At 42.8% G+C, this 288358-nt stretch overlaps 2 protein-coding genes across 7 annotated transcripts in view; one reads left to right on the top strand and one right to left on the bottom strand.

The window, feature by feature from the left end:
• tm9sf4 (transmembrane 9 superfamily protein member 4) overlaps positions 1-16081 on the top strand; it is a 94006-nt gene extending 77925 nt beyond the window's left edge. For both annotated transcript variants that reach the window (XM_038803383.1, XM_038803382.1), the window contains exons 14-18: positions 5326-5501; positions 11291-11354; positions 11946-12065; positions 13613-13702; positions 13872-16081. In XM_038803383.1, coding sequence (XP_038659311.1) covers positions 5326-5501; positions 11291-11354; positions 11946-12065; positions 13613-13702; positions 13872-14021 — 600 coding nt within the window. In that variant the 3' untranslated portion in view covers positions 14022-16081. The remainder of the gene's footprint in view (positions 1-5325; positions 5502-11290; positions 11355-11945; positions 12066-13612; positions 13703-13871) is intronic.
• An 18882-nt stretch (positions 16082-34963) lies between these two features.
• On the bottom strand, positions 34964-197650 carry plagl2 (pleiomorphic adenoma gene-like 2). 5 transcript variants are annotated; one of them, XM_038803386.1, is made up of 5 exons: positions 197515-197650; positions 74710-74836; positions 73662-73910; positions 65425-65555; positions 34964-40422 (listed from the first exon to the last, which is right to left on the bottom strand). In XM_038803386.1, exon 5 carries the CDS (start codon positions 40416-40418, stop codon positions 39177-39179), a length of 1242 nt encoding a protein of 413 aa, XP_038659314.1. In that variant the 5' UTR covers positions 40419-40422; positions 65425-65555; positions 73662-73910; positions 74710-74836; positions 197515-197650; the 3' UTR covers positions 34964-39176. The 5 variants fall into 5 exon arrangements, 4 of the variants coding, with proteins under 4 accessions (XP_038659314.1, XP_038659312.1, XP_038659313.1 ...); XM_038803384.1 differs by having other exon boundaries at positions 65119-65555; XM_038803385.1 differs by lacking the exon at positions 197515-197650 and adding an exon at positions 168842-169301 and having other exon boundaries at positions 65119-65555.
• Positions 197651-288358: the final 90708 nt, after the last annotated feature.

Raw genomic sequence — 288358 nt, forward strand, 5'->3', positions numbered from 1 at the left:
GACTACCTTTGTTTTCCTCACAGTACCTACAACTATTCAAGAAGACGGCTCAGCACAACATTAATAATAATATAATAATGGCTTGTTGTCACAAGGCTTCAATGAAGTTACTGTGAAAGGCCCCTAGTCGCCACATTCCGGTGCCTGTTCGGGGATGCCGGTACGGGAATTGAACCCGCGCTGCTGTCTTGTTCTACATTACAAGCTAACTATTTAGCCCAGTGTGCTAAACCGGCCCCTTCAAGGGCAACTAGGGATGGTCAATAAAAGCTGACCTAGTGGCAAAGGTCACATTCAGTAAATGAATTGAAAAACAAATTCTGGTTCTTTTTGCAACCTTAAACTAGGTATTGATTATTTATTTTATGTAGAAATTCTCAATATTCCAAAACAGTAATGGGCCATTTGCCCATGATGCCTGCACCAGTGATTTTTTTTCCATAGTAGCCATTTAATCTCACTTTCCTCTTGCCTCTAGTCCTTCTATATTCCCCTTTTCCAAGCAACTATATTAGTTAATTTTAAGATAATTTCTTTACTCAACTTTTGAAATGGATTGTGGCAGAAAATTAGATAGCAGTAATTAATTACCTCAATATTGAGGAACCCCGAGGCAGTAATGATCATAACATGATATCATTTTAGATTCAGTTTGAGGGTAAGAAAGTGATTCCAAGAGTAGTGCCTTCAGCTTAAGTAAAGGCAGTTGCAAGGATATTAAGACAGAGTTGACTAAAGTGGTCATGGAAAATGGTTACAAGGATAGTAGAGAAGCAGTGATAGACATTTCATAACAAAAGATATATTTCATTGAGAAAAAAGTGCATCCATCTCTCAGTCTATATGTGATTAACTAAGGATGTTAAGGATAGTATCAAATTGATTGAATGCAAGTACAATAGTATGATGATTAGTGTTGGGTGTGAAGATTGGACAAATTTTAGAAACCAGCAAAGAATAACTTTTTAGAAAATGAGGGGGAAAATTAGGGTATGAGAGCGAGTTTAAAAAAAAGATATTTTTATTCTCCTTTTTCACATTTTTCCCAAATTTATACCCACCAACAATAAACAAAAATCAGTAACGAATATGTCAATCCCCATTGTCGTATTCAATATATTGTAGGATCGGGGAGCGCAGAACTTGGGAAAGTGGCAAAAAAAAGTCCAGTTAACGCAACGAACGCGTCTTATCTGAGTGTTCGAGTCACCCAGTTCTCAGGTCAAGTTGACCTCGGCTGTTTGTATCTGTGCCTTAGGTTATGTGAACTCAGTTTAAATTCAATTGTACCAAGAAGACTTGACTAGTTTTCCCATCATGCCATTATTTGCTTCACACAATACCACACCATATCAATAACAACGATCCCATCCTCCCACCAAACCACAAACATTAGCCCGCATGTTCACATAAACAAATGACAAAAAGGAATCGGGAATCATCCATTGGCACACAAAGTCCCCTTCCCCCCAACTAACGTTCGATGTTATCCAATTCTTGAAAGTGCCGACTGAATAATGCCCATGAATTGTAGAACCCCTCCATCCTTCCCCTCAGTTCAAACTTAACCTTCTCAAGAATCAGGAATTCCAACAGGTCCCCCCCCAACCACGTCACGGCACAGGGTGGAAAGGTTGCTGTCCAACCCATCAGTATCCGCCTTCGGGCGATCAACGAGGCAAAGGCTACAACATCTGCCTCTGCACCCGTTTCCAACCCCGGCTGGTCCGACACCCCAAATATGGCCTCCCGAGTGCCCGGGTCCAGTTTCACGTGCACCACTTTAGAGATTACCCTAAAAACCTCCTTCCAGTAATCCTCCAACTTTGGACAGGACCAAAAGATATGAACGTAATTTGCGAGCCCCCCCCCACCCCTCAATGTTCACACACATCTTCTACCCCTTCAAGGAATTGGCTCATCCTCGCCCCTGTGGGTATGAGAGAAAGTTAGATAGAAATATAAAAACAGAGTTTATATTTAAAGGAAAGGGTTCCAGTAGATGCGAAAGTAACACGTTTACTAAAGAAGGGAAAAAGAAAGCAGTAAATTATAGATTACTTTGCCTAGCATGTCGTTGAGACAATTTTTAAATCCGTTATTGAGAAGGAAATAGCAGGACATTTAGAAAAGCTTTAATACAATCGGGCAGAGTCATCTTGGTTTTGTGAAAGGGAAATTATGTTGGATGAATTTATTAGTGGTTTGAGGAAGTAACAGTCAGGGGACTGGTAGATATAGCGTTGGGTTTCCAAAAGGCATTCAATAAGGTGCCACATAAAAGTTTACTGCACAATCAATGAAGAAGTGGTTAGCTCTGCTGCCTCACATTGACAGTGTTCAGTTTCAATCCTGGGTGAATGTGGGGAGTTTGTACATTCTCCCCATGTCTACGTGGGTTTCGTCCGGGTATTCTGGTTTCCTCCCACAGCCCAAAGATGTGTAGGTTAAATTTCCCCTTAGTGTCGAAAGATGTGCAGGTTAGGTGGGTTTGTGGGGATAGGGTGGGGAGTGGGCCTAGGTAGGCCCTCTTTCATAAGGTTGTTGCAGACACCATGGGCCAAATGGCCTCATTTTGCACTGTAACTCAGTGCCACCAGGATCAGTGCTGTGGTTTCAACTATTTACAGCTATATGAATGACTTGGATGAATATGTACGAGATGTTGTTTTAGACCAGTACTAACTAGGGTACATGTTATCCTAGATTTGGTATTGTGCAATGAGAAGGGGTGATCTTGTTATGCAGGGTGTTTTAGGGAACAGTGACTGTAACATGATAAAACTCTACATTAGGATGGAAAGTAAAGTAATTAGAGTCCTAAATTTAAACAAAGGAAAGAAAGCAAGGAATACGGGACCATTTAGCATAAAATTAATAGTAGGGGAAATGCTAGAGTCAAAGGTATGATAACAGAACACTTGGAAAACATCAACAGGATTAGACAAGTCTTTTTTAAAAATACATTTTGAGGACCCAATTCATTTTTTCCAATAAAGGGGCAATTTAGCATGGCCAATCCACCTACCCTGCACATCTTTGGGTTATGGGGATGAAACCCATGCAAACACAAGGAGAATGTGCAAACTCCATACGAACAGTGACCCAGGGCTGGGATCGAACCTGGGATCTCAGCACCGTGAGGCAGCAGTGCTACTCACTACGCCATCATGCTGCCCTGGATTAGACAAGTCAAGAGGAAGAGAAAACTCTGCAGTATCTACAGATGCTGCCAGACCCGAGTTTTCCAGCATTCTCTATTCTTGTTTCGGATTCCAGCATCATCAGTATTTTGCTTATTTTATACAAAGCAACATGGATTTATGAGAGGGAAATCATGTTTGACCAATCTAATGGAGCTTTTTGAGGATGTATTTAGCAGAATAGATGAGGGAGAACCAATGGACCTGTATTTGATGACGTCCCATGTAAGAGGTTGGTGTGCAAAGTTAAAGCACACATGTTTAGGGGGTGATATATTGGCATGGATGGTGAATTAGTTGGCAGACAGGAAACAGTAGGAACAATTGAGTCATTTTTGGAATGGCAGGCAGTGACTAGTGGGGTCGTTCAGGGATCAGTGCTTGGACGCCGACTATTCACAATACATAGCAATGTTTTGGAAGAGGGAACCAAATGTAATTTTTCCAAATTTGCTGACGACACAAAGCCTGGTGGTAATATGTGTGGTGAGGAGGGTACTGTTGCTGGAATGTTGTCAGGGCCCATAGCCATTGCAGTATCCAGTGTCTTCAGCCATTTCTTGATATCATGTGGAGTGAATCAAATTGTCATGAAGACCAGGTTCTCTGATGCTGGGGCCCTCCGGAGATGGATTAGCCACTCAGCACTTTGGGCCTGAAGATTGTAGCAAATGCTTCAACCTTACATTTTGCACTGATGTGCTGGGCTCCACCATCATTGTGGATGTGTAAGTGTACGGAGCCTCTCCCACGCGTTAGTTTAATTGCCCACCACCATTCACAACTAATGTGGCAAGACTGCAGAGCTTAGATCTAATCTGTTGGTTGTGGGATCGCTTAGCTCCATCTATTGCATGCTACTTCTGCTGTGTGACATGCAAGTAATCCTATGTTGTAGCTTCATCAGGTTGACATCTCATTTTTAGGTATGCCCGGCGCTGCCTCTGGCATACCCTCCTGCATTCTTCTTTGAACTGGGTTTGATCCCTTGGCTTGATGATGATGGTAGTGTGGGGGATATGCCGGACCTTGAGGTTACAGATTGAGGGTGAATACAATTCTGTTGTTGCTGATGGCCCACAGCACCTCATGGTTGCCCAGTTTTGAATTTCTAGATCTGTTCACAATCTGTCCCATTTAGCACAGTGGCAATGGCACGCAACACGATAGACCGTATCCTCAGTGAGAAGGTGGAACCAGAAGGACCATGTGGTCATCACTCCTACTAATGTTGTAATGCACATGTGCAACAGGTAGATTGGTCAGGACCAGAAAGTTTTTCCCTCTTCATTCCCTCACCATCTGTAATGGACCCAGTCTAGCAGATATGTCCTTTAGGATTTGGTCAGTCATCTGACAGTTCAGTGCACTACAATGTTATGGGTTCATGTTTCTGAGGAGGGATTTGTCTCTGACCTGACTATATGCTTCTACTTCAGTTGTGTCAGCATCACAAGCTAAAATCCATGTTCTATCAATATTAATCAGGAAGGTTCCATGTATCCATAATACACAAGATACAAAAGATGTATTTTGCATGGTGGGGTTGTGACCCTCAAGAAAGGCACCAGAATGAGTCACGGCTGGCACCTAAGCAACAGAATTTTGAATATTAACTACCATCACCATCTGCTGAAAGAGAAAGCTCTAGTACAGATTTGTTGTACTAACACCAATTTGTCATTCTTGGATTCTTTTTGAAAATGGATATAATGGGACTTCTACTCTTGACTATATGAGTAACTTCAGTATGAAATACATTGTAACACAATACTTGTGATTTAAACTATTGAGAGATGTGTACTATATTTTTAGATAAAGCTTGAATTTTTGATATGGCCATTTAACCATTTGTATCTTAGCAGTAGAATCAGCTCCAAATTTTAACAGACTCCCTGTTGAATGTTGAAGTTCAACTTTGCTGAGTTTCAGTAACCGAGCATAGCATATTTTGCAAGCTAATGCTTCACATAGAGAACTTAACAAACTGGTTATTTTTTTCGTCTAATCACAATTGAGCAAATGCTTTGATTTCTAAAACCATCTCCACAGTTTTCTGACAGATTTTAATGAGTTTTTTAGTTAACCGTTAATGCTGATTAATTTGCATTTTTTTTTAAAGGTTCCCTTTCCTACTATGCTGGCACTTCTCTGCATGTGGTTTGGTATCTCCCTCCCTTTAGTATACCTTGGCTATTATTTTGGTTTTCGGAAACAGCCATATGACAACCCTGTGCGCACCAATCAAATACCACGTCAGGTCCCTGAACAGAGATGGTACATGAACAAATTTGTTGGGTAAGTTGCAGATTATCTGTTCAAATTTAAGGTATTGTGAAATTCATGTCTATCTTTTAACTTCCTACCATCAGAAATTATTTCATTTATGATTTTTTGTGCTGAAATTTTGCGGCCACAATTTACATTGAAGTTGGATTATATCCTCGCCTAAGACACTCAAACATAATGCTTTTACCAATCGTGGTGGAGGGCATCCAATATACTTGAGTATGTTTGCTTATCTTAAACCAATGTGTGAAACAGAGGCACAAATAAAAGCTTACTTGAAGGGCATCTCAACACCACCACTGAAAAGGAAAGCCTTTGGTGTCTCATAAATGTTCTCACACTGACACCTGATCTACCTGGTCCACCGCATTTCCAAGAACTAAGTCCGGCAGTGCCTCCTTTCTTGTTGGGCTGGACACATACTGTAGCAGAAAACTTTCCTGAACACAATCTTGGAACCTTTGACCCTCTGTGTCCTTTACCCTGCCACTCTCCAAGTCTACATTCGGGTAATTAACTACTGAATAATGTTTGTACATCTCTAACTTTCCTGCAGATTTGTGCTTCTACATCTTTCTCATTAGGTGGCAGTCCAAAGGGTTACACTGAGCAATGTAGTTGCACCCTTTTTGTTCTTGAGCTCCAGCCAAATTGATTCTGTTCTTGAACCCTCTGGGACATCCTCTTTCTTCAGCACTACTATGAGCAGCACTCTAGCATGGTGGTTAGCACTGTTGCTTCACAGCGCCAGGGAGTCCAGTTCAATTCCCGGCTTCAAACCCGTGTTTGTGTGAGTTTCCTTCGGGTGCTCCGTTTTCCTCCCACAGGTCCCAAAAGACGTGCTTGTTAGGTGAATTGAATATTCTGAATTCTCCCTCTGTGTACAAGAGAGGTTGAATGTCTTGTTAAGAGGAAGAAGGAGACTTATGTAAGGCTGAGGAAACAAGATAGCCAGGAGGGAACTGAAGAAAGGGATTAGGAGAGCTAAGAGAGGGCATGAAAAATCTTTGGCGGGTAGAACCAAGGAAAACCCCAAGGCCTTTTACACATTTGTGAGAAATATGAGAATGACTAGAGCGAGGGTAGGTCCGATCAAGGACAGTAGAGGGAGATTGTGTATTCAGTCTGAAGAGATAGGAGAGGTCTTGAACGAGTACTTTTCTTCAGTATTTACAAACGAGAGGGGCCATATTGTTGGAGAGGACAGTGTGAAACAGACTGGTAAGCTCGAGGAGATACTTGTTGGGAAGGAAGATGTGTTGGGTGTTTTGAAAAACTTGAGGATAGACAAGTCCCCCGGGCCTGATGGGATATATCCAAGGATTCTATGGGAAGCAACAAATTAAATTGCAGAGCCGTTGGCAATGATCTTTTCTACCTCACTGTCAACAGTGAGGTACCAGGGGATTGGAGAATGGCGAATGTCGTGCCCCTGTTCAAAAAAGGGAATAGGGATAACCCTGGGAATTACAGGCCAGTTAAACTTCGGTGGTAGGCAAAGTAATGGAAAGGGTACTGAGGGATAGGACTTCTGAGCATTTGGAAAGACACTGCTTGATTAGGGATAGTCAGCACGGATTTGTGAGGGGTAGGTCTTGCCTTACAAGTCTTATTGACTTCTTTGAGGAGGTGACCAAGCAGGTGGATGAAGGTAAAGCAGTGGATGTAGTGTACATGGATTTTAGTAAGGCATTTGATAAGGTTCCCCATGGTAGGCTTATGCAGAAAGTAAAGAGGCATGGGATAGTGGGAAATTTGGCCAGTTGGATAACCAACTGGCTAAACAATAGAAGTCAGAGAGTGGTGGTGGATGGCAAATATTCAGCCTGGAGCCCAGTTACCAGTGGTGTACCGCAGGGATCAGTTCTGGGTCCTCTGCTGTTTGTGATTTTCATTAATGACTTGGATGAGGGAGTTGAAGGGTGGGTCAGTAAATTTGCAGATGATACGAAGATTGGTGGAGTTGTGGATAGTGAGGAGGGCTGTTGTCGGCTGCAAAGAGACATAGATAGGATGCAGAGCTGGGCTGAGAAGTGACAGATGGAGTTTAACCCTGACAAGTGTGAGGTTGTCCATTTTGGAAGGACAAATATGAATGCGGAATACAGGGTTAACGGTAGGGTTCTTGGCAATGTAGAGGAGCAGAGAGATCTTGGGGTCTATGTTCATAGATCTTTGAATGTTGCCACTCAAATGGATAGAGCTGTGAAGAAGGCCAATGATGTACTAGTGTTCATTAACAGAGGGATTGAGTTTAAGAGCCGTGAGGTGATGATGCAGCTGTACAAAACCTTGGTAAGGCCACATTTGGAGTACGGTGTGCTGTTCTGGTCGCCTCATTTTAGGAAGGATGTGGAAGCTTTGGAAAAGGTGCAAAGGAGATTTACCAGGATGTTGCCTGGAATGGAGAGTAGGTCTTACGAGGAAAGGTTGAGGGTGCTAGGCCTTTTCTCATTAGAACAGAGAAGGATGAGGGGCGACTTGATAGAGGTTTATAAGATGATCAGGGGATTAGATAGAGTAGACAGTCAGAGACTTTTTTCCCCGGGTGGAACAAACCATTACAAGGGGACATAAATTTCTGGTGAATGGTGGAAGATATAGGGGGGATGTCAGAGGTAGGTTCTTTACCCAGAGAGCAGTGGGGGCATGGAATACACTGCCTGTGGAAGTAGTTGAGTCGGAAACATTAGGGACCTTCAAGTGGCTATTGGATAGGTACATGGATTACTGTAGAATAATGGAGTGTAGATTAATTTGTTCTTAAGGGCAGCACGGTAGCATTGTGGATAGCACAATTGCTTCACAGCTCCAGGGTCCCAGGTTCGATTCCGGCTTGGGTCACTGTCTGTGAGGAGTCTGCACATCCTCCCCGTGTGTGCGTGGGTTTCCTCCGGGTGCTCTGGTTTCCTCCCACAGTCCAAAGATGTGCAGGTTGGGTGGATTGGCCATGATAAATTGCCCGTAGATTATCATAGGATTTTGGACACTATGATTAAACTAGGACAAAAGTTCGGCACAACATAGTGGGCCGAAGGGCTTGTTCTGTGCTGTATTTCTCTATGTTCTATGTGCACTTGGACAGGCACCAGAGTGTGGCAACTAGGGAATTTTCACAGTAACTTCATTGTAGTGTTAATGTCAGCCTACTTGTGACACTAATAAAGATTATAAAAGATTATTTAGTAGTAACAGGAACAAGAGTAGGTCATTCAGTCCCTTTAACCTGGCTCATCGTTTAATTAGATCGTGGCTGCTCTGTATTTCAACATTTCAACTCCCTGTTCTTGCTATTTCTACAAAATCTTGGATGCCCTTGCTTAACAAAATTTGATCAGTTTTAGACTTAAAATGTAATTTTCCCGGCATTTAATTTAGTTTTCCCAATATTTGGGCAGAAAGTTTCATATTTCCACTCATATTTTGTGCGAGATTTCACTTATAAATAGTCTACCTCTAATTTTAAGGTTGTGTCCCCTGTTTCTGGATTCCCTCATGTTTCTCTGTATAGGGGGTCAGTTAGCTCAGTTGGCCAGCGACGCCAACAGCATGGGTTCAATTCCCCTACCAGCTGAAGTAATTCAAGAAGGCCCAACCTGGGCAGCAGGGTGGCACCTTGGTTAGAACTGCTGCATCACGGTGCCGAGGTCCCAGGTTCGATTCCGGCTCTGGGTCACTGTCCATGTGGAGTTTGCATGTTCTCACTGTGTTTGCGTGGGTTTCATCCCCACAACCCAAAGATGTGCAGGCTAAGTGGATTGCCCAATTGTCCACGCTAAATTGTCCCTTAATTGGAAAAAATTAATTGGGTACACTAAATTTATTTTAAAAAATGAAGGCCCAACCTTGCCCTAACTTCGGGTGTGGTCACCCTCAAGTTAAATCACCACCGTCAGCTCTCTCTCAAAAAGGGAGAGCAGCCTATGGTTCTCTGGGACTGTGGCATCATTTACATTTTCTTTTTACCCTATTGAATGTCTTTATCATTTTATTAATTTAAATTAGATCACGCCCCAAACTTCTAAATGTTATATTTTTAAAGGAAATGCAAAGAACGTTATGCAGCCTATCTTTGCAATTTATTGCTTTAAGCCCCAGTGGCATCCTGTTGAATCTGCTGTACCTCCAAGATCATCCTCCATGAGATTTGATGCCCAGACATAGTCTCTACCAAGGTTTCATATGAAAATGAAAATCGCTTATTGTCACGAGTAGGCTTCAATGAAGTTACTGTGAAAAGCCCCTAGTCGCCACATTCCGGCGCCTGTCCGGGGAGGCTGGTACGGGAATCGAACCGTGCTGCTGGCCTGCTTTAAAAGCCAGCGATTTAGCCCAGTGAGCTAAACCAACCCTGAAACATCACTTTCTCACACTTGTATTCCAATCCTCTTGAATTAATGGCCAACATTGCATAGCTTTTTGATGTTTTTGTACATCTGTAGACACTTCGATCCCTTTGAAGCTCCCCTGGTTTCTGGATTCTCACACTTACTAAATATATTTTTTATTCGTTCATGAGATGTGGGTGTCGCTCGGCCAGCATTTATTGTCCATCCTTGAGGCCATTGCTGTGGGTCATATGTAGGCCATGCCAATTAAAGATGACATATTTCATTCCCTAATGGACATTAGTGAACCAGATGTTTATTTGCAAAATTAACAATGGTTTCATAGTCATAATTGAACTTTTAATTCCAGATTTTTATTGAATTCAAATTTCACCATCTGCAATGGTGGAATTGGAACCCAAGCCCCCAGAGCTTTACCCTGAGTTGCTGCATTATTAGTCCAGTGGCAATACCACTACACTATTGCCTTCCAGTTTGTCTTTCTTTGATTCACAGTAAACCTTGCACTTCCATATGCTAATACCATCTGCCAGGTTTGACCATTCACGTATTCCATCTCTGCGCCATTGTAGCTTCCCTGCTTTACAACATTTTATATTTTAAAGAAGGCACTCCAAAAAAAAAAAATGCCATGGTTTGTAACTCAAACTTAGAGCCACGTTGAGATAGATCTACTGCAGAAGGAGAGATGGAATTGTAGAGAATATGGTCAGAAGATAAAGATCCTCTGCATTTCTTCAACTGTTCCAAATAGGCTCAAGTTAAACTTGTTGCCTTTTCTTAGTTGCTCCAAGTGGTTGGGTTTCATATTTGCAGTTTCACAATACAGATGTGGAAACATTCAGCAGGTCAGTGAACATTTGTGATGGGAACATGCATATTAATGAACAATTTAAATCTTTTGTGTGTTCTCTTCACAGATCCTGACCTGTTGAATGTTTCTAGTATTTTCCTCATTTTGTTACAGATTTCAATCCCCTGCAGTTTTATTTTTGTTTCCAGTTACAATAGTATACTAATACATGTGTTTCAATCATAGAATGTTTACACACAAACAGGATATTCATCCCAGCAAGTATTAGGTCGGTGTGTTTCTTCTCCACGTTTGTCAACTAGTCTAATCCCAACCTCCTCCTTGCCCCCCCATTTCCTTTTTAATAATTGTTTTTTTTTCAAGCAGCTATTTAATTCTATTTTAAAAGAATTTATAAGCTCTGCTTCAACAATGATTTATGACAGAAAATTCCACATTATGAACATCTGTATGGGAGGAGGGCTGCAGCCATAACTTTAATTAAAAATTTTGCATTCTCATGTTTTTCTCTTGCCCAGTAGTGCAATCAACTTAACATTACTTACTTTATCATAATCTTTAATAATAATGATCTCCATCAAATTGAAGTATTTGAGTTTCTGTACCATTGCTTGATTTTACTCTTGTTTTTGCAGAATTCTTATGGCTGGTATCCTGCCATTTGGTGCCATGTTTATCGAGTTGTTCTTTATTTTCAGTGTAAGTGAATCTAAAGTATTATTTTTTTAATCAATATTAGCTGATTCATTGAGTCACCTCCTGATTTACCATTTCTCTATATTTAGTATTTTAATATTTGCCCGTTTCAGATATTTATCTAATTCCTTTTTCATCATATATTTTTATAGCTACTATTTTAATCTGTTCTAATAACTGAAGAAACTAGGAATTTCTAAAAAATTATTTATTACATTTTTTTCCCTTTTAAATTTTTTTAGCTTACCCAATTCTTTTTTTTTCCAATTAAGGGGCAATTTAACGTGGCTAATCCGCCAACCTGCATATCTTTGGGTTGTGGGGGTGAGACCCGTGCAAATTAATTTTTCTTAATACACCAGCTTAAAACCATTCATAATTTTGTGAGCCTCTATTAAATTCCACCCAGTATTTGCAAATAGAACTAAAGCAAACCTTTTGACCCAAGTGTTATCTCTAACTGTCTTTGTAGTTTGAGTTTCTTGTCCAGAAACTGGGCTTTAATTAACTGCCAACCAAAATACATTAATAATGAAGAATTGATATAATTCGACAACAGTTTGATTTAAATTAAAACGTTTTCTTTGTTTACAGGCAATTTGGGAGAACCAGTTCTATTACCTCTTTGGATTCTTATTTTTGGTATTTATTATCCTGGTTGTGTCATGTTCTCAAATCAGCATTGTCATGGTTTACTTCCAACTTTGTGCAGAGGTATGATCAGATATAGCTGTTCCATTACATGAGTCTCATCATTTTATTATATCTGATAAAACCTAGTTTTAAATAAGAGGGAAGTTAATATATCCTTTCCCTTTGCATCAAGCAAAACTGCAATCCACAATTTTATTTTGCAGTTTCCATCCCCTAAAGGTTTTTGGCTGCTTGCTGAGGTTACATGGCATTGGAGGGAGGTATGGGCCCATAGACTAAGTGGCCATTATTTATGTATAAGTATTAATGGAGAATACCATGAGGTTATTGACCTGGGCATCATCACTGTCCTGTCTGTGCCTACTGTCACTCGCATCTACTTTCAGCATAAATAGTTGCAGTCGGGACTAGCAACCCTAGACAATTTGTCCCTTCCTAAACTGTGAATGTTAAAGTCAGTTACTAGCTCTAGCTGTGACTTTGAGTCATAGAGGTCTACAGTACAGAACGTAGATCAGTTAACTTGGCACATATAAAGAATCAATCAAATCTGGGAACTATGCAGCTCAATTACATTCTGGATAAACTCAGCTATTGGGAGCTGAATCTACATTTAATTACTAGTAGATAAATGTGAATGAATCATTAATAATCACATCTCTAATGTGGCAAGCATACAGCTGATTTGTAGAAAACCTTACCTGAATAAGTTATCATCATGGCTGAAAGCAGGGACTAGCTAAAGAGATTAATTGGGTTTGCTTCATCAAATTTTTCCTTTTCTTGAAACCTTTATTTTATTTCTTCCATCTCCCCTTATTTCCTAAAGGGAGTCACATTGGAATCTGATTCCACCATTGGTTGCAGCCCACTGGTAGCTTGCCTAAGTGACCATTCTTCTTGTGTGAATTTGCCAGACTGTTGTGTCGGAGTCACCATAATAAACCCACTTCCGTTCTGATCCAAAATGTATATACGAAAGGAGACACTACACAGCAGTGACGCCCTTATTTGTCTGTGCAGCATCTATCTCACCTCTCCCACTCCCAGTCCAGAGACTGAGGCCAATTGCACCGTATAAAAGCTGCGGATGCTGGAATCTGAAACCAAAAAGAACATGCTGGAAAATCTCAGCAGGTCTGGCAGCATCTGTAGGGAGAGAGAAGAGTGAACTTTTCGAGTCCAGGTGACCCTTTGCCAATTGCTCCTTTATTGAAATCAGATTCTACATTCACTGAGTTCAAATCTGGGACTTACTTGCTCTGTATAGTAAGTAATGTGGAGTGAGGCAAACTTTGGGTAATTCCCAATGGGAAAGGACTTGGTTAGATACAACATTAGTAATAGGCACCCTCATTATGATACTGAAAGAAAACAGCCAGAAGTGTGAATGTCAGATTTGACTGTCATTTGTTTCATACCGAATTCAGTATTGGTAGAATACTCCTGAGGCGGATTCAGATTTATTTTGACGAAATGTTGAGTTGAGGAAGTCTTAGGTTGAATACAAAACTTGAAGTTTCTGTTGGATATTTTCTAATTGAAGGAAGCTTTTGTTTTAGTTCTAATGAAAACATTAACTAACCTTTTTCCTTTTGACCTTTCAGGATTATAGATGGTGGTGGAGAACATTCTTGGTGTCTGGCGGATCAGCATTTTATGTGCTTGTTTATGCCATATTTTATTTTGTTAATAAGGTACGAATGACAGAAAACAAAGCTTGATTCAATTCTGCTATTTTCAATTTTGACATTATGAATTTACTGATCCACTGTTTAGGATATATATTTTGAAAAACTTTACTGTTTATTTTTCGGCACTAATTCAAAACTACTAATTTTTTAAAAAAACTTTATTCTTTTCTAGTTGGATATTGTGGAATTCATCCCATCATTGTTGTATTTTGGCTACACAACTCTGATGGTGCTTTCCTTCTGGCTGCTAACTGGAACTATTGGATTCTATGCTGCGTACATGTTCATACGAAAAATCTACGCTGCTGTAAAAATAGACTGAAAAGACCAGCGACAAATGGAGTTCATGTATGTGATGGACCTTCTAACTATAATGTTAATGGACATGTTGGCAAGCACCTCCTGATTCAGAAGAATATAATTTTGAAAAAATTCCTTCAATTTAGGTATAATTGCACAATGTTCACTTTTGGAGCGATAAGGCAACAATATTGGGGCTCTTAAAAGGAAGTTTTTATATGCCAGTTTTGTTTTGAAAACAAATGACCTTTTTGGAGAACAAAATATTTTGGATGCTACATAAGCAGTAATTATAGAAAGCATTGATATCCATCCCCGCCTTTGTTCCAGCATGTGTCATTGTGAACATTCTACATAAAGAATTAAACTAGCTTTTACCTACTTTATCACGTTGAGTGTTATTGCGCCAAGCACTTCAAAAAAAAATCTAGTACTGAAAATATTTGTTGCCTCTTGAGCAGTTGTATCTTAAAAGTTCAACCATTTGTAGTTAAGTCGGATATGGACATTTTGATGTACAAATGCAACTAACAGCTATGAAGCCAGAGCCAATTCACAAAGAGGGGTCCAGAGAATGTCTATTACGAGTGCCATTGATCAGAGATTCATTAATCGTACTTTCTATGCAGCTCCACTAAGCCGGAAAAAATTATCTTTTTAACAAGGGGTGTAAAATACTGGTAGCTGAAGAAGCAGCAGTTTGTAAACTGGCAAGGCCCTTGTATTTGAGTACTTCGAAGAAAACTGACTTGCTCACAGAGAGGAATGTCATGGGAATATGATGCCCCAGAATTTGGCTGAGAGTTTTGATTGCTGGATTTCCAACTCCTAACATTTTCACAGTCAGTTGAAGAGTACCATGTCAGAACACATTTGTTACTATAATTACAGTTGGGTCAAACAACTGAAGTGGACTATACACCAAAAAGCTGATTACACTTATTTGTTCAGATGTAAATAAAAGCAAGTTTTTTTTTTTAATGTTTCTTTTTGATTTAAATAAAAACTATGTAAATGGGAACCTTGTAATGGAAGCCTTTAAATCACTATAGGTGCAGATTCAAAACTGCTGCAGATGTGTGGGTTCTAAAATTCAAAAGTGTGGTTTATTAAGAGTTTGAAATCGCCTGTACTGTACTGACTAATGTTTTGGTTTGGACCTCAATTTACCGAGGCTGTTGTGCATTTTTAGATATAAATATATGTAAGCATAGCTACAAAAATTCATTAGAAATATTAAAGTATTACCAAAGGCCTGACCAAATTTGTTGTTTTCTATCACTTTCCTTTGTGGTTTTTGTGAATGGCTCACAATTGAGGCACTGAAGAGCTACATTCAGAACAAACATGTTGCACTTTGTTGTCTGTATGCAGTGCATGTGTACTAAAGATGGAGCAGTTTGGTCTTTATTTTGAGTACTTAATAGCTCTATAATCTAAACTGGCTTTTTGCATTGTGCACCTATTTTGTTTTTCTCACACCCATTTTTAAATTGAAAACCAAATATGTGTTTTGTGCGGCCTCAATATTTGGAAATGTAAGAAGAATACATCATAAACGTCTCCTGTATCTCGACCTGTGATCAAGATGAATGAGGAAATGGAACAATTACCCATGTGGTTGCCACCATGATTCTATTTACTAGTCTACTGATGGAAATGTTACAAAATACTACACTGACTTCAATCAGTACAGACACATCCAAGTCTTTGGCTGTTCAGTATGTAATAAACCTGTTGATTAGCTTTTCTGTACATTTTTCTCTAACAATAGTGGTAACATAGTCCTTGAAAGAAGGGGGGGGGATTATGAAGTTTACTGTGATTTAAATTTTAAGTTTTGTACATTTCTAAATATTTAAATACTTTTTTTGAAATTCTGCATTAATTTTTTCCTCCATGGTTTCATGGGATCCATTCAATTTTTGTGTAACTTTCATGCAATGGTGTAAATAAAAGCAATTTTGTACTTTTGCTTTTGGTCATAGGCACTGTATGGACTGATTATGTAATTGTTTCAAAAAGGCATGTTACTCTTTATATAATGTCCAGTATAAAATAAAGTGTGTAAACTTTCCTTTATACATTGTGCAGTGGTGTGACTTCATGTGATGCATCAGTTTTAAATAAGTAAGTTGCATGAATACCATGTTACAGTAAATGACAAGACATTTGGGCATGCTTATGAAATTCACTTTCTGGGTTTAGGCAAAGTGCACATTTCTCTAAAACTAGTATCGGTCTAGCCTGTTACAATGCAAACTCGACCCTTTTGTCTTCTAGAAACGAAACTATTTTGTTTCTGACAAATATCGGTCAACATAGTAAAAAGTGTTTTGTGGAACAACTTTTAACACTCAATTAGAATATTGTTGATTTGAAGCCTGGAAAGTCAGTCAATTATTGCTTATATGGGTGAGTTTGGTTTCTTCGTGGCATACTGGTCACTACAGAAAGCTGAAACATTCAATTTTGGATCATTTGCTGTCTGTGTCATGTTGAAGCTGGAACAATGGGAATTGATACCCAAATACTAAGGTTTCAGCTGGAATGTGTACTGCATCTCATGTAATGTAGATTGGAAGGCTTGCCCTTTCTCAAGAAATGAACAAAGCAAGGTCTTACATCCATTGTACATTTCTCCAAATGAAATTGTCAGCTCCATGTCCATTTTGCTAATCTTTCCCTCTTATCAAATCCATTGAAGCCCACAAAATAAAAAGCACAGGAACACAAGGAGACACAAGTGATGAACAGTTTTATTGTACTGGAGAAAGATGGGGGGGTGCCTAGGGGTCAGCGTTTGACCAACATAAATGACCAAGACTGATGTAAGGGCACAACTTAAAATTTGCAGATCGTACAAAATTGGAAAGAGGATAAACTTAAAACACCTTAACTGGTGGAGTGGTCAAACAAGTGGCACATAAAATTTAAATTTCATTTTAGAAAGAATGAGGAAAGCCAATATAAAATGAAATGTACAATTTTATGAATGCAGGAGCAGAGGGAACTGAGGCATTTGTATATTATTAAACTATTAAAACAACACTAATGCCTTCCGGTGATGGGGATGTGCCAGAGCGGATCAAGGGCAGAGACCCACTGACTGACCCAGATGCTGGATAACTTGGTCGGAAGGGACAGCGTTCCTAAGCCGCCGGACAGCGACAGGGCACAGATAACGCTGACCAAAGCCCAAGGCAGCCAAGGATGATAATCGGCAAGTTAAACAGGTACCTCTCCTGATTCTGGATCCTGCGTTGGGCCTGGCCTTTGGGAAGGACACAGAATACAGGTGCACCAAGCGCAGGGCCAGGTTTAACCAAGCGAAATCGGCTCTGTACAAGAACGGTATAAAATTCAGGGTGTTATTTACAGAGAGGCGCTGGGTGACATTCCAGACTTTTACACAGGGGACAGACTTGCGACTTTAGAGGAGTTGACAGACGGACCAAGACTGGAACTACCGGACGGACAGGAACTCCGACATTTACAATTCAAAAACGTTCTCCGCAAGGAGGCGATGAGTTACCCTCGGGCCCCGAGAGACACAGTGTTGGAGGAGCTACAGGACGCGGACAGTATGGAGTAAGGGAGTTGCAGGGACATTTTCAGATGACTTTTTAAAACGACACACTCCCCACTGGACGAAACAAGGGAGAAATGGGAGGAGGAATTGGTGATGGATGTTGGGTGGGGAGGAATTGGGGACGGATGTAGGGTGGAGACACTAGAACGAAGCACTGAACAGCGCCAACTCCACCGCCTGTGCAAGGCTAAGTCTCATGCCGTTTAAAGTGGTGCACAGAGCACACCTGACAAAACCCAAATGAGCAGATTCTTCCAGAGGTGGAGGACAACCGTGAACGGTGCCAAGGAGGCCCGGCCAACCACGCCCACATGTTCTGGGCTGAACCCAAACTTGTCGGGTTTTGGACAGCCTTCTCCGAGGCAATGTCCAAGATTGTGGGGGTGAGGGAGGAGCCGTGCCCAAGAGTGGCAGTCTTCAGAATATTGGACCAGCCAGTACTTCAAATGGGGAAGAGGGCCAACATCCTTGCATTTGCTTCCCTCATCGCCCACCGGAGAATCCTGCTTGGCTGGCCATCAGCAGCAGCACCCACAGCTGCAGACTGTGGGGAACCCAAGGAGAGACTGACACCAGAGGGCCCCTCACAAAGCTGTGAGAGTAAACCAAACAGTAAAACAAATCATCGCAGTGATAGCAGAAAGTGTGTGGGGGGGGGGGGGGGGTGGCAAAAAGGAACACCATGTAAATTGTACATTATAACCATTTCATCTATTGTACAGTGTAAAAATGCAAACTTTAATAAAAATATTTATTGACAAAAATAAAACAAATGATAGATTTTAACCCTGGATTTTAACCCTGTTCTTAGATTTTTACATTGAAATTAAGGGTTAGGTTTGGTTATTATGCCTTGCATGCCGAGTAATACAACTCCTCCATTAATTTGCATTTTTGAATAGCTGGCACCACCCGCTCCCCAAGCATGCAAGATAACAAAGATTTTACTGTATCTATTAACAAATTATTTAAGGTGGCAGGGCAGGTTCAGATAGTATTTAATGAAGCATGTGGCATTTTGAACTTTATAAAGAGGCATAGAATAACGAAAGTTGTGATGAGCCAGTACAAAGCCCTGGTTCAGCTTCAATTGCAGTTTTATTGTCCTATTCTAGGTTCCAGGCTCAAGGGAGGACAGGAGAGCATGAAAAATGAAAATCACTTATTGTCAAAAGTAGGCTTCAAATTAAGTTACTATGAAAACCCCTAGTCACCACATTCCAGCGCTGTTCGGGGAGGCTGGTGCGGGAATTGAACCCGTGCTGCTGGAGTGCTTTGGTCTGCTTTACAAGCCAGCTATTTAGCCCACTGTGCTAAACCAGCCCCTGAGCATTAAAGGAGGCTGCAGAAAAGATTCACAAGAACGATTCCGCGGATTGGGCACTTCAGTTACACAGATTGGACTAACTGGGGCAGATCAGGCAAAACTGCTCCTATTGAGAGTAGGGGACCAGAGGTCATGCACTTGGGGTGATTAAGAAGCAACAATAACATGAGGAAATTATGGTTTCTGACAAATATCACTTGTGGTATAAACCTCCATAAACTAAAACCTTCATTTTCTATTTAATTTTGCTGGTGATAGATAGAGAAATACAGCACAGAACAGGCCCTTCGGCCCACGATGTTGCGCCGAACTTTTGTCCTAGGTTAATCATAGAATTTTGGACAATTTGTCATGGCCAATCCACCCAACCTGCACATCTTTGGACTGTGGGAGGAAACAGGAGTACCCGGAGGAAACCCACGCAGTCACGGGGAGGATGTGCAGACTCCACACAGACAGTGACCCAAGTCGAAATCGAACTTGGGACCCTGGAGCTGTGAAGCAATTGTGCTATCCACAATGCTACCGTGCTGCCCTTAAGAAGTTAACCTACACTCCCTTATTCTACCCTAATCCAAGTACCTATCCAATAGCCGCTTGAAGGTCCATAAATTTTCCGACTCAACTACTACCACAGGCAGTGCATTCCATGCCCCCACTACTCTCTGGGTAAAGAACCTACCTCTGACATCCCCTCTATATCTTCCACCATTTATCTTAAATTTATGTCCCCTTGTAATGGTGTGTTCCACCCGGGGAAAAAGTCTCTGACTGTCTACTCTATCTATTCCCCTGATCATCTTATAAACCTCTATCAAGTCGCCCCTCATCCTTCTCCGTTCTAATGAGAAAAGGCCTAGCACCCTCAATCTTTCCTCGTATGACCTACTCTCCATTCCAGGCAACATCCTGGTAAATCTCCTTTGCACCTTTTCCAAAGCTTCCACATCCTTCCTAAAATGAGGTGCTAGTCAGTTCCCCCTTCTTTACAACCAACGGGAATAATGGGCCAAAATTTCTGTCTCAACCATGACACTTGCCACTCCAGATCGTAAATGATGCAACAAGCCCTGTCGACCCTGCAAAGTCTTCCTTCCCAACATCTGGGTGCCTGTGCCAAAATTGGGGCAACGGTCTCAGACTAGTCAAGCAATAGCCTGACTTTCATACCCTTAGAATTATACCTTACAGATAATATCCCAGCCAACATCATCATTCCTGGGTATGTCCTGTCCCACTGGCAGGACAAACCCAGCATAGATGGTGGCACAGTTATACAGGTGTTGCCCTGGGAACCTTCAACATTGACTTGACTCTGGATGCCATGCAGTCTTATGGCACCAGGTCAAACACTGGCAAATAAATTTACTGCTGATAGTAGTGCAGTGGATGATGAGTGCATGGATTTTTAGCAAGGTCCCACATGGCAGATTGTTCAAAAACGTCAAAGCTCATGGGATTGAGGGCAATGTGGCAAACTGGATAAAAGGTTGGCTTCATAACAGGAAACAAAGGGTAGTGGTCGATGGCTGCCCTTGCAAATAGAAAGATATTTCAAGTGGTGTTCCACAGGGCTCCATGTTGGTGCTCTTACTGTTTGTGTTATATATTAACAATTTGGATGTGAACGTGGGGACACAATTGGGAAATTTTCAGATGGCACAAAGATTAGCTGAGTGGTGGACAATGCAGAGGATAGCTATAATCTCCAAAATTATATAGATGAGTTAGTGGAGTGGGCTATAAAGTGGTGGGTGGATCATGCATTTAGAGGGGTCAAAAAGTTATAAGGAGTACACAATAAATGGGAATATACTAAGTGGGCTAGATGAAGTGAAAAATCTTGGCATATAAGGTTCCTAAAGGTAGCAGTTCAAGAAAGCATATGGAATGCTATCCTTCTTCGGCAGAGGTATAGAATGTAAAAGTAAAGATATAATGTTGGAATTGTATAAAACTTTGGTGAGGCCACAACTGGAGTCTATAGTCACCACATTACAGGAAGGACATAATTGCTCTAGGAAGGGTGCAGAAGAGGTTTCCAAGAATGTTGCCAGGGCGAGAAAAATATAGCTACGAGAGATTGGATAGGTTGGGGTTATTTTCATTGCAGCAAAGAAGGCTGAGGGGTGACTTAATTGAGGTGTACAAAATTAAGAAGGGAATTTATAGAGTGGACAGAATAAAATGATTTCCCTTAGAAAGAACGTTTTTACGCAGACAGTAGAGCGAGTCTGGAATCTGCTGCCCAAGTTGGTGGTGGGGGCAGAGACCCTAAACTCTTTTTAAAAGTACCTGGAGCTCTACCTTAAGTGCTGTAAGCTACAGGGCTATGGACCGGGTGCAGGAAGGTGGGATTAGAAAGGGCATCTGGGTGTCCTTGGGCTGGCATGGACATGATGGGCAGAACGGTCTCCTCTGTGCTGTAACCTTTCTATGGTTTTAAGTCTCCTTTTGCTCTAAACTCCAGCAGATGTGTGACAACTGGTCCACCCTTTCCTCAAAGGTCAACACATCCATTTCATTGACTTGTCTGATAAATCTTCTCTGAACTGCTTTCATTTACATCCTTCCTTAAATACGAAGACCAATTGTACTCCAGGTGTAGTCTCACTAGTGCTTTGTACAACTGAAGCATAACCTCCCTACTTTTGTATTCAATTCCCTTCACAATAATTGTTTTACAGAATGTGGGCATCACCCCTATCCACTTCAGTCAACCACATTGCTGTGGATGTGGAGTCACATGTAGGTCAGACCAGGTAAGGATAGCGGATTTCCTTCTCTAAAGAACATTAGTGAACCAGATGGGTTTTTCTGATAATGGTTGCATGGTTATCATTCGACTTTTAATTCGATTTATTTGATTGAATTCAAATATCACCATCCGCCATGGTGGGAATTGAACCCGAGTCCCCAGATCTTGTCCTAGATCCCTGAATTATTAATCTAGTGACAATGCCACTACCTCCTTGTAAATAATAGCATTCTATTAGCTTTGTTAATCATAGAAATGCTAGAGTTCAGGAGGACTTTCAGCCCATTGAAAGGGGACCCTACTTAGGCCCAGTCCGCCCATTCCTGTAACCCCATCTTACCTTTAGATAACTTGATTGAGTTTTTGAAGAGGTGACAAAGAAAATTGATGAAGCAAGGGCTGTGGATGTAGTTTATATGGACTTTAGTATGACTTTTGACAAGGTCCCACATGGCAGACTGGTACAAAACTAAAATCACATGGGATTTGGGTGGGCTGGTTAGATGGATACAGAACTGGCATGGTTATAGAAGAGTGTTTTTTTTTCAGAATAGAGATCTGTAGCTAGTGGTGTTCTGCAGGGGCCTCAGCCATTTGTGGTATATACAAATGATCTGGAGGAAAATGTGGGTGGTCTGATTAGTAAGTTCGCGGATAACACGAAGATTGGTGGAGTTGCTAACAGTGCCGGGGATTATCAGAAGCTAAAACAGGATATAGATAGATTGGAAACTTGGGCACAGAAATGGCAGATGGAGTTTAATCCTGACAAATGCGAGGTGATGTATTTTGGAGGATCGAATCTAGGTATGAATTAGACTGTAAATGGCAGAACCCTTAGGATCATTAACATACAGAGGGATCTGGGCCTGCAGGCCCATAGTTCCCTTAAAGTGGCAACACAGTTGGCCAAGATGATCAAGAAATCATACGGCATGCTTACCTTCATCAGCTGGGGCACTGAGTACAGGAGTTGGGAAATCAAGTTGCAGCTATATAAAACCTTGGTTAGGCTGCATTTGAGGTATTGCGTGCAGTTCTGGTCACCACATTATCAGAAGGACGTGGAAGATTTGGAGAGAGTGTAAAGAAGGCTCACCAGGATGTTGCGTGGTCTCGAGGGTGTTGGCTATGAGAGTTTGAATAAATTAGGATTGATTTCACTGGAAAGACGGAGGCTGAGAGGAGACCTAATAGAGGTCTACAAAATTGTTTGAGGCATAGACAGGGTGGTTAGTCAGAGGCTTTTCCAATGGGTGGAAGTGTTAATTACAAGGGGGCATAGGTTCAAGGTGAGTGGGAAAATTTAAGGGAGATGTGCAGGGTAAATTTTTCACGCAGAGTGTGTTGGGTGCCTGGAACCTGTTGCTAGAGGATGTGGTGGAAGCACGCACATTAGCAACATTTAAAAGGCATCTGGATTGTAACATGAATAGGGAGGAAATAGAGGGATAGGGACCAGTAAGGGCAGAAAGTTTTTTTGAAGTTAGGGCATCGAGATCGGCACAGGCTTGGCGGGCCGAAGGGTCTGTTCCTGTGCTGACCGGATTGTGTCTTCAGGATCCTGAAGGGGGAGGGTGAGCAGCCTGAAGTCGTGGTGCACATTGGTACCAACGACATAGGTAGGAAAAAGGGTGTGGAGGTAATAAACAAGTTTAGGGAGTTAGGCTGGAAGTTAAAGGCCAGGACAGACAGAGTTGTCATCTCTGGTTTGTTGCCGGTGCCATGTGATAGTGAGGCTAGGAATAGGGAGAGAGTGCAGTTGAACACGTGGCTGCAGGAATGGTGTAGGAGGGAGGGCTTCAGGTATTTGGATAATTGGAGCGCATTCTGGGGAAGGTGGGACCTGTACAAGCAGGACGGGTTGCATCTGAACCAGAGGGGCACCAATATCCTGGGGGGGGAGGTTTTCTAGTACTCTTCGGGAGGGTTTAAACTAATTTGGCAGGGGAATGGGAACCGGATTTGTAGTCCAGCAACTAAGGAAGCCGATATTCAGGACGCCAAAGCACGTAGTGATGCAGTGGGGAAGGTAACACTGACAAAGGAGAGTACTTGCAGGAAAGGAGATGGGTTGAAGTGTGTATACTTTAATGCAAGAAGCATCAGGAATAAGGTGGGTGAACTTAAGGCATGGATCGGTACTTGGGACTACGATGTGGTGGCCATCACGGAAACTTGGAGAGAAGAGGGGCAGATATGGTTGTTGGAGGTCCCTGGTTATAGATGTTTCAACAAGATTAGGGAGGATGGTAAAAGAGGTGGGGGGGGGGGGGGGGTGGCATTGTTAATTAGAGATAGTATAACAGCTGCAGAAAGGAAGTTCGAGGGGGATCTGCCTACTGAGGTAATATGGGTTGAAGTCAGAAATAGGAAAGGAGCAGTCACCTTGTTGGGAGTTTTCTATAGGCCTCCCAATAGCAGCAGAGTTGTGGAGGAACAGATTGGGAAACAGATTTTGGAAAGGTGCAGAAGTCACAGGTGACTTCAACTTCCCAAACATCGAGTGGAAACTCTTTAGATCAAATAGTTTGGATGGGGTAGTGTATGTGCAGTGTGTCCAGGAAGCTTTTCTAACACAGTATGTAGATTGTCCGACCAGAGGGGAGGCCATATTGGATTTAGTACTTGGTAATGAACCAGGGCAGGTGATAGATTTGTTAGTAGGGGAGCATTTTGGAGGTAGTGACCACAATTCTGTGACTTTCACTTTAGTTATGGAGAGGGATAGGTGCGTGCAACAGGGCAAGGTTTACAATTGGGGGAAGGGTAAATACAATGCTGTCAGACAAGAATTGAAGTGCAGAAGTTGGGAACATAGGCTGTCAGGGAAGGACACAAGTGAAATGTGGAACTTGTTCAAGGAACAGGTACTGCGTGTCTTTGATATGTATGTCCCTGTCAGGCAGGGAAGAGATGGTCGAGTGAGGGAACCATGGTTGACAAGAGAGGTTGAATGTCTTGTTAAGAGGAAGAAGGAGACTTATGTGAGGCTGAAGAAACAAGGTTCAGACAGGGCGCTGGAGGGATACAAGATAGCCAGGAGGGAACTGAAGAAAGGGATTAGGAGAGCTAAGAGAGGTCATGAAAAATCTTTGGCAGGTAGGATCAAGGAAAACCCCAAGGCCTTTTACACATATGTGAGAAATATGAGAATGACTAGAGCGAGGGTAGGTCCGATCAAGGACAGTAGCGGGAGATTGTGTATTGAGTCTGAAGAGATAGGAGAGGTCTTGAACAAGTATTTTTCTTCAGTATTTACAAACTGAAGGGCCATATTGTTGGAGAGGACAGTGTGAAACAGACTGATAAGCTCGAGGAGATACTTGTCAGGAAGGAAGATGTGTTGCGCGTTTTGAAAAACTTGAGGATAGACAAGTCCCCCGGGCCTGACGGGATATATCCAAGGATTCTATGGGAAGCAAGAAATGAAATTGCAGAGCCGTTGGCAATTATCTTTTCATCCTCGCTGTCAACAGGGGTGGTACCGGAGGATTGGAGAGTGGTGAATGTCGTGCCCCTGTTCAAAAGAGGGAATAGGGATAACCCTGGGAATTACAGGCCAGTTAGTCTTACTTCGGTGGTAGGCAAAGTAATGGAAAGGGTACTGAGGGATAGGACTTCTGAGCATTTGGAAAGACACTGCTTGATTAGGGATAGTCAGCACGGATTTATGAGGGGTAGGTCTTGCCTTACAAGTCTTATTGACTTCTTTGAGGAGGTGACCAAGCATGTGGATGAAGGTAAAGCAGTGGATGTAATGTACATGGATTTTAGTAAGGCATTTGATAAGGTTCCCCATTGTAGGCTTGTGCAGAAAGTAAGGAGGCATGGGATAGTGGGAAATTTGGCCAGTTGGATAACAAACTGGCTAATCGATAGAAGACAGAGAGTGGTGGTGGATGGCAAATATTCAGCCTGGAGCCCAGTTATCAGCGGCATACCACAGGGATCAGTTCTGGGTCCTCTGCTGTTTGTGATTTTCATTAACGACTTGGCTGAGGGAGTTGAAGGGTGAGTCAGTAAATTTGCAGATGATACGAAGATTGGTGGAGTTGTGGATAGTGAGGAGGGCTGTTGTCGGCTTCAAAGAGACATAGATAGGATTCAGAGCTGGGCTAAGAAGTGGCAGATGGAGTTTAACCCTGACAAGTGTGAGGTTGTTCATTTTGGAAGGACAAATATGAATGCGGAATACAGGGTTAACGGTAGGGTTCTTGGCAATGTGGAGGAGCAGAGAGATCTTGGGGTCTATGTTCACAGATCTTTGAAAGTTGCCACTCAAGTGGATAGAGCTGTGAAGAAGGCCTATGGTGTGCTAGCGTTCATTAGCAGAGGGATTGAATTTAAGAGCCATGAGGTGATGATACAGCTGTACAAAACCTTGGTCAGGCCACATTTGGAGTACTGTGTGCAGTTCTGGTCGCCTCATTTTAGGAAGGATGTGGAAGCTTTGGAAAAGGTGCAAAGGAGATTTACCAGGATGTTGCCTGGAATGGAGAGTAGGTCATACGAGGAAAGGTTGAGGGTGCTAGGCCTTTTCTCATTAGAACGGAGAAGGATGAGGGGCGACTTGATAGAGGTTTATAAGATGATCAGGGGAATAGATAGAGTAGACAGTCAGAGACTTTTCCCCCGGATGGAACACACCATTACAAGGGGACATAAATTTAAGATAAATGGTGGAAGATATAGGGGGATGTCAGAGGTAGGTTCTTTACCCAGAGAGTAGTGGGGGCATGGAATACACTGCCTGTGGAAGTAGTTGAGTCGGAAATGTTAGGGACCTTCAAGCGGCTATTGGATAGGTACATGGATTAGGGTAGAATAATGGAGTGTAGATTAACTTCTTCTTAAGGGCAGCACGGTAGCATTGTGGATAGCACAATTGCTTCACAGCTCCAGGGTCCCAGGTTCGATTCCCGGCTGGGTCACTGTCTGTGTGGAGTCTGCACATCCTCCCCGTGTGTGCGTGGGTTTCCTCCGGGTATTCCGGTTTCCTCCCACAGTCCAAAGATGTGCAGGTTGGGTGGATTGGCCATGAAAAATTGCCCTTAGTGTCCAAAATTCTATGTAGTTTGCCTTGTTCTTTGGCAATTTAGAATGGCCAATCCACCTAACCCACACATCTTTGGATTGTGGATGGAAGCCGGAGCACCTAGAGGAAACCCATACTGACACGGGGAGAACATGCAAACTCCACACAATCACCAGAGGTTGGAATTGAACCCGGGTCCCTGGCGCTGAGGCAGCAGTGCTAAGCACTGTACCATCTTTGCTGTATCCACCCTTGCTGTATCTGCATACCTTTATGCAATTCATGCACTAAAACACCGAGATCCCTCTGCATTTCAGAGCTCCTCAGTCTCACCATTTGAATAGTGTGCTTCTTTTATTCATCATGCCAAAGCGGACATTTTGAATCTTCCCACATTATACTCCATTTGCTAGATCTTTGCCCACTCACTAAACCTATCTGTATCTTTTGCAGCCTCTTTGTCATCTTCACAACTTGCTTTCCTACCTTTGTGTCATCAGCAAACGTGACAACCATCCCAACCACACCTTCAATTTGTATATATTGTAAACAGTTGAGGTCCCAGCACTGATCCCTGTGGCAAACCACTCATTTCATCTTGCCAACCTGAAAAAGACCCACATTTGTCTACTCTACTTCCTGTTAGCCAGCCAATCTTCTATCCATGCCAATACATTACCCCCTGTACCATGAGCTTTTATTTTCCGCCTTGATTAACTCCATTCTTCCACCAAGTGTTCAGTGCCGTCCAGGAACTTAACCAAAGGGGCCATTCTTCAAGTGAGTGTAGCTGAAGTATTTGCATGCCATTTTGCTTTGGGACAGGAGTTGATCCTGGTCCCTTCAATCATATTCATACTTTCCAGCAGATCACAAGTTGGTCGATCATTTAGGAGCACTCGCTTTCTTCCTTTCAATCTGATATTTTGAGTCAATTATAAACAATGCTACTTGAGACCTTGTGTGAATCTGCAAACTGGACTTAATTACAAAAAAAAGGGCACAGTTTAAAGCAAGGGGAACAGTAAATAATTTTACAAATAATCATAATTTAATCTAAAGGGATGAAGATTAATGTAGAAGGCATCCACTAAAGGGATCTTAATTCCATTAAATACTAGTACACATAATTCCTATAATGTAAGGGGATAATTTGTACATATATAAACATTTAATTGAATTTGAACAGCCAAGACCACAATGAACCATCAGATAAGAGATCAAGATACTGACAAAACATAGAGACAATCAACATTAAAACAAGATGAGTAGTTCTGAAATAGAAATCATGGAGGAGGAATTGAAGGTCGAATAAGATGTGTTTGGAGTGAATATTTGGAAACACACATAGCATGGTGAACACGGCTGTCGAGTTGCAGGCACAAGAAGCCACATGCAATAATTAGAGACAGTAATAAAGACCCTAATCAAACAGGGGGAGGGATGGCAACTTAATTTTCCTGGTTACAATGTACCCAGAAAAGATAGGAAAGGAAAAATGGGGAGATGGCAATGTTGGTCAAAACTACAATTCCAGGCAGCACGATGGTGCAGCGGTTAGCACTGCTGCCTCATGGCACCAAGGTCCCAAGTTCGATCCTGGCCCATGTGGAGTTTGCACATTCTTCCCGTGTTTGCGTGGGTTTCGCCCGCACAAACCAAAAGATGTGCAGGATAGGTGGATTGGCCATGCTAAATTGCCCCTTAATTGGAAAAAATGAACTGGGCACTCAATTTATTTTCAAAAAACTACAATTCCAGCACTAGAAAGGGTTGATGAGGATTCATGAACAGAATCCATTTGGTTAGAATTAAGGGACAATAAAGTAGCTACTGTGTTGCTGGGCATACACAAAAGGGAAGCATACAAAAGGAGACAGAGTTACAGAAAGCCACAAGCAAGAGAGTCAGAGTAATGGATGATTTCAACTAGCCTAACAAAGACTTGGAAGAGAACAGTGTAAAGAGAAAAGTGTGAGGTGGAATTTCTGAGGAGGTGATAAGAACTTTCTTGATCGGTACGTTTCCAGCCCAAGAGAGGAAGCACTGCTCGATCTATTTCTGGGTTATTAGGTGTTGCATGTTTCAATGGGGGAGCATTTTGAAAATGGTGATGACAATGCCATTAGGTTTAGAGTACGTAATGAAAATGGACAAGGAAAAACAAATGCCACACACTGATACAGAGATCATTTCAGTGAGTTGTAAAGGATCTGACATTCAGGTTTGATTCAAGAGATGGCAGGTAAATGAGCAATTGGTCTCTTTAAAGAGGAGATGGCTCAGGGTACACACTGGCATCTTCCCATATAAGGAAAGGGAAAAGGCATCCAAAGTTAGAGATCCCAAGTGACTAAAAACGGGGATTTAAATGAAACAGAAAAAGGAAAGACAAAAGTGTTTTATGAATAAAAAAAAGTCAAAGAAAAAGTGAGGATATTTGAGGACCCAAATAGATCTCGAGAGAATAAGGGTTAAAGCTGAGGAACTAAATGAATACTTTGCACCATCTTCATTAAAGAGGGAGTAGTCAATGTCACAGTAAAGGTGGAAATGAGGGTGAAACTGATTAGGATAAAAATAAAGAGGAGCTAATTAAAAGGTTGGAAGTGGAAAAGTCATACAGTCCAGGCACATCATAGATTGGAGGGAAGTAAGGATGAAAATTGCAGAGACTCTAGTCTTCCGATCCTCGTGTTATGGAATAGTGGGAGGGGATTGCAAACTTTTTGCCCCTGTTCAAAAAAAAGAGTAGAGGGATAAGCCCAACTAGTACTCACCAGCCAGCCTGATGTAGCCAATAGTCAAGGACCAAATTAACTGGCAATGAGAAATGTAATTAATAAAAGAAAGTCAATATTGCAAGGAAAATGGTGTTTGACTAACACAAAATTATTTTGTGAATGGAGGGATTTGATCTTGTGTACATGGACTTCAAAAGACATCTGATAAAGTGCCACATAATAGACATGTTAACAGAATTGATGCCCATGGGATTTAAGGACCAGTGGCTGTGTGGATTTAGTTAAGGGACAGAAAGCAGAGTATAATTTTAAGTTGGGTATACAGAGCGTAATTTCAAAGCAGATGAGATGAAACTCTGGAGTGTAGCAAAAAGTGAGAAGACTAAGTAATACACTTACAGTGAAATGGGCAGACAGTTGGCAGATGAAATTTAATGCAGAGAAACGGGAGCTGATTCATTTTGGAGGAAAATGAAGAGAGACAATACAAGATAAATGGTCCAATTTTTAAATAAATGTGCAAGAATAAACAGACCTGGGGCTGTATTTACACAGTTTGAAGGTGATAGGCAGCTTGAGAAGACAGTTGAAAACGCATCCTTGACTTTACAAATAGAGGCATACAGCACAAAGCAAGGAAGATATTAAAACATTACTTAGGCTCCAGCTTGGGTATTCTGGAAAAGTCTACACATCACACGCTAGGAGGAAAACTATGGCCTTAGAGGTGAACAAAGGAGATTTATTAGAATGGAACAAGAGATGAAAGATTTCAGTTCATTCGGGAAACTGGAGTTATTATCCTTAAGAATAGGATTAAGAGATGTAATAGTGGTGTTTAAAATCATGAAGGGTTTTGATATAGTAGAGGTGAGACTCTTTCTAGTGTCAGAAGCATCAATAACCAAAGGTATGCATATTAGGTGGATTAGCCATGCACAAATTGCCCTAGTGTCCAAAGATGTGTTGGTTAGGTGGGGTTACGGCAGGGGACTGGGTTTAGGGGAGGGTGCTCTTTCAGAGGGTCGGTACAGGCTCACTGGGCTGAATGGCCTCCTTCTGCACTGTATGGATTCTAACCAGAAAATGGAATTAAGGTAATTGGCAAAGAGGGTTGACATGAGGAAACATATTTCCATAGTGAATTATGATGATTTTAAATGCAATACTTGAAAGGATATTGGATCCAAATTCAATACTAAATTTCAAAAGGTAACTCGATAAATACTTGAAGGAAAGAAATGTGTGCAGCTACGCGAAAGACTTATTGGATAGCTCTGCTAAACAACGGCCTCCTTCTATGCAGTAGTATTCTTTAATTCTACCGATGGAAAGCCTAGCTAAGAGCAGCTAATTTATACAGATTGAAGATATTTCCATCCATCCGCATTTGAAACTCTTAATGGACAATCAACTTCCCAAAATGCAAACACATCAACCTACTAAATGTCCTGAACACTGACAACCAATGAAACATTGTAGAACTGAGAAATGAGCCTAAATAAATTACTTTCCCCAGATCTTTACTTCAAAGTGACAAACAAATTTGAATTTCCTTGAATGCGCTTTGGATTTTATAATCTTTATTAGTATTTGAATTCCTTTTTTTCCCCTGCTACAACTGAAACCCACCTAGATATCACAAACAAAAACAAAATCATTAAAATGAGTATGCAAGAAATGAATGAGAATTTGTCATGACTTACACTGCAGTTATTTAGAATTATTCCAACAAATTGGAAGTTGGCCAATGTAAAATTGCCAAGCTGTGTGGAGTTTACACTTCCTCCCTGTGTCTGGGTAGGTTTCCTCCAGTTTCCTCCCACTGTCTAAAGATGCGCAGTTAGGTAGATTGGCTATGCAAAATTGCCCCTTCATGTCTAGGGATGTACAAGTTAGGTAGGGTTACAAGGATAGGGTGCTCTTTCAGAGAGTCGGTGCAGACTCGATGGGCTGAATGGCCTCTTTCTGCACTGTAGGGATTCTATAATGTCCAATCAGTTCTTTAACTGGGGCTGGGATGGGGAAAGGTATACAAGTGTAGCTTTTGAAATGAGAATTATTGAGTCATAGAGTTCTGCAGCACAGAAAGAGGCCCTTTGGCCCATTATGCCTGTGCTGGCCATCAAGCCCCTATCTGCTCTAATCCCATTTCCAGAACTTGGTCAGTAACCTTGCATGCTATGGTGCTTCAAACGCTTAACTAAATGCTTCTTAAATGTTGTGAGGGTTCCCACATCTACCACCCTTTCAGGCAGTGAGTTCCCACCACCCTCTGAATAAAAAAGGTTTTCCTCAAATCCCCTCTAAATCTCTTGCCTCTGACCTTAAATCTAAGCCCCGTGGTTATTGCTCTTTACTAACGGGATAAGATCCTTCCTATCTATGACCCTCATAATTCTGTACACCTCAGTCAGGTCCCACCTCAGCCGTCTCAGCTCCAAGGAAAACAGCCCCAGCCGAACCTGCCTCTCTTCATATCAGAAATGCTCCAGCCCAGGGAAAAATCTTGGTGAATCTCCTCTGCACCCTTTTTAGCGCAATCACTTCCTTCCTATAGTGTGGCGACCAGAACTGCACACAGTGCTCCTACTGTAGCCTAACAAGTGTTTTATACAGCTCTATCATAACCTCACTGCTCTTATATTCTATGCCTTGACTAATAAAGGCAAGCATCCCATATGCCTTTTTAACCATCTTATCTACCTATTCTGCTGCTTTCACAGCTCTTTGACCATGCACCCCAAGATCCCTCTGTACTTCCTTGTGTCCTGCTGGGGTCGATTTGGGAATTTTTGAAGAGAGAAGTAAGCTATGGTTGTGCCAAATGGATTTTATGGGGATTGAAAGGGGGTCCCGGTCCTGGAGATTAGTTCATTTTTTTCCCAGATGTTTTCGGTATATTTTCCAATATTAACAAGTTCTCTGATTCTTTTTCCCTCCCAGCTTTTTTAATGCCATTTCCCTTTTCAATTTCAGATTGTTTTGGCCTGTTGACATTCAATATCATGCATCATGCTCTCCATTTTCCATGCATGGGGCTTGTAAGTTTGTGTTCCTTTGAATGAGGAGCAATGTCATTTGAGGTTGAACTTGTAAAATTAGAAAGCTCAACAGAACTCATAAAAGCAGTGCCGGAGGAAAATGAAATAAGCACACCAAGCCGTGCTCAGGAAGAAATGCTATGGAATTATCCATTAAACAATTTAGTTAATTTGAGATTTAACTAAAGTTTGAATCAAGTAATAAAATAAAGTGCAAATTAGACTGGCATTCTTTTTTTTGCTACACAGCCTCTCCATTTTCAAGCTTCATTTCCTTTGTGGAATTGCATCCTGCTTAAGTTCTGGTGTCACATGAAGAAGATTTAGCCCCTCCCCAACCATTTCAAAACAGCCAAGTATACATTACTGATACAGACAGGGAATCCAAACTAGCCACATGTACAATGGTGAATCACTAACATTTTTAATATTATCCAATGTCGTTTGCATAAAACCATACAATTTCAAATGTGTTACAGCATCCAATAACTGTAGCTAATTAACAAAACTGAAAGCGGCTCTGTACAGCCATGGTACAAATTAACTGCACTGACCTAAGAAAAAGAAACTGGGGTAGACCATATGGCCCCTCAATTAAATAATGGATCATCTGGTGTTCCTCAGCTTCATTTTCCCCACCCACTCCAACGATGGAAAATCTGTATCCTCTGGGGTAGACAATTGCATTTCTAAAGATTCTTGAAGTTATAATGTTTTGATGTTCAGATTGAACTTATTATTTTTTATTAGGAAGTTTCCTTGATTACATTAGTAAAACATCGCACTGTTTAAATCCTATAATTCTTTAAAGGGTGCTAAGAAGTTACAAACCGGGAAAAATATATAAATATAAAACCTGATAAAAAAAACCCACAAGAGGTTCAATTCATTACTGATGATGCAGCCTCTCCTTTCGCAGCAAAGTGAGTACAATCACTCAACCAAATCACATTGTGGAATCCGAGCATCCCAAACAACAGCAATTCCCGAGGATATATGGGGTTTAGCAATTCCTGTGAAAAACCATTCCCCTTTTCAATTTCAGATTGTTTTGGCCTGTTGAAATTCAATATCATGCATGCTGTCATTCTCCATGCAGCAGGCTTGTACGTTTGTATTCCTTTGAACTACGAGCAATGTCATTTGAGGTTGAACTTGTAAAATATTTGCAATTCCTGTGAAAAATGAAGATGCAGAGTATAGCTGAGGGCTGTAAAATAGCAGATTTGCTTGCTCCTTGAAAACAGCTAGCTGTCCATGTAAAATGTGAATGGAAACCACTAAACATATGAAATGGGCATTAAAAAAACCATCAAGCTTGTCAAGCTACTCTATGGTGTTGGGCTCATCATTTTTGAATCATACAGTGCTTCATGCCAAGCAAGGAAAGACAAGATATTGAAAGACGGATTATGAAAGGGTAAGCTCCCTGGCTCATCCGAGGAATGCTATTTATGCATTGTAATACAAAATGAAAATTCAAGAATTGTTCTAACCACTGAAATTGGGAAAATATTCTTGTTGGTTTGACATGCAGTTGCTTAAATTATGGGAGTGGTGCCAGAGGACTGGAGTAGCTCGAGTTTATCCAATGATCTGTATTGGCATTCTGGATAAATAGGCCCAAATTTGAGCCAATTTCTACAAAAACTAAAAGTAGTCAGTAAATAAATCAAGGTAGACTGAATTAATGGATTGTCTGGAAAGTTGGTCAAAAACAATCAAACCCTCCACCACCGATGAACTGTGGTAGCCGTGTGTACCATCTACAAGATGCACTGCAGTAACTCACCAAGGTTCCTTCGGCAGCACCTTCCAAACCCACGACCACGTCCAGACAAAAACAAGAGCAGCAGATACCTGGGAACCCCCCCCCCCTTCCTCCTGGAGGTTCCCTTCCAAGCCACTCACCACCCTGACTTGCAAATATATCGCCGTTCTTTCACTGTCGCTGGGGCAAAATCCAGGAACTCCCTCCCTAACAGCACAGTGGGTGTACCTTAAGGACTGCAGAGGTTCAAGAAGGCAGCTTACCACCACCTTCTAAGGGCAACCAGGGATGGGTAATAAATGCTGGCCTAAACAGCGACGCCCACATCCCGTAAATGAGTAAAAAGAATAAAATTCTTGCCTTGGTTCTTGCAATAATCCACAAATACCTTCCCGGATAGGATGCATCTAAAGGGGTTTTACATGAAACAGTTGAATGAAAGACAAGCAAATGTGAAAGTGTGACAAGTTTAGCAGAGAAGCTAGGGGTTTCACACAAAGGAAAGCTTCCATTAGGAATCAAAATAACAGAGGCATTTTAATTTATTAAACTCATTGGATTGTTTCCTTCCTTTGCACTAAAATTGCAAAACAGTAGGTTTTCACATTAATATTTCATGCAGTACTTTTCCACCGGATTATACTTTGCCTTCTCATGAAAGTGTTGGAATCAGTATGAAAATAATGAACATTTAGCAATTCAAGCTCCATATTTTAATTGCTCAAAAGTAACATGGTAGCAGTCAAAGTATAATGTACAATAAAGTAAATATGTTTGCCGAAATAATTCTTTGGGTCTACCAATACAAATGTCCAACAAATTCAACTGCAGCAACAGATTGCAAATGAAACCTGATTAAACACTCATGTAAAAATGTGATTATGTTTCTCTTTACCTGAAATACATTTTGTACAAATACCAGTAGTATGTAAATAAAATGCTATATAAAAATAATGATTACCATATGCGATAAGCATCCTGTTGTAACAAAATGCAGCATTTAAAAACAAAATGCAGGAAAAAAATACTATTTACTACACAATGGATAAAGGACAGAAATTGCCTGCAGTTTTTCCAACTGCAATAACTTTTTACTATCTATTACTAATAATCTATTGACACTTTATGTGGACTCTATGCATTAAGTGTTTTACACATTCACTTTAGTCCTGGATGAAGCTTGGCACATGGAAGTCTGAGAGAGGAAAACCATCTGAGCAGTATTTAGTGATTTGTGAAGAAGCAAAACTGTTTTCAGTCTTCAGCCATCCACTGTGGAACAATCCAGCAAACACCATTATGTTGATTGTACCCCCATTCCCCAAGTCTATGAACTTTCTTTAGGGATAGGCACATTTATTTATTTATTTTTAATATAAAATGGGCAAATTACTTTCCGTTGATCTGCTTTCATTCAGTCCTAAAATATCAGTACAAATATAGAACATGACACTTTTTAATTGTAAGGAACTTTACAAAATACAGAGAAATTGTGCAACTATGGAAGCACACTGACTATAGGCCATCTGATGTATAAATCATTGGTAAACATTGGTTAACATACAGTGAAGAGAGATGCAGCTTGTACAACTCACAAATACAGTTTGTAAATCTTTGAATGTTGATGCAGAATTTCAGCATTAGTTGGAGATTCCAGCACTCAGAATTAAACAGGAAAGACAAAGATTTGAGACTAATTGTGGTTTTTACATTAAGTTGGTTTATACATCAGACATCCTACGCATTAGAGTACAATGCAGAGCAGCTGAATGGCAGTGATACAAAACACTGTAATGCTCTTTTATCATAAGTAATACTAATACACCAAACAAAAATCTAATGGCACTTAATTTTATAAAAGATTCATTACCAGTTTATGGTGTTGAAGAGATAAAAGGTTTCTGAAAGTGCTTGAACATAATGAGTTAACCAGTCATAAGGGAAACTATTAGCCTTACGATGAATGCAGCAATTAAAGTTAATTGAAAAACGTGTACTTGATCAATGTGCAGTTGTTCACCTGTGTGAATAAATTGATAGTCACTCTGGCCTTAAGCCAAAGACATTTAAGGTTAACTGGGAGAATGTCTGTCCACAGGTTGTAGAGAGTTGCCCTCACTCATTTGCTTCCAAGGCAGCTGTGATATTGTTGCAGGGCAGAATGGAACATGAAGTAATTAATAATTTTCCAATTGGTACCACAATAGTCTACATTTTAATTTCCTCCCAAAATAGTGAACTGAGGAAATCCACTAAAATATTTAGAATAGAATGTTTAGTAATGCCACACTATAAATATTGCTGTCATGGTTTATCGTTTTTTAAAAAATAAGTCCCTCTTAGCTAGGAGAGAAATGCCATTAAAATTCTGCAATATAGTAATTTGGCAGTGATATTAATCATTCCCTAATTTCATAAAAATAAGATTTTATATATTAAAATATAGATATGGTTGATCTGCAAGAGTTTTCTTTATTGTATTTTGTCATCCAGAACTAGCTTATTGTGAATCAACATCAACAGTTTTCCTGACGTTGATTCTGTACCAGAGGAGTTGTGTCCACGTTCCCTGTAAGGCAGATTTGGTTTTCTCCTGGGCTTAGAGCAAGAAGCATGCATGAGGTGATGTGTTGTGTCTTTGTGAGCTCCTGCTCAGAGAACTGTGAAGTAAGGATTCAAATTGCTCAAAGCCTCTGGTGGCCAGAATAAGGCACTGTCAGAAGAGGCAAAACAGTAACAGAACTAAAAATTTTACATTAAAACACAAGCATAACATTTAAAATCTTTCTTGGTGAGAGACTTAATATAATCAGGGCATTCTTAAATCAGACACCCTGTTCTGTATCCTTCCTAGATCTCACAGCTCCTAAATACAAGGAAAGGTACAATATTTTCAAAGTAAATATTCACTACAATAAAAGTCTAGTGATACTCAATTGATTTTAAGGTTACTACGCCTACAAGCCAAGAATGCACTTCTTGCAGACGATGGTTAAGAATTTAATTAGTTTGATGTGTTTTAACTATTTAATTTGGAGCTAAATCTTCTAAAATATGCATTATAGTATTATACACAGATGTATATCAAAATGTCTTTCCTTTTCTTGAAGTTACGTTTGGGGTTTAAATGAATACACAAAACAAAATTTAGGATTATTACTCAGATGTAAAAGGCAGGATTATTAAAATATCAGAAGCATTTGCATTATAATTAAGCCACAATAACTCCCCATTAAGCTGAGAATTGAGAGTATTCAGTGTTTAATTTTAAAAGATGATTTAAAAAAAAAAAAATTAGTGTTGGAAGGAAAATTGCATCACACATTTACATACTGGCTATTGTGACATTGAATTTTATTGCTGAGTTTTAAGTGTGCCACAAATCTGGAAGCAAAAAATAATTCCGCAATAGTTTAGTAAAATAGAGCCAGACTCCTGTCAAAAAAATGTGCATCGAGCTAACTTTGATCGATTGGCTGTGATTATTTTTGTGCAATTATGTACCGCTGTTACAAACTAACGTTTCAAGTCTACCTTGCTATAGGCTATTTGCCTTTCAACACTGTTTGCCAATACAGTAAGAAATGCAGTTCAGTTACCTACAGGGAACACAGAGTGCTCCTGGCACGATTACTGAACAAAGTCATTAAGGTGGTTAATCTGTACCCTAGATAAGTCAGCAGTAACATTTAAACTGCTAACTTGTCAATATGTCGCAATATTTAAGCTTTGCTGTAAATGAGCTACTGTTAATGTTCAAAAACTCTCATAAGCCGATTGTTGTATGGGCGCTGCACACTGCAGTAAAATAACAATGTATGAACCATGGATTAAAGCAATGCATCATAAATAGGTGACATCTATTCTCATGAGAAAAATGCAAGGAAGCAACTGCTTTGCAATTAAAGAAATAAATAGGGGTCATTCTGGTAAGATGAAAACTTTCGTACACCCCAGCATGACAAACGTAGCTATGACAGTAAAGTAATGGAAGGCTAGAAATTACTGTTGCCAACGTTAGCAACTAAAGAGTCAACTGGATTTTTTTTTGCCTGCTGTTTTAACCTGTAATGACCATTTACTTAAAATGGGTTAATGCCTCCATTAAAATAATACAGAGAAAGTCATATGAATATGCCAAGCGATTGCCTACCAATATTATCAACAGTAATTTCTTGGCTGTGCTCTTTGAACAATTGCACAGGGGCAATGCTCCCTGGCATACGTTATCTTCCCGGTTCTCTCCAAATGTCTGAATTTTTAGGGAAGTAAGGGCATTTTAATAATGAAATAAGCCAATACTTTATTTTCAAAAGGGCAATTGAGTGGGCACATCTCACATTGTGAGCATAATGTAAGTCTATTTCACTGTGCAACTTTAGTTTCATGTGTGTGACAAAATGTGGTTTAAAGACACAATTTGGACAGACAAAGCAGAGATTAATACACATCGCATAATGCTATAATAACTATTATTTTTCCCATCCTTCACTAATTTTCCCCTGTAATTCTATTGCAGACTTTTAGCTCATGAAGTAACTTCTCAATCGTAACAGGTCTCCACGTATGTTAAAAACATATGAAATATGTAGCTCTCTGGGGAGTAATTTTCACATTAAAACTCATCCACTTCTCAGAGTTCTGATATGTTCAGCCCTCATATGGATTTGTATCCATGTTAGAGTGTAGAAAGGAAAAGGCTTATTGTTTCTATATGCCTCGTCAGTTGTTAATAGATCTTTTAAAAACCTTCCATATTATCGATTAAACTGAATAACGGAAATTGCCTTATAACAGCTTCTTCAAAGCTTTAGCTTCCTTTGAGTTCTTTGAGAAAGCTTTGTGCGCTTCATTGAATTCCACTCCAAGCACAGACCTATTGAATAAAAGATCCAACAGCAGTTTACTGGAAAGCCTGGTGGAAACGTGGCAATGTTGTTGTGCTCAGACTGGTGGTAAAGACTGGAGACAATGGGTGAAGAGGCCCAAGGTTCAGACCGTTTCCAGATCCTTGGGAGTCCTGCAGCTGAGGCTGAAGAGAGGTAAGTAAGGACTGAGGCTCACTTTGCGCATAGCCCATTACCAGCCCTCCTGCTGAAACAGGTGGATTGTACGTAGGGTGGTTCAGTGGTAAGAAGCTCAGTAAATGTGAAAAGTCCATGTTTGCTGTACAGAGGGATTCAGTAATTATAGCAGGACCTTTGGAAAGCAAATGTTCACCAGAAATGTCATCCAGAGGGCCACTTTGTGAATCCAGGCCTACTTTAGCTGGTGAAGACTGAGATTCATGGGATGAAAGTGGCAAACTGCTGTGCAAGTCCATTAAGTAACTTTCCGTTGGCTTCTCAGGCAAGCCAGTGGCATATGAGGTAGATCCAAGCTGATATTTAGAATGGGGTTGAGGTGGTGCTGAATGAATTGAGGATGGGGACTCCATTTGACAACCCATTCCCATTGCGAGAGAACTAGCAACCAGACTATGTGATGATCCTGAATTTGTCATGGCTTGAATGTGTGGACTGTACATGCTCATTGGCAAACTAGTAAACGGCTTAGCTACTGTCTCCTTAGAAGCCATGCACATCATTGGACTAAGTTCTTCCTTCACTGTTATGGGTGGACTGGAGTGAAGGAGACCCATCATATCAGATGGCTCAGTCTTAATTTTCAACAATTCCTGCGAGTGACTCTTCTTCATATGTCTCGTCAGGTGGTCTTTTCTGCCAAATCTCTGAGCGCAATACTGACAAAGGAAGTCTTTCCTGCCTGTGTGGACTACCATATGTCTCCGAACATCTTTCCGAGTGTAGAACCGTCGGTCACAGTGGTCGCACTGGTGTTTCTTCTCCTTAACTCCACTTGATGACTTGCCTGAATGCGTTTTCAAGTGCTCGAGCAGAACCTCTGTGCTCTCAAATGTCTGAAGGCACACTTTGCAGGTTAGGTCACCACTGGTGGCAGCATGCAGCGCCAGGTGACGCTTATAACCCAACTTGGTGTTGTAGTTTTTGCCACATTCTTCACACTTGAAAGCCTCTTTATTGGGATCATGTGTCTGAAGGTGGTTCTTCAGGTGATCTTTCCGGTGGAACATTTTTTCACAGTAGGTGCACTTATGTGTTTTTTGTGGTGAGTGTGTGGCCATGTGCCTAAATAAAATAATAGTGAAAACAATCAAGACTACGCACATTTCTCATGCTAGTTCAAAATGAAAACTAAGTATCATCACATTACATTAGATAGATTTAATGCTGAATACAAATAAGTGCCAACTTGGCATTTAATCTCAATGTTATTTCCTGTGCTTATTGAAAGCAGTTCTGTCGAGTGATAAGCATAAAACATTTATATTCTTACTGCTATTTTACAAAATAATAATATACAATTCAGAGCAAGTATTTTGCCAAATTAGCCTAAGCAAAAATACATAGTGCAAGTTTTTCAATTGTTAAAAGAAGATGCAAAGTATTAGGGAAATAATTCAATAATTTGAAATTAAAATGGAAAGTAGCATTGCATACTTTCCATCTCTTAAATCAAACACTTATATTAACTACATATTTTCCCTGCAGGAAATTATGGAAATGTTATAAAGATCTGAAAAAAGGAACAAAAGGCATAACAGCAGAAAAAACCTTATTAACTTAACGATAACTCAATATAGCACAATAACTTAATGCTTAGTAAGTTGCGTACATCACAATATTAGAATTTAGGCCACTCTTTTCAGTACAGCTGCAATTTAGAAAACACAGGGAAGGGTAGCCATGCAGAGCGAGGCAAAGGGTACCTACAATATTGAAGATAGAAAAGGAAATGTAGACAGGAATCAATGGATACAAACATAGAGTTAGAGCTCTTGGGGTAGCCGTGTGACATATCAAGGCATTTGGTTATCAAGGGGGATTTCCAAACTAGGCCCAAATATCAACCAGATTTGTCTGCTGTTGTAGATAACCATTGTTTTACATTCCAGGCTTCACTATACTCTGACTGATAGTGGTTTCCATGCCAATTTTATCTTCCTCATCCTTTCCTGAAGGTCTTAACTCTTCCGTCTGCAGGAATTGACACATTCTCCTTAAGTGACCACTGTCCATGTGTGAACATTGAAAATGCCTAAGCATTACAGCTAAACGAGATACAGTTATTTCAATATCCACACATACAAGCTTTGAACAGGAGTTGCTGAATAATGGCCAAGGTTGAAAATTTGGCTCATAACTTGCCCAACTTTGAGACAAGAAGGTCAATTGGTAGCATATTTACCCCCATACCAGTGAAATTTGCCCCAATCTGTGTTGATTCAGCCTATCTTGAATCCTCCTTGATTTGAAAAGCTTATGTCATCACTGGATAAACTCTGATAATATCGTACTAACATTCCACATCAAGAAACACCTTCAGCAACAAATGGACAGACTCTCTCTGCCTGTAAAGTGCATCAGAAAGACGAATGTTATGGTCCAGGATGTTGCCATACTGCTACCTATCAGCATTGACAAAGTTATGCTGGAGGCTGTTAATAACTTCACATATCTAGGCTCCACAATCACCAGTAATCTGTCACTTGATGCTGAAACCAACATACGGATCACAAAAGCTGCAGCTGTTATGCCTAAGTTGAATAAGAGACTGTGGGACTAAAGCAGTCTGATAGTCAATACCAAACTTCCAGTCTATGAAGCCTGCATCCTCAGCACACTCTGGTACTGTAGTGAGACCTGGGCAATATATGCTAGGCAAGAGAAAAGGCTGAATAGTTTACATGTGAGCATCTCTTGGCAGGACTAGGTCACCAACTCAGCAGTTGCAAGGAAATCTAATTCCATCAGCACACATTCATTCTTAAGTCAACTAAAAGGCAACAGCTGCGTTGGTTCAGCTATGTTCATTGGATAGATGACGGGCATATACAAAAAGATCTACTGTATGGTGAACTGGTATCCACACCTCTGCTACAAGGACATCTTCAAGTGAGATATGCAGATGACACACATTGGCACTGACAATTAGGGGATGATTGCTGGCAGCCATGACCTCTGGAGGCTGACTACTTGGAAGGGCATTGAAAGAGGCGAGCAGAAATAAAAAGACTCAGTTGGCTGAGGAGAGGACCCAGAGAAAACGGAGGTCAGTGAATCATGCCCCTTCTCAGCCCACTGTTTTCATCTGCAGCAAATGTGGCCAGAAACTGTGACGCCAGAGTGGGGCTCCTGAGCCACACCAAGCAATGCTTAACACAGGGGCGAGGACCGTGGAGCAAACATTCATTGCATGAGATGGAAAGCTGTCACCATCAGGGGAAGTCTTCAATTAATCTTTTTGATGGTGGTTCCAAATCCATTTTTCTCCCTACCACCACAAACACGGCCAGCACATTCAAATGCAAGAATTCAAGGATTGCATGGCCATATGGGGGCAAGTAAGGAATGTATACAATTTATAAAAGTTGTGAATAAATGGGATGCAATCCCTTAAACAGGTCAATCAACAGCTGACTGGTTCTTTAGACCAAAATTGCCTTTTTATTCTCTGTGGCTCATAGTTTCATACCATCGTGGTTGGGGAATTATATATAAAGTTCAAATCAACATTCCCATTAATTTATAGACATCTTGAAATGTGGATACTACATTAGTTTGTGATTTATCCAGCAATGAGACAACTAAAACAGCCTTTTTGGCACTGACCAGACCAGAACAAGCAAACAGGGTAAACAGGACAAACTAGCTGATAAAGAAGTTACAATTCTGAGATGTAAAATATTAGGATTTTTGGGACTGTGCTTTGAATTCAGGATAAAATGAAGGTGGGGTTTCATGTTACCAGTTCAGAAGCTTGCCTGGATACTGGCGAAGGGGAGGAGCTAGAAACCAAAGGTTTCTATTGTTCACCATGCAGAGGAGATAAAACGAGGCTGGAAGAGTTGCCTAACTTAGGCTAGAGGAAGAGTCTCCAAGAAAGAAAATCTCCCTCGGAAAGACAATTCTATGAGTGCAAGGTTCAAGACAGAGGGAAAAAAAAGAATATGAATAAACCCTTGATTGCTAAGAATCACTTCTGATTGGTTCTTAGAAAATTAAATGTAATACGAACATAAGAATTAGGAAAAGTAGGTCAACTCCTCGAGCCTACTCCACCATTTGATAGAACATGGCTAATCTGATTCTGGACACAGCTCTACTTTCCTGTCTACATTGCTGTGCCCTTTGACTCCCCCCTGTTCATCAAGAATCTTACCCATCCTTAAAAATATTCACTGCTTTCTGGAGGAGATAATTCAACAAACTAACTGATCCGCTGAGGAGAAAAATTCTCTTCATCTTCATCTTAAATAGGAGATGCCTTATTTTTAAAATGTGGTCCGTAGTTCTAATCTCTCCCACAGGTGGAAACATTCTCCGGCATCTACCCTATCAGGTCCCTCAGGATCATCCCTCAGTAAGATCACCTCTTATTTTTCTAAACTCCAATGGACCAACCTGTCCAACCTTTCCTCATAAAATAATCCCAGAAATGAGTGAACCGTCTCAAAACTGTTTTTAATCCATTTAAAGCCTTTCTTAAGGTGACCAAATCTGTACACAGTACTCTTAGGTCTCCCAGAGCCCTGTACAACTGTAACAAAATATCCCGTGCAATAAATGCCAACATTCCATTTGTGTTCCTAATTGCTTGCTGTACCGATATACCAGCCTTTTGCGACTCATATACCAAGACACATTGATCCCTCTGAATCACACAGTTCTACAATCTCTCTCAATTTAAATACTATGTTGCTTTTCTATTCATCTATCCAAAGTAGACAAGTTCACATTTTCCCACATCATACTCAATCTATCAGATTTCTGCCCACTCACTTAACCCCCTATCTCCTTTTGCAGACTTGCGTTCTCTTCATGCCATACTCTTCCACCTTTGTCTCCTCAGCATATATCCAACCATACATTGTCCCTTCATCCAATTCACTGATATAGACTGTAAATAGTTAGGACTCCTGCCATGATCCCGGTGGGGTGCGCCCCCCCCCCCCACCCCCACCATTACAGCTTGCCAACCCAAAAATGACCCATTTATTCTTACTCTCTGCTTCCTGTTAGCTAACCTATCCTTGGGCGATGTTAAATCTTCATCATACCTCATCGTACCTTACGGAGTGTCTTTTGGAAATCCAAGTACACCACTTATCCAGGTACATTTCTTGTTACCTCCTTAAATAACCCGAAAAATTAATCAAACATGATTTCTCTTTCACAAAACCATGCTGACACTGCTCAATTGCAATAAGATTTTTTGCTAATCTCCTTAATAATAGATTCAAGCATTTTCCCTATATCAGATGTTCGGTTAACTGGCTGTCAGTTTCCTTTTTCTGTCTCCCTCTTTTCATAAACAGAGGAGTTACGTTCCCTATTTTCCAATCTGATGCAACCTTTCCAAGAATTGAGGGATTTTAGAAAATATCAACCAATCGATCTACTATCTCCACAGCCATTTCTTTTAAGATCCTAGTATGCAGGTCATCAGGTTCCATGAACATAGGACCATAGAAAGTTACAGCACAGAAGAAGGAGGCCATTTGGCCCATCATGTCCATGCCAGCCTGAGGACACCCAGGCGCCCTTTCTAATCCCACCTTCCTGCACCTGGTCCATGGCCCTGTTGCTTACAGCACTTAAGATAGAGATCCAAGAACTTTTAAAAAAGAGTTTAGGGTCTCTGCCTCCACCACCAACTCGGGCAGCAAATTCCAGACTCCCACTGCCCTCTGCGTAAAATGGTTCTTCCTCATGTTCCCTCTGCACTTTCTGCCATTTATCTTGAATCTATATCCCCGGTCCCAGAATTCTCCACCAAAGGAAAACATTTTATTCTGTCCACTCTATCTCTTCCCCTCATAATTTTATACACCTCAATTAAGCCATCCCTCGGCCTTCTTTGTTCCAAGGAAAATAACCCCGACCTATCCAATCGCTCCTCTTAGCTACACCTTTCTAGCCCTGGCAATATTCGTGTAAACCTCTTCTGCACTCTCTCCAGAGCAATTATGTCCTTCCTGTAATGTGGTGACCAGAATTTCACAAAATACTCCAGTTGTGGCCTCACCAGTATTTTCTACAATTCCAACATTAAATCCTTACTTTTATATTCTATACTTCTGCCAATAAAGGAGAGCATTCCATATGCTTTCTTTACCTTATCTACTCGAACTACTGCTTTTGGGACCTATGTACATGTACATCAAGATCTCTCACTTCAATAAGACCCCGCGAGTAAGGAGATCGCTGTTGGAGTGCAGTCGGGGGTGGGGTGGGTTGGTGCTGCTGGACTTTTGCAACTACTAGTGGGCAGCCAATATAGCTAGGAAGTGGGCAATGGGGGCGTGGGAGCAGCTGGAGGCGGCATCATGTAAAGGTATTAGTCTGGGAGCTTTGATAACAGCTCCTTTGCCGTTCTTGCCGCCCCGTTACTCCACACGTCCGGTGGTGGTGGCGACACTGCAGATCTGGGGACAGTGGAGGAGGTACAAGAGGGTGGAGGGAGCGTCGGTCTGGACCCCGATATGCAACAATCACAGGTTTGTCCTAGGTAGGATGGATGGTGGGTTCCAGAGCTGGCAGAGGGCAGGCATCAGAAGGATGGGAGATCTGTTCATAGACGGAAGCTTTCCCAGTTTGAAGGCGCTAGTGGACAAATTTAATCTGCCGCCAGGAAATGCCTTTAAATATCTGCAAGTACGAGCCTTCCTGAAAAAACAGGTAGTGGCCTTTCCGACACTGCCGCCACTGAGGATACAGGACAGGGTGGTCTCCGGCACCTGGGTGGGGGAGGGGAGGGTGTCGGATATCTACCAGGAACTACAGGAGGCAGAGGAAACCCCGGTGGAGGAGTTCAAGGGCAAGTGGGAGGAGGAGCTAGGTGAGGAGTTGGAAGCGGATCTGTGGGCAGAGGTCCTGGGCAGGGTTAATTCCTCCTCATCATGTGCCAGGCTTAGACTAATTAAATTTCAGGTGTTCCACCGGGCACACATGACGGCAGCGAGAATGAGCAAAGTTTTTGGGGTAGAAGACACTTGTATGAGGTGCAAGGACAGCCCTGCAAACCATGTTCACATGTTTTGGGCATACCCGGAACTTAGAGTGTTCTGGCAAGGGTTCGCGAGGTGTCCAAGATGCTGAACACACGGTTGGTGCCGAGTCCAGAGATAACAGTCTTTGGAGTGTCAGAACACCTGGGAGTTCAGGGGACAAAAGAGGCCGATGTCTTGGCCTTTGCCTCCCTAGTAGCCCAGAGACAGATCTTGTTAATGTGGAGGGACTCGAAGCCCCCGAGTGTAGAGACTTGGGTTACCGACATGGCTGGGTTTCTAAGCCTCGAGAAAATAAAGTTTGCCTTAAGAGGGTCTACGCTAGGGTTCTCTCGGAGGCGTCAGCCGTTCGTCGACCTTCTCGGGGAAAATTAAAATGTCAGCAGCAGCAGCAATCCGTGGGGGCTGGGGGTGAGTGCTTCATTGGGATGGTGTGGGAAGACTGGGTCGGGTGGGGTAATGTCTATTTAATTGTTATTGTATATTCTCTTTTTGCACCATGTTAATGTTCACTCTAGTTTGTTTTGTTATTATGGTTACTACTGGTTTATTCTGAAAAATTCTGCAAAACTTTAATAAAAATTTTTTTTAAAAAAAGATCTCTCACTTCATTTCCCCCTCTTAGTACATTCTCATTTATTGTGTACTCCCTATAATGATTTCACCTTCCTAAATGCATGACCTCACACTTGTGTGTTAAATTCCATCTGCCACTTTATTGCCCACTCCACCAAGCCATCTATATAATTTTGGAGCTATCACTACATTGTCCACCACTTGACCAATCTTTGTGTCAGCTGCAAATTTCCCAATTGCGCCCCCCACATTCACGTCCAAATCGTTAATATATAATACAAATAGGAAGGGTCCTAAAACCGAGACATGTGGAACATCACTAGAAACAACTTTCCATTCAAAAGTGCGGCCACTGACCATTACCCTTTGTTTCTTGTTACTAAGCCAACATCTTATCCAACATTACCCCATGGGCTTTTACTTTTTTGACCAATCTGCCATGTGGGACCTTGCTAAAATCCATGTACACAACATCCACTGCACTACCTCCATGAATCCTTCTCATCACTTTCTCAAAGAATTCAATCCAATTTGTGAGGCAAGACCTTGCTTTATCAATTCCATGCTGACTATCCCCGACTTGCGTTTCTATACGACAGTTAATCCTACCTCTCAGGAGTGATTCTACTAATTTGTCCACCCACTGATTGAAGACTTACTGGCCATAATTGGCATTTTCTTTGACCCTCTTTTTAATAATGGAACCACACATTCCTCCAATCCTCCGGTACCTCCCCTATATCCAGTGAGGATTGGAAAATCATCCTCAGGGCACCTCCCTGTTGTCCTTCAGTAGCTCGGAAACAATTCATCTGGCCGTGGCGATTTATCAAATTTCAAGAATTCCAACCCTTTTGAGTACTTCCTCTCTCTTTATGATTATCCCATCCAATATCTCAGTGTTCCTCCTAGACTACTATATCTGCAATATCCATTTCCTTTGTGAACACGGAGACAAAATATTAATTTAAGGGAATATTAAGTTCCCTTCTTCATCGCTGATATGTCCCACATTTTCCGAAACTAACCTTTTAGTTAGTCATGATGTTGGACTGGGGTGGGCACACTAAGATGTTTTGCAACACCAGGTTAAAGTCCAACAGGTTTGTTTTGAATCGCTAGCTTTTGGAGCACTGCTCCTTCATCAATAGTTTCACCTGATGAAGGAGCTGCACTCCGAAAGCTAGTGTATTCGAAACAAACCTGTTGGACTTTAACCTGATGTTGCAAGATAACCTGATGTTGCAAGACTTTTTACTTTTAATTAGTGTAAGATCTCTGCCCAAATAGTTTCTCCATACTCTTTCCCTGAAGTTCATAATTCTTTTTGTATTACTCCCTCCCTTTCACCTCTTGATTTAAAAGTTTTTCTGGAATGTTATTTGTGTTTTCTACAACGAAGGCAGACACAAAATATTTGTCCAACACTTCCACAATTTCCTTTTATCCCATTATTAATTCCTCATTCTCACACTCTACATAAGGACAGTGTAAGTAAACGTGTAGATTGGCCTAAAGAATAAGCGAGTATTCCTTTCCATGGCTAAAGCCTACAAAAATAAGTGTTTAGTCAACCATGTTTTTTCAATAATTTATTACAGTAAAGGTTTTAAAACGTGAAACCTTGTAGCAGCATTCTCTCAGCTATCAACTCAAGTTTGAGTTTTTAAAGTTATTGTTCGCTACTAACGTATCAAATTGAGAGCTTTTTGTGGAAATTTGAATTCATAGACTGAGACATGTACACTGGCCAGACTTCAAACAAACAAGATTTCACATTGATTTTTGCTGCATTTATTGACAGGTTAAAAATGGCTATGTCTAGTGCAGAGGCTTTCCTCGAAAAAGAGCCTTTTAACAGTTAAGAATGATTAATTTAAAAGCAGTGGCAGGACAGTTTGAAATAAAGTTAGGAGTCACTACAAACTTGTTGAGGTATTGGCTCAACATTTGAATCTTACCTTATCTGTATTATCTTACGAAAAGGTAATCCAGATAAAAGCAGATTGAGTTGGCTCGTATTCAGTTACAAATGAACCAACTAGAATTGAAAAGAAATAAAGACAAACAAAAATTTAAGTTAGAGAAAGAAGGGGATCTTTCTTTCCAAAGTGAAAAATTAAAAAGGGAGGAAAGGAACAGAGAAAAGGACAGAGGTCCTTCGGGGCAGCACGGTAGCATTGTGGATAGCACAATCGCTTCACAGCTCCAGGGTCCCAGGTTCAATTCCGGCTTGGGTCACTGTCTGTGTGGAGTCTGCACATCCTCCCTGTGTGTGCGTGGGTTTCCTCCGGGTGCTCCGATTTCCTCCCACAGTCCAAAGATGTGCACGTTAGGTGGATTGGCCATGATAAATTGCCCTTAGTGTCCAAAATTGCCCTTAGTGTTGGGTGGGGTTACTGGGTTATGGGGATAGGGTGGAGGTGTTAACCTTGGGTAGGGTGCTCTTTTCAGGAGCTGGTGCAGACTCGATGGGCCGAATAGCCTCCTTCTGCACTGCAAATTCTATGTTCTAGGTGCAAAGAGAGAGGGAAGCCAGAAATTTTAAACTGGACGGGGAAAGGTGAACATACGGTAACAGGCCTATTTGTCGGTGCATCAGATTTAACTCCACATTTTGATTTGCCAAGTAATGTTCGCCTGGTGTCCAAATTCAGTGAGGAAGAAGTTGAAATGGGTTTCGTCGCATTTGAAAAAATTGCTATGAAGTTACAGTGGCCACAAGAAATTTGAACAATTCCATTACAAAGTGTTTTGGTAGGAAGATAACTTGAGGTTTATTCAACCTTTCGGATGAACAGTATACAGATCATGACCTAGTTAAGACTGCTGTGCTTAATGCACATAAGCTGGTTCCAGAAGCTTGGACAAAAATTTAGAAACTTAAAAAACAGATCAGACTTTGTCAAGGAAAAAGAATGGTGCCTTATATAAGATGGAACTGGATTCTGAAAGCCTGAGAGCAGCATTGCTAATGGAATAATTTATAAACAGTATTCCTTTGGAGGAGTTACAGGGCTTGGTGGAACATTTTGATCAAGTTAACCAGAAATATAGTGTCCTGATTAATGTCGACAAGACAAAGGTGATGGGGATGGGTAGAAAGACCTACAAGATTCTGATTAACAGAGTCTAGCTTGAACAGGTTGATTGATACCTGTCAGCATCTATCGAGACACCTCTAACTTGGGTCACTCATCATGGAAGCTGTAGAGTCTACCATAGGTATTTGGGCTCGATTTAACACAGGTCATGGCATTGTGAACTCACTTAGTAGAGTATAGAGTGGCCACAACATCTCAACTACAATGAAAAATTGACTTCTGAAAGTTCTTGTGTGGCCGGTAATGCTGTGAAAGCTGTACCCATTAAGAGGAGTGACGAGGCTGAAAAAGAACATTTGAAATAAAGGAGTATTGTGTGTGTTATGGACAGCCAAGCGGACAAATAAGTGGATGCTCGAGAAAGCTGGTGTTAATAAGAACTTGCTTGAGGCAGTGATATTATGGAAGTTAACAAATTTTGGACAAATGATGTGAATAGAAGGGGACTGTGTGGAAAAGGAGGTAGCCCACCTTGTAGAACACCTGGAAAACATGTACAAGGATGATCTTAGACATCATGGATGGCTAATATCAGTGTAGACAGGTGTCGAGGGCGGTTGAAAGACAAGAAATTCCTTTGGGAATCAAGCCCCCCCCCCCCCAAAACCCGGCAAGAAGGCTGTAGTGTCTAAAATAACAGAAGTTGCATTTTTGGCTGTTGGTTACAAGTCATCCCACAAACACCTAGTAGCACCAAACCATGGTTTTTCAGACACGCACAGGAACTGAAAAGAAATTCGTTGATAGTGAACAGAACACTCATTAATTACCATGCACATGAAAAAGACAGATACTTCTCAGAGTAGTGAAAGGGATAATGTAGGGGATAAATATCAAGGAGACGAAGAAGTTATATTGGAGCGTGCAAAAGCCAATTGCAAGAAGTTGAAAGTGAAACTGGTAGCTTTTATGGGGGTGCCTAATGTTGCTCCAGAAAATGCTATACTAGTGAAGGAACCTTGAGACAACTCAATATCATCTAATGTATACAGAGTGGATGTAAGTCAGAGAAAAGGTGTTTGTTTTATATTCAAAGGTGAATTAACTCTGGTTTCGTCTGATAAGGGGACCAAAACGATTGTTATCTTTTGTATATAGGGTTAGCTTAAAGCTTAATGTTAACACAAGATGTGGGTTTCTCTCCAAAGAATTTACTAAATGAAAGTGTTTCCCAGAGGGCATTGATGGAAACTGTTTACCTGTTCTATTGTGTAGAATGAATTTAAACTGTGCTTTAGTCAATGAGTCTGTTATTGTTGGAGTGGTGTCTAAATTGCCTATTGATAATGTTAATTTCATACTCAGAAACTACCTCGAAAGATATTGAGTGCTACCATCACCAGGGATGAACGGCAAATCCATTAAAACTGACAGTATGCCAAACAAATCAGGAACGATCTGTAACCTTGCTGTAGAAAGTGCTGCTAAAGGTGAGTCCAAAGAAGCAAAAGTTCAGACTTCTGGGAATAGAAAACCCTTGAACCCTCTGGCTGGCAACAAATGAGTTAAAGTAAAATGCAAATGAGCTAAATCTGTCTCAATTAAACTTGTCTTCAGATTCTAATCCACAGGCGTCAAAGCAGAATTCAGTAGCAAAATTGCAGGTTAATGGACAACCAGGAAAAAATACAGTGCTTTAAAGCAAAAAGGCTGGTAGCTAATGCTGATACAATGGAATTACAGGGCCATATTAAAGTTTTAGAGTGGAAATAAAATCTAAAAATGAAAAAGTTTTGGCTCTTGTTCGGAAGGAATGGGTCAAAGCTTATTTTGAACGGGAAGGCGGGAAACAAAAAGAGGGTAGAAAACAGAAAGCTAAATTTTTAAAAAGAGTAGCCGGATTTAAAAAAAATCAAATGTAAACATAATCTCAACAAAATTCTGAAAGCAATGAAGGAGAACTATAAATCCTGCATTTAGACAGGAGAAAGACAACTCAGATGGTTGGTTAACAGAGACACTGTTTTCAAATTTGGACATTAAAGAACCTATAGCCCTGAAAGAGAATAGAGGTCAGAAAGTAAAATCAGGAGAAGATAACCCAAAGATGTAATTAAAACGTTGACATCCTGATGAAAACGCAATATCATGTTTTTAAGAGGAATGAAAGGACATAGTGAATCTATTGGATAAAAGCATTCCAACAGCAAATTTCTTCAAAGTCTACAATTTAAACCTGCTGGGATTCAAAACCAGGAGGCCATCACAAGTCGGCAGTATTGTTCTTGACAAAATTTCCCAAACTGAATTAATTGTGCCATCTTTTAACCAAGCACATGGAACTGTGAACTTTAATCCCCATGAGAAAGGAGCTGTTAATAACAAAACCATTTCTCAGTCACGTGAGAGGGAGTTTAAGACCAATTATATAAGGAAACTTAAATGTTACAATTTGATCGACACAGGTTAAACATTATGATGCTACCAAGGTGGACTGTTTGATGACAAAATGTGGCAGTGCGGGGAAGAATGTTACTATGTTAGTTGCTGAAGTTTTTAAAGTTGTCATATTTTGGATAATGTCTATTATCCAATTGCTCATTAGATAAAGCTCCTCATTGAGTGGTGACTTTTCATTCTTTAGGCAGGATGTGTTACAGTTATGAAGTGTATAAGATTATGTTTTGGAATGGTATTTTAAAATTAGGGGGGTTACATCACTGTTCTGGATCCAGGAGAGGGGGAGCAGCTCGGAACCAAAACATTATGATGCAATGTGCAAGATTGAGGGTGGAAGCTAGCAGTTGAGTGGAAAATATCAAATTTATGAAGAGTTAAAATAAAGATGTTAAAATAAGAGTTAAAATTCGCCTAGCTTTGCCTAGAGGGAGTATCCAGGAAAAGAAAACCTTACGCTGAAAGACATTTCTAAGATCGCAACTTACCAGGCTGAGAAAAATAAAGCCTAGGAATAAACCCTAGGGAACTAAGAAGTACTTGGGATTGATTCTGGGAAAATTGACTACCTATGTAAAAGACTGTACTTTATGGAGTTTTTTTTTCATTGGCCAAGGATAAGAAGGTATTCCTTTATGTGGTCTAAAACATAGGTTGCCTACAAAAAGAAAATAGGGTTTAATCAATAATGTTTTTAACAGTAACATTAAAAAAATGTGACATCTTCTTGTTTCATCTTTTCAGCTATTAACTGGAAGTTTCAATCAGTCTCTACAGAGATCGTAGTAAGAAATACAAACACAAATAAAACTGAGAAATCTAAGATTCTTGGGCTATACACAGTGATAGCCAATAATTTGAAGTTCCTGTGTTAGAGCAAGATGTTTATATTGGGTTTAAAGGCAGATGCATGCATATTTGACATGGTTGATGAAACAACTCAATCACTGAAGCATTTCTTCATTTTTAAACTTTCATTTAAATGCAGGTAAAGAGCAAACACATCAGGGAAGCTTGTTGTTTTGTGTAGCCGACGTGGTGGAAATTCATGATTTTTCTTTCCAAGTTTTCAAAAATTCCAATGTTACAAAAACGAGTAATCCAGGTCATTCTGAACTTTTTAATCATTGCCTTGTCAGTGATAGCAGTATATACTTCTGAAATAAGCCATCTGCTTGTTCTAAAAACTTGTAGGAACATGACTAGCCCGCAGAGTCTAGTAAAGTCTATTTAAAAGCAGCTTAAAGCTGGACTGTTAGATCATTTCTTCAGTTGTAAATGTTGACGAGGCAGATTATATGGCCTTCTTAAAATCTTCTCTTGCAGGATACCCTGGCTTCAATGTATCCCTGATGATTAAATACTCTTAGTGCAAAATTGTTTCACTGGTCCCTTAGCTCTGAGTTCTGGTTCTGAGTGAGTAAAGAGGTCCCATCATACGTCCAATGTGCTGAAGTAGATATACAAACTTCATTGTTGGAGATGGTAGAATGTGGATGGAAACTCAACATACCTCTGTGTGCAACTTTAGTGACAGGATTAACCGAATTATTTTAAATAAGACTCAATCAAAAAACAGACAGGTGATCGTCATGTCACCATGTTAAGCAACTAAACGCTAATATCACCATCTTTAATTTGTGGCGGTCATCACTAAAGTCAGTGACAAATTAAAGAGTGCATTCTCTCTCCGTGCTGAGTGATGCTGGTACCTTGGAGAGGCAATATCTCACTCAGAAGAAGTTACATTGAAAAGGCAATCTACAACAATGGAGCTCAAACTCCAACCTTAGCAGACAGTTCTGGTTATAGTCTGGTTGAACAAGTGCCATAGTTTGGTAAATTCTTGAGGCCTATTGATTATTCACTATTATTGCTTCAACTCAATTGCCATAGTGAGAAAGGGAGGGGGGCAGAATCAGCTTTTAACATCCAGCAATTTTCTGCAGAAGGATCAGATTTATAAAATAAAAGCATCTTTGTGTCAGCAAATCATTCGTAATAACGATATAGCTGGGGCAAAATAGTAATAGTGTTTCACACAATATATGGAAACAGTGGGGCAATGTCCTCTGAATGTTTTTCATAATAAATTAATAAACCCAATTATAAGAAGAGTTTATGATTTTGTTAACTAGTACAAAACAGAAAACTTATGGCAACGCAGAACTGATTAGAAAACAGTCTTGAGTTCTAATTAATCAGGGATCAAGTCTGCATTTGAGGGCAATTTTGTGGCAACTCTAGGAGTGGGGCAGGTGTGTATAGCTGTCACATAGTTAGGTATTAAAAACAGCTCAATTTTGCAGGGTGAGGGGGACGTTAAAGATTTTACTGTATTGTAGTCTAATCAGTCTCAGTTTTCAAATAAAGTTCTGCAATGAATGTTTCTTTACTGGTCAGCTTCCAGGTGATTTTGTTAAGCAAAATTCGCAGCCCATTCCTACTGCTGGATAGATTCTATAATTAAATTTGAAGTTCAAATGAATAATGACTCCCCAACAACAAGCACTTCAGCAATTACTTCTAATTCAAAAACAGTAAGACTTCAGACTGGCAAAGTACACATACAGAAAGCTTAACATATCCCTATTGCATTGCAGCATGTGCAGATTTACACAACATTTTGCCCGTTTTAAATGAACAGGCTATGCGTCTGTAAAAATATCCACACAGGCAGGTAGTTCAAAATCATTAAGATATCACAAATTAACTTTGCTAGTCTAAAGTATTACCCTTAAATTTCCTAATCTCATCAACTTTATGTATTTATGTGCTGTTTTATGATACAGTGATGCCATAATTTTAGGAATAAACAAAGGTAGTTTTAAGGGATTTACATTTGCATTGGTAAATATTAGAAATAAGGTATAGTTTTCAGTGGGTTTAATTTAATATTTTTGTGCCTGGAAGGATAAAACTTAAAGTTACATTCATGCTGGACAAAGTATTTATACGTGTGGGAGTTAGTTAAGTTCGAACTGTGTTTCCATCGTGCTGAAAGTGGGCACTGGCATGCAGAATAAATAAAAGGCATAAGCTTCTGAGGGTTGCTTAGTAACTGGGGCCTTGCAAGCTTTTAAGTTTTAGTTAATTCGATTGCAGTTGGAGATATGTAGTGAGAGAGAAGGCAGCTCTCCTAGAAGCAGTTGGTTTAGAAGACTATAGAGAGAGGGAACAACTCTCTCAGCTTTGCTAGAATGAATGTCATACAATAGAGTAATGGTTAAGAAAAGAAGTGTAGAGACCTGAAGAGCAGCTAGTTAAGGAACCTAGACAAATGATGGGGAAGTGTCATAGAAGTCTGGAGTTAGCTGAACAGCGACCAAGGTATTGTTCAGAAGGATTCAAGGAAGAGTAAACCATGTGTTCTGAGTTAAATGTACAATTTTAATAACCAGATTTAAAGTGGGACATTAGCCTTCAAAAGGTAAAACACCTGAAGCCATTTTAATACAGTCGTGGACCCGAGAGGTAAATCAATTGTGAGCATTTTGCACAGCAGTCAAGACAAAGTAGTCCCAAAGAAATCCTGGACTGGATTCGCTGTTAAAAGTGGAGTGGAAGCTTTGTTTAAGTGTCATTTGGAAAACTTGGTCTGGATTTCAGAATGCAAACCACCAAGAGAAGGCATTATAATTATGAGGGAAGATTTTAAAGTGTGTTTTTGGGATGGGGATGGAGTTTGGAAACTTTTGCATGACAATCACCTGTGGGGATTCTGAGGAGATATCCACAAACATTCACTTGAGGTTCAGAGTGGAGAGTGTATTTGCCCAGTCAGCTTGTGTGCTAAAAAAGGACTTTGTGTTAATGAGATTGTAGATTAAGATATAATTTGTAATCAGTGTTAATCCTAAAACCTGTATATAATTGTTAAGATAAGGGGGGAGTAAAGTATTAAAATCCAATTTTTTCATATTCAATAACTATTTTCTTCTTGTTAAAACAAGTAGTGGTCCAGTTACTCTGGTCTTCCATGTTTTGTTAAAAAAAAGTTATGGTCTTTTGAGCCAGGGTTTCATTCTAGGATTTTCCCATCTAGTTATATCAGCTGGGATCATAACAATATCTAGAGGAAAATTATGAAATATGAAGTATAATAACCAGAGTCTTATTGCATTACAGCAAAATCTAACCACTGATACTAACGTTGCAGCATTTGTAGCATCACCACTCTAACTGAAATAGTGCAACTTAATTCAAAAACGTATCAGCATAATTTTCAAAATTCAATTCAGGGAGCGGAACCATTCAAATTAGCAGCTTTTTTTTCTTGACAAAACTCATTCTTTTGATTATTCTATGATCATCTGGAAATTTCCCAAGGCTAAGCTCACAATATGTCGGACGGTGGGGCTAGCTGACAAGGAAAGCAACTGATGTTTGGGATGGAAATAAGGCGGGCAAGGCAGGGGTTTATACTACCAATAGGGTTATGGAGGGGAGAATGAAGTAATAACTGGGGTGGAAGGAGAATCTGAAATTTAAAAGGGAGAGTTGGGGGTACAGAATAAATGATGAAACTGAAAAGGGGGTAGAGTTATTTTTTTTAAAATGTTACTAGAAATGGAAAATAATTAATAAAGCTGCCAGAGGTGCAAAATAATGGAGTTGCAATGATTACTGGGTTCATTAAGGGGTATGGGGCAGGCTGGACAGAGGTGAATGGAGAAATGGAACTGGAAACATGACAGTGAGGGGGTACAAGGGTTGCAGTGAAGAATGGTAAAAATGAATGAAGAATGTAGGTGGTGAACTGTAATAAATTAAAATTGATCAGCAGGATCTCAAGTGATACCTTCAGATTTGCAGATCTTGGGAAGTAGGAACAGAGGGAGAAGTATTGCTCCACTACCACAATTGGAGAATCTGTGTATTGAAGGCATGATGTGCGCCATATGACGTTGCATCTATTACATGGGAGGAACCCAAGTGTCACCAACTATCACAAAACCTCAAGGATTTTAATATATTTTAGATTACATCCATTCTGTTTGTGAGCAATTAATTCTGCATAATCTGTTTAAGTCTTGTCTAAAACGTTAAGTCGTTCGCCAAATTTGATGAATTGGCAATTCAGATGTGGCATGTTCCCATAAATTAAAAAGAAGCATGGGCATGCAATCTCAACACTCAGGTTTACACAATCTATGCTTCTGCCCTTTAATGGTCAAATGGCAAGACAAAAGGCAGTGTGCAGATGATTTTCAATGGTTGTTTGTGCTTTACTTTTGTGATTATTGTTTATTGATTATTTGCTGAAATGGCATGCAACATGGATAACAATGTCAGACTTCAGCACAATAAAAACACCAGCAACATCACACAGAGGGAGCTATCATTGAAGCCAGCTCAGCCAATAACAGCCCTAGCCAGGAGAGGAAAAGTAAACCCTACCAATAACGAATGGCTCCAATGGGGTACATCATGACAAAGATGTCAGCAGCTTTAACTAGGTTTGGGATGGAGAGAAGGAGCGGGTCCTTTTGTGCAGGACAACATGCACAGTGATCACGGTGAAGGAGGTGAAATGCAGCTTGCAGCTATTTGCCAAAAACTTAGAAGCTGCATTAAGATGTGCCTTCAAATTCATGCCAGAATTCCAGACTTCGGTGAACGGGGCACTACAAAGATTTGCACATTATGCTAGTAGATGCTTGTTCAGGAAATATGCATGTTGAAATGCATTTAGCTTTACTGTGCACATGGTGGTTTCCATTAAAATCAATGCATGTGACTAAATGAATGGCACCTTAACCAACATGCGACAAATCAGAAATTTCCATTGAACAACACTGTCCAAGGTGGTTCATAGGGATATAATGAGACAAAAATAGATGCTGATCTAATGTAAGAAGTAATAGGAGGAGTGATGAAAGGGTGCTAGGAAAACACAGGTAGTTTTACGGGATATATGTTTGTATTGGTAAACATTAGAAATAAAGTATACTTTTAAGTGTGCTTAATTTAAGGAGTGTGTGCCTGGAAGGGTAAAACCTGTAGTTAGATTCATGCTGGACAAAGGTGTTTGTATGTTTGGGGGTTGGTTTAGTTCCAACTGTGTTTAGAGATGGTTACAGTGTGAATAATAAATAAAAGGCAAAAGCATGTGGGTGTTGCTTAGCAATTTGGGGCTTGCAAGGTATTGAAGCATTTAAATTTGAGTTTAGCTAATTTGATTGTAGTTGGGGATAGAGAGAGAGAGAGAAGGCTGCTCTCACAGCTCTGCTGGAAACAAGTGGTTTAAAAGGCTAGAGAGGGAACATCTCTCTCAGCTTTGCTAGAAGAAAAGCCATACCATGGAGTATTAGTTAAGAAACCAAGTGCAGTGATCTGAAGAGCAGCTAGTTAAGGAACCTAGAGAAATGAAGAGACATTTCCAAGAAGTGTGAAGTTAAATGTACTAGAACAGAGCATTGTTCAGTAACGGCAAACAGAGCTGAGAAGGCTGATGCAACAGAAAGATATCTGGAGAGATTTTCAGATTTCTGGGATATTATTACAGCCTGTGAAATGCGAGTTAAAATAACTGGAAAACGGTGGCTAGATCTCATTGTTTGTGTAAAAGCATTTAAGACAAAGGAAATTTAAAAAGGGGTGATGTAAAATCCTGCACAGGATTCAACATTAAAAGCGGAATGGGAACTTTGGTTTAAAGTATCATTTGGAAAACATGGTCTGGATTTCAGAACCGCTAAGGTAAAACATCATTATCAAAGATTTTCAAGCGTGTTGGGAGTGGAGTTTGGAAAGTCGCATGTGATCATTATTATATTCTGAGGAGGCATCCATTCATTACACATTCAGAGTGTAGAATGTATTTATCTCCAGTCATCTGGCATGCTTAAAGGGCCTTTGTGTTAATGCGGCCATTGTAGATGAAGATGTAATTTGTAATCCATGTTGAGCCTAAAACCTGTGTTTTAAAACGGTTAAGCTATAATATAATTATCCAATAATCATTATTAGTGTCACAAGTAGGCTTACACTAACACTGCAATGAAGTTACTGTGAAAATCCCTTAAATGCCACACAACGGTTTTTGTTCGGGTACAATGAGGGAGAATTCAGAATGTCCAATTCACCTAACAGCACATCTTTAGGGACTTGTGGGAGGAAACAGGAGCACCCGGAAGAAACCCACGCAGACACGGGGAGAACGTGCAGACTCCGCACAGACAGTGACCTAAGCCGAAATGGAGCTGTGAAGCAAGTGCTAACCACTGTGCTACCATGCCACCCAAACTAAGGCGGAGTAAGGAGTACTTTATAATAATCCTACTTTTCATGTTTAATAAATGTTTCTTCTTGTTGCTAAAACTAATTAGCGGTCCTGTGACTCCACATTTTCTTTAAAAAAGTAAACGCTATGGTCTTTATGAGTCAGGTTTCTATTGCGGAATCTTCCTGTCCAGTTATACCATCAACTGGGATCGTATCAAGGGTCGGTCAGTTAGGTTTTAAAAGGGGAGAGAGGAATTGCAAATCATAGAGCCAAAACTGCTGAGGACTGGCTGCCAATGACTGTGTGTGTATGTCTGTTTTTAATCGGTGATTATTGGAAGTCACGCATGACAGAGATAATAAATAATACTTGGCATGGAACAAGAAAGAGTTTTGGATGAGTTGGAGTTTACACACTGTAGATGTGGGAGTTGGCCAGGACGGCATTGAAATTGCAGAGCCTGAAGGTGAAACAGGCATGGCTTAGAGATGAAGGAGCGGGGCTGAACCAGGACAGAAGTAGGCAAAAGGAATAGGCAGATTGTAACTGTGACGAACAGGATATGAGAACAGCTCAGCCAAGGTAGCAAACAGTCTGATTTAAACTTAAGAAATGGACAGGAAATAAGATCAGAGTCGGGTACAAATCTCAAGTCTACTATGCCATTTCTCTGTACGCACTGCATGCCTCTACACAATAAAATCTGTTGATCTCGGTCTTCAAAGCTTTAATCGAACCTGTATCCACAGCCTTGTGGGAGAGAGTTCTGCATTTTCATTGCCCTTTATGTGAAACAGTGCTTCTGAACTTTGCTCCTGAATGGCCTATCACTAACATTAAGATTGTAGCCTCTTGTATGGAACCATACTCTCACTTTCCCCACACCCAATAGAGGATTAGCTTCTCTGTTTCTACTTTTATCAAATTGGTTTATTTTTTAATTATATCAATATGATCACCGCTCACTAAATCCAGGAGAGTGAATCCAAACCAAGCTTTTACAACCTGGTCTCACAATTCAACAGTTTTATCCCTGGTTTTATTTTGGTAAAAGTTTGCTTTCCCCTTTGTTGGGCCAATTTATACTTCTGGAAGTTCAGTGCCCAGAAATGAAAGTAATACTCCATCTGAGATCAGGCCAATGCTTTGTACAAATGAAGCATTTTGTTCTTTATTGTGAAGGCTCATAATGAGAGGAGATTGCCGAGAGAGGAGAAATAATACAACAGGATTATGGAGTTTTGGGGCTTCAGTTTCCCCGATACTTGATTAAAGGAACCTGCAGCTTATGTAAAGCTGGACATCAGTTGAGCTGCCTCAGCTTTCAGGTTGAGAAGTGGTGGAGCAGTAGAGTTGATGGCATTTACATACCTGTGGAAGCTTAACCCATCTTTGGGTGTTTTCATCACAGGGAGAATGCAAGATGGAATATAGAAGGGGTCTAAAGAGAAATCCTTGGGAAACTCCAAACGCTACTGTTGGGACAGCAAAGCAACCCATTAATGAAGTTTGTGGCACTGTCATTATTTGCTTCCAATAGGATTTATAGCCAAAGAGAGTTGAAAAATGGAAGATTGTGTGGTCCACAGTATCAAAGTTTACAGAGGTAAATGGGACTGAGGAGGGATAATGTACCATAGTTAGAGAGGATGTATGTAATTTGTGACTTTTGTTGGGGCTGTTTCAGCACTGTGGCAGGGGACAGAAGCCTGACTGAAGAGATTAATAAATAAACATACAAATTGAGAGGCGTAGGCCCTTCGAGCCTGCTCTGCTATTCAATAAGCTCATGGCTGATCTGATTGTATCCTCCCGCCTACCCTAAATGTCTTTTCATCCCCTTGTTTACCGAGAATCTATATACCTGTGCCTTAAAAACATTCAAAGATTCTGTTTCCACCACCTTTGGAGGAACAGGTTTCCAAAGACTCATTACCCTCCGAAAAAAATTCTCATCTCATCTCGATCTTAAAATGGGTGATCCATTATTTTTTAAACAGTGGTCTTTAGTTCTACATTCTCCCAGTCGAGGAAGCATCCTTTCCACATCCACTCTGTTAAGATCCCTCAGGATCTTAAATGTGTCAATCAATCAATTTGCCTCCAATGGATACAAGCCTAGCCTGTCCAACCTTTCCTCATCAGGCAGCCTGCTGGCACAGTGGTTAGCACTGCTGCCTTACAGCGGCAGGAACCTGTGTTCAATTCCAGGCTTAAATGACTGCATGGAGTTTGCATGTTTTCCCTGTGTCTGTGTGGGTTTCCTCTGCGTGCTCTGGGCTCCTACCACAGTCCAAAGGTGTGCCGGTTAAGTGGATTAAGTGATGTGTGGGTTTACGGGGATAGTGTAGGGGCGGGCCTAGGTAGAATGCTCTTTTGGAAGGTCGGTGCAGACTTGATAGACTGAATGGCTTCCTTTCGCACTGTAAGGATTCTATGGAAAGGTAACCTGCCCATTCCTTAGTCCAATAAACCATATCTGAACTGCTTCTAACTCGTATACATCCTCCCTTAATTAAGGGAACCAATACTGTACACAGTACTCCAAATGTGGTCTCACCAGTGTTCTGTATAAACTGATGCATAACCCCCAGGCTTTTGTATTCAATTCCCCTCATAATAAATAATAACATTCTATTTGCTTTCCTAATGCCTTTTGTGATTCATTGACTCAGACAGACAGGTCTATCTGCATCTCAAGAGCTCTGCAATCTCTTACCGTTTAGATAATATGCTTTTTTATTCCTCTTGCCAAAATATCCAATTTCATATTATTCTCCATTTGCTGGATTTTTGACTGCTCGCTTATGTCCCTTTGTAACCTCCTTATATCCTCTTCACAACGCACTTTCCTACCCATGTTTGTCTCATCAACTAATTTAGCAATCATACCTTCTGTCCCTTGATCAGTCATTTATATAAATTCTAAAAAGTTCAGACCTGCACTGCTCCCTGTTGCACACCACTAATTACATCCTGACAACCAGAAAAAAGACAACTTTTTTTTTAATTTTTAAAAATAAATTTAGATTTTGACCCAGTGACAGTTAAGGAACGGTAATATATTTCCAAATAAAGATGGTGAATGGCTTGGAGGGAAACTTCCAGGTGCTGGTGTTCTAATGTATCTACTGCCCTTGTCTTCCTGGGTGGTAGCGGTCATAGGTTTGGAAGGTGCTGTCTAAGAAGCCTACAGTGCATCTTGTAACTGGTACACAGAACTGTCAATGTGCGTCGGTGGTGGAGGGAGTGAATGTTTGTGGATGGGGTGCCAATCAGGTAGACTGCTTTATCCAGATGGAGTCAAGCTTCCAGAGTGTTGTTGAAGCTGCACTTATCCAGGCAAGTGAAGAGTATTCCATCACACTCTTGACTTATGCCGTGTAGATTATGGACAGGTTTTGGGGAGTCAGAAGACAAGTTATTCACTGCAGGACTCTTAGATGTGGCCTCTTTTTTTAAATCACAGTATTTCTATGGCTGGTCCAGTTCAGCTTGTGGTTAATTGTAATCCCCAGGATGTTGATAGCAGGGAATTTAGCAATGGTAATGCCACTGAATGCCAAAGGGCTTTTTCCTGTGGCCCTGCAAATGTTTCCCCATCAGATAACTATCTAATTCCCTCCAGTTAATTTATTTTGAAATATTTGTTTTACAAATAACCAATTTTTATTTAAAGAGAGTAAGAAAGCTTAATTATTCATATGCATATGTCCTATCCTTCGAAACAGACAGAGCATCTCCAGGCACTGCATCTTTGTCAAATTTAACAAAAACATAGGGGACAGAAGTTCTTTGGTGCTTTGTCCATGGCAACACCTAAACCAGAGTTGGCCTGCCAATTAACCAATCAGTCCTCTTTTCTCATGCAGAATAAATTGTTTCTCCCTTGTTTATTATTTGATATTCTTGCATCTGTTCTGATGAGTGCAAAATGAAAAGCTTTGGAAGCATGACTATTTTTTATTAGCTATGTTATGTTGTAAGTTGCTCGTGGATATTAGCTGTGGCTCCTACAAATATGAACAGACAAACTGGTTGTTGGGTTATGAGGTACATCTTTGTAATTTGCATCACTGTAAACAAATGCTCATAGACGTGTGTAAAGTTCCACTTCTATTCTTCGTCCCCTGGGTTTCTTGAATTGCGACAACTGATGGTAGAGAATGGAGCTGACTGGCATTTCAGTTAGCAACTGCACGCCTGCATTAGCTGTAAAGATTCCAAGATCACCTGAAAGCTGAGATCCCATTTTCAAATCTCAGAGACAGGGAGTTTTTGTCAAGGCTCGGACAAGAGAGGAACTAACATTGATAATACTGTCTGTAAACTGCCTTTCATCACTACCACCATTATTTGATTTCTCAGTAATGGATACTTACATATTGTTATACAATCATTAGGATATTTTTGTGTAACCAAAGCGTTTGTTACTATGTTTTATTTTTTGGATTACTTTCTCTCTCTTAAAAATATTAAAGACAACTGCACAGTCTACAATTTCTAATTCTAACTCCCAATACTACACTACTGAATCCTTACTCTCTGTTGTGCTGTTCCGTCTCTCCTTCTTATAACACCAAGGTAATTTTACGTGGCACCAATGTCATCATTTAAAAAATTATTTTCAACTGACATGTTCTCCTGCCCTTGACCTATGCCACCTTAGAAATAACCCCGCTGTGAATTTTGCATCTCAGTATCACCTGGCATGAGAGCAGAAGCAAAAAACATTTATTATTAAATAGTATTATATTGAATGTTGCCATTCTGGTTTGACATAATTTTAGTGTATATTCTATGTGACTAACAGATACAAGACAAGAAGTGGAGTTTCAAGACATTGATCTGAATAAAGCCCAATATTTTTGTGATATGATACACTGTTGACTATTCAGTATGGCTTCTTATTGGAATCAATGCTGGATTCCTAGTCAATGCATTATGCACAATTTGAAAAGCACATGTTTCAAGTCTCTTTTGTTTTGACACAATGAGTGCCAGGAAATAATTTGATGTTTCATTTGTAACGATAGCCAAACAGCATATTATATCCTTGCTGTATTGCGTGACATCACTTTATGCAGGAAATCACTGGAGCAGGCAATGGTCAGAAGTGGAGTGGTCTTTAGCAGATGGCTTGCAAGAATCCTCATTAAGCCTGAAGGAGGTGTAGATACTTATGTTAACCCTTTGAGGACTGCAGTGGCATTGCTGCAACATTCTTAAAAAATTAGTGACGTTTGAAGGAATTCAAAAAATACACCAAGTATCGTTAGTGCTTGAAAATATTACAATTAAGTTTTGGAATTTGTTTACAATATCGCTTTCAAAACCATTCCAAAAGCTAAAGAAGATGTACAATTAGCATAGAAAGTTGCGTCCTCAAAGGATTAAATACATTTGATAAACAGGTTTTAGGGCACTTTTCCCATTCAGCTTCCCATACCTGAGAAGTTTATACTTGGACACAAAGGCTTTAGTGCACTCCGGGTGTGAGCACGTGTAGGGCCTCTCTCCTGTGTGAGAGTATGAATGGACTTTAAGTTTGTCAACACTGCTGAAGAATGCTCCGCAGATCAGGCACTCAAGGGTTCTCCTTGGCTTTGACTCCTTCCCTTTCCATTTGGCTTCTAAAACCTTCTGCGTATCTTCCTTCTGTTTTGTTATTGTGATTTGACTTAGGTCATCAGTGGCAACAGCTGCCATTGCAGCCTTACCGGCCAAGTCCCTAGAAAAATGGGGCTTTACCCACCTTCTCGCTACCAAGTGTATTTCCTGTGTTTTCAGTCTGTGTATTATGATCACTTCCAGTTGATAGATACCTGGTGCATCCAGAGTTTAAGGCTGCTTCAGCAATATGGGAGGAGTAGAGAAATTTTAGGCCTAAAAGTCAAATTAAATACAAAGATTAACATTCCTAAACATGAACATCATTATATCTGTGTACCTTCATTTATTAACCATCTTTGGGTGAGCTTTGTATGACCAAAGATAATGCAAAATGTTCAGGTTCCCGTTTTATTTGCAAGAAGAAACATATTGTTTACCAAATGCAATTTCATACAAAATTAAAAATATGTAGATCTGAGCCGGAAAATCATACTGTTCCACAAATACAGGTACATGCACGCTAGACTTTGTAGCTCATCAAGAACATACAGCAGAGGTTGAATTGGTCACACACGACTTTGAGAGCCAATATACTCTGTCCAGAAATTTTAGGAATTGGTTCCTTTATGTGTAATGAGCAAAACCACGCTGAAATATCAGAAAGAGGACAGGTACGCGTCTGTCCACAGGGGGAAACTAAAATATCAGACAAGTAACATAAGAGCAAGTCAACTTGTTCTACCTTTTTAGCATTGCAGATAGTTACACTAGCATAGTGATACTGCAAGCAGCTTGATTGTACACTGCTATTTGCATAACTTTTTGGTTGGAAAGCTTTTAGTTTAAAAACCGTGGAAACTCCCTTAACATAAAATAGTGAAATGATAAAGACATGAGGAGTACACTGGAAAGTCAAATAATTTCATCTAAAATAATCATGTTCTAATTTTTGAGAAATGAAATATTATTCTTTTGACAAAATTGTTGTAACAGTATGTTAAGGATAAAATACTCCACTAGTAAAATTGAAGCTGTTGCAAAATAATGAACGAAAGGCATTAAACATCTTTCTACTAATAGAATCACGCGTGTAGAAGGAGGCTATTTGGCCCATCGAGTCGGTAACGACCCTCCGAAAAAGCGCTCTTCCTAGGCCCACTCCCCCACCCTATCCCTGTAAGCCCCATGCACTGATCATTGGTACCCAATAAATCTGCACATCTTTGGACACGAAGGGGCAACACAGTATGGCCAATCCACCTAACCGGCACATCTTTGGACTGTGAGAGGAAACTGGAGAAAATCCACGCAGACACAGGAGAACGTGAAGACTGGGATCAAGTCTTCCCAGATTAGCCCACAATATTTGGCCCCCATATAATCCAGGCAAACAATCCAGTACTTGAGGAAGTGCTGTTTTTTCAAAGATGTCAGCTTTTAGGTGAGACATAAGGCACTGTTGACTCTGATGGCTAAGGTGCAACGTCACTATTCAAAGAAAAGCAGAAGGTTCACCTGGTATCCTGGTTAACATCCTCAACCAACACCACAAAAACACGTCAACTGATCACCTATCACATTGTTGTTGATGGAATTTATTTAGTTGGCACTGCATTTGCCTAGCAAACCCTCATTGCACTTCATAGGAACCAAGTTCATGCAAAGTGTTTAAAGAGATTAAGGAATTATAGAAACTCCTTCCACAAATATTCTATCCCTCCACCATCAATGAACAGTGGCTGCAGTGTGTACCATCTACAAAATGCACTGCAGTAACTCGCCAAGGTTTCTTAGGCAGTACTGTCCAATCCCAACCACTACCATCTAGAAGGACAAGAGCAGCAGATACCTGGGAATCCCACCACCTGGAGGCTCCCCTACAAGCAACTCACCACCCTGACTTGGAAATGTATCACCGTTTCTTCACCATCACTGGGTCAAAGTCCTGGAACTCCCTCCCTAACAGCACTGTGGGTGTACCTACACCTCAGGGACTGCAGCGGCTCAAGGCAGCTCACTAACACCTTCTGAAGGGCAACCAAGGATGGGCAATAAATGTTGGCCACACACTTATGTATATCTATGTCAACCTGGCTACTCTATAAAATTATTGTATTTTTTTTTAAGTGGAGCAAGGCTTAACCCTGACTAGCCATGACTCATACCAGAGGAATTTTGAACCTTCAGACAAGCATCAGAGACTTAATATTTCTTTTAAAATATGCTGATGCCCCTTCCTGGAGCTGCACAAACATATTCCTCAAGAAGAACTCTGGCCACCGGTGATGGTTTTACTGCAAAAGACAAAAGGGACCCTGGCTCAGGATTCCAGATCTACATACAGCACGTTGGCGCAGTGGATAAGCCCTGCTGCCTCACGGCACCAAGGTCCCAGGTTCGATCCCAGCTCTGGGTCACTGTCCGTGTGGAGTTTGCACATTCTCCCCGTGTTTGCGTGGGTCTCGCCTCCACAACCCAAAGATGTGCAGGCCAGGTGGATTCCCCCTTAATTGGAAAAAAAGAATTGGGTACTCAAAATGTATTTTTTTTTAAAAAGGATTCCAGTCCTAGAAAAATACATCCTTTGTTAAACACCCAGGAGAAGTGGGAGGCATGTCGCATGACTTCCCCCAAGCTTCCAGAACCTGTAATATTGCCACGTGGAACTGAACTCAGAGTCAATCTTTGACCTCAGAAGAGAAGAACTCCAGGCAAGCAGCCTATCTCAGTCCACCGTTTTACCATCGAGCAGATAGCAGCACAAAGAGCTCTGTTCAGGCGACTGAAACATTGGAACTTCTGTATTTGTGCCTTCAAGACCAAATTAACCCTACATTCCTTCTCCATCGGGGAAGACCTCACTTTTGGACTGACAGATCACCTTGCAACAGTCAGCTTGATACCCTCTCAAGGACTACGTTGGCCTTTTCATTCTGGAATCACATAAACCACATGATTTCTATTGTGGTCTTGCCCTGTTCCCCTTTCTTTCCTCCCTCTTTTATTGTAGGAGTGCAAAAGGGATAGATATCACAAAACACCTTTTCCGTTTTGTGTGAGAAATAAATTTGACCATATTTCAAGCTTGGAACACTCCAAACTGGTGGGGTGGGGTAAATTTGCTGCCACTTATAACGGCACCGGGGGGGGGTTTAGGAAATCAGAAAACAAAATCACCTTTCTGTTTACAGATAGGTAGTGAGAGGAGAAATCAGGGCTGTTTAAATTTATCCCCCTCCTCTCTGTAACACTGGCATTTAATAATAATAATTGCTTATTGTCACAAGTAGACTTTGATGAAGTTACTGTGAAAAGCCCCTAGTTGCCACATTCTGGCTCCTGTTCGGGGAGGCTGGTACGGGAATTGAACCCGCACTGCTGGCCTTGTTCTGCATTACAAGGCAGCTGTTTAGCCCACAGTGCTAAACCAACACCTTAACATAAATTGACATTTAGTGTTAATTTATGAGATATTGTGTTGTGTAAAAAGTTCAAGAATTTTTCACCTGAACCGCTCACTAAAACATTGATCTTGCGCTAATGGGAAAATTACAAACTGATAAAAATGTGTTTGTTGCTGCCGTCAACATGAGCTACGGCATCAACTTCAGTGCAAAGTTAAAACTGTGAAAAATTTTGTCTTCCTTTTTTGTAAAAAAGTTCAAATGTGGCTTCTCTTTTTTAACTCCTCATCTTTTTTTTTAAAAAACACTAATCTTTAGACTAACAGCAAACCTGCTACAAGGGCACCGTCGCTATCACTATGCAATTGGCTGCTAGGAAGTGAGGATGACTTCAGCTGAATTAGCTTTCAAGGTTCTTGTAATCTTCCTTCCTTGCCTGCGCCAGCTCTTTGCTGGAGCTCTGCAATTCTGTTACACTGTCCCCTTCAAGTAGTATTTGTTTAATTATTTGCTGAGTGTTACAATTAACTTTGCTTCCAACACTCTTTTCCGACAGTGCATTCCAGATCATAATGACTCACTATGGGAAGCAATTCTTTGCATCGCCTTTTAGCCAATGACAAAAAAAAATCTGCGTCCTCTGGTTACCAATACTTCTGCGAGGTAAATTGGTTTCTCTTTATTTACTCTGTTCAGATCATCCATGGTTTTGAACACCTTTGCTATTCTTCTTTTAACCTGCTCTGCGTGAAGATCAGCACCTCCAGCTTCTCTAACCTATCCAGGTAGCTGAAGCTCCTCGCCCCGGTCCCATTCCTGCAAAATCTTTTCTGCTCCCATGCCAGTGGGGCCTCTCCTTCATTGATCAAGACGAAACTGAAAAAAACCCATGGGAACAATTTGAGGCGGCAATACAAACGGCAACAATTTGTCAATGGGAAACAATCTTTTTTTTACGATTGTTTTCTTGAGTGTCTGAATGTTTATCTAATCACATTTACCAAGCCTTAACATATTGGCTTTAAAATAGGACAACCATTCTCTCTTGGTTGAGAGTACAAGTTCTGAGATTTATGCTTGTGCAAATCATTAATCAAGTATTAAGAGTAATTTTTACAGCGCACAAGGAAATTGCTCTCATTATGGTGTCAAAGGCAGCAGCTAATACAGCATTTTATTAATCATGAACAGATCCCCTATGACATTGTTCATTGGTAGCCTGGAGTACATTTGCAATATTTCACTGTTAACCAGATCTGCCCGTTTAAGGTTGCTGCCCAGATATTCCCTATTGGGAATCCAGGTGAGATTAACTCAAGGTCAGTAAGTTATTAATAGGTTTCAAGCTCTGGCTGAAAGAAATGTGGCTTTCTTTCTTTACATCAAGTGAGAGAATGTGCCGATTTATAAGTTTAGGAACTTCAAGCCATTCAGCATATGGATAAAAGTTACAAGTTAATGTTAAGGAAACATTATGTGAGTTCATGCAGACGCCAAGTAAGAGGGTGCAGATATTCGTTCTCTGGAAAGTTTTACTTTAAGAGCACCCCCCACCCCGGGTCAAAATTCAAATTAAGTGTATTTATTTTGCAATCTGGGCAAACTCATCAGAGGTGATGGCACAGTCTCCAGTCAAGAGGGAGTGGCCTTGGAAGTCCTCAACACCGCCTCCAGAGATTGCATGACATTAGGTGAAATATGACGAGAAAACCTCTGGATTTGAACCCACCACAAGCTGATGGATCGATATCCCTCCACATCGAACATCACTTGGAGGAAGCAATGAGGGCATAGAATGCACTCTGGATAGGAAACTTTGTCCATTACAAGAGTGGCCCGATAGTATCACGAATGACTGAGTTGACCAAATCCTGAAGGGTATGCAACAAGACCTTGACAATATTCAAGTTTGGACTGATTGCGGCAAACCACATTTGTGCCACCAAGTGTCAGAAAATCACCATCTCCATGGAGAGAGAGAGAGAATCTTACCATTTCCCTTCGATCTGTAACAGCATCACTGAATTCCATCAGCATCAACACGGAGCAAAAGCTTAACTGGACTAGTCATATAAATACTGGGGCTACATGGGTAGGTCAGGGGCTGGGAATTCTGGGTGGGTAATTCACTTCCTGTCCACCTTCTACAAGGCACAAGTCAGGAGCGTGATGGAATACTCTCCACTTGACTGAGTGCAGCTCCTCGAAGTTTGACGCTATCCAGGACAAAGCGATCTGTTTAACTGGCACCCAAAATAAACTTGGAATTTGTCTCAAACTCTGCTGCCTTTGTCCCGTTCATCCATTAACCCTGTGCTTCCATCCATATTGGCTCCCAGTCCGGAAATGCCTACATTTTAAAATCCTTATTGTTAAGTCCTTACACTGCTTCGCCCACTTCTTATCCCTGCAACCAATATTCTCTGCAAGCTGTGTGGTTGCACCTTAAAGCTCTCATGCAGTCTGTGCACAATTCAGCCCCTTCACGCTATCGCATGTTCACAGGTCATGCACAAAATGTAAATTGCCTACACCCTTGAATAGATCACCTGCACACGCCAAATAAATTAGAAAGAATGATGCCTGTAACCTCATTCAACCATATCATGCTTAGTGCAGAAGGAGGCCATTCGGCCCATTGAGTCAGCACCGACCCTCTTAAGCCCTCACTTCCACCCTATCCCCATAACCCCACTGAACCTTTTTGGACACCAAGGGCAATTTGGCATGGCCAATCCACCTGCACATCTTTGGATTGTGGGAGGAAACCGGGGCACCCGGAGGACACCCATGCAGACACAGGGAGAACGTGCAGACTTCGCACAGACAGCGACCCAGCGGGGAACCGAACCTGGGACGCTGGCGCTGTGAAGCTGCAGTGCTAAGCACTGTGCTACCGTGCTGCCCCTTGAAAGCTTTGTGCTCCTCCAATTCTGGCCTTGTGTGCATACCTGATTGTATTTGCTCCACCGATGTTGGCCTTGTCTTCAGTTGCCCCTGCCCTCACCTCCTAAGCCTCTCCGCCTCACTATCCCCATCTCCTCTGTTAAAACCTCTCTGACAAATTTTTCCTCAGTTACTTATCTGCTTATGTGCCTTGGTGTCAAATTTTGCTTGATAATTCTCCTGAGAAAGCCTCCAAAGGTGCCCCAATATTAAAGGCGGCGTATGAATCCAAGTTGTTGTTATCTTAAATTATGCGCCTCTCGTCTGCTACCACTGTTGGAGGAAGTGAAACTTGGGCACGGTCATCAATCAGATGAGAAGAATGACCCAGTTAGGAGTGGTAGATTACGTTTGCCTAGCTGGCTGTGATCACTTGTAATTGTGGTGCGTTACACAGGAAGTGGCATTCAAAGTGTTACAGAAATGTTGCTGGAACAAATTGGTCATGATGCATACTACATGCAAAAATAAGAGCACATTATTTGATATTATTACTCACTGATATTCAGTGCAACTTAGAAAGAGAGACGGCCAGATGCTGAACTTGTTATATGGATCGATCTAAACATCAGCAGATTGTAGGGTCTTCCCAATGATATGTTTGCAGTTCTAGCTGGGAAACATGGGAGACACAGAACAGGGCTGATGTACTTGCACAAAGATAAATTCTGGCGGGCACCCAGAGAGAAGGCCAGTCCACAGTAAACTAACACATCCATTGGCAGTGACAGAGTAACAATGGTAGGTATCTACAAGTAGGTCATCTACTACCCCTTCTCAATTAGGGATGGTGATGTGGAAGCGGAATTAAAAAAAAGAGGGGAAAGGTAAAATACATTAATTAAATAAAAAAGACACTTGGGATGAATTAAGATTTTGTATGCGGGAAAGGGCTAATACAAAACAATGAATCATGTTTAATAAGGCTGGAGTGTTTACAATGAATTCACCATGTCGCTCAAAACACTAATGCATCTTTGATTATCTGAACCCCAGGTCCTACGCTTTATTCATAACTAGTCCTAAATAAAATTCAGAGATCAACATATCCTCTTATTAAGCAAAACAGTATTTCATGATGCAGCTGGTTGACATATATATTACCATAATATCCATGGATTCCATTACGTCTTCTTACATTATTTTAAGTGTCAGCGATGGCTTAGTTGGCAGCACTCTCACCAGAGTCAAAGCTGCAGATTCACTTCCCACTCCAGAGACTTGAACACAAAAATCTGGGCTGATGCTCCAGTGCAGTACTGAGGGATCAGCGCACAGCAGGAGGAGCAGTCTTCAGGATAAGATGTTAAACCAAGGGCCTCTCTGCCCTCTCAGGTGGAAGTAAAAGATCCCATTCGAAGGAGAGCAAAGAGCAGGAGACTTCTCCCTTGTGTCCTGGCCAATATTTATCCCTCAACCAATACAACAGAAACAGGTTATCTGGTCACTATCACACTACTGTTTGTGGGAGCTTGCTGAGGCTAATTAGTTGCTGTATTTCTGACATTACAACAGTGATAACCCTTCCAAAAGCACTTCATTAGCTGCAAAGTGCTCTGGGACATTGGAGATGTGAAAAGTGCTGGATAAGCGACGTCTTGCTTTTTTTCCACCCATTTCGAAACCTGGTCCATTCACTGTTCCGAGAATCTTTTAAAAATGGTTACAACATACATGCCTACCTCGTCAGCTGACGGCTACTGCAGCTTTAAAGGAACATTCCATGGTAGGTCTACAGTGGCCTTACCTTTTTAAACTTGGCTCCAAAATGCAACTCTACATCTAAAACCACAATGCAACTTTATCCTGGAGTATTCGTCTAAGAATGTGCTGCACATGATTACTGTGGAGTGTAGATTCCAGGTAACCATTAGTGGTTTTACACTGCCTACCATTCCATGGCTGCTTGCATGAATTGCTGTTCGTGAATCTGTACCTTTATCATGGAAAATGCAAGTGTAAGTGAATGTGTGCTCATGTAAACAAGATATTAATTACAATGCGGTGAGAGTGCAACGACCAAACTTACAGTGTAGTGGCGGCGTCATGAAGTGGACGAACACAGGTTGAAATGCACCCCTGCACAATTATCCAGATCAGTCATAACTCTGTGGTCAAGTATTTGACCTGCACTTGGCATCTACCAAAAGAGGTAGATTATGTTGCCAGGCCACCGCTCTACACTTCTGAACAACCACTTATAATTGGAAACTGCGGAGGCCTGGGAGCCAATTGCACGCCTTCTCTCAGTCACAGGAGATGCATGGCCCAACGAGATCTGCACAGGAAAAAACACAGAGATTTCAATCTGCCCCATGCAAAAAAAAATAACCATCCAAATGTTTAATAACCGATTTTCCTAGATTCTGACTTTCAGTTCCTTCGTAAGTGTATGAAAGAACTGTATACAACATTGTCAAAACGTAAAGTGGACTCACAAAACAGTTAATAAAATGAAACAGAATTACTCAGCACTGGACGAGATGCCTGGGGGACAAGGAGTCACACAAAAAGAAATCATTGGTCTCATTTGCGTGGCTGGCTGGTGATATAGGCAAGGGTGCCATCCACGAGGGCTAGCTAGCTTGAAGAGACAACCATACACTCTCATAAATCTTGCAGGCTGTTGAGCTCTTTACCGGAAAATCTATACTGTCATAAAGCTCAAAAAAATGAGTGGAATGCCCATATTATGTTACGTAAGAACATGAGAACAGAAGGAGGAGTAGACCATATGGCCCCTCGAGCCTGCTCTTCTGTTCAATACGAGCATGGCTCATCTTCTGTCACAAGCCCACTGTTCTGCCCCTTCCCGAAATCCCCTTGACTCCTGGAGATCCAAAAACCCATCAATCGCAACCTTGAATAGACTCAGTGATGGAGCATCCACTTCCTGCTGGAGTAGAGAACTCCAAGATTCACAATCCTCTGAATAAAGACATTTCTCCTCATCTCAGGTGTGTAACAAATCATGAAATCAACCACTTTACATTAAAAATTAAACAAGTCCTTTCGAGGACATTCTCTGTATTTTCGTAAAACACGAACAACTCGATAATAGTAACTGGTGAATTTACCTTTGGCATGACTTGCTCCACATGTACAATAATCTCCTTCAGCTCTGCCAATACAATCCCTTTTCAGCCAGTTCCAACAATTCTCGTTGGAGGAGACCAGGAAGTGTTGCTGCACATCTTTACTGACCTACACAGAAAAAAATTCCCATCGATTAGAAATGCTGAATGATTTTCTTAATAAGCAGCACTGTTTGATGAACAAGACCCTGCTTATAACGTAGGATGGTCATTTGTTCATAATAGTTTCTCTTTAATGCACCTCTCAGTTACATTACCCTGGCAACACTGTTTCAATTCTAAGCTGATATGGGCCAATCATTTAGTCAAAGCATGAAAACAACCAATCAATATATTGATCAAGTGCCGCCAAAACTATTTTGGGACGCAAAATAGATTCTGCAAGAAATTCAACTTGGCTTCAATGGTAAAGCATGGTTAAAAATATACTTCATTTTTCATAATTTCATACACAAACCACAATGTTTCCTATCTTCTTGCCAAAATTACAAGTATTTCACTGGCACATTTGGCATTAATGCTTCTTTTAAAAAATCTTAACAAGACATTTCCTAAAGTTGTGCCAAGTACTCACAATATATTTCCTGTTTCTGTTAATAGCACATCATCTCCACTAGGTGGTAGGAGAAGGGCTGAGTAGAATCCAGCTGCAAGAAAATTTATTTCGCTACAGATCTCGGCTCAACTGTTGTGGGAACCACCGAGTATACGGTAGTCTTTAAACATGTGCAAGATAAAAGTCAAATCGAAATATAAATTTCTTAGTCAAGTAATATATCTATGTATCTGACCGCTTGAGCGCCCTGAATTTCACCACTCCACCATTGGCAACCCGTGCCTTCAGCTACCGAGACCCCAGCCACTAGATTTCCCTCAACACACCTCTGCACCTCTCCCTTTAAGACACTCTTTGAAATCTAACTCTTTGAGCAAGCCTTTGGGTCACCAGTTCTAATATTTCATGTGGCTCAGTGTCAAATTCTGTTGGATAACGTTCCTGTGAAACACCTTTTTAACGTTAGAGCTGCTATTTAAATGCAAGTGGATGTTGTATATAATTTGGACATTTACATCTAAAATTGTATTTTGCATAGCATTTGCTGTAGTGGTACAGCAGTGTGTCATTAATGTTACACTGTAGTAACTGTGTGGTACATATACACTGTGTTATATCAATGGCCTGTAACTTCCACAGGGTGGCAATCTCCAGCGGGTTGTTACTCTCCCCAGGCAAGACTTGCCTGTGCTGGGATTCCTGAGCCCTTGTCTCACCCAACCTTCTTCATCCAGGCTGGGTAAGACAGCAGCAGCGAAGCGAACCCCCGATCGGGATCGTCGTGGAGTAACTGGGTGCAGACAGATACGTCACTCCCCCTTTTTATGGCAGTAGCAGTAGGTTTAAAGGAACAATTTATAGGGAGCAGGTAAGTTATAAAGTTTAGGGAAAGGGAAAGAGTGAGGTGCATCAGTCCAGGACGGAGAGAGGGAGGGAAGGGCGTCAGTCTGGTAAGGAGGGAGGGGGGTCAGTCTGGGAGGGAGTGAGGGAGGGAACAACATCAGTCTGGAAAGGAGGGAGGGGTATCAGTTGGGAGAGAGAAGGGGACAGGGGTGCCAGTCCAGGAGGTAGGGGCGCCAATCGGGGAAAGGAGGGAAGGGCGTCAATCTGGTGGGAGGGGATGGGTGGTGTCAGTCCGAGAGGGAAGGAGTGTCAGTGAGGGAGGGGTGCCGGTCCGGGGAGGTAGAGGAGCAGATCAGGGAGGGAGGGAACGGCATCAATCGGGGGATGGGGGGGGGGGGGGGGGGGGGGGGGGGGGGTCAGTCAGGTTGGGTGTGAAGGTGGTGTGTTGGGTCTCCTAGGGGGGGGGGGATCGTCTGTGTGCAGTGTGTCCTGTGCAAGGCTGGGTCTGACTGTTTAATTAACTACTCTGGGTTTAGAAGTGATTTTATCCTCTAACTCTGTCAGAGTAACTATTAGGGCTAAACTGGCAGAACCATCCGAAGTTAGCGATTTTAAGTGTTTCTGTTGGATAGTTCCCAGCACAGCGCAATTGTCCAAAGGAAGTTAGACCTCTGGACAATTGCGGGTAAACCCTTACATGGGAACTTCTGAGAGGCAGCATAGAGATACCCCTTAAATGCGATGCCGTGGAACCCAGGAGTTATGGGTCTTGTTACGACTAGGATGGGAAGAGTTATCTAGCCACACTACTCCTCAGGTCACATCATTGGTTTAAAAGTTTAATTCACTCACCTAAAATGGCCATTTATTTACCTTTGTTGCTGTTAGACGCAAAATAAAGAGACTTTAATCAGGCATCTTTTTAAAAAAAAATTTATTAAGGGACAATTTAGCGTGGCCAATTCACCTACCCTGCACATCTTTGGGTTGTGCGGGGGAGACCCACGCAGACACGAGAAGAATGTGCAGTGGACATTGATCCGAGGCCGGGATCGAACCTGGGTCCTCAGCACCGGGAGGCAGCAGTGCTAACCACTGCGCCACCATGCCTCCCCTTAATCAAGCTTCTTTCCATAAATTCAGAACAATTGATTTATTAAAAAACAAAACGTATTAGTTAACACACAATGGTGCTCTGGAAGTATAACAATCTATTGTTTTTTTTAAAAACACCCCACCACACGCAGACACACACACACACACACATACAGAAACAAAAGACAATCCGATAGGGTTTCTGCAGAAACAGGCATTGGGGATAGGCAATACAAAATAACAGATAAGGTTTGCAGGGTTTTGATGCTGTCGATCTGGAGCTCCCTCATATGAAGACCTGGTAGATGTCTGGAGGCTCTCACCAATGAAGCTTTGATGTGGAGGAGAATGTAGAGCTGGATCTATTCTTCTTGCCCCAGCTTTCCATGTTTCCAAATGCTGACAAGTTAAATCAGATGAGGATTCTCTGGCTTCAGGCTGATGACCACACACAGAATTTCAGGCAAGGCAGAGTAGAGAGTGCATTAGGCCAGCCTTCTTTCTCAGTTTATTCCCCAAAACGCATTTCAAAAACAACGGGTTCAAAACTTGGGCATTTGATTTTTCCAGTAAAATACAAGCTACCAGTCCCCCCCCCCCCCCCCATATCAATTAAAGTGATTGCAGCTCAAAACAAACAGATTTCTCTGCTCAAGTACCCTGCTGGTCAGGAGATTTCTTAGGAAAAGGTAGGGTTGCTCCCAGTCTAAAGGTGAACTTATGACCCTTCATTTAAAAAAACCCTCCAGTTCGGCATTAAGTGTCCAGACATTGCAATGTCTTTCCGTATTTTAAAAGAAAGCTATAAAAATAATAATATTTATTAGTGTCACAAGTCGGCTTACATTAACAATGCAATGAAGTTACTGCGAAAATCCCCTCGTTGCCACATTCCAGCGCCTGTTCGGGTACACTGAGGGAGAATTCAGAATGTCCAATTCACCTAACAAGGACATCTTTCGGGACTTTTTGGAGGAAACCGGAGCACCTGTAGGAAACCCACGCAGACACGTGGAGAACGTGCAAACTCCGCACAGACAGTGACCCAAGCCGGGAATCGAACCCTGGGTCCTTGGTGCTGTGAAGGAACGGTGCTAACCACTGTGCTACCGTTCTGCCCCTGAAAGTTGTGGTTTTCCTAACAGATTTAGTGATATCTTTGCAGTCAGGTGTAAACGTTATAACGGTACACATTTTGCAATAGAATTTGAAGTTGTACTCATTGAGAATGTATACATTTTCAATATTGCGTACTTGACACTATATTTCTCATCTGCATGCTACCCTTCAGTGACAACATCTGAAAACACTTGGTTTTCACTCTTACGTTGACAACACCCAGCTCCACCTTACCACGGTAGCATTGTGGATAGCACAATGGCTTCACAGCTCCAGGGTCCCAGGTTCGATTCCAGGCTTGGGTCACTGTCTGTGCGGAGTCTGCACATCCTCCCCGTGTGTGCGTGGGTTTCCTCCGGGTGCTCCGGTTTCCTCCCACAGTCCAAAGATGTGCAGGTTAGGTGGATTGGCCATGATAAATTGCCCTTAGTGTCCAAAATTGCCCTTAGTGTTGGGTGGGGTTACTGGGTTATTGGGATAGGGGAGGTGTTGACCTTGGATAGGATGCTCTTTCCAAGAGCCAGTGCAGACACGATGGGCTGAATGGCCTCCTTCTGCACTGTAAATTCTATGATAATTCTATGATCTCTCTCGACTCTTTCAATGTTGCTAAATTGTCAGATTGCTTATCTGACATCCTGTACTGGATGAGCAGCAATTCCCTCCAATTAAATATTAGGAAGACTGAAGCCGCTGTTTACAATCCTTACTTGAAACCCCGTTCCCTAGTTATTCGTCTTCATTGCTTTCCGGGTCACTGTCCGAGACTAAACAAAATTGTTCACAACCTTAGTGTCATATTTGGCCGAAAGATGAGATTCCCACCACATATTTGCACCAACACTAAGACCATCGATTTCCACCTCTGTGACAACTTTGTCCCTGCTTGAGCTTATCTGCTGCTGAAACCCTCATTCATGCTTTTGTTATGTCCAGATTTGACCACTCCAATTCATTCCTGGCTGGTCTTCCACATACTATCCTCTGTAAACTCTGCTGCCTGTGTCTTAACTCAGAGGAGTTCCTGTGCCCCTTCCACCATGGTGTTCACTGAACTGCTCACTCCCAATCAAGCAAAACCTTGAGTCTAAAATTTTCATCCTTGTTTTTCAATCCCTCAATGGCTTCATACTTTGTAAATCTGTGATCTCTTCCAAGATACCTGCACTCATCTCATTCTGGCCTCGAGAGCACCCCCATTTTTAATCGCTCCACCATTGGTAACTGTGCCTTTAGGTGCCTCAGTCCAAAGCTCTGGATTCTCTCCCAACACCTCTCCAATTTCATTTTATCCTTCAAGACGCTCCTTAAAACCTACCTGCGTTTGGTCATCTGCCCTAATATACATATAAGTGCAGCAAAGACTCTTGGACACTGCTCGGTGACTCTGGTCGGTGCTGTGTCCGACAGGGGTTTCGCGGCTTCCCTCCCGGCAGGTTACCCATCAGGTAGCGGGTTCAACTTTTTCGGTGCAACAAACTTGTGCAATCAATTGGAAGGATACACGCACTCACGGTAAGTGTGTGTGCCCTTAATAAACAAAACACTGTGGATGCTAGAATGAAAACAAACAGAATATTGGAAAAACTCAGCAGGGCTGGCAGCATCTGTAGGGAGCGAAAACAAGAGTTAACCTTTCGCTCTTCATCACAATGAAGAGAGAGGTAAAGTCTGTTGAACATTATACACTAGCTGGAAGAGATATCCCAAAACTGTAGCAATCTTAAGAACAAGACACAGATGACCAGCTGCAGTGGCGGGTGAGGGAGGGGATGGGAGTGTGGGGAAAGGAGTGTATTTGCATTGAGACAAAATATATGGGATATAAAAAAAGGAGTTTTAGATGGAATAAAAAGGTCTTTATGCAGCTTGGTGCCATGCTTGATTTAACGTTGCTTCAGCTTCATGTGATGTTTTATTACCATCAAAGTGCTAAATAAATATGAGCTGTTGTACGTATAGTCCATATCGAGCCGTGAAAGTTCATAATAGAACAGACAGGAATGCATATTGAGCAACAAGAATTACAGGGTAGTAGATTATTAATTGTTATGAAGTAGTTGGTGGAATTACATAGCACACATTGAGTAGGAGAATATGCAGCTGTGTCGTATACGTTGTGTAGAAGTACATGTCGTTTTAAGAATTTTCTTTAGCAAACAGGTCCTGTTACAGTGGGTCTGACACGTCTGTTTTCCCCTCGGAGGTATTGCACTATTGTAGGGTTTTAAAATTAAAGTACAGCTCTGTTCAATGTCGTCAAGAACACAGAATAAAACAACACATTTTTGAAATTCTCAGGAGGGCTTCAAAGGGTAGATGCAGAGAGATTATTTCCCCTGACTGGCGAATCCGGAGCTCGGGGTCATTGTCTCACAATAAGGGGTCAGTCATTCAGGACCGAGGTGAAGCAGTTTCTTCATTCAGAGGGTTGAGAATTTTTAGAATCTTCTACGCCAGAGGGTTGTGGATGCTCAGGTATTGAGTATACTCAAGACAGAGATTTATGGAATTTATAAACAAAGGGAAGGAAGAGATATGGGACAAGGTAGGAAAGTAGAGTTAGTGCAGATTATGAATCTTGATCTCATCGAAAGGCAGAGCAGGATCCACCAGGTCAGATGGACAACTTACACTTCAATTTCTCACATTTGTAACAACTGGTGTGCATACATAAAATTCTTTGGAAATTGTATTCTAAGTTTCCAACTTAAGGTTTGTGCAATCATTCTAAAACATTGCTGAATGTTTTAGTTGTTTTCTTTATGAACCAAATTATTACTTTTTTCCAATTCAGGAGCAATTTAGCGTGGCAAATCCACCAAGCCTGCACATCTTTGGGTTATGGGGGTGAGCCCCATTTCTGAATTAGTATAATGGGTATATATTTCATTCAGAAATAAATAATAGCATGGACATAATAAACAGGCTAACACATGATTCAATGCAGGAGCTTGTGAAGCAAAGGCATCTCATTCTTCAAATAAGCGACTAATTGAAGCAGTGCACGCAGTTCCTCACTATACGAAAGGCCCGCTGTTATTAAGGGGCTGCAGACAGAACATTACTCGAGAGCGTATCGTGTGAAATGTATCACAAGGCGTTACAAGCCAATTTAATGCACTTACATTATGAAATAGGCATCATTTAGATTCAGTTGCAATAGTAACAAGGAATCAAGGAAAACACGAACCAGCCTCTTCTGATGCCAGATGGGCAATAAATGAATTGCTATCAGCATTACCTAATTCCCAGAAGCATGTGGGGGGAAAAAATGTACATCTGTCAGAAACATGTAGGCTGTATCCATTAGAAACTACTATGGTCTCGGGATATATAGTGTTTAGTTAAGGACTCATGCTCCTTATTTATAATCACTTATTGTCACAAGCAGGCTTCAATGAAGTTACTGTGAAAAGCCCCTAGCCGCCACATTCCGGCACCTATTCGGGGAGGCTGGAACGGGAATTGAACCCGTGCTGCTGGACTTGTTCTGCATTACAAGTCTTAGCCCACTGTGCCAATCCAGAAAAGAGTCCCGTTATGGGCAAGTTTAGCAGGGTGTATTCCAGCGCCTCGAGCGGCGGGAAGAACACCATTATCGAAAGGGACTCTTATTTTTTGGGCCTCAGTGAGGAAGGCCCCACCTAGGCTTCACATACCTTCATTTTAAAATGGCGCCCAGATCTCTCGATCCCCCAAGAAGACTCCAAGAGCCCCCAAACTTACCTGTTGAGTGGTCCTCAGGCCTCCCGGACCGCACCTCATAAGGGCTGGGCACCTCTAGGCCCATGCGTGAGCATGGTCAATATGTCACCGTGGCTCTGCCAGCCTGGCACCCAAGCTGGCACTGTCAGGGTGCCAGGGCTGGCAATGCCAAGGTTCCCAGGTGGCATTTGCAGTGCCAGGGTACCAGACTGTCCAGAGAAGACCACCCGGGGGCCTCCGATCTGCTGAGATTCCAGCCATTCCAGTTTGTGGAGACCAGTGCTAAATGGGAGTACGCTGGGGTCTCCTCAGTGAGGCCGTTAGATTCTAGGGGCTGGCTAGCTCTGGTGGAGACATATTTAAGTGTGCCTAACAATGGCCTCGCCCATTGTGGGCAGGATCCAGATCAGAACTTCTCGCGAGATCCCATGAGACCTCACGAGGTATAGCGAGCCGGGTAAATCTCTCGAGAGGCCTCCTGTGAGATTTACTGATCGTGCCGCATCCCAACTTGGGTGTGATGCGGCTGTCAGATCATGCCCTAAAGCTGTCATGGTCCCAATAGATACCAATAACTTTTTAAAAGAGAAGCATTTTCCAGTGAATGACAAAAATAATCGGCATCGACACGATTTCATGTTTTAAGACTTTTACTGTAACAAACTAGAATCCATATAAATCAAACATTACTTGACAGGTAATAAACCAAACCAAAAAAAAATGTATTTCCCCATTAACTAAATTGAGATATTTTCTAACACCTCCTTTTCTATGAACCACACTTGTGGGAGATGTGTGGCAATAGAAGGTTAAGTTTAAGTCATTCCCAGTTTTCCAGCAGGCTCACTTTTCCTGGCCACGCCAGTTTGAGTCTTCCAGTGTCCTTTGAAAATTGTTCCACTCAGCTGGAATATTCCAGAACTGGCTTTCACCAGCAAGGTCCATATCAGCAACTCCTTGTTCTTTAAATCTCCAAAAGCCCTCTCTGTTTTATCTTCTTTTCAAACAGCAAACCAGCTCACCCCAGCACTCTGCTTGGCTGCGAATACAAAATCAGTCTTTTCCTGTTCTTCGCAGCAGCAGCCGCTTTTCTCTTTCTCTCTTCATTCAAAATACTGTGGCCCCTATTTCTGTGCGAAAGTGTGAAAACCGTCACATGATTTTCAGCCCCTACGACTGCCAGATGACAGCTGCCTGACTCAGGGCAGAGGTTCTTATATTCACCTTTCCCTCAAGTTAAAGGAGATATTTTCAAACATAACCATCTTCGTTCATATAGCACAAGTAAATGTACTTTGTTGTGTATATTCACTCTGCTCAGTAAGTAAGGAAGCAAAGCAATCACAATGATCAAAAAATACAATGTTGTATTTCCATTGTACCAGCCAACACTAGAAAGGCACGGATATGTCATGCAAATATGAGATCACATGTCCAAACAGTACCCACACCTCATTTTTTATTTGCTAATCAGAAACATAGTTCGTGATATCTGGATTTCCAATTAGTAACATGCAGCTGCTGAATGTATTGGATAACCCTCTTTGAGGTGACAGGAAGGAGAACATGCAGTTTCTTCAGAAGAAAGCAGTGCTTATTAGTTACTCATTCAGCTCCAATATGGATATGCTTTCATCATAATGTAGATTTTGTATTTTGACAATGGGCATCACTTTATTGCATCGGTAAGGGAGAAGCACGAAAAGCATTTGCTCACTTGGAATTCTGGAGCCCTAGGAGCTTTTGAATCTGGGGCCTCTTAAGTCTCAGAAATCCATAAGGAGATTCCAATGAATTCCTCAGATCTTCGAATTTCTGCCTGGCATCAGATTTCACTTTTTCTTTAATACATCTTTACTTTTTAAAAAAAAATTAAATCATTGATGGGATGTGGGAATCATTGGCTGGGCCAACATTAATTGCCCATCCCCAGTTGCCCTTGAATTGGCTTGCTAGGCTATTGCAGAGGAAATTTTCAATGTCAATCAGATATAGTCCAGACGAGGTACGGATGACAAGATTTCCTTCCCTAAAGGACATTAGTGAATAGGTTTTAATGGCAATCGACAATGGTTTCATGGTTATCATTAGACTTCTAATTCACTCAATTTTTATTGAATTTAAATTTCACCATCTGCCATGGTGGAATTCAAAGCTGTATCCTCAGAGCATTATCCTGGGTCCCTAGATCATTAGACCAATGGCAATGTGCCACCACCTCCCTCCTTGCTAGCACCTATGAATATAGGAACAAGTGTTTAGCCCCGTGAGCTGTTCTGCCACAATTCAATACATTGTCATTCATCTATAATCCAACTATTTGCCCCCCCCCCCCCCTTTACCCCGTATCTCTTAATACCTCAGGACAATAAAAATATCTCAAGCTCAGATTGAAAAATTGACAACTGAACTCGAGTCAACTGCCGATTTTGGTGTTCTGAACATTTATTTTAAAATATTTTTATTCTCCTTTTTCACATTTTCTCCCGAATTTTCACCCACCAACAATAAACAATAATCAGCAACAGATAAGTTATTTTTTTAATATAAATTTAAAGTACCCAATAATTTTTTTCCAATTCAGGGGCAATTTTAGCGTGGCCAATTCAGCTAGCCTGCAGATCTTTTTGGATTGTGGGGGTGGAACCCATGCAAACACGGGGAGAATGTGCAAACTCCACACAGCCAGTGGCCCAGGGCCGAGATAGAACCGGGTTCCTCGGCGTCGTGATGCATCAGTGCCAATCACTGTGCCATCTTGCCTCTCACTCTGAACATTTATTACCCTTCCTTCATATAGAAATGTTTCATAACTTGGCTACATAAAGAAGTCTTACAACACCAGGTTAAAGTCCAACAGGTTTGTTTCAAACACGAGCTTTCGGAGCACGGCTCCTTCTTCAGGTGAATCATTCACCTGAAGAAGGAGCCGTGCTCCGAAAGCTCGTGTTTGAAACAAACCTGTTGGACTTTAACCTGGTGTTGTAAGACTTCTTACTGTGCTCACCCCAGTCCAACGCCGGCATCTCCACATCATGGCTACATAAAGACTTTATTCAATCAAAGCAGTTCTGATTTGGATACCCAATACAATCTTTCATGAATTAGAATAGCTAATTCTAGAAAATACGTCAACGCCATTTTTCAACGGCGATTCTAACAGCCAAAACGTATCAGTGGGAAGGTGTGACTCAAAAGCTGTCAGAAACGAGCAGATTTATCTGGAGGACAGCAATGGATTTTCTGAGAATCAACAAGCTTGGTCAATGGCAGGGCCACGTGCTTAACAGAACAAAAAATAGATTGAGTGGAAGCAAAATAACCGTGTATTATTTTCTGCTCCTTTTGGTGATACAAAAAGTACCTGTTGGAAAGACTTTAACCTGTATGGATGACTACGAGAATCCCAGTGAATCACTTACACCACAGGATTAAGTTACAAGTTAGACCAGGGAAAATAGTCTTTTCGAGCCTTCAAACGGATGAGACAGAGAGTCAACTAGAAGTGATATCAGGGATGTTATGATGTTATTAGTTTAGCCACCCAGATAATGGTCAGATCCCACCAAGCACCAACATTTATTACTTACATGAGTGATAAAACTGGAAGACATCTGTACATTCATTAATGTCCTTTGTGGAAGAAAATCTCCATTTGGTCGACTTAATTTTGGTTGACTTTTATTACTGTACTGATTGAAATGACCGAGCTGAAGAGTATAGCAATTGTTCAAAAAGAAACTAAATGTGACATACCCATGTTGGTCATTACGCCAGTCCAAAAAACAAGAAATTTTATAAAGAATATTAAGAACCCCCTCTCTCAACTTCTCCAACACACTTTCCACCCCCCCCCCCACCCCCCCCCAAACACCCTCCCCACCACCACCTTGTAAAATCCTCCTTAAAATCCACATCCGACCAAGCTTTTAGTCACCCTCTGAATATCCGCTTCTTGAACTTGGTGTCATTATTTGTTGGATTACACTTCTGTGGGGTACCTTGGGATGTTATTAAAGCATGTAATGGTGTTTAATTCCAGTATACGTAAAGTGCCAAGAGAGCCATGTAAACTAGAAATTGCTGCTGGCAAAAACACTGGTCGAGCTTTTAATGAATTGTAAGACATTTGTTTTAATTAGCTTATTTTTAAAAAGTGTCAATGCCTCCATTAAAACAAGAGGAATGCCGTGCAAGTGCTCATTATTAAACAGCAATTTAAAGCCTTCTGTTCCATGGTTTTAAAATCATATATTTGAAATGCATAGGCTCGGAGAGAGAGACAAGGAAAGATTCCCCCATTCCAAGATTGTGTTTCAACAATAATGATTCGCCCTTACCCCAACCTAAAGCTTCTTAAAAATAAAAACTGTTCGACCAGCACACTCAATCTCGATAATCTCCCACATGCTTCTGGGCTGCCACAACAAGGACATATGCAACAGTGCAATCATCTTGCTTTGGGACTGGGACATGCACTAATGGAATTGTTGTCGGTGCATGTAGAAGGCTTCATTCACAATTTATCTGGAATTAGAATCGCAATGAAATAGATACATTTATTTTCAAATATAATATCTATAATTTTACCAGTGTTTTTTTTATTTAGACAGGATTGCAGTAGGCATCGAACTTTAGAAAGTGTATCAAATAAACTGTAAAATTCAAAGGTAGATTTGAGGGCTTGTAGACTTGGTTAGAAACGAAATCTCCGACATTCAGCACTCGCATCCTCTGCACAAATATCAAACTGTACTTTGGGGTATTTTAAAACTTTGTCTCTATGAATTCTAGATGTTCACCTATTTCACATTTCCACTTCACCCACATGAAATTTAAAAACGATAAAGAAGTGGGGCCTCAGCACCCCCAAGTCTTGTGGGCTCAGAAGCCTCATACATGGAAATGCCATCCCAGATGTTTTATGTAAAAATAAAGGTTTAAATTGAATACAATAAATTAGAACTCTAATTGCTCTGCAGAATTATCAAAGCCTCAGCAAGAAATGCTCTGTGCTGTACACTGGTAAAGTTAAACCTTGAGAAAGGGGAAATAATTGACATTTATGAAGCATCTTATCATGTACTCAATAAGTGTTTCACAACCAATTAATTATTTTTATTGTGTAGTTCCTATTGTTGCTCTGCAGATACACTTGAAAGTGAACAATTCTCTGCTCTTTAAATACTGTCATTGGATCTTTTACAGACATTGGGACAGTGCATCATTAAAACATCCCATCCGGAAGACAGCAAATCCAATGACATAACTTTGCACCAGTTCTGCATTATAGTATTAGCCAAGGTGAACCAAATGGTTTTATCTGTGCTCTTATCCAATGCTCAAATACTACAGGTTAGTTCCAAAGCCTTTGGCTCCAGAGGCACTGACACTTGATTTGCAAGAAAAACTTAAAAGCAATCCAAGAAGTTGGAGGTAATAACAAAGTCCAATATCATATTACACCCACTCAGTTTTAAACTGAAAATGGTTGTGTTGATTTTAAATTGTTGTTGCTTTGCAATCTGTCCAGATAGGCCAGAAAGATTGTTGTGTATTCCTAAATTCTAAATGGGGAGCACGGTGGAACAGTGGTTAGCACTGCTGCCTCACAGCGCCAAGGTCCCGGGTTCAATTCCAGCCGTGCATGACTGTGAGTTTGCTCCCCATGTCTGGGTGGGTTTCCTCCGGGTGGCCGGCTTCCTCCCACAGCCCAAAGATGTGCAGGTTAGGTGGATTGGCAATGATAAATTGCCTCTTAGTGTTTAGAGATGTGCAGTTGAGGTTATTGGGATAGGGTGGGGTGGGCGGGCAAGTAGAGCTAGGTTGGATGCTCTTTCGGAAGGTTGGATGCTCTTTCGGAAGGTAGGTGCATTATCAATGGGCCAAATGGCCTCCTTCTGCACGGCAGGAATTCATTGTAAATTGCTGCCCTCTCAATTTTAATAAACACACCACTTTTACTTATTACCTTTTGACTCGAGCCTTGATAGTAAAACTGGCAGTCTCCATGACTCCACTTTCTGAAACTCCTTCATAAAGCACTCTGTCTCTACTTCTCTATCCTCCTTTCAAAAATCTTCTCAAAATTTTTTCAATCATCCCTTCAGCCATCCTACTCACTCCCTCCTTGGCTCTGTGCACACATCCCTGTCAATTTCCAAATACAAACTACCACAGGACTTCATTTTGCATTACATCCACTATATAAATGCAGGTTATTGTCACGAGCACATTGATTGCTTGCAATTTTCAATATGAATGTCCTGCACTTTGCCTTTTTCTTTATTGATTTCAGGCATTTAAAAAAACTAAAATTCTGGTTAGAATGCAGACATATCAAAAGGTATACTTTTGGATAGAACGTTCTCTGTAACCATGAACATCTGCTTTGAGCCTCTCTTTTGGTCACACAACCATTTACTTTTGTCTTGCTCAATAATCGCTTTCGTCATTTAATTCCTGTTGTCCACGCTTTCACACAGCTTCCCTTTTTTTCTTCCCTAGTCCACTTGCTGGTGTCGTTACTTGCTAATAAAGCTCAAATCTAAATTCTTCCAGTGTGTTGAAAGCCTATTGACCTGGAATGCGACCACTGATTCTTTCTCCAATGCAGCTGCCTGACCAGCTAAATGTTTCCAACATTTTCTGTCCCCATTTCAGACTTCCAGTATCTACAGTATTTTGCCATTGAAAATACATTGGGCACCCAAAGAAAAAAGTATTATAACTGTAGAAAATGTTTTTATTCATATATTTAGCAGATGTATTGTTCGAGTAAGCCAAAAAAATACATACAGATTGTGATCTTTTGCTCAGTAATAATCTTGTTGTTTAGTTCCCTCACATGGTTGGACTCAGTAATGTTTATGATTGTATTAGTGGTACTGTCTACCCAACTGCAGGTATGGTGCAGTTGACTCCAAGACGAATGTAAGGCAGTAGGGTTTGCTAAGCCCAGCATCTGGTCCTGCTGGTACCCAATCCTGGCAAGTCCTAGTGCTTTTACATTTGGCTTTCAGCTAGCTGCCTTTCACATGGGGAATCGGACTAGAAGTGGTCTCCTAAGATATTTATGTTTTCAATGCCACTAATATTAATTTGTAATTGAAACCAAAGGGTTTTGACACACTTCATCTGAAATTCTGCATTCTTTTATTTTAGGCGAGGCACTTAACCCGTTTATTTTAAATACAGCAACATTGTTATTTCATGACGTAATTCCAAGGCTATAAAATCTGGTGTTACCTAAGCAGCACCGTAGCACAAGTGGATAGCACTATGGCTTCACAGCGCCACAGTCCCAGGTTTGATCCCCGCTGGGTCACTGTCTGTGCGGAGTCTGCACGTTCTCCCCGTGTTTGCGTGGGTTTCCTCAGGGTGCTCCAGTTTCCTACCACAGTCCAAAGACATGCTAATTAGGTGGATTGGCCATGCTAAATTGCCCTTGGTGTCCAAAAAGGTTAGGAAGGGTTATTGGGTTAAGGGGATAGTGTTCAAGTGAGGGCTTAAGTGGGCCAGTGCAGACTCGATGGGCCGAATGGCCTCCTTCTGCACTGTATGTTCTATGTTCTAATAGCCCAGAGTACAGATGCCTTTGTGACTTCCTTAGGTTCCCTGGACTAGTTTGGAAACATTGGCTATAATCTGTGTTGAGCTAACCACCAGTCTTCTGCCCATCCTGTCCTCTTGCACAGTATCCTGACTCTTTATCTTCCCTAATTTCTACCCCTTATCTCTCCCATTGCTCCCACCACCTGCTCCCTCCTTCCTGTTCACTGAACGCCCCTTTCCACCAGAATAGTCTCTCCCTCTTCCCCATTTGATCCAATTGCTCTACTAACCCTGTTTGAATTGACTCTCAGGGGAGGGCCCACATTAACAACATAGATCACAAGTGTTAAAGTGTCCAAAAATTCTAATAGTATTTTGCCTGTGTCTAGCAATCTGAGGGGATAAGGATATGTGACACCAGAAGTACAATGAGGCTAAACTAACATTGTGACTGCCCCATAGTACAGGCATTCAAATCTGCCAACATGCATTTCAGCAACCCAGTACGTCCTCTTTTCCACTATTACTGTGGCATTTTCAGTAATAAACTGGAGTTTCTGCATGGAATGAAGAAATATTCTGTGGGAAATGTTCACCATTCAATAATGAGAAGAATGTAGAAGATCATGTTTAGAAGACAGTCCAGGAGCAGTTCCTATAGGAACAAGAGTAGGATATTTAGCTCCTCAAGCCTGTCCATCAATTCATTAGGCCAGACCACCAGATGACTAGGTTGGCTGAAAGAGCATAAATGAACGGCTGAAAGCCCCAGTAAATCACTTCAGAATAGAAATTAGACCCCACAGCACTCGGAAGAGTAAATTAAGCATGTTTCACACTGGAAGTGATCAGATTTCTTCCTTCAATCCCTGCCTGATTATGAAGATCTGTCATGTACTCCAATAACTGCTCCTCCATCCCTGTAGCTAGAGTTCCAGTGTTGTTGCTTGATTGCCCAGTTGAGAGGGCCACTGATGAACTCCTCACTCTGGCTGATGGTCAATTCATTGCAAGCTAACGTCAGGAAGAATAATGATTCACCCTCCTCCCCCGACCAAGGCCACAGAGCTGATTTTACTGCAGCAGCTTCTTCAGATGATTTCTATGAATGGTGGGTACCCACGAGCTCCTTCCTCCTTTCCTGCACCCTCTACCCTCCTAACCTCTATCCCCCTCACCCTCTCTGACTCCCCTCACTGGGCTCTCCGCTTCCCAGCAACTTCCTCACCTATGTCTCGACCTTTCCCTTCTCTGCAACCCCTGGATCTATTAGCCCTCGTCTCCTTAACAATCCCTGCTCAGAAGAAAATTCAAACTGGTCTTCGCTACTTGGACATTAGCATGGGATATGGATTTACACATGGTAAAAACTCAGCTTCAACGGTTACAAAATTAACTGGTTAGATAAAACTACACGGCAAGGTGCAACAGGATGTAAAGAACTCAGTAACCCTTAAAAAAAACCCAAAGTAAACGTTGCACACTTCTGTAACTGTCAGTTTGCCTCATTTGGCAATACGTGAATGAGGTTCAGGCCTCGCTTCGGGTTTAACATAAGAACTAGGAGCAGGAGTAGGCCATCTGGCCCCTCGAGCCTGCTCTGCCATTCAATTAGATCATGGCTGATCTTTTGTGGACTCAGCTCCACTTTCCGGCCCGAACACCATAACCCTTAATCCCTTTATTCTTCAAAAAAACTATCTATCTTTACCTTAAAAACATGTAATGAAGGAGCCTCAACTGCTTCACTGGGCAAGGAATTCCATAGATTCACAACCCTTTGGGTGAAGAAGTTCCTCCTAAACTCAGTCCTAAATCTACTTCCCCTTATTTTGAGGCTATGTCCCCTAGTTCTGCTTTCACCCGCCAGTGGAAACAACCTGCCCGCATATGTATGATATAGGCTCATACACCTATGCATTTCTGAAAGTTTGCAGTCCTGCTGGAGCACAGTTCTTCAATATAAACACTGCTCAGGGATATAAAAAGTTGAATGGTAAAATTTGAAGGCAGGGCATACAAATGCCATCCTGGCTAATATTCTCTCCTCCATCAAAAGGAAATAAAGATACTCATCTGTGTACTGCAGCCTGAGAGCGCAGAAACAAGTTGTTATGCTTGCCCGCAAAACAATACAGTTTCAACAGCAATAATCTTTTGCTGTAAAGCACTAAAAAACATTCTGAATGTAGTGCTACATAAGAGCATTTTTTTCCTTTTGATTAATAGGTCGCAATGATTAATCTCTTAATATTTGAAAACCATTTTTGTTCATATTACTAACTCAGAGAAAGGAAACTCAACAATCTTAGCGCCATTAATCCCTACGCTCACTGCTTCTCCAGTATCTATACTTGACAGTAAAATCAGTAACATTTCACATTCTGCAGTAAGTTCTGCTTTTTTATGTTTGCAATACGCCCACGGTACTTCATTGAAATTTTTTTTTTTGTAAATTGTAGGACAACCCAATATTGTGGCCACACTTTCTTGAATAAAAGCTTCAGGCCACGACTCAGTCAAGAAGCATTGCTTACCCAGTTGTTTATTAGTTCTTGTAGCAACTGACCACACATCGACCATGTCTCATTCAAAGCACTCCTGAATATCCACCTCATTTTACACTAACTGTGCGACAAAAACTGTAAGAGGAACTACCACCCCTAATATGGTCCAAGCAGCTCTTGTTCACTGAAGCAGAAAATGATCTTTTACCTCCTTAAGAGCTTAAGTACTTCCATTGCCTCAGGTGGATTTTTTTGGTGTTAGTCTGCAACATCTTTTTTTAAACATTGTTAGCATAGCAATGTTATCCTCGAAGCTTCTTTCTTCCCCAGCCCTCCCCAAGCATGGGCAGTGATAACAAATATAAAAGCAGAATTAGCTGTACCTCGTGAAATGTGAGATCTAATAGAAACTTACAAGATAATGAATGGCTTGGATAGGATGGACGTAGGGAAGTTGTTTCCATTAGCAGGGGAGACTAGGACGCGGGGGCACAGCCTTAGAATAAAAGGGAGTCATTTTAGAACAGAGATGAGGAGAAATTTCTTCAGCCAGAGAGTGGTAGGTCTGTGGAATTCATTGCCACAGAGGGCGGTGGAGGCCGGGACATTGAGTGTCTTTAAGACAGAAATTGATAAATTCTTGATTTCTCGAGGAATTAAGGGCTATGGGGAGAGAGCGGGTAAATGGAGTTGAAATCAACCATGATTGAATGGTGGAGTGGACTCGATGGGCCGAATGGCCTTACTTCCGCTCCTATGTCTTATGGTCTTATGGTCTTATGTTACAGCTCTATAACCAAGAAGATTCTGGAACATGGGCAAGTACGAAATCTGACAGCACATCGAAGATTAAGCTTCCGAGCTCCAACTTGACAATATCAACAAAATGATGTTTCAAATATTATGACACTAATATTGCAATTTATCACCTCTTCATGACAATGCTATTGAAGCAAAACTGTGCACGTTGCAAATTAGCAAACCTTAAATTAATTCTTAAATGGCAATATTTGAAAGCAAGAGCCACGCAATTTTGTTTTAAAGAACATTTCAAGATAATGCCCTGGAAGAGCTGATGTTGAAATACTATTTTGAGATTGCTGCACTGCGAGAAGGCTTATGCAGGTAAACATTGCCATTTCATATGATCTGGTTTGATATGGATTATTTTATCAATTACTGGTGAAACTATCAGAGGAATGGACTTCTGGTAACATCATGTGAGAGCAAGTCGCAGAGAAGGTAGCTCCGGCCAGAGTCCGGCTTTATTGAACCTTTATACCCAGTATACGGGGGACTTTGGTGGTCAACTGCCTGCCGAACTGTGTGAAGAACTGCTGGTGAATTATGTTGAAAAGGCCTGTTGGAAAGAAACCTCAGGCCGATAGTCCGCTGAGGGTGTCGGAAGGAGGGAAGATGGAGGGCCCGGCTCTGCTCATCACGGTAGACACGCTAACTGTGGTGATGATGCAGCAGTTTGACAAGTTTGGGGAACAAATGAATAAGCAGTTTGGTCAGCAAGGCAAGGAGCTGAGGGAGTTGTTCAAAGCTACCATTGAGGAAGCATTGGGCCCAATCCAAGAACAGTTGGGAAAGACGTTGAAAGCGGTGAAGAAGCAAGGTGAAACGCTGAAGGGCATGGAGGAGGCCTTGTCGTGGCATGAAGGGCAGCTCGCCTTGCTGGAAACAGAGATAGCTCATGGAAGAGAGGAACGTTCGTCCCTCCAGAGTTGGATAGGGCCCATCAGGCACTCCGGCAGAATCCATGAGCAAATAAGCCACCACCAGCAGTGAAAATCCATTTCCACAGCTTTCAGAGGAAGAGATAAGTCCTGGAGTGGGCCCAAGAAGAATCGTAACATCGACTGGGAGGATACCACAGTTTGAATTTACCAGTATATTGGAACTGAACGAACAAAGAGGAGTGCGGCCTTCAACAAGGCAAAGGCTGTGCTATGTAAGAAAGGAGTGTAATTCGGCATGGTGTACCCGATGAGGCTGTGAGTCAGAATGGAGCAGAAAGATCACAGCTTCGACAGGCCGGAGCAGATGGATGCCTTAATTAAGGAGAAAGAACTGGGACTTGACTGAAGAGGGCCAAATGCCAATTTTAAAGAGGTAGGCAGGAAGGGTTTGTTGGGGATGTTGTGGGACTGTGTTATGGCTTCGTCGTGATGTAGGTGTGAAAGCCCAGTGGGAGGAAAAGCTGGGGCCCATATTGGAGGATGAGGTGTGGAGTGAGGCCTTTCACAGGGTGAACGCTATATCCTTGCGTGCAAGGCTAAGCTTAATCCAGTTGAAGATAGTGTTTAGGGCGCACCTGACCAGAATGAGTTGCTTCCTTTTTAAAATAAATTTCTATAGCGCAGAAGGAGGCCATTCAACCCATTGAATCTGCACCGACCCTTTGAACGACACTTTAATGATCATTGCTTGGCACAACATCGAGGGCCGAAGGGCCTGTTCTGTGCTGTACTGTTATGTATGTACCTGGGTCCAAACCCCCACCCTATTCCTGAAACCCCATCCTAAGGGGTAATTTAGCATGGTCAGTCCACCCAATCTGCACATCTTTGGCCTGAGGGAGGAAACCAGAGCACCCGGAGGAAACCCATGCCAGACACGGGGAGAACGTGCAAACTCTACACAGTCCTCAGAGGTCAGAATAGAACCCAGGTCCCTGGTGCTGTGAGGCAGAAGTGCTAACCATTGTGCCACCATGTCACCCCCTTCTATGCAGGGGTTGAGAACAGGTGCAAGTGCTGTTCGAGGGGGCCAACTAACCACACGCGCATGTTTTGGTCCTGTCCCAAATTGGTGGGTTTTTGGACCTCCTTTCTCAACAGCATGTCGGCATTTCTGAACATTGAGTTGGAATCCTGTCCTTTAGCAGCCATATTCAGGGTATTGGACTTGCCGCACCTGCGGATGGGAGTGGGGGCAGATGTTCCTGCCTTCGCCTCGCAGATTGCTCGGAGGCGAATCCTGTTGGGGTGGTGATTGGCAGCTCTTGCCCAGTGCTCTGCTTGTCAAGGTGACTTCATGGCGTTTCTACACCTGGAGAAGGTCAAATACAACGTGAGGGATCAATTGAATGGTTCTACTGGAAATGGCCACCGATTATTGTCTACTTCAAAGGGTTGATCACTGTTACTGCTGGGTGGGAGCTTGTTCTTAATGTGTGGGCGGGGGGAGGGGGCTACGTTAATTGTTGGAGGGGTCCTTTTATTTTGAGGGAAGGTTATGTAATTTAGCTTGTTTTCTTTTCCTGTTGTTTCTACTTTTGTACTTTATAATCTAAAAAAGGTTATAAAAAACATTTTTTTGAAAATCAGAGGAATGCTCAACATAATCAGCGGACAGTTATTTGTCGTTTTAAGGCATGTATTTTAAATCAGTTGCTGCCTCTGCTGAGATAGTGGATAGAGGATGATTATACTTCAGGCTGCGGAGACCAATAACAGCAATCTTTAGGTTGACATGTCAATACAGTGCCACTGCTCTTCCTGCGTTAAGTTCAGGTTTCACTAAAGACCTACTTAAAACAAAGAGATAGCAACAAGAATATTTGTTCAGCTCACTCATCTGAGAGCAAAATAATCTATTATTTTTACAATCCCTTTCCTCGAAACCCTACTCTCTGAATCAAGAATTTGTCTCATTTATCTTTGATCGTTCCAATTATACTTGGTTCCAGCCTCACCCAGCCCAATGTGCTATGTTAAAAACTTGCATTACCGTCAGTCCCTCCCCTAACCTCCTTTTGTGTGGCCATGTTCGACTCTTTGGTGATCCAATTTTACATCTCGTCTTCAAAACTATTTATTTGCTTTTTTGAGATTAAAGCTTGATACTACAATCCGCTTTTATAGCAGTAAAAGATACTTAATATACTTATATCTGTGAAGAATTCCCGAATGCCCAAGAAAATGTCTGCTTTTAAAGAGCAAGGCAAGAGGGCCTATCGCACTCGTGCTTTTCTTTATTACTTGAATCTTCCACAATCCAACTCATCATCTAGCATCTCTTTCACAGGCCTAGATAAAATCGTAGTGATTGCAGAACCAACAGAGCCCATTCAGCCTTTTGTGTCAATGCCACTTCTTCCACTGAAGCCATATATTCCATTGCCATTAAAACAGGAACATTTGAATGGATTTTTTGTCTGGAGCATTGATTTTGAATTCTTTACAACAATTGATTTTATTACTCACGGAACTTGCAAGTAAATCTTGGCAAATGAAAATCAATGGCACTCGGAGCCCACATTACTAGAGACTGATGTGGTAATATTAACAAGTTGTGTGCGTACATATGAATGTTTGCACCACCTTTTTTGTTTCATTAACAATTCACCTAAATGTGAATTGTCCATTATCCACATCACACTCAGTGCGGAAAAATGTCTCAAAACTTCAAATTTCTACCTGGGCATATCCACAATTTACCCTTTCCCTCAATCTAGAAATAAAGAATCACCAATGAGGTTAGATAAGCAGGCCAAAGTGTGCAGGAAGCAATGATCTAATTGAAATCAAGAAGTCTTGGGCAGCAGCAGCCGTTCCTGTCAACAGTCTAAAGTTCTCCACAGCTTTAAGGAACTGATTTTAAACAAGAAAATCAATGAGGAACAAACTACAAGAGCCAGTCTCCAGCAATAATGACCATTGAAGTAATGTGAAACTGAACAGACATCCTCAGGCCAAAGTTACAATCAAAATAAAAACAGCTTATCCTAACAGCGCTGTTGAGAGCCTCGTTTCTGGTGTAACATCGAATCAATATGTGCCCACAGATCTTCCACCACATGAAACCCCCCCCAAACCCACCCCCTAAGAGTACAACAATGCTCAAGAAATCCAAGCGCCTATGGATATCCAAATTCTACTGGTTCTCTTAGAGCGTATGAATCATGGAACTATTATCCTGTAATCTTGTATATATATATAAGTGCGGCAATCCAAGAAATTGCTAACATTTTCCTCTCATCATTAGTTCGTATACGTTATCACGGGGGAATAAAAATGCAGTGCCAATCGAGTTGAAGGTTTGTGTAACTTCAGAAGAGCATTTATAATGTTGAAGTTGTGTTTGCTGATCTTACCAAATACAACTTGTAATGAGGAAGCATATAAAGCAAAGAAAAAGTGCCTTCCCAACATAGATACAACAGTGCTGTTCCAGTTTGATAGAAATGCGAGGTTACTGTGCTTCTAATAGTACATTTATTTAATTTTATTCTGGCTGGTCAGAGACAAAATAGGTATCTGCTATGCAAAAATGCAGCAGAAGGCCAGCAAAGCAATGAGATGTTAATGTATAAATCCCGTGCGCCAATTCTGGTGAAGAATGGAGCAATAACATAATAATAATCTTTATTGTCACAAGTAGGCTTACATTGACATCACAATGAAATTACTGTGAAAATCCCCTAGTCGCCACACTCCGGCGCCCGTTCGGGTACACAAGAGGGAGAATTCAGAATGTCCAATTGACCCCACAGCACGACTTTTGGGAGTTGTGGGAGACACGGGGCACAGGGAGAACATGCAAAATCTGCACAGACAGTAACGCAAGCCAGGAATCGAACTTGGGTCCCTGGCGCTGTGAAGCAACAGTGCTAACCACAGTGCTACCGTGCCACCTAGTACCATGCCTTGCAAACATATGACCTGGGAAATATCCAGAACAAGGCCCACAAATGACAGAAACAGTATAGTCAATAGCAACCAAGAACATGGATTTGGCAGACAGCATTCAGAAAAATAATATTTCTCTTATTATGCATAAGCAGGACTTATAAGGCCTCAAATGGGGTTAAAGCATGACTCATGTAGTAGACCAAGAAAATAGAATTAACGTTTGATTGTTTGGAGATATTTGGCAGCTCTTTCAAAGAGCTGGTACAGGCAGAAAGGGCTGAATGGCCTCATTTGGTGCTGCACAATTCTCAGTATTTTAGAGATCGAGTTTACTGCCAAGATCCAGACTTTGCCCAAGTGTTGCCTATGATTGCGGTCCAATAATAAAAAGTGGTACATGTGGAAAACTGTCGCGCAGCATGTCACAAATTCATTCTATGGAGATCGAACTCTTGAGAAACAGCACAATGTACTTAAAACCTGGGGAGGAGAGACAGAGGTGTAGTGGTAATCTCACTGGACCAGCGAATCCAGAGGCTCAGGTAAATGCTCTGGGGACGACGGTTCAAATCCCACCATGACAGCTGGGACCACTTGAATTTAATTAATAATCTGTATTAAAAAACTAATCTCAGTAATAGTGACCATGAAATCATTGTCGATTTGTCAAAAAAGCACATCGAGTTCACCAACGTCCTGAAAAGGACGTTAATGAGAAAAAGATTCCCTTTATGGAAGGAAATCTGTCATCCTTACCTAGTCTGGCCTACATGTGAATCCAGATTCAAAGCAATATGGCAGACTCACTGCCTTGTGAAATGGTGTGGCAAGCCACTCGGCTTGAGGGCAATTAGCGATGGGCAACAAATGCTGGCCTTGCCACCGACACCCACATCCCATGAGAAAAAAACAAAGGGGCTAAAAATTTGATTAAACTCATTAGTGGACACTGGGACTGTGATGTGCGATTGATTACTCCTTGCTTAGTGAAGGTGAAGCAGGCAGCACAACACACACCATCACCATAGCTGTTCACCACCATATCTGTGACAGTTTGCCACATATGCCACTTTAGTATTGGACCTCAGCCATGGGCGTCACCCATGCCAAGTGTGGATCTCTGCAGTAGAACGTAATTAAGAGGGCTTTCTCTAATAGAGGCGGCACCAGGCTCTTGCCAGCTCTCCTGCTTCACCTCCATTAAATGCCGCCCACCATATTTCCACAGGGGGACAGGACCCGCTCCAGGCATAGGGTATGGAGTTAATCCAAGGAATCTGGCCCCAGGACCAGGCTGTGTTGCCAGAAAAAGTTCAATTGTCTCATTGGGGTGTTCAAAGTTAGTCAATCCATCTTCAAATACCATCTACCAAACACTGCACCAGTAATCTCACATACAGCTTAATGCATCACACCACCCAGCATTAAATCAATCGACAAATAGAACTCAAGTTCAATATCTAAATACTTCCCCATCGCCCTCACACACTGACTCATGCTGCCAGTCTCGCACTGATGTCTCATAGCCTGAATTCATCTGAATTAGTTGGAAGCGAGTTACAATGCTCAATTACGTTGTAATACACTCACTGACGCTCTTCCCTCTCTTTTGCAGCACACGGTCACATATAACAAAAGGGAACAGCAGACATGGGTCAGGGCAGGCACATCATCCACAAATCCTGAATCCTCTGCAGGAAACAGAGCTCTGAATTAGTGCCAGCCGTAATGGACACTGTTGCACTGGCTTTGCTGAGAACATCCAGGATGACAGCAGGTCTTATACCTGCTAGAACGTCAACCACATCCTGCTATCTGTCATAAAGCGCAATCTGCAGATGATGTGAACATGCATCTCGTGTTTTACACCTAAACCCTTGTGCATTTATGCTTCCAGATGCCCAAGACTGATGGATCTCTGTATCTATTCGGAACCCTGGGTATCTGTTATCCCTTCTTAGTTCCCGAATAACAGAGATCAAGTCTGTGTTTATTGGCAAAGCTCAGTTGAACTTTATTTGTCAGCTTGTGGTGCCTATTGGTAACTGTATTTTCAATACAGCATCAAGAGAATTCCGATTAGCCCTTTAGCAAGCTAGTCAGATTGATTGTTTTTAGCGAATACAGTGGTTGAGTTTAAAATACAAATCGTGGTACTTCATCAAATCATGATAGACAGTATAAAAAGGCTGAATGATTTAAACAAAAGAAAGGTGGCGATTTAGCAAAAGCAAGCCAAGAAAATGGGTTTCAGAAAGAGTTAGACTGATTCCGGAATGGATTTTTCCATCCCGACAAGTGATTCTTAAGAAGATTATTATCTTAAGGTTTCACCTTCTTTACAGCCGTGATTGGCTTTAACTAATTTATAATTCACTCACTTTGGCCAAAGTGTCTGTCCATCAATTCAAGAGAGATATGTATTTAAATATAATCGGTGTGAATTTCCCATACCATCGCTTGCCAATTTCTCAAATTATCCACACCTGCATCTCAACATAGTTGGGTGATGCCCATGGTTGTTACTATAGAAACGGAACTGCCCGTACTGGACAGCTGCCCAGTTTTTAAACCAAACAATAGGGTCTTTTAGCTAGTTGAGTTACTGACCTTGCAGACCTCAAGCAACTTGTGAAATGTGAAAATAGAGTCTTAACTGATTAATTCCCAGCTATAGTTCACTCAATTAATGCTCAATATGTTTACAGTTAATTATTCTTAATGAGTTCTCAATTAAACCTTTTACCTATATCACCTATAGCTAACTAGAAAACCAATTACTATCAAATACCTATCGCCTGGCCAGCCAGTGCAGCCACACCACCAAGAATGTGAGAATGAACAAACAGCTCATGAAATGGCACCATCGGCTGTCCCTTGATTAGTGGATGACGTCTACTCAAGGTCACATGTTTATGCCATGAGCCTTCATATGACTGAACAGGTCACAGACCTTTGGGCACACAGGGAAGGGTGTTTCATGAGGTATTGGGGTCTGGAGTGCAGGATTTGCTTCCTTTACTATCTTGCTTTGCTGCTCTGTCTAATAACTTAGATCGTGGAACACGAAACGTGATGCAGCTGGGACATATCGCCATTTTGAATGATTGGCAACAACTCACTGCAGTCATGAACATAAATGCTGCCATGCTACAAGGGAAGCTTCAAAGAGTCTTCAAGAGTATTCGGTGTCCATTTGAGAGTTGAAAAAACAATGCCTGATGGGTAATGCTTTCAGCCATCTGGATACACCATCCGGTACATCAAAATTGATTTTGTATGAGTTTTACCTGACTGCTCGTGGGGCTGGCAGCCCTCCCAGTGAATCCAGAGATACGGCAGAGGCAGTGCTGATGGAATTACTCTAATGCTCTCAAGTGTCAGGGAGTCACACACCTTCCTGACTTGAAACTATATTGCCTTTCCTTCTCGGTCGTTGGGTCAACATCCTCGAACTCCCTTCCTAACAGCACAGTGGGTGTACTAACATCACATAGAGTGCAGTAGTCCAAGTATCATAGAATCCCTACAGTGCAGGAGGAGGACATTTGGCCCACTGAATCTGATCCGACGCATCAAAAGGCCACTTTACCCATGTACTCTGCCCTATCCCCATAATTTAATCTTCACATCCCTGGACACTAAGGGGCAGCTATATCACGGCCAATCCACCTAACCCGCACATCTTTGGACTGTGGGAGGAAACCGGAGCACCTGGAGGAAACCCGCGCAGACACAGGGAGAACATACAAACTCCACACAGACAGTGACCCTAGGTCGGAATTGAACCCGTGTCCCTGGCGCTGTGAGGCAGCAGTGCCGCCCAAGGAGTACAGCTCACCACCACCTTCTCAAGAGCATTAGGAATGGACAGTAATCGCTGGTCTAGCCAGCGATGCCCACATCCCACAGAATAGAACCATAGAATAGAACCACAGAATACCTACCATGCAGGAGGCCATTCAGCCCATCGAGTCAGCATCAAATCGCTGAAAGAGCACCCTACCTAGGCCCACTTCACCACCTGATCCAAATAAGGAATAAAAAATATACAGTACAGGACTCACTGTAGGACAGGAATGTGGAAACTACAACTGCTTTGTACATTAGGACTTCTGTTGACTTGCAGAGGTCTTTGTTGTCAAACAAACATTTATTGCTCTGGTGTGTAGAAGAATGAGCTACTGCAGCTGATTTAGTATTGGATTTGATCAATGGTAGCCTTTTGAGAGAGGTCCCTGCCAAGGTATGGGAAGTATTCAACATATTCTAGAGTCTCTCCTACAATAATGGGAGGTGGATAGTGACTGACCAGGGATGGGTTGATATAAGAGTGCTGCTTTAGCAACAATCAAGGACAGGCCCAGTTTCTTGTAGGCAGAATTTAGAAGAGTGGCTTGCAAATCTGGTGCAGAGTGGGCAACAACATTGCAATAACCTACAAACTGCAGGCTATGCGTGTCTATGATGGTCAATTTAGCTTTAGATCAGAGATGACTGATGTTAAAGAGTTTTACAGCTACATAGAACATACAGTGCAGAAGGAGGCCATTCGGCCCATCGAGTCTGCACCAACCCACTTAAGCCCTCACTTGAACACTATCCCCTTATCCCAATAATCCTTCCCAACCTTTTTGGACACCAAGGGCAATTTAGCATGGCCAATCCACCGAATCAATTAGCACGTCTTTGGACTGTGGGAGGAAACCCACGCAAACACGGGGAGAACGTGCAGACTCTGCACAGACAGTGACCCAGCGGGGATCAAACCTGGGACTGTGGCGCTGTGAAGCCACAGTGCTAGCCACTTGTGCTACAGTGCTGCTTAGGTAACACCAGATTTTATAGCCTTGGAATTACATCATGAAATAACAAATTTTACGTGAATATTGCCTATTTTAATGTAGATATATTTAAAATAAACGGGTTATGTGCCTCGCCTAAAATAAAAGAGTGCAGTATTTCAGATGAAGTGTGTGAAACCCTTTGGTTTTAATTACAAATTATTAGTGGCATTGAAAACATTTATATTTTAGGAGACCACTTCTAGTCCAATTCCCCATGTGAAAGGCAGCTAGCTGAAAGCCAAATGTAAAAGCACTAGGACTTGCCAGGATTGGGTACCAGCAGGACCAGATGCTGGGCTAAACAAACCCTACTGCCTTACATTCGTCTTGGAGTCAACTGCACCATACCTGCAGTTGGGTAGACAGTACCACTAATACAATCATAAACATTACTGAGTCCAACCATGTGAGGGAACTAAACGACAAGATTACTGACTAACTGGGAAGACGCAAGGACAGTTTTGTTTTAAACGTTAAGTGCCTTTATGCCCTTTTACGACAAGTTAATGTTTCTGGTCGAAGGCATCGTTTGATCCAAGTGTTGACATACCTCCTGGGTTGATGATTACAGCACTGAAATTACTGTTTGATAATATTATTACTGGCCACGCATGGATCAGAATCCGCTGTCCACTATTTTCAGAAATGTTAAGCTACTTAATATAAATAGATGATTGCCTCTAAAAGGATAGACAGAAAAACACCACATTAACACATCTGCCTTCTAGCTAGGCAGTACTTATCATTGATGAAGTGAATCAACACGGTCAGGTAAATTTCAGATACTATGGGGGCTATCAAAAGCTTTCCTTACTTAGGGCAGCACGGTGGCACAGTGGTTAGCACTGCTGCCTCACGGATCCAGGGTTGCGGCTTCAATTCTGGCCTCAGGTGACTCTGTGGGGTCTGCGTGTTCTCCCTGTGTGCGTTTGGGTTTCCTCTGGGTGCTCTGGTTTCCTCCACAGTCCAAAGGTGCGCAGGTTAGGTGGATTGGCCATGTTAACTTCCCCCTTAGTGTCCAAAAGATCAGGTCAGGTTACGGGGATAGGGTGGAGGCGCGGGTTTAAGTAGTGTGCTCGTTCCAACGGCCGGTGCAGACTCGATAGGCTGAATGGCCTCCTTCTGCACTGTAAATTCTATGATTCTTAAAGAATTCTAGGGTTCTAACTCCATCCTGGATTTTGAAGGCATCAGTTCCAGACACACAGTCATATTATAAAGCAATTGACCACGGGGCGAGTGGGGATTCTTTTTCCATAGTCCATAGAAAACCAAGGGGCCTCCAGCTTTGTTGTTTTTCATCCATTTGTGTTGCAGCTCCTCCATCGATAGTGGTTCAACCATGGATTCTACCACAAGGTACTAGGACATAACCTGGCAAGTACCCATTGTTACTGTGAATTCATGGTTGAGGAGTTGCTGAAATGTTCTTCCCAACGTTGACAAATGACATTATCATCCTTAAAAAGAAAAACACCATTCTGTGGTGAATGGAATTTTGTCAATTTGACCGTGTGGCTTCAGAAACATTTTTGCACATCATGGTGGTCAGCATATTGTTGGATCTTCCCACCACACGCCTTTTATCCTCAGGATTTGTTGTTGGGTATCAGCCTTGAGCTGTTGGAATGCTGTCTTCTGGAGCTGTGGTGTTAGCTTGTTCTGCCAGGAAGGCTTTCCATTTAATAATAATAATCGCTTATTGTCACAAGTAGGCTTCAGTGAAGTTACTGTGAAAAGCGTCTAGTCGCCACATTCCGACGCCTGTTCGGGGAGGCTGGTAAGGGCATTGAACCTATGCTGCTGGCATTGTTCTGCATTGCAAACCAACTATTTAGCCCACTGTGCTAAACCAGCCCTCTGTTCCCAGAGGGGAACAGAGAGGTAGAATCAACATTTGGTGAGTCACTGGGCACGAGTGGGGTGCGGCTAAGGCCGGGCAAAGGGGAAAGGATGGAAGGATGGTATGTGTTCCAGCTCAACAAAAGGCAGATGAGCTAAGCTGCCGACGAATCAGAAGGTTGACTGGCATCCCATTCACCACTCCCTCCACTGTGTACCATCTGTAAGATTGGCTGCAACAATTCACTTGGCTACTTTGGCAGCATCTCCCAAACACAAGATCCTCTACCATCTAGAAATGACAAGGGCAGCACAGCAGGCACATGGGAACACTGCCACTTGCAAGTTCTTCTCTAAGTTGCACATCGTCCTGACTTGGAAAATAGCAATATTCTTTCCCTGACACTGGATACGTTGAGACAGAATAACAGAATATGCTTTCAAACAAAAACTTTCCTGTACAAAGGACAAAGCTATTAATGGACCTATGCCTGCTGCAAAGGTTCTGTATTTAAATCAAGGCGCCTTATCCTTTGCGTGACAACTAATCCTGCAGAATGAAGGCAGTTTGAGCAACTTGCATTGCAATAACACCTCAGTGCCTCCTTGGATTCCAAGGGCAATCGAAGTGCAGTGACTGATGGTAAAATATGACAGTCTTTTTGCACAAATAATTCCCCATAAATGCACGTGAATTAAATGGCCAGTTTTAGATAGCAAGTCAGGAGATGAAAGCGTCCCAATGTTATTGTTCTGTTTTTCCACATCCTGTGTGAACCCCCTAGGTTGTGTGACAGTTGCATGATTTTAGATGTCATGGATTTATAAACATGTGGCAATTTAAGGGTTAAAGCCTGGGTTAGAGTGTGTTTGACTGCAGTAATAATGCTTTCAAAATAATCTTGTTTTGCAAGGCCAGAGAGCTTTTAGGAGCCAGAGGTGAAATTGACCATCGTAAAAGATTGGGCTAATGTACTGTTGTTTGACTAGGTGGAGTCCCTGGGAAGTTAATGCATTTTTAGCCAGGGATTTCAGTTTGGGGAGATGATGTCATTGCTGGGTGGAGCCACGGTATTCAGACATTTTTTTGAGAAAGCTTTTGAGTTGAGCTGTGATCTGGTTACCCGTTAGGCCACAAGAAAGGTATTTTGCTTTCACAGTAGAATAGCTAAAAAAGATTAATAGTACTTAAAGCAATGCAGACCTGTCTGAGGACGAGGGTGAAGCCAAAACCCTAACCCTAACACCCCGCATGCAGAAGAGCAACCAATTATCCACCATGCAAAGATCAGGGCACCAACCCCCCCCCCCCCCCCCCCCCCCCGCCACTGCTGCAAGCATTAGGGTTAACTTGTCCAGGGTGGGGGAGGGCTTTAAATATAACTTTGAGATCGGGGCAGGAGGGCCCTTTAAAAATGCGCCCTAATTTCAGAGTCTTGCCACTGCCATTGTGTTTCGGGCCGCCCCTGGTTGTGTGATCCTCCCCAGCATTTTGAAAGTGTGCAGAGTGCCATTTAAACAGGCGAGAAAAGGCACTGTGAAGCCAGCAGGCTTCCTACAGCTTCTGCCGCCTGATCCAGCACCCTGTACAATTTTAGGACAACTCTACCCTTTGTTTCCCTGCTAACTCTAAACCCTAACTTTCTCCAGTGAATTTAATGGACAATTAATTTGCAAATCCAACATGTTTCTTCAAAATGCTGTAGAGGATATGTGGAGATGCTGTTTGTGCAAGGCCTTTTGAGGAGTGGCATAATGTCTGGTGATTGCAACTTGAGACATGTCCCTCCATCTCCTGAACTTGCCAATTTGCTCATTGATAAAGATGTGCATCATTAACATATTATTTTTCCACGAAGATTTGGCTGTGCGTGCTCATTTTTAACTGCAGGACTGAAAAGTGTCACTTTTTAAAAGTATTGTCTCAGACTTTTTTGAATCACATATGCGGGCGCAGAGATGTGAGGGTCAGTATATCAAGTGATCTTGGTGGTGTCCTATGGCGGGAAGTATGAATAAACCAGAAGCTTATTTGGGAATTAAATCACTTGCTTGTTTTGGCTGGTCCATTTTACATTTACAACTATTACAATCGCAGACCAGACCCCAACAGTGGCTAGGATACTGGACTGAAATCCCAATATTTTGTTTATTTTTGTAAGTCTGTGCGAAAAGAATACTTTGCTCCAGGAGTGATTGCATGAAGAAATAGAGATTTGGTATTTTAAAACAAAACTTTATTATTAACACAATATTAAACTCTTTCAGATCACACCCAAAAATAGCTTACAATTATCCCTTAAATAATACTACTCATACAGTGCATGCTGGTGTACAAGAACACCCAGGTTCTTTTGTACATCAACTTTTCCCAATCAATCCCTATTTAAAATAACACTCTGGCATTCTGTTTTTCCTTCCAAAGTGGATGACATCACACTTATGCACATTCGACCACAGCTGCCATGTATCTTCCCATTCACTCAACTTGTTTAAATCACCTTGAAGCCTCTTTACTTGCTCCTCAACAGTCAGGTCGCCATGAAATTTTGTGCAGTCAGCAAACTTGGAAATATTACATTGGATTCCATCATCCAAATTGTTGATACATATTGTTCAAGAAAGGGAATAGGAATGACCCTGGTAATTATAGGCCTGTTAGTCTTACTTCGGTGGTCAGTAAGTTAATGGAAAAGGTCCTGAAGGATAGGATTTATGACCATTTGGAAAGATGCACTTTAATCCGGGATAGCCAACACGGATTCGTGAAGGGTAAGTCTTGCCTCACAAATTTGATTGAATTCTTTAAGGCGGTAACTAAGTGTGTAGATGAAAGTAGAGCAGTTGATGTCGTATACATGGATTTTAGTAAGGCGTTTGATAAGGTTCCCCATGGTCGGCTCATGGAGAAAGTAAGGAGATGTGGGATAGAGGGAAATTTGGCCAATTGGATAAGTAACTGGCTATCACATAGAAGACAGAGGGTGGTGGTGGATGGAAAATTTTCAGACTGGAGACCAGTTACCAGCGGTGTACCACAGGGATCAGTGCTGGGTCCTCTGCTATTTGTGATTTTTATCAATGACTTGGAGGAAGGGACTGAAAGGTGGGTCAGTAAATTTGCTGATGACACCAAGATTGCTGGAGTAGTGGATGAGGTGGGGGGCTGTTGTAGGCTGCAAAGAGACATTGATAGGGTGCAAAGCTGGGACGGAAAATAGCAGATGGAGTTTAACCCTGATAAGTGCGAGGTGATTCATTTTGGTAGAAAAAAATTTGAATGCGGATTACAGGGTCAACAGCAAGGTTCTGAGGAATGTGGAGGAACAGAGAGATCTTGGGGTTCATGTCCACAGATCTCTGAAGGTTGCCACTCAAGTGGATAGAGCCGTGAAGAAGGCTTATAGTGTGTTAGCGTTTATTAACAGGGGGCTTGAGTTTAAGAGCCGCGAGGTTATGCTGCAACTATACATGACCCTGGTGAGACCACATTTGCAGTATTGTGTGCAGTTCTGGTCACCTCATTATAAGAAGGATGTGGAAGCATTGGAAAGGAAAGGTGCAAAGGAGATTTACCAGGATGCTTCCTGGTTTGCAGGATAGGTCTTATGAAGAAAGGTTGAGGGAGCTAGGACTTTTCTCTTTGGAGTGGAGGAGGATGAGAGGTAACCTAATAGAGGTTTATAAGATGATGAGGGGGATAGATAGAGTGGATGTTTAGAGACTATTTCCTCGGGTGGATGTAGCTGTAACAAGACATAACTATAAGATTCAGGGTGGGAGATATAGGAGGGATATCCGAGGTAGGTTCTTTACTCAGAGAGTGGTTAGGGTGTGGAATGGACTGCCTGCTGTGATAGTGGAGTCGGACACTTTAGGAACTTTCAAGCGGTTATTGGATAGGCACATGGAGCACACCAGAATGACAGGGAGCGGGATAGCTTGATCTTGGTTTCAGACAATGCTCAGCACAACATCGAGGACCAAAGGGCCTGTTCTGTGCTGTACTGTTCTATGTTCTATTGTGAATAGTTGGGACACAAGCACTGATCCCCGTGGTACCCTCAATGGTCACCTCCTTCCACTCTGAAAAAATGAGCAAGAACCCTTGTATAAATGTAATCTTTGTTACAGCATTCTTACATTGTAAATTTGAAAACTGTTGAAAAATATGCTAATTGTCCTTTCCATCTCCTTTCTGGATTTGTTGAACTAATTCAGTTGCTGCAATTCACCCCCCTTCTCTAGTGCAAGTTGTTTTGGATGCAAATTTGTTCCTTATTTTTCAGTCTTTAAGTTTCATTGGTTAAGGAGATGGACTGCGGTTCCCATTGTTTTTGCAGATGCCAGACAGAGATCCCATTGCCCTCATTGCACTGTTGGCAACTTGTGCTTCCGGCAAGTTACGACATAAAAGCTTTGAGCCGAAGGGCACGTGGAAAATGTTAACCAACATCACACTCCTCCACTTCCCACTGTCTCGCTCCTGTAGACACCATGACAGGACTGCTGTCATAACCTGATTGCTTTTAATTATTGTGTGTTATTAGGGTGACGGGTCTCTCATTTCCATATATTCGGATACCTCCGCTATGTTTATTACTGTTAACTTTATGACCTGTACTTTTTCAGCTCTGCAAATATTCATAAATTGAAAATATATAGTCCACAGCATGTAGTCCTGGACTTTGAAATGTGCCAGTCTGAAACATTCAGTCAGGGGCAACTCTTTGCACTGGAAGACCAACATGTCAGTCCAACGAGCGCCTTTCACCGAGTTGCTGATCCTCCAGCAGCAGCAGGCCCACTGCCCCGCCCTATCCCCATAACACAATCTAACCTGTACATCTTTTTGGACACAAAGGGGCAATTTAATATGGCCATTCCACCTAAACTGCAAATCTTGGGACTGTGGGTGGAACCCGGACCACCTAGAGGAAACTCACATAGACGTGGAGAGAATTTGCAAACTCTACACAGACAGTTACCCAAGGCCGGAATTGAACTCGGGTCCCTGGCGCTGTAAGGCAGCAGTGTTACCCACTGTGCCACCTAGGACTACATGCAGAGGGATGCACTCAGGCTTGGGGCAGCCACTGCCACAGCACAATGGGGAACGGCCACTGTGTAAGACCTTTCGACCAATATACACAGAGGGGCTGGAAACCGTGTAAAACCCCTCGGACTGTGTGCTTAATCCTAACTGTATGTAACTGTATTGAAGCACCTCAGAGTGCAACATGACCGATTCGCAAAGATTGAACAGAATTGTTCTCTTAGTAACGAAAATATTGAAATGTTTGCAATGTTCTTATTACTGAATTGAAGCACCCAGAATGCAGGTTGATCTCTGCAGAGAATGTGAACTTCATTGCACTTTCTTGTTATGCCAATTTAAAATGTTTTGTAATGTCTCTTTCGGATATTTTATGAATAAAGTAGATTTTTGCAAAACAAAATGGAAGTAATTCAGAGACTTGGACTAACAATTTTGGTTTGAGAGTTTAAATGCAACCACAGCATTTGGGAAATTTAATTACAATTAACTAAATAAATCTGGAACACAAAAGTATCAGTAATAGTAGCCATGAAACTATTGGATTTGTCCTAAATCTGGTTCACTAATGTTCTTTAGAGAAGGTAAAATGCCACCTTTTTAAAAATAAATTTAGAGTACCCAACTATTTTTTTTCCCAATTAAGGGGCAATTTAGCGTTGCCAATCCACCTACCCTGCACATACATAGAATTTACAGTGCAGAAGGAGGTCATTCGGCTATCGAGTCTGTACCGGCTCCTGGAAAGAGCACCCTACCCAAGGTTAACACCTCCATCCTATCCCCATAACCCAGTAACCCCACCCAACACTAAGGGCAATTTTGGACATTGAGGGCAATTTATCATGGCCAATCCACCTAACCTGCACATCTTTGGATTATGGGAGGAAACCGGAGCACCCGGAGGAGACCCACGCACACACGGGGAGGATGTGCAGACTCCACACAGACAGTGACCCAAGCCGGAATCGAACCTGGGACCCTGGAGCTGTGAAGTGATTATGCTATCCACAATGCTACCGTGCTGCCCTTTGGGTTGGGTTGTGGGGGTGAAACCCACACAGACACGGGGAGAATGTGCAAACTCCACACGGACAGTGACCCAGGGCCAGGGTTCAAACCTGGGTCCTCAATGCCGTAGTTAAAATGCCATCTTTACCCAGTCTAATACTACTCAGTCTAATTCTAGCGAGGACCCACAGCAAAACAATCGACTCTCAGCTCCCTCTGAAATGGCTGAGTGAACCAGTCAGTAGGATCGAGACCGACAGGAAATACTGGCCGTTCTTGCGTTCCATCAACCAATAACAAAACGCAGCACAATATATTGGCTCAAAAAGGTGTGAATTTGACATCTTTATCACCCTTTGTATATTCTGCATTCTTCGTCTAATCAGTTTCTCAAGCCCCTCGTTCTTTGCCAATGCCGCACATCTCTATCTTATATTTTCTCCACTGTTGTGGGTAGATAGTGGAGTATATTTAATTTAGGTTGTGAATCGCCTGCTGTTTGACAGATAAGATGAGCATTCTTGCTTCATTTTTGAAAGTTAAAGACATATTTTCTCACTTATGTCCGGTTGGGCTCATACCCCCATGATGGTAATGGGACCAAAGACTTCAAATGCCTTGCAAGAACAGAGCTATTACAGGGCACTGCTGGATATGGAGCAAATTCTTGTTCTTATATTTTGAGCATATAGAATCCAACGAAGACAATTTTTTTAAAAAAATGAAAATCGCGTATTGTCACAAGTAGGCTTCAAATGAAGTTACTGTGAAAAGCCCCTATTCGCCACATTCTGCCGCCTGTTCGGGGAGGCTGGTACGGGAATTGAACCCGCACTGCTGGCATTGTTCTACTTTACAAGCCAGCTGTTTAGCCCACTATGCTAAACCAGCCCCTTCCAGCCAATTTGCAGCTGAATACACAAATATTCTAGATATACATTTGGCCAAATAATGGATAGGACAGAGGACAAGATCAAATTAAGTGCTCTTATTTCCTTTATGTTAGCATAATCCTGTCATATTTTCTTACGTTACAGTCTGCTGTTAATGCAAAGTTCAACTTTGCCCAACATTCTAAACAGAGATGTCTTTAGCTAGAATCCCTGTAATTTAGAAAAAAATATTTTTTAAATGTACAATTTGAGAACAACTGATAATCTTTAACTTCCTCCATGTTGAGCCCACATTCATATAGATCCCTGGAAAGACATAAGATTTGGAGTCTCTTGTGCAGGCTACAACGACATTGAATGAACACTGACATGAGAAAAGTTTTAAAGCTTTTTGGAGAAAGAATGCTGATTATATATAAACATAAGAACAAGGCCAGACCATCAGTCCTCTCACTGATCATTGTAACAATTAGAAGTTGTAACTTTACGCATCACCTTCCTGAATTGGCAATGGGATGAAAAATAAAAAGAAAAGAATCTGCAGCCAATTCCAGGAAATTTCTTTGTGAGCAAGCTCCATCATTATCCGCGATGCATCATTAAATGTCCATGATTAATCATCCCTCAGACCCACAACACCACGACTTGTTAACACATTTATATATATATATACACCTCTTGGTTGTCCATGTGATGTATAATAAGTCATGCAGTTAAACAACAGATTAATTATCAATACCACAAACAATCAGTTTAATTTAAGAAACTGATTCAGAAATAAAATTAGTGCAACATGAAGCAGTAGCCCTGGATATAAACACATCTTTCAAAAGTTACATTCACAACATAAACTGATTTTCAGAACATATTATTGGCCATAAACTGCTTCCAGCTGAAGTGTCTCCCTTGCATAATATATTCGACCTTTTCAGGCTGCTGTTTCAGGAGATTTTATCCATTTGAAAGAGGTTATTAAATTTGGAATTGTGCTGAGTAACAAACAGAAATTCAGAAAGCAAATTCCCAAAGTAAATTTAAACTTCATGAGGCAATGCAGGGTCTCTCCCAACCTGACTTTTGGCTTTGTTGATGCCAATAGATTGGGGAGCTTGGGACTGTTCTCCTTGGAGAGAAGAAGGCTAAGAGGAGATTTGATAGCGACACTCGAAACCATAAGGGGGCTGGGCAGAGTAGATAGGAAGAAATTGATCCCACTCACAAAATCATCAAGGTCATCAAGAACGAGAGGGCACAAACTTAAAGCGATTTGCAAAAGACGCGTATGTGATGAGAGATAAAAACTTTTTCACACAATGAGCAGTACAGGTCTGCAATACTGTGCCCGGATGTGTGGTGGCGGCAGGTTCAATCGAGGCGTTCAAGAGGGCATTAGATGATTACTTGCAGAGAAACAATGTGCATGAGTATGAGGAACAGGCAGGGAGTGGCACGAGGTTTGGCGAGCCAGTACAGACACGATGGGCCAAATGGCCTCCTTCTGCACTATTACAATTCTGTAATTCGGTGAATAGAAATTAAATTATTGCACAAACTCACTCTAGCATCTTGCCAAGTTGGTAGAACTACTTTGCAGACTGATTTAATTGTAAATAGCTCTTGCCTCTTGATTAGCATTACCCCACTACTGGAAGTGTAAAATAGTGTTTCTTATTTGTTCATCCTAACGCAATGTCATAACAACTACAATGCTTGAATCTGGTTGTACCATAATGGGGTGTGCAATTGCAGCTGCCTTCACATCTTGGAATTCAACTACGTCCCAAGGAGGAGTTGGAAATTGGGCTTTTGGTTGGTAATAACAGACCAGTAAACTGACCACTCAGTGCCTGACATCATATGTGACTTTGTTGATAATTCTGAATAGATTGATAATAAACTTCAAGATCGCTGTGGGCATTTTGGCAGAACTTTTCAATAAAGCAGACATTGTATAGCACTTTATCAGTTCCCAAAGTGCTTCATGTACAATGAATTATGTTGAAGCATTGCTGTGTCTTTATCGACATACTAAGAAGACGAGTCATCAAAGCCAAGTCGTCTATAATCCGAATATTCGTCTCAATTAAAACTTAACAAGAAGAGACAATTTAAAATTCTGTGGACTGAAAAAGGAATCTCTTCTACAGTGAAATCTCAGATAGTAAATCCTAACATTTTCAGCAACTCAAGCACACTTTATAATCTTTATTTATAATCTTTATTATTGTCACAATTAAGCTAACATTAACACTGCAGTGAAGTTACTGTGAAAATCCCCTAGTCGCCACATTCAGGTGCCTGTTCGGGTACACTGAGGAAGAATCCAGAATGTCCAATTCACCTAACAAGCACGTCTTTCAGGACTTGTGGGAGGAAACTGGAGCACCCGGAGGAAACCCACACAGACACGGGGAGAACGTGCAGACTCAGCACAGACAGTGACCCAAGCCAGGAATTTAACCCGGGTCCCTGGTGCTGTGAAGCCACAGTGCTAACCACTGTGCTACCGTGCCGCCCATTTGCAAGTTAGAATACTTACAAGCAGAAATAGAGCACTTACTAACATGCCATTGAGAGTTAAAGAAAATACTTGCATTTATGTATCGCCTATCACATCCGAGAAACAACTTAATGCAGATCAAGCAGATTACTTCTGAAGGGCAATTGCTACGTAAGCAAACGTGGCAGCAAATCTGTGCACAACAAGGTCCCACAGACAACATTATGATGACCGACCAGCAAATTTGTTTTGTGCTGCTGGCAGGGGGAGGGGGATTAATGTTGACCAGAATGGCGATAAGACCTTAAGAAATAGGAACAGGAGTAGGCTGTTCAGCAACTCGAGCCTGCCTCACCATTCAATAGGATCATGGCCGATCGGACATTCCTCACATCCATTTTCCTGTCATCTCCCCACAACCCTGGATTTCCTTATGGAATCTATCTAACTTGGAGCCTTAAATATACACAAGGACTCTGCCCCCACAGCTCTCTGTGGCAAGGAGTTCTAAAGAATCACAACCCTCTGTGAGAAGAAATTCCTCCTCATCTCAATCTTAAATGGGCACCCCTTTATTCTGAGACGAAGCCTTCTGGTCCTAGACTTTCCCACAAGGGGAACATCCTCTCAGCATTGACCCTGTCACGTCCCTTAAGAATCATAGATGTTTCTATGAGATCACTTCACATTCTTCTAAATTCCAGTGAGTAGAGTCCCAACCTGTTTAACCGTTTCCCCATCAGACAGGCACTCCATACCGGGGATTACCTAGTGAACCTTCAGTGAACCACCTCCAATGGAATAATAGGTTTAATTAAATAAGGGGCTAACACTGCTCACAGTGCTCCAGATGTGGTCTCACCAGTACCTCATACAGTTGTAGCCTTCCCTACTCTTATACTCCAACCCCTTTGAAATAAGGGCCACATGCCATTAGCCTTCCTAATCGCTTGCTGCACCTGTGTGCTAGCTTTCTGTGTGTCATGCACAAGTACCCCAAGTCCCTTTGTGTTGCAGCTTCCTGCAGTTTTTCTTCTGTGTGCTAGCTTTCTGTGTGTCATGCACAAGTACCCCAAGTCCCTTTGTGTTGCAGCTTCCTGCAGTTTTTCTTCATTTAAATTATTTTGTTCTCCCTTCCAAAATGAACTTCACATTATCCCATATTATACTCCATTTGCCAACTTTTTACCCACTTACTTAACCTATCAATATCTCATTGCAAACTGTTTGTATCCCTCTCGCAACTTACCTATCCATCTATTTTTGTGTCGACTGCAAATTTGGCTATAGTACATTTGTTTCCTTCCTTCAATCATTAATATAAATTGTGAACAGTTGCAGTCCCAGCATGGAGCCCTGTGGGACCCTCCTGGTTACAGGTCACCAACCTGAAAAATAACCCCTTATCCCTACTCACTGTTTCCCATCCATTAGCCAATTCTCTATCCATAGCAATGTTCTAACTCAAACACCATGGGCTCCATCTTCTGGCTTAACCTTTTGTGAAATACCTTGTCAAACACCATCTGGAAGTCCAAATACAAACACATCTACGGAATCTCCTCTATCCACTCTGGTCGAGATTTACTCAAAACAATTCGAATAAATTAGTCAGACATGATTTGCTGCCACTGCTTGTGTACTGTCTTTCCTACTAATCTATCTGCTCAGTCCACTTTAGCTAACTCTATACTGACTTAATTGTAATTCCCTATATTTAAATTAAACACGGTTGTTTCCAATCCAAACTTCTCAGTTTGAAACTGAATGTTAAATTGTATCATGTTATGATCACTACTTTGCATTCCATCTCCTCCTCACAGCTTGAATTCCCACCTAGCTTTGCAGTCAGCTAATGCATTACTCTCAATACCTTTGTCTACGTAAACAATATAAATTGTAGATAGCCGAGACCCCAGCACCGACCCTTGCAGCACTCTACCAGTTATGGCTACACACTTGAAAATGCCCTGTTCATCCTTACTCTCTGTTTCCTGTATGTTAACCAATTCTCTATCCATACTGATATATTACGTCCATTGTGTGCACTCTTATCCTGTGCACTGGCTTTTCTGTGGCATAATATTTAATACCTTTTGGGAGTCTACTAAATCTACTGGTTCTCCTTTACTGACACTGAGTTACATATTCAAAAAAACTATAAGAAACTCCTTTTGGTCAAACCATGTTGATTTTGAGTTTTTTTGTGATTTTCTAAGTGTACTGTTATGCCTTCCTTGTCACTAGATTTCAGTAAATTCCCAATGGCCGATATCCTGTTTGCTCTCCCCTCCTTCCTTTAATAGGCTTATATTTGCAAACTTACAATCTGCTGGAACTGCTCTAAAATGCAAGGAATTTTGGAAATTTGTAACTACTGTACTCACAATCTCTTCTGGAACATTGGGACATAGGCCATCAGGTCATGGGTATTTTCTCCAGAATGTTTTCTGATATTAATTACCTTAATTCCCTTACATTCATTAGCCCTTGGTGAGATCTGTGTCTTCTATTGTAAAGACAGATAAAATATATTTGTCGAACATCTCAGCCATTTCCTCATTCCCCATGGTAATTTATGCTGTTGTTGCATCTCAGGGATCAATGTTTATTTTAACTCTTCTCTTTTTACATACTTGTGAAGGCTTTATCATTCATATTGGTGGATAATTATAATTTTATTTTATTCCGCTTATCAACTTTCTGGTCACCCTTTGCTGGCTTCGGAAAAAAAAAATTCCAATCCTCAAATTTACTATTATTCTTTACATCATTACAAACTTCTTATTCTAATACTATCCTCAACTTCCTGAGTAAGCCAGTTAAGGATCTTTCTTGCTGAGCACATTTTCCCACCAGAATGCATTTTGGTTGAACATTCTGAATTATTAAAAAAAAATATTTCCCACTATTTATTTGCCACCATACCTTTTAGCCCCGTGGAAGTTTTTTGGTTCAGAAGGGACCACCCTGCCTCTGAGCCAGAAGCGCTAGGTTCAAGCCTCACACCAGGACGTGTTGGCCATGCATGACACCATTCAGAACAGTTGATAAATCAGCCTGCTAATCCTTCAAACTTCTCCTTTCAATTCCTCAAAGGAAAGTGGGATGGTATGAAATAAACAAACAAACCTTTTAATCTATGCAGTCAATCAACCCTAGCGAGCTCTGCCTTATAATTGACGATATACCTATACCTATATAATTGACTTTGTTGAAGTTCAAGGTTCTTGTTTGGGACTGGAGTATGTCACTTTCAAACTTAATATGGAATTCAATTCTGTTATGATCACTGTTCCCCATAAGTTCTTTTACTGTGAGATTACCAATTAAACCTGTCTTTCCGTTTAATGACTCTTCAGGCAGTGTGGCACTCTCAAAAGTGCACTTAAGTAATAGTTTAGAGAAGAACTTGAATTGATATTGGGTCTCATCATAGCAAGTGCTTCTCGAGCAGTGAATGACTTCTGAAGTGCAGTAATAGATGCCCCTGGGCAAATGCAATTTCTAATTTGTGCACAAGGACCCACAACCTGCAAGTGATACAAGTGACCAAGTTTTGGTCGTGTTGGTTGTGGGTAAAGTACCACCTCGAGGTGGGCTTCCACATTCTCTCTGCAGGATATAAAAAATACTGCACTTTAAAGTAACTAGTGACGTATTGATTAATATTGTACTGCAATTTCTTTAATGACAGCGATGCTGACCTCGCTAAATGAAGTGCAAGTTCCTACTTTGGCAGCTTGTTGAAATACAGCTTCTCCTATTTGCCTCCAAATGGTTTGAGTTCTAAAAGCATTTTGCAAATTCACAGCAAATGATCTTGGCTGTTCAGCGAAAGCTTTGTGAAAGATGTTCTTTCTTATGTGCCCCCCACAGGAGTAGTTGCCCTGTTTTCGATTTAAATAGCTTGCGACGGCTTGTTTAATCTGTTTTGATGACCAGAAAAAAATTTTGAAAATAGATATTTATTTCGTTACCGAGTTTCGATTCCAGAGATTTTTGGGACGTACTGTAAAAAGAGAACCAAACTTCCTGCACGACAAACCGGCCAGCTGGTGATCTCAGCCGAAGAACACTTCTTTAGAACTGCTCCAAAAGCAAAATACTGCAGATGTTGGAAATCTAAAATACAAACAGAAAATGCTGGAAATACTCTGCAGTTCAGGCAGCATCTGTGAGGGGGTGGGTGGGAGGAACTGTTCATGTTTCAGAGACTGATTACAGTCAGAAGAGATGAAAGGTCATCAAACTCATATTGTAAAAATAATTCTACCAGAGGGAAAATTCCTGCAGAAACCCTGCTTGGGCGGCACGGTAGCACAGTGGTTAGCACTGTTACTTCACAGAGCCAGGGTCCCAGGTTCGATTCCTGGCTTGGGTCACTGTCTGTGCAGAATCTGCACGTTCTCTCTGTGTCTGTGTGGGTTTCCTCCGGGTGCTCCAGTTTCCTCCCACAAGTTCCGAAAGACACGCTTGTTAGGTGACATGGACATTCTGAATTCTCCCTCTGCGTACCCGAACAGGCGCCGGAGTGTGGCAACTAGGTGCTTTTCACAGTAACTTCACTGCAGTGCTAATGTAAGTCTACTTGTGACAATAATAAAGATTATTATTATTATTATTGTACTAAGTGAATGCTGATGCGAATCGGTTGATGAACATACATCTCTGCACTAGATGTAAATACAACAGTTTCCTCATTTGATAACTGTTCTCAGTAGTGCATTTTAATCTGATGTGCTTCTGTTAAAAGTTTTTTTAATATCTTATGGATGTTAAAAGTAAAGTATGGGTTACTTAGCGCTGTATTCTTTGGGGGTTGTATTTGAATTGATGGTTGCTAAGATGATCACTGTATGTTTTAAAAAGGTTAACTTGAGTTCATAGAATAAACATTATTTTTTTAAGCAGAACACTTTGATTTCTGCTGTACCACACCAGTAGAGTGGGCCGTGTGCTCCCCATACCACAATCTAGTAAAAGTTGTGGGTCAGGTGAACTCCATGATGCACTTTGGGGTTCTCTAAACGTCGGCCCATAACAGTTACAGCAAAGAAGGAGGCCATTCGGCCCATCTTGTCCATGCCAGCCCTAGGACACCCAGGTGCCTTTTCTAATCCCACTTTCCTGCACCCCGTCCATAGCCCTGCAGTTTAGAGCACTTACGATGCAGATCCAGGTACCACCAACTTAGGCAGGAAATCTCAGACTCCCACTACTCTGTTCATAAAAACGTTTTTCCTCATGTCCTCTCTACACTTTCTTGAAAAATAACCCCAACCTACCCAATCTTGCCTCGTAGCCACAGGTTCTTGCAGGAGAGAAATGTGATGGAGGACGTCTAAACCTATCTTCGAGGTCAGGGGTTGGTTGGGCCTTCCGATCGCTTCAGGTTATTTTTCTTACTTTTTCTTTCAATTTGAATCAGAGCATCCATGCCTTTTCACTTAGGCAGCCCTACCCCTTTTTCCGGAGTAGTCCTGGTTGTCGGAGGGGGGGATGCGCTTATGGTCCGCTCTTCTCTGGGATGGGGCCCCCCCTTTCGGCTGGGATCTGATGACATCAGCGTAATTTCCTCTTCAATCTGGGGTTCTTTGATTCCTGTGTTATTTTTGTTTGAAGCTATGGCCATGATGTAACACTGTGCTGCTGACCGTGTGGGCAACACGGTAGCACAGTTGCTTCACAGCTCCAGGGTTCTAGGGTTGATTCCCGGCATGGGTCACTGTCTGTGCAGAGTCTGCACGTTCTCTGCGTCTCTGCGTGGGTTTCCTCCGGGTGCTTCGTTTTCCTCCCACAATCCAGGTTAGGTGGATTGGCTATGATAAATTGCCCTTCGTATCCAAAAATGGTTAGATGGGGTTACTGGGTTATGGGGATAGGGTGGAGGTGTGGGCTTAGTTGGGGTGCCCTTTTCAAGGGCTGGTGTGACCCGATGGGCCGAATGGCCTCCTTCTGCACTGTAAATTCTATGTAACCTGCTTTGGTGCTGACAGATCCGATATCAGTGGAGGGGATACGGTGGGGATATTGTTCCCGACTCATCTGGGTCTTCTTTGTTCCTGTTTGCAATGACTTTTGTAATGTGCTGTAGCTGTTTTGGATTGATACCTGTTTTGCATTGATACCCATAGTTTTATTCTCTTTATCTTTTGTTTTGATGCGATAGTTGTAAAGAAGAAAGCGTCAATAAAACTAAAAAAAATTTTTTAAAAGGCTGGCTCTTGTGCCGCATCTCAAATTTGCTGGATTTCTTCGTTAAAAGAAAGATAGCCCAGAAGACTTATTACTTCTACTGGCCCTTCCCAACTCTCGTCAACAGGAATTGCTCTGTCTCTTTGGTAGCAATGCAATTTGGTACTGTGTTCAGTCTGCAAGTCTCGACGTCATGCTGCACAGCTATTTTCCCTGTAATGCTGTTGAGGCTTAGGGTCACTTTGTGCATGCATACTCTCTAAGTCATGGCCATTTTGTGCATGTGGAGAATGCCGAGCCACATATGCAGTTTATAAATCCATTTTGGCTTCACTTCAAAAGTAATTAACTGGTTGTAAAGCACTTGGGGATATCCTGAGGAAATGCTATAAATGTGCATTTATCCTTTCCTGCAGCACCTGCTGTAACCCATTGCTATAAATTAGTTATACCATGCATAATCTAAGAAAACAATTGCCAATGATGTTTTCCAATGATATTCACCAATATATGCAAGTGGATACTGTACTTGTTGGGGAGGAAAATATTGATGACACATGTAATATTATGTATGTTAGGACTTCTGGTGATGGCATGTGAAAGCAGGTCGCACAAAAGGTGGCTCTTGCCAAGGTCCCGGCATTTTGATCGTTTTTGTCCGTGGTTTTCAGTAGATTTTGAGTTCTAACCCAGTAAATCAGTGTGGAATTCGGTCATGTTTATTGAAGATTGTCAAAACCATCATCAAAAAAGACTACGTTAAAGAAACCCTTGGCTGGGAGCCCGACAAAGGAATCTGGGTAAGAAAAGGTGGCAGAGGGGGCCACAGCCATCACGCTAGAAACATTGGCTGGGGTGATGCTGCAGGAGCTGGAGAAGTTTGGAAGGCAGATTGATGGCCAATTCGAGCGACGAGGGAAGGAGATTGAAGAGTCGTTTGAAGCCACCTTCATGGAGGCATTGGGCCCAATAGTGGAGCAGCTAGGCAAGACTGCCAAAGCTGTAAAGGAGCAACGGGAGATGCTGAGGGGCATGGAGGAGGCCTTGTTGAGAAATAAGAATCAGCTTCCCTCACTGGAAGCGGAGATGCTGCTCATGTCAGAGAGGAATAAAGGTCTAACGGCCAAAATGGAAGATCTGGAGAACAAGTCGAGGTGCATGAATCTCAGAGAGGTAGGCTTGCAGGAGGAAGTGGAAGGCCCAAGTCCAATTGAGTATTGTGCAGAAATGTTCTCTTGGTTGGTGGGCTGGGATGAAGTGTTCACCACTCCGGAATTGGACAGGGCGCATGGTGATCATATGATTTCAGAGTTACAAGAGGAAGGAACAAGTCCTTGAGTGCTCCAAGAGTCAGAACATCAATTGGGATGGGCACACTATGCGCATCTACCAGGACATGGGTACCAAACTGGCAAAGCGGCAGGCAGCTTTTAACAAGGCAAAGGCAGTGCTGTACAATAAAGGTGGTGTATCCAGTGAGGCGGAGAGTCACGTTGGACTTGAGGAATGAGGAATCATTATTTCAATACGCCAGATGAGGCTGAGGTGTTCATCAAGCATAAAAGACTGGGTCTGGCCTGACGAGGGTTAGTGGGATATTTTTCCTGTAGGTGCGGGTTGGGGTGACAGTAAATATTGTAATATAGTGTGAGAGGGAGAGAGAGAGAGAGAGAGAGAGAGAGAGAGAGAGAGAGAGAGAGAGAGAGAGAGAGAGAGAGAAGAGAGAGGGTTGGGGGGGGGGGGGGGGGGGGGTGAGAGGCCCCCTGACAAGGTTAGTCGCCTGGAACACGCGGGTCCAAGGAAGGACCAGTAAAGATGGCGAGGGTTTTTACATTTTGAAAAGTGTCTGGGAGCCGGCGTGGCGTGCGGGAACAGGATCAGATCAGGCTCCAGAAAGTCTGGGTGAGCCAGGTGTTTCACTCGGGTTTTGAAAGTACGGCCCGATTCTAATTAACAAGAAGGTTCAGATCCGGGCAGAGAGGGTTACAGCGGATCAGGGTGGACCATATCTGATGGCAGAAGGGGCATTTGAGGGGAACCAGGTGGTTCGGAATTTTGTTTAAATTTAGAGTACACAATATTTTTTTCCAATTAAGGGACAATTTAACATGGCCAATCCACCTACCCTGCACATCTTTGGGTTGTGGGGGCGAAGCCCACGCAATCACGAGGTGAATGGGCAAACTCCACACAGACAGTGACCCAGAACCGGTATCGAACCTGGGACCTCGGCGCCATGAGGCAGCAGTGCTACCCCCGAATTGGGACGACGTATCATTGGTGAAGCAGTTTTTTAATAACATAATCTTTATTAGTGTCACAAGTAGGCTTACATTAACACCGCAATGAAATTACTGTGAAAATCCCCTATTCGCCACACTCCGGCGCCTGTTCGGGTACACAAGAGGGAGAATTCAGAATGTCCAATTCACCTAACAAGCACATTTTCCAGGACTTGTGGGGGAAATCGGAGCGCCAGGAGGAAACCCAAGAAGACACGAGGACAACATACAGACTCTGCACAGAAAGTGACCTAAGCCGAGAATCGAACGCAGGTCCCTGGTGCTGTGAAGCAGTTGCTGGCTACGGTGCTGGATGTGGACACCCACCAATTGATTTTGGAGGGTGATATGAACTATGTGTTGGACCTGCAGGTGGATCGCTCTAGGCTGAAATCATCACGGGTTTCCTGGACCCCGTGTCCAACCTCAACTGAAGACGAGCGTGGCTCACGTCAAAGCTTTGTGAAGGAATGATCTTTGCATAAAGGTTCTCTACCGATGGTACTGGTTCACTTCCGTGAGGGTTAAAACCAGTTCCAATTTATACAGCCATAACTATTTTTATTATTTGTTCATGGGATGCGGATGTAACTCACTAGATGAACATTTATTGCCCATACATAATTTCCCTGGAAAAGGCTCTAATGAGTCACTTTCTTAAAGTGCTACACCACATGTGATGTAGGTACACCAACATTGCTATTAGAGAGGCAGTTCTAGGATTTTGACCCAGCGACAGTGAAAGAACGATGGCATTAGTTACAAATCACTATGTTGTGTGGTTTGGAGTGGAACTTGCAGGTGGTGATGATCCAATGCATCTGCAGCCCTTGTCCTTTAAGGTGGTCGAAGATGTGGGTTTGGAAGCTGCAGTCAAAGGAGCCTTGGTGAGTTGCTGCAGTGCTTCACGAAGATGATACAAACTGCTGCTACTGTGCATCTGTAGTGGAGAGACTGAATGTTTAAGGTGGTGGATGGGGTGGCAATGAAGTGGGCTGCTTTGACCAGGATGGTGTCGAGCTTCAAGTGTTATAGATATAGAACAGTACAGCACAGAACAGGCCCTTCGGCCCTCGATGTTGTGCCGAGCAATGATACCCTACTCAAGTCAACGTATCCACCCTATACCAGTAACCCAACAACCCCCCCCATTAACCTTATTTTTTAGGACACTAAGGGCAATTTAGCATAGCCAATCCACCTAACCCGCATGATGCACCATCGATCGCACGCGAGGCGAGTGATTTACCAATGTCAGGCTTTAATTAACTAGAACACAGCCTGGCGATCGTCTACAGTGGAAAGGGACGATCGTCAGGCTTCGGAGCATTTATACCTCGTTGATAGAGGCGTGGTTAACTCAGCCTCTCGGCCAATCGGTCGAGAGGCACATGACCGACCAGGGCCAATGGTAAGCCGACGTTCTGGCCCAATGGCAGACGAGTATGCAGATCATATCATCACACCGCACATCTTTGGACTGTGGGAGGAAACCGGAGCACCCGGAGGAAACCCACGCACACACGGGAAGGACGTGCAGACTCCGCACAGACAGTGACCCAGCCGGGAATCGAACCTGGGACCCTGGAGCTGTGAAGCATTTATGCTAACCACCATGCTACCATGCTGTTGTTGGAGCTGGACTCATCCAGGCAAGCGGAAAATCTTCCATCATATTCCTGACTTGTGCATGGTGGACAGGCTTTGAATAGTCAGGTGGAGAATTACTCACCGGAGGATTCCCAACCTCTGATTAGCTCCTGTAGCCACAGTATTCATATGGCTAGTCCAATTCAGTTTGTGGTCAATGATAACCCCCAGGATGTTGATGGTGGTGGTTTTATCAGCGGTAATGCAATCAAATGTCATGGGGAGATGGTTAGATTCTCTCTTGTTGGAGATAATAATTGCCTGGCACTTTTGTTGTGCAAATGTTACTTGCATTTATCAGCCCAAGACGACAGCAAACCTTTGTATTAATATATGCTGGAACATTCTGCACTTGACTGGAATGTGGTGTTCTGGGGGTCGCAGGCACAATTGTATTAGCAATTTTGTGAAACTGATAAATGCTGTCTCTGGGAAAAATACCAACTGCAATCCCAGGCTTTTAAAACAGATCAAATTTTCAAAGTAACAACTTTAATGATGGTTCTCCTGTTATTGTTGAAGTCATGCTTCAATGGAGCACATGTTTTAAGTTGATAATTAAGAACAGTTGTCCCCAATTGGGGAGGCATTAGTGTTTCATTACTAAAATATAAAAAGATGTTCAGACGAGGTGTTTGAAGGAATTGGAAAGATCTGTATATTTACTCTGCAGTCTTGGAAAGTGGTAAAGAGACTGAAAAAGTTTAATCTTGAAATCCCAGAGGCTCTATTGTGGATGCATTTCTCATGTCAATAGACTTTTGGTTTTGCTGGGGGTTAAATTTCTTGGCAAAGAGACACTGTTAGACCAAACAGTTGCTGCCTTATAACGCTTTTGGAAAAGTCGTCACTCCCATCTGTTCTCCTCTCAAACACAAGACAACTCTGCTATAAAGCAAAGGATGGAAGTCTCCATGGTTACCGAAGTTTGAGATCGGCAAAACGTTGGACGCAGATTTCTGTACAAAGACAGGAGTGGTCTGAAGACGGTTGCACTTTTAGCCAATTTGCGAATCAAGGCACAAAGCATCTCTGGGATGGCAACCATAGGCTCTCAAACCAGAGAAATGCATGGGGAATAATTAATCGGTGTGATCCTAAATGTCATCACATAATTATAATTAACCGCCCTCAGCAAAATAATCGTGTTTTTGAAGCAACAGATAATTCCTACATCGAGAATGATGATTGTGACTGCCTCCTCGAACAGGCGCCGGAATGTGGGGACTAGGGGCTTTTCACAGTAACTTCATTGAAGCCTACTCGTGACAATAAGCGATTTTCATTTTCATGAAGGAACTGTATTGGTTACGGGGAATTTGGGTCTGGTGCTCGCAGGTGACGAAGCATCATGTGCCTCACAGCTCCTATTTTGTGGGGCAGAGCCAGAGAGACAAGATACGATAGGTCAGGAGTGAGGTATCAGTAGAAAGTCTGATTGTTATTAACAGGAAGGGGCCATTTTGTCCAGAAGTCAGGTGTCGTACCATCCAGAAGGTTTAGATAACTGGAGTGATGCAACAATGGTGGGGTGGGCAGGAAAATTTACTGGGAAATATAAAAATTAGCTGAATGTCCAGGATGATGGGCACGCGGTGAAAGCCATGGGCTGGGGGAATGGAGTACAACAATAATAATAATAATAATAATCTTTTGTTGTCACAAGTATGAAGTTACTGTGAAAAGCCCCTCATCGCCACATTCCGGCGCCTGTTTGGATAAGCTGGTACAGGAATTGAACCCGTGCTGCTGGCCTTGTTCTGCATTACAAACCAGCTGTCTAGCCCACTGAGCTAAACCGGCTTATTAAAATAATATTTTTATTATCACAAGTAGGCTTACATTAACACTGCAATGAAGTTACTGTGAAAAGCCCCTAGTCACCACATTCCGGCGCATGTTCGGGTACACGGAGGGAGAATTCAGAAATCTCAATTGGTATGGGAATTGAACCCGATGGAAAATAAGGAAGCGTAGCCCAAGTTGTAATACTGAATCCCGGGTGAGGACACATTCATGCACAGTGGATAGAGCCTCAGACAAGGTATTCAGGGGATCTAATAGTAGGAGCCCGGAATGACTTTAACAGGCAAGGAGAAGTTGCAGCTTGACTTGACGACATTAGTAGAGTGGTGAATGCTGAACCATTGCACCAAGTAGCAGAAACGGCAGTCCCCATGACCAAAAGGTTTTGTAATAGCTAACAAGGTAGAAGAAAAATCTATATTGGGGCAGGGGGAGTTAAACAAAAAGGAGTTGGATAGTTGAAGGGAGTTTGGTTGTTTTTAGTGGTCCCAAATAGGGGTTAGCCAATATTACCACAAAACAGTGTGGATCTAAGATTACATTACACCAACGATCGTATTTGGAGAGCCACCCAGTCAGGCAGGCTAGGAACTCAAGAGATACAGATGCTTCCATGGATCATGGATGAGTTGGAGCAGCTGCAAAGTCTGAGGGGACAGTGGGTTGGCTGGGCACACAGACAAGGCCGCAGGCAAGTTTTTATGTTCCTGAACGCCATACAATAATGAAATATCCCAACCACATGGTATCTCATGACTGAATGAAACATTAAAAAAATTAAAGCTGGAGAAATCAAGACCCGAAGAATATAAAATCGTGTTCAGTGACATCTCTCTTACAAACCTTGCTGATGGGTTCACAGGTGTGGTGGATTTCATAATATTTCTTGTGGGGGGAAAAACAGGAAGTGTCGTCCCGGGATGCAGAGTATATAAGGTGAGTAGTAAAGAGCACCCTGGCTGCAGAGACTCTCGCACTAATAGAAGCGGTTGACAAGGCATTCTTTGTATCTAAAACATTAGGGGTAACACTGCAGGGAGCAAATGATAAAGGCAATGCCCCAATAGAAAGAGATGCTGACAATCGATTCCTTTGGAATAACGTACACTCTGCAGGGAGTATGAGTGAAAGAGGATTATAAATTGATTTTGCAAGTCCCAAACAATGGTGGATAAAAAAGAAATCAATGAGCGCCAATGAATGAATGCAGGGCATTAATTATCAGACTGCTCCAGCAAAAGGACTGCTTGCAGTGAAAGGAACAATTGAGGGATCGAACCCGGTTCCTCAGCGCCATAGGCAGCAGTGCTAACCACTGTGCCACGCACCGTCCCCAAGGCTGACAAAGTTAACAATTAAGTTTGGAACTTTTGGCAAAGAAAACGCACTGCATATGGTTTTATATGAAAATTATACATATTTCAAAAGGAAACTATAATATTATTTCATGCTAGAGCAGCACGGTGGCACAGTGGTTATCACTGCTGCCTCACGGAGCCGAGGTCTACTAGTGACAGCTTGGGTACTTCATTCCAACAGATGCTCTGATTAATTTTTTTTAAAAAATATTTTGTTTGAGAAACTGAAGTAAATTTTGATTCGCAGATCAATATATCCAGTTATGTAGGTTAATCGAATTTAATGTTTAAAGATAATGTCATTGAACTCCAGCTGGAATATTTTATTTGTAAAATATTGTTTCTGATCAATTATTTTTTAATATATAAATTTGAAGTACCGAATTATTTTCTTCCAATTAAGCGGCAATTCAGCGCGGCCAATTCACCTGCCCTGCACATAGAACAGTACAGCACAGAACAGGCCCCTCGGCCCTCAATGTTGTGCCGAGCCATGATCATCCTACTCAAACCCACGTATCCACCCTATACCCGTAACCCAACAACCCCCCCCCTTAACCTTACTTTTATTAGGACACTACGGGCAATTTAGCATGGCCAATCCACCTAACCCGCACATCTTTGGACTGTGGGAGGAAACCGGAGCACCCGGAGGAAACCCACGCACACAGGGGGAGGACATGCAGACTCCACACAGACAGTGACCCAGCCGGGAATCGAACCTGGGACCCTGGAGCTGTGAAGCATTTATGCTAACCACCATGCTACCCTGCTGCCCATCTTTTTGAGTTGTGGAGTGAGACCCACGCAGACACGGGGATAATGTGCAAACTCCACACGGACAGTGACCCGGGGCCGGGATCGAACTCAGGTCCTCGACGCCGTGAGGGAGCAGGGCCTAACCACTGCTCCACCGTGCCACCCTGTTTCTGATCAATCCTGCAGATTTAAACGGCATTTTGATGCACTTTTAGTTTCTTGTTGTTGTAAAGAATGACATAGAAATTACGCTAGGTCATCCGGCCAAACAGTTCGCATTGTTGTTTCTTCTCCCCACAAACAGGAGACCTAATCTCGTGTGCCTGTTCTGTTCATATATCCCTTTAACTATCTTTCTAACCTATTCTCAAAAGTTGCCACAACTTCAGCTTCATCACTAACTAATCCACTATCTGCAACTTCCTTGAACATGTTGCAACAAAGAACTCATCACATGGAGAAGGAACTTAAAAAACTGACAACCGTTGAGTCAGAGTTGCAACCTAATAAAAGTATCTTATGTAGTTAATAAAGATTCCAACTTCCTGTCCAACATCCAGCTCAGCTGTATTAAAACTTCCTTTCAATGACTACAATTCCTCTCCAGCCATTCTTTAAAGCTGAATCAGACCATCTATAATATTGGCAGGCAGTAAATTTCTGGAACTGAGTTTTAAACCCCAGCTTCGATCCAGTACAGGACGGTACAATTTTGGAACCTGCAAGATTGCCAGCCTCCACATCCGCATATACATCCCTGAACCACAGCCAGTCACAACTATAGTAATAGTCTCAATGCTTGCCTGATGTCCTCCAGTGTCAACAGTTGCCCTCGACATCAAGGCAGCTTTTGACAGAGTGTGGCATCAAGGAGCCTGAGCAAATCTAGGAGTCACTGGGAATCACGGGGAAAACTCTCCGCTGGTTGCAGACATACCTGGCACAAAGGAAGATGGCTGTGGTTGTTGGAAGTCACTCAGCCCAGACCCAGGACATCCCCGCAGGAACAAAAACAGAAAATGCTGGACAACCTCAGCAGGTCTGACACCATCTGTGGAGAGAGAATGGAGCTAACATTTCGAGTCTGGGTGACTCTTTGTCAAAACATTAGTTCCCGGGGCAGCACGATGGCACAGTGGTTAGCATTGCTGCCTACGGCGCTGAGGACCCGGGTTCAAATCCCGGCCCTGGGTCACTGTCCGTATGGAGTTTGCACGTTCTCCCAGTGTCTGCGTGGGTTTCACCCCCACAACCCAAAGATGTGCAGGATAGGTGGATTGACCATGCTAAATTGCCCCTCAATTGGAAAAAATAATTGGGTACTCTAAATTTATTTATTAAAAAACATTAGTTCCCTTCTCTCTCCAGAGACACTGTCAGACCTGCTGAGAGATTGTCCAACATTTTCTGTTTTTGTTTCAGATTCCAGCTTTCATCACTGCAGGAGTTCCTCATGGTCGTGTCGTAGGCCCAACCATCTTCAATTGCTTCACAATGACCTTCCTTCCGTCATAAGATCAGAAGTTGGGGGGGGGGGGGGGGTTTTGGTGATGACTGCACAATGTTCAGCAACAGTCACGACTCCTCAGATACTGAAGCAGTCCATGTCCAAATGCAGGACGACATGGGAAATATCCAGTCTTGCACTGAGAAATGACAAGTAACATTCACATCATGCAAGTGCCCGGAAATGCGGGATGCCGTGTGTGGCTAAGTGTCTCTTGAGTGTGGCATCAAGGAGCCCGAGCAAAGCTGGGAGTCAATAGGAATCAGGGGAAAACTCTCCGCTGGTTGCAGTCATACCTGGCACAAAGGAAGATGGCTGTGGTTGTTGGAAGTCACTCATCCCAACCCCTGGACTTGATGCCCGGAAATGACCATCTGCAACAAGGGAGAATCTAACCGTCACCCCTTGACATTCAATGGCATTCCTGTAATGACTTCGGCCAGTCCTTTGAGATGGACTGATTAGAATAAGAGTTCCCTAATTAGTGGCCCAATCTTTGAGCCTTTCTCTGTACATGACAGGGAGTGTCAGATCCTCTGCACTCCCAGTGTAGACAGCAAGCTGAATGCACCTGGTTGTTTGGCTCTTGGTTTTGTAAATAAAAGGAATTCTGGTGAAGGGATTTATTACAATTACCATCACTGAATCCCCACTATTACCATCACTGAATCCCCACTATTGCCATCACTGAATCCCCACTGTTAACGTCTTGGGGGTTGCCATGACCAGAAACTGAACTGAATGAGCCATATAAGCGCCTTGGCTACAATACCAGTCAGACCCTAAGAAACTGTGGTGAGTAACTCACCTCCTGACTCCCCAAAGTCTGTCCACCATTTACAAGGCACAAGTCAGGAGTGTGATGGAATGCTCCCCACTTATCTGGATGAGTGCAGCTCCAACAATACTCAAGAACACCATCCTGGACAAAGCAGCCCGTTTGATTGGCTCACCGTCCACAAACATTTAATCCCTCCACCACCGATGCATACCATGTGTACCATCTACAAGGTGCACTGCAGGAACTCACCAAGCCTCTTTGGACAACAACAAACCCAGAACCACTGCCATCTAGAAGGACAAGGGTAGCAGACACATGCGAGCATCACCTCCTGGAGGTTCCCCTCCAAGTCACTCACTATCTCAACTTGGGAATATAGCAGCACTCTGCAAAATGCGCTGGATTCTTGAAACACTGACAACAAGGACTTGTAGCAAACAGTGGTTTAGTCAGTAGCCGAACAGTTACTGCACGCTTGTACTCTGCACACACTCCAGGAGAGAACCCCCGTGCTCATGACAGCCACTTCATCAAGTGACCTATCAGTCAACATCGTCCCTGTTTAGTTGGGACAACTGGTGGCAAGAAATGTAACGCGCGAACGGAAACGGTGTACAGACCATTTTGTAACATACAAATCAAAGAGGCTAACAATACATAACTATTTACACATGGTGAGGCACAGATTAAGCAGCAGCAACAGATGCACAGCTCATTACGACTCCTTTCATCATCCGCCCCCCCCCTTTACATTGTAGAAAGATGAGATTCAAAGGCCAGTTACAGACTAAACAGTAATATAGTCCTGGAACCCCATGTTAATGTTTACTCAGGTACCCTGAGCGTAGCATTATGCTGGTTGATGGTGTTGTAGTCTTGCTCAGGCTGGCAGCCTGAATGTGAACAACCTTGAGCGCTTTGTCAGTTTGTTCATTGGGTGCAGGCTCGCTGCTTTGGCCTCTGGAGAAGTCTTCATGTCTACTGGTGTAGGGGGCCTGTGCCACAGGCCAGCAATCTGTTGATGCTGGTTCCAATATCTGTATTAGGTGACGGCAGTTGTGTACGTAGTGGGCACTGCCTGAGGCGACCATGTAACTATTCTGCTGCAGGGCATGATTGTGTGCCATCGCCAACTTGTCATGGCCAAGTGTGGTCTGAACCTTGACCTGTTGGGCCTGGTGTTAGAGGAGTGTGTCTGTGGGTATTTGTAATCATAGCTCATTTTGCTTCTCAACTGGAATTGCACGAGGACTTCATTCGTGCTAGTTTAACGTTTAGGCTGCAGCAGAGCCTTCGCAGCAGGAATTGTGGTCCTGACGTGTCTGGAAATGAGTTGTTGCATTAACAAGGGCAGGCCCTGCTGTGGTAGATTTTGCAGGCGGAGGAGTGCAGCATAGTTGTCTGTGCCATCCTGTGCACATTTCCCTAGAAAATACAGCTTTGAGCGTACCGCCCGTTTCGCCAGTGGTTCTGGGTTTGTTGTTGCCTAAAGAGGCTTGGCATAGGGGGTGGTTCATGACATGCTTAAGTCTCACGTGTGTGCAAACGTTCAAAATTCAGCAAAGGCGAACTGGAGAACTTGGTTTGTCATGAGTCCCGATGGGATGCCGTGTGTGGCTAAGTGACTCTTAAGATTGATGATGACAGTATTACCCTTCATGTTTGGCAGGTAGTCGAGTACAAACCACCCAAAATACAAATCAACTAAGATGAGTTGTTGTTTGCCATTCCAGTCAAAGATGTCAGCTGCTGTGAATAACCATAGTAAGAAGTCTTACAACACCAGGTTAAAGTCCAACAGGTTTGTTTCAAACCCTAGCTTTCGGAGCACTGCTCCTTCCTCAGATTCACCTGAGGAAGGAGCAGTGCTCCGAAAGCTAGTGTTTGAAACAAACCTGTTAGACTTTTTCCTGGTGCTGTAAAACTTCTTACTATGCTCACCCCAGTCCAACGCCGGCATCTCCACATGGTGAATAACCATGGGAGATCTGGGACCCCATGCAGGTGCAGCAGTTCTGCATCTTGATGCGGTTTGAGTGTGTTGCATGCTGCACATCTGGAAACTTCCCTTTGGTGATTCCTTGGCCCTATATCTATTTGCTTCCGTCAACCCAGGGTGCCCGTGGTGAAATTGGTGGGTGCAGTACCGCTGACGAATCGCTGACCACACCGTATCAGTCCATCCTGTACAAGAAGTCCATCTCTGACGGCAAAGTGTGTGCAGAGCTCATGGGGAAGCTCCCTTGAGGACTTTGGCCAGACCAAATTCTGGTCAGAACCTCTATTGTCATAATGCCTATACCTGTTGTGCTATATTTCCAAGTTGGGATAGTGAGTGACTTGGAGGGGATGTTGTGCAGTCATTTGCATGTGATATTTGCCTGCGAGGCATCTTTTAAGTTCCTGGATTCTATGAGAGGACAGAACCTCTATTGTCATAATGCCTACACCTTCCTAATGATCTGCCTGGTCTGTAGTGGGTAAGAAGCCTTTGGAGAGGTCATCGGCCAAGTACAGCTCCTTATCACGTTTGTAGATCATGCAGAGATTGTACCTTTGCAGCCGTGCAGACACAGTCTGAAGAGGTTATTTTAGGTTAGTTACGAATGGTTGATAATCTGTTTCAGAATGACCTTGTACGTAGTCATGAAATTCGCTCACTGCCAGTGGAGATCCCACAGGACAAACAAAGAAAATTATATTTGCCTACGGAAGACAAGAATGTGATTAGTTTTGAAGATTTTCCATCTTACGGAATCTGCCAGAAACTGCATTTCGCATCGAGAATGCTGAACACCTTGGCATTTGGCATATCTGCTATCACCTTTTCTACTGTCTTCAGGGGTGATATGGTCTGAACAGAGCTTTGTTCAAGTGCACTGGGGCAATGCATATCCTGACCGTCCCACCTTTTATTACTGCAGCCATCATTGCTGAAACCCATTCTTGGTCTCGTCGATAGGAATCATTAATAATAATAATCCTTATTGACACAAGTAGGCTTACATTAACACTGCATTTGAAAATCCCCTTGTCGCCACATTTCGGTGCCTTTTTGGGTACACAGAGGGAGAATTCAGAATGTCCAAATTATCTAACAGCGTGTCTTTCGGGACTTGTGGGAGGAAACCGGAGCACCCGGAGGAAACCCACGCAGACAGGGGGAGAACGTGCAGGCTCTGCACAGACAGTGACCCAAGCCGGGAATCGAACCTGGGACCCTGGCACTGTGAAGCAACAGTGCTCACCACGGTGCTACCGAATCACAGTCTCATGTGGTATACTACTGGTATCTTACCAATGATGCCACAGCTGAATAGATTTTGGTATGCTGTCACCTCTGGCGTTTGGAGTTGTAGAGCAAATTGAATGAGCCCCAGCAATGCTGTCCCAAAGACTTAATACTTTCTTTACGTTCTGGTCAACTGTATGAAACTTGAAACTGCTGTGTACAGTGGAGAGTGGCCACATTTTCGGTGCAGATGGTTTGCCCAGCATAAACCACAAGATTCAGCTGGATACTGGGGTCTGGTGCTGCATTGGATCTAGATCCTGTAACATGCAGCTGGACACTTTGCTCCGGCGTCAATTTTTACCTTCAGTCTTGCGTTGCTGCAAATCACGTTGAGGGTGAAGAAGGTCTCACCCTTTTCTGAGGCGGTGTTAACATTCTTGCAGTGTTGTGGGCTCTGTGGTTTGGCTGAGCTCCAGTTTATTCACCTCTCTGACGCTCCTTTCCTGGAGGGCTGATCAGCTGCCATCTTGCTGGTGGCACAGGAAGTCTACTGTGGTTTCGATCTGCAGCATTTAGCAAATGGATTCCACTTTCCACATTGGTTGCATCGCTTACCATACACAAAACAAGCAGTTCTGTGGGGAGGTGATGACCACTGCTGTTGGAGAAGGGCACACCCCATACTGTGAATAGTTCTGTTTCCCACATGAAATCTCTGCTTCTTTTTTCCGACTCTTTTGTTTAACGTGCAGATGCTAATGGCTGTTTCTGGTGTTAAATCTTTCTTGTGCAGCAGCTGCTTGTAGACTGTCTCACCGAGGTCCCTGCAGACTATTCGATCTCCAACTAGATAACATACTTTGCTAAGATTTTTACCTGAAGGCAAATATTCTCAAACATGGAATTACTTAGGGCAGCGCAGTGGTTAGCACTGGGACTACGGCACTGAGGACCCGGGTTCAAATCCCGGCCCTGGGTCACTGTCCATGTGGAGTTTGCACATTCTCCTTGTGCCTGCGTGAGTTTCAGCCCCACAACCCAAAGAGTGTCCTAAAAAGTAAGGTTAAGGGGGGGTTGTTGGGTTACGGGTATAGGGTGGATACGTGGGTTTGAGTAGGGTGATCATTGCTCGGCACAACATCGAGGGCCGAAGGGCCTGTTCTGTGCTGTACTGTTCTATGTGCAGGTTAGGTGGATTGGCCATGCTAAATTGCCCCTGAATTGAAAAACAAAATTGGGTACTCTAAATTTATATAACAAAAAAACATGCAATTGTGTTTTCTCCTCCTCTAAAAATGACCTGATTTCCTGACTGCCTCGAGCCTACTAAGTTTAATACTGTGTAAACTTGCACCGAAGTAAATATGTCGCTCCTTCGCAAACTTTTCCCAACTGCCTGCTATGTTTTCATCAAAGACGAGTGGGTCGATGCAGCCCAGTCCTTATGCCATATTGCCAACTCCTGACACCATGTAAATGAAACACTGACAACAAGGACCTGTAGTTTATTAACCAGCTGAGCGGCTACTCGACACTTGCCCGCGCTCCCTGGGAGAACTCCTGCACTCCGAAAATGTGACCCTTTTTTTAGCCGTGTCATCACCATGGCCATGCCATCTACACACTCCTTCACTGTCGCCCGGGAAACTGGAACCTCCTTCCCAACAGCACTGAGGGAGTACCTACACCACATGGACGGCAGTAGTTCAACAAGCCACCTCACCCCTACCTTCACAAGAGCAATTAAGGATGGGCAATAAATGCTGACCCAGCCAACGGTGCCCACATTCCATTAATGAATAAAAAGTGACTCCTTAAACTTTAAATTGGCCAAATAGTGCCACGTACAGTCATAAATTAGCTGCACATTTGAAGCAGTCGAGTCCTAAATGCCGCTTAAAGAACATTTTTATAAACAAATTATTTTTATGCAAGTTTCACTCGCGTAGCATTATCTGAGGTGGTATACTGAACATTTAAATTATTCCAGGTAGTTCCTGTAAAGATCAATCTACAGGTCCCACAGCAAGCTAAATGCACATGATTTACATATTGCACATGGAGCGTTTAGGGATGGACAATAAATGCTGGCCTAAACAGCGAGGCCAACATCCCATAAATGCATAAAAAGAAAGGAGTGTAGATGCCTTTTTCCATGCTGTAGTACTGCAAATTCCCCAGCGTGGTGTTGAAATTAATGCAGGTTTCATCAAATTTTTATTAAAATGCAAATTGTGCTTAGTTTTCAAATTCCATTCAGGGACTGAAATATTGGTCCAACATTTTTTTTAATTCCAACAAGAGACCTGTGATGTAATCTACTGCCATGCTTTAGCACGCAAACGGTCAGTAAGCAAAAAACAAAAGCCCAACTACAATTCTGGCTGCAAATTTCCCCTCAACTTCGTCAGGGGATACCACAGAATCAGCAGATACCTTCCCAAAACAACACACTGCGATAAAATTACTGCTGACTAGGGAAGGAACAAGTCCTTTTTCTTTTGACAGCACATGTCAGCATCCTTGTAAGCTGCAACAATGTTCCTCAAAAAGAAATGATCGTTAATTTTTTCTGGCTGCGTGTGCTTTCTGACTATTCATTTTTATGCAGTATGCATAAAATATTCGCATGCGTCCCGTCACACTTCGAATATCACATTTCAAGGTTCAGAAGTATGAAAACAAAAATACAATAATCTCAAGATTAAAAACAGAACAGGCTAATTGCTTTCACTGCAGTGGTTTACAGGTTGACCTACAGCCAGAAATGTACATGCCCCTGGAAATCTGTCAATGACCCTCACCAGTGTTATGGTTCCAGCCAGGAGATTACTGGGCATGCATGATAGTCATTAGGATCTGGCTTGATAAACCATGATCAATTAAAGAAGATAATGGGTGGAAGAGCCAAGGGTGAGGAAATACGCAGCAGGCTTCCAAGATTAAACTAAAACACCAAAAGAATCTTTACAAACTTGAAAAGAAACACAAACAATAACGACTATCTTATTTGCCTAGTGTACCTATTTAATGATTCTGAACAACACAGGCTTCTGCTTTGAACTCAATCCAACAGACTTAGCCTAGCTTAACCTTTTTCTGTGGCTTTCACTCTTTTAAACACACTTTCTTTTTCCGCCAGGTCTGGCTGCACAGGTCACAGCTCCAGTATATGGCATCTTCATACCAATGCGACCTCCTCGTCCAAGTATAAGCATCGCTCATGGTCACACAGCACAACCACCAGATTACATGTCAACACTTCCTTGGCAGCTATTCCATAGCTGGACTTCTCTCTTTACCGAGCTACTTGGTCCTACTCAATTCTCAAGAACTCCGACATACAGAACTGAGTTCTCTCATTAAATACAGCAGACTAAATGTCTGCAGCATCCAGATCAGTTTTTCTTACATTTTTCCCCAAAAAGAACCCCCCCCCCCCCCCCCCCGACCAATTTTCCTTTCAGAGCATAGCTCTGCTCCCAGGAATTTTCTCCATAGCAACCTCAGGGTTTTCTTGCTTCTAAAAGCCTCCCAGCTAGGTAAAATGTTTGAACATGGTTGTAAACACACACAGGCATACTAAACAAAACTAGAAGTAAACAACCCCCTAAATTGTTGCTATGGTATAACGTTTCTTTTCTTACAATGTAAACTATTGACTGCCAAGATGCAGTAAGTATTAATCACTGAAATAGGGATGCTCACTGATGATTGCAGAGTGTCCAATATAATTCGCAACTCTTTAGCTACTGAAGCCAACATTCAGCAACATTTCAACACTCAGGCTTGGGCTACGAAGTGTGGTAACATTTTCACCACTCAATTACCAGGCAATGATCATTTGCAACTAAAAAATCTAACCACCTCCCCTTGACACCTCCATCAACCATCCTGGGGGTTCATATTAACCAGAAAAACTAAATGGACCAACGATATAAATACTGTCAACAAAGATAGGTCAGAGGTTGGGAATTCAATGGTGCGTGACACCCCTCCGGTCTCACAAAAAACTTGTCCACCATCTACAATGCACAAGTCATAAGTATGATGGGATATTCTCCACCTGCCTGGAGGAGTGCCTCTCCCACAACACTCAAGCAGCTCGACACAATCCAGGACAAAGCAACCCACTTGATCACCGCCCCATCCACCATTTTAAACAGTTAACTACTCTGCAATTAGTGCACAGTGGATGAAGTGTGTACCATCTACAAGATGCACTGCAGCAGTTCACCAAGGCTCCTTCATGAGCAGTCTCCAAACCAGTGACCTCTATCACTCAAAAGGACAAGGGCAGCAGGCGCATGGGAACACCATCACTTGCAAGTACCTCTCAAAGTGACAATACATCCAGACTTGGAACTATATTGCCATTGCTTCACAGTCACTGGTCAAAATCCATGGAACTCCATCCCTAGTTGCTTTGTGGTTGTACCTACCATATACAACCTGGGCGACAGCTGTTCAAGAAAGTGGCTCAAGGCACCTTCTCAATGACAATTAGGGGTGGGCAATAAATGCTGCCATTGCTGCTCACACCCCTAGAACCAATATTTTTAAAAATCACAAGGACAAAATGATTCAGATAATACAAGAAAAATTAGCAGCTCAGACTTATGGCTTTCTAATAAGAGATATTATAATTTTGAATCCTCAGCATGGACCCATTGGCCAGTTTTTGTGCTATACATTTTATTTATAGATTTCATACAGTTGAACATTTCCTGGAATTCCAGACAGAGGGCAGGAATATTAAATCATGACATTTTCTTTAATCTACTTGCTTTGAACACTGTCAGTTTGCTCAATAACCTCCAACACAGTTACCTCAATCATATGATCAGTACTTAGAGATTATGCAAAAATCAGCAAGGATGGTAGGAAGGCACCCAAACGAGAATTACAAATGCTAGACTTCATGTTTTAAATTGGCTCCTTTAATTCAAGGTATCATGAACCAGTTTGGAGAGGGGGTCAGATGCAAGAAATCTCCCTGGGGACAGGTCCATGTGTAGCCATCTGGGATGGCCACTTCCAGAATACAAAATGGACGCTCGCAAAGAACGTAAGGAATTGTGGACAATGTTAGGAAACCAAGCAGGCACAGAGCCTGTATGCATATTGGAGACATAACTCCCAGTCGGAATCGAAACGATAGGTCGATTAGCATATTGATGGCCCATCTCCAGGAACAAAGGAAAGACACTCAAGCAACCGATACTGTTTCAGACATCCCGGCGCCAGTTCCCCAAACCAAAAGCACAAACAAAGTCAAGCCACCGGCCACCTAAGACACGCCCAGCCATCAGGGCACCCACCCCATTATTGGTCAAGATCGATAGCAATGATCGGGAAGCAGCCAATTAATTGGGGCCAAGTTTAAGGCCCGCCTAAAAACGCGCGAAGCCCCTCCAGGTATAAGAAGGAACCCCCACGAGAGAATCGCTCTCTTGAAATTGGCTCTCAAAGTGGAGGGACCCTTCCACCAGCTGCACCAGAAGCAAGTAAGTTCAAGGTCAACGCTCGTTACCAGACGGACGACCTTAGCTGTTCTCCTGTTACCTCTTCGAACCCAACAACCTCAGATCCAAACAACGGCCATTGTTCCTCTGACTGAGTGGGCACCCGAAGTTAAGTATAGGCGTTAGCATTAGAGATAGTTTAATTTGTAGTACTTTGTGCATGAGTAGATATTATTGTGTGTGTAAATAAATAGTATTGACTTTGAACTAACTAACTGGTGTATTGGCTCTTTGATCAGTATTCAGGTTTGAACCTTGTGGCGGTATCGAAAGATAGCTGGCGACTCTAAAGCATAAACATAATTAGGATTGAGAAAGGCGACCATACTGACCGCCATATTTATAACCAAATAAATATAGCAACACATGTGACCTGGTTGCCATGGAGACAGTGGTCCAGGTCAAAATGTTTGAAAGCAAGGTTCAAATTTTAACACCTGAACACAAAGGATGAGGCAGCTGGCCTTGTTGTGCCCAGCTTCTGAGTCAGCCAGATAGATTTAGGGAAGTCAGCACACAGAAGGTGGAACTATGGAAAGCAGAGAAGGTTTAGTTTTGAGTTAACCATCAAGCAGTGCTGGTGAAGATGGATTCACAATTCAAAGAAATTAGACTTCTGAAGATTTAAAGATTAAGGAGTTACGAGAGTTGCCTTGCTACTGGGAATCTTTGTAGGACAAAAACATTGTTACACACATATGGGGTTCAAAACTGAACTGGTTTATCCTGGTTTCATTTATATACGTACATGTACAAATAGTCATATTACATTTCTCCCTTAAATGAAAAAGTTCTACGATATTCAAAATCCACATCACTTACATGTGTTTCTTGCTTTTTTTTCCCCAATGATTTTCAAATCATACTTAACTATTGGGTGCCTATTCCATAGGAGGATAATTCCTTTCTGGATTCAAACTTCCAGAACTTGGGGACGGACGGACCTTGACCCACCTGGGCCTGAGTCTGAGCAGAAGTTTTCTTCAACAAGGACTGATATCCCTCGACTTTCGGCTCTGAACAGAATGAGAATTTGTTTCAGACATAACATGTTGCAATAACTTTTGGCACTCTTCTCATGCACCAACTATCCAATGCATCAGGTCAGTTTTATTCTTCCCAACTTCCTTTTCCATTGTAAAACTCCATTGTGAAGATAAAACGGGATCTATATGCACAAACCTAATCTTTCCACTGCCAAACATCTTGACCAACTACGTGTTGAAATCACATATTTTCATGACTCTTCCTGGTAACTACTTCAACCACTTGACCTTAAACTTCTGGTTCAATTCAAGACTTTTTCTCTCACTCTAACCCTATCATGAATCTCTTTCTGCCTGGGTTGTTTCCACAGGCTGTGCTAAATGTGGTTTCAGCAATAAAACCCTCCTTCTAGGCTGTCTTCCAAGAAATAATTCAGCTGGCATTCTGCCATTAGCAGCGAGTGGTGTGTCCCGATATACAAACAAACATTTTGCCAGTTTGTGATACAATGAAGCCTGACATTTCTTCCAATTTGTAACAATGACGCCTGACATTTCCTCCAATTTGTAACAAGCATTTTCTTTACAAGAGCATGCTTAATAATTTGTATTGTGCGCCTATCAAGCTGGGTGATATGGTGAAGCTCTGGTGTATTTTATCCAGTTTAATTCTCGCGAATGTTACAAATTTTCCTGAACAGAACAGAGGTCGGTGGTCGGGACACAATAGCCTCTGGGAAGCCTTAAGCAGCAAACCATCTCCGCAAAATATTGAGAGTTCTGTTAGTTCTGTTTGCTTCATTTTAACCTTTCAGCGCACTTCAAATGGCTGTTTATCACAATGACTAGCTGTTGCCCTATAAATTTTGTAAAATCCAAAACGCTTTAGCTTCCCATTTCCTTGTTGCAAAGTTATCAAAGGCAGCTTCTTTTCTATTGCTAGACATGAGCTACGCTGTTTCACTTTGTCTGCTTTGTCCTTTTCCAGCCCAGGCCAAGAAAGATAGCTCTTTGTTCAATTCTTTGTCAAGCTTATACCTCAGTATTGATCATGAAGGTCATGAAGCAACTGAGATCTGTACCTTAAAGAATTACAACCCTGGCCACCCATGTGTGATATAGTCATATAGCCTTGTCAGTACAGGGTCCTTGCGAGTTGTCCTATTGGACAGGATCTCACAACAGAATCTGCTGGTGAGAGCTGCTTAGGAAGAGTCCAGGGCAGGAGAGAACAGAGCTAGTGTTTGCTCGGTACAGAGTTCCAGGGCCTCTGGTTAAAAACCAACAAAGAAGGAATAAAGCAGTATAAAGATCATTTCTTGAGGTACAGTTTTGTCAATTGTGCCAATGCAAATAAGGATGGATGCAAAGCACATGTTATATGCAGGGACAAACTGCCACATGAGAGGACAATTTTCAGATTTTGAAAGGGAAGTTCACAGAATTTACAGTGCAGAAGGAGGCCATTCGGCCCATCGAGTCTGCACCGGCTCCGTGTCTGCACCGTACCAGCACATATTCTTACACTATCATCTCCGAGTCTGCACCATACCAGCCTCCCCGAACAGGCGCCGGAATGTGGCGACTAGGGGCTTTTCACAGTAACTTCATTGAAGCCTACTCGTGACAATAAGCGGTTTTCATTTTCATGGAAAGAGCACCCTACCCAAGCCCACAACCCTACCCTATCCCCATAATCCAGTAACCCCACCCAATACTAAGGGCAATTTTGGACACGAAGGGCAATTTAGCATGGCCAATCCACCTAACTTGCACATCTTTGGACTGTGGGAGGAAACCAGATCACCCGGAGGAAACCGACGCACACACGGGTACTGGTTCACTCCCGTGAGGGTTAAAACCAGTTCCAATTTATACGGCCATAACTATTTTTATTATTTGTTCATGGGATGCGAATGTAACTCACTAGATGAACATTTATTGCCCATACATAATTTCCCTGGAAAAGGCTCTAATGAGTCACTTTCTTAAAGTGCTGCACCACATGTGATGTAGGTACACCAACATTGCTATTAGAGAGGCAGTTCTAGGATTTTGACCCAGCGACAGTGAAGGAACGATGGCATTAGTTACAAATCACTATGTTGTGTGGTTTGGAGTGGAACTTGCAGGTGGTGATGATCCAATGCATCTGCAGCCCTTGTCCTTTAAGGTGGTCGAAGATGTGGGTTTGGAAGCTGCAGTCAAAGGAGCCTTGGTGAGTTGCTGCAGTGCTTCACGAAGATGATACAAACTGCTGCTACTGTGCATCTGTAGTGGAGAGACTGAATGTTTAAGGTGGTGGATGGGGTGGCAATGAAGTGGGCTGCTTTGACCAGGATGGTGTTGAGCTTCAAGTGTTATAGATATAGAACAGTACAGCACAGAACAGGCCCTTCGGCCCTCGATGTTGTGCCGAGCAATGATCACCCTACTCAAGTCAACATATCCACCCTATACCAGTAACCCAACAACCCCCACCAATTAACCTTATTTTTTAGGACACTAAGGGCAATTTAGCATAGCCAATCCACCTAACCCGCACATCTTTGGACTGTGGGAGGAAACCGGAGCACGCAGAGGAAACCCACGCACACACAGGGAGGACGTGCAGACTCCTCACAGACAGTGACCCAGCGGGGAATCGAACCTGGGACCCTGGAGCTGTGAAGCAATTGTGCTAACCACAATGCTACCGTGCTGCCCGTTAAGTGGTGGGTGAAATAGTCCTTTTAAAGCTGAGACCCCAGAGTCAGTTATTAACTTAGAGACGACTGTAAATTAAAAGACAATGCTGCAGTAGCTGACCTGTAATACCACATTAAAAATACACCAAAAGCTCATGAGACTGTCAGCATTCTGGAGTAGCATCGCCCAGGAGTACCCAGTGCGGAGATAAACATGCATTTTGGTGCTATTGACTTTCACAATGACGTACATGTGAGAGGTCTGATTTTCCGTTTTCATAAAGGTGAAGACGGCACAAAGGAAATGACTGAAGTCTGCACCTGATATGCGCATTGCCATCGCCTCCTTTCAACCTTATTCAAGAGAGATCATGAGGACCATGCAGGCTCCCTTTTCGCATTCAAGGTAAGCCAACGTGGAGTGTGTTGCGAAGGTCGGCCGGCGTGGGTTGTGAAGTTTGGCAAAAGTGGGTCCCAAGGAAAATAAAGTTTGGAAAACATTGTTCTAGTTGGTATCAATGTAATATTCAGCATTGGCCAGTGTATTCTGCAGCTCCTGAAACATCGGCTGCTCATTAGTCAAATTCTCCACAATTGAAGAATATCAGGTGGATGACCTTCTCGGCCTGATTTCCGATAACCTTGTAATCACCACATATTCTTACACTATCATCTGACTTTGGTAAAACCACTTTGGGAGGAGCCCAGTTACTCAGTTCTACCTCAGAGATAATGTTCGCAGTCTAAAGTCTTTGAACTTCTTGCTCTTCTTTCTTCCTTCGGGTACTGGATGAGGCCCATGATAAATTGATCTTGAATTTCTCTGGACCCGTACCCTTGAATCTGTTTGTTGGCTTCACAAAACACAGGAGGATACATGTTGATCACATTGTCTTATGATGTGTATTTTGCTTCAACGTGAAAAAGCTCAGTCCAATTTAGCACAAGTGCTGCTAATCAGTTTCTTCCTAACAAGGCTGGATTTTCACCCTTCACGACAATGATGGCTCTCGCTGGTGCCTTTATCAACGTATGACTTTAAGTCAAAACAGCGACATCGTAAAGGGATGTTGGGTTTTCCAAAGCTGGTAAAAGCCTTGGAAGACAGGAGGATCAAAAGTTGCCTCCTTGTACATGACTGAAAGTTAGACATTTCCCATTATGTGTATTTCCTCTCCTCCATAACTTTGTAATTCTACATTTGAGTCCTGGAAGACTTTTCATATAGCGATTCAGGAATCACGCAAACTGATGCACCTCCACAGACCTCCATGTCTACCAGAGCTCGACCTCCATGTCTACCAGAGCTCTAGCCAATGCTACTCGGAACCAGGGTGACCTGCAAATTTTCACTGGGCATCCTTGTGCTTGGTGAAACACATGGGGCCCAGCTGACGCATCGTCAACCGAGTGCTTTTCGACAACTGTGTGCAGTGACGGCCATATTCTCCAACCAGCGTTTTCTCAGGTTTATATTCTTTCAACATGCCTTGGCATGATAACCCCTCTTCTCACAGCTGTAGCACTCTGCATTTAGCAATGAACACTTATGTGCCGAATGATGGCCTAAGCACCACGAAAATAACTCTGTGGTACTACAGCTACGACTAACTGCTGCCGTTGGAGAATTTGGCTTACTCCGCTGCCGCTAATTTACTTCAGCAGAAGACTGCCAGATATTACTCGGACTTCCCTCAAGTCACGTTCCACGATGTCCATGGCCAATGCTGCTCGACACACTACGTCGAAAATTAAATTAGGCAGCGTAAGCAACTTATTGCAAATGTGTTCATTTTTTTTTTTAAAAGCACACAAACCTGTCTCACAATGCTCTCTCTTGAAATTCTCCAAAATTACAATGGACGGACAACTTTTTCAAACACTAAAGTCTCCAATTTCCCCACTGGGCAACTGATTCCTTGCTCCAAAATCTCCAATGGCTTGGGATTATAGTGCTAAAATGTCCAAAAGGGACTTATCTTTTGGCTTAGCAGGGACGAGTGAGTTTCATAAACTTCTGGGTCTGTTTCTGTTATTAATATCACCCTATTCCTTTCTCCCCACTATCTGATGAACAGCTGGAATTTCAGGATTTCCCAAGGATAGTATTAGCTACTCTGCCTGCACCAAAAATACTCTTGATCATGGCTGTACTCTCCCAGTTGCCTGTTGATGTGGTCATCTATGAAGGCCAGTCAGCCCACATTTAGAAACAGGTTAATATGCAAGATAAAGGCTCATGGAATTCTGAGTAATATATTAGCATGAATGGAGGGCTGATTCATGGACAGCAGGCATAAAATGGGGATAAATGGGACACTTTCAAGTTGAAGAGCTGTAAGCTTGTGGAGGGCCACAAGGATCATTGCTGGGGCCTCTGCTACGTACAATCTGTATTAATGACATGGATGAAGAGACCAAGAGAAATGTAGCTAAGCTTTCTGACAATACAAAGCTAGGTGGGAATTCAAGCTGTGAGGAGGACACAAAGAGGTTGCAAAAAGATATAGGCAGATTAAGTGAATGGGCAAGAATGTGGCAGATGGAATTGAACACAGTGAAGCGCCAGGATATTCACATTGGTGAGGAGAACAGAAAAGCAGAATACTTTTTAAAAGGTGTGAAACTTGCAAATGTTGATGTTCAGAGAGATTTGAGAGTACTTATACAAGCAACACACAATCAGCATAGAGGCATTGGTATTAGGAATGATAATGGCATGTTGGCTTGGCCTTTATTGCAAGAAGGCTGGAGTACAAGAAGAAATAAATATTTCTATAACTGCACAGGGTTTTGGTGAGACCATACATGTACTTACTGTATGCCATTTTAATTCCATACCTGAGGAAGAATACCTTTACCTTGGAGGCAGTACAACAAAGGTTCACTACATTTGCCTGGAGTGAGCGGGTTTTCCTATCGTGAGAAGCTGGGTAAATTGGGCCTACATTTTATGGAGAGTAGAAGAGACACAAGTTATCTCATTGAAGCATAAATGATGCTGAAGGAACTTAACAGAGTGGACACAGAGATGTTTCCATTGGCAGGGGCAATCTAGAATACAGGGGACAAAAATTTAATCATTTTAGGTTGGGGGGGAAATTTCTTCACTCAAAGGATTGAGAATCTTTGGAATTCTGTACCCCACAGCGCTGTGGATGCTCCATCATTGAGTATATTCAAGACTGAGACAGACAGATTGTTGATCTCTCGGCAATCAAGGGAATCAACACCAAAGTGGGGTTGTGACGAAGATCAGCCATGATTATATTGAATTATGTAGCAGGCCACAAGATATTTAAACAGGAATAGTAAATCATATATTCTGAGCAGAATGTACAGAATAGCAAAACAAAAAGTACAATATTGTGAATGAGGTAACAACTAAAATAAAATCCTTGTGTCAATGATGCCCATGAGCAATACAAAATAATAATGATCAAGTTAGGTCTTCACCGACAATTTATGACATCTATAGACAAGGGTAGTGAATTACCAGGTAGCAGTATAAAAAATTGCATAGCTAGACATAGCACAGGCCCCAATTCATGGCCCGAATTCATGGATCAAGTACAACTTGTGGTGGTAGATCACAAATTCCATTTTATTTCAGGACCTACTTCACATGCTAGCCTTGAAATGCCAAAAACTGACTCATACCCCAGTAAGACACTTAAAGAAAATTAATCATGGTCTGAATATTTTAGTACGAAGTCTGACAACACCAGGTTAAAGTCCAACAGGTTTATTTGAATTCACAAGCTTTCGGAGCACTGCTCCTTCATCAGGTTCATTCATGATGACCTCACCAGAGGAACGAGCTGCGCTCAGAAAGATTGTGATTTCAAATAAACCTGTTGGACATTAACTGGTGTTGTGAGACCTCTTACTGTGTCCACCCCAGTCCAGCACCGGCATCTCCACATCGTGAATATTTTAGGAATGGGGAAGTGGACCATTCAGCCATCAGATCTGTTAACAATGGCAGCTCTATAAAATAATGCTACCTCTTGCTGCCTTGCGAGGGTTTAGATAACAAAAGTGAACCACATAAATTGTATTAATACAGTTACGTGGTCTGAACCTCTTTCCACCTTCTAAATCATATAGTTATCCATCCAGCTGTCTAAGATCCTTCTCAAATTTCTGTATTCATAGTGTGGAAACAAATGGCTTTATTTTAGGCCAAAACGTAGGACATGGTTCTAAAGATATTAAATATCTAAACACTCACAGAATAATAGATAGCAGAGAATGATTACAAGGCTGTCAGCGAATCAAGATGATCAGATGGCATCATACACCATGAGAACGAATCTCGAGCTGTTTATGTTATTTGAACCACCCGATTACATTTCAGCATTGAATTGTTCCCTTCAGTCTGTTGTTGTTTCTTAGACATTTTAGCTTCCACAATTAAGCTTGTAGGCCTTAATGATTTTGTCCATAGCCTCAAGGTAGCAAACAGCAGACTGGTTTCACATCGACATTCAGCAACCGTTCTTGCGAAATGCATTTTTCAAGTGAGATGCGGTCATCATGTTGAAACAACAAAACAGAAAACACTGACTGACTTACAAGTTTTAAAAAGGGAACTGCCCATCACACAGGATTTTCCTGTTATCCTGCAGCCAAATTTTGTGTTGTTGCTTTTTGCCATTGACCAATAACTGGATGCGGTTAATACCTAAAGGCTCTTATGGTATCATTATCAACAGTTTGCAAAGGATGATTGTTCAAAGGGTTGGAAAAAAAAAATAGATGCCCAGTATATTTTGCAATGTAATCATATTTTCTTGCAATGACTATAAAATTAAGTTATGGGACTTATTGAAGATTTACTCATATTGGAACAACTAGTACATTGTTTTGAAAGCAAAACACTGCAAATGCTGAAAATCTGAAATAATATGTTGCATAACGTTCAAAATCAGGAAATAAAACGAGAACATTAACCAACACCTGTCTCGCTCACACTAGCAATTTAAAGTTTATCACCAAGCTCTATTTCCCTCAAGTCAAATGCTACCATGCACAAACATGACACGTGCCTGCAAACAGAACACTTCAAACCCAAGAAAGCAGAATTGTGAATGTCCCGTCCAACCGCCCAACACATCATGTCATTTAACATCTTTCAATTTGCAAATGATTAAACTTCCATTATAGAATACTTAATCGTTTTGCAGAAACTTCAAACAATAACTTGTAAGCGTAATTGTTCTTGCATTGCAACAAACATGGCAGTATATTTACATAAAGCAAGACTGTACAGAAAGAAGCATCTAATCAATTTTGTACAGTATCAGTTCAAAAAGGAATGTTGGCCAGCAGAGCTCCCTGAACCTCCTGAAATAGTGCCAATGTTACTTTCAATTCATTTTAACAATCTGAAGTAAAGTTCATGTCTCATCGTACATAAATGTCCCGAGGACTGAGCCAAGAGCTAAAGATAGGAATTCTCTTCAGCCATTCCGAAATGGGATTTTAATGCTGAATTCATGGCATTGCCATTAACATCTCGGTGTAACTGCAGCATCTAACTCAGTCAACACGGCAGGGCAGATTATAATAGACTCATGAACGAAAGAAGACTCGCATGTGGCTTACAAGAGATCGATCCTTTGGAACGAAAAAAAATCAACATGACACCGAAAAAAATTCTAGAATCCTGTCCGTTTGTAAGACGGGTTTCATGAACTGTCGACTAACTGCTGAGTTATTGCATCCTATTAATCTTAAATTCGACACTCAATGCATTCAGAATTAATCCCCAACTGCCGTTAGAACTGAAAGTTAAAAAGTTTGCTCTGTGCTGAAAACACTCTGCAGATCAAGCATCCTCACCACAGAACAGATCAATTTTAGATTTGAAATCTTCATCAGAGTAAAACATGAACCAAAACACTATTACTATCCCGGACCAGACCCTAACAGTGGCTCGGATACGGGGCAGGAACCCCAATATTTTATTTTAATTTTGTAAAACTGTGAGGAAAGGACACCTTGCTCCAGAAGTATTTTCACAAAGAAATAAGGATATGGTACATTAAAACAAACTTTTTTCCAAACAGGATTAAAATATCTCCAACATCACACAAGAAAACTTACAATTATCCCTTAACCAATGCTAATTAATACAGTGACACAATAATACTTAACTGTTATCTTTACTTCCACTCAAACAACCAAATCACCTCAGAGCCCAATCCTCTTTCAAATACAGGTAGCACTGAATAATACTTGCTACATTGACATGTCTTGAATACTCCACATTAAGGGAGAGATCTTTTGAGGTTACTTAAAGAAAAAAATACCTTACTCCCTGTCAGAATATTGCATAATCTCTGGCTATATTTCTTCAAAAACCCTCTCAGCATACTTTGCAGCCACAAACTAAAACTCTGAACCTCGATACCCGGCAGCTTCAACCTCTGTCTCCTCCCATTAACTGCAGTTTACTAACCTGAACACAATGGGCATGATTTGCCAGCTGGGCCCTGCCGGAATCGGGGTGGGACATGGCGGTAGGTCCCAGGAGATGTCTTCCCCGGGATTCTCGATGGCCATTACACCTCGCAAGATATAACCAGGTCTCGCGAGATGCCATGATGTGGATCAAACACACGATGGGCAGGACCCAGTCTTTCGTGTGTAAGTGAGCTTAAAAATCCACTTAGCCGTGCTGATGGATGAGACACCTTTGACTCATCCCACTTTCTCCAAATCAAAGGTGTAGCAATGGGTACCCACATGGGTCTAAGCTACGCTCGTCTTTTTGTGGGGTATGTGGAACATTCCTTGTTCCACACCTACCCAGGACCCCTCCCACAACTCCTTTACAGGTACATGATTATTTTGGTGTAGCTTCATGCTCTCATCCGGATCTGGAAAAAAAAATCATCAACTTCGCTTCCAGTTTCCACCCCTCCATCACTTTCACATGGTCCATCTTAGACACTTCCCTTCCTTGACCTTACGGTCTCCATTTCTGGCAATAGACTATCGACTAATACCCATTACAAGCCACAGACTTCCTCAGCTATCTGGAATAGAGCACTTTGTACGCTACATTCTGTAATGACTCCATCCCTTTCTCTCAGTTCCTTTGCCTCAATCACATTTGTTCCGATGATGCCACTTTCCAAAGTGGTGCTTCGAAAATGTGTTCCTGCTTCCTCAACGTAGTATTCCACCTACAGTTGCTGACAGAGCGCTCAGCAGCAATATCGCGCCACTACCCTCACCCCCTCCCAGAACAAAGATAGAGTCCCCCTTGTTCTCACATTTCACCCCACCAGCCAAAGCATAATAGTCTGCCATTTTCACCCTGACTCCCTCTGTCAGCGCATCTTCCCTTCACTCCCTCAGTCAGCATTCCGAAGAGACCATTCCCTCCAAGAAAATCTAGTCCATTCCTCCACCATACCCAACAGCTCTCCCATTACCCATGGCACCTTAGAAACAATCGCAGAAGGTGTAACACCTGCCCCTTTACTTCTTCCATGCTTACCATCCCAGGCCCAAAACACTCATTCCAGGTTAAGCAACGTTTCACTTGCACCTCTTCCAATTTGGTCTATTGCATTTGCTGCTCCCAACATGGTCTCCTCTATATCGGAGAGACCAAAGGTACACTGGGTGGCTTTGTGGAGCACTTTTGGTCTGTGCACATTCAGGATCCTGACCTTCCCGTTGCTTGCCATTTTAATACAAGATCCTGCTCCCATGCCCACGTGTCTGTCCTTGACCTGCTGCAATGTTCCAGTGAAGCTCAACACAAACTGGAAGAACAGCATCTCATCTTCCAGTTAGGCACGTTACAGCCTTCTGGTCTCAACATCGAATTCAACAACTTCAGATGATTAGCTCCACCCCACGTCGAACCCTTTGTTTTCATTCCATTTCATTTTAACTGTCTTTTACCTTTTATTTCTTTCTTGTCTTCATTTATATAAATTTCCCCCCCACTATTTCCCCCTATCTTATCCACCTTTCCTTACCTTTCCTCCCCTTTGCTTCCCTTTCCCCCTTTCTGCCACTCATGTCCACCCCCCCCCCCCCCCCCCCCCCCCTCCAAGTCTGCACAGTTTACCCACGGATTTTAGTTTCTCTGCTGTTTGGCCTTTCACACCTTTTATTACCTCTGGGGACTGCCACTGGCACTCTTTTCTATCGTTTTCTGTGCCTATAAGCACTCTTTTCCCTTGGTTTCTGTAGCAATGACTAGTCTTTCATTCCCTCACCCTACAATCTAAGTATCTCTCACTTTCTATGCCTTTTAGCTTTGACAGGGTCGTCTGGACAAATGTTAGCTCTTTTCTCTCATAGAATCATAGAATTTACAGTGCAGGACGAGGCCATTCAGCCCATCGTGTCTGCACCGACCCTTGGAAAGAGCACCCCACCTAAGCCCACACCTCCACCCTAGCCCCTTTTTCCCCGTAACCCAACTATCCTTACAGATGCTGCTAGACCTGCATTTTCTCTTTAGGTAGCCCTGTTGACATTGGATTGAACGGCCGCCTATTGGCTCACTGAGGAGATTCATCTGAGCGCCGATTACTACTGGCACCCACAAACGGTGACCAGGCATACTGGCAACTTTGCGGGGGGAGGGGCTCCAAGTGATCGGAGGCCCCCCCAAGTGGTTGGCCTCTGGCCAGCTGTCACTTTTGGTGCCACTTGGGCACATTGGCACTGCCAGCGTGGCACCCTAGCAGTGCCACCCAGGTGCCATGGTGTTCAGGTGACACTGTCAGGGGCACTGCCAAGGTGCCCCTGGCATTCTACCTGCGCCCAGAATTGGGTGGGGTGGGGGCACTCGAGGACCCCCCAACAGGTGAGTGGAGTCGTTGGAGGGGGGGGGGGCCTCCGGGAGCATCATTGGGGATGGGGGGTCAAGAGGCACCATTCCTTCACTGGACAGCTCCTCAATACAGGATATGTAGCATTCCCCACCGGGGGCCAAAAAAAAAAGCCAGCACTGGAAAAGACCACTCAATCCCTGCCCAGAATGAACTATTTTGTTTTAGTTAAATCACGCCAAATGTCTCTAATTAACTACTCTGCAGAGAACCCGCTTAATACAAAGAATAGTCCATTAGCCCAAACTTTTACGATGCTTTAATTGCATCTCTGGCTCCAAAAAGCATTGCTGTCTTGCAAACCAGGATTTTTTAAACACCACTGCAGCAGTCATACACACTAATCCAGGCATTTAACCCTTACTGCACCAAATACATAGCATACAATATTCCAACATTCATCACAACACAAATCAATGCCTGGTCTATTATTATCGAAACAATTCTTGTAAAGAAAAGCCTTCAATACATTTCATCCGCATAATTAGCATTTTTTAAAAATGTGTGAAAATCAGTGCTGGAATCCAGGGCATTCTCAAACGAATGATGGTAATGGGATAGAAATGGGATTATCACCTTCCAAGCGTGAAACCACTGACATGGGGGCACATTTGCAAAACAAATACCACCCGCAAATCCAAAACAATCAGTGCCAATGACAGTGCAAAATTCCCACCGTGTCTTTGATACATACAGCACAGGACTGGTTGGCTGGAGTGATATCAAAAGGAGGAAACCGAATGGAAACATGGTCACCATAGTCGACATGCATCTTATTTTAAATGAAAAGATGATTTTACAGTTTGACTTCCAATATCCTGTGTCTATGTGCTTATTTGATTCAATAAGGCACTGCAATTTACCACTGCATTCATTTTTTTTTTTATAAATTTAGATTACCCAATTATTTTTTCTATTAAGGGGCAATTTAGCATGGCCAATCCACCTACTCTGCACATTTTTGGGTTGTGGGGGCGAAACCCACGCAGACACAGGGAGAATGTGCAAACTCCACACGGACAGTGACCCAGAGCCGGGATTGAACCTGGGACCTCAGCGCCGTGAGGCGGTTGTGCTAACCACTAGGCCACCATGCTGCCCTTACCACTGCATTCATATGAAATTAAATGAAAATCGCTTATTGTCACAAGTAGGCTTCAAATGAAGTTACTGTGAAAAGACCCTAGTCGCCACATTCCAGCGCCTGTTCGGGGAGGCTGATACGGGAATCGAACCGTGCTGCTGGCTTGCCTTGGTCTGCTTTCAAAGCCAGCTCTTTAGCCCTGTGCTTAACAGCCCCTGCATGGTGTTGATCACAATGTCATGACGACATGTCAAACGCAAAAAAAAGGCCGTCTACTTTCTTAATCAGGTGCCATCTGAAGAAATAATAAAAGCACTCCGATTTTCCAAAAAGGAAACCTCCTCCCATTTGCTCAATTAGATTTCTCATCCACCTTAAAATTGTGCTAATCCCCTCAAATTAATTTAATTGGGGCATATTTGTGTACTTCAAAGCAGCTTTGAAGATTTCCAGAAACCAAACTGTGTTATGAGGATAAAGCATTTGCAGTTAAACATAAATGTGGAAGAGACGATAAAAATAATGGATTGTTTTCTGTTTGTGAAACTGAAGGTAAAACAGGAACAGATTCATTTTTTCATCCTGACAGTGTTTACATTGTGCAGTGTATCAATGAAATGTGTCATCCCTCAAGTATGATGATGATTCAGACATTGCTCAGTATTTGATGATTTAGAGGAAGTGCAATTTATCGTGTCCATTCTTATCAAATTCAGAAATGTAAACAGTCTGACTCAGATGCTAAGAATAAACTGCCGTCATTGACTAACTTTTCCAGTCTTGAAAAGCTTCGAGCTAACTGAAGAAACGATCACACAGGACATCTTGGATCATTTCTTCAGCTTCTTACTTTAAAAACATTTTTCAAGTAATTTGAAGTTACACAATACAGTGACACCAAGCGTGAATTTCCTGGCATAATTACTTTCTGAATCAGCACTACCCACTTGGTGCAGAGTTCCGCTGTGACTAATCACACACCAATAAAATGTTTGTGATTCAGGAAGCAACTACATTGGTATATTCTACTGCAGCTAGAGAAAATAAAACTGATTACATTATCATTTTATTTATTTTGATTTTTTTTTTAGGCATAATCTATTGCACACTCGATCCTGCTCCATGCTTGTTGGGCTGAGTACATCACCACTGACCAGATGGGATTGGTGCTGGCTTTGTTTTCCATTCCCCCAAACAACCACACAATATCCTTCCTTCCCTCTGCAGGTGATGATTCATGCTGGTGAAAAGTTCAATTGGCATGCACAGGCTATCTGAACATTCTTTCTCGGCCAGCCCGGAGGGTTCAATATTGGCAGGCTATTCAACCTCAAACATTACCACAGCTAAGACTGATTCTTTCCTCCTTCAATGTCCATACATGCACTGTACAGGAGAAACACAGAAATAAAAACTGTTCTTCTCCTTTGAGTGTTCAAAAGAGACCAAGGACCGAATCTGGAATCTTCTTGGTCAGCAGGTTTACAGAATTGTATTGAAACAGACTCTATAAGTGGGTTCAATGTAAAATTGAGGCCGTTCTTAGGTGGGCCAGATTTGTAGATTTGGAAAGCACAGTATAGCAGAAGCTATTTGCGATACCAGAACAGAGCTTCCTCTCTTGTTGGATGGGACACAAACTGCAGCAGAAAGCTTTCCTGAACGCAATCTTGGAACCTTTGCTCCTTCACACTGCCACTCCCCCAGTCCACATTTGGGTCGTGCCCACCTGAGAGCAATTTACATTCAAGAAAGTGGGAAAAAAGCTCATGGTGGGCCAAGGGAGAGACTGAATTGTGATAGCTCAAGTAAAGATCGACACAGAAAAATACAGGAACTGTAAGATTCACATTCATGAAGTACTGCTCAAAACTCAAACATAATGAGTTTAAAACAACTTTACATAGTATACTTCCAGCGGTAGAGGAAAGGGCTTTCCAAAAAAGAATGCAGATAAATGCTGGCAATCTCGTATAAAAATTACACTATTTTCATAAGCATATTGTTGAAAAAAAAAAGGTCTGGCATAGAAGAGGTAAGCCACACCTAAGAAATGCAAAAACAATGACACTTCAGAAAAGCATTATCAAAAATCATCTCAACCAGGCAGCTGGTGAGGAAGGTAGCGGCGGCCAGAGAGGGCGATGGTGCTGGATCCGAGATGTGACTTGCTGTGTTGTGGAAATATGATGTTGTGGCAATAAAAGAGACCTGGCTCAAGGAAGGGCAGGACTGGATGTTAAATATTCCTGGGTACAAGGTGTTCAGATAAGCGAGGAGAGGAGGAAGGGTGCCTTGATGTCAAGGGCAGTCATTCTCACCTCACTCTGAAGTTCAGTGTTGTCCACGTTTGGACTAAGGCTGCAATGAGGTCAAGATCGGAATGGCCCTGGCAGAATGCAAATTTTGTCCTGTTTCTTGTGTAGACATAGCTGGAGAATGTTCCACATTGCTGGGTAGATGCCAGTGTTGTAGCTGCATGGAACAACTTGGCTAAGAGCGCGGTGCCTTCTGGAGCACAAGACTTCAGCTCTATTGCCGGAATGTTGTCAGGGCCCACACCTGTTGCAGCATCCAGTGCCTTCAGTTGTTTTTTGATGGCAAGTGGAATTAATCATATTGGCTGAAGATTGACATCTGTGATGTTGGGAACGTCCAAAGTAGGCCGAGATGGATCATCCACTGGGCACCTCTGTCTGAAGGTTGCTGCAAACGCTTCAGTCTCATCTTTTCCACTAATGTGCTGGGCTCCTCCATCATTGAGGATGGGGATATTTGTGAAACCTCCTCCTCCAGGGAGTTGTTTAATTGCCCACCACCATTTACGGGTGAACGTGACAGGACTGCTCAGCTTAGATCGGATGCGTTGGTTGTGGAGTTGCTCGACTCAGTCTATCGCATGCCGCTTACATTGTCTGGCACGCAAGTAATCCAGTCTTGTAGTTTCACCAGATTGACACCTCATTTTTAGGTATGACTGGTGCTGCTTGTGGCATGCCCTCCTGCACTCTTCACTGAGCCAGGGTTGATCCCTTAATTTGATAGTAAGTGACGCCAAGCCACGAGTTTATAGTTCTGCTGCTGCTGATGGCCCACAGTGCCTCATGGATACCCAGTCTGCAGTTGCTAGATCTGTTCAAAATCAATCACATTTAGCACGGTGGACAGTATCATCAATGTGAAGACAGAACTCGTCTCCACAAAGACTGTGGGCTGGTCACTCCTATTGATACTGTTATGAACAGAAGTATCTGTGGCAGGTGAGGATGAGGCCAAGACCATCTTGTTGGTTCCCTCAGCACCTACTACAGATTCAGTTTAGCATCCAAAGTTGTGCAGGGTAGGTGGATTGGCCACGCTAAATCACCCCTTAATTTATAAAAACAAAGTTGCTGAGTCTAGCTTTTTAATTCCAGATTTATTAACCAAGTTTAAATTCCACCAGCTGCTGCGGTGGGACCTGAACCCCTGTCTCGAGAGCATTAACCTGGGCCTCTGGATTACTCAAGCAGTGGCATGGTAATATTAATATTAATAATATGGTCACCCAAACTGTACACAGTCCTCCCAAGTGTTGTGTATTCAAGGCTCGATACTACTTTAGCATTCTCATTTATATCCCTTCTGAAATAAATCCAATCGTCTTTTGATGGTTTTCGCGATTTGTCTACTTTTTCACAAAGATCCTTTTATTCTATTTTCATTCTTCATTCCCAAGCACAAAGAAACCTCCATAGTTTTCTTACCAAAATGCAGAACCTCACACTCAAATGTAAGTTAACACAGGTAAGCCCATTCTGCACATTCAGTAATATCCTTTTGTATCTTGTTGCAGAAACTGGCCATTTGGCCCACTTTTCTATACTGGATGCTTATGCACTGCACAATCTTGCTGTTCCATCTACTTCATCTCAGCCTTTCAGTATATCTTTCTATTTCCTTTTCTCTCATATATTCATCCAATTTTGTTTTCCAAGTATCGAAGCAATTTGCCTCAACCACGTCCTGTGGTAGCGAATTCCACATCCGAACTATTCAGTGTAAAGCAACATCTCCCTATTTACCCATTGGGTTTATTGGTAACTATATTGTATGTATGGCCCTTTATTTTGGATTCTACCACAAGTCAAAACATCCACCTTGTCTAAACCATTGATTCCCAACCTACAGTCTGTGGAGAGTCCGCGGTGGTGGTCAGTGGAAAAAAATATTATAATTATTGTATACCTCGCATCTATCATAATCAATGTTACATTACTATTCGCAATGTAACTCTCTTTGCAAACACCCATGTATAATATAATCAGCAATGTATTTGTGAGTGTACATCATAAACTCTTAGAGATAGCTGCATTTTTAAATACCCGTTGATATACAAGTTTGACTCCAGTCAGCCGTGAGCTATGTTAAAAAATAAGTTTTAAAATGGCTTGTGTACAGTGTGCACAGTGGGTTAAACAGCTAGCTTGTAATGCAGAACAATCAATGCCAGCTGCGCAGGTTCAATTCCCGTATCAGCCTCCCCGAACAGGCACCGGAATGTGGCGACTAGAGGCTTTTCACAGTAACTTCATTGAAGCCTACTTGTGACAATAAGCGATTATTATGGGCAGCACGGTAGCCTTGTGGATAGCACAATTGATTCACAGCTCCAGGGTCCCAGGTTCGATTCCGGCTTGGGTCACTGTCTGTGCGGAGTCTGCACATCCTCCCCGTGTGTGCGTGGGTTTCCTCTGGGTGCTCTGGTTTCCTCCCACAGTCCAAAGATGTGCAGGTTAGGTGGATTGGCCATGATAAATTGCCCTTAGTGTCCAAAATTGCCCTTAGTGTTGGGTGGGGTTACTGGGTTATGGGGATAGGGTGGAGTTGTTGACCTTGGGTAGGGTGCTCTTTCCAAGAGCCGGTGCAGACTCGATGGGCCAAATGGCCTCCTTCTGCACTGTAAATTCTATGATCTATGATCCGCAAATGCTTTTGTTGACGACCTTTGGTCCGCATGAAGGGAAAGATTGGGAACCGCTGGTCTAACCGTTCCTAAACTTGTAGATCTCCAGTAGGTCATTTCTTTTATAAAGAGAAATGACCCAACTTGTTCAATCTTTTTTGCAAATTTCATTTTGCGGTTTGTTCTTTCTCAAGCTTAAATATGGCCTCAACTACTGCCAAATCTTCAAGAAGGATCAAGTCACATTTATAGAGGAGGAGACATCTTGAAGGGCAAAATCACAAAATCTCCCGAAAATGTATTCTATACATTTCACTGTTTTTTAAAAAAAGCTTACAACACAGAAAGAAACCATTGCTATGTGGATGTCAATTGGCGCAAAACTGTTGACAACTCATCCAGGAAGTTAAGATTGCTGGTGCGCCTCCGAGGCAATTAGAAACATCAGCAGAAAATGACTTTTTGTGCAATTCGCAGGGGAAAGAGTTGAGCCAAGCGGACTTGCACACAGGATATAAATCAGGAGGGACAGAAAGAACAAAACGTGAAGTGTTGTGATACAGCTTCCACACCTTGCAACACACCGCTGGTCTCATCTCTGGTCCTGAAGCTTCTTTTGCCAGACATGCAACCATTTCATCGGAGTTAAATACTTTGGCAAGCACCATCGCACTTCTATTTTTGATCAGCATGGTATTGTTTGAGCTCTGTGCAGCCGGTCGATGATTACATAGCTGGGCGCTGGTTTGCAGATTGAGACATTTGTCACGGATTGGATCCAACCCAACTTTACAGTCTTCTCCATATCAGTACTGCTCAATCCCGGCGATTAAAAAAAAAAGATTTCCGTTTCCCTGGAGAATGGGTCTGCTTTCCCCTTAATTACATTTGGGCTGAGCTACAGTCATTTTGGTCTTGGGTGTGAATAGTTCACTACACTTGTACTCTTTAGGGTCCCTAATTCCAATATCTACATTAGTGAGAACACAGACTTGTGGTGGTGCAAGCAATCGTGAAGTGGGGAACCCCACAATGTTTAGCAATTGCTGACGCGTAAAACTTTAATTGCAGCACTTAGAAATTTCCTTTGAGCACAATGCCAACCTAAACAATGTCAATCACCCTGCTCATTTATCCTTTATCTTCTGATGCCTCATACAATTTCCATACTCGGTATCAACTAACATTACAGTGTTGCCTTGCTCAAATAGAAAAATAAACTAGATTGCGGCGCTCCAAGGAAGAACAAAGCATGCTGCTTTATGCAACAACCTAATTCCCCCTTGCAGCCAGCTGAGCTTCCCTCCTGGGCTGCATCTGTTTCACAAAAATGTGTTTTTTGAGAAACAAAATGAAACTTGAACCAATCAATTGCGCAAAAAAATGTTTTCAAATTGCAAATTTGCTTATTTAACAGATCTTAATATTGGCTTTCTGTAGACAATTTATGCAAATAGTTTGCACTTAAATTTTCTGGTAAACATTCAGGGTTGCACGCTTTCTGTGATTCAAGTTGCAGAATCCCATTTTAAATTTGCACTGAAATCTATATGGGAGATTATCTATGCACGCGCGCGGGCGTGTATATATAAAACACGCACACAATACATAGATATGGGGATGAATTGTGAGGCATACAGTTTGGTCGAAGAGTGAAGACAATTTTAAATGCACTAACATTCACACAACATTTATGTTTTTAACTATACTGACTTCTGAGAAGTAGAAAATGTGTATGCAACTGTCCTCGAAGGACCGAGAAAATTGAAAGCCATAACAGCAGTCTTGGTCAACAATGAGAGTCGTCAATTTTATTAATGCTGCCAGCATCTTTTGACTAGACTTACAAGCAGCATTCATGAAGGGACCATTAAAGACTGGTTGGTACTAATTCTGCCGAGCCAATGCCAAGGAGGCGGTTTTATAGGAGCTAAGTATTACATGAGCATTGCAATAACGGCTTTACCAAACTTCAGGCTGTAATTCTGTACAATGCCTAGATTGCAACATTCTTCATGACGCCTCATCTCTCAGTTGAGTTGTTCATTCTGAATTAATGCATTCCCATAGTTTTTATAACTTTTATTTCAATATTAATTTAGAGTACCCAATTCATTTTTTTCCAATTAAGGGGCAATTTAGCATGGCCAATTCACCTACCCTGCATATCTTTGGGTTGAACCTGGGATCTCAGTGCCATGAGGCAGCAGTGCTAACCACTGCGCCACTGTGTTGCACCATGGTTTTTAATAACTTAAACAGACACAAGCTTCCTTCCAATCCATGTGATACAGAGAGTAATCTACTATATTTACCGGACGGTAAAATTAATAAAATAAAACTCCTTACTTTTCTAAAGCAGCAGTACAAAGTTTTTCATCAACTTATTCCACTGATCACCATAACTGGATGAGGCGAGAGAGACTTGCCCTGGTATCAGGCAGCATTTAACTAGGTGTGGTCTCACGGAGCCAAAGCAAAACTGGAGTTGATGGGAATTGCCGGGGGGGGGGGGGGGGGGCACACTCCACTGTTGGGAGTCATACCGAGCACAAAGGAAGATGGTTGTGTTAGTTGGAGGTCAATCATCTCCGTCCCAGAACATCATTACAGGAGTTTCTCAGGGTAGAGCCTGAGGCCCAGCCATCTTCAAGTGCTTCATCAATAACCTTCCTTCCATCAGGAGACATGTCAGGGGTGAAAGTGGGAATGTTCACTGACGATTGCACAATGTTCAGCACCTCCTTTTGCAACTCCTCAAACACTTAAGTCGTCCATGTCCAAATGCAGCAAAACCTAAACAATATCCGGGGTGGAGCTTACAAGGGGCAATTCACATTCACGCCACACCAGTGCAAGGCAATTACCATCTCCAACAAGAGACAATGAGAGAGAACCTAACCAACATTCAGCGGGAATTACCATAATTGAATCCTCTGCACTTGAATATTCTCCACTTGCCTGGATGAGCAAGGACCATTTGGAGCCCAGCTCCCAAATCACTCAAGAAGCTTGACGCAATCCAGGACAAAGCAGCATGCTTGATTAGCACCTCACCCATCACCACAAACATTTAGTGTCTCCACCACTGACGCACTGTGGCAGCAGTGTGTAACATTTAACATGCACTACAGCAACTCCCCCAGGCTCCTTCAACAGCACCTTCCCAACTGGTGACCTCTACCAGCAGATTATGGGAACATTACCACCTGCAAGTTCCCCTCCAAGCACACCCCATCCTGAATTCAAAATTTATCACCATTCCTTTACTATCACTGGCTCAAACTCCTGGGACTCCCTGCTGAACAGCACTATGGGTGCAGCTACATCACATGAATTACAATCGGTTCAATGAGGTGGCTCACCACCACCTTCTCAAGAGCAATTAGGATTGGGCCTACATCCCACGAAACAAACGTTTTTAAAAAAAACATCATTTAGATATTAATCTCAACCTTCAGTAGTTAGAATAACCAGCTATTAATAGATCAGGGCAAGTTTTATACAATTATACGATTGGACATCAGGAGTCAAGATCAAGTGCACAGGGCTAGAAGGGACAGAGAATGGGACAGTAAAGGAGGAGGAAAAGCTGACAATACTCTTCAAAGTACGTGCAAGATTAAAGGTAATAATCTGGGTTATTACCTGAGCTACAAACAAACTGGCATAGGGTAAAAAAAATAAGCAAGTTGAAAGCATTGGTCAAAGATTGCTGAGGGAGAAATGGGTTTCTATTCATGGGGCACTGGTACCAGCACTGGGGCAAGAGCAAGCTACACCATTGGGCTGGTCTGCATCTGAACCATGCTGGGACCAGTATAGTGGCAAACCATGTTACTGGGGCTGCAGAGAGGACTTTAAACTTAATAGCAGGGGCGAGGGTTCAAGAGGAGAGATTTGGAAAGTTAGAGAGAAATACAGGGTAGTGATAACCAAAGTGTGACACGAAAGGAAAGAATGTACAAGCATAAAGCATGCAGCAGCAAACAATCCAGGGAAAATTGGTAAAAAAAAGACAGAATTGAATGTTCTTGACCCGAGTGCAGGAAGCATTTGGAATTGGATGAATTGGCAGCACAAATAATATGATAGCCATTCAGAGACATGGTTGTCAAGGCGATAACGGCTGGGACCTGAACATTAAGTGGCATCTGACACTTCAGCAGGGCAGGAATAGAGGAAAAGGAGGTGGGGTGGTGCTATTGTTAATCAAGGATGAGATCAGTACAGTAGTGAGAAATGATCTTGGTTTGGACCGAGAAATGATCTTGGTTCGGAGGATCACAACGGAGAATCAGTTTGAGCAGTCATAAGAAACAGGTCATGGAGATGGGCAGCCATGATCTTATCCAATGATGGGCTGAATGGCCTACTCCTGCCCCTAATTTTCATGATCCTATTAAGGATGAAACCGTTTGTTCCTGAACATTCGACTAGAGTTAATCCATAGATCACAAATCATGGTTATTCACATTAAGTTTAGCTGCAAATGGGTGCTGTTGCTGCAGTTAGTAATCAGACAATGCTGCCAACATTTTAGTGGTGATGGGGGTGAGTTAGGAAGTGTATTAGAAGGGTCGAGTACATAAAGGGGTTAATGCAGGATAATCCAGAGTACACTACTTCCCACCTGTGTGAACACACCTGACCCAGAATCAGGATCAGTCTGGTTCAGACCCAGAATGGGGTCAACTTGATACCTGTACCTCCTACTGTAAATATGTACATAATTATGAGTTGTTAATAAAGACTTGCTGTCAACATACTCCAGGCAAGAAGCCTATTTCACGATGTTCAAAGCTAGATTCTTTTGGAAGCGTATATACAGCAAACTGTCTCAACATGATTAGGGTCGTGGGCTGCTGATCAGGGATGTAAAATGTTCACACACGGAATCAGCCAGGAAATGGAAAGTTGGGGGAATGTCTCTCTTGAATTCTATGTCAATGTTTGATTTCACAAAATACATCGCTGACTTCGCCAACAATTCCAAAAGCTTTCCTATCACTTTGGTCAAAGTAGAAAAAAATAATAATTCTGCTGTACAGCCACCTGGTGGTTAGGGGGCACAACTGCAAAATGCAGCAGTACAACAAGAACAACATCTTGTTTCTGACCAATAATGTGTGACCATTTGTATCGCAAACCTCCAGCATTATGCCATCTACATGTGTAACTGGTACTGACAGCACATGTAAGTACCTTCAAGATAGATTCTGCAAATTGCAGTGTTTGAAAGAACTGTTTTATATGGATTTTTAAATGGTAGATTAAGACCCAACTATATGAATATTGTACAGAGAGAGTCTGCGTGCGAGGGGGGGGGAGCGAGAGGCGGAGGAGGAGCGAGAGACGGAGGAGGAGCGAGAGGCGGAGGAGGAGCGAGAGACAGAGGAGGAGCGAGAGACGGAGGAGGAGCGAGAGACAGAGGAGGAGCGAGAGAGAGAGAAGAGGAGCGAGAGAGAGAGAAGAGGAGCGAGAGAGAGAGAAGAGGAGCGAGAGATGGAGGAGGAGTGAGAGAGAAAGGAGGAGCGAGAGACGGAGGAGGAGCGAGAGAGAGAGGAGGAGCGAGAGACGGAGGAGGAGTGAGAGAGAAAGGAGTAGCGAGGGAGAGAGGAGGAGCGAGAGGCGGAGGAGGAGCGAGAGGCGGAGGAGGAGCGAGAGGCGGAGGAGGAGCGAGAGGCGGAGGAGGAGCGAGAGGCGGAGGAGGAGCGAGAGGCGGAGGAGGAGCGAGAGGCGGAGGAGGAGCGAGAGGCGGAGGAGGAGCGAGAGAGAGAAGAGGAGCAAGAGAGAGAGGAGGAGCGAGAGACGGAGGAGGAGTGAGAGAGAGAAAGGAGTAGCGAGAGACGGAGGAGGAGCGAGAGACGGAGGAGGAGCGAGAGACGGAGGAGGAGCGAGAGACGGAGGAGGAGCGAGAGAGAGAGGAGGAGCGAGAGAGAGAGGAGGAGCGAGAGAGAGAGGAGGAGCGAGAGAGAGAGGAGCGAGAGAGAGAGGAGGAGCGAGAGAGAGAGGAGGAGCGAGAGAGAGAGGAGGAGCGAGAGATAGAGGAGGAGCGAGAGAGAGGAGGAGCGAGAGACAGAGAAGGAGCGACAGACGGAGGAGCGAGAGACAGAGGAGGAGCGAGAGAGAGAGAGGAGGAGCGAGAGAGAGGAGGAGCGAGAGATGGAGGAGGAGCGAGAGAGAGAGGAGGAGCTAGAGACAGAGGAGGAGCGAGAGAGAGAGGAGGAGCGAGAGACAGAGGAGGAGCGAGAGACAGAGGAGCGAGAGAGAGAGGAGGAGCGAGAGACGGAGGAGCGAGAGAGAGAGGAGGAGCGAGAGAGAGAGGCTGTGAGCGAGAGAGAGAGGAGGAGCGAGAGACGGAGGAGGAGCGAGAGACAGAGGAGGAGCGAGAGAGAGAGAGAGGAGGAGCGACAGACGGAGGAGGAGCGGCAGACGGAGGAGGAGCGACAGACGGAGGTGCGAGAGACAGAAAATATCCAATTTTTATTTCATACATTCTGCTTCTAATTCCTCCAGGATACCTTTTTATCGCACGGCCAATCCTCCCAACCTGCACATCCTTGGACCGTGGGAGGAAACCGGAGCACCCAGCGGTAACCCACGCAGACATGGAGAGAACGCGCAAACTGCAAGTGACCCAAGCCGGGAATCGATCCTGGGACCCTGGTGCTGTGAAGCAACAATGCTAACCACTGTGTTATCGTGCTGCTCCACACCCCCACTCCCCAGGATAACCTGGGCAGTTAACATGCAATATACTTGGTCCACATTATGAGAGCTTCCACTGTGACCATCGGCACCTGTGGCTGGCTGTGCAAGAGCTTTACACTCCTCTCAATTAACTAAATTGGCATCTATTTCCAGAAATTTGTTTGGTGAGGTTTAGTAAAAACTTTCATGTTCTGTTTTCAGTCATCTCAACGCTAAACAGGTTCTCTCGAAGCCCCATCCTGATTCCTGCAGTTTCTGCCTGGTCGTCTCAGGTGTTAAAAACTCATTAACGACCTACTTCAGAATATTGTCGCCCATGAGAAAAGATCCAAAGTTAAATCACACGTCATTCATTTTGATCCCACTCATGGTGAACTCAAATTAAGTGCTCAAGCAAATTTAACGAGTCAGGAATCACAGCCTTGATTAATTGTTGTGCGGAATCAAATAATTTCTCAAACTGTTCCAAAAAAAAAATCCCTCAATCCTTCCTAATCCCTTCCTACACTGGAGTTGGCAAACTGGCTATCATAATACAGTTCTCCATCGGTGTCCTCCATCAGCTCAGCCAAATAATCACATTTCTATGAGCTGTGCTTGAGTCTGCGTCATCCCTGACCTACATGTTTCATGGCAAGATTTTACCTCAGAATCAAGCGATATGAATGAAGGCAACAACATTTCACCCCCATCATAACTTGGAGAGGTTAGTTAGGTTGCACTGTACACAAATTAGTTACAGTATTCCGCTCCAAGTGGTTTACGGCAGTTCCACCTTTTTTTTTTGGAAAGAAAGGCTCAGGAAGTATCAGGACAAATTAAAAATAGATGAACATTCAGCAGCAGGAATAAAAATTCCAAAGGAATAAAGGCAGCTCACAAAACAACAGGTTAAAGGTTATAACGGAAACCAGGTATCAATGCATAAATGATCTTGAAATTAAAAATGCAATGAAGATTGATTGATCGCACGCAATCTTTTTTTAAAAAGGCAAGGTGCCGTAGAATGTTCACCATCAACACCATTGGCTTTATTTTCTGACATGGATTTCTTGCCCTCTTCCCCCACTCTCTGGGCTGGAGGATTCACAAGCAGTTGCCAATCAAACAGAACTTGCCCAGGAGGTAGCCACTTCTCGGTGCAAATAGTTGGATCTCTTCCCTAAGGGAAGCGCGCTAAATAGGACAAGGGAGGTCGAACTAAACAGGTAAAGCTCACAAGGCGTAACGCCACCATAGAGGGGGACGACGATGGCACAGTGGTTAGCATTACTGCCTCACGGCGCCGAGGTCCCAAGTTCGATCCCGGCAAAGGGTCCGTGTGGAGTTTGCACATTATCCCCGTGTTTGAGTGGGTTTCGCCCCCACAACCCAAAGATGTGCACGTTAGGTGGATTGGCCACGTTAAATTGCCCCTTAATTGGGAAAAATGAATTGTGTACTCTAAATTTATTTTAAAAAACACTGCCATCGAACATCCCTATATTGCTCGTAGCCACTCAACTTCCTGAATCCTAACCTTCACCCTGTTTACTATATCCATTGTGCTGTTCTCCATTTGCGAGAGGGCAGTGCATCCTACTAGTCTCATTCAACTTGAGCCACAGGGGATGGACGAGTTTAAAATCAAAATAAGAACCGGCTTCTGACGGACACAAGCTCAGTGCACTGCCTGATGAGGGCAGAGAGCCGGAGCTTCATAGCCCAACTTCAGACATCTCCAAATTGGTCATGTAACAAGACCCCCATCTACATTACTATGGTAAAATCTACAGTCAAATATAAAAACTATTTGCAGCTGTACTGCAGGCTTTCCCCCATCAATTGTAGCCACTCGACTTCCTGAATCTTAATTTAACCCCTCCACTGCACCCTTTGTATCTCGTGAAAAGCTTTCAGAGTAGCGTTTCTCAGTGGTATTAATGCATGAAGAAGCCCTTTCATTTACTGTCAGGCTAGGCTGTTTGAAATGCATATTTTCAATGTCTTTATTGCAAACTAACCTACTGCACGAACCAATATCTCATAGTCAATAGTTCCTGATAAAACTAAATTGCACTGAACAAAATGAGGTGTTGGATTTTATCTGGAAAAAAAGATTGGCAGCTTGATCGTCTGCCCTCATTTCCAAACGTACAACCGAGAGGTTAATTTTAGTGAAATCATCTCACAAACCGTGACTGGGGAATAGAATACACATGCTTAGATTTACGCTTCACAATTTGTCCCTGCAACGTCGTCAGAAATGGTAATGCTTTCACTTTCCTAACTCAAGGGTACTGCAGCCCCCTACTGTTACTCAGTGTAACTCTGCACTCAACGGGTATCAGGGAAAACTATTCTTGTGTCTTTTCGTCTTAGGGATGGAGGTTTTATTTTTGAGCCATTTGGGAAGGGCTGCTGGAGAAAAACCTCCCACAACATGTGAGTGGTCAACAATTACATTTTTCAAAAAAAAAAATCAAACATCTAATTAAAAAAAACAATTCATAGCTGATGCAATTAGTGCATCAAACCCTTTGCATCACCGATCTGACTTGCAAATTTGTAAGTGGCTTCTGCAATTAACTTGATGTTTAATCAATTATGCTACTCAAGTAATATTTGAAAGTTATGCAAATTATTAAACAAAAAAATCACTGTACAATCTCATTTCAAAGTTCACCTCAAGTTCCAATGTTTGTGCAATAAAACAAATTGTTAGAAACGATGTAAAGAGTGCTGGCAATAATTGTAAATACGCATGTAAAGTTGTGTATAATTCTTATTACTAAACATTAAAAATCCCAATAAGAACACTGAAAAAAATGTATGATACACACGAATACAAATAATGTAAGGAAACAAAAGTACAGGGACCACTGTCACAGACAGTTTGTGATACTTGTGTCGGTGCTGTTATTATTTTGGTAATTATTATTTTTCTGTAAAGTTTTGATATTTAAAGTGCAAAAGTTCCATTAAAACATTTTTTAAAAACAAATTGTATATAAATAGCTGAGCTTATTGTTTACTAATTTAATAAGGAGTATACAACTACACAAAATACTACCACATCTACAAATTCCTAAAATAAATGCAGAAACCCGTGACGGGCACATCAAAGTCTGATGGTTTCGCAAAGACGTTGGATTCCCAGACTGTAATTTAACAGCTACAAAGTTGGCCATTTGAATTCAAGACTTTTTTTTCCTGGAAGAAGCAGCTATGACTGCTTCAAGATGTCATTTACTCCCAGGACCCAAGAAAAAATGGATGTCCCAGCACAAAGCTCCAATCTAGGTTAATGTTATCCTAGTGGTATTTTCTTCAAAGCTGCATATAATACATATTTATTCTGCTTCAATTCCTGCAAGAAAACATTTATAACGCTCGTGTCATTTTCAAAATACACTTTGTAACATCAGCATCAACAGCTGCCAACTACAACACCCTTGAATGCACCTCCAACGCACTGACCATTTCCCTGAATACATTTCCAATTCGAGTGGGTCACTTTTTCCCTCGTTAGTATTTTGCATGGTCTGCAACATTGGTAATTCCTTTGAATTGATATTTAATGAAATGTGGTTAGCCCATTAGTAATCATTAAAACTGTGCAAGGTATAACTCAACCATAACTTGCTAACTTAACCCAGTTTTTGTTCTGTTGCTTTACTTGAGCTTGAGGGAGGACAGTTGACTGCGACATCACAATTCCTTGACCTGTGGGAGATAAATGGTGCCGGATCTTGTACACGTAACTGAACAGAGGGGACCTGGTCTTAATGTCTCATTCAAAATATGGCAACTCCAAAATAGAACACTCATTCATCACATTACTGAAATATTTGTCTGGATTGCATCCTCAAATCTGTTGTGAATCTTGAGCAAAACCTTCTTGACGCGGAAGCTACCAAGTAATCAGAAACTACCCAGAACAATGGACACCAATAAGTAAATGACAAGGCAGAGATTTCACGTTTGAGATCATCCACGACTACATTTCAGAGAATTGTGCTTATTGTTGGGTAAATCGGGGTGTGCAACTCAAACCATTTTCAAATTCCTACAAGTTGACAACTTGGTGGGCCCAGTCTCAGGATTTGGAATACATAACCTGCACTGCCACTTGTAGCCTGCTCAAAGAACACTGCAATGAGAGGGGTTCCATCTTTCAAAGAGCAAGTCAAGTCAAAACTTTAGGTGGATATTGAAGCTCGCATGTCATGACTTGAAGAGTCGGCAACTGCCCCAGCATCCCGATTCATATTCGCCCTTCAATCAACATCAAAACAGATTAACTGGCCAATCAGCTCACTTGATATCTATGGGATCTTGCTGGGCAAAAATGAGAATGAGCTGGCATGTTTCTTATAAAACAGTCACTTTTGGCAATATTTGCAGGCAATCATTGAACCTGGGAATGACATTGATTTGTGCAAAAGTCCTCTCAAGCAGCTAATTCAGCGTGCACAGATAGATGGTACAATTGTAAAGAACATGCATGCAACATCCTTCTGACACACCAGGGATCTCTTTCAAAGACAAAAATGAGCAAGAGCACAAATTAAATACCTTTATCTTTTGTTGGTTTTAGAAAGTCCCTGTGACATCTTTGGGTGAAACTGCTGCGAAAGAGTTACAGAGCGAGCATGTCCACGTGTGCAGGTTAACGCGAGAGTGGATAAGTCATGAAGACACAGCAAAAGCTGTCTAGTTATGACAACTGTGTATGTTCATTCAGGTCCTTCATATATATGACTGCACCAAGCTACTGTCAGAACCTGCATTGTTTCTCAACGCAAAACCACATTCTCAAGGGCAACTAGCAGTGAGCAATAAACACTGGCCTTGATAGTGAAAACCAAATCCAGGGAATGAATGAAACTGTCCTCTCAGCAACTCTCAACTAAAAGCACTTCAAAATGAAACTCAACAGTAACACAAAAAACAACCAATAAAACAAGGGAAAGAGGTAGTGTGGCAGATCATTGTACTGAAAGAGTCGATAAACTTTTCTGTATGTAAGAATAGGACAAAATAAAAGTTCAACTAATTGAATAAAGATACAAGGTACATTAAAAATAGATTATAGTTATATAATAATTACAATTAGTAACTATTAATTTTGGGGCATTGTCTGCAGAACTCCAAATTCATAAATGCCTAATAATAGCACACAAGGCTAAGGACTGCTGCTGTTTGGTTCCACAGGCTTTCATTTAGAGAACTGAAATTCATGACAAAGCAGTCCAACGGTGGCCTAAATCAAGATTCAGTATCGAAAGTAATGCAAGCTGTAATCTGTAGTGTAAAACGAGAAGCAGCGATACGGCAGCTATGTTAAATATGAATTTTGACTGGCTTATTATGCCGTCTTGTGAGGTGATCTAAAGCGTCATTGTTATGCTGACAAAACGTGAACATTTTAAATTCTGCCCCACTTATCATGGAACAGTATCTGCCCCATGTTTTTTTATTTGCTTCTAAACACAGAATTGGTACTTTGTTGTTAATTCCACGCACAACTGAAATCTAATAGCAGATTTATCGCATTGAGGAGACAGTGTGTTATTTCTGGGGCAGTGCTAAGAGACACTTGCCACATCAGAGTTTATGTCTCAAGGTGCAATTTTTTTCATTAATCACTAGATCTAAGTAAATAAAATTTGTTTCATGGTGGTTTCGGATGAAAACACAGCATAATCCAACTGAAGTTCCCGAGTCTGGAAACGGGACATCTCACAAGGTAAACCATCCAAAGGGCAGAGTTTTAAACTTTAATCTATGGAATGCCCGGATGGTGATAGTTTCAAAATGGAAAGTGTATTACACCGAACAGTTAGGAAGATTAACATGTGCCATGTTTGATTTTAAATTCGAACTCCTTTCAATGAGTTGAATTAAACGTTTGCTAATTTTCTCCCCTCGTCTCCCAAAAGTATTCATGGCTTGCAGGATTACTGCTTCACCAGGACTTACAAATCTTCTTCATCCTGCCATTATGGGAGTGAGCAGTGGCATTGAGAGCTGACAGCCTGTCCTCTGGGATGGGCACTTTGAGGAGAACCTGATGTTGTCAACAGCTATTTGTTTATAGCAGATATTACAAGGTAACCAATAGCAGCAGGAATCCAGGCCAATATTCTCGCTAACTCTCAAACCAATTGCACCTAACTGAGCCTGACTGCATCTGGAACCCACCGGCCTGGGATGGCCTGACTCCTCAACGGATAAACTCGAGAGCTTTCGGGAAAGTTCTATAAATACAGTTTTTCAGACTTTTTCTCAGTTGGATCGCAGCTTTGTGCAAAGGCAAACAGCTGCATTTCCAATCATCAAAAATGCATCTACCAGCTCCTACCCAGGGTGCAATTTAACAGCCTCATTCCGCCCAACGTGGTGTCAGGGTGACACAGTTGAATCTCGCAATAGGCCTCTCGCGAGATTCGCGACGCTTGAAACATCTCGCGAGATTCAACCAAACCTCGCGAGACACTGTCATCCAGATCCATGTGGCTCATTTAAATACGCATTCACCAGATTCCCCCAGTGCCCAGAACCTAACGGCCTCACCAGGGCACTGTTTAGTACTGGTCCACACAAACGTGGACAAGGCATAACAGCACCTCAGGGGTCTTCCAGACCATTGGAGGCCCTTGGGTAGTCAGGGAGAGGGCAGGATTGAACCCTGGCACTCCCGCTTGTACTTAGCCGCTGCCGGGGTGGCACGTCCAGGCTGGCAGGGATACTCCCAAGGGTCAGGACCCGAGGGGAGCCATGAAGGGGCCTCATAAAAAGGTTGTGGGAGGATGAAGGGGGTGGTCCTGAAAAGGTTGTTTGCGGGGCCCTCAGTGACCCCATAGCACTTTGTGGGGGGGGGGGGGATGCCCATGTGTCTGGGGCGTGTGGGGGGGCGACCCCAAGGACAATTGGGGCACCCTTTCAAATCAGCGGCCCTATTTCACCAGCGAGTTCAGCTGACCACTGCTGGAAAGATTTTTTAAGTGTGGGCTAGATCGGGGAGAAACTCACCCAAAATGATGTTTTGCTTGAATTCTGCCCCCAGCTTTCCCATGGGTAAGATGAGAACAGATTAAACATTGGCCTTTCATCTTCGAGTTAAAATCTAGTTGTGAGATGAGCAGACAGTCGCCTGTGCCTGCCGAAGATGAGGTTAAGCAGTCTCAATCAGGGCAAGAACTCGCATCATAAAACTGCTCGGAATTCAGCAGTAACTGGTAATGCGCACAGATGGATTCCAGGATGATTAGCCCCTGAAATGGTGAAACGTGATGCAGTGAAAATGTTCTACAGGTGGATTTAACTCACATTGTTAGGGCAGAAGTGTTGGCATGTGTATCGGGCCAGGGAGTGCCAGAAGGCAACACCATCCAAATGGGAAGAGTTATATTCCCCAACAGTAATATCCCTCACATTAAATTGGAAAAACAGAGATGAATAACTGCAGCCTGGAAATTATGCACAATTAATGTTACCAAACATTGTTTGTTTTGCACCCAAGCCTCATCAACGTTCAAGTATAATCTTTGACCAGAACACCAATGCCCAAATCAAATCCCTCCTCCCTCCATTTTGATGGCGACATTTAACCTATTTTGAAACAAACAAATGGGTTAATGCCAGTGTTAAAATGGGAGGAACATGACATAAGTGCATGCAATGTTTTTACAGTGTTACTCAGTGAGTTGTAGGTTTTTATAGATTTTCCTAATTGATGAAACTCAATCGATGAAACACTAAACTGAAATTATGTGAGCACAGTCTCTAGTACATTTCTGCACATGACTATTTTATATTCGTTACTGTTGCCAAGTTTTACAACACCACTGGAATATTACACAAACCTAATTTAATTTTCAATCTGTTTTGTGGCATATTACAAAGGAACTACTGCCTATGGGGACATAAGCTTTAGGGAAGCAAGACATCATTACCTCATTTGGCACTATTTGTAACACTAACAACTACTGGTGGTAACAAAAAGCCAAATCCCTGTAACACGATTTGTTCCATTGGTAATAACAATTGGTGGTGTGTTGCATAACATCAAGTTTGATTACAAAATTATTTCCTGTTCTACATACACACACTGACACCCCATTACAGCAACATCAATTCAATCCATTCTTAAAATCTGTATTTATACAGTGCTGCACTATTCTTTCGGGAAGATACTTCATACACTGTGAAAGTGCAGATATTGTTACATTTGTTAAAGTGGCAGCTACGTTACGCAAGAGCTGAATGACGGCTGAATTTATTTTTGTGTTGTTTTTTGAAACTCGTCAAGGCGGATCTGGAAAAAGCCTTGTTCCTCTTCAGATAGTGCATGGGACCTTTTATGGACACCTCAGCAAGCAGAGAAGGCTTTCATTGAATCTCAGGTGGGTCCTTCAAACAATGAAGCAATGTTGGAAAGGTGAAAATAAAAATGCTGACTACAGCGGAGCTTGGCTTTGTATTTTACGCTCAAGCAGCTAAACCACAGCATGTGCCCCCAATATCCATCCAAGTCTAAAGCCTGGATAACCAAGTTTCTATGTGTTTTCATATGCCTTACTTGCTGTTTTTTGATATTGTGGGCCAGCAGGCTAATGAAGAGCTGATCTTAGCATAGTATGTTGACGACACTCAGCTCGTCTCTATGCCACCCCTGTTTTCCCATGCCAGATGAGCCACAATCTTCCCCAGTTGAACACTGGGAAGATCAAAGTTATTGTCTTTGGCTCCTGTCAACTCCCTGCTCTCACCACTAAATCCATAGCTCTCACTGACCCCAGTTTGTGGGCACCAGTACCAAACAGCACTCGCCCGAGCTCCCCGAGGCAAAGAGAATGGATCCCAAAGCCTCTGATACCTTAAAGTAAGGTTTACTGCCTCACTCTAATATGCAGATTTTCTACAAAGTGATCCAGCTCATTGTGGGCGGGATTGCCCTGGCAACGTCTCGGGAGATTGCGTTGAATCTCGCGGGGCATTGAGAGCCGGGTAGATGGGGCCTCCCGGCTTTCACCGACCACGCTGCACCGCAGAGAGATGCTTTCCCGGCGCAGCATGGCCGGAGGATCACTTCTCTCAATTTACACTCATTCAAATAATAATCTGCTTTCCTAATTTTGCTGCCAAAGTAGATAAACTCATATGTATCCACATTAAATAGCATCTGCCATGCATATGCCCACTCAATCTGCCTTCCTATTTTTGCTACCGAAGCGGATAACCTCACATTTATCCACATTATACTGCATCTGCCATGCATGTGCCCACTCACTCAGCCTGTCCAAATCCCACTGAAGCATCTCTGTACCCTCTTCACAGCTCACCCAACTTTGTATCATCTGCAAATCTGGAGATAATACATTTAGTCCCCTCGCCCAAATCATTAATATATAATGTGAACATTTGGGGCCAGAGCACAGATCCCTGCAGTACCCCACTAGTCACCGCCTGCCAATTGGAAAAAGACCCATTTATTCCAACTTGTTGTTTCCTGTCTGATGACCAGCTTTCTGTCCATCTCAAGACACTACCCGCAACCCCACGCGCTTTAACTTTACATATAAATCTGCATGTTGAGACCTTGTCAAAAGCCTTCTAGCAGTCTAAATACACCACATCCAATGGTTCTCCCTCGTCAGCTCACTAGTCACAACTTCAAAGTAATGTCAGTACATTTGTAAGCACGATTTCCCTTTCATAAATCCATGCTGACTGTATCGGATTACACCACTGCTTTTCAAATGCTGTGCTATGAAATCCTCGATAATGGACTTGAGCAACTTCCCTACTATCGATGTTCGGCTCACTGGTATATAGTCCCCATTTGCTTTCTACTCTCCTTTTTGAATAGGGGGGTTATATTAGCTACCCTCAAATCTCTACCCTCCAATCTTGGAACCATTATTCCAGAGGCAAAAGAATTTTAGAAAATTACCACCAATGAACCTACTATTTCGAGGGCCACTTCCTTAAGTACTCTGGAACGAAGACTATCAGGCCCTGGAGATTTATTTGCCTTCAAACCTATTAAATTTCCCCAAACCATTTTCTTACTAAAACTAATTTCCTGCTGCTCCTCACTGAAACCTGTGTTCCATCAGAACCTCAGGTACATTATTTGTGTGTCTTTCTTTGTGAAGACAGAAGCAAAGTATGAATTTAGTTCCTCAACCATTTCTTGGTTCCCCGTTATGAAATCCCCCATTTGTGAATGTAAAGGGCCAACAGTCGATTTTGTCCATGTTTTTCTCTTTACATACCGATAGAAACTTTTACAGTCCGATTTTTAATGTTCATCTGTGTAACGCTTACAATTCATGCTTTCTGGCTTATAGCTTCCTGTTTTCTTTCTCCCACCTTTCTTGCATATCAATGTTACATTGGCCAACTTTCAATCCGTTGGAATAATTCTCGAATTTAGGGAATGTTGGAAAATCATAGCAAGCACATCTACTCTCTCCGAAGCTATCACATTTAGAACCCTAGATTGGAGGTATTTGTTGGATTTGAGCCTCTTGTGTTTCTTTGGTATTTCTTCCCTACTGATGTTAAATTTCTTTAATTTCCTCACACTTTATAGCCCCTAGGTTGCTGGTGAGGAACTTGTGTCTTCTGCTGTGAAGGCAGACACAACATACCTGCTCAACGTCTTTTGTAGTTTCCTCATTTCCCATGACAATTTCTCCTGTCTCGACTCAAAGGGAGCAACATTTACCTCCTTTTTTTAAAAAAAAAAAAATTCATTTTGATATGCCTGGCTGGATTACTCTTGTATATTTTTTCCCTTTTTGGTAAATTTCTGGTAGCTCTTGACTGGTTTCTACAACTCCCCTAATCATCAGGCTGACTACCTTTTCCTGCAACAACATAAACCTCTTCTCTTAATCCAATATCAGCCTTATCCTCCTTAGTAGGCGAGGGATAGATCCTTTTTGCTGAGTTCTTTGATTTTCCAATGGAAAGTATTTTAGCTGAACATTTTGAATTGTTTCTTTAAATGTTTCCCACCATTTATTCACTGCCATTTAATCCATTTACCCAAACAACTATAGCCAGCTCTCTCCTCAAACCCATGTCATTGGCTAAATAAAGATCTTATTTGCATACTCAAAGCATTATATTGCTTTTGTTACAATCTCCAATTTTTTTGTTGTTTAATGCTCTATCCAACAGTAAACCAACTCTATTAGGGGGCTTATAAACTACTCCCACCAGCATTTCCTGACGCTCATCTCCACCCACACCGATTCCACTTCCTGACAGAAAACGAGACAACAAAAAATTGCTACAAAGTGAGACAAGAGTGGTGAGGATCAGGTTAGATATATCGAGACGCAGGGCCTATCTATGGTCCACCCAATACCAACCAGGCCCACCCAAACCCTGCCCACATTCAGACAAAATGCAACACCAGCACACAGACACAAACGGTGGAATAAAGTGCAGCATAAAAGCACACGCGACAAAGGAGAACAGCCACAAAACAAGGCACCAGAATAACAGTAAGAAATGGATAAAGTGAGCAAACTTGGGACAATATTCAAAACATCACGCGGACTCGAATTATTTTGATAAATGTTTGCTGGGGCCCAACCAAATTTACATTCCAAGCAGCATCACAGAGAAGGTGGTGTGAGAAGTTCTTTAAATGTTTGCGCTCAAGTCAGACTGGGGTAACAGATAGAAAGGGGCTTTGATTCTGGATATTAAGGTTATATGTTGGGCTAGAGCAGTTAATAAGGTCACAAAGTAAGTTAAGTGTATTAATTTGTACAGAAATTCTCAAGTACTCACTAATTGTTATAAACAAGTACATCGAACTTGGAAGATAAGCACTCCCTTGTTTTCATTCCAAGATGGTGATATTCATTTAGGAATTCTACGTTTGTGCCTCATTTCCATTTGTCATCTTAATTTCCCATCATTGTTGACAAAGTTTGGTGCGTGCCGAGAGGAACCATTTTGAATAAAAAAGTGTTAATTAAAATTCACCCCCTGAACAAATCCGTTTCCTTTTCGAAACAGGATACAATAACTCAGTTTGCTAATCTACAGCAGTAAACTGGGGAACCCTCCTCAGAAGGGAGGCACAATGACAGATGTGCTCCAGCAGTGATTGTGCAGCTTCAGGCACACTGCCAATAGGCACTTCTCCAAGAGAGTCAGCTCTGTATCAATTGTGGATAATGAAGCCTTCTTCAGGCAAGAGCATAAGCTATCAATAAAATGGCATAAAGCCACTCAAACTAGAAAATTGCTGTGTAACTTCTGGCCAGTTGCAAAGCTATGTAGAGACAGCAAATTAGGTTGACAAAACTGAAGCCATTCAAAACACATGGAAGTGCTAACTTGTTTCGCTGTCTGGAAGCTTATTGGTGAGTTAAGGTCATCTGACCGTCTGGCAGAGTGAAAATAATAGAAGTCTCTTGGAGAAGGGCAGCAACCATTGGATACAGACCAAGATGCCACTACCACACACAGGGTCAGTATTGTTCACGATTATTCATCTTCTCTCTCGGTGCATTTATCATTCAATTAAGTCTGTGTTCACACCAAGCTCAGCAGAAAAGAGCCTTCAATCAGACAGCAAACCTTACCAACACCATACCTCAAAGCGGTTCATAGTTGTCACTCGAGCTTTGTCTTTCAGCAAAAGAGTACTGTTTGCAAATGTTTGGCAGCTGTTTTGCTCCTCGAGGGGGATATAGGAGTGTTTGTCTATTACAGCAAATCTCATTGCTTTTTGGTTGAGGAGCTTAATTCATTCAACTTGATCACTCTCTCCTTTATGTGTTTTGTTTGTCAGATCATTGTACTGTACTTCAACAGGAAAAGTTTCACATGCGCTGACAATGAAAAAGAGTCTGGAACATAACAGCTATACCAAGCTCTTTTGGAAAGAAGAGGTGCATTTTCATAAAATGCACAGATATTATTGCCTGATAAACTTCAATGAAGTTCGGGTTAAACCTTTGAAAAATCAAAGAATGCGTTAACTACAATACAGATCTACAATCAGGTCATGTTGGACTCAAGACACGTGCAGCCGAGGAGAGAGCTACATAAACAGCCCTAATACTTGGCAGTGAAGTTAGGCAGTGTTAACAATCTAAAAGTGAAATGTCAAAATCTTCGAATGTTAACTCGTGAGTAGTCTTTTGTCAAACTGGTGATGCATTGGACTTGGATTCAACAATCAGTCTCGTCTTTCATGAATCTTGCCTAACCCAATACAATTTCAATTCTTCAGTAACATAGCTCAGCGAGCACCACTGTCCTATCCCAGTTGACAAAAGCTAAACGGTTAAGTCTCCAGATTCTGCTTAGAACATAGAACATACAGTGCAGAAGGAGGCCATTCGGCCCATCGAACCTGCACTGACCCACTTAAGCCCTCACTTGAACACTATCCCCTTAACCCAATAACCCTTCCTAACCTTTTTGGACACGAAGGACAATTTAGCATGGCCAATCCACCTAATCAGCACGTCTTTGGACTGTGGGAGGAAACCGGAGCACCCAGAGGAAACCCACGCAAACACGGGGAGACGTGCAGACTCCGCACAGACAGTGACCCAGCGGGGATCAAACCTGGGACTGTGGCGCTGTGAAGCCACAGTGCTAGCCACTTGTGCTACAGTGCTGCTTAGGTAACACCAGATTTTATAGCCTTGGAATTACATCATGAAATAACAAATTTTACGTGAATATTGCCTACTTTAATATAGATATATTTAAATTAAACGGGTTATGTGCCTCGCCTAAAATAAAAGAGTGCAGTATTTAGATGAAGTGTGTGAAACCCTTTGGTTTCAATTACAAATTAATATTAGTGGCATTGAAAACATTTATATTTTAGAAGACCACTTCTAGCCTGATTCCCCATGTGAAAGGCAGCTAGCTGAAAGCCAAATGTAAAAGCACTAGGACTTGCCAGGATTGGGTACCAGCAGGACCAGATGCTGGGCTTAACAAACCCTACTGCCTTACATTCGTTTTGGAGTCAACTGCACCATACCTGCAGTTGGGTAGACAGTACCACTAATACAATCATAAACATTACTGAGTCCAACCATGTGAGGGAACTAAACAACAAGATTACTGACTAACTGGGAAGACGCAAGGACAGTTTTGTTTTAAACGTTAAGTGCCTTTATGCCCTTTTACGACAAGTTAATGTTTCTGGTCGAAGGCATCGTTTGATCAAGTGTTGACATACCTCCTGGGTTGATGATTACAGCACTGAAATTACTGTTTGATAATATTATTACTGGCCACGCATGGATCAGAATCCGCTGTCCACTATTTTCAGAAATGTTAAGCTACTTAATATAAATAGATGATTGCCTCTAAAAGGATAGACAGAAAAACACCATATGAACACATCTGCCTTCTAATATCGGCAACAGAAATGTCCACCTTTTGATCCACTGTTCATTCAGTTTCTTGTATTATTAATCAGTTCCATCAAATTAGTCTGGTCAGTAACCAGCTCTTTTCTTCTCCGGTCCCCCGGCAGTCACTTATGTCATTAAATCTTCATCATTTAAACAAAACTAACAGACAAAATCTCTATTATGATTAACACCTGACAGCACTTGAAGTCATTACTGATTTTAGGACTCCACCCCTTCACCTTATATTTGTAGAAACAGTGGACTGAAATAACTGAACCAATTGTCTCGATTTGCTTTGCTGCCCACTTACCTAATCATTACCCTGCCATGGCAATAGTGGATGTCAAATACTATCAAGTACAGTGTTTACACACCTTGAACTGTCAATTTCCCTCCAGCCTTGATCAGGGTCTCTAAAATCTCCAATTCATTTACAGAATCAGATCATGTCTCCTTGCCGTAACATTCTGAGAGCACATGAAAATGAAATGAGATGAAAATCGCTTATTGTCACGAGTAGGCTTCAATGAAGTTACTGTGAAAAGCCCCTAGTCACCACATTCCGGCGCCTGCCCGGGGAGGCTGGTACGGGAATCGAACCCTGCTGCTGGCCTGCTTGGTCTGCTTTAAAAGCCAGCGATTTAGCTCAGTGAGCTAAACCAGACCATCAAGTCTATGCTAGTGTTTCTCTGCCCACTTTCATTGTCTTCCCTCAAACAACTATAATTCTCTTGCAAAGGAATGGATGCATTTTGCCCCAATGACAACATAACTACCTTGAGTTAATCAAATCTGACCCTCCCTTTAATTCTTATTATTTAAATGTTTGCGTATTATTACAATCTCACTGCCCAGTAGAAAAATTGCATCAGTATTCACTACTTTAATTTCAACCTTGAATAATCGCCTCTTATCTTTGGTCAGTGGTGAACCTAAAGCTGAATCCCTGCATGCTGTCGAAACAAATCAGACAGCTTTAATTATTTCTTCTAATAAAAAGAATGACAACACAAATACAACACAACCAAAAGCATCATCGACACAAATAAGCTTTCAAACAACAGCTTTCCTCGGATCCAGGTCAGTCATTGCAAATCAAGAGAGAATGATAATTGTATTTATTATTTGCAGGGGGCAGGGAAAGGGTTGAAATACTGAAGTGAAATCAGCAAATGTATCCCAGCTAAAAGTTTAAAGCAGCCATTCAGAAGCGAGACTAATGTGAGAATGACCGAGGCTGAATTCTTCAAAAGTAGGCTTAAAACCACATCCTTACAAATGTTACAGGGAATAGTCATTGGAGTGGGGAGTTTTTGAAGGGACGGGGCAGTGGTTTAAGTTTCTGATCACAACAGCACACACCAAATCACAATTGAAAGATTTGCACATTGTCAGCCAGGTTATGTTTGTCTCACAGCCCCATGCTGTTTGTATCTACTGTATCATGCAATTTGAAAAACAATTTATTTTTGTTCATACCTCACCATAAAACTGCACACCTCTTGGTTTTCACATCCGATCAAAGTTCTTTAACCAGATAACCGCATGCTCGCAGCATTACTGCCTAAGTTACCTACCTCCCCCACTTTGGACTAACAAGACTAGACTCCACTCAATCACAGTCTAATAGGTGGAAAATTTAGCCTGTAATTCCCACATCCTAATTTCTCTGTAAGCTTCAAGCAAGTGTATTTAGGTCAGGTTGGTGCAAACAGTTTCTTCCAAATACCTCCTCTGCTCGAGGACAAGAATCAACTTTTTCTTCTGTTTAATCCCAATTCCTAGCAGGGTAAACCAGAACTGTTTTATCACAAAGGAGATTCAAATCAACTTGGATCAGCACAATTTAAATTGCGAGTTTAATTTGGTTAGCTTGATGTCAACAGCTTGGGTTCAATTCCTCTACTGGCTGTGTTAGTTCACTGAGACCTACCTCCTCACCCTGCCCCACGCTTGATCATCAAGCTATATAACCAATTGCCTCTCCCACGCTCTCTGATAAGAGAGATACCTGTGGTCCTTAGTGGATGGACTATGGCTAAATACTGTGGGGTACAACAGGTTCTCATTGTAAACGAAGCACAGGAACAGCAGATATCAACTTCCTTTGCTCCAATCTTTCAAGGCTCTGCTTACTTTTTAAAATGCCAGAATTACGTGGGATAGTCTGCTGTGCTATGTCTCACCAACATTTAGGCAGAGAAAACTAGAATTCCTGACACCCGAGCTCCTGAAACAACATACATAATTATCACAAAATTCAGAATTGTTGCAATGCAGGAGGCCACCATTCAGCCCATCACAACTCCACCTACTCTCAAAATGAGTTCACCAGGTACCATTCACCTTCAACATTAAAAAATGTCCCCTGGTATTCCATATGTTCCAGGTATTAATTACTTTTTAAAATAAATTTGAAGTAACTCATTCTTGTTTTCCAAATAAGGGGCAATTTCAGCGTGGCCAATCCATCTACGCTGCACATCTTTGGGTTGTGAGGGTGAGACCCATGCAGACAGGGTGAGAGAATGTGCAAAGTCCACATGGGTAGTGACCCGAAGCGGAATCGAACCCGGGTCCTCTGTGCCGTGCGGCAGCAGTGCTAACCACTGCACCACCCCGTTCCAGGTATTATAACTTTACCACACCTCCACAGGGAAATGCTTACAATTTTCCACTCCCATTGCAGACTTCTGACAATGGGAAATAATATGTGCAGCGGGGCACACATTTCTCTTCCAGCAGAACTTCACTCCAGTATATAGTTTCATTGCATGAAGCAAAGTGCCACATTCGCTCCACAGCAAAATTAATAAATTATGAATATAGCTTGTGTGTTGCTTGCTGGCATAAAGATTCAACTGGTCTGCTGTCAATAAAATTATAGAAAATGAATCTTTCAATCAGCAGGTTTAATGTGCGGAGTTAGCTGATCTCAGTGGGGTTGATGGCTGGGCTAAAACTGGCCTCTGCACCTGGACTTTGGAAGCGAGGAGACGCCGAACGTTCCTGTTTTGACAACAATCCAATCATCTCAATGGAAAATGCTCAATGTATGAAGACCAGTTGAGATAAAAACCAGGGCTGGTTCATTAATCCTCACAGTCAAACTATCTGCTGGCACTCACTGTCTCGGTTCATTCATAAAGAAGGGCCACCAGGTACAGGAGGGTTGCTAGTATCTGTGACGCTGGACTCCAGCTGAGTCAACACCTTCAACAGAAGGGAGTGTGAAAAAAAAACTAAAATGGAGAAATCTGCACCTTCAGCAGCTCAGTTTGTAAAATGTTGCTCCTCACTCCCAGATGTTATGACCACACATGGCTTTGCAATGTTCATACTATATCCAGATTCTACTATTGTTATTATAGAAGATGCCTGATTTTTTTTAGTGGTTTTAAATGATTTTTCTTTCCCGCAGAACATGAAGCAGTGGAATTGTGGACAGAAGTACTACCAATTGTGGCTACCTGAACACAACTAGTGTTATAAAAAGTGCACTTTACATGCTAACAGAAAAGGAAGAGAGGGGGAATTCTGAACTCCAGCAGTTATGTCGGTCTTTAAGAGGTTGCTGTGCTCACTGACAACGTAATTTAATTCTATCCTAAGCACTACCCATCTACTCCAGTTCCTTCCCTGTTCTTGCTTACCCATTTTCCTGACGTATATCCTCCTACAGTTGCTTCCGTTTGTCTCCCAAAATTGCCATACCCTCTTCTTGGATGAATCCTTCTGATCCGTGCAAAACAGATCAAAGGGTTTCTCTTGCATGACTTGTTTCCCTGCATTCAGTCAGTCAACATCGAACTTGAATAGCCTCTCATGCTTTTCCCGAACTCAGTCTTTGTCAAGATTTTCAGAGCACTTCTCAGAGCACCAATGATCTTCCAATAATAATGTAAATTAACTAACTTGAATTGCAATATTACCATTCTGCTGTGTATACTTTAATAAAATAAAAAGGTCATTTCGGATGTACAGGTGGTAGAACAATCACTTATTTGAGGGTAAGTGAAGGGAACTCAGTAGATTTAACATATTTTGACTCCAGCAAAGTCTTTGACACAGTCGGCATAGGAAATGACTTCACAAAATTGCAAGTCAAAGCAATACGGAGGGTGTGAAGTAGATAATTAGTGGGGTTAAAAGAGAGAGGGTTTCAGAATGAGCTGAGACAGGGACAAAGTTTTGTAATGTTACAAAGATGGAAGTAGGTGATGGTGTGAAAGCTCATCCTGAGGTCAAATATGAAAGGTTCTGAATAGTCTTGTTTTGTGTCAGACAATAGGCAAGGAGAGGAATGGGGGTCGGTGATAGGTGACCAGAGTTTGGAGCAGCACAGAGAACATTCGCTCAGTCTTTTGAATGTGCAACTGCAGGATATTTCTGTTCATCTTGTACTGGATGTCAGAAGCAATCGAATGGTTGAGCAACAATGGAAGAGCAGAGCGAGGTGGTAGTGGTGAAGTAGAGCTGGCTGTCGTCAGTGTACGTGGAAACTACCGCTGTGCTTTTGGATGATGTTACTACGCAGATTAGAAAAAGGGGGAGGCCAAGAATAGATCCTTGTGAGACGCAGTATGCAACAGCACAGGAGCAGGAAGAGAAGACATTGCAAGTGGTACTCTGGCAATGATTAGACAGATAAGGATGGAATCAGGTGAGTGTGGTCCGAACCAGCTGGATGACAGTGGTGAGGCACTGGAGGGGAATGGTTTGGTCAACCATGTCAAACACTGCAGACAGGCCAAGAAGGGAAAGCTTATCTGTACCACTGTCACACAAGAGGTCACTTGTGACTTTGTTCAGAATTTGTTTGGGACTCTGGCAGGGATAGAAAATGAAATGGAGGGAGCAAAATGTGGAAGTTATGATAAAAGAAGGGACAAATTTGGGCAGCAACACTTCAAAAGAATTGAGAGAGGAAAGGGAGGTTTGAAGATAGGCTGGCAGTTTGCAAGGATGGTACAGTCAAGGTTTGCTTCTTTGAAAAAGGGGCTGGTGAAGGCAGATTTAAAAAGGAGAGAGGGGCAACACCTGAAGAGAGAAAACCATTAACAATACTCGCTAACAAAGAGGGAAAGCTGGATGCTCACTAGATTAATAGGAATAAAGGGAACAAGAGGTGGGTCTCCTGAACAAAGTGACTTTGGAGAAGGCATAAGGTGATATAGGAAGAGAAACAAGGCAAAGAACGGAGTTCAGGACTAGCAGGAATCTCTAGAGGTTTGCCTTTAAAGTTCCATTTTTGAAAAAATATACAGAAATTTATTTGCAAAAACAATTAAGTGTGCCACGGATATATCACTTTGCCCTTCCTCAAGCAAAACAATATCTTCTTTATGCAATCACCTTTAGAAGGGCAGTAAGGCAGTGGTTAGCACTGCTGCCTCACAGCACCAGGTACCCCAATTCGATCCCAGCCTTGCACATTCTTCCAGTGACTGCGTCTGGGTGCTATGGTTTCCACCCACAGTTAGGTGGATTGGCCACGTTAAATTGCCCCTTCATATCCAAAATGTTAGATGGGAATAGGGTGGGGAGTGGGCCTAGGGAATGTGATCTTTCAGAGGCCTTGACAAGCCTCAATGGGCCGAATGGTCCCCTTCTGCACTGTAGAAATTCTATGGGAAGCCTCGGGTAAAGTTTATGATTTTTCTGTTAACTAGGGAGCTACCAATAATGGGCTAGAGATTGCAGTCAGCAGCCAAGAGTTAACACTTGCCACTGACCAAATAAAAGCTGCTGAAAGATGGCTTCCCATAGAATCTTTAAATCTAATACCAAGTCAAGCGAGTCCAAATGTGTCCAGCAACAGTGCTGTTATCAAGCAGGGCAGTCAAACATTTTCCAATAGACAGCCAACTCGGACATTTCTTCACTTTTCATTTTTTTAACTTACATATAGCAAAATAAATGATTGGGGCATACATATGGAATTAAGATAGTAGCTAAAATATCAAACAAACTTGAACTATTTAAAAATGTAGAATTTATCATGGAGGAGAACGTCACTAAATCAACATATATAAAATTCCTCTTTCAAGGCCAGTGAGGCCATTTAGTAATAAACAAACTTAGTACATCATTAAAGTCCCAGTTACACATCGTTCAACAAGGTGCAACTTCTTCAAGGGCTTTTACAATGTGACTAACAGCATAAGAGTGAAGGGTCTCGTCAGTTCGATGATTTCTAATTGGTGGCAGACTTGGGGTAGGGGAAAGCACAGAATCCTGCCAACAGTTCAGGATGTCCGTGTTTAACAGCACATGTGCCAATTTTAGAAGTTTCTGTTGGTTTTCGAGGAGTAATAACGGGGAACACCAACAGTTTTACCACCAGCGCAACCACCAAATGCTTTAATGTTTTACTGCAGATATGACAGAGTGGTATTTCAGGCAATGATAGTGAGGGGTGCGGAATTAAAAGCAGACACACATGTCCATGAATAAATCCATGTGTTGTCACAGTTTGTAATCCACAATCCTTTTAACTAGCTCTTTCTGGTTCGATTAAGTCTTTTTTTAATCAGAGTATGGTTTTAATAGTCACAACCTAAACTACAGCAAGATACCGCAAAGCAATCTGCAAAAAGTCCATGGGATCCCAAAAGAAAGGCAAAAAGAATAAATGGAGACGGTTAAAGCGAGGGACCAAAAGGGAACATGTAAGGTTTTAATTTAGTCACTGAAAGGGAGTTGGTACCGCAGTAGGAAGTAGGGCAGGATTCCAGAATGTCGAAGCACAGTGATTGAGGATGAACCATCAAAACAGTGGAGGGAGTGATGAACCATGGAGCAACCCTAACTGTACCCCAACCCCAAAATACATTCTCTCTCTCGCATCCGGTGAATGAGACATTTGATGTTCAAGTCTATCTCTAAGACAAATGCAATTAGAAATTGTGACAGTCTTCAACTTTCACTGCCCATGATTTAGTGAATTACAGTGTGGAGATGAGCGTTCTGTGATATTCACTTTGTGTGTTATAATTCTTCATGCCTGACATTCCCTCAAAAAAAAGAGGCTACTTCCAATCTGCCTGCACACAAATGGTTTTAAAGCCTTCAACAAAACATTTTAAATTACATGTAATCAATAAGTATACAAAACAATTAATTCGATTGGAAAAATGATTGAATGACTTGAGTGCAGCAGTGGATTCAAGCACTACTCTTTTATTTCTGGCGTCCAGGTTTAATATCATTGGAGGGAGATGTTTAATCTGAAAAGAATTTAGCCAGCATCTGAACACTTTTGAAAAAATTAACTAAGAATACATTGCACAGAAACTGCTCATAATACATCATCCAGGGGGTTACCATGTCCAGAAACTGAAGCAGACTAGCCATCTAAATACTGTGGCTACAAGAGTCGGAGGTTTAGCATATTTTGGCAACTAACTCACCTCCTGAATCTCCAAAGCATGTCTATCATCTACAAGGCACAAAAGTCAGGAGAGTGATGGAAAACTCCCCCACTTGCCTGGATGAGTGTAACTCCAACAACATTCAAGAAGCTTGACACTATCTATGACAAACCAGTCTGCTTGATTGACACTCCTTCTACAAATGTTCACTCCCCCTACCACTGACTAACAGTGGCAGCCGTGTTTATCGTTTGCAAGATCCACTGCAGGAACTCGCCAAAGCTCCTTCCAAACACTATTCCACTGCCATCTCGAAGAACAAGTGCAGCAGGTACCTGGGAACACCCAAAACCTGGAGGTTCCCCTCCAAGACACACACCACCCTGACTTTGAAATACATCACCATTCCTTCACTGTTGCTGTGTCAAATCCCGGAAACTCCCTCCTTAACAGTAGCGGTGGTGCAATTGCACCTCAGGAACTGCAATGGTTGAAGGAGGCAGCTCACCACCACCTTCTCAAGGACAATAAGGGATGGGCAATAAATGTTGACCTCGTCCATTTCCCAAGAATTTCTTTTAAAAACGTTATTCCACAGTACAATCTCGTTCAAAGTTTCTATCTTCTTCTAACTGCAGTTATATTTGATTCAATGCTATTGTTACATACCTCAATCTTAATGAGCAGAAACATGTGCCTAATTATAGAATCATAAAACTTAACAGCATAGGATATAATATGCTGTTAAGGGTATTTGTCCCACATGTTTGTGCTGGTTCTTTTCTCCATGTAACCCACCTAATTTAATCCCAGGTTCCTATTTGCTTCTCATATCCTATGATATTCCTCTCTTCCAAGTAAATATTTCATCCCCTTTTAGAATTTATGGATTTTAACAATTTGTGTTAGAGAATTCCACCTTCTAGCCACAATAGGTTACAGCGCCATTCTTAACCTTTTCTATTGCCCCGGTGTGGGGGTTAAAAGATTAGAAACCTTGGAGGTGTACAAATCCCCTCACATGAACTATTTCAAGATCCATTTTGTTTAACATTCGTCTAAAGCAGTTTTTGTCATATGGAAATGCAATGTTAAAATTGGACAAGTCTCCAAACAGGATAAAATTTCCACCCTTCCAGTTGTAGATTGAACAAACACTCCAGATTTGGGCAGCATTTAATAATAATCTTTGTTATTGTCACTTACATTAACACTGCAAAAAGATTACTATGAAAATCCCCTAGTCGCCACACTCCGGCACCTGTTCGGGTACAGAGGGAGAATAAGAATGACCAATTCACCCAACAAGCACGTCTTTAGTGACTTGTGGGAGGAAACCCATGCACACACAGGGGACAAATGCAGACAGTAACCCAAGCAGGAATCGAACCTGGGACCCTTACGCCGTGAAGTAACAGTGCTAACAACTGTGCTACCTTTTGTACTAAAACAACACGAACCGTGTCAATGGAAGCCACATGGCTTTAGATTTGTAAAAGTCATCAGACCTACTTTTATTTCCAATGGGATCATTAGTTTCATGTTGGGGGATTTTCCCAACCCATATCTTTCAGCACACACTATGCACGTGTCAACGTTTGAGCACAGAAATCGCAAGCCTGTCTTGAAACTATGCATCAGTAATCACACAGGAGCTTACATTCAGCACTGAAAGCAGGTGAGTATGGGCATGTCAGGCACACAGTTGCTGTGCCACACCTAAGATTTAAGGCTGCATTTGTGAGTAAAACCTATTCTGGTCAAAGCTGCACAATTACAAGTTTCTAATCAAGGTGTTGCTGTTTAAATATTTTCATATACTCGCCCCACAAGAATGTGAAACAACTGAGAAATGAGACAAGTGCACGGTTATTACAAAGGCACATTTGGCTAGTATGTGCCTCTTACGATGTTGTTCTATCATGTGACCCTTGCTTATTTTGGCAAACAAAATACAAGAAGTTTTAAAAATATGTCCGCACAAACCACCCCAAACCCCAGCATTTTCTGATTTCCTTGAAGCACCTAACAAAGGGAACGATTGATTCAACTCTTTCAAGATGCCAAAAACAGACACTGCCTCAAGAATTGTTAACGAACTTTTACTCATTTTTAAAATACTCTGATGTGTGATGAAAGTTGCACAATACAAGAATGTCTGTTCCTCAGCAGCGTTTTCAAAAACTGAAGGCAAATTTAAGAAACAGTGATATTGCTTAGAATTATGCTTTGTTTCATAATTATGTATATTCTGTTTGATCAACAAAATGAATGTATGGTGAAAAGGATCAACACTGAAGATGCTTTAAAATTCCTCATGACAATATTTGTGAATACATTTTAATTCGTTCTGTGAGAACACTGAACATATTAAGCATTTAGTATTACCAATCATTATATCTGGGCTGCTTTGTGCAGTTCAATAAGCTGAATAATGCGTCTCTAAGATTTGCTCAAGTATTAACTCCTACAGGTGTTCCATCTCCCCAGAATGATCGATAACTGGTCAGCAGATTGCCACTGAAATCACACTCAGTTCAACAATCTATGGGGAATTATGGTCAACAGTTTCTGTAATAACTGTTGGATTTCAGTGTAACATTTCACATAACTAATTTTATTCTTGGAAATTTAGCAAACACTGTTCCTGCTCCTGTGTATCCAGTGATATTCACTGTTTGCAAACATCACATCTACAAATTACTCCTGAAATTCAACTGACAATTGATTCAGTCTTCACCATCCTACTTAAAAATTATTTGCATGTTCTTGGTAAACATGTTCAAATTTTTCAGAGAAGAAATACCCAGGAACCATGGAAAAGTGCAGAAAAATTCAATTCCACATGACTACATGCAACGCACATATTGTGCATCAATCTGCTTACATGACTACATGCAATGCACATATTGTGCATCAATCTACTTACAATCAGAAATAGCGTGCGGCACAGTGATTAGCACTGCTGCCTACGGCGCTGAGGACCCAGGTTCGAACCCAGCCCCGGGTCACTGTCCATATGGAGTTTGCACTTTTTCCATGTGTCTGCGTGGGTTTCACCCCACAGCTCAAACATGTGTAGGTTAGGTGGACTAGCCATACTAAATTGCCCTTGAATTGGAAAAAAAATGATAGGGTACTCTAAAAAAAATTTTAAAAAACAAATAGAAATATAATGCATGTGTCCAAGAAATATTCTTCTTGGAAGCACAACAGGTTCAGGTGGAAGCCCTTGACACAAGGTATGCCAGTATTCTGATCTTCAGCTAAAATATAAACAAATGTAATGAAGTTTTTGCACATAGCGTGGAAAATTAAATGCTGGGATGTCCAGAAATCCATATCCACTGCTCAATCTATTAACTACAGCAAAAACAAAACTAAATCTGTAATCAGAGTTTAAGATAATCAGTTATATGAATGATGTTAGAGGAAAGACTATAAATTTATTTGGATGTTTTCAGGAATGACAAGTTATAGTTCTGGTGAAAGTGGCAAATATTTAGGACTTGATTTCAGTAAAATATAGATTAAATGACAAATGTAAAATTGGTGTTCAAAGAAAATAAATAAACGTTTGCAGAAAGATTGTTTTCACTTGCTAGTAAATTTGTAACACGAGGAGAGCGACTCAAGATTACAAAACATAGTTAGAAGTATTTTTTTGCAGCGAGTAATTAGGGAGTGCAGTAGTGGCTTTTAAGGGAGAGTCCAGGACTTAATTTATAAAGAAAAACAACACCGGTTCTACCAGCATCTGTACAGAAGAAATGTAGATGAACATTTCAAGACAACATTTCACCCAAAATATTGTCCTTTCTTTCCTCTTTACCAACACTGGTAGATTGGTGGTTATGGAATTCCAACATTTTTTTTTAAATTTGAAGGCGGTTGACTAAGTAAATTAATTATTAAAGGAAACAAAAGTCCAAGCAAATGGAAGAACAATAGATAGCACCTGTTAAAGAGCTAGATGTCAGCATAATATGTTGGGCTAAATGACTGTAACGTACTGCAATTTCTACTGATATTATAAAATGAACAATATTGTTCAAGTCACTTTCACATACTGTACTTATCTACCATCATTGGGATGACAGCATCCATGCTTTTTTAACCAATTTGGATATAAAAATCAGAAGTGGATTATTTAACTGTTTGGACAAAAGGTTTATAAGAATTGTGCCATACATTTGGAAGTTTCCACTCCATAATACTACACCACAGGAACTGGAGCACACTGGCATTGTGTGAAGGGTTCCTCAGTGCGATATTATCTGCCAACTCCATCTGCTTTTGGTGAGAAACCCTGCCCTTTCAGGAACAAGTCTAGTTTTGCACCAGCTTTTCATCATATTGGTGTCCAGCCACTTACATTTAGGAAATGTTAGGACTTACAAAGAAAGCATCCAGGTTGGAAAAAAAAGCATCTCGAATTATGTCTCATAGGTTTACTTCAGCGGTCTTTTACAAAATTGAAAACCATTGTAGCCAGTTGCAGTTTGGAACAATTGCTCAGGTAACTGGGTAACCAAACATTGCTGAACATTTGCCTCAAATTAAATGGGGAACGGATATTTGAGCAAGTGCTTTCTGTAAATTCTTCTCTTAATACACAGGTTTTTACTTTTAAATTATTGCAATACATAGAAGTTTCAAAAAATGCAAGAATTTTTTGTTTTTAAAAGATATCAATGTAACGTTTTTGGACATGATTAAAATTTAATAATTTCACTGCACAATCTCAGACTCCAGGAATCAAATTCATGAAGATATATCGAAGAGCCATACTCTAACCATAGTTCCTGATGACTCAGTAAAACATAACATGTCAGCCTCGATAGTACAAGCATTCTGAAAACCAAAATGTGGTAAGCACAATGATGCTATGATACCGAATTTCTACTCAACATCATTTCTTTCTCACTGCAGCTTTGGAAAATGAGGTTAGAAAACTGGTCATGGTCAAAAATAGATTGCAGTCCACCTTAGGATGTGTATAAACTGTAGATCTCGAGTGAGTCAAACAGATTACTAGAATGGGAATAATATATATAGTAGCTGATGGTACCCCATTTTGTCAGGTTAAAAGCCATCAAATACATCCATTCTGGCTGACTGACCAAAATGGCATCAGCAGATTAATCAAACCAGAATCATTTTATGCATAATAAGGAACTTTTTTCAAAATGATAAATCTAAAAACTACAATCCACCGTGGAAGGCAGAGGCAATGGATCAATGCAACATGATTGGACAGATTTGGCAAGAAGGAAGCTGTGCAAAGGGTGTTGTTTCATCAGGAGACCATTACAAATATGAATTGCAGATTCCTGTTTTTACAGCTTTTGTATAATTTGAATGTTGCACGAATGCGCATGTGTCGTGAAGGGCGGAGGGTAGAGAGACAGTTGAAAGGAAGCAATGCTTAGCCAAATTTTAAAAAGACAATATCAACAGTTTTAAAAATGTCACGAAGTAAGAAAGCTTTTTCAGTAGGAATACCGAGGCATGTGGGAACCTTTTAGTTGTAAACACCCAAGCAGAAAGGTTTATTTCCAAAACAAATGTGCCTTTGTATCAATTCGAAAACTAATTTTCTCACAGCAAACTTTTCCTGAGATCTTCCTGAAACAATTACTATTTTATCAGAGGTTAGGCTCATCTACTCATGCTTCAGGTCCCTAATGCACTTAATCATATCTATGATATTAAAAAGGGGAAGGCGGGGGGGGGGGGGGGGGGGGGGGGGGGTTCAGCAACAAACTGAAGTTCATGGCATAAGAGAGAGAAATGGACAAGGCAATGGCAAAATCATTTTTATTTTTTTCGAAATTATACACACCAAAGATTGCTATTGACTCCAATCTTTGGATAGTTTATTTGCTCCAATGTGTGAATGTATCCTTTTTCTCGTTTGTTATTTTCAAATAAATCTTCACATATTACAAAGTCCTAAATAGCATTATCTATCTTTGCAATTGCTGTCCAATTACTGTTCTTCTGATGTTTTGTACACATAACAACTTTAGCTCTTTAATTTCTAGTAATCATTGCTATGAAAACTAATGAATTTCCATAACGCCACAGCTGTACTAAAGCACCTTCACCCCATGCCCACAGCCTCATTGTCGATTGCAGGTTGCCAATTTAAAGATTGGTTTTAGCAAAACTCCAGCTAGATTATTAATGCACAGTTGTGCAAAGTACGGACTACAGAAGTCAAATCTACTAAACTGTCAAGTATTGAACAAATGAACAAGCTTGTTCTTTCAAAGCAACTCTTCACATCACTCAGAAACATCCCACGGTACTTCACCAAGGATGAACTACAGCATGGGAAAGAAGGCTTGTTGCTGAATTTTATCTGGTTGATCACCGAATATTGTGTTTTTAAACAGCACTGTTTTATTGCACATATCTACTGGAAATGCCAGTTCCTTATGCTAGTGGCAGACTATGATTCAAGATTAGTAACTTATCTTATAATTGGACAACTTTATTCAGAAAATTATCAATATTAAGTTAAGTCACTGTGCATTTCAGTAAGTTTCATAATGATTAATTCATTCATTAACTGACCAAAAGCTTTCAACGAACTGCCTAAGTAGCTAGTGAAAAAGATTATTTGCTCTGTAATATCAAACTGCACAGTGTTTTATGTTCATACACATTTTGTCCTTTTGTCATAATATCAACATCTTCATACTGGAAGAAAAATCCAGAATCCACTTTTGCTGGGACGAGTTCTCCATATTATGAACATTCAATCCATCAGACACCAACACATCCTGTCCTTGCAGCATGAGTCTACAAATCCAACACATGCTCCCAGTCAATTTCCAGCAAAGTGATTCACAGCAAAAACACATTTTCAGAGATCTGGGATACTAATCTGCCAGATAGTATGCAGTCCAAAGCTTAAACTAATCTTTTGAGCATTTGAAGATAATTGCTGGTATCTTGCTGAAGATACAGTATTTCTCTTATTAGCCTAGATAGTTTGGATTATCAGTAATCAAACTTATCTACAGATAAGTCTCTCTCACTGTGTATAACCCTTGTTTAAGGTTGTTACTGATGTGATGATAAAAGGTGCTAGAACAGAAACTGGATACTGTCAGCAGCAGTAAAAAAACTTCATATACCAAGAAAACATTTGTTTTCAGAATGTCATATCCTGCACCATATGATCAAGGCTGGACGGATACATAGTTCGAGCACACGTTTCATATTAAAATAATGAACAAATCATGGATTAGCCTCTTCCATTTCACCTGCAGCAAAAGTTAACAAAATTTCTACAATTTTTAAAAAAAGAAACTCAACAATTAACTTCAAAAGATCATATTCAGTCAAGCTCCTGAGAACTTTAAAAGAGATCCAAGGGATTGAATTTGAATGTATACTTTTCAAGGCAGCTCCTTAGAAATAAAACAATCCATTTGCGATATAACAGCTGACATGCAAACTGTAGAAAAGATGTCATTGACAATAAGTTGTATTTCTTGATAATAACCTTAAACCCAAATTGAAGAACAAATTGAAAAGAATACAAGTGTGGCAGAGAAAAGTACTTGGACTATTTCAGCTTGCATATGAAGCTGAAATCGCCAAATTTTGATGGAGAAAAATCACATGGAATAATAACACCAGAGAAAATTCTTCATTATCCAAACTGCCTCAGAGAAAGGATTGCTCAACATGCAGGCACAATGTTTTTTCCAATATAATTTATTTTTTTATCACTTTGAACTTTAAAATTTGAATCAAACACTTGGAGCTATTTTCAACATGTCTGGTCAGTTTTCATTCACAAATAGGAACAGTAAACGCCAGAAACGAAGAATTAGCAAATGAAGATTCTGACCAAATTTATAAAAATACAAATGCTTCCCCACCTTCATTCCTTTTCTCTCTATTGCTGGAAAGTGAACAAATTATTTTTGATAAGCTAACAGTACATTTTTACAATTATTTTCATTGTTTTAGAATGTTTCCTCCAGTTTTTTAACAAACAAAATTAATGGAAAATCTTTAAGTAACAGTAGTGAGAAGATTCTTTCAAACATAAATGTTTTCAATTTCCAGATCATCTCCTGATTACAGATTTAAAATATCAGTCTATCTGTCAAAGTTACACCACACAAAACATCTGTTGCTTGTTGAAACCACAAACAAACAGTTTGTTGAATTTACTAAAGGAAAACAATTACTAATAAATGATTCTTAACTTTGGTTGGAAATGTTGATCTTATTTACAACAGATAAATCTATTTGCATTTTTCATTGTTGGGGTTGTGTTATAAGCACAGTTATAAAATGTGTTTCATCCAACGCTTGAAACTCACTTCCAACTGATTAATTTTGTAAAACATCGTACCATATATTGAGGGTTCCATGTTTCATTTTTATGTGCTATAGTTTAACGAGTATAACATCATGTCAGCTGGCCATATATGGATTGAAAGCATTACGCACAGAAATTGAGATTTAATTGCAATCTTTTGTAATAAATAATTGAAATATATATAAATATATAATTTGAAACATACTATTCTGTTTTCTTTATATTCTTTACGAAGTTTAACAAACTTCTTTCAATTACAAACTTGTTTCAATTTTTTGGAACTGGAATTTAATCTAATTTGCAACTTTCAAAAAACATGTAATTATTCTAATATTATGGTTCGTGTTTTGGAAGCATCAATATTCAACAACACAGGTAAAATGTTTACACGTTGGTTAGGTTTTTATTTGATTGGATCTCAGACTTGTCACTGAGTGTTTTCCACTGTATTTATTTCAACTACAATCTAACCAATCATTTTAAAAGATGTTGTACTTCTGAACTTCTCTACAACTTGCACTGAACAAATGGTCAAAATGTTCTGATAAAATTAATTTGATTGAACCATAAAGCTATGCTTTACAATTCCACACTTTTTCACACTTAATACATACATATAGACATACACACATCAGAAATTGAAAGGTGTTTATTGTTTTTTATTATTTCAACTATGGTTAAATACAAATGACAAGTAACAGTCCAAACAAACAAAATCTATTGCACACTTGTTAATATTTGAAAAGTTTATTCTGACACAGGTCCATTCCGACAACTAAAATTTGTAAAATCACCTTACAGCAACTTGAAACTTTTTAAAAGTTGCAACATTTGACAATTTAGAGCTACATTACATGACATAAAGAACTCCAACTAAAATGATTTAATACTACACAAAAAGTGTCCTAAAAGACTGAAGAAAGCCAGACCAAACATAACTTAACTGAGCGGTACAATTTTGATATTTCGAAGATGAACGTCATGTTTGTGAGTTACAATTTTTGAGATTTGGTTCAGATACTTCGAAAACTAACCATTTCTCTTTAGAATACATGTACATCTTAATTGTATGCTTTGTTTTTTTTTGTTTCCTTTATTCTTTTAAGTTCATGCAAACCTTGAGCTTTACCTAGACATATTGTTACAATTCATAAACAACGTTTATAGATTCAAGAGTATTGACAAGTTAAAATCAAAATTATGATTTGAAACATCATTTTCTCAAATATTTCACTATTACTGCTAAATTAAATTTTGATATTTGTATTCCCATCTTTCAAAGCTACCATGCACATCTAGTTTCCACGTTCCATAAAAATCAATAATTTATCACGTGATGGATTCATAAGATTAGCACATTGGAATATTTTTTAAAAGGTGAAAATCTAAAATGAAGGAATGTATTTGTTTATTAGCAATATTCAAAGTTTGATATTACAATTTGTATTTGATACTTTATTCCAATGTTGAAAAACTTTTCTTAAATACGATGTAGCACTTTATATCCTACACAAAAATAACAAAACATCTGGTATCTAACATCTACAACTTGTTGACAAATTTATGAGAAATAGTTACCACACCACTCTTTTTACAACAGAACAAACGTCATGCACATCTCTTGTGGGAAAGAAAATGCAACATGTTCAGACTGTCAGGTAAACATGTTACTTACTTATTTCTTTCAGAGGTGTCCTAGGAACATGTCTTAACTATGAAATTGACAAAACAAAGCTGACTCTTCAGAAAAATATATATGTAAAAACAACAACAAATTTCCATAATGTTTGACACAACTTTTGTACCAACTGGAAGTTGAATTTTGCAAAAGGTTTAAGGGGTCATGAGGAACAGGAAAGCAAATACCTTCCTATACTCAGGGTCACATTCTTGAAATTAAAACACTAAACTAAGCCCAATCGTTACAAAAAGTGCTCATCTTGCATCACTAGTTATTAACGTTATTTAAATCAACAAATGAAACTTTGTTTTTAAGTTTCAATCTTAAAATAAGCTCAAATACGGCTTCCACTTAGTTTCATCAATATATGCAATAACTGGAAACTAAATATTTTACAGACAATTAAGGAATACTATCTTTAAATACCTCATTTCTCTCGAGTCCCCCTTGCAACTAAACGAGCTCACGTGTTCCTACACATACTGGACTAACGACGAAACAGTTTTTCATAGAACACAGGACAATATTTGTATCTCTTCCGTGCAATGGTCGATGGAACTTAACGGGGCACCAGCTCCAAAACAACCCGAGAGTAAACAAGTGCAACAGTTACTCATCTTAAAATAAAGCGATGGGGGGATTTTTTTCGCGAAAGATTTTAGATATCTACATATATTTTGTCACAGCCCAGCAGCGTGACCACCTCCCAGCTCCTGACTCACAGCAACAAAACCGTAATATGAGCCACAGAGAGAGAGAAAAATAACTAGTTAATGTTAACCAACCTAGAACGTGTAACTTTTGGAAGTGGAGGGGAATAAATCGGAAAACGTAAACAGTCTGGAATGCGTCCGATTTCTGAAATATTGACCGACTTCTCCGCACCGACTCACAAACGAATTTCAAAAGTTGCAAACTTTCCAATTCAGGATCGTTGCAAACTTCACCTTATTTGAAAAAAAAACCCTCCCCGCGACAAAATCACATTGCATTTCAACCGCGCGGCGTGGGGCATCAGAAAATATATTGAGACACACGAAAACTGATTCCCCAATTTTGGGGGAGGGGGGAATCACGTAATTAAAAAAAAAATCACCAAGAAATGAAGATCTGGCAAAGAGGAGGAGGGGAGGGGGGGAAGAGAGAAACAACTCCTGCAAATTAAAATGATTGTTGCAAGTGGGATTTTTTACTGTCTTCAAAAACATTGAGGGGAGAGTGGTTTTAATTGGCAAACCTCAGCGGTGGGGGAACAAAAAGTGGAGTATATAATATAAAGGCGAGCTCACTCACTCACTCCACTCACTCACAACACACAAACACACACACACACAAACTGCCCAGCAAAAACTTCCCAGTACTTCACTAGTCAATTTCATCCCCACAACCCGCACTATTCGTTCCAGCAATTGGCACAAACTCACCGCCGTTGACTCGGCATCTCTTTGCGATAACTTTTTGCACGCGATCTCCACTTTCCAAATTTTGGAAATTATTTTTCTCTATTTTTCACGGCCTAAAGAAAATTCTTTCCCCAGCTTCTTTTCAGAAGCCATTGTGCGGAGGATGCTGGGAGTGACGTCAGGGGGTTTCGCAACATTAGAGGCTGTTGCAGTTTCTGGAGTCCAGGAGATAGGAGGTGGTGGGCAACTGCGAGCCCACCCCATTCACCCACCCATCCCTGCAGAGTGCTGCCCACCGACAACCGGGGGGACTAGCATCGTGCTCACTGCTTCCCTTTGTTGTCTCTTGTGTGTGTGTGTTTTTCTTTGCAAAGTGGGCTGAAAGAGCCTGATAGCGGGCAAGTGATGCTTGGAAATTGACCACAGTTCCTCCACGCTGGCGGGGAGCATGGACTTTCCATTCAAATGAATGGGAGGAACCAAGATTTGTTGTTTTTTGTTTCTTTTTCTTCAGTGGTTGGATCTGGAAAGAAGATGCCTCGTTGAAGAGGATTGCACTGAGCCCCCAACGGTGGAGTTTGTTTCGTGGAAGTTTATAGAGCAGGTATACTCTCTGGAAGGAATGATCTCTGGATGTTACCTCCTTATTCTTACCGATGTTAGGAACGGAGAACATAGGTAGGACTTGATCGTTGCTTTTATGCCATTGAACACATTCGAATTCAATGCAAAAGGGTGGCCAAATGGTGCATTTGGTTGTTAAGACTAATCGATGGATACACGTTTATGAAGTCCCACTCGTCGGAACTGACACTTTTCATGCTGGTTTAAAATGTTTACTATTTTTTTAAACAAATTTTGATGGAAACTTGCTTTCAGTTCCAATCTGCCTCGTTTTTTGTGACAGTCAGTCTCAGATGCAATGTTTTTCTCAATGTTCCTCAACTGGATACTTGGGTGTAGTTGAAAGGCATGGACAGCAAATAGAAATATGATTTCTTTAGACAGTAAGAAGTTACTATGTGAGGAAACATTGTGCTATTCGCATTCCTAGCAAGCAATTTATATTTGTTCAACATGTTTATTGGTGTTGTTTTCCTGTCAATCATTAAGTTATTGGGACAGGCACAGGAATTCTTAAGAGTAGCAGTTGCTGAGGAATGTTTCATTGAAATCAACTTTTGCCATTTCCTTGACTGCTGTTCATTGTCTATTAGTAATGTTGACACATTTGTCAACTGGAGTCCAGAAAATAGCAAGATTATTATTCTGCTCACTTCAAAATATTAGGAATCGTGCTTTGATTCATTGATGCCACAGACATACAGATACCATACTTTTGTCTGACAATAGCTGGAACATTTAAATAACGGCTACTACAATGTGTTCGTCAACAACATTTGTGGAATAAATATATTGAAAGCTAATGAGAGGACCACTGGATTAAAAGTTACTGACACTCAATATTTCACTTGCACGTGGCTACTTTGCCAGAGCGCTTCTTGAGTAAAAGGCAGAGTTTGGGTGCATTTCTACTCTTCATGTGTCAATTTGGAAACTTTCAGGAGGTGAAAATAGATTTTGTCCCTTTTGTGTATAACACTGTGCATCTTGTGCCTCTCCATAATTGTAGGACTGGATGCCGAGGGATAGATTTTAGAAAGTTCCTGTCACCAATTGAAATGTTCACAAGCACGACTAAATTCATGTTAGTATTGCATGAGAAATAGGACCAGATTTCTGTTGGACTCCACAATTTAGAAGAAAGTACTTGAAATCTGAAAAGTTGATCTTAATTTTACTGATGCACGGGTATTAAGTTGCTAATTACTGTCTCCATGTTAATGGTTGGACCATAGAAATAATGCAGTAGTTAAAAACTTACAGTTGGAGGGATGTGGAATGATTCCCATCAATGCGTCTTGACAAAATAATATTTTTTGAGGAGCAAACTAAACAATTGTGCTGCATATTTATATTTCATTTAAAACAAGCCGCAAAGGAAGAATTTTTCCAGGATTCTTTACAAATTAGCAACTCGGTTCAAGTCTTTAACCAGGGAACACACAGAAAAATTGATATGCAGAAATTTAAATCTGTCTCTTGGAGCTATTAAGTTGAATTCCATTCTCATTGTAGGACTGAACAAATTTTAACTTTAAAGAGTTGGGACATGCATACAATAGCTATGTGCACCTTAATTTTCTTCTAAATATCCTCACGGTTGAAGCCTCTTACCTTATCTACAAATTGGAATATGTAAAATTCATAGCAATTATTAACATCCCAGCAAATATAATTTATACAACATAATTGTAAATGAACCAGCAGGCTCAGAAACTACCAGTTACCCACAACTGAATCAGACAAATGTACAGCTACAACAGAATTAGAATACATTATTAAATGCTACTAACAAGATTCCAATATCTACAATATAATTATTCCATACTATCAAATATTACACGGAATTAGAACAGTAACAAATATCCAAAATTAAATCTGATATCAAATACCTAAATCGGAATATAGTATCAAATATACAATATAATCAGAATGTTCCAAATACTAAATAAAAACAGAATGCGAACATTGTACCATATTTCCACAGCTGAATTGAAGCAATGTGACAAATAGCCACAAAACAATTAGCAAAGTACACTAAATATGAAGGATAGAATTCAAAAAAATGATACAAAGTCCCAGAACAGATTTCAAACTTGTTATTGAATATTCAGGAAATAAATTCAAATACAGATAGATAGCCCAGTCAGTACATGGTACCAAATAACCTCAACGGAATCGGAAAATGAGGACATGTACTCATTGCAGAATTAAAGTATTGCACCCAGTGCTCTGTACAGAATTAGTCTATGATACCAAATTTCGTCGATGACGAAATGACGAATTAGTCTATGATACCAAATTAGTACAAACTGAAAAAGTGTGATTATTGAATTCTAACATATACCTATATACAAACAGGATCAGGATATATCATCAAATACCCTCAGGAGAATTAGATTGTAAATGGATACAATTAGATTGTAAATACGAACAGCAGAATTTGAACACAGTCAAAATACCGTACTCACTATAAGCAATACCTTACCAAGAACCTAAAACATCGTTGGAATGTAGTGCCAGAGACAACTGTGTTAGAATATTTTACTAAATGCCCAAATCTGTGTCAGAATATGTTAACAATGCTCATATTATAACTAAACTATAATTAACAGATTGTGCTTTGTGGCATAAAATAAAGTTTCAGAAAATGGGACCAAATGTCCACAATAAAGTTGGGGTATTGTAAAAACGAACTCGCTAATGAACCAAGATGTGGCAACGAATATTCACAACTGAAGCAGATATTTGTACCCAATAGCTGCAACAGAATTAAAATATAGTACGAAAAATTCCTGAGAGAATGAGAAAGTAATACTCAAAGCTCAACAGCATCAAAATGTGACTTTTAAAAATTATTTAAAAGAACTAGAGCATACGAATGCCCACAACTGTCACATAATTTAGTGAAAAACAGATAGAGCTAAACTAGAACACAAAAAGAAGACACCAAAACATCCACAACAGATATGGTATCACATTTGCACAACAGAGTTAGTCAGCTAAACAATGGCAATCATATTACCACATCACAACAATACCAGAATATGGGATTAAATGCTAGAATCGGACTGTGTTCCCATAAATCCATATCAAAATCCCAATTTTGGAACAAATACCAAAAACACAATCAGAACACAGAATAACTACAGCAAGATCAGAAGAGTGCATAAAATTACCAAAACCGAATCTGAATATAGTGCAAATACCAAAAGCAAAATTGGAATAAAGTACCAGACACTCCCAACAAAATCTGAGTATGTTATTGACGATCCAGAACATAATTAAAATATTGTGCCGAAAACCCACAAACAAGTTAAAATGATTTGTCCGAAACTCACAAAATAATTGATTTTTTTTCAAATTAAAGGAAATGCTTCCAAAGCAATTGATTGCAGAATTGAATTCCAAAACAGAATGAAAATATGCAAGGACATACAACTCATTAGCAATATGCTAGTGAATACTAACAACAACATGAGAATCTAGTCCAAAATACTCATAGCACATTTGGAATATGTTTCCAAGTAACCACAGCTGAATTAGACTGAAATACTAACCACCCACAGCAAGATTAGAAGAATAGCTAGAAAATAATTTTAACATAATACTAAGTAATCAGAATATAATCAAAACAGTAAATTGACCCCTTATGACAAAATTAGAACATTGTAGCAAAATTTTCAGAACATAATTGGAACACATTAGGAGATGCCCTGAACATAATTGGAATTCAAAATTAACTGCTGAACACAGATTTGGAATATAACACCAAATACACCTCCAAAATCAAAACACTGGGTGCTGTATGCTTAAAAACAAATGCTGGAAACATTCAGCAAGTCGGGCAGCATCTATGAAGTGAGAAACACAAGTTAATGTTTCAGGGACTAACCTTTCGTCAGAACCAATACATTATAATTTTAGTATAATTGTTAAACAAAACTTTTAAACTGTTGACAAAACTGTTCTTGGTGTTTAGAACATCAGTGCTGATTTGAATTTAATCATCGGAAATTTATTTTCAGAAAAGATTGTCTTGTGATTTGAGTTTTCCCATTCCATGCATTGTAATACCAGAGTGACTAATTTCAACTTAAGCACAGTGTCTTTCATAGAGTAAATGTTTTTATGGCCCAGAAAGAGGTCCTTCGGCCTTTGTGGCTGCACCAGCCATCAAGAACCGACCTACTCTAATCCTATTTTTCTGCAATTGGTCCATAGCCTTCTATGCCATGGCATTTCAAGTGCTCATCTACATTAAATGTTGAGGGTTCCACCTCTACCATCCTTTCAAACAGTGTTTCAGATTCCAACCATCTTCTGGGTAAAAAGGCTTTTCCTCACATCCCCTCTAAACTTCCTGCCCCTTACCTTAAATCTATGCCCCTTGGTGATTGACCCCTCTACTGAGGGGAACAGTTCCTTCCTATCCAATCTATCTATGCCCCTCATACACAACACGAGAACACTATGTGCTTCTCCATAAAATATACAAATGATTTTACGCAAGTTATGTTCTGTTTTGTTTGATAGACGTATTACATTATACAGCACATCTGCGAACCACCTCAACAGTTCCATATATTCTTCTTCTGACCTTCTGGAGGTGCTTAAAGTTTTTCTTTCAGAAACTAGCCACAGACCTTAACAAAACAGCTGATATGAGAGAACGTACAACTTTCATAGGCAAGAAAAGACCAGCTGGTTCATCAACCCTTCCCTACACCCAGGATAGGAAATTTCAGAACATAGAAAATGTTCTGAGTAGGCAATTCGGCCCCTCAACTCTGTTCTGTCATTCAACTCAATCATGGCTTATCTTCTACTCAACACCATTTTCCCACATTATCCTTGTATTACTGGATACCATTAATATCTAAAAATCTCTATGGCCAGATCATCTTCAAAAACATTGCTTCCTGTCCCTCCACCTCTCTACCCGCCTCTGTAGCCATTAGACATTCTGGGAAATGCACATTAACAAGGGAAACAAAAAGAAGGCCAGTAAGGGGAAAAAAATCCCCTGGAAAATTTCTCTCGTATTGTCTTGGGCAAATTAAACAAGTTCAAAAGTTCACACGGAATAAGTGTTATTTATAAAGAGACTTCACTTTTATCTGATAACACTGATTCATAATAACACACACAATATATATATAATTTTTGTAACATTTTCATTCATTTATCCATCCCCGGTAGTAATTAAATTCTAAATATATTAAAACCAACAAATATGTTGAAACTGAATATGCAAAACAGGTAATGATTTGGAAATGCAAATATGAAAAACACTGGTTCTGGGAAAATTAGGAATTTATACATGTAAAAATGTTGAGTCTGAAAAATACCATCTTAATAAAATATATTGAACTTCTTAAATACTGGCTAGTTAACTCGATTTAAGAATGTATCAGAATAGATTATGACAAACCAGTTTGAAAAATGTTTGATACGTGAAAGTTCAAAGTATGGAGAAGAAGTGAATGTATTAAAACACAATATGTAAAATCACAAAGATGTGAAAATAACTGAAATGTAGTAAACTGCTGATGATGTGAAATGATCAAATGTAAATGTTAAAAATTAAAGATATGTAAAAATACTGGATATAAAAACACCAGATGTGTAAACTAACAGATACTTTGCAATGTTGGATATATAAAATCCCAACATGTAAAATGTTTGATGTGCAAAATTGCTTGATGTGTGCAAGGATTTAAAAATATTGAATGTGTAAAACTACCAAATACATAAAAATACCAATTTACACTCCCGTGTAAAAATACTGAAACGCAAAAAACAAAAATAACAGGATTTGTAGAGACATTCAAATTTTTAAATATTGACTTAAAAAAGTACCAGATAATATAAATGTCTAAGTGTGGAAAATGCCAGTGATGGAAAAATATTAGGTATAGAAAAATCTCTTAAAAACACAAAAATACAGAAAATGCAACACTGGATATGTTAAAACAGTTGACAATTTAAACAGAGTATTATGTGAAAATACTGAATGCATTACAAGATCCATATACTCGATATATGAAAATACCAGGAAGCAAAAATAATGAACATGTAAAAATACCTGATGATGTTGAGTAATAATAGTGATTGTGGTGAAATGCTAAATCAGTGCATATAGCAGATATCAAAAAATAAGATAAATGAAAAATACTATCTGTAAAATAACAGACTTAGTTCATAATTTTATGTTCTATATTAGTTTTATCATTTTAAAGTATGAGCAATGTAAAAATTATTAATGATATTGAATATCAGGCATGTAAGCAGATCACAATATAAAAGTATCAGTTACATAATAATGAAAATAATACAAAACTCAAAGCTCAATGGGTAGAATCCCGTTACCATGGGGTTTCTGTCATCACAACTCTGGAGACCCCAGGAGAATGGAGGCTCCAGGAGAATCTATTTGAAAATAGCAGGGAGCCAGTTGTGCAGTGTCCCTGCTCTTTCAGGGTAGTTTTTTATGGAGCAGAATCACTGCCCACCCCTGTGATGGAAAATGACATCTGGGCAGACCCAGGCATGGATTCAGCAATGGGGATTCTGTACACTGAGAGTGTATGTCCACTCTGTACCTGTCCCTAATACTTCCAAATTATTTTGTGAAATAAAAACCTTGATACCAAATGGTTTATGATGTTATTAGGTTAATGTAAAAAAATGTTAATTCCCTAAAACATGTTTCAGCATTTTCAATTCAATAACCAATGATTAACAGAAGTAAGAAGTCTCTTTATTTCCCCTTCATAGCTTGACAAGACTTCTGAAGTAAATTAATAACAATTTTAGTTGCAAATTCTGTTATTATCCTTGTGGATGTTCACGATCTTGACTTATAGATACTGCTGGAGACGAGCTGTTGCTAACTCCACCTTTTATTGAATATTTATTGATTACGTTCATTATACACTCTGCATGCAGCTCATTTTGATCTCGTATCACTGATGATGTGGATTATAAATGTACTTATTTAACATTAACCTTTAAATTAATCTTTAAACTCCCAGAAGTACATTATTTACACTGTCCTACATCTTCCCCCCCCCCCCCCCCCCCCCCCCCCCATTGAAGTCTCTGTCTTCACCTGTGCTTCCCAGAGACAAACATTGTGGTGGTTTGACCAATTTCCCCAGCCTTGTTCTCAGCTCTCTGGGGTTGCACAGGATTCAAGTTCTCCATGTTTTCCTTTTAAGTATTTGAATCTATTGGTTTTCTGTCCAGGCTGTCTTCTTGGTCACAAGGTGAGTTAGTCCATTCCATTGATGGTCTTCTTGAAGGTATAAGTGAACTACTGTTTCTTTTTACTATTCCTGTTGTCGTCTCCACAAGATAAGATCTCAGATTTTGTGTCTTTGGCCTTTTCCAATTCTGTTCTTGAATGCAGACTGATTTCATCTGGTTGGAGAATTGATAAATTCTGAACTGTATGGTGTTGATTGAAGTCACTGGTTTCACTTTCACAATATTCATCCTCCTGCCTTACTCTCTCTTTATCATTTGATTCAATTCCCGTACCAGCCTCCCCAAACAGTATGAGAGTATGTGGAAGAACAGGAAATTGAGTCCATAGTATTCTTCCCATCAGACGTTCTGGTGGAGCCAAACAATTTTGAAGTAAAGTGGAACAGTAGTTCAACAGACCTAAGTTATATCAGTATTCTTTTTCAACAAACCTTTCACTATTCTGACTCTTCTTTCAACCTCTCCATTTGCTTGTGAGTACCTTGGTGAACAAACTATGTGGCCAAATCCACAGGCTTCCTCAAATTTCTTGAACCAACGGCAGGCCATTGTCTGGAATGACAGGATCGGGAATGCCATGCTTGTCAAAATTTTCTTCTTGTGAATTAATGGCTGCTTCTGAAGACATTTAACCTCAATCCATCTGGCGTAATAGTCAACAACTATGAGAAATGTCAGCCCTTTGAGTTTGAAAAGGTCCATTCTAAGACGTTCCCACGGCCTGGATGGGAATGAGGATACCATCAGCAGTTCCACTTGCTCTTAGTGATGCAATGCACAGGCTCTACAGCTAAAAATAATTTCCTCCACTGATTTTGAGATTCCTGGCCACCAGGCTGCATTTCACGCTCTCGCATGACACTCTGTAATCCCTTGGTGTGAAGGATCTCGAGTCTGAGGACCAACCGTCATCGGAAATTTACAATTCATCCATGACACTGAGTTGTCTTCATTGCTCAAAGTATTTTAGGATGAGATTGTTTGGAACCGGCATGGCAGCGCAGTGGTTAGCACTGGTACCTCACTGATACCTCTGGGTCACTGTCCGTGTGGAGTTTGCACATTCTCCCCGTGTCTGCATGGGTCTCCCCCCAACAACCCAAAGTTGTGCAGTGTATGTGAATTGGCCACGCTAAATTGCCCCTTAATTGTGAAAAAAATAATTGTGTATTCTGACCATCCATTTTTGCAGTAGTCTCGCATTTTCGCACATTCTTCATCTTTTTGTGTTTGTTGGATCTTTTTGCTGGTAAGAATTTTATAGTCAATGATTCTACATTCACAATGAAATTTATGTTCTCCTGTTCAAGCTTCCTAACAGGAATGTATGGCAGTGCTTCTGCTGTTGCTTGTTGCCGTGGGCATATTTGTCTATTCGTTTCTTGCTTCACACAAGCTTATCTTCCATGTAATGAACTTGTGGTTCCTGGAAAATCTTCTGCCTGATTTTCTCTCGGTTTTCACTTGGTTCTAGTAGGTTTTGGTGCTCCTGCTTCAGGTTACTTGTTTCATTCTTCTCAAGACTTCTGAATAATTTGGGGTATTATGTCCTGAATTCTGTTGATTTTTCTGGGTAAAGATTAACAGTCAAGATTTTTGATTGTGGACCACATACAGTGTGTCTGTGATTTCTCTTCCTTGTCCTGGACCTTAGCAGTTACTATCCCTTGACGATCAACTGAATCCTTCCTTGACTATGGAGGTGTATGGTTCATGTCTGGACGAAGTTTTGCTTACCCACTGTTCTGTGTCTGAAAGAACTGAAACTCCAAGTTCAATGTCTAATTTGAAGTTTTTATGTCTATTGACCATAATGAGAATTGCCAATTTAATTAAATATATTCGTTGAAGCTTCATCACATGACTTTCCCCCATGCTCTAGCCATTACTCGGTCAACACATCCATCCTTGTGACGTACTGCCTTCTTAGACCAATTGGAAAGCCAAAAGACTCTTTCCAATAGGATGGTGCTTAACTGTCGACCAAACAACTTTATCCCAAAAAACAATTTGATCCTGCAATTTCTCCCAAGCATGGCACTTAATTATCTTGTTGGACTTCAGCTTTTGAATGGTACACAATCTCAGTTGTTTCTCCTTTAATTTTTACACTCTGCGCTTTTTGCTGCAGCCCATTGATTTGAAAATGGCTTCTCTTCTTGCAGGAAGTGCACTCTGCACATTTTGCAGGATATTTGTTTGCACTAGTGCAGCCTTTTCCTGCCACAGCAATTAAAAGAATAATGCGCCCTCTTCACTTTTTCCTTGTTTTGGTTAGGTGAGCTGCTACTTCCATGTGGAACAAGCTGCACCGCCTCAGCCTTTTTCTCGACAAGATTTATTTTTCATCTCAAATAAACTTCTCGTTTGGCTTTCTCAGTTCTGCCTGCCTTGCTAACTGCACAGTTCCATCAACTGCAGAAAACCTGGCAAAGTCTTTTCTCAGATTCCTACCAGAGTTCGATCCCATATTAATTTGACTTTCAGTGCTCCATATTCACAATTCTCAATTCGTCGATATAAATTATTGCTGAAGGAGTCTATGGAATCTCCAAGTCTTTAGGTATGCTTATTGGACTTCATCCTCTCCATAAATAGTGTTTCTTTGAAGACTAAAATAAGTACTAAAGGCTTTGATGACCTCTTCATCTGTCACCATTTACTCATTTATGCTGTCTGACAATTACGTCATCTGCACTAGCACCTATGATGTAGAGTAAGACCAGTTCTTTGCTCATCTTCTCTGTTAATCCTGAAGCTATTCTGTGCCTGGTAAACCTGTGCCACCTTCAACTTGTGACAGGCCTTCTATGTGGTTATAGTACTCTGGTAAAGGTAGAATTTTCTCTATGGCTTCCCTTCATTGTCACCTTTTCTGGAGTTGCGTTGAAGATTTTCCCGTGCAGTTCTTATCCTGCAATCATTTCTTATGCTGTTTCTTCCATTCCCAGGGCTCTTGGTTACATTTTCACTGTCACAATCTTTTACCATTGTTGTGGGTCTTTGATGGGGTTGTTCATGATCTCGACTTGTAGATACTGCTGGAGACAAGGCTATTGGTAAACTCTATCTTTTATTGAACATTGTACATAGTTAGTACAATACAGATTCGCATGTGGCTTTACATAGAAATGTCTCTCTATATGTTCTGTTGTCATATAATCTTATGTCACTGATGATGTTGACTGTATATTTAACATGAGCCCTTTACATAGTCAACATTAACCCTTTATACTAAATTAATCTACTCTGGTTTATTATCCAATTTGTATTCAAACTATTACAAGTATGTATCAACTGATGCTGCTACTATTTGAATTTTTGACTGAGAAAAATAAATATTACTTCATATGTGCTTCAAAAGTTGCAACAAGTGTGCTATCAGTATTGTCTGTTATATTTGAAGTGGCTCTCTGCCTATTTTGCTTCCACGCACAAAGTCTCTCTCTATTCAAGAAGAAGCACATTCAATATAAACTTCACAAGATGAAAAATGAAAATGAAAAATCGCTTATTGTCACAAGTAGGCTGCAAATAAAGTTACTGTGAAAAGCCCCTAGTCGCCACATTCCGGCGCCTGTTTGGGGAGGCTGGTACGGGAATTGAACCCGCGCTGCTGGCCTTGGTCTGCTTTACAAGCTAGCTATTTAGCCCACTGTGTTAAACCAACCCCTACATCACAACATAATTATGGATGAAAAATGCAGGTCAGCTTTCCCTAATTTATCCATCCAGAAAATAAAACCTTCCGATTAGTCCTAAATTTGTCTTTTCCTATTTTCAACCACGGCCTCAACTGGGACCTGCGATTCATGTTGCATTACATTCATCCCCCACCATCTGGCCTGGGCGTGCGAAATCCTACCAACTGTCCTGGCTTGAGACAATTCACACCTCTTTAACCTGGGGTCACCCCTATCTTTGGATCTGTAAAAATTTAATTACGTGCAAATGCTCGCATTCCAAGCATTGTCTGGCATCTTTGAATTTGTCTATATATATGTTTCTGCAACATACCTCTTTATTCACCTGAGGAAGGAGCAGTGCTCCGAAAGCTAGTGTTTGAAACAAACCTGTTAGACTTTAACCTGGTGTTGTAAGACTTCTTACTGTGCTCACCCCAGTCCAACGCCGGCATCTCCACATCATATTTTCAACCTGCAATCTATGTCCTATTCATATAATTTAGTTCATTTTCTGGATTTATTTTTCACATATCCTGTTTACAATTTTGTATGCTTCTATAATATTACCCCTCGGGCACTCACACCGATAAAGAGCATTGATTGTTTAAGTACGTGTGCCCATATAAAGAGAGACTCCCTTTTAAGAGGCTGCCACTTTAAATTGTTAATTTATCCACCTTATTGTTTAACTTCAAAAGAGTCTAAGTAGGTGACTCCTTTTTTGAAGTTTTAATTTTTCATTACAGTGCTCCACCAGGGACTGTCACCCCCTCTTATTTTTGATTATTTTTATTTTATCAAAAAATGAGTCGAAAGAGACTCTCCCCACCAGGGGCTGTTATCTCCTGTCACTTTTGATCTTTTGTTTAATTTATTGATTTTTGTTTCATAAAGAGAGGCGTCTGGGACACTCTGTGTCGGTGAGTGAGGAGGCAGACATTTGTAACTTTTGTATTCTAGAAATAAATTTAACGTTCAATACAAGGTTTACATCTGGGGTCTTCACTGTCTGACTTCAGAATGAATCATAGTGCTTGCCGAGCAGCGTTGCCTGAATGTAAAGGTTGGATGCTAAAAAAATTTTTTCAGTCAGAAGATTGTAATCTGAGTTGCTTTCAGTCATTCTTCACAAAGGCAAGTGTAAGTTATCAGGGCATGATTACCCACTGATGTTCTATGATTCTGAACCATTGGAAAATACAGTGGATTTGTGAACATGGATCAACACCTACTGAAGAGAAAACAAGATATGGCCTTGGAATTGTAGCAAAGTATTTTGTGAGCTTGATGCCAGTCGATTGCATATTAATGAAGGTTTGGGTCTTCTACTAAGCGTCATAGATGAAATTTACAAGAAAGATGATTTATTAGATGCCTACGAGTTATGATCAGGGTTTGATAGATTTCAAAAGACATAGTCATTCCACAGAGGAAGATGTAATTTATCTTCAACAAATTATAAAAAATTACAGAAATCAAATTTGACGATACCTTGTTTAGTGTTCACCTTTAAATTAAAAGCAAAATAGTGTAGACTTTAGAAATCTGAAATAAAAAAGGAAAATGCTAGAAATACTGAGCACGTCTGGCATTTTCAATGGAGAAACAGTTAATATTTCGAGTTGAACAAGAGACCTCTTCAAAACTGCAGAAGAATCCTATCCAATTCAAACTCTAACCCCTTTACTCCTTCCACAGAGTACTTTGGTTTATATCTCGTATTTAAATTGCTGGATTGCGCTTCGGTGTCACTAATGGATAGGCTCCTGGTCTTAGCTGGTGTTTGGTTCTTTAAAAAAGGCACCCCACTGGATCAAAGGTCTTGTGCTTCAAATAAAGTTCTTGGGGAAGTAGTCATTTCCAGCATCCTGTGCTGCAAATGGGACAGTCCAGGGTGTCAAAAAGGATGGAGGACTCAATGATGACGGCATTTTTCAATCGTTCCACTATGGGGTGCAGGCATCAGTACAACAAAACAGTTCGATGCAAAAAGAGTGAGGAATTAAGGTATTTTTGGCAGATTACAGGATTGGAGTAGATGAATGAACCACAGGAATACCGGGGGAACAGTTAACTGGTATTTCAGATGTGACTCGAGGTAGCCAGGAACCTTTCCCTGGGTGGAAATGGCTGTCACGAGAGGACATAATTTTAAGGTGATTGGAGGAAGGTATAGGGGAGATGTCAGAGGTAGGTTCTTTACAGAGAGTGGTGGGTGTGTGGAATGCACTGCCAGCAGAGGTGGTGGAGTCAGTCATTAGGGACATTTAAGCGGCTCTTAGACAGGCACATGGACAGCAGTAAATTGAAAGGGTGTAGGTTAGGTTGGTCTTAGATTAGGATAAATGGTCGGCACAACATCGTGGGCTGAAGGTCCTGTACTGTGCTGTACTGTTCTAAGTTCTATGTATAATTATGTAATGAACTGCTGAAAGAACAGCAAGGTTTAGAAGCAATGTGTGATGCAGAGAAGTCAGGAATTGAAGATGATCTTAATGGTCAGTCTGAGGAAATGGTGGCAGTCACAAGAAGCTTTAGTTTGGTAATGGGTGTATTCATCATAGATTCATTTAATGATGCCATGTTAGATAGTGGTTGCACCTCACCAGTATGGAACAGATTGGTTAAAATGTTATTGAGCTTCATTCAATAGTGAGGATTGAAGTGAAATGTTCTAATTGTTTCAGGTTTGGGGATGACCACACAATGAGGCCATTGATAAGACTGGTGATTCCATGCGAAATAGCTGGAGTGAGCAACATTATTAGTACAGATGTAGTTACCAGTGAAAAACCCTTGCTGCTGAGCAACTCTGCTAGGGAAAGTTACAAATGAAACTGGACATGGAACAGATTAATGGAAAGTTAGCAAATCCCAATTTATCAGAATATTATGTATCTCCTTGATAAAACCTGACATTTCTAATCCAAATATTATACAGGGGTTAATGGCATAAGGTGATTGGGGTTTGAGAAAGAAAGAAACCAATTCTCTTAAAGTTATGTGGACAATTTTCTCACCCTTCTTATTCACAGATTAATACTTCTAATAGGGCAGAACGGTAGCATTGTGGAGAGCACAATTGCTTCACAGCTCCAGGGTCCCAGGTTCGATTCCAGCTTGGGTCACTGTCTGTGCGGAGTCTGCAAATCCTCCCCGTGTGTCCGTGGGTTTCCTCCGGGTGCTCCAGTTTCCTCCCACAGTCCAAAGATGTGCAGGTTAGGTGGATTGGCCATGATAAATTGCCCTCGGTGTCCAAAATTGCCCTTAGTGTTGGGTGGGGTTACTGGGTTATGGGGATAGGGTGGAGGTGTTGACCTTGGGTAGGGTGCTCTTTCCAAGAGCCGGTGCAGACGCGATGGGCCGAATGGCCTCCTTCTGCACTGTAAATTCTATGATAATCTATGATAATAAAGGGCACATGTGTGGTTGATGATGAGAATACATTCTTATTAGAGAAAAATGTGACTTGTAAAAAGTATCAAAGGAAGGTATCTTGTAAGTCTTCCATTTGCATGAGTTTAATGATTTTAATCAACTAAACTGCAAATTAACAACTGATCTGGCACGGGCAGCACATGCAAAGAATTTGCTCAAATGGTTGAAGACTGTAGTCTATTGTCATTGGGAAGAATCGCAAAATACCTCCTGTGCTGTGTGAAGGTTCCACAGCTCGGGAATGGAGAACAATAAGTTCTTTTCTGCACATGTAAACATGCAGGAAGAAGGGCATTCATCAAAGCAGAAGTGTCAGGAAATTTGGAGACCTCTAAGGCATCGCTAATGACCATCCGAGATAAACGTTAATCCTAGGAATTTAGTATCAAGGGTCAGAAAGAATGGAAAGGTCCATGAAGGTGTCAGAGTATGATGGTAAGACAGTGGTCCTCCAACATGCTGGCCAAAGGCCCATTTATCTCAGTTAATTGGGATTGATTACAAACTTTCAGAATCAGAGCAATTAATAGAAGCAATAAGACACCTTGGGCGGGATTCTCCCAGCCCTGCGCGGGGCCGCAGAATCCCCGCAACCGCGCCACGTCGCCCTGACACTGGTGCACGATTCTCCGTGCAGCAAAGAATCGGTGCCATTGGCGCCGGCGTGTTTGGTGCGGTGCCAGTCGTGGGCCGCTCTACGCGACCGGGTCGCCGGTTCTCCGGCCCGAATGGGCCGGGCAGCTGCTCTAAAAAGGCGGCGTCCCACCGGCGCCGTCCACACCTGGTCACACCGGCGGGAACTCTGCGCGCAGGGTCAGGGACGGCCTGTGGTGGAGGGGGAGGGGGGCTTCGACTCCGGGGGGGGGGGGGGGGGGACTCCAGTGGGACCTGGCCCGTGATCAGAGCCCACCGATTGGCGGGCAGGCCTCTCTCTCCCCGGACCTATTTTCTTGCGCGCCGGCCACTGAACTCCCGTGCCATGTTGCGCAGGGCCTGCACTTTGAGGGAGGCCACCGCGCATGCGTGGGTTGGCGTGGCACACAGTTCGCGCCGGGATGGGAGGCTGGAGCGACGTCCAGAATCGGTATTCCCAGCGGCCCCTTCACACAGTTTCCGACGGCATGGACACTCTGCCGCCGAATGGGAGAATCCCACCCGTTGTACTTCACATACTCATATTTGATGGTCTTGAGGAACATAATACAATAGAAATGAAATTAAAATCAGTTATTGTCACAAGTAGGCTTCAAATTAAGTTACTGTGAAAAGCCCCTAGTCGCCACATTCCGCGCCTGTTCGGGGAGGCTGGATGGCAATAGGCAGAATGATACTGAAGCACAGAACAGGGCTGTTGTATCCAAAGGAAAATTGCCTAGGGTACTCGGGTAATGTACATATCAGAAGGGTCCAGTGAATGGTGGGATGTGACTATTGTTGGGTGAGCAGAGAAAGCTACTGATAAGCTAAATATTGGCTAAATGTCCAAATGATGGACAAGAGGTAAGATCGAGGGACCGGTGAAATTAAGCGAAAAGCAAGAAAAGGCAGTGCGAGTTCTCATAGTCGATGTGGGAGTGACTCTTACACTGTGAAACAATCATGTACCAGCAATCGAACCTCGGATCGTGGGAGGGCGAGATCCTGCAGAAGCAATTCAAAAAAATGTAGAAGGACAAGTAGAGGCCATAGCTTGATCAGATTGTGCAATAGGAGAAGGACGATCTCCGAACACCAGAAGTAGATGCCTTATGAACAGGATGTCTTGGTGGCTCGAACAAATTTGATGATAAATTGGCAAGGGGGGGAAAACAAAACAAAGTTGCATAGTTAGAAGGAGTTTGGTGTCTATTTCTGAATTGCTAGATAGGGGACAGTCAGCCGTATCACATGGATGGATATGTACAACAAAGGCTTGCCGGATGTGGCGTGACTACTGGCTCAGGTTTCGAAGAGAAACTTGGAGATCAAGATGTTAGAGTGACAGGGAAAGTCATCCTGAAAATCTTCTTCGCGTGTTGCCCATACTAATTGGAATGTAGGTCAATCCCTGTAAATGGCACATTGTCACAGGGAGAATAACATCCAGTAGTATTTTTGAAACCATCTGAAGAGACAAGCGATGTAGATGGGAAGCTGTGGAAATTAAACAAATCTGTTTATGGGTTGAGGGTATGGTATTTTTTGATTAGGTCTGACTTGTTGAAAGTAGGCTTTACTCAATTGAAAGCAGCTCCAGCAATGTTGAAGAACTACCGCACAGAGAAATTCTCAGACACACTTAAGATGCATGTTGATGATTTTCTCTGGAGAGGTCCTGTGGCTTTTGAGCAACTTGTTACAAATATGTTTAAAGGGGAATTTAAGATTGGAATTCAGGCTTAGGGGGGTCTTTAAATATATAGGCTTAGACATTATGCAAGACAGATTAGGAGTAACCTTCAATCAAAAGTCTTACCTAGAAAGTGTTAACTATCCCGATAAATCATACGAGCTCACCACACAAAGTACTTCAAAGAATAAACAGAGCAGTTAAGAAGCTTGTTTGAATCCATGATAAGGTTCAGGTTACATAGGTGGAGGACACTGATCGATTAAGTACTTTGGGTACATAAAAGGGGCAACGTCTGTAACATTGGCTATTAGTTAGGGAGAAGGCAGACATTTGTAATGTCGCATTAGGTAAATAAATCTAGTATTAAGTAAAAGACTGGCATCTTTACCTACTTTACCACCTGGCTTTAGAATCAATTAACATAAGTCCCCAATTTTGCCTGTTTCTTTCCTCATAACTTGGGCCGTTCGGGCCAGAAGTCAGCTACATGTTGGAAAAGGTACCAATCAAGCAGGCTGTTTTGTTCTGGATGGAGTTTAGCTTCTTGAGTGTTGTCGGAGCTGCACTTAGCCAGGCAAGTGGAGAGTATTCCATCACACTCCTGACTTGTGCCTTGTAGATGGTGGACAGGCTTTGGGGAATCGGGAGCTGAGTGATTTCATAGAATTTACAGTGCAGGAGGAAGCCATTCGGCCATTCGAGTTTGCACCGGCCCTTGGAAAGAGCACCTATCTTAGCCCACACCTCCACCCTATCCCTGTAATGCAGTAACTCCACCTAAACGTTTTGGATACGAAGGACAATTTAGCATGGCCAATCTGCCTAGACCACAGAATTACCCATCTCTGACCTGCACTTGTACGACAAGCCCAGTTCGGTTTCAATTCAATGGTAACCCCCCCCCTCCCCACGCCCACCAGGAGTTTGATAGTCGGGATTCAACAATGGCTATGCCACGAAGTTAAAAGGGAGATGGTTAGATTATCTCTTGTTGGAAATGGTCATTGCCTCTCACTTATGTGGGGCATATGTTACTTGCCACTTATTGGCCCAAGCGTGAAAATTTTCCAGGCCTTGCTGCATACGATCTAGACTCCATCTGAGAAGTCATAAATGCTGCTGAATATCATCAGTGAACATCCCCACTTCTGACTTCATGATGGGGGGAAGGTCATTGATGAAGCAGCTTAAGACGGTTGGGCCTAGGACAAGACCCTGGGGGACTCCTGCAGTGATGTCCTGGAACAGTTTATCTTTGATAATCTGACTAGATTTGTGCAGTACATTTAGAAGGGCTGGCATTTAAAAAATCAGTTAACTACTTCTGCGTTTGAACTGCCATTTCTTAAATTGCATGTGTTAAAATGGTTCTAATTTTTCCAGACAAAACTCTGTTGAAATACTATTGTGCAACACATAGGTAAGGTAATCAGCCATAATCTATCCAGAACCATACACATCTCTCTCCCCTAGAGAGAAACAATTAGTTACATATAGCTTGAGGAACACCACTCCGCAAGCATGGGGCAACGCAAATGTAAAATATAATATTTCCAAGTTTGCTGATGACACAAACTAGGTAATAATGTGAATTATGAGGCGGGTGCAAAGAGGCTTCAAAGGAATTGGACGGGCTAGGTGAATGGGCTAGAACATCGCAGATGGGATATAAATATAATGTGAAAAAATGTGAAGTTTTCCACTTTGGTGGGAAATACAAAAGTGCAGAATTTTTTTAAATGGTGAGAGATTGAGAAGTATTGATATCCAAAAAGTGTTCTTCGTCATGAGTTACTGCATGCTAGCATGTAGGTAGAGCAAGTAATTAGGAAGGCAAATGGTATGTTGGTCTTTTTTTGCAAGAATATTTGAGTACGGGTAAAGGTGTCTTGCTGCAGTCGCTTAGGGCCTTGTTGAGATCACATCTGGAGTATTGTGTGCAGTTTTGGTCTCATTACTTGCTGTAGAAGGAGTCCAATGAAGGTTCACGAAACTGATCCGGGGATTACGGGATTGTCTTATCTGGAGAGACAGAGGGGAACACGCCACCTCTGAATTTAGAAGAATGAGAAGTAATCTCATTGAACATACTAAATTCTTACAGGGCTTGACAAGGTGGATGCAGGAAGGATGTTTCCCCTGGTTAGGTTTCCTGGAAGCAGAGGGGACAGTTTTAGAATAAGAGGTTGGCCATTTCTGACTGAGAAGATGAGGAATTTCTTCATTCACAGGGTGGCAACTCTTCAGAATGCACTACCTAGAAGGGTATGGAGGCTCGGTCATTGAGTATGTTCAAGACAGAGATCAAATGGATTTCTAGATAGTAAAGACATTAAAGGATACAGGGAAAGTGTGAGAAAATGCATTGAAGAAGGCAGCTATGATCTAATTCAATGGTAGACTTGATGGGCAGAATGGCCTACTTCTGATCCTATTTCCGATGCTCATGATTGCAGTGCCTCCTACCTTTGAATATCTCCCTTACTCTTGGGATAAGTGCCATCTTAACCCTTGAGACTTATTGTTTTTGTATTCTTTAGCCTGTTTGGCACTTTCATTTCCATGCTGTCCCTTGTATTTATCTGGAAACATTTGTTTCTGAAAGTCATGTTGTTTGTAAATATTCGGAGAAATAGTCATTCAGAATTGTTACAGTTTCATGATCCTTTGTTTCAAACCTGTTCACTTCTTGTATAGTTCACAACACAAATCCACTAACCTATCTAACCTGAACGCAATTCACGATCCCGAATCATGTCTTTGAATCGCCAGGGTTGGTATAGTAGATTATTACACATTTAAAGTATCATGCAGGATAAGATGAGTGAGGTGACACATTACCTACACATCAATGAAATGAAAACAAGACTTTTCTCTTTGAAAAACTAGGTTGGGGCGGCACGGGGAGGATGTTACCATCTGAGGTGGCACGGTAGCACATTGGTTAGCACTGTTGCTTCACAGCGCCAGTGACCTGGGTTCGATTCCTGGCTTGGGTCACTGTCTTTGCGGAGTCTGCATGTTCTCCCCTTGTCTGTGTGAGTTTCCTCCGGGTGCTTCAGTTTCCTCCCACAGTCCAACGATGTGCAGGTTAGGTGAACTGGCCATACTAAATTTCCCTTCATGTCCAAAAAGGTTAGGTGGGTTTACCGGGTTACAGGAAAAAATTGAAGATGTGGGCAGAAGTAGGTTGCTCGTTCCAAGGGCCGGTGCAAACTCAATGGGCCAAATGGCATATTTCTGCACTGTAAATTCCATGAGGCTATGGATGCAACGTGTGTTTCATCAATTGCTCCTTGCCAGTTCAGTTCCTGTAGTCCTCTAGTTCCAATGGAAAAGATATGAAATGTGTGGCAAGTATGAAAGCTTCCAATGGCGGTAATTCAATCAAGAGCATCATTCTCTTGCCAACCTTCCATACATGTAACATGGATACAGTATACAAATACAATTCAGATGGGGTGTCTTAATATGGTGCACCTTTGTTGGTGGCTAAAGTGGTTAATCATTGAGGGGCAGGTTGATGCGACCATCAATTCACTCTGAGACACGAGTTGGAGTAAACTGTGGCTTTAATGGGCTTACAACTGAGCCTGCCTGCGACTGCACGATACTGAGGGCAGTCTCGCAGGACTGCAGCACTTATACTCCCTAAAGGGGGCAGAGCCTAGGGCGTAGCTCTGTACATGCTCCTCATCTCCCCCTGTGGGCAGAGCCGCACAGTGGCTCACAGATGGGGCCCACAGGGACAACAGTAAGGTACAGTGTGAATTACCAGTTACACATTCACCACACAGGTCCTGTCACAAATGTGGCACATGAAACCACTGTGTGTCATTGTGACAATTTTGGTGTTGCCGTCTGTTGCCAAGCTGCTGTAGCCACTGGTCACTGTGCTGTGCATGCTAGCTCACCAGAGGTGTCGCCATTTTATTATTTTCCTCGGTCATCAGCTCATTACTTCCAAGTGTGGATAATCGGCATTTGGGGCCTTCATGTCACGCTTACAAGCATCCTTGAAGGAAAGCTTTGGGCTTCCTACTGGTCGTCTGCCTTTGGCTACCTTCGCATATCATACCTTGGTATACAAGAACATTCCATCCTGCAGATGTGCCCAAGCCACCAAAGCTGCTTCTATTTGACAAGAGCTCTGCCTTTGAGACGACGATCACATTTGTGATTTTGAACTGCCAAGAGATAACAATACACACCAGAGCCGTAAAGATAGAAATTGTTGAGCTTCTTTTCTTCATAGTTGTAAGTCTACATGTTTCACAACCATACAGCAAGGTGCTGAGACCACAGCCTTAAAAACCATCAGCCTGGTCCGAATGGTCAACTTGATATTATTCCATGTCTGTTGTGCAAGTTGGCCAAAGGCGATAGCTACTCTCCCTATGTACGTATCTAGTTCTCCATCATGGGACAGATTGTCTGTCACTGTGGATCCTAGGTAGCTGTATTTGCTAAATGCTTCCAGTCGGGTTCTATTTAGTTTGATCAAGGGTGGAGAAGCAACTTCTTGTTCCATGACCACGGTTTCCTTGGTCCTTTTTGTCAGAGAGAACTAACTACTAGCATGGGAGAGACAGTCCATGAGTCTTTGGAGCTGAGTTTTTGTGTGGGCGACTCGCACAGCATCCTCAGCATGGAGGAGTTCCCAGACCAGGAAAAGAGGTGTTTTCACTTTCAGTCTTGTTCGATTGTCTAGCTTGCAATCTGACCCAGTGTGCAAATAGACTCCTTCCATATCTGCAGGGAAGGCAAAAGTCAGCTCCGTGGAGGAGACAATACCAAACAAAGTGAGGGCTATCACGCAGCCCTGGTTCACTCCATTCTTTACTCTGGAACTGTTGGAAGTGGAGCCATCAAACTGTACAGTGCAGTGCAAGTTGTCTTGCAAGGAGTGGATGTGACTGGGGAATTTTGGTGACAGTCTTTTCCCTATATTTCAAGGTGCTAATTTTGACTTTTACACTAGTGTTTTGGGAGGAATTGTAATTATTTTATCAATGGAAACCAGTCATTTTATTGAAAATGCTGATCTGTTTTCACCATCTTCACAGGCTGACAGATCTGACCTATTTGTAAAAATGATTTTATGAAGTGTACATGAATCCCAAATTAAATCTGAAACGTATAACTTCACTACAAAGTAACTTCACAATAAACAAAGTCATTGGCATACGAAAAGTTTTAATCCACAATGGTAATATTTAGGGGAAACAAGATATTGAAACCAAATATGTGAAAGCAATCCAACCACTCAATGTGGTTGACATTAAGTACAATAGAAGGCATTAAAGTAATGTATTTGGAGGAAGAGAAAAGTTCATTTAAAAGGTGGACATGTTTTCGATGGTGGGTATGATGCTTTCAAAATTGAATGGAACCCAGTGGTAAAAATTGCAGAGTCCAAAGCTGTACAGGTTATCTGAATTGGCCATGTTAAAATTGCTCCTTCGTGCCAAAAGATATGCAGGTTAGGTGGGGTTATGGGGATAAGGTGGGTCAGTGGGCCTGGGTAGGGGAGCTCTTTCAGAGTGTTGGTGCAGTTTCCCTGGGCTGAATGGATTCCTTCGACACTGCAGAGATTCTGTCATTTCTATGGAATTGCGTTAACTAAAACCAGCATGCGGCCAGTTAGCTCGACATTCTTGAAATTTTCAACATCTGAAAATGTTTCTGGGAAATGTCAAATGCAATGAATGATCAAAATTAAGAGTGGTGTCTTAATTATTGATAGTAGATTTGGATCTGTCATCCTAGATTTAAGTGAAATTGGTCAGAGAGAACTATTCTGTTCATGAGCGAAATGTAAACTCAACATTTTCAACATTTTCGCAGACTCTTATATAAGACTGATAAATAAATGAACAGTAGAAACTCCTGGGCATCTCAACTGACGATGGACTCAAGATTGAGTTCCAACAAAAAGCAGTTGGCTAAAGTTTTGGTCTAAAAGTGAGCAGAATTCTCTGAATTGTCACACAGGGCTGCCAAGATTTTGATACCATTTGCTACAACTTAACTGTGTGAAAGTGGGTTTTCATCACTCACTGAATGAAATCAAAATATTATTAGTCTGTGTAAGAAACAATCTCCAACTCAAACTGTCACCTATCACTCCAAACATTATGCCCCATTGCTCTCAAACAAACAACCTGGTCCTTCACATTAATCACGATTCGTACTAATAAAACAGTGAATTATAATTAGTACATTTTGGAAAATGTTTGGGCACTCGAGATTACAATATTAAACTCGTGTATTGCTCGGGGTATGCGGGCATCTGATAGATTTGGAAGTGGGTATGCAACAAATAACATTTGGGAACTCAAGGCTAGTATGTTAACCTTTGGAGTGCAGGTATCATCCTGGTAAATCTATGCTGCACTCATTCCAAGGCATATGTATCCTTCCTGAGGTATTGTGTCCATAACTTCTTGCAATACTTCAGATATGCTCTAACCAGAACTTGGTACAGTTGAGCATGACTTCAAGCCATTTTGATTCTAGTCATTCAGCTGCACAATGGGCAACATTTCATTATTTGTATCTGTTCATGATATTTTAATGATCTGCATACCTGGACTGCAACCCACCTTTCTGCCCCTGCTGATGAAGTGTCTTTCATAGAATCATAGAATTTACAGTGCAGAAGGAGGCGATTCAACCCATTGAGCTCGCACCGGCCCCTGGAAAGAGCAGCCCACCTACGCCCACGCCTCCACTCTATCTCCGTAATCCAGTAACCCCACCTAACGTTTTGGACACCAATGGGCAATTTAGTATGGCCAATCCACCTAACCTGCATATCTTTGAACTGTGGGAAGAAACCAGAGCACCCAGAGGAAACCCACACAGACACAGGGAGAAAGTGAAAACTCCACACAGACAGCTACTCGAAGCCAGAATTGAAACCGGATCCCTGCAACTTTGAGGCAGCAGAGTTGACCACTGTGCCACCATGCCGCCACAGACTACCCTGGGATGGAACCCAGCATTTGTTGCTCGCTGGTGCCAATATTTTCTTAGTTACTGTTATTTTGTTTGTGTTAACTTTGTTGAGGCCCTGACTTGGTATGGAATTTTTTTGAAATATCTATTTTGTGACTAGCTTTTCACCATTTAGAAACTACTTCTGTTCAATCATATCTAGCTGCTAAGTGGATGACCTCCTATTTTCCAATGTTGAAACCTGTTTGCCGCAGTTTTTCCCAATTAGGTACTATCTAAATATCTCTTTGTGATGTTATGCTCCCATCAACATTGCTCACATTGTCACTTTTGTGTCATCGGAAAATTTGGAGATGTGGCTTTCTATCGCATAACAAAGTCATAATACATAATGCATGAAAAAAGGTTGGCAAGTCAGTTTTGATTGGTCTAGGCACTGTTCTGGTGAATGCACTAGATACCAAGGAGCTATTGTCCCCCATGCTTTTGTCTAATTCCAAAAAAAGGTGCAATGTTTGGACATCTTTGTTGCAAGATGAAAAGCTTCGACAGCATGTCTCTTTCTTTTTTGTTGTCACAATACTCAAGTTCAATGCTTGCAAGCAGCTATCATTTAATAAAAATGGTCAATAGTTGAGGCCCCACCCAGATCCTTTCAGAACACCACTCGCCACATCCTGCCAATTGGAATTCTTGCTCTTTATCCTGACTCTCTGTTTTTTGCCATTCAGCCAATTTTCAAACCAAGTCAAGGTTTGTCCTTGATTCTGGGCACTTCAACTTTAGAAAGCAGTTTGTTATGAGAGACGTTATCAACTGCCTTCTGGAATTCCAGATCAGATTCATAGCCATTTGTCTCTGTGCACTACGTGACTCTCTTCATGTGATCTATCCTTTATAAATCCATGCTGGCTCTCCATGATCAGCTGGAAAATTTCAAAATGTTCATCAGGCGATTCTGACTTAGAGACTCTAGTTATCTTCTGAGAACAGATGTTATGTTAACTGGTCTATAATTCTCTGGCTTCCCTCTGTCACTTTTCTTAAATGAGGACGTGACATGAAATTTTCCAATTTAAGGGAATAGTTCCCGAATTGAAATTTGGGTGATTTATAGAAAGGGCATCTGTGATGTTCTCACCTACTTCCCTTAAAACCTTCGGATGGAAAGCACACAATCACAGGCATTTGTCCCTCTTTGTTACCAGTAATTTTTTAGTTGCTTGTGTTAATTTTGCTGAGTCTCTGATCTGGTATGAATTTTTTTTTGAAATATTTACTTTCAGCTCTTATTTATGATGTCATCATTGAAATTATTGAAGACGACAATGGTTTGAAACCTGCACACTGTACATGACATGACATGAGATCTCGGGGCATATTATTTTAAAGATGTTGTCTAAATACAAATTATTGTTGCTGAAAACATAACTCTGATTATTTCGCATAATAGTTTACTGTTGGACTTCTGGTTGCCGCTATGCGGAGCTAAGCCGCACATTCGGCAGCTCCCGCTTTAATAGGACTTGTGGGCTCTTTTAAGGGCCCCAAACAGCGCTGATTCGACGATTCCCAGTGGATAAAGGGGTCTGGAGCAAAACCCCCCGGGATTTATGGTGCGGACTCGAAGTGGGGCGAGGAGAAAAACGGCAGCAGCTCCCCTGGAAAAGCGGGGGAAGGTGGACAAAATGGCGGCCGGTGGAGCCCCTGAGGAGTGGAGGCAGTGGGCTGAGGAGCAACAGGCGGCCCTTCTGGGCTATTTCACGGAGCTGAAAGGGGAGTTGTTGGAATCCCTGAAGGTGACGATGAGTAAGCTGCTGGAGACCCAGACAACCCAGGGTGCAGCGATACTTGAGTTGCAGCAGCAGGCCTCTGAGGAGGTTTCGGCCCTCGTGGGGAAGGTGGAGATACACGAGGCGCTTCATAAAAAGTGGCAAGATCGGTTCGAGGAGATGGAGCTTCGGTCACGGCGGATGAACCTGCGGATCCTGGGTCTCGAGGAGGGGCCTGGGCAAGAGTGAGCTCTTTGTTGTACACCCGGGAGATAAGGAGGAGGGGATTGGTAGGCTCCCGCTAAAGAGGGCAGTGAGGAGTTTTGGGTACCTGGGGGTTCAGGTGGCTAGGAGCTGGGGGACTCTGCACAAGCTCAATTTTACTAGGTTGGTGGAGCAGATGGAGGAGGAATTTAAAAGGTGGGACATGCTGCCGTTTGTCATTGGCGGGTAGACTACAGTCTGTTAAAATAACGGTGCTCCTGAGGTTTTTGTTTTTGTTTCAGTGCCTCCCCATTTTCGTTCCGAGGGCCTTTTTTAGGAGGGTGAACAGCAGCATTCTGGGATTTGTTTGGGCGCACGGGACTCCGAGGGTAAGGAGGGTCTTTTTGGGAGGGGGGATGGGGGGGAAAGGGGAGGGGGACGGGGGGATGGAGGGGAGGGGGTATGGAGGGGAGGGGGGCAAGGGGGGGATGGGGGAAAGGGGAGGGGGATGGGGGGAAGGGGAGGGGGATGGGGGAAGAAGGGGAGGGGGATGGGGGAAGAAGGGGAGGGGGGTGGGGGAAGAAGGGGAGGGCGGCGGGGGAAGAAGGGGAGGGCGGCGGGGGAAGAAGGGGAGGGCGGCGGGGGAAGAAGGGGAGGGGGCGGGGGAAGAAGGGGAGGGGGCGGGGGAAGAAGGGGAGGGGGTGGGGGAAGAAGGGGTGGGGGAAGAAGGGGAGGGGGTGGGGGAAGAAGGGGAGGGGGTGGGGGAAGAAGGAGATGGGGGAAGAAGGGGAGGGGGGATGGGGGGGAGGGAAGGGGAGGGGGGATGTGGGGGAGGGGGGATGGGGGAAAGGGGAGGGGGGGTTGGGGGAAAGTGGAGGGGGGATGGGTGGAAAGGGGAGGGGGGGATGGGTTGAAAGGGGGGGATGGGGGAAAGGGGAGGAAGGGATGGGGGAAAGGGGAGGGGGATGGTGGGGGGGAAAGGGGAGGGGAGGGGGGGGTGGAGGGGGATGGGGAAAGAGGAGGGGGATAAGGGGAAGGGGGGAAGGGGAGGGGGATGGGGAAAGGGGAGGGGGATGGGGAAAGGGGAGGGGGATCGGGGAAAGGGGAGGAAGGGATGGGGGAAAGGGGAGGGGGGATGGTGGGGGGGAAAGGGGAGGGGAGGGGGGGTGGAGGGGGATGGGGGAAAGAGGAGGGGGATGGGGGGAAAGGGGAAGGGGAGGGGGATGGGGGAAGGGGAGGGGGATGGGGAAAGGGGAGGGGGATGGGGAAAGGGGAGGGGGATGGGGAAAGGGGATGGGGAAAGGGGAGGGGGATGGGGAAAGGGGAGGGGGATGGGGAAAGGGGATGGGGAAAGGGGAGGGGGATGGGGAAAGGGGAGGGGGATCGGGGAAAGGGGAGGGGGATGGGGAAAGGGGAGGGGGATCGGGGAAAGGGGAGGGGGGAAGGGGGATGGGGAAAGGGGAGGGGGATCGGGGAAAGGGGAGGGGGATGGGGGGAAAGGGGAAGGGGGGAAAGGGGAGGGGGATGGGGGGAAAGGGGGAGGGGGGATGGGGGAGAGGGAGTGGGGGGGATGGGGGAGAGGGAGTGGGGGGGATGGGGGAGAGGGAGTGGGGGGGATGGGGGAGAGGGAGTGGGGGGGATGGGGGAAGGGAGAGAGGGAGAGAGGGAGTGGGGGGATGGGGGAAAGGGGCGAGGGGATGGGGGGAAGGGGAGGGGGAAAGGGGGAGGGGGGATGGGGGAGAGGGAGTGGGGGGATGGGGGAGAGGGAGTGGGGGGGATGGGGGGAGAGGGAGTGGGGGGATGGGGAAAGGGGCGAGGGGGTGGGGGGTAAAGGGGAGGATGGGGGGGGTAAAGGGGAGGGGGGATGGGGGGTAAAGGGGAGGGGGGATGGGGGGGAAAGGGGAGGGGGGATGGGGGGAGGGGGGATGGGGGGGAAGGGGAGGGGGGATGGGGGGGAAAGGGGATGTGGAAAGGGGATGGGGAAAGAGGAGGGGGGATGGGGGGAAAGGGGAGGGGGGATGGGGGGAAAGGGGAGGGGGGATGGGGGAAAGGGGAGGGGGGAAAGGGGAGGGGGATGGGGGGAAAGGGGAGGGGGATGGGGGGAGGGGGGATGGGGGGAAAGGGGAGGGGGGATGGGGGGAAAGGGGATGGGGAGGGGGGGTTTAGGGGGATAGTGTTTAAGTTAATTTGCTTATTGTTAATTAATTTTGTTGTTTATTGGGGTTGGGGGGTTGGGGGGTTTTGTTATATGCGTTGTTTCGGGTGCCGGGGGGTATTCATTACTATTATTGTTATTGTTATTATTGTTTTGTTAATATATATTTTTCAAAAATTTCCAATAAATTTATTTTTAAAAATAAAATAATAGTTTACTCTTTAATTTAAGATTTTCCCTTTTTTTTCTGTTTCTTATTTGTAGAATTTTATGGAATGATATACAAAACAGTGCTAAAAACGATTTGAAAAGTAGGTCTGATGTTCAGAAAATCCCAATTAAAGGGCATTTAGCAGACTTTTGTCATTGCATACAATAGGATATTGTGCATTGCACAGACCGTAAAATGAACCTGTGTATTTAAACTCGGAGCGGGTTTCTGGCGCAGGCAGCAGGAAGCTATTCTGATTTTAACTGCCAGGCCGCACATAAGCTGCATGTCCACTTCCCAACCAGAACAAGCATGAAGGAGGCAGACAGAAGCTGGCAAAGATGGGATGGCCATTAAGTGCCTAACAATTTCCAGTAAAGGGGTCAGAAAGGAGATTACAGGAGGGTTTTGTAAGCGAGATGTGGTGGCAAGTCCAGGACAGGCCTCTGCGTCAACCTTTACCATCATTTTGTCCTCACTGTCAACAGGGGTGGTACCAGGGGATTGGAGAATGCCGAACGTCGTGCACCTGTTCAAAAAAGGGAATAGGGATAACCCTGGGAATTACAGGCCAGTTAGTCTTACTTCGGTAGTAGGCAAAGTAATGGAAAGTTTTCTGAGGGATAGGATTTCTGAGCATCTGGAAAGACACTGCTTGACTAGGAATAGTCAGCATGGATTTGTGAGGGGTAGGTTTTGCCTCACAAGTCTTATTGAATTATTTGAGGAGGTGACCAAGCACGCGAATGAAGGTAAGGCATTTGATAAGGTTCCCCATGGTAGGCTTATGCAGAAAGTAAGGAGGCATGGGATAGTGAGAAATTTGCTCAGTTGGATAACAAACCGGCTAACCGATAGAAGTCAGAGAGTGGTGGTGGATGGCAAATATTCAGCCTGGAGCTCAGTTACCAGTGGCGTACCGCAGGGATCAGTTCTGGGTCCTCTGCTGTTTGTGATTTTCATTATTGACTTGGATGAGGGAGTTCAAGGGTGGGTCAGTAAATTTGCAGACATTATGAAGATTGGTGGAGTTGTGGATAGTGAGGAGGGCTGTTGTCGGCTGCAAAGAGACATAGATAGGGTGCAGGGCTGGGCTGAGAAGTGGCAGATGGAGTTTAACCCTGACAAGTGTGAGGTTGTCCATTTTGGAAGGACAAATATGAATGCTGAATACAGGGTTAACGGTAAGGTTCTTGGCAATGTGGAGGAGCAGAAAGATCTTGGGGTCTATGTTCATAGATCTTTGAAAGTTGCCACTCAAGTGGCTAGAGCTGTGAAGAAGGCCTGTTCTGTGCTAGCGTTCAATAGCAGAAGGATTGAATTTAAGAGCCCTGAGGTGATGATGTAGCAGTACAAAACATTGGTAAGGCCACATTTGGAGTACTGTGTGCAGTTCTGGTCACTTCATTTTAGGAAGGATGTGGAAGCTTTGGAAAAGGTGCAAAGGAGATTTACCAGGATGTTGCCTGGAATGGAGAGTAGGTCTTATGAGGAAAGGGTGAGGGTGCTAGGCCTTTTCTCATTAGAACGGATAAGGATGAGGGGTGACTTGTTAGAGGTTTATAAGTTGATCAGGGGAATAGATAGAGTAGACAGTCAGAGACTTTTTCCCCGGGTGGAACAAACCATTACAAGGGGACATAAATGTAAGGTGAATGGTAGAAGATATAGGGGGGATGTCAGAGGTAGGTTCTTTACCTATAGAGTAGTGGGGGCATGGAATGCACTGCCTGTGGAAGTAGTTGAGTCGCAAACATTAGGGACCTTCAAGCGGCTATTGGACAGGTACATGGATTACGGTAGAATGATGGGGTGTAGATTAATTTGTTCTTAATCTAGGACAAAAGTTCGGCACGACATCATGGGCCGAAGGGCCTGTTCTGTGCTGTATTTTTCTATGTTCTATGTTCTATCAAGTCTAGTGGAGCATGTGGACATAACGGAAGGGCATTTTATATCTTCGAACCTGCTGAAGTCCTACGTCTGCATATCTGGAAAGTCAACGTGGCTTTCTTTCATTTCCCTAATTTCATAAGGCCTCATGAGGCAAGTGCCTCATCTGCCTGCAAGAAACAGGTTAAGAGCAGAATGGTTAGAATGTAAGTGGAGAAGCATCTTAATTTTTAAACATCCAAATGTAAGATGAGCAGGTTTGTGACAACATTCTAAATGTCACAACTATCAATGCATCTTGTCTTTTCTCATATTGTTATGATTCTGCTCGGAACCATTTAATGTTTAAAGAAGAAATCCAAACACCAGCAATTAACCAACAGAGGTATGCCATAAGATTTCATATTTTTTTAAGAGAAACAAATGTCAGTCTACAACAAAAAGTATTCAACAAAGTGCTATTAATTTACTATTGTAGTTCACAACTATGTATATTATGAACTCAGTTCTCCTTTTTACTTCAACCCCTCCCACTCTCCCCCCCCCCCCCCCCCCCCCCCCCCAATCCTTATCTTCTGAAACTTTGATGGTTAATTCACTTTTCCGAGAGCCAAAATTCACTTTTCCGAGAGACGATGCAAAGGTATGCCACAGCCCTTTTGAATTCGCTTTAATTCTCCTTCGAATTCTAGCAATCCTTCGGGGTAAAATTCTATGCAGGTCCTCGCATTAGCTTTTTGGTTGCTTGATTCTCCACCTCTTTCCAGACCTCATTACTGTAGATGCGTCTGCTTCATATTCAGGTTGCTGGCAGAACTTTAAAGCTAACTCTGCTGACTGCTTTCTGCCACAAGGCTCTGTGAGGACCATTGTAGATTTCTTCCAAATCTTCCTGTTGCACCATCCTTCACAAAATCTAAACTGAGCTTGAGCCCCATTCTCATTGAGTGCAGTGAACAATAAAGCCAGTATGTTCTCTGCTTGTAGTACAGTTCTAACTGACTATCATATTTTGTTGGCTCACTCAATCCGTAAGATGCAGTCTACACCAAAGCAAACCTACAACTTCTTCTGACTGTTTCCAAACAGTCAGCAAACAAACACAAGTAAATTAGACAGAATATCGTCCTAACCAAGGCTCCACCCTAAGTCATTGTTCCTATGGCAATGTGTCATGCACTGCCTGTTCCCAGGTAGAAGTGCATATTAACTACCACCTAATTCCAAAGTTTTATTTGATTCTGGGAAACCGCATGAATAACCTATAGTTATTTTTTAAATAAATTTAGAGTACCCAATTCATTTTTTCCAATTAAGGGGCAATTTAGCATGTCAATCCACCTACCTTGCACATCTTTGGGTTGTGGGACAAAACTCACGCAAACACGGGGAGAATGTGCAAACTTCACATGGATTGTGACCCAGAGCCGGGATCGAACCTGGGATCTCAGCGCTGTGAGGCAGAGTGCTTACCACTGCACCACCGTGCTGACCCCTATAACCCCTATAACCTATAGTTCTGACAAAGACAGGACAATGCTTCCCAGATTTATTGGTACAATTACAAAGCTAAGAGCACACTCCCTGCTGTTTATGATGTTACCTTTCTAGCTTTGAGCTCCTTAAGTCAGCATGACTCCACTCCAACCTTTTGAATGCTAATTGTCTTGCGTTTGTTTACCATTGAGCTCACGTTGAAAATAGTTGTTAGGTAATAGAGAATATTACATTGAAAAGTTTCAGTTCCCAAGCCAAAAGTCATATTCCTAAAACTAAAGTTATATTCTAAAACGTACGAATCATGAAGTAGATATTCGCAACAATATCAATGATAATCTTATATAGGTTTCAGACTCCTTTTCTCCCAATGCATCATATTTCTGGCTTAAATTTTGAGAGTGGACATTTCAGATTTTAAGCATTTGTTCAGAACAACTAAAATGGTAGAAAAAGGTGCCAAGATGGATTACGGATACGATGTAATTTCAATGCATTTCCCAATGGCATTCTGTTTACTGCAGGTTAGGCAAGTTATGCATACAGGAGACATGATGATAAATTGATTCTGCATGTGAAATTGCTTGGTAAAAGATAAAATTCTAAAAACACGCAATGACATCAAGAAATATTTTGAGAATTCAATCCCTCTTAAAATTCATTGGAAGGGAAATAAATTAGCATTTGTGCAAAGGCAATCTGTCGTGGAATTGCCTGAATGGTTCGCTGGTTGTAAAATGATGCAGTGCAATTCATGGTATTTGTTTAATACAATGGTTTTAGCAGTGTTAAAACATGATTTATAAAAAATAGTTAAGAACCATGCAATCTGCTTTCAAGAACACAGATGATCTGAATCTGTGCAAATTAGATAACTTGCTCAGTTATTGTTAGTAAATGTATAACAATCTATTTTGAAAATGATTGCTGATTTGCTGGTGCACCTCAGTAGAATTCAGTACCTTCTGAAGGAAGGATCACCCTTAAGAGGAAGAAGATAAAAATCCAGCATGGACTATTAATATCTTAGCCCTGCAGCTACACTCCTTAATATGTTTCTTTCAAAAGCACCTTTTTGTATTCTGCTTGGCACCTGTACTTCCTATTGATTTTTACGATGCAAAGATTACAATTCTATTTTCACAATCAATGTTGTCAAATATCACTGCACAAGCAATCATTTTTGTACAGCTTGCTGCCATTTGCTAAAGGTTGCAATATGTTTTGGGGCCATAATTTGCTGTCAAGATTATGCTGAGGCAATGGCACAATTGCACGCCTTGTTTACTCAGCTTCCAGATGTCTGATCTCCATCAATGCAAAGTTTCAGCAATTTGCAATGTCAACATTTTTCAGTGTAAAGGTAACACGGTTAAGTCTAACTAACGGCTGATGCAAATTATGGCCTATTGTGTTTCGTGCTTTATTTTCAGCCAAGTATTTACACAACTCCTACATTAATCCAGTTAATACATCCCCACCAACTATTACATCAGCTCAAACTAATACAGTATTTGAAAACTAATACAGCCCTTCAAACTAATAAAATCCCTCAAACTAATCGTCCCTCAAACTAATACAGTCCCTCAAACTGATGGTCCCTCAAATGAATACAGTCCCTTTAAAATATTTACTCCTCCGATACAGAAACTATTCAATCACCTTGTAGTAAAGCAAGTCCAATTTAAATAGCGCCTCAAACTAATGAATCTTCTCAAAGGAAAACAGGCCGCCTCACACTCTTCAGTACTGTAAAGTCTATAGGCAGAATCTTTTCAAAAGTTGGCTAATAGTCATTTTTGGCGCGGAAACCAGAGTAAATCTCGTTGGCATGACTTGGACCGGAATTGTGAGACAGGCTAGGTAGATTGGCAATGATAAATTACCCTATAGTGTCTAGAGATGTGCAGGTTATGGGGATAGGGGGGGGTGGGCAAGGATCGAGTGTATAAATTTATTTCACAGGAATAACTTTGCGCTTGTGACATAGTGTGTCTGAGTCAGCCTCCCCGGGTCATCTGAGCAGTGCAAGTGGGTGCTGCATTTAAATGGCTCCACAGCACTTGCTCACAATTCTGCCAAAGGGATGTCAGAAGGAATATCAGCTGCAAGGTTTACAGAGGGTATCCTGACACTGATGTTGGATGCTATGCAGTACAGGAGGGCAACCATCTGCCCACAGGCAGGCAGGAGACCTTGAGAGTCTCCATTCCTTCTGACACACCCCTTCCAGAGACCAAGGCACATCTGGTCCAGCAGACAAAGCAGAGTGGCACCAAAACATTTGTGCAAGTAGGCTGAAATACTCGAGGCCCTGGGCCTCCAGAAGACGTCCACTAAGGCCTACTCAGGCAGCTGGGCATGGCAGAGAGCAGGCTGCCTCACCCTCAGATGTGGATCGTGGGGAGGCACCTAGACCTGGTGTGGGGTTAGAAAGGCTAAGAAATTATAATTGCGTAGTGTTGCCACGAATGGTGTTAGGCAATTGGGGACGTAGAGGACTGTGATTATGGCTGCCCATTTTTCTATCTCCATCTGGAGTTGTCTGCTCTCCTGCAATGAGAGAAGATGGAGAGTTATGACTATTAGAAGTGGAGTATGTGCCACAGTTGAGGAGTATACTCTGTCAAAACCTTTTCATAATTTTAAGGGCTTCTATTGCGTGATTCCCTAGCCTTCCCTTTTAAAGAGCCCCATCTTATCCATATCCTTTCCGGATTGGTATAAGATTACATTTCTGACCCGGTCCTTGTAAACCATTTTCACTTTTTCCCGTCCCTCCACATCCTTCTACAATGCAGTTTCCAGAATGGTACATGGCATTCCAAGTGTGGTCTAATCTTGGTTTAATTAGGCTAGCCTCCACTTTTCAATTCTATCCTTTAGAACATCGAGTCTGTTGCTTGATTAACCTTTGTTTAGGCTTTATTAACCTTTGCCGCTACTTTCAGTGTTTTGTCTATATGTGCTCCGAGTTTCCTTTGTTCCTCTACTGCATTTAGATTTTTATTTTCCAAGACATGACCTCCTTATTTTTCCTCACCAATTTATAATATCTCTGTTATCAGTGTTGAAATTAATTTGACCATTATGTTCTGAAGTTTTTCAATGTCATCTAGTAATTTGTTTCCATTTCTCTCCTTCCACTAGTTTGTTGTTACCTGCAAGTTCAGGAATTGTGTTTTTGATTCCAAAGCCTAAATTGTTCATGTAAATGGTGGACTGATCCTTGTGGGACACTACTTCTGCCACTCTGAAAAATGACTCTTGTACCCCCACTCGCTTCTTTCTCTCTTGAAGTCAACCAGTCATCCATTCTGATACTCACACACTGAATCCACATCCTCTCACCTTAATGATTATTCTGTTATATACAAAACAGACATGTCCCTTCCAAAAATACGAATGGTGCTGCCAAATTTAGACCCCCATGGTTGTCTAGGAAAAGTACAGGAGAAGACGAAACAAACAATACAGGGGAAGATTAAAGAAAAATAGACTTTATGACAGTCACAAAAAACTGCAGATAGACTGGAGGAGTATATAAAGTGCAGTGATCAAGTGGAAAAAGAAATAAGGAAATCAAAGAGGGAAAAATATTAGAAAGCAAGGTTAAGGAAAATCCAAAGGTGTTTTACCAGTATATAAAGAGCAACAGGATAGTTAAGGAAAAAGTGGATGAGATCAAAGATGAAGAAGGGAACTTGTCTGAAGATGTCGGGGACATGGGAAGAGTTTTAAATCAATTTTTTGTCTCCCTATTCACAAAGGAAGGGGATGATGTGGATATAGTAATCCAAGAGGAGCAGTGCTAAATATTGGATAAAATAATCTTAATGGGAGAGGAAGTGTTAAAGGAGTTGGAATCCTTTGAAAGTGGATAATTCACCAGGGCCAGATGGATTGTTTCCTGGAATGTTGAAGGAGGTCAGGAAGGATGCTCTGAGGATAATTTTGCAATCTTCACTAAAGACATGGGAGGTGCAGGAGAACTGGAGGAATGCAAATGTGTTTCAGTTGTTAAAAAGAGCACAAAGGAAATGCCAAACAATTATAGTCCAGTTAGTCTTACTTCAGTGGTGGGCAAATTGTCAGAATCAATTGTAGAGATCGGATAAACTGTTATTTCAGAAAGGCACGGAATAGTCGGGGATAGTCAGTATGGCTTTGATTTTGAAAATATTTTTGGGATTTTAAAAATTTTATGCATAGACAAAAATCAAACCATAAGATATGTAGCAACAACCACATCAAACAAATATATATATTTTTTAATGTACCAACAATTATAACCAACCACTTCCCAATAGAATACTACCCGCCACCCCCTCACAGCTAACAGTGACCTGATCCTTGAAATGCAATATAAAAAGTCAGGTCTGAATCATTAAACATCCCCAACACCAATGGGCCAACTGATCTATAAACTTCTTCTAAAATTCCACCGGGAATCCATCTAGTCTCGGCGCCTTCCCAGCCTGCATCTTCCCCAGAGCCGTGCGCACCTCCCCCAACCCCAACGGTGCCTCCAATATCTCCCTCAACTCCCCCTTCACCGGATCAAGCTCCAACCCCTCCAAACACCTTAGCATGCCCTGCTTGTCCTCCAGCAGCTCTGACTTACAAAGTCCCTCAGCAAAGGACTGGAACAGCCTATTCACATTCTCAAGGGGCAGACACCAATCCCTTGGCTCCCGCACAGTCTCTCCAGCAGCTTCTTACTGCCTTAACTGATGGGCAAAGAGGCGGCAGGTTTTCTCCCCACCCCTTTACCCGCCACTGCTGGCACACCACCCGCCCCGTAGACAGCAAGTCAAACTGCAACTTCTTCCTGCATGCCCAAAACTCTGGCATGGGATCACTCACATATTCTCTATCCACAACCAAAATCGCATCCACCATCTCCTGTTCCTCCCTGTCCATATGAGCCTTGTATGAGATAATCTCCCCCTGATCACCATTTAACTCTTCCCATAACGTGTAGGGCGACACTGTCCCTTTCTCATTCCATAGCACATAGTCTCTTATGGCCCAATAAACCTTAGCAAAATACCCAAGGTCAAAAAGGAGGTGGAGAGCGGGAGGCAGGACGATGGGGTGTACGATATTTATTTTCTTTGACGAATAATAAATAAATTTGAGGAACACGGTCGTACCACTGAACAAAATAAAATTAGCTTGTCAGTTTATTTTAGGAATTGTCCTGAAATATATTTGGTAACTGTAGAAAGGAACAAGCTGAGGTGATGAAATAAATGTGCTCTTCACAAGCAAACTATTATCAATCCTGTCGTTATTGGATACTATCTTCCTAGCACACTATCCAAATATGACGAAGGTTATAGAATCCCTAAAGTGCAGAAGGAGACCATTCAGCCCATCAAGTCTGCACCGACCCTCTGAAAGAGGACACTGCCTCAGCCCACACACCCACCCTATCCCCATAACCCAGTAACCCGACCTAACCTTTTTGAACACCAAGGGCAATTTAGCATGGCCAATCCACCTAACCTGCACATCTTTGAACTGTGGGAAACCAGAGCACCTGGAGGAAATCCATGCAGACATGGGGAGAACGTACAAACTCCACACAGACAGTGACCCAAGGCAGATCTTTTTTATCAGAAAGGACAAGTGTCTTTCATGTATTGTTGCAATGTATTGGTGAAAGGAAAGTGAAATAAAAATAAAATGCTGGAAATATTCAGCAGGTCGAGCAGCATCTGTGGAGAAAGGAACAGAGTTGATGCTTCAGATCAAGAACTTTTCCTCAGAATGTGTACGCGTTCAGCATTGTAATATAAATAGTCTGTGCTATCAAGTCATTATTTGGCTTAAAAATGCCTAACTTTAAAAGCCAAGACAACCACTATTTAAAAGCCACGGGATAGGTTTTCACAATAAAACGTTGCAGGAGTACAGTGAGGAAAAATTTGCCAGGGCGGATCGCACGAATCCAAATTGATTTATCTTCCATATAAATGAATGAAGCTGGAGATCGGTGCTCCCGATCAGATTTTTCTCCCTGCACCCACCAAGGACCAGGTCGTAAAGATGGAAGCCTGTCCAGCAACAGTGAATACCTGCACTGTAATCTCTGCATATTATGTTAATGTTTATTACAAATTTTGGAGATGTCATTTAAAAGTTTTATGATGAGCAGAGTACAGTCACACAAGATTCTGTCATATTTTGCCATGTAAAAGAGTTTCTTAATCTTTAGAATTGAAGAGCAGAAGAAAGTAAACGGACATATGCTTATTGTACTTGAGTCATATAAATATATATATATATAAACATTCTGCTTGAGGTGAGTGCACGGTTCCTTGGTTTTGATTTTGGATGTTGAAGATGAATATTTTGGGCTTTCTGATTGTCAGAACTTGAACATTGAAGAGCCAAATCAAACAAGAGAGTGAAGTTTTCTTTTAGAGCTGTTTCAGACCACATTTTCACCTGAACTGGAATCCAAGTGCCAACCACTTATCCAGAGTTTTTGTCCTACAGCCCTTGCCTCGGTTTCATCGTAAGAAGGCACTATTTTAAAAGAGTTTCCTTCCTGTGTATTGCCAAAATGTTCTTGAGCAATTTTGCTAGAGAATACACTGGATGAGTGCAGCTCCAACAACTTTCAAGAAGCTCAATACCATCCAAGCCAAAAAAGCTTGCTTGATCGGCACCCCATCCACCAGTTAAAATATTCATTCCCTCCATCATTGGCACACAATGGCAGCATAGTGTACAATTTATAAGATGCACTGCACCAACTCAACAAGATTCTTTCAACAGTACCTTTTAAACCCAAGTTCTATACCACCATGAAGGATGAGGGCAGCAGAAGCATGGGAACACTACCACCTGTACGTTCCCCTCCAAGTCAATTAAAACTATATCCTTGGTCCTTCACTGTCGCTGGCTCAAAAATCTGGATTCCCCTTGCTCACAGCACTGGGTGTAGCTACATCACAAAGACTGCAACGATCCTAGAAGGCACCCAAGGGCAATTAGGCCTGATCAATGAATGCCAGCACGCCAACTGATGCTCACATCCCAAAAACAAATTGAAGAGATTTTGAAAAATGTCACAATCAAGAGTAAATAGAAAAGTATTTTTCCACGGTGGAGTTTCCAGAACAACAGCTCGCAAATTACATCAGCCATTGAATTTTACTCTTTTATATCTTTAGTTAATTTGGTGCTTACCCATTTCTCAGTTCGGATAAACCTAATCCACTGAAACAATGATAAATCCTTGCTTTACAAAATATTCCAAATTGGCTTTTCGTATGCAAAATAGTTTTAGTTCATCCGACTCGATAGTTCAGAGTATGAAACCATATACAAAAGATGTAAAAGATAAATCCTATTTTGGCTCAATCCCAAACAAGTCAGCTGTTTCATTTCCATAAGAAATAAACTCATTGTTTACTCCTACATTCACTTCATCTTTTCACACACATAGTTTTATTGACGAATGCATGCAACCTTTATTCATGGTGCAATCAGAGAAAGTGATTTCACTGTAATTGTTTTCCTGTGCGGTGCTCGTTTCCCAGTGATGGACTTCTCCGTGTCCAAATGATTGTGCCTGCCAGCACCTTTTCAAAGACGAACAGGAGGTTTAGAGAAAACTGAGGAGACAACAGGAGGTTTAGAGAAAACTGAGGAGACAAAAGGTATGTTTAGGGGCAGCAGGGTAGCATGGTGGTTAGCATAAATGCTTCACAGCTCCAGGGTCCCAGGTTCGATTCCCGGCTGGGTCACTGTCTGTGTGGAGTCTGCACGTCCTCCCCCTGTGTGCGTGGGTTTCCTCCGGGTGCTCCGGTTTCCTCCCACAGTCCAAAGATGTGCGGGTTAGGTGGATTGGCCATGCTAAATTGCCCGTAGTGTCCGATTAAAAGTAAGGTTAAGGGGGGGGGTTGTTGGGTTACGGGTATAGGGTGGATACGTGGGTTTGAGTAGGGTGATCATGGCTCGGCACAACATTGAGGGCCGAAGGGCCTGTTCTGTGCTGTACTGTTCTATGTTCTATGTATTGTTCAATAATCTGTGATGTGGATTCATTGTGCTAACCTTGCAACTACATGGGGGGGGGGGGGGGGAAGAGAGAGACGACAAAATAAATTAACTCCAATCAGATTTTGCCCTTTTCTCTGAGGGTGTATTTGCACTACATTTGTGTTGGTGCACAGTTTTGTACAGACATTAAACTTGCATTTACACCCAGAATCAGGGTACAGCTGATTGCCCTGTGAAGCAGAATAAGATTCCTCCTGGATATGGTAATCTCACATCGCTTTTGTCTTACATTGCACAAAGTGCATGGTTTCTAAAATCTCTCGAAATTTGCTGGACCTGCTGGTTGTTTCTGAATCTACCTGATATTGTTTAAATGTTTATATGGCATGAATTATTTCTTCTCCACTCTTGAAATATTAACTTTCTGCCCAATGGGAGAGAGCCCTGTGCATGCAGGCACCCAGATTTGCACAGAGCTCCCTGGCGCCAAGATGATAAACGTTCCAGCTAGGCAAACACCATCGTGGCAGTGTGATACGCTGGAATACTAACCTGTGACCAGTTCGCAAGAGAAACTGGGGAATTGTGTTGTTAGAGTTCTGAAAGATCTCTGCTGCTTTGTTAGACAAATATTGCAAAAAATGTGTTTTCAGGGGACCAAATATTACGGTTATTAAGAGTTGGGCAAAAGTAAGATTAAAAAATGAAATTGGGATAAAAGAAAAAAATGGGGAGATGTCTGAAGAGATGTTTAAGTACAAATTAGCATATCTTATATTCTATAAGTGTCATGTGTGAGTACCTTTAAGAACAGTGTGTTTATCAAATAGCTGTAGTGGATGTACCTTTAAGAAATGAGTGTTTATCAAATAGCTGCAGTGATGTACGAGTGTGGGTGGAGCTGGGCTGACTGTCTTTCACTTTCGTTTTTGGAGCAGGCAGCTACAGTGTGTTTCTGTTTTGTTTTCAGAGCTGGAAAGCTGCAGGCAAAGCAAGCAGCTGTTTAATGATCTCTCTCTGAAATCTAAAGACTGTCTCCAGATCATTTGAGGATTTCAAAGTAATACCTGTTTCTGTAGAGAATTTAAACTTGCTGTCTTTCTGTAAAAAGGGTCTTTTGGTCTGATGGATGTTGTTAGGAAAGTTATGAAGGGTTACTTATCGAATATTGTATCTGTGGGGATTATTGGTGTTGATAGTTGTTAAGATGTTTACTGTAGGTTTATAATGTGTTAACTGGATTCATAAATAAACATGGTTTTGTTTTTTAAAATCCTTTTGATCTCTGTTGCATCATACCTATAAAGTAGGCCCTTGTGCTCCCCATAACCACAATCTAGTAAAAGTTGTGGGTCAGGTGAGCTCCATGATACACTTGGGGGTTCTCCTAAACCCTGGCCCATAACAAGAAGTATATCAATTGGAAGAGGATAACTAGGTAAAAAGTAGGGACCAAAAGGGGAATCTGTGAGTGGAGACAGAGGACATTGGTAGGGTGTTGAATTAATATTTCACATCTGTCTTCACCCAGGAGAATGTGGAGGCAGATATGGAACTCGGGGAGAGAGACTGTGAAGTTATTGAGCAAGATGTCATAGGGAGGGACAAGGTACTGGCGGCGTTGGCAGGCTTAAAAATTGAGAAATCTCCAGGTCCGGACGAATTGTGCCCCAGGATGCTGTGGGAGGTGAGGAAGGAGACTGCAGGGTCCCAGATCCAAATTTTTTATTCTTCTCTGACCACGGGAGAGGTGCCAGAGGATTGGAGAACCGCGAATGTGTCCCACTATTTAAGAAAGGCTGTAGGGATAAGCCTGGGAACAACATGTAAGTAAATCTCACGTCAGTCATGGGGAAACTAATGGAGAAAATTCTGTCTCCACTTGGAGAGGCAAGGTTTGATCAGGAATAGCCAACATGGCTTTGTCAGATGCAGGTCAGGCCTAACAAATTGATTGAATGTTTTGAGCACGTTACCAAGTGGGTAGATGAAGGTAATGCAGTTGATGTAGTTTACATGGATTTCAGCAAAGCATTTTACAAGGGCCCACATGGGAGACTTATAAAGAAGGCGAATGCACATAGGATGCAGGGGAACGTGATATGGTGGATTCAAAGTTGGCTGAGCTGTAAGAAACAGAGGATAATGACAGACTGCTGCTTTAGTGACTGGAAGCCAGTGGCCAGTGATGCACCACTGGGATCTGTGCTGGGTCCCCTTTTATTCGTCATTTATATGATGTCTTAGATGACTCTGTGGGGAGTAGGATCGGTAGTTTGAAGATGACACAACGATAGGCCGGGTGGCTACCAGTGAGGCTGAGAGTCTTGGGTGACAGGAAGATATAGACAGGGTGGTCAAATGGGCAGAAAAATGGCAAATGGAATTGAATCCTGAAAAGTGTGAGGTACTAAACTTTGGAAGAAGCAATTTGACAAGGAAGTATTCAATGAATGGCACCACACTGGGAAGTCCTGAGGAACAAAGAAACCTTGACGTGTTTGCAAATAGATCTCTGAAGGCAGAAGGGCAGGTTAATAGGGTGGTGAAAAAGGCATGAGGCACACTTGCCTTTACCAATCGTGGCATAGATTACAAAAGCAAGGAAGTCATGTTGAAGTTATATAGAACATTGGTGAGTCCACAGCTGGAGTACTGTGTACAGTTTTGGTCACCACATTATAGGAAGGATGTGATTGCACTGGAGGGGGTGCAGAGGCGTTTCATCAGGGTATTGCCTGGGATGGAACATTTTAGTTATGAAGAGAGGTTGGATAGGCTTGTGTTGTGTTGTTTTTGCTGGAGCAGAGAAGACTGAGAGGCGACCTGATCGAAGTGTACAGGATTATAAGGGGCATGGAGAGGGTGGATAGGGAACAGCTATTCCCCTGAGTTGTAGGGTCAGTTACGATGGGGCGACAAGTTCAAGATGAGGGGAGAGAGGTTCAGGAGGGATTTGAGGAAAAACCTTTTTACCCAGAGGGTGGTGACGGTCTGGAACGCACTGCCTGGGAGGGTGGTAGAGACGGGTTGCCTCACATCCTTTAAAATGTATCATGGAGTTCAACCAATCTCTCCCTTTAATGTATTGTTGCTTTTGAAGCACACGGCTTGGTCTCCAGGTGTGGTATTACAATTATGGACACGTGGGTTTTTAAACACAAAACAATGTTTATTCCATGAATTCAACTTAACCTTTTTAAATAAACATTGGATCACTTACCGCTCCTTACTTCAAAGATAACCCCGAAAATAATACAACACTAAATAATTCCTAAAAATGTTTCTTCAAACCTCCAAAAGACTTAACACCTTTAAACAGAAACACATCAGGTTAAAGACATTACTATTATGAGTTTAAATCACCCAAATGATTCAGAGATTGTCTTTCCTGGCAGAGAACACCGCAGATCCAGCTCACTACAAACACAGACATACCCAAGCTCTTTTTCTTCATGCAGCTCTCAGCAAACCAGCCAGGCACTTTTCAGCTGCTCTCTCAAACTGAAACTAAAAGCAGAAGTGAGCTCAGTGCCCCCACCCTCTGACATCACTTCAGTAATATGAGCTGCTCTATTTCTTAAAGGTACATTGCTTAAACATCCATTTCTTAAAGGTACTCTCACATGACAACTGGAGGCTGTTTGGGAATAAAGGGGAGTCTCAGAGTTCAGGAAATGTAGATTGTTGCAACCAAGTGGTAATTTCCTGTAATACTGTCTGTCGGCCAGCCGTATGCTTGCGTGTTGAGGTGTATTATAGTCCTTTTATGTACTGTGTTTTTTTTTTCCTTTTAAGTTTATATTTATTAATTTTTCACACAGGCTGGACTATTCCTCACTGCTTCACATATTTTTTTCACAATAAAAGAAAATTGAAAAAATACACTACTAGGAACAAATGTTCCAAGTTTCCCTTCTGGGTTTTGGGATCCTCTTGCATTTAACATCAGCAAGGTTCTTAACACTGTTGCCAAACATACTGGTCTCATCGTGCCATCCTCAGCCATCAAAATTAACAGAACATAGTTACTTTTGCCTGAAGGCAATTGGTGCTGTCATAAAGAACTGCATATTGACTGCGGTTAGGGGAAAAAAACACACAATAATTAGAAATTTGTGGAACAGCTGGTTTGTTGTAACTCCTTTATTTCCCCAATGATTTTCCATGTAGCACAAAAGAACGATGTTTTACTGGTGATATGTAGATAATTTGCACTTGGACAACCAGAATGCAATATTGAAATTGGCTGTTGACACCAATTAAGCGGTTTGGCAACTAGTGAAGAGGAATGTGGAAAGGATTTTCATGAAAGCACTGACAGTTTCACAGAATTAGCACTCAGGGAAACTGATACAATTTAATGCAAAATATGAGGTCCTTAATTAATTCAAGAAAACCAAGGAATCTCCAAAATGCTGAAGAATGTGGATGAATAGACAACTTGGGTTCATACACGATGTTCTCACAGATGGGCAGCTTGGTAAAGCCATAAAAAAGTACTTTTGGGTTGTATCAGTAGGGACGTAGAGTAAAGGCAAAGGCCAATAAGATTTCTCCAAAGCATTGATTCAAAAGCAATTAATGTGCACGGTTTTGGGCTCCCCATTATCGAAAGTGGATTAATGCCACACAACTCATACAGCATTGCTTCACCAGGATTATAGCACAATGAAAAATTATTGTAATGTGGAGAGATTTCAGCTACTTCGGTTATTTCCCCTGGAACAGAGATCAGAATGTGTCTTTAAGCAGAAGACCCAAAGTTGAAACAGCCTGCTTGTGTTCCCAGATTGCATTTTTGGATAGGAGAAGCCAGACTGCTCGGCACTGAGTGGATCTTAGAACCTGGCTTGCAGGGAGTCGAATCGATTGGTTGGCTGGCAACTGGTGGGTTGGCTAGGAACAGTTCTGCCTGACAACGGTCAGTGATTGGTCCCCACAAGATGCTTTCTGGGAGAACTGGGCAGAAGGGTTTTGACCATGGAAATGAATGGAGCGCTCCCTCTCGCTCTCCTATTTGCTGACATAAAGGAACTGCTTTATTTTTCTGAAAGTAGTTATTGCCCTGCACACCCTTTGCTGTGAACTTTTTTTAAAAAAAATAAGTGCCCAATTTTTGTTTTCCAATTAAGGGGCAATTTACCTTGGCCAGTCAACCTACCCTGCACATTTTTGGGTTATGGGGGTGAGACCCATGCGGACACGGGGGGAATATGCAAACTACACACGGACAGTGACCGGGGCTGGGATCGAACCTCGGTCTTCGGTGCAGTGAAGCAGCAGTGCTAACCACTATGCCACCGTGCTGCCCCTTTTTTGCTGTGAACCTGGGAGATGCGGAATCTGCAGAGATGGTAGATAAACTTGTCAAAGGAAACTATGTCAAGCCTAGAAGGAAGTATTAAAATAAAAGCTGAACTTCACGAAAACACGAACGAGAATTCATCCCTGCGCAACACAGATCTTTTTTATCCTTTTAATATTTTCTCTCCCCTTCCTCCACCCTTTCCTAATTGTTGTTTGTGAATGTATGTAAATATATATATATATATATATATAAGAGAAAGTGGGGTAGTTTGGAAAAGGGGATTATGAAAGGGGTATTAGATAGTCAGTTACATTTTCTGTCTGTTTTAACAATACTGTACATGATTAAAGGTTACTTAGGTAAAGTTACAAAACTGGTGTGACTGCGGTTTATTGGGCTCACCAAGGTGCTTTGATATTTTAAATAAAATCTAATTTTGCTTGTTTTGCGACTCCAGGTCAAATGGGGCTGGAATTGACCGTGCACCAGCTCAGGGTATTGTGACATTGGAAAGATAGTGATGACAAGTTATCAATTTTATAATGTCATTAAGAGAATGAGGAGAGGGGTTAGGAGAAAGATATTTACCGAAGTCACAATTTAACCATGGAATACCTTGCTGCACAAGATAATTGAGGTAAGGATCAATGCACCTTGTCAAGTGGGTGAACATTTGCAGTAGAGCAAACACTTTTGGGAAAACGGAGGGCAACAGATTTAGTTTCAGGATTGTTCTTGCAAGAAGTAGCAGAGACACAATGGTGCAAGTCATCTGTGTGTAAATTCTTTTGTTCTTGGGAAATGATAAGGGAGCTTCCTGGACACCATGCTGAAGTACCAAAGAAAGGAAATTACTTAATTCTAAACGCCACAAAACCAACAGGCCATTTCTGACACCAGTAGCTATCTTTCCATGGCCATTAAAAACCATGGTCATATCAGAATTGAAAGAAAATTTTTCTCCGGCAGTTAAAAATCGAAGAGTTGAATACATGTTGATGAATTTTAACACATTTGTTGCCCACTTAATTTATTTTAAAATATTTTTTTAAAATAATTTTTATTGAGATTTTCAAAAACACATCCAAAACAGAAAATAACAACAAGAAAACAATATTAACAACAAAAAGAAAAACACACTAACCCCCAAAACCAACCCCCCCCCCTTATTTTAAAATATTGTATAAGATGGATAAAGTAAACTATTGATTAGCAGCACTATGCTGAATGGACTCTACGGTGCAAATGGTCAATACATGTAGTTATTAATCTACAATGCATTCATTTAGCTCAATTGTGCCATGTAACACAGTCATTCCTCCAGCTAAGTGTCCTGTTTATACCACGACGGGGGGGGGGGGGGGGTGTTGGGGTGCTCCATCTGCCGATTCTGGTGGATGTAAAAATCCCAGTATTTCACAGAGGATCAGGGGAATTATTCCTCATGCCTTGGCCAATACATATCCTTCAAAAAACACCACAAGAGAACAGAATATATGGTCATTATCACATTGCAGTTTCTGGGACTTTATTGTATGTTGATTGGCCACCGCATTTCCTGCATTACAATGACCACAATTCAAAAACACTTAATTGGCTATAAAATACTTGGTTATATCCACTGTTGTGAAAAGTGCGATGTAAATGCAAAGTCTTTTGATTCTTGATATCTGAGCTGACTTTCTGCTTGGATAGCTGTAATGTTAACCAGTATTTAGCATGAATATAATGTTGCACTGCACCACCAAATTACCCATTAGAATTTGAACGTTTTGGGCAAAAATATTTGTAAGAATCGTAGAAGCAAACAGTAAGCAATTCCATGAAGGCACATCCTGGAAATCAAGGAAAAATCATTAAGAAAAGTATATTTTCTAAACTATTGAGAAGTTTATGGTTCTATAATTAATCATTTTGAAAACTGGACCATTTTACTGACTTGGACCTTATTTGTGAGCATGTTTTAAAACGTTATATTCGGTGGACAATTTAACAGAGTTGCTTCATAATCTTTGGTGACGTTTCTCCCACAGACTGGGTGGAACTTTGAGCCTGCGTTAGCCGTCAGTGAGAGCGGCGATACGGCTGCAATATCCCAAGTCGGGAAACACAATTCCTGTCAGCGAGATCGCAATTCCCGATTTTCCACACCCCTCACTGGTGACATAGCAAGATTCCCGCCAAGGAAATCGGGAATCTCATTTAAATACATCAACATGTAATTTGCGCGCCCTTCGGTCAGGGTTCCCTCCCCCCCCACCCCCGAATATTCATTGCGCAGTATAAAATCGAGAAACTGGCAGCCTCCATTCTGATGGGGAATTCACGTGAGCACTCCAGAGTGTCAAATGGAGAGGAGTGGGGAAAGGTCTCCACTGGAGCCCCAGAGGGTGTCCCGCATCATTGTGGTTTGGGTGCGGAGGGGGCCTTCCCTGGGTGGTGGTGACAATGACAGGGTCAGCACAGCATTATTGCATCATCATTGTGGGAGGTGGTAGAACCATCGCGCTGCAATTCTCTTGTGCTGAGGGAGGATGTGCTGAGCTTACGCAGTGATTGGCAGTACATGGTGCTAAGGCAAGACATGAGAGCAAGGGGACACTTTTTATGCTTGAACAATGTGATTTTTAAAGGAAGCTTGTTACTGTATTACACTGGTGACTTACGTCACCTCATGCCTATGTTCACCAGTGGTCACTTACGAGCTTAACTTAGCCTTTCTCATCTTCCCGCTACATCTAGGTGTATCCCCAGGAGCTACAGCTGAAGATGAGGTGACATGCTGATTTCCATGCCCTGTTGCCCGTGGTGACCTTGGCAGCCGTCCCCTGGGGGGCCATGAACTTTAGAGTCCGGGTCTCAATCCGGGCAGCATGCATATTGCAGTGCTGCCTTCAGTATGCAGGACTGGAGGTGTTACTCACAGGGAGGTCTTGTTTCAGATGCTCTACACCCCCGGGGTCTGTTTGGTGGGAAGCCCCGTGCAGCGCACCTGCCGATCCTCTTCCCAATGGGAGCACGGGGCTCTGGACTCGCACCAAAGGAGTCCAGGGCCCCGTGGACTCCACGGATTCTTAGAATCCGTGATTAAGAAAGCGAATGCAATGTTGTCATTTATCTCAAGAGGGTTGGAATATAAAAGCAGCGATGTGCTACTGAGCCTTTATAAGGCTCTGGTTAGGCCCCATTTGGAGTACTGTGTCCAGTTTTGGGCCCCACATCTCAGGAAGGACATACTGGCGCTGGAGCATGTCCAGCGGAGATTCACACGGATAATCCCTGGAATGGCGGGTCTAACATATGAGGAACGGCTGAGGATCCTGGGATTGTATTCATTGGAGTTTAGAAGGTTAAGGGGGGATCTAATAGAAACTTACAAGATAATACATGGCTTAGAAAGGGTGGACGCAAAGAAACTGTTTCCGTTAGGCGAGGAGACGAGGACCCGTGGGCACAGCCTTAGAATTAGAGGGGGTAAATTCAGAACAGAAATGCGGAGACATTTCTTCAGCCAGAGAGTGGTGGGCCTGTGGAATTCATTGCTGCGGAGTGCAGTGGAGGCCGGGACGCTAAATGGCTTCAAGGCAGAGATAGATAAATTCTTGATGTCGCGAGGAATTAAGGGCTACGGGGAGAATGCTGGTAGGTGGAGTTGAAATGCCCATCAGCCATGATTGAATGGCGGAGTGGACTTGATGGGCCGAATGGCCTTACTTCCACTCCTATGTCTTATGGTCTTATGGACTCTCATGGGATAGGGGGGGCAGCTGGAATGAGGTTTAGAATCCACGCTATCCTCTGATACTGACATTGGCGGATTTCCACTGATGCCTGCACCATGCACTTGGCTTCCTGCATCATGGAGCTCATGCCTTCAGCCATGGAGGTCATGAGCTGAACCATAGAGTGGACATCCCTCACCATGAAGTGCATGTCCTGTACCAAGGTCACCACTGCGGATGCTCCCCTCACAATGTTGGCCTCGCTGCGTCGTAGTGAGGGCACCATCTCCTCGGACAGAAGGTGAGGGGACTCCTCCAGTCGCCCTTATAGTCCGAGGAGGGATGTTGACATTCCATGCAGATGCTCACGGCTCTGCCTTTGCAGCTCCAGATGCTCTGGGATGGCCAAGCAACATGTCATTTGACCATTGCTCAGCAGAGTCCTGGGCCCCAGCATCCCTCCGAGTGCTGGTCTGGGATGTCACTGTCTCCGCCTGCTGTGGATCATAAGCTGTGAGGTGCTCACCAGTGAGTGACCCATAAGCCTGCCTGCAAGTTATTCCCACTGAGATGCGAGTATTTGCACTCACGATAGGTGCAGTGACTGGTTTGACGGCTCTTCAGTGCTGATCACTGAGACGTGTCCTTCCGGAGCTGCTGAGGTCCAGGAGTTGCAGGGATCGTCCGGCTGGTCTGCTGATTGACCTGCAAGGGAAGCGAGATGGCATTGGTGTAGGACTGGAAAAAACTCATGTGAGGCTTGAACCATTGCTGGATGTGTTAAAGGTTCTCACTTGTGTCTCTTGCCCAGAACATGTCCTCTGCACAGGTACGGTCCTACTCCTCGCCAGCAAGCTCAATAGCTCATTCCCCAAAGGGGGTGGGGGGGGGCGCAATGGTCTTTGAGCTCCAGCATCACTCTGATTGGCTGTGCCCACTTATGCTGGCTGTGCTGTCGTTTGTATAGATAGGGAGGGTGTAGGCGGGAGCCCCCGCCCATCCTCAGAATTCTCCGGCCCCTCCAAAATCGCCCCAGCGTGAATCGCGCCGCCCGCCTCAGAGAATGGCAGGGACCGGCGACTCAATGGGTCCCAGGGCCACCTGAATTCTCCGGCCCGCGATGGACCAAATTCCCGCCCATTTTTTGCCAGTCCCGCCTGCGTAAATTGGAGCAGGTCCTTGGCAGCGTAGGCGGCCTCCGGGGTTGTTTCAGGGGCACGGGGGGATCTGGCCCTGGGAGGTGCCCCCACAGTGGCCTGGCCCGCGATCGGGGCCCACCAATCCATGGGGGGGCCTGTGCAGTGGGGGCACTCTTCTTCCGCATCGGCGGCTATAGCAGTCCGCCATTGCCGTGCGGAAACAAAGCCCTCTGCGCATACGCGGGGATGATGCCAACTCCCGCTGGCCGGCTGAGGCCCTTCGCCGCCAGTTGCCGTGTTGCCAAGCCCCTTTCCCGCCGGCTGGCGGGGCGCAAATCACTCCGGGGCAGGCCTAGCCGCTGAAGCTGCGGAGGATTCTGCACCTTTAGGGCGACCCGATGCCTGGGTGGTTCACGCCACCCCTCGGCACCGGGACCCACCGGGTAGGGGAGAATCCTGCCCCTGTTTCTGGAATGTGTGGGAGTGGAGCTGGAGCGGGGATGTGAGGAGCCAAGGAGATGTGGGGAGGGGGAATGCGGCATGACCAGTGCTGGGACCTTGCGAGGTGGCTGAGAGTGAGATCACCGTGGAGGTGTGAGGGGTGTGCTAAGGGGTGCTGCAAGAGACAGGAGGAGGCAGACTTACCCTGGCTGCACGAAAAAGATCATTCATCATTTTACCACAGCCCAATCCTCTCAGCCGGGGTTAGTCATTTTGCTGGTGGGACGTCTGCCCATTCAAGGGTAGAGGGCCTCCTGCCTCTCCTGGTGCCCATCCAGATGCTTGCTGAAGGATCCCTCGGCAAAGCGTGGTGCAATCTTTCTGGCAGCCAACTCCACCTATTGGACTTGGAGCAAGTGCTGGGGAGGCGTTTAAACGGTGTGCCCTACTGATTAAGGTGTAGCGGGAGTGAATCAGAGGCAAGCCGCCGCAGGTGTGGCGTGAAACTCATGATTTTTTTAAAGAGGCTGAATATATGGCAAGCGCCGGTGGAATTCTCCCTGGTTTTCTCGTCCAGATCAATATATTAGAAATAATATAGGAAAATTCCACCCACTGCATATCTTTGGTCGATCTGCATGCAAGATGAGCATTTTGTGGATTTTCCAAGCTCGAGTAGCAGACACACATCCATAGGTCCACTTATAAGGGAGGATAGTTCTTCGATTGCTTGTGCATGTTTAAATCTGGTGTGCACCCAGATGGTCCCGGATTATGACTAAAGTGTCCATTGGTTCACTAGAAGGTTTTGGATGTCATTGCAGAACATCGAGTGCTCCATTGAACTAAAGTTGACTTTCTGAAGACTCATGGGTATTTGTCTTTACATTGGTGTGGGGTTGCACCAATGTTATGGCACCAGAACACAGTTGAGGTTTTGTTGTTTAACATGGCTGTCATTACGAAAAGAATGATTGTGGATCCTATAATGTTGCTCTTCCAAGGGCAAGGCATTCCTAATGCATGATTATTTTCCTTGCAGAAGAATCATATGGCAAGCAATCAATCATGCCCCAACTGTGATTTTAATCTAAGGGTTTGCTGTGAAATTCTGTTTTCACAGAAGTCATTAATTTTCGGAATTAAATGCCTTGAATTGATTTCACATGTGGGGACCTAGACCACACCAGTGCCTTTGCACAAAATAAACAGATGTTTAATTATTAGACTGAACAAAAATTACTCAGCAAAATGCTGCAGATAATTGGCAGGATCGTATGACTGCACAAAATTTTGTCCCCTAATATATTTTACTCGAGTGACAGCATTGAGGGATGAATCTTGCTTCTCCATTTTAGGACAATTGAACTGTCAGCACGGGCGGCAATATTAATAATAATAATAATCTTTACTGTCACAAATAGGCTTACATTGCACTGCAATTAAGTTACTGTGAAAATCCCCACGTCGCCCCATTTTGGCGCCTGCTCAGGTACACAGAGGGAGAATTCAGAATTCACCGAACAGCACGTCTTTCGGGACTTGTGAGAGGAAACCGGAGCACTCGGAGGAAAGCCACGCAGACAGGGGGAGAATGTGCAGACTCCACACAAATAGTGACCCAAGCTGGGAATCGAACATGGGACCTTGGAGCTGTGAAGCAACAGTGTGGTACCGTGCCGCCCCACTACTGATTTGATCTGGTCGAGTGAAATTTTAAACTGCAGGTGGTAAGGACTCCAGTTGGAAGCCACCATTCTGAGTGAGGTTATTAATTAATCCCACCGATAATGTTCAGTCAGTGTATCTGCCATAGTTCTACCACTTGCAAATGCTACTAAGGTCCTTCAATATCTCTTTGGTAGCAGAATCAGACTGAACACTGCACCCACTCCTAATTAACCTTGGCAAATTGAAGTTGTGTGGGAACTTTCAACCCTTCCATCCTCACAAAGCAGGTCAACCAGGTTACTTCATGAAATTTTGCAAACCCCCCCCCCCCCCCTCCCCTGCCCTCGCTGAGCCCAAATCCACCATGAACACAGCTGTTTTCATGTTTAGCCAGATATGGGATGCTCTGAGTAACCTGCTCTGCTCAGTTTTTTTATTTTGAAATTACGCTCCTTTGGGGAGCTAATTGAAATGACCACTTCCACTGCAGATTTCTATGAAGTGAAGCAGAAGTAAGATCAAGTGGCACTTCATGGGAGCAAGGGATGGGCAATGGTTAAAGACCGTAGATGCCTGAAAATATACAGTGCTCACAGCTTCCATCTCAGTCCCCTCTGGAAAACAGTTTGCTGAGAGTAGTTGTTATCAGATATATATTTGTACAGGCTTGAGGTGCTGACACACCATGTGGGTGGTGTTATGCACTACTATTTTAGATGTGCCTCGAAGACAATTCGAATCCACAGGAGTAAGGAGAGGAACAGACGGGGAGGTCCAATCTCACAGGATGCATTGTCAACTGACCTGGTTTACAGGTTGAGGCTCAGCTTCCTTGATCTCATTAAGAGTGAGTGTTTCACAGCAGATGGGCACAACAATCTGCTGCTTTTCAGGAGAATACCTGCTGAACTTGATGGCACACATTACCAGTGGCTGTGCTGGTCGCCACTGTCCTTTTTTTTCGGGGGGACGGGGACTTTGGTTCCCTCCTGAGGCACCACCAGAGAAAGATCAAGGGTCTAGCAGTCAGCTGTCAGTAAATGCCTAAGGCAGATGACAGATGAATTGTTTGCCAGGACTGAGAGGTTTGTAAACATCCCCCCCCCACAACCACAATAGCCAGAATGAGCAGGGAATGGGAGTTGCATCTCTGGTTGGTTTATCGGAGGTGCATTGTGCCATATGGTGCACACTCTTGGCAATCCGAGCACCCCCAGAGCAAGGGAGATCTTTCATCAAACATGAGGTGTTTCATTCCATCAACATTCAGCTCGTCTTCCATCGTAACAAGAAGCTTGCACACGTCTATCGTTCTATGTTCTATCATAGTGTAGGTTAGATGGCCTTTAGATTTTTTCCATGTCGGTGCAACATCGAGGGCCGAAGGGCCTGTACTGCGCTGTATCGTTCTATGTTCTATGTCTGTGGCAGATTCCCTTGGAGCTGCTATGATGCTTTCATACAGCGGTAGTCAATTGTCCCCCATCTAATCATGTCTGAAACCTGTCTTAAGGGATGGACTTACTTCATTTACAGGATGTGGGCATCACTAGCATGCCCTGTATTTATTGCCCATCCCTAATTACCTTTAATGATGAACCACCTCCTTGACTTATTCCAATCCATGTGATGAGGGAGTGCTGCCCGTTCCAAGATTTTGACCCAATGATGCTAGAGGAATAACAATCTACTTCCAAGTCAGGCATGTTACATGGAGATGATGGTGCCCGACAACAAAAGGTAATCTCTTCAAATCTTTGAACACTTGGAGCATGACAACCAGGTGTGTCACCAAGCAAATCTTCAGCCTGGATATGTTTAGAGGTCCCTACACATCACAGAGAGGGTCTCCTGGGTAACCATTCAATGCTGCATTCTGCACAATAATTGTGTAGCAATAAGGACAAGAAATAGAGAAGGAACAAGTTACCTAACACTTCTCATCTGAGGAGGAGGACAATGACGATGTGGTGTTGGCTCCCAAGATGAGACTAGTGTTAAGAGTCGTGCCTTTTAATTTCCCTTTGTTCCCATTTCTTTGGTTTTATTTTATTATTTTTGGTGCATGTACTCATAAACAGAATGCACCTTTAAGCAGTGGACTTCAGCTCAAGCAGCCTGCTGGTCAGGATAGTGTGTTCCCGGATTTATGTTTGGAAAGGAGAATACAGACCGAGGGAATCTTAAGAACTAGCTATGGACGAAGTTGGTTCAGTTGGCTGGCTGGCAACCTGAGGGTTGGCCAGGGACTGTGTTCTGGCTGACAACAGTCAACAATCGGTTCCTGCGTGATGCTTCGAAGAGACCTGGTAAGAAGTGACCTTGAATGAAGAAGAATCTCTCTCTCCCTCTGCTGAAGTAAAGGATTGCTTTCTTGTAAAAACCAGTGAGTGCCTGGCATATCTTTACTATATAGTTGAAATTATCTTGAATCTACAAAGAAAGTAGAAGCCTTGCCAGAGAAAACCCTCTCAAGCTTAGCAGGAACTCCTGAAAGACAACAATTGAAAATCATCACAGTGCATCAGAGATCTTTTATCCTTTTTACTTTATCATAATATTTCTTACCTCTCCACCACCCTTTGCCTCAATGTTGTTTGTGTACCTATCTATCTATCTATATATGTGTGTAAATATATATATATATATATATGATATATATATATAGAAGCGGGAAAGGAGGGAATGGTTGGGTGAGAGGTATTAGGTGGTCAGTTTAATATTACTATTAAATAATAAAAGGTTATTGGTGTTAAAGTTACAAACCTGGTGATTGCAGTTTATTGGGCTTCGTCAAGGTCCTCCTATTTTAAAATAACGTCTAACTTCCCTTGTGTTGCGACTCAAGATCAGGAGGGGCTAGAATTGACCGTGCACGCGCCTAGGGAGTCGAGACATCAGCCAATCACATTGCTGCTCAAATACCTGTAATGCTTTAATAGCTTGAAAGTTAAGTTAGCCAATTGCACTGGACCAAAGTAATCATCACATTGCCTGCCCCTTTCCCCTTCTGAGTTTTGCACTCACCAAATAAGAATGATGAACACTGGAAGGTATAGAAAGTCAATACATTTTGTGAGAACAATTAAATGAAACTTCCTAACACCCATATACATCCACTTAGTGAACAGCGTTTGCTTTTGTCACTGTTCCTTTGTGGTTTAATCCCAGTAATTTCAGCAGAAGTAGAGACAGGAAGCTCTGATCCCTGCTGTGGCTTTGGAGATGGGGGCAGCACGGTAGTACAGTGGTTAGCACTGTTGCTTCACAGCACCAGGGTCCCAGGTTCAATTCCCGGCTTGGGTCACTTTCTGTGCGTGAGTCTGCACGTTCTCCCCGTATCTGCGTGAGTTTCCTCCGGGTGCTCCGGTTTCCTCCCACTCGTCCCGAAAGATGCACTGAACGGTAATTTGGACATTCTGAATTCTTCCTCCATGAACCCGATCAGGTGCCGTAGTGTGACGATTATGGGCTTTTCACAGTAACTTCATTGCAGTGTTAATAAAAATAAAAATACTTGTCACAAGTATGAATAATACTTGTGACAATAAAAAAGATTGTTTGAAAAAAATAAGAGATGCTTGTGGCCGACGTCCTCTGGGTTTTGGAGCCCATGAGAGGGCACCATGAAAAATACTCCACCTTCACCTCTGTAGGAACAGACCCGGCTACAGGGATGAAGCAACATGTCAGGTACTGATGGATGTAGGTCAGGGGGCAATGGATGAGATGTGGAAATAATTTTGAATAGAGTTCCTCACTTTGTTTCCTATTATTATCATTACGCTGAAAAGCCAAGGACTCATTTTTCCTACCACTCTGCAGGATAGCAGCATGGCTAATATAGCTGTCATCCTGTGACAGGTGGCAGAAATGTTGACATCCATTGTTTGCAGATAGTGATTATGTTCAAATTTCACAGATGAGGCCACTTATCTGTGGATGAGATCCTTACAATGGCCTGCAGCTCATTTTCTCTTTCATTTTCACACTTTAGAAACTGTATGCGTACCAAGTGTTGCAAAGTGCATTAATTCTCTGGTGGAAGTGTTAGTACAGCAAATGAAATGGAGGTCGATGATCATCCTTGACATACCAGGGCACATTTTGCAGCAATTAGCCACACAACATGCATGGCAGGAGGTGGCAGACTGTCAATCAGAGAATAACACTCCGAAAACCTGGATGCAAGTGAAAAAGGAATTCTGAGACCTTGCTAGTGGAGTCATGGTCAGACAGAACACCATTATCTTATGTACCTTATTATCTTGAAAATCATAATGGAAAGAAATGATAACACATTTGAAGTAGAAGTTGGTGAAATAGTCTGGATACAGGAACCAGGGAGGGAATATTAAACCTAAGAACAATCTTCGATAAATGTATACAAGTAAACAAGAACTTGCATGCTTCATAGACAAATAAAAATAATCTAACAGATGTTTGGCTGAAATGTGACATTGACAGGAAGGACATGAGATTTGGCCGGAGCCTACACTGTGACCAAAGAGCATCCATTGGGCTAGAAGATGGACAAAGACACATTTTCATGTGAATAGAGAGTACAACAAAGTTTGGGAGAAAATTTGGAAGGCAGATTATTATTTGAATGGGTGTAAATTGAGAGAGATGGATACTCAGCGAGACCTTGGTGTCCTCATGCATCAGTCGCTGAAAGTAAGCATGCAGTTACAGCAGGCAGTAAAGACGTTTTACTGCAATTGGGCATTGGTGAGGCCAGACCTGGAGTGTTGTGTGCAGTTTTGGGGCGGGATTCTCCGAACCCCACCCCCCCCCCCCCGGACCCGGCAAGGGCAGAGAAGGGGGGGGCAGCGTGAATCCCGCCCCGCCACTCCACACTGGCTGCCGAATTCTCCAGCGCCGGTTTTTGGGGCGGGGACGGGGTTCGCACTGCGCCAGTCGGGGCCGTTGGCAGTGGCCACCCCGGCATTTCTCTGGGCCCCGATGGGCCGAGCAGCCGCCCGTTTTTGGCCAATCCCGCCAGCGTGAAATGGACATGGTCCATCCCAGCGGACCTGGCTTGTCGGCCGTCTAGTGGAGTCCTTGGGGGGCGGGGGGGGCATGGGGGGATCCAGCCCCAGGGGGACCCCCATGGTGGCCTGGCCCGCGACAGGGCCTGCCGATCTGCGAGCGGGGCCGTGGGTGCACTCTGTCCCTCCGTGCCAGCCTCTGAAAGGCTCCGCCATGGCTGATGGGGAGAAGAAACCCCCTGCACATGCGCAGGAAACATGCCAGCGGTTCTGCGCATGCACCAGAACATGCCAGTTGGCACGGCGCCAACCCCTCCAGCGCCAGCCTAGCCCCAGAACTGCGTAGGATGCTGCAACTTCCGAGCGGCCCGACGCCGGAGTGGTTCGCGCCGTTCTTGCCACCGGTACGGGTCGCCCCGCCAATTGCGGGAGATTCCCGCCCCTGGTCTCCTTATCTGAGGAAAGATGTTCTTGTTATGGGAGAAGTGCAACAAAGGTTTACCAAACTGATTCCTGGGATGACGGGACTGTCATATGAGGAGAGGTTCAGTCGGTTAGGATTATATTCATTGGAGTTTAGAAGAGTGAGAGAGGATCTCATAGAAATTTACAAAATTCTAACTGGATTACACAGGGTAGATTCAGAAAGACTGTTCCCGATGGGTGGGGCGTCCAGAACTAGGAGTCATAGTTTGAGGTTAAAGGGTAAATCTTTTACGACTGAGGTGAGGAGAAATTTCTTCACCCAGAGAGTGGCGAAACTGTGAAATTTGTTCCAGAGAGTAGTTGAGGACAAAACATTGTGTGATTTCAAGAAGGAATTAGATATAGCTCTTTGGGCTAAAGGATTCAAGGGATACCGGGGTAAGGCGGGATCAGGGTATTAAACTTGATCATAATGAATGGCAGAGCAGGCGCAGAGGGCCGAATGGCAACCTCCTGCTTCTATTTATGCCCTGTCATCACAATTATTTAAATTTCCACAAGTGGAACCTACAAGTCTGATGGTGGAGTAAAGAGGGACCTGCCGAGGGGGGACCTGCCGAGGGGGGACTCGCTTCCACTCTCCCCGGCGGGGAAGTGCACACAATCACAATGCCTGGGTTCCTCTTCCTGTTCAGATCCCTCCCAATCTTCACATTTGTATTTATGTTACCTTCATATGCACACCTGCTCATTTTTCTTTCGTATTCCTGTTTTGTAGATTTCTCTTGATTTTTGTGTGCTGTCACTGGCAATGTTGTTAAAATACATGCAAACAAATAAAAAATATATATCCTCAAAAGTTATTCAAAGTGCACACAACAAATATTCAGAGAATCAAATGTATTCTCTCAATCAACAACCACACAAAAAGCAGGTTTAAATGTTCAGTCTTCTCCTTCGCCATTTGTGAGATCTTGCTTTGCGTAAACTGTTGCTGGGTTTGCCAACACAAGGACCATAATGTCACATCAAAAGTAAATTGTCCTGAAGCACGAGGTGATAGTCTGAAGATGTAATAAATCATTAAATATACAGTTTTTTTTCTTTCCATTTAGAGTAGCCAAAATAGATTGGAATCTGTGCTCATGAAAGGGGTCGTTGCACAATGTTCTGTTATGGTTGAATCCTCCTATTTGTCTAGCTGTACCCACAGATTTTATTTTGGTTAAGGGCACGGACTGTTGATTGTTTCGTTTCCTTTTTTTAAAATAGTTGAAAGATGGAAAGGAAGTGTTTTTTTAAACCGTAAATATCTTATATGACAAATAATTAAAATGCTTCTGAAATAGCAGGAGCCAAATTAAAGGTAAACAACAATGAGTAAGGAAATAAATTGACCCAAAATAAATATGGTGAACTAGAAGCACTAAGTTGAAATATTAAAGTTATTTCATGAAAAGGAAAGACTTGGCGTTTTCACAGTTGAACAGGTATGATTTGCAGAGAAAAGATTCTTGCAGTTTAAGTTGACATGACAAGCAAGCATGAAAAGACCCAAAAGAAATATGGTGAACTAAAAACACTAGGTTTAAATATTAAAGTTATTTCATGAAGCAGGAATGCTGCAGGAGACAATGATAAAATGGTGCCTAACAATGGTAAATACTACAATTGTTTAAACTTTAAAACATTTGAATTGAGAGTTCCTGCACTTGGACATTCTACCTGCGAGAGACAGAAGTGACACTGCTTTTCTCTCTCATGTTTGCACAAAGTTTTGTTCCAAAAATGGGATAATATTGGGACAATTTTACATTATCTGCATGTCAGAAAAGCTAGAAGGGAACAAGAAATTGAAAGGTGCACACCGTCATTACACTGAAATTTTAATTCTTGCACAGTATCTGTGATATCGATTGTATCTGTTGAGTAAGGATTGCTGAGGAAAATATATCCTTTGGCAATTCTCTTCAACCGAAGTTTGAAGCTAAAAGTATAGAAATGTAAAAGTGTAAAAGATTGTATGGTAGCACAATAGTTAACACTGTCGCTTCACAGCGCCAAGGTCCCAGGTTCGATTCCCGGCTTGGGTCATTGTCTGTGCGGACTCTGCCCGTTCTTCCCATGGCCGAGTGGGTTTCTTCCGGGTGCTCCGGTTTCCTCCCACAAGTTTCAAAAGATGTGTTGTTAGGTAATTTGGACATTCTGTGTACCCGAACAGGCGCTGGAATGTGGCGACTGGGGGCTTTTCACAGTCACTTCATTGCAGTGTTAATGTAAGCTACTTGTGACAATAAAGATGATTATTATCGCTATTTCGCTGCTCTACTCATGCACTTTGTATCTAGTCCTCTGCACTTGAGAAAAGAAAAACTACTTGATTAAATAGAAAAATCCTTGATGGAAAAATGGTGAACATTTTCAATGAAATAAGCTACATTTTAAACTAAATACCATCTCAATTCTCTTCTCTGATTCACACCTTTTAAAAGGAAGGAGAACATTAAGTCAGTATCATTTCTTGCAGTTAGCTTATATAAGACATGAATGAAGTCTATCGAGTTATATAGTGTAAAACACAACAGTACTTTTTAGATGATATTTTGGAAGATGTTCTTGTACACTAAATTCAATGTTTGCAGTAATGGAACTTGGGAAATTCAAGGCCCCTCCAGTTTTCTGAGTAATTAACTGGAATGGGGATAATAAATAAGCAGAGCAGTGAGCTCTGAGGATAGGAGAGAGGATTCTCCAGGTTTATAGTGGATTGGAGTAAATGAGATTTTCCCATTGAAGAGGTAGAGAAATAATGTTCTGCTGCCATGAGACCAGGTTTGTACATAGGACATAAATTACACTTCATTTGTATAGCACCAACCAAGTATGCACTGCTAATTTCTTTCTTGCTTCAGCAATAAAATGTGAAAGTAAAGTTCTTTAAAATGACCCACAAGAGTGCTGTTAGGTAATTTGGACAGTTTGAATTCTCCCTCCCTGTACCCGAACAGGCGCCGTAATGTGACGACTCGGGGCTTTTCACAGTAACTTCATTGCAGTGTTAACTTGTGACAATAAAGATTATTTTTAAAATTCAATGGACAGTATGGTGACACAGTGATTAGCACTGCTGCCTACGGCGCTGAGGACCCAGGTTCTGTCCATGAGGAGTTTGGACATTCTCCCTGTGTCTGCGTGGGTTTCACCCTCACAACCCAAAGATGTGCAGGTTAGGTGGATTGGCCATGATAAATTGCCCCTTATTTGGAAAAAGATAATTGAGTACTCTAAATTTATATAAAAAAGAGGGTCATTCTGTGGGCAAGAAGCTGTTTTGAACCGGTTAGTGCATGTTCTCAGACTTTTATATCTAACGGCCAATGGAAGAGGTTTGAAGAGCAAATACCCCGGTGGGAGAGATCTTTGATTATGCTACCTGCTTGCCCAAGTCAGGGGGAGGTGTAGACAGAGTCAATGGATGGGAGATTTTGCATCATGGATTGGGCTGTGTTCACGACTCTGTAGTTTCTTATGGTCTTGGGCCGAGCAGCTGCCATACCAAGCTGCAATGCAGCCAGATAGGATGCTTTCTATGGTGCATCTGTAAAAATTGGTAAGAGTCAATGTCGATGTGCCGAATTTCCTTTAGTTTCCTGAGGAGGCTTAGGCACTGTTGTGCTTTCTTGGTCATGGCGTCAAACTGGTGAACAGGAACGTTGGTGATATGCACATCTCGGAATTTGAAGCTGTCAACCATCTCCACCTTGGCACCACTGAAGCAGACAGGGGTGTGGACGATACTTCGCTTCCTGAAATCAATGACCAGCTCCTTAGATTTACTGACATTGAGGGAGAGATTGTTGTTACACCACTCCACTGGGTTCTCTGTCTCCCTCCACCAAATTTTGCCACACAGTCGTGTGTGTACAGGGAGTATAGTAGGGGGCTAAGTACGCAGCCTGTTATTGAGGACTATCATGGAGGAGGTGTTGTTATTTATTGTTACTAATTGTGGTCTATGGGTCTGGAAGTAGAGGATCCAGTTGCAGAGGGAAGAGTCAAGACCTAGGTTTTGGAGTTTTGATATGCGCTTGGCTGGGATTATGATGCTGCAGGTAGAGCTGTAGTCAATAAATAGGAGTCTGATGTAGGAGTCCTTGTCTGTGAGGAGTCTGCACGTTCATCTGTGTCTGCGTGGGTTTCCTCTGGGTGCTTCAGTTTCCTCCCACAAATCCCGAAAGTTGTGCTGTTAGCTCATTTGGACATTCTGAATTCTCCCTGAGTGTACCCGAACAGGCACCTGAATGTGGCAACTAGGCTCTTCACAGTTACTTCATTGCAGTATTAATGTAAGCCTACTTGTGACAATAAATATTATTATTATTAATTTGCTACTGAATGCAAAATCAAGGCCACTTATTCTCCGCAATGTACAGGCAAAACAGCATGAAGAACTAATGTCACAGCAGTCAGAACATAGTGCCATTCGGATCGATTTGAACTGGCATTGAAAGGTGGCATTGCTTTAAATACAATGCCTAGAATAAGTCAAATCGAAATAAATACAAAATGTTTGGCATTCCAGAATTTTATACTGCCTTAAAAAAAAGTTAGATTTGTGAGCAATACACAGGGGCGACATTTATTATTTTTCTTTCTCTCATGTTAGTGGGACCCATTTTCTGAGTTGCCACTGCCTGGGGGGAAATTGTGAGCGTTATTTCCCAGTGTGGGTTACCCAAGCATAGCATGGACTCCCAAAATTATACCCATCAAACAATGGGCCGAATGTCCGGCTCTCGTCGCCGGATTGCCACTCTGCTCCCACTAACTCGCCTTGCACCAGAGTCCACATGACCTATCCTCCAGGAATTTTGAGCGAGGAGTTCCCCTCTGCAGTGCACGATCATTGAGGGAAGCCAGGCCACGCCCCCTGTTTACGGTATTAGAGTGGTCGAGAAGCAGGGAAATTGCCCATTGGAAGTTGAAGCTTCCCGGCGATTCCTGCAGAGTCCTTGCATTGGGTCGGCCAGTGCATCCTGCACGGTTCCTCCAGGGCACGACACCTGGAAACTGGAAGTTATTTATTAGTTTGCATCTCCTGTATCTCCTGCTTCTCGCACTCGCTGCTCTCTCGTGTTGTTGTCTCACTTGGATGTCGTGAGAGGGGCAATGTCTCATTATTACTTTGAGATGTAAATTGTCCTTATTTGCGTTGATACTTGCCTTTGGGTCCTCCCAATAGTAAGTAGTGCTGCTGCTCTTCCAAACTCTCATCTCCCTCGCCAGTTGTATGTAAATTTAATATTGATTATTCAAAGCCAAAGGTAACCTTCTGGTCCACCTGGAAATTGAAAACAATGGGCGATCTGTTCAAAGTGTGTTAAATGTATTGCAAGTTGCACACACTTCCTGTCAGTATCACATTTGCTACTTGTTACCTTTCACCACACCATTTGCCTGGTGTTGGACCCCCTCGCCAAAGGGAAGACCCTTCCTGCATCTCCCCTGTCTCGTCCTGTGAGAATTTTATAGGTTCCTACGAGATCCCCTCCTGATTCTTCTGAACTCCTGCGAATACACTCCTAACCAACTCAATCTCTCCTCATACACCAGTCCCACCATCCCAGGAATCAGTCTGGCAAACTGTTGCTGCACTCGCTCCATAGCAAGAACATCCTTCTTCAAATAAGGAAACCAAAACTGCACACAAAATTCCAGGTGTGCTGTCATCTAGGCCCTGTATAATTGCAGCAAGACATCCCTGCTCGTGCATCCAAATCCTCTTGCTATAAAGGTCAACATACCATTTGACTTCTTTACTGCCTGCTGCACCTATTTGCTTACTTTCACAGACTGATGTGCAAGGACACCCAGGTATTGTTACTTATTATCTCTCTGAAAGCCATTTAGATAATAATGTGCCTTCCTGTTTTTGCTACCAAAGTGAATATCCTCACATTTATCCACATTATGCTGAAAAGGGGCTGGTTTAGCACAGTGGGCTAAACAGCTGGCTTGTAATGCAGAACGAGGCCAGCAGCGCGGGTTCAATTCCCGCACCGGCCTCCCCGAACAGGTGCCGGAATGTGGCAACTAGGAACTTTTCACAGTAACTTCATTGAAGCCTACTTGTGACAATAAGCGATTATTATTATCCACCATGCATTTGCCCAATCACTCAACTTGTCCAAATCACACTGAAGCATCACTGCACCCTCCATCCAGTTCACCCTCCCACCGAGCTTTGTGTCATTTGCATATTTGGAGACGTTACATTTAGTTTCCTCATCTAGAGTCAGACTTTCAAAGAAACACAGAGCGTTGCAGCATGGAGCCCCGGCCAATGACCCATGCGGGGGGCGGGGGGGGGGGGGGGGGGGGGATGTCTTTTGTGGTGGGAACACCAATCAGAGGCTTGGTAGCTCTAAATTTGTTGATAGGCTCATTGAGCCTGTCAGCAAGCAATATAGAACAACTTTGGGCTCTGATTGTTGCTCTAATGCATTTTGGAAGGTCTAATACAGGTAGGGAATATACAGTGAATGGTAGAACCCGCAAGAGTATTTACAGTCAGAGAGATCTAGGTCCACATGTCACTGAAAGGGACAACACAGGTGGAGAAGATAGTCAAGAAGGCATACGACATGCTTGCCTTCATTGGCCGGGGCATTGAGTATAAAAATTGGCAAGTCATGTTGCAGCTGTGTGGAACCTTAGTTAGGCCACATTTGGAGTATAGTGTTCAATTCTGGTCACCACACTACCAGAAGGATGTGGAGGCTTTAGAGAAGTTGGAGAAGAGATTTACCAGGATGTTGCCTGGTATGGAGGGCATTAGCTATGAGGAGCGGTTGAATAAACTTGGTTTGTTCTCAATGGAATGAAGGAGGTTGAGGGGCAACCTGATAGAGGTCTACAAAAGTATGAGGGGCATAGACAAAGTGGATAGTCAGAGACTTTTTCCCAGGGGAGCGGGGTCAATTACTAGGGGGCAATAGGTTTAAGATCTGAGGGCAAGGTGTAGAGGAGACGTACGAGGCAAGTTTTTTACACAGAGGGTAGTGGGTGCCTGGAACTCACTGCCGGAGGAGATGGTGGAAGCAGGGACAATAGTGATGTTTAAGGGGCAGCTTGAGAAATACATGAATAGGATGGGAATAGAGGGATACGGACCCCAGAAGTGTAGAAGATTTTAGTTTAGATGGGCAGCTTGGTCGGCGCAGGCCTGGAGGGCCCAAGGGCCTGTTCCTGTGCTGCACTTCTCTTTGTTCTTTTTTTGTTGGAGGAGAGGAGGAGGCTTTGACCAAGGGCCGTCTATGGTTGTCCTTTTAACATTCCTTGTCCTATTCCCATTTTTCACTGTGGTCTGTTTGATTCTGGCTCTTGATGTCTCTACCTATCATTTTTCTTATTTCCTTTTCTGTCTTTTGTTCCTGTTCATGTTTCCCCCTCCTCTGACTCATTGCAGAAGATTCCTTTCACCCTGCCATTTTAGCTTAAATTCTCACCAACCACTCGAGCAAATAGGACATCGGTCCTGGTGTTGCTTAGGTGTATCCATCTAGTTTGTACTGGTCCTACTTCCTCCATTTGATTTGATTTGATTTGATTTATTATTGTCACATGTATTAGCATACAGTGAAAAGTATTGTTTCTTGCATGCTGTACAAACAATGCATACTGTACATAAAGAAAGAAGGCGAGACTGCAGAATATAATGTTACAGTTATAGCAAGGTGCAGAGAAAAGATCAACTTAATACGAGGTAGGTCCATTCAAAAGTCTGACGGCAGTAGGGAAGAAGCTGTTCTTGAGTCGGTTGGTATGTGACCTTAAACTTTGGTCTCTTTTTCCTGACGGAAGAAGGCGGAAGAGAGTATGTCCGGGGTGCATGGCGTCCTTAATTATGCTGGCTGCCTTTCTGAGGCATCGGGATTATAGATAGTCAATGGATGGGAGGCTGGTTTGCGTGATGGACTGGGCTACATTCACAACCTTTTGTAGTTTCCTGCAATCTTGGGTAGAGCAAGCTCCATGCCAAGCTGTGATATAACCAGAAATAATGTTTTCTATGGGGTATCTGTAGAAGTTCGTGAGGGTTGTAGACCCAATGTCCTAGGAATTTGAAATCCTCCCCCTCGCACCATCTCTTCAGCTACTTATTCATCTGATTATATCCTATTATTTCTGCTCTGACTACCACTTGTCACTGGTAGTAATACTGAGGTCCTACTTTTCAACTTTCTTCCGAACTTCCTATATTCCGCTTTAAAGACCTCATCCCTTTTTTTCACCTATGTTGTTTGCAGCAATGTGTACCACGACTACTGGCTGTTTGCCCTACCCCACCAGAATGTTCTGTAACTGCTCTGAGACATCCTTGACCCTTACATCAGGGAGGCAACATATCATCCCTGAGTCTCATTTGCAGCCACAGAAATGCCTATCTGTTCCACTTACAATTGAATCCCCTATAACTATTGCGTTCCCACTCTTTTCACTCCTTCCCTCTGCAGCAGAACCAACTGTGGTGCAACAAATCTGGCTGTTGGTACTGCCCCTTGAGAGGCCAATCCCTCCAACAGTATCCAAAGCGGTACATCGGTTTTGTAGGGGAATGGCCACAGGGGATTCCTGCACTGCCTGCCTAGTCCTCTTGCTCTACATGGTGGTCATCCATTCCCTTCCTGCTTGTAAAGCTTTGGCCTGAGGTGTGACCACTGTTCCATACATTTTATCCACGATATTCTCCATCTCATGGATGTTCCACAGTGTCCCCTGCTACTGCTCCAGCTCCAATACCCGGGGTTCCAGGAGCTGCAGCTGGAGACATTTCCTGCACACATATTGGCCTCAGACACTGGAAAAGTTTCCATGGGGCCTAGTTTTCAGTACAATACCTCAGATTTAATTGAGAATTTCTAATGATTAAACTGGTTTTGCATGTCACCATAAGTATTGTATTGTTGAGAAATGATAGCATTAAAAGAATTTCTAAAATAAATGGTTATGACATACTGCAGGTATCGTGATTTTAAGGACCTTGTTCTTAATGACCAGTTTTGTGCCAAAGGTAGACGACCTGGATCAAATTTGTAAGTGCTTCCTCTCAACTAAAATTGTAATTTCAGTTGCTTGTGAAGTTTTGGCAGTAAAATTCAATGATTTGCAGATAGTTTCCCAGAAGAAAATGTGTTTTAACAGACGATTCAAACTACCATGAATTGGAACCTGACCTAAAGTCAACACACATTGACACTGTGTACTGACTCTGACGGGCTCACCCTCCACACCCAGTATTTGTTGATTTGTTACATAACGCTGTTGTTATCAGTGACTACCACACCAAGTAGCTTTCATGTAAAACCACAAGACTGATGCTGTAGAGTCCGAGGAATTAGTTATGAGGAAAAGCTAGAATAGGGTAACTTCAGAGCTATAGACAACAGTAAACCAAATAGAAAGTAAGATCAAGTTTACGAGTTTAAACTAAACCATATCTGTAGCACAAAGGGGGCACAAATTCAAACTGCTAAAAAGCTAATTTACTACATAAGAACTATGAGCAGGAGTAGGCAATTCACCCCCTTGAGCCTGCTCCGTCATTCAATACAATCATGGCTGACTCCTCTCTCTGTCTCAACTCACTTTCCCGCCTGTTTTCTATAACCCTTCAACCCATAACCTGTTAAGGACATGGTCGAACCAAAAATGGGGACTATGTCTCATATCGCAGCGCCAAGAAACAACGCTATCTAACATAGTCCCAGTCAGATATGGGGCCTCAGCGGGGAACGCAAGACGAGGCCGCACTTAGTCCCGTTTCCTGCACTGAGGAGACCCGCTCGCCAAAACTCCCCCCCCCCCCCCAACTCACTGTAAGGGGGTCCAGGAACCCCAGCAATCCACACAGGGAACCCCCCCACCCACCCCCCCACCCACCCCCCCACCCCCCAGCAATATCTCTCTCACGGACACTCAGTTTGGGTTGTGCCAGGGTCATTCAGTTGCTGAGCCCATTACAGCCTAGGTTCAAACATGGACATGAGCTGAATGCCAGAGGTGAGGTGCGTGTGACTGCCCTTGACATCAAGGCAGGATTTGACCAAGTATGGCATCATGGATCCTAGCTAAACTGGAGTCAATTGGAATCAGGGGGGAAACTCTCCGCTGACACAAAGGAAGATGATGTGGAGATGCCGGCGTTGGACTGGGGTGAGCGCAGTAAGAAGTTTTACAACACCAGGTTAAAGTCCAACAGCTTTGTTTCAAACACAAGCTTTCGGAGCACAGCTCCTTCCTATGGTGAATGGAGAGGTATGTTCCAGAAACATTTATATAGACAAAGTCGGAGATGCTGGACAATGCTTGGAATGCGAGCATTTGCAGGTACTCAAATCATTACAGATCCAGAGATAGAGGGTGATCACAGGTTAAAGAGGTGTGAATTGTCTCAAGCCAGAACAGTTGGTAGGATTTTGAAAGTCCAGGCCAGATGGTGGGGGGTGGATGTAATGCGACATGAATCCAAGATCCCGGTTGAGGCCGCACTCATGCGTGCGGAACTTAGCTATAAGTTTTTGCTCGGCAATTCTGCGTTGTCGTGTGTCCTGAAGACCGCATTGGAGAACGCTTACCCGGAGATCAGAGGCTGAATGCCCTTGACTGCTGAAGTGTTCCCCGACTGGAAGGGAACATTCCTGCCTGGTGATTGTCGCACGATGCCCGTTCATTCGTTGTCGCAGTGTCTGCATGGTCTCGCCAATGCACCACGCTTTGGGACATCCTTTCCTGCAGCGTAAGAGGTAGACTACATTGGTCGAGTCGCACGAGTATGTGCCGCGTACCTGGTGGGTGGTGTTACCATGTGTAACGGTGGTATCCAAGTCGATGATCTGGCACGTCTTGCAGAGATTGCCCTGGCAAGGTTGTGTGGTGTCGCGGTCGCTGTTCTGAAGGCTGGGTAATTTGCTGCAAACAATGGTTTGTTTGAGGTTGCGCGGTTGTTTGAAGGCCAGTAGTGGGGGTGTGGGGATGACCTTGGCAAGATGTTCATCTTCATTGATGATGTGTTGAAGGCTGCGAAGAAGATGTTGTAGTTTCTCCGCCCCAGGAAAGTACTGGACGACGAAGGGTACTCTGTCAGTGGTGTCCCGTGTTTGTCTTCTGAGGAGGTCGGTGCCGTTGTTTGCTGTAGCGCGTTGGAATTGTCGATCAATGAGTCGAACGCCATATCCCGTTCATACGAGAGCATCTTTCAGCATCTGTAGGTGTCTGTTACGCTCCAAAGGAAGATGGTTGTGGGATTTGGCGATTAATCACTGCAGAATTTCCTCAGGGTAGTGTCTTAGGCCTAACCAGCGGGCAGCACCATTCACGACTGCTCAGATAATGAAGCAATCCGTGTCCAAATGCAGCAAGACCTGGACAATATCCAGGCTTGGGCTGACAAGTGGCAAGTTTCATTCATGCTTCACAAGTGGCAGGCAATGACCATATCCTACAAGAGAGAATCTAACCATTGCCCCTTGGCATTCAATGGCATGACCATTGCTGAATCCTCCACAATCAACATCCTCGGGGTTACCATTGATCAGAAACTGAACTGGACTTGCCATATTAATACTGTGGCTACTACAGTAGGTCAAAGGCTAGGAATCCTATGGCAAATAACACCATCTGACCCCCCCCCAAGAGTCTGTCCACTATCGACAAGGTACATGTCAGGAGTGTAATGGAATACTCTCCAGTTGCCTGAACGAGTCCAGCTCAGACAACACTCAAGAAGCTCGACACCACTCAGGACAAGCAGCCCGCTTGATTGATCCCTCTTCCACAATCATCCAAACCCTCCACCACCAACCAACAATGGCAGCCGTGTGTACCATTGACAAGATGTACTGCAGGAACTCGCCATGGTTCCTTTGACAGCACCTTCCAAACCCACGCCCACCACCAGACAAGAACAAGAGCAGCAGATACCTGGGAACCCCAGCACCACCCCGACTTGGGAATATTTTTTATCCTCCTTCTTTTTCACATTTTCTCCCAAATTTACACCCACCAACAACAAACAATAATCAGTCACAAGTATGTCAATCCCCATATCAATAACAACGATCCCATCCTCCCACCCAACCCCAAACATTAGCCCACATGTTCACACAAACAAATGACCAAAAGGAATTAGGGATCACCCATAGTCGCCATTAACACTCACAGCCCCCCTCCCCCCCAACCCTCCCACCCACATGCCTCAACTAATGTTCGATGTTATCCAGTTCTTGAAAGTGCATAATGAATAATGCCCATGAATTGCAGAACGCCTCCATCCTTCCCCTCAGTTCAAACTTAACCTTCTCAAGAGTCAAGAATTGCAACAGGTTCCCCCCACCACGCCAGGGCACAGGGTGGAGAGGTTGCTCTCCAACCTATCAGGATCCGCCTTCGGCTACAACATCTGCCTCCGCACCCGTTTCCAACCCCAGCCGGTCCGACACCCCGAATATGGCCTCCTGGGGCCGGGCCCAGTTTCACGTGCACCACTTTAGAAATTACCCTAAAAACATCCTTCCATAAATCCTGTAGCTTTGGGCAGGACCAAAACATATGAACGTGATTAGCGCCCCTCCCCCCGCAATGTTCACACACGTCTTCTACTCCTTCAAAGAATCGGCTCATCCTCACCCTCGTGAAGTGTGGTGTGCTCTGTATACCACCTTCAGCTGTATCAGCCCCAATCTCGCGCACAAGGTGGAGGCATTCACTCTACGGAGCACCTCACACCAGAACCCCTCCTCCATATCCTCTCCCAACTCTTCCTCCCACTTTGCTTTGATCCCTTCCAGTGCCTTCCCCTCTTCCAAAATAGCTCCGTAAACCACTGACACTACCCCCTTCTCCAGTCCCCCTGTCGTCAGCTCCTCCTCCAGCAATATGGAGGCTGGCTCCTCCGGGAAGCTCTGTAATTCCTTTCTAGCAAAATCTTGAACCTGCATGTATCTAAACATTTCCCCTGCTCCAGTCCATACCTCGTTTCCAACTCCTTCAATCCTGCAAACCGACCCCGAAGAAACAAATCTTTTAGTGTCTTAATCCCCTTTTCCTCCCATTTCCAAAAAATTCCATCCCACCTCCCTGGCTCAAATCTGTAGTTCCCCTGGATCGGCATTTCCCTTGACCCTGCCCCCAACCCGAAACGTTGGCAAAACTGCCTCCACATTCTCAATAAAGCTATTATTACTGGACTCCCTGAGTATTTCCCCGGAGCTATCGGGAGCGGCGCTGTTGCTAGTGCTTTCAATCCTGACCCCCTGCACAAACTTTCCTCTATTCTGACCAACTGGGAATCAACCCCTCTGACCCAGCTCCGCACCTTCTCCAAATTCGCCGCCCAGTAGTAATACATCAGGTTCGGAAGACCCAAACCCCCTGTCTGCCTTCCCCTCTGTAGCAGCACCTTCCTAACTCTGGCCACCTTCCCTCCCCATATGAACGAAGTAATCCTTCCCTCAATCTCTCTGAAAAAAGCCTTTGGCAGGAAAATCAGCGGGCATTGAAAAATAAACAGAAATCGCGGCAACACATTCATTTTAACCGCCTGTACCCGACCTGCCAGTGATAGAGGGAGACCATCCCACCTTGCCAGATCAGCTTTCACTCTCCCCACTAAACTAGAAATGTTGTACCTGCGGAGCCCCCCCCCCCCCCCCCCCCCCTCCCCCCACTCCCAGGCAACTTGCAACTTGCACCCCCAGGTACCTAAAGTGAGTCCCTGCCCCATGGAATGGCAGCCCCCCCCAGCCCTGCCCCCACCCCCGGCCGAGACACCACAAAATACTCACTCTTGTCTAGATTCAGTTTGTACCCCGAGAAAGACCTAAATACTTGAAGCAGCTCCAATATTCCCCCTATCGACACACTCGGTTCCAACATGTATAACAGCAAGTCATCAGCATATAAGGACACCCTATGCTCTATCCCCCCCGCATTATTCCTTTCCATACCCCCAAACTTCTTAATGCGATGGCCAACGGCTCAATCGCGAGTGCAAACAGCAGGGGGTACATAGGACATCCCTTCCTAGTCCCACGGTGGAGAGAAAAGTATCTCGAGCTGATGTTGTTTGTGCGGACACTCGCCCTCGGCTCCTTATATAATAGCTTTACCCAGTTCACAAATCTTGGTCCAATCCCAAACCGCCCCAGAACTGCCATCAAGTACCCACATTCTACCCGGTCAAATGCCTTCTTAATGTCCAATGACACAACCACCTCTGTTTCCTTCCCCTCTGCCAGTGACATAACAACGTTCAATATCCTTCTAATGTTTGAAAAGAGCTGCCTCCCTCTCACGAACTCAGTCTGATCTTCACCTATCAGCTTCGGGAGGCACTCCTCCAGCCTACCCGCCAGTACCTTTGCCAATACTTTTGTGTCCACATTCAGAAGTGATATATGGGCCTATACGACCCACACACCGTCGGATCCTTATCTTTTTCTAGCAACAGTGAAATCGATGCCTGCCCCAAGGTTTGTGACAACACCCCCTTCCCAATCGCCTCTTCAAACATCCCCACCATCAGGGGCGCCAGCTTATCCTTGAATTTTTTATAATATTCCACCAGAAACCCATCCGGCCCCGCCACCTTCCCCGACTGCATCCTCCCAATCGCATTCTTTATCTCCTGCTCCACTATCGCTCCTTCTAATGTAGCCCTGTCCCCCTCCCCGAGCCGCCGGTACTCCAACCCATCTAGGAATTCCTGCATCTCTCGGTCTCCCCCAGGTGGCTCTGACCTGTACAACCTCTCTTAAAATTCGTCAAAAACCTTGTTAATCAGATCCGGAGCCACCACCAACTTACCTGCCCTATCCCTCACCTGAACAATTTCCCTTACCACTGCCTCCCTCCAGAGCTGACCTGCTAACATAGACTCCCCTTGCTCGTCGCAGTTGGCGCACCGCCTTCCTGGTAGATAGTCAGTCAAAGCTCACCTGTAGTTCCTTCCTCTTTTCCAGCTTTGCTGGGTCCCCATCTTCTGCATAACTCCTATCTACCTCCAACATCTCATCTATTACCCTCTGCCGCTCCAACCTCTCCTTTTGTCTACCCTGGCCTGAAACGAAATCACCTCACCCCTCACCACCGCCTTTAGAGCCTCCCAGACAACTGCCTTTGAAACCTCACCCGTACAGTTGAAACCTACATATTCCTCAATTACCTTTTCAATTTTGTCACAGAATCCTTGGTCCCCCAAAAGTCCCACATCTAATTTCCACCCCGGCCTCTGTGCTACCCACTTCCCCTGTACCATATCCCCCCATACTGAGCATGATCTGACACAGCAATTGCCGATTATTCCGACCCCTTAACCCCAGCCAGCAAAGCCTTCCCCACCACGAGAAAGTCGATCCGTGAGTATACCTTATGGACTGCTGAGAAAAACGAGTACTCCCGTTCCCTCGGGTGCCGGAACCTCCAAGGGTCCACCCCTCCTATTTCTACCATTAGCCCAGCCAACGCCTTCGCCCCCCCTGGTGGGACCAGTGAGCACGGCCGTGACCTGCCCAACCTTGGCTCCTACACCAAGTTCCAGTCCCCCCCCCCCACTATCAGTTTGTGTGTGTCCAAGTCGGGGATGGCTCCAAACACCTTCTTTGCGAATCCCACATTGTCCCAATTGGGACCGTATACACTTAGCAGCGCCACTAATCTCCCCTCCAGCGCCCTTGTCACAATCACATATGTCCCCCCACCCTGATCTGCCACTACCTTCTCCATCTGGAAGCGTATCCTTTTGCTGACCATTACCGCTACCCCTCGAGCCCTTCCGTCAAATCCTGAGTGAAACACCTGACTAACGCAGCCCTTTTTAAGTCTCACCTGGTCCTTCACCCTCAAGTGCGTCTCCTGCAGCATTGCTACATCGGCGTTCAAACTTTTAAGATGCGCACGACCCTTGACCTCTTGACCGGACCTCCTAACCCCCTCACATTCCACGTGACTATCCTAACTGGGGGTCTCTCAGCCCCCTCACCCTTCTTAGCCACTGTCATCATACCACCTGGCTCTGCCCCATGAGCCTGACCCGCCCCTATCTATTTTTAACATCGAACCCCTTCCCTCCAAACCCCCCCCACCCCTTACATTTCCTCTCGTAAAAACATCTCCCACTATCAATCCTCCCCCCCCCCCCACCCCCCCCCCCCCCCCCCCCCCCCCCCCACCCCACGTTCGCCTCATAGGCCCATCGAAACCTGCTAACCAGGCTCCAACATCCGCAGCCCTCCTCTCACCTCACCTTCGTTCACTAGCTGACTTTAGTTAGCTAGCGCGGGTGGCCCCCCCTGCCAAGGTATACCATCCCCTCCCACCCAGTCCCAGAGAAAGAAAAAACAAAAACAACGATCCAGCCCATACCATTCACTAAAATAAGATAACCATCGCAACACAGAATGCCAATCAACCCAACCAATAACGTGAACTCTGTAACAATGTGAAGGGAAGTAATTTACAATACACGTCAGTAAAAAGAAAGTTTTAGCATTTATACATTTTCCAGCTCCCCAATCCGAGTCCACAGTCTCTCTTCCAGCTCCGCTCCTCATGTCTGTCCCAAGCCTTCTGCCCTCATGAACACCTCAGCCGCCTCCACTGTCTCAAAATAAAAGTCTTTGGCATCATACGTCACCCTCAGCTTCGCCGGGTATACCATACCAAATCGCACCCCCTTTTTGTACTCGCCCGAACGCCGTTCGTATTTATGCCAACTCCACCGCCAAGTCCTGGTAGATCCGAACTCCAGCACCATCCCACTGCACCTCGCGCTTCTGCTTCACCCAGCTTAATACCTTATCCTTTATGCAGGACTTATGGAAGCAGATAATTACTGCTCTTGGCGGCTCATTCACTTTGGGCTTTGGCCTTAATGACCGATGAGCTTGGTCCAGCTTGTTCTCACCCTCCCCCATCAACTCCGCCAACTTCTTAGCGAAGTACTCTGTTGGCGTTGAGCCCTCTGTCCCTTTCGGCAAGCCCACAATTCTCAGATTGTGCCATCTCGAGCGGTTCTCCAAGTCCTCGAGCTTTGCTCGGAGCGCTCTGTTGGCCTCCACCACACTCCACAGCTCGTCCCCCATCGAGGTGAACTGGTCGCTGTGCTGCGACATGGCCTCCTCCACTTCCTTCATCTTCTCGCTCTGCTCTCTCACTTCGGCCGATGTCTTTGCCACAGCTACCCTCACCGGGGCGATTGCCTCCTCCGCCAATGATTTCACTGCGACTGCCATCTCCTTCCTCAAAGCCTCCAAGTGCCTCGCAAACTGCTTTTCCAGCTCCACCGCCATCACCTCAGTCATCTTCTCCACCGTAAATAGTGCGGCCCACCATGCAGTATGGCATCCGCCATCTTGTCAGCGCTTTTGCAGGTCTTCTCATTCAACGGCGAGCCCGCGTTTCCTCCCTTCTTCTTCACTGCTTTTCGCATCCTTTAACGACTTATTATTTTTCCTTTTTTTCCACTTTTTTTTCACCCTTCTTTCCTTCTTCAATCTTTTTTTTATTGTTATAGAAAAACAAAAAATTCTTCCTTCAAAAAAAGAAAACCTTTCACCAAGTTTCTTTAAAACTTCTTTCTCTTCTTTTTTGTATTCCTCCAGAATTTCCCTGGGACCGGACTTCAGTCTTCTTTCAACATTCTAGGCGGGAGCCACCCGATGTGGGACATCTCACCTACATCACGCCCTGGCTTCAGGCCTGCTGCCTCGACCTCTGTTTGGCTCCGCCCCTGCTGCTCCGATCTCCACGCGCGCTGGGCCCGAAGCCTCAGCACCAGCCGCCCCACACCCGCGCGGGGTTCCTTGCCGGTTTTCAAACTGGCCCCACTTGATGCCCGGGTCGGCCTCAAAGACCGACAATAATCGGGGGGGGAGAGCGAAGAATTGGGGGAATCCCCGAAAGCCGCCGACTTGGAAATATATCGCTGCTCCTTCACTGTCACTGGGTCAAACTCCCTCCCTAACAGCACAGTGGTTGTGCCTAGACCTCGGATACTGTGGCAATTCAAGAAGGCAACTCACCACCACCTTCTGAAAAGCAACTAGGAATGGGCAATAAATGCAGGTCTAAACAGTGAGACCCAATCCCATAAATTAACTTTGCCCCACACCCAACAGAAATTTAGCAATCTCAATTTAAAATTAACAACTGATCGAGATTCATCTGCCATTTGCAGAAGAGAGTTCGAAAATTCTGCCACCTTTTGTGCTAAGAAAATTCCTCTTCATAGAAAGAGTGATGAATCCATGGAATGGACTTCTAGGTGGAGTAATACTGGAGGTAAAGAGCATCATTCACAAGTTATTTTAGGCACAACTTAATGCTGTGGTCAAAGAATAATCGGAGACTAGCACTGCTGCCTCATGGCGCCGAGGTCCCAGGTTCGATCCCGCCTCTGGGTCACTGTCCGTGTGGAGTTTGCACGTTCCCCCGTGTTTGCGTGGGTTTCGCCCCCACAACCCAAAAGGTGTGCAGGGTAGGTGGATTGGCCACGCTAAATTGCCCCTTAATTGGAAAAAAAATAATTGGGTACTCAAATTTATATTTAAAAGTATTAGAAAAGAAAAGAACAACTGGAGGTGATTATTTCAATGGATGCCGAAAAGCATTTGAAAGGGTAGAGGGAGGGGATCTATTTGAGACTCTTGGGAGGTTTGGTTTTGTGCCAAAGTTTATATCTTGGATTCACACTCTGTATAGGACTCTCACTGCAAGCGTTCACACAAATGCCTTGAGCTCGTGTTACTTTCAGTCATTTAGGAGTACGAGGCAGAGTTGTCTTCGCTTTTGTTTGCTTTGGCAATTGAGCCGCTGGCCATAGCGTTAAGATCTTCCACTGAGTGGAGGGGGATCATAGAACATAGAACATTACAGCACAGTACAGGCCCTTCGACCCTCGATGTTGCGCCTACCTGTGAAACCCCTCTAAAGCCCATCTATACTATTCCCTTATCGTCCATATGTCTATCCAATGACCATTTGAATGCCCTTAGTGTTGGTGAGTCCACTACTGTTGCAGGCAGGGTATTCCACACCCTTACTACTCTCTGAGTAAATAACCTACCTCTGACATCTGTCCTATATCTATCTCCCCTCAATTTAAAGCTATGTCCCCTCGTGCTAGACATCACCATCCGAGGAAAAGGGCTCTCACTGTCCACCCTATCTAATCCTCTGATCATTTTGTATGCCTCAATTAAGTCACCTCTTAACCTTCTTCTCTCTAACGAAAACAGCCTTAAGTCCCTCAGACCTTCCTCATAAGATCTTCCCTCCATACCAGGCAACATCCTGGTAAATCTCCTCTGCACCCTTTCCAATGCTTCCACATTCTTCCTATAATGCGGCGACCAGAATTGCACGCAATACTCCAAATACAGCCGCACCAGAGTTTTATACAACTGCAATATGACCTCATGTCTCCGAAACTCAATTCCTCTACCAATAAAAGCTAACACACCGTACGCCTTCTTAACAACCCTCTCAACCTGGGTGGCAACTTTCAGGGATCTATGTACATGGACACAGAGATCTCTCTGCTCATCCACACTACCAAGAATCTTCCCATTCGCCCAGTACTCTGTCATCCTGTTATTCCTTCCAAAATGAATCACCTCACACTTTTCTGCATTAAACTCCATTTGCCACCTCTCAGCCCAGCTCTGCAGCTTATCTATGTCCCTCTGTAACTTGTAACATCCTTCCACACTGTCCACAACTCCACTGACTTTAGTGTCATCTGCAAATTTACTCACCCATCCTTCTACGCCCTCCTCCAGGTCATTTATAAAAATGACAAACAGCAGTAGCCCCAAAACAGATCCTTGTGGTACACCACTAGTAACTGGACTCCAGTCTGAACATTTCCCATCAACCACCATCCTTTGTCTTCTTCCAGCTAGCCAATTTCTGATCCAAACTGCTAAATCACTCTGAATCACATGCCTCCGCATTTTCTGCAATAGCCTACCATGGGGAACCTTATCAAACGCTTTACTGAAATCCATATACACCACATCAACTGCTTTACCCTCGTCCACCTGTTTGGTCACCTTCTCAAAGAACTCAATAAGGTTTAGAACATAGAACAGTACAGCACAGAACAGGCCCTTCGGCCCTCGATGTTGTGCCGAGCAATGATCACCCTACTCAAACCCACGTATCCACCCTATACCCGTAACCCAACAACTCCCCCCTTAACCTTACTATTAGGACACTACGGGCAATTTAGCATGGCCAATCCACCTAACCCACACATCTTTTGGACTGTGGGAGGAAACCGAGCACCCGGAGGAAACCCACGCACACACGGGGAGGACGTGCAGACTCCGCACAGACAGTGACCCAGCCGGGAATCGAACCTGGGACCCTGGAGCTGTGAAGCATTTATGCTAACCACCATGCTACCGTGCTGCCCTTTGTGAGGCACGACCTACCCTTCACAAAACCATGTTGACTATCCTTAATCAAATTATTCCTTTCCAGATGATTATACATCCTATCTCTTATAAACCTTTCCAATACATTGCCCACAACAGCAGTGAGGCTCACTGGTCTACAGTTACCGGGGTTGTCTCTACTCCCTGTCTTGAATAAGGGTCAACGTTTGCTATCCTCAAAGGGGGGAGGGGGAGCATAGGGTGCCCTTGTATGCAGGTGATCTACTTCTTTATATCGTGGACACAGTTTTCACCATGGATAAGGTAATGAGGCTACTTTAGAGTTTTGGCTCCTTCTCGGGGTATAAGTTGAATTTGGAGAAGAGCAACTGCTTTTGGGTGAATCCCCCAAGGAGGGGAGCCGATGTGGGGATGTTGCCTTTTCGCCTTGCTCAATCATGCTTTCATTATCTGGGTATCCGCGGTTGCTCCATAAGTTAAGTGATGCTAGTCTGGTGAATGGGGTCAAATCTGACTTGCAGAAGTGGGATAACCTTCCTGTCCTTGGTGGGCAGGGTTCAGACTGTTGAAATGAATGTTCTCCCGAGGTTTTTATTACTTTTTCAGTGTCTCGCTATTTTTCTCCACAGATCAAATTGGGCAAGACCCCAAGGATTCGTAGGGCATTTCTTTGTGGGGGTTAGTTGTCCAGCCTGGCCAGGGCTTGCTTCATTGCGGCCTGCCAGTCAGCTATTGCAGCTCAGGAAAGCAACATTAACCTGTTCAACAAGGCCATGTGACCGTACCTCACTCTTCCAAGGATCTTTATGCAGTATCTGGAAGTTGGTTTTGTCTTCCAAGTTGGTAATGTCTCAGCCAATATGGGTTGAAAGGGGTGTTATTTGTTGATGGGGCTGGTGTTTGGGAAGTTGTGTCTTCGTATGCTGTCAGGCCCTGATAGCAAGCACGGTTTGTCAAATGCAAATGACCTTCCGGTAGTTCCCTTTGAAGTTGGGCCGTACTATCCACAGGTGATCTGGGAGAAGCTTCTCTGAGAGAATACGGTTTTAAATTCGCAAAACTGAAAGTGAATTATTTTCTTCTGGTGACTCACAGACAGAGGCTCAGGCATTGTTCAGCAGAAAGTTCACTTTCAAGTCAGAAATAACATTCAGGATAAAGTTATTTTTTAAAACAGGGCAGTGTATTCTGTTCTGTAACATAATGACCTCACATTCATTGATAGATATTGTAAATTGTTTTACTTTCCTGACATTGTACAGCAAAGTTTGTTTTGTTTGTTTAAAACCACGGAATCTTGTGGCTTTATTCTCCAGTTGCATAAAGGTCCTTGAAAGACATTGTGGTGAGTGAGATATGGTCACATGGCCTTATTGAACAGGTTAATGTTGCTTTCCTGAGCAGCAAGCTCCAAGTCTGCTGTTTAATAGCTGACTGGCAGGCCGCAATGAAGCAAGCCCTGGCCAGGCTGGACAACTAACCCCCATGAAGAAATGCCCTACGAATCCTTGGGGCCGTGCCCAATTTGATATGGGGAGAAAAATAGGGGGACACTGAAAAAGTAATAAAACTTTGCCTACTTTAAAACAGTGAAGTTACTTGTCCCTAACCGAGTCATAACAAGTAGAACAATAAATTGTGCTCCGGTCGTTCAGGGCATTGGTGAGGCTGCACCTGGAGCACCATGTGCAGTTCTCACTTAAGGGCATACTTGCATTGGAGGAAGTTCAGAGACGGTTCCCTTGACTGATTTCTGGGATGAAGGAGTTGTCTCCGGAGGAACGTTTGGAAAGAATGGGTCTGTGCCCATTGGAACTTTAGAAGAACAAGAAGTGATAATTTTGAAACAGATACAATTCTGAAGAGATTTGACAGAGTGAATGCTGAAAGGATGCTTTCCTTTTTGGAGGCGACTAGGACTAGGGGGCACAGTTTAAAGATAAGGGATCTCCCATTTAAGAGAAGTGAGGAGAAAGTTCCCCCCCTCCACCCGAGGGTTGTTGATCTGTGGAATTCTCTCCCCCCAGAAAGCTGTGGTGATTGAAAATCTTTAAGGCGAAGCTGGATTCTTGACTAACAAGTGAGTCAAAGGGTACAGGGGGGTAGGCAGGAACATAGTGACATCAGCCCATGATTGTTCTAATTTGTATGTTCATTTGTTCACATCATGAGTCAACTAACATTGAGAAATAAAGGCTGCTCTAAATTGAAATCAGAATGTCTCCACTTATATTACTTTCCTGAACTCAAATTTGAAATAAATTACAGAATCAAACTGTGACAGCAAAGAAACAAGGCATTTGGTACGACAAGCCAATACCAGTGTGTTGCTCCTCATTGTTTTTTTAAAAAGTCAGTTAAAATTCACTGATTGTATCCAAAGGTCATAGAGTCTTACAGCACAGAAAGAGGCTATTTGTCCCATAGTGTCTGTGTCAGCCATCAAGCACCTCTCTGTTCAAATCCCTGCAGCCTTGTATGCTATGACATTTCAAGTGCTCGTCTAACTGCTTCTTAAAAGTTGAGGGCTCCTGCCTCTAGCACCCTTTCAGACAGTGAGTTCCAGATTCAGAATGCCCTGCAGCCATTCAGTGGCATCCTTTACCCTGGCACCAGGGAGGCAACACTATCCTGGCGTCAAATCTGCGGCTTCCGAAATGCCTGTCTGCCAATCGAGTCCCCTACCACTATTGCTCTTCCACTCTTATTCCCCCCCCCCCCCCCCCCTCCTTGTGCCGCTGAGCCACCCACAGTGCCATGAACCTTGACTCTGGCTGCACTTCCCAGAGGAACAGTCTCTCTCACTGTTTTCCAACCCAGAAGAACTGTTCTTGCCCCTTCTTCTGATGGGTGGTCACCCATTCTCTCTCTGACTGCACTTCCTTAAAATGTGGGGTGACCACTGTGGTAGTCACCACTGTTTGTACATATCACATACATGAGATGTAATACGGTAAGGCCCCTGTACTACAGGTACGGGGGTAGATCCCTGCCTGCTGGCTGCGCTCAGTAGGCGGAGTATAAATGTGTGTGCTCACCGAGCTGCAGCCATTTCGGCGCCAGCTGCAGGAGGCTACACATCTCTGCTTAATAAAGCCTCGATTACACTCTACTCTCGTCTCGTCGTAATTGATAGTGCATCAATTTATTAAGCAGGGATTTTATAGCAATGGACCTCCGCGTCAAACCAGATCGCCTGCAGCTGCACCCTCAAGCAGACAACGCCAAGTCGGCCTTCGCCCATTGGCTAGCTTGCTTTGAAGCCTACATCGGATCTGCGACAGAACAACCCACAGAGGCACAGAAACTCCAGATCCTGTATACACGGCTGAGCTCCAATATCTTTCCCCTCATCCGGGATACGCCCACCTACGCTGAGGCCATGGCGCTTCTGAAAGAGAACTACACCCAGCAGACCAACAAACTCTACACCAGGCACCTCCTGTCCATGCGGCACCAACTCCCCAGTAAGTCCTTGGAAGATTTCTGGCGTGCCCTGCACACCCCGGTGAGGGACTGCGATTGCCAGGCCATTTCGGCCATTGAACATTCCGAATTCCTAATCAGGGACGCTTTTGTTATGGCCATAGGGTCGGCGTACATCTGCCAGTACCTCTTAGAAGGGGCAACCCTCGACCTCGCGGCCACCAAGAAACTCGCGACCTCACTAACGGTCGCCTCCCGTAATGTACAAGCGTACACCCCCGACTGCACGGTGCCCCCCTCCTGGACATCGTGGACCCCACCAGCGAACATCCCATCGTTCACCCCACCAGCGACCGCCCCCAGCCAACACCAAGCCTGCGCCACACGGCAGCCAGCCAACCTCGGGGGATCCAAGTGCTACTTCTGCGGACAGACAAAGAACGCCCGGCAGGGCTGCCCGGCGCAGAGCGCACTCTGCAAGGCCTGCGGGAAGAAAGGACATTTTGCTGCGATTTGCCAGACCTGCTCGATCGCCGCTGTAACCAGGCCCATTGTTCCTGCACCCCCCACGTGCGACCCGTGGGTGCCGCCATTTTCGCCCCCGCAACCGTCGTGCGGCCACCTTTCTTGCCTCAGGACACGTGCAGCCCGTGGACGCCATCATCTTCCTTGCCTCAGGACACGTGCAGCTGTGGACACCGCTATCTTCCCCCCCCATCAGGCCTCGTGTGGCCTGTGGGCATCGCCATCTTTAACGCCGCCCGCCATGTGTGCCCCATGGGCGCCGCCATCTTCCCCGCCTCAGGACCCCTGCTCGTCGAGCACGTCATCGGGCCGCTCATCGCCCGCAAGTGCCGCCGACCAGCCAGGGGCCTTCCAACACCAGCTACAGCTCGCCTTCATCACCTACGAGGGAACCTACGAGGGAACAAGCGGTCCTAGATCTTGTCCTGTGTAATGAGACAGGATTGATTCATGATCTCATAGTTAGGGATCCTCTCGGAAGGAGCGATCACAATATGGTGGAATTTAAAATACAGATGGAGGGTGAGAAAGTAAAATCAAATACTAGTGTTTTGTGTTTAAACAAAGGAGATTACAAGGGGATGAGAGAAGAACTAGCTAAGGTAGACTGGGAGCTAAGACTTTATGGTGGAACAGCTGAGGAACAGTGGAGAACCTTCCAAGCGATTTTTCACAGTGCTCAACAAAGGTTTATACCAACAAAAAGGAAGGACGGTAGAAAGAGGGAAAATCGACCTTGGATATCTAAGGAAATAAGGGAGAGTATCAAATTGAAGGAAAAAGCATATAAAGTGGCAAAGATTGCTGGGAGATTAGAGGACTGGGAAATCTTTAGGGGGCAACAGAAAGCTACTAAAAAAAGCTATAAAGAAGAGTAAGATAGAGTATGAGAGTAAACTTGCTCAGAATATAAAAACAGACAGTAAAAGTTTTTACAAATATATAAAACAAAAAAGAGTGGCTAAGGTAAATATTGGTCCTTTAGAGGATGAGAAGGGAGTTTTAATAATGGGAAATGAGGAAATGGCTGAGGAACTGAACAGGTTTTTTGGGTCGGTCTTCACAGTGGAAGACACAAATAACATGCCAGCGACTATAGAAATTAGGCTATGACAGGTGAGGACCTTGAGAGGATTGTTATCACTAAGGAGGTAGTGATGGGCAAGCTAATGGGGCTAAAGGTAGACAAGTCTCCTGGCCCTGATGGAATGCATCCCAGAGTGCTAAAAGAGATGGCTAGGGAAATTGCAGATGCACTAGTGATAATTTACCGAAATTCACTAGACTCTGGGGTGGTCCCGGTGGATTGGAAATTAGCAAACGTGACGCCACTGTTTAAAAAAGGAGGTAGGCAGAAAGCAGGAAATTATAGGCCAGTGAGCTTAACTTCGGTAGTCGGGAAGATGCTGGAATCTATCATCAAGGAAGAAATAGCGAGGCATCTGGATAGAAATTGTCCCATTGGGCAGACGCAGCATGGGTTCATAAAGGGCAGGTCATGCCTAACTAATTTAGTGGAATTTTTTGAGGACATTACCAGTGCAGTAGATAATGGGGAGCCGATGGATGTGGTATATCTGGATTTCCAGAAAGCCTTTGACAAGGTGCCACACAAAAGGTTGCTGCATAAGATAAAGATGCATGGCATTAAGGGTAAAGTAGTAGCATGGATAGAGGATTGGTTAATTAATAGAAAGCAAAGAGTGGGGATTAATGGGTGTTTCTCTGGTTGACAATCAGTAGCTAGTGGTGTCCCTCAGGGATCCGTGTTGGGCCCACAATTGTTCACAATTTACATAGATGATTTGGAGTTGGGGACCAAGGGCAATGTGTCCAAGTTTGCAGATGACACTAAGATGAGTGGTAAAGCGAAAAGTGCAGAGGATACTGGAAGTCTGCAGAGGGATTTGGATAGGTTAAGTGAATGGGCTAGGGTCTGGCAGATGGATTACAATGTTGACAAATGTGAGGTTATCCATTTTGGTAGGAATAACAGCAAACGGGATTATTATTTAAACGATAAAATATTAAAGCATGCCGCTGTGCAGAGAGACTTGGGTGTGCTAGTGCATGAGTCACAGAAGGTTGGTTTACAGGTGCAACAGGTGATTAAGAAGGCAAATGGAATTTTGTCCTTCATTGCTAGAGGGATGGAGTTTAAGACTAGGGAGGTTATGTTGCAATTGTATAAGGTGTTAGTGAGGCCACACCTGGAGTATTGTGTTCAGTTTTGGTCTCCTTACTTGAGAAAGGACGTACTGGCATTGGAGGGTGTGCAGAGGAGATTCACTAGGTTAATCCCAGAGCTGAAGGGGTTGGATTATGAGGAGAGGTTGAGTAGACTGGGACTGTACTCATTGGAATTTAGAAGGATGAGGGGGGATCTTATAGAAACATTTAAAATTATGAAGGGAATAGATAGGATAGATGCGGGCAGGTTGTTTCCACTGGCGGGTGAAAGCAGAACTAGGGGACATAGCCTCAAAATAAGGGGAAGTAGATTTAGGACTGAGTTTACAAGGAACTACTTCTTCACCCAAAGGGTTGTGAATCTATGGAATTCCTTGCCCAGTGAAGCAGTTGAGGCTCCTTCATTACATGTTTTTAAGGTAAAGATAGATAGTTTTTTGAAGAATAAAGGGATTAAGGGTTATGGTGTTCGGGCCGGAAAGTGGAGCTGAGTCCACAAAAGATCAGCCATGATCTCATTGAATGGCGGAGCAGGCTCGAGGGGCCAGATGGCCTACTCCTGCTCCTAGTTCTTATGTTCTTATGTTCTTATCACGATCAACCAGTCCCAGCCGCACAACCTCGCAACCACGTCGTCGACGGTAAAGGTCGATGGGCACAAGACATCCTGCCTTCTTGACTCCTGGAGCACAGAAAGCTTCATCCACCCGATACAGTAAGGTGCTGCTGCCTCGCGGTACACCCCATTACACAACGAATCTCCCTGGCCTCCGGATCCCATTCCGTGGAGATCCGGAGGTACTGTACCGCTACCCTCACCATCCAGGGCGTAGAGTTCAGCAACATCCGGCTCTACGTCCTCCCCAACCTCTGCGCTGCCTTGCTACTCAGCCTGGTCTTTCAGTGCAACCTCCAAAGTCTAACCCTGAAATTCGGCAGGCCCCTACCACCCCTTACTGTATGCGGCCTCACGACCCTTAAGGTCGACCCACCTTCCCTGTTTGCAAACCTCACGCCAGATTGCAAACCCTTCGCCACCAGGAGCAGACGGTACAGTGCCCAGGACAGGACCATTGAGGCCAGCAACAACCCCTGGAGAGCCCAAGTGGTGGTTGTGAAAACTGGGGAGAAACACAGGATGCTCGTTGACTACAGTCAGACCATCAATCGGTACACGCAGCTAGACGCGTACCCCCTCCCTCGCATATCTGATATGGTCAATCAGATTGCACAGTACTGGGTCTTCTCGACAGTGGACCTGAAATCTGCCTACCACCATCTCCCCATTCGCAAGGCGGACCGCCCATACACTGCGTTCGAAACAGACGGCGGCCTTTACCATTTCCTTAGGGTTCCCTTCGGCATCACTAATGGGGTCTCGGTCTTCCAACAGGAGATGGACCGAATGGTTGACCGGTACGGACTGCGGGCCACCTTCCCGTACCTGTATAACGTCACCATCTGCGGCCACGACCAGCATGACCACGACACTAACCTTTCCAAATTCCTCCACACTGCCAAACTCCTGAACCTTACTTATAACAAGGAGAAGTGCGTGTTCAGCACCAACCGCTTAGCCATCCTTGGCTATGTGGTGCAGAATGGAGTTCTAGGGCCCGACCCCGATCGCATGCATCCCCTCCCCCACTGCCCCAAGGCCCTCAACTTTGCCTGGGGTTCTTCTCATACTACGCCCAGTGGGTCCCTAACTATACGGACAAGTCCCACCCACTCATTCACTCCACCATTTCCCCCCTGACGGCCGAGGCTCACCAGGCCTTCAACCGTTTCAAGGCCGACATCACCAAGGCCTTGCAGGCGGTCGACGAGACACTCCCATTCCAAGTCGACAGTGATGCATCAGCCGTCGCTCTGGTTGCCACCCTCAAGCAGGCAGGCAGGCCCGTGGCATTCTTTTCACGCACCCTCCATGCTTCCGATATTCGACACTCCTTCATCGAGAAGGAGGCCCAAGCCATCGTAGAAGCTGTGCGGCATTGGAGGCATTACCTGGCCGACAGGAGATTCACTCTCCTCACTGACCAATGGTCGGTTGCCTTCATGTTCAATAAGACAACAATAAGGGGGGGTTTAAACTAATTCAGCAGGGGCATGGGAACCTGGATTGTAGTTTTGGGGTACGGGAGATTGAGAGTATAGAGGTCAGGAGCACAGATTTGACTTCGCAGGAGGGTGCCAGTGTTCAGGTAGGTGGTTTGAAGTGTGTCTACTTCAATGCCAGGAGTATACGAAATAAGGTAGGGGAACTGGCAGCATGGGTTGGTACCTGGGACTTCGATGTTGTGGCCATTTCAGAGACATGGATAGAGCAGGGACAGGAATGGTTGTTGCAGGTTCCGGGGTTTAAGTGTTTTAGTAAGCTCAGAGAAGGGGGCAAAAGAGGGGGAGGTGTGGCGCTGCTAGTCAAGGACAGTATTACGGTGGCGGAAAGGATGCTAGATGGGGACTCTTCTTCCGAGGTAGTATGGGCTGAGGTTAGAAACAGGAAAGGAGAGGTCACCCTGTTGGGAGTTTTCTATAGGCCACCTAATAGTTCTAGGGATGTAGAGGAAAGTATGGCGAAGATGATTCTGGAAAAGAGCGAAAGTAACAGGGTAGTTGTTATGGGAGACTTTAACTTTCCAAATATTGACTGGAAAAGATATAGTTCGAGTACATTAGATGGGTCGTTCTTTGTACAATGTGTGCAGGAGGGTTTCCTGACACAATATGTTGACAGGCCAACAAGAGGCGAGGCCACATTGGATTTGGTTTTGGGTAATGAACCAGGCCAGGTGTTAGATCTGGAGGTAGGTGAGCACTTTGGAAACAGTGACCATAATTTGGTGACCTTTACGTTAGTGATGGAAAGGGATAAGTATACCCCGCAGGGCAAGAGTTATAGCTGGGGGAAGGGCAATTATGATGCCATTAGAAATGATTTAGGATGTGTAGGTTGGAGAAGTAGGCTGCAAGGGTTGGGCACACTGGATATGTGGAGCTTGTTCAAGGAACAGCTATTGCATGTTCTTGATAAGTACGTACCAGTCAGGCAGGGAGGAAGGGGTCGAGCGAGGGAACCGTGGTTTACCAAAGAAGTGGAATCTCTTGTTAAGAGGAAGAAGGAGGCCTATGTGAAGATGAGGCGTGAAGTTTCAGTTGGAGCGCTTGATAGTTACAAGGAAGCGAGGAAGGATCTAAAGAGAGAGCTGAGACGAGCAAGGAGGGGACATGAGAAGTCTTTGGCAGGTAGGATCAAGGAAAACCCAAAAGCTTTCTATAGGTATGTCAGGAATAAAAGAATGACTAGGGTAAGAGTAGGGCCAGTCAAGGACAGTGGTGGGAAGTTGTATGTGGAGGCTGAGGAGATAAGCGAGATACTAAATGAATACTTTTCGTCAGTATTCACTCAAGAAAAAGATAATATTGTGGAGGAGAATGCTGAGACCCAGGCTATTAGAATAGATGGCATTGAGGTGCGTAGGGAAGAAGTGTTGGCAATTCTGGACAAGGTGAAAATAGATAAGTCCCCGGGGCCGGATGGGATTTATCCTAGGATTCTCTGGGAAGCCAGGGAAGAGATTGCTGAGCCTTTGGCTTTGATTTTTAGGTCATCATTGGCTACAGGAATAGTGCCAGAGGACTGTAGGATAGCAAATGTGGTCCCTTTGTTCAAGAAGGGTAGTAGAGATAACCCCGGTAACTATAGGCCGGTGAGCCTAACGTCTGTGGTGGGTAAAGTCTTGGAGAGGATTATAAAAGATACGATTTATAATCATCTAGATAGGAATAATATAATTAGGGACAGTCAGCATGGTTTTGTGAAGGGTAGGTCATGCCTCACAAACCTTATCGAGTTCTTTGAGAAGGTGACTGAACAGGTAGACGAGGGTAGAGCAGTTGATGTGGTGTATATGGATTTCAGTAAAGCGTTTGATAAGGTTCCCCACGGTCGGCTATTGCAGAAAATACGGAGGCTGGGGATTGAGGGTGATTTAGAGATGTGGATCAGAAATTGGCTAGTTGAAAGAAGACAGAGAGTGGTAGTTGATGGGAAATGTTCAGAATGGAGTTCAATTATGAGTGGCGTACCACAAGGATCTGTTCTGGGGCCGTTGCTGTTTGTCATTTTTATAAATGACCTAGAGGAGGGCGCAGAAGGATGGGTGAGTAAATTTGCAGACGACACTAAAGTCGGTGGAGTTGTAGACAGTGCGGAAGGATGTTGCAGGTTACAGAGGGACATAGATAAGCTGCAGAGCTGGGCTGAGAGGTGGCAAATGGAGTTTAATGTGGATAAGTGTGAGGTGATTCACTTTGGAAAGAATAACAGAAATGCGGAATATTTGGCTAATGGTAAAATTCTTGGTAGTGTGGATGAGCAGAGGGACCTCGGTGTCCATGTACATAGATCCCTGAAAGTTGCCACCCAGGTTGATAGGGTTGTGAAGAAGGCCTATGGTGTGTTGGCCTTTATTGGTAGAGGGATTGAGTTCCGGAGCCATGAGGTCATGTTGCAGTTGTACAAAACTCTAGTACGGCCGCATTTGGAGTATTGCGCACAGTTCTGGTCGCCTCATTATAGGAAGGACGTGGAAGCTTTGGAACGGGTGCAGAGGAGATTTACCAGGATGTTGCCTGATATGGAGGGAAAATCTTATGAGGAAAGGCTGATGGACTTGAGGTTGTTTTCGTTAGAGAGAAGAAGGTTAAGAGGTGACTTAATAGAGGCATACAAAATGATCAGAGGGTTAGATAGGGTGGACAGCGAGAGCCTTCTCCCGCGGATGGAGGTGGCTAGCACGATGGGACATAGCCTTAAATTGAGGGGTAATAGATATAGGACAGAGGTCAGAGGTGGGTTTTTTACGCAAAGAGTGGTGAGGCCGTGGAATGCCCTACCTGCAACAGTAGTGAACACGCCAACATTGAGGGCATTTAAAAATTTATTGGATAAGCATATGGATGATAAGGGCATAGTGTAGGTTAGATGGCCTTTAGATTTTTTCCATGTCGGTGCAACATCGAGGGCCGAAGGGCCTGTACTGCGCTGTATCGTTCTATGTTCTATGTTCTAAGACACAGCGGGGCAAGATCAAAAATGATAAAATCTTGAGGTGGAGGATCGAGCTCTCCACCTACAATTACGAGATTTTGTATCGCCCAGTGAGCTCAACGAGCCCTCCGATGCCCTATACCGAGGTACATGTGCCAGCGCACAAGTGGACCGACTCTGGGCTCTACACGACACTCTCTGTCACCCAGGGGTCACCCGTTTTTTCACTTCATAAAGGCCCATAATCTGCCCTGCGCCATCGAGGAAGTCAGGGCTATCACCAGAGACTGCAAGGTCTGCGCGGAGTGCAAACCGCACTTCTACCAGCCAGACCAAGCGTACCTTGTGAAGGCCTCCCGCCCCTTTGAACGCCTCAGCGTGGATTTCAAAGGGCCCCTCCCCTCCACCGACCGAAATACGTACTTCCTTAACGTGGTGGACGAAGACTCCAGATCCCCCTTTGCCGTCCCATGCCCCGATATGACGTCTGCCACAGTCATCAAAGCACTCAACAACATCTTCGCCATGTTCGGTTTCCCCGCCTACATCCACAGCGACCGGGGAACCTCCTTTATGAGTGACGAGCTGTGTCAGTACCTGCTCATCAAGGGCGTTGCCTCGAGCAGAACGACCAGCTACAACCCCCGGGGAAATGGGCAGGTGGAGAGGGAGAACGGGATGGTCTGGAAGGCCATCCAGCTGGCCCTACAGTCCAAAGATCTCCTGGTCTCCTGCTAGCAGGAGGTGCTCCCTAACGCCCTTCCCTCCATCTGATCACTACTTTGCACTGCGACAATGTAACCCCCCATGAACACCCCCTTGCCTCTCTCAGGAAGTCCACGACAAGGGTTTCGCTCCCACCGTGGCTGGCAACTCCAGGACCCATACTCCGCAAGCACGTGCGGCTCCACAAGGTGGACCCATTGGTCGAGAGGGTATACCTACTCCATGCAAACCCGCAGTATGCCTACGTGGCGTACCCTGACGGCCGCCAAGACGCAGTCTCCCTCAGGGACCTGGCACCAGCTGGTTGCCCAACCCCACCCCCCCCCCCCCATCTGCCCAGGCGCCACCCTTCCTCCCCCCAGCGCACCTCACCACAGCCCCCGCTCCAGGACGATCCGTCCTCCCCTTGGTCCCACCCGGGGATGAAGATGAGGTCTACACGCTCCCGGAGCCACCGGCGACCGAGCCGGCGCCTGCATCGCCACTGGGACTGCGGCGCTCACAACGGAGGATCAAGGCACCCGACCGACTGGATTTGTGACTTTCCCCAAAATGTACATTTTAAAATGCTCACATACATGGAACTAGTTTTTCCACCACCCCTGCTGGACTTTTTGTTTTAAACAGGGGGTGAATGTGGTAGTCACCACTGTTTGTATATATTATGTATATGAGATGTAATACGGTACGGCTCCTGTACTACAGGTACTGGGGTAGAT

This window comes from Scyliorhinus canicula, chromosome 7 (assembly GCF_902713615.1).
Source record: "Scyliorhinus canicula chromosome 7, sScyCan1.1, whole genome shotgun sequence".
NCBI lineage: Eukaryota > Metazoa > Chordata > Chondrichthyes > Carcharhiniformes > Scyliorhinidae > Scyliorhinus > Scyliorhinus canicula.

Bases quoted from the DNA above. Each gene is read 5' to 3' on its own strand.
- plagl2 (XM_038803384.1), bottom strand. From the start codon at position 65,378: ATGGCAGCTGTTGCCACTGATGACCTAAGTCAAATCACAATAACAAAA. The intron at 40,423-65,118 runs GTATGGGAAGCT...TATTTTATTTAG, and splicing joins TCCAAGTATAAACTTCTCAG to GCACATGGCCACACACTCAC.